This window comes from Schistocerca americana, chromosome 9 (genome assembly GCF_021461395.2).
Source record: "Schistocerca americana isolate TAMUIC-IGC-003095 chromosome 9, iqSchAmer2.1, whole genome shotgun sequence".
NCBI lineage: Eukaryota > Metazoa > Arthropoda > Insecta > Orthoptera > Acrididae > Schistocerca > Schistocerca americana.
The window spans coordinates 198,197,758-198,415,850 of record NC_060127.1 but is presented as its reverse complement, the minus strand read 5'-3'; the positions used below and the strand labels follow the sequence as shown (position 1 = coordinate 198,415,850).

Genomic DNA, 218,093 nt, shown 5'->3' with positions numbered 1-218,093 from the left:
CTCATCCCCAGGTGTTACCGACGCTGCCTTCCAGTTTGCCGCATGGCGACGCGTCGCCGCCGCCGCCGCCGCCGCCGCCGCCGCCGCCGCCGCCGCTTGGTCTCCCGCCGGCGCCGCCCGCAGTGGACGCTTCGCTGCAACCGCCGGCGCCTCCCTGGGTCACGCGCCGCCGATTGCTTCCCGTGACCAGCTGTCCTCCGCCATGGAACTCTTGCCCGCTCCGGACCACATGGCGTCTTCGCGCGTCGGGTACCCCGACGCAATGGAGGTCGACCCTTCGGCCCCTCCTGTCTCTCTACAGGCGCACACACCGCCTGTTGACGTGCACCCTGGACTAGGTTTTCAGGCGTTTCCTAGCTCCCCTCGGACCTTTGTTAGGCTCCCCACCTCATCGCATACGTCAACATGGGGTCCTCCCCACGGCGGGCGGAAGCCTTATAACACGACCGTTCGGCGATTTGCGGGGGAGGAATGTGGTGTCACCGCCAGACACCACACTTGCTAGGTGGTAGTTTTACATCGGCCGCGGTCCATTAGTACATGTCGGACCCGCGTGTCGCCACTGTGTGATCGCAGACCGAGCGCCACCACAAGGCAGGTCTCGAGATACGGGATAGCACTCGCCCCAGTTGTACGGACGACTTTGCTAGCGACTACACTGACGAAGCCTCGCTCCTTTGCCGAGCAGATAGCTAGAATAGCCTTCAGCTAAGTCCATGGCTACGACATAGCAAGGCGCCATTAGCCTTACACAGCAATTGATACTTATCGTATAAAGCATGTCTCATCAAGAACGATGTATACAACAAGGATGGATTAAAGTTAAGTATTCCAAAAGCTACGTACTTTTCTTTATAGCATTCATTACGTATCCTGTTCCAGACCTCACGCCATTCTTCGTGTGTTTATAGCGTGCATTGCGATCCCCTCAAATCACACTGTGTCGGCACTTCTGTCGACACATCATTTCTCTTGTTACGACCCATACTATCACCTCTCAAAATATGGAATACTTTCTGCGATGTCCTGAATAGCAGTAGCTGGCTGCTTTTCCATTGGTTATTACTTGCTTTACATACGTATCCTCTTCACTCACTCTCCAATCCTAAGGACATTATGGCAATCGTACACCAACAGCCTTTCTTTCAGTCATATACAGGGTGTTTCAAAAATGACCGGTATATTTGAAACGGCAATAAAAACTAAACGAGCAGCGATAGAAATATACTGTTTGTTGCAATATGCTTGGGACAACAGTACATTTTCAGGCAGACAAACTTTCGAAATTACAGTAGTTACAATTTTCAACAACAGATGGCGCTGCGGTCTGGGAAACTCTATAGTACGATATTTTCCACATATCCACCATGCGTAGCAATAATATGGCGTAGTCTCTGAATGAAATTACCCGAAACCTTTGACAACATGTCTGGCGGAATGGCTTCACATGCAGATGAGATGTACTGCTTCAGCTGTTCAATAGTTTCTGGATTCTGGCGGTACACCTGGTCTTTCAAGTGTCCCCACAGAAAGAAGTCACAGGGGTTCATGTCTGGCGAATAGGGAGGCCAATCCACGCCGCCTCCTGTATGTTTCGGATAGCCCAAAGCAATCACACGATCATCGGAATATTCATTCAGGAAATTAAAGACGTCGGCCGTGCGATGTGGCCGGGCACCATCTTGCATAAACCACGAGGTGTTCGCAGTGTCGTCTAAGGCAGTTTGTACCGCCACAAATTCACGAAGAATGTCCAGATAGCGCGATGCAGTAATCGTTTCGGATCTGAAAAATGGGCCAATGATTCCTTTGGAAGAAATGGCGGCCCAGACCAGTACTTTTTGAGGATGCAGGGACGATGGGACTGCAGCATGGGGCTTTTCGGTTCCCCATATGCGCCAGTTCTGTTTATTGACGAAGCCGTCCAAGTAAAAATAAGCTTCGTCAGTAAACCAAATGCTGCCCACATGCATATCGCCGTCATCAATCCTGTGCACTATATCGTTAGCGATTGTCTCTCGTGCAGCAATGGTAGCGGCGCTGAGGGGTTGCCGCGTTTCAGTTTTGTATGGATAGAGGTGTAAACTCTGGCGCACGAGACGATACGTGGATGTTGGCGTCATTTGGACCGCAGCTGCAACACGGCGAACGGAAACCCGAGGCCGCTGTTGGATCACCTGCTGCACTAGCTGCGCGTTGCCCTCTGTGGTTGCCGTACGCGGTCGCCCTACCTTTCCAGCACGTTCATCCGTCACATTCGCAGTTCGTTGAAATTTTTCAAACAGATCCTTTATTGTATCCCTTTTCGGTCCTTTGGTTACATTAAACCTCCGTTGAAAACTTCGTCTTGTTGCAACAACACTGTGTTCTAGGCGGTGGAATTCCAACACCAGAAAAATCCTCTGTTCTAAGGAATAAACCATGTTGTCTACAGCACACTTGCACGTTGTGAACAGCGCACGCTTACAGCAGAAAGACGACGTACAGAATGGCGCACCTGCAGACTGCATTGACTTCTATATCTTTCACATCACTTGCAGCGCCATCTGTTGTTGAAAATTGTAACTACTGTAATTTCGAAAGTTTGTCTGCCTGAAATTGTACTGTTGTCCCAAGCATATTGCAACAAACGGTGTATTTCTATCACTGCTCGTTTAGTTTTTATTGCTGTGTGAAATATACCGGTCATTTTTGAAACACCCTGTATGTTCTGTGTATGCTTGAAATAGCTCCTAGCATTTCAGATTTATGCTTCTGTTGCACCTCTTGTCCGCACCCATCTCTATAACTGCTAGTGGCATCTTACTACCGGTTCAATGTGGTGTTCCTTGGGTTGAGGACTGCTTTAAATATCTACATTGACAGATATTTACCACCCAACCATTGAGTGCTTTTATGTCCCAAACTATGAGTGAGTGTCATCTGATAAGGTTTCAAACCTGACAAGCCCTTGAAAGTTTAACGAAGGACAATCAAGAAAATGGAAAAGCAGCTGACTGAACTGATATTGTCTTGCAAAGAGATCAGGAAATGAACAACAACTGAAGTAAAGCAAAGATAATGGAATGTAGTCGAATTAAATAAAGTGATACTGAGGGGGTTAGATTAGAAAAGTAGACACTAAAAGAACTAGACAGGTTTTGCTGTTTTGACTCCGATGAAGCCGATGGTAATCAAAGTAAAGACTGGCATATGCACACTGGCATTAGTATGAAAAAGTTTTCTGAATATAGGTAATTTGTTAACAATAATTTTAAATTTGCATGTTAGGCAGTCTCTTCTGACCATATTTGTATAAAAGCAAACAAGGACAATAAAAAGTTCATTCAAGAACAGACTGGAAGCTTTTAAAACGTATTACCACAGAATAATGCTGAAAGTTATGTGGGTAGATTTAATAAGTAATGAGGAGATACTTAAACGAATATGGAGAAAAGGAAATTTATGGCACAACCTCACCAAAAGCAGGGATCAGTAGTAACAACACATCTTGAGGCGTTAAAGGATTGTAATTGAGGGTAGTATCAATTGTAAAAATTGTAGAGGGTAGTTACAGATAGAACACAGTAAGCTGTAGTAGGTATGGAGAGATGAAGAGGCTTGATTTCGACAGGAGAGCCTAGAGAGTTGTATGTCACCGTTCTTGCAATTGAAAGCCTCAGCAAGAATAACAGGACAAAGCCCAGTATTGCTTCTTCATCACCATACATCACACTGGGCACTCCAGAAAGAACCAACCAAAAAATGCATGGTATATGCACAAGTTATTCTCAACAAAAGCATTAAAATAAATGTTTTTATACCATTGGTGTAGCCTCCTACTAAATTTCCTGTGCCTGTAACATACTTAAATTAATATCAAAATATATGTGCACAGAATACCATATTGCACCTGTGGTCTAGGGGTAGCGTCTTTGATTCATAATTAAAACATCTTTGGTCCCAGCTTTGAATCCCACCCCTGCTTAAATTTTCATTAATAATCAGCAGTGGCAGCGGAGAACTTCTGGCATAACAAGTCACCCTCATTCTGCCAACGGCCTTGTCAAAGAGGGCAGAGGAGCGGACAGAGGTTCAGTGCATTCTCTTGTCCGAAGGGTGGGAAACTGCCCCTAAAGGTGGAAGTATCAGCAATGATCAACGGCATGAGGATGCAGAAGGCAATGGAAACCACTGCATTAAAGACACGTAATGTGTATCCACAGGACATGTGGCCCATAATTGAAGATGTGTCATGATTATCTCTCCATTGGCAAAAGATTCCAGAATAGTCCCCCATTCGGATCGCCGGGAGGTGACTTCCAAGGGAGAGGTTACCATGAGAAAAAGATTGAATAATCAATGAAAGAATAACATTTTACAAGTCGGGGCATGGAATATCAGAACGTGGAAACTAGAAAGTCTGAAAAGGGAAATGCAAAGGGTCAACATAGATATAGTAGGGGTCAGTGAAGTGAAGTGGAAAGAAGACAACCATTCCTGGTCAAACGAGTGAAGCGTAATATCAACAGCAGCAGAAAATGGTGTAACGGGAGTAGGATACGTTATGATTAGGAAGACAGGGCAGAGAGTGTGTTACTGTGAACAGTTCAGCGAGAGTGTTGTTCTTATCAGAATCGACAGCAAACCGACAACGATAGTTCAGGTATACGTGCCGACGTTGCAAGCTGAAGATGAAGAGATAGAGAAAGTGTATGAAGTTATTGAAAGGGTAATACAGTATGTAAAAAGTGATGAAAATCTAATAGTCATGGGGGACTGGAATGCAGTTGTAGGGAAGGAGTAGAAGAAAAGGTTACAGGAGAATATGGGCCTGGGACAAGGAATGAGAGCGAAGAAAGACTTATTGAGTTCTGTAACATGTTTTAGTCAGTGATAGCGAATATTGTGTTCAAGAATCACAAGAGGTATACTTGGAAAGGCTGGGTGATACGAGAAGATTTCAGTTACATTACATCATGGTCAGTTAGAGATTCCGAAATCAGATACTGGATTGTAAGGTGTACCCAGGAGCAGATATAGACTCAGATCACAATATAGTAGTGATGAAGAGTAGGCTGAAGTTTAAGACATTAGTCAGGAAGAGTCAGTACATAAAGAAATGGGATAGGGAAGTACTAAGGTATCACGAGACATGCTTGAAGTTCTCTGAGGCTATAGATACCGCAATAAGGAATAGCTCAGTAGGCAGTACAGAGGAATGGACATCTCTAAAAAGAAGCTGGGAAGGAAAACATAGGTACAAAGAAGGTAACTGCGAAGAAACTATGGGTAACAGAAGAATACTTCAATTGTTCGATGAAAGGAGGAAGCACAAAAATGTTCCAGGAATCTCAGGAATAGAGGAATACAAGTCGCTGAGGAATGAAATAAATAGGAAGTGCAGGGAAGCTAAGACGAAATGACTGCAGGAAAATGTGAAGACACAGAAAAAGAAATGATTGTCGGAAGGACAGACTCAGCATGCAGGAATGTCAAAACAACCTTCAGTGACATTAATAGCAAGGGGAATTCCACTGTTACGTACAGAGGAGAGAGCGGATAGGTGGAAAGAATACATTGAAAGCCTCTATGAGGGGGGAGATTTGTCTGATGTGATAGAAGAAGAAACAGGAGTCGATTTAGATATGGGATCCAGTATAAGAATCAGAATTCAAACGAGCTTTGGAGGACTTATGATCAATTAAGGTGGAAGGGATAGATAACATTCCAGCAGAATTTCTATAATCATTGGGGGAAGTGTCAACTAAACCACTATTAATGTTGGTTTGTAGAATTTATGAGTCTGGCTTTCGGAAAAACATTAGCCACACAATTCTGAAGACAGCAAGAGCTGACACGTGCGTGAATTATCGCACAATCAGCTTAACCGCTCATGCATCAAAGTTATTTACAAGAATAATATGCAGAAGAATGGAAAAGAAAATTGAGGATGCACTAGATGACGATCAGTTTGGCTTCAGCGAAGGTAAAGGCATGAGAGAGGCAATTCTGACGTTGCAGTAGATAATGGAAGCAAGACTGAAGAAAAATCAAGACACGTTCATCGGATTTGTCGACCTGGAAAAAGCGTTAGACAATGTAAAATGGTGCAAGATGTTCGAAATTCTGAGAAAAGTAGGGGTAAGCTATAGGAAGAGACGGGTCATATGTAATATGAACAACAGACAAGAGGGAATAATAAGATTGGACAGCCAAGAACGAAGTGCTTATATTAAAAATGGTGTAAGACAAGGCTGTAGCCTTTCGCCCCTGCTGTTCAACCTGTACATTGAGGAAGCAATGATGGAAATAAAAGAAATGTTCAGGAGTGGAATTATTATTCAAGTTGAAAGGGTATCAGTGATATTCGCTGATGACATTGCTATCTTGAGTGAAAGTGAAGAAGAATTATATGATCTGCTGAACGGAATGAACAGTGTAATGAGTACACAGTATGTATTGATAGTAAATCGAAGGAAGATGAATGTAATGAGAAGTAGCAGAAACGAGAACAGCGAGAAACTAAACATCAGGTTTGGTAGTCATGAAGTAGATGAAATTCAGGACAGTAAAATAATTAATGACGGACAGAACACTGAGGACATTCAAAGCAGACTAGCGATGGCAAAAAGGGCGTTCCTGGCCAAAAGACGTTTACTAATATCAAATATCGGCCTTAATTTGGGGAAGAAATTTTTGAGAATGTACGTCTGGGGCACAGAATTGTATGATAGTGAAATATGGAGTGTAGGAAAACCGAAACAGAAGAGAATCGAAGCATTTGAGATGCGGTGCTACAGAAGAATGTTGAAAATTAGGTGGACTGATAAGGTAGGGAATGGGGAGGTTTTGTGCAGAGTCGGAGAGGAAATGAACATGTGGAAAACACTGATAAGGAGAAGGGACAGGATGATAGGACATCTGCTAAGACATGAGGGAATGACTTCCATGGTACTAGAGGGAGCTGTAGAGTGCAAAAGCTATACAGGAAGACAGAGATTGGAATACATCCAGCAAATAATTGTGTACATAGGTTGCAAGTGCTACTGTGAGATGAAGAGGTTAGCACAGGAGAGAAATTCGTGGCGGGCCGCATCATACGAGGCAGAAGACTGATGACCTAAAGAAAAAAAAAAAAACAGCATACCAGATAATCTTTATGATTCGTTTGAAGAATTCCTAGCAAATAGAATACTCATGTCATTCTTTAAGAGGAGAAATTTTCAGATTACTGTTGATAGGCAACTGGACTACCAGCATACATTTTGTGTGTGGCCCCATTTTCTATCTACAATAACTGAATTGCAATTGAGTTTTAAGGACACCATTTTTATTTTGCCAGATATAAAATAAAAACAGAATTCCTTAGCAAAAGTAAATAAACTATCACAGAACTATATATTTTAACCGAATAGAAAAATAAATTTTAAATGAATACGAAAGTTACTGAAAATCGATTAATTAAAAGATTTTAACTGAACAAAAAAATATCTACATGAATAAATTAATTTTCTAGAAGTTAAATGTTAAAAATATATATGTTTTTGTTTCCTTATTTTTTTTATTTTTTTGCATTTCAATTTTTTGTCATTTTTATTTTCCGATATAATTTTTCTTCGATTTTTCATTTTTGTTTTATTATTTTGATTTGTTATTTTTATTTTTTTGCAGCCCCATTGTCTCTTATTTGTCCAGAAGTAAAATAGAAAAAGAATTTCATGAACAAAAATGAACAAAGCACCATAAAATTATAAATTTTAAGCAAATATAAAAATAAATAAACGTTAGAAAAATTGTAGTTTTTTACTGCACAAAAATTATTTAACTGAACTGAAAACTGCACACGTGAAGAAATTAACTTTTTTGAAATCAAATTTCAACACATCATTTCTTCCAATAAATTTTTCTTAATAATTGTAAGTTTTTCAATTTAAGAACTCGTAAAAATTATATGGTTGAGAAATAAACTGATAATTTCACTTCCAAAAATAATATAAAATATAGGGAAAAATTGTGGCCCTTGTTTATGTGACTATCATAAAAATATGTAATAAAAATCAAATTCTTTGTGTAGGTGGAAAACATATTTCTAAATATTATATTAAAGAGCATTTAAAAGGAATTCCAATTGGAGAATATTTAAGAAACTTATTACCACTGGAAAACATAGAAAAATGAAGTCTTCTTAAGCTGATGTAAATTCAAAAAATGTAAAAATTGTCAACAAATTAAGGATTTAAATCGGTTTCATAAGAATCAAACAACTAAGGAAAAATATTCAGATAAATGAAAATAATGAATTTTAGAATATAACAAAAAGGAAAAATATAATTCTACGTAAATGGGACTTCTTAATTGTTTTGGAAGGTTTTGGAAAATTTAACGTAAAATATATACTAAGAATGCATGCTAAGAACACATACTAAGAATAATGAAAAGAAAAAGCATCAAATTTTATTGGTGTTACAAGTTTAAAAGAAGATAATGATGCTAAAGAATATAGATTTGGATGAAAGAAAAATAACTTTTATTTTTTACTGGAAAACATAAATACATTAGCTGTGAATTTTATGAAAAATTAAAACAGAATAAACAAAATTGTTAAATAATACAGTTCAAGAGTGCTCATATGATAATGTACCTGTATTAATTTTTGTTTCCATTCATTTTTAATTTTTCCTAATACATTCTTCATAACTTCAGGCAAACTATAAGCACCATATTGTGGGTAGTTACTAGCATCAAAATAGTTAATCATTCGTTTCATATCTTTATAAAAATCTTCAGTTTTTTATTATAGCTATAACTATCAGTAACTCGATAGCAAAGTTTAATTTTTTGTAATATTTTGGTTTCATCACATTGAAAATCAACCATATTATTTCGATAAATCAGTATTTACACTTTTTTAAAAATTTGGTATAGCTATTAATTTATATTTTTGCCCCTCTGAGACTAATTTTATATCTAAATTGTATCGTTTTTCCAAATGCACAATTATTCATCAGTTTATAGAAATCATTTTCAAAATCATTTTTCTGCTTTTGTTATCCTTTCCGTGTTTAACTCTATACACTTTTTTTAACAATCAGATAGTTCAAATTTTGAAACTTTATGATTTGTTTAATATTCATTTCTAGAGACAGATATTATTCAGTATTACTACATTGGACAATATAATGATATTGATTATCTATAGAAGTTTCTTTTTTTGCGTTAGTTCCTGACACAATTTTATTCTTGGTGGCTGTAAATAAAGCATCTTGGAAAGCATGTATATGTTTTTCATATTCTAAATCTGCTTCAAAAATATAACCACTTTTAGTAGTGTTTGACATTTTCCTTCTTTTTTGTAATGAAAAGCTCTGTTTCATCCCATTTAAATCTACAATATATTGAATACAGACTCATAGCATAACCATATAAATTATTTGCATCTGAACATGATAAATAATTCGTTATCATATTTTAATTAATTTTTTTCATATATCAATTTCTTGCATTAACATATATTTGCAACGTTGGGATATACTACCTCTCATTTCTTTTTCAGTCATTAAAATCATTACATAATCATGCAATAATTGAACTGGTTGTTATGTTATTTTTAACAAAGTGTCAAAAGAAGAAGTATATGCTTTATAATACTAAGATGCATCTAAATCGTAACTATTTATAGAAGGGTTGCTAAATTTTTCAGAAATAAAATATCGTTTTTAAATTATAAATCATAACATTCACCAAGGTTCTTGATACAAACGTTTTCCCAAACTAAGTGGGCATGTTTATAATCTTCTTCACTAATATCCTATTCATTTAACTTAGTATAAAAATCATCTTTTGGTGGAAGTTTTGTTTCTTTAAATTTTTCCCAGTTATCCATTTAATTATTAAGATAAACTTCTTTTTTAGTTACTAAATTTATTTGTTCTTCTGGAAAAAAATATAATAGTCATCAGGTAATTTTTTTGGATTTGAAGAATGTATATGAAAGCTAAGAGTCAATTAATCTCATATTCGGACTTTTAGTTCATTTATTAAACTAATATATTTAGTTTCATTATTTAGTATAAATTTATTTCTTTTTCATCACAACGAAGGTCTTTTAAAAATTTATCCTGATAAATACTAGGATCTTTTTAGTCCTAGATTACAGTTATTACAATCATTAAAAACGTTTTGCATCACCTCGGTTCCAAGACTTCTAGAACCTATACAGAAAATTGGAATAGAGCTCAACATAAACATCACTTACACCCTTTTTACTGATCATGAAAACAATACATTGTATGTTGTAAAACCATACAGCAAGACCTTCAGAGGTGATGGTCCAGATTGCTGTACACACTGGTACCTCCAATACCCCTTACAATGATGCATGCCTGTATTTATCTTGGCATACTCTCTACAATTTCATCAAGACACTGTTGGACCAAATTGTCCCACTCCTTAATGGAGATTTGGCACAGATCCCTCACAGTGGTTGGTGGGTCATGTCGTCCATAAACAGCCTTTTTCGATCTATCCCAGGCATTGTCGGTAGGTTTCATGTCTGGAGAACATGATGGCCACTCTAGTCGAACAATGTCTTTATCCTGTAGGAAGTCATTCACAAGATGTGCACGAGGGGGGCGCAAAATGCCTCGCCAGTATGCTGCGGAGGATGGCATTCACGTTACTGCGCCTTCCATGAGCACCAGCGGAGTATGTTGGCCCCACATAATCCAAGTCCAAAACAGCAGGGAACATTGCTGCACTTGCAGGGAACCTCCACCTTGCCGCACTCGCTGGACAGTATGCTTAAGGCATTAAGCCTGACCGAGTTGCCTCAAAACACATCTCCAACGATTGTCTGGTTGAAGGCATATGCAACACTCATGAGTGAAGAGAATGTGATGCCAATCCTGAGGGGTCCATTCGGCATGTTGTTGGCCCATCTATACTGCACATCAGGAGTGAAGTTGCACATAGTGCAGCCTTTTGCACACAGTTTTAGTCACAACACGACGTCCTGTGCCTGCACCAAAACCGTTATTCAACATGGTAGCGTTGCTGTCAGGGTTCCTCCAAGCCATAATCCGTGGGTAGCGGTTATCCACCACAGTAGTAGCCCTTGGGTAGCCTGAGCGAGGCATGTCATCAGCAGTTCCTGTCTCTCTGTATCTCCTCCATGTCTGAACAACATTGCTTTGGTTCACTACTAAATGCCTGGATGTTTGCCTTGGTGAGAGCCCTTCCTGGCACAAAGTAACAATGCAGACGCGATCTAATCGCGTTAATGACTGTCTAGGCATGGCTGAACTACAGATAACACGAGCCATGTACCTTCTTCCTGGTAGAATGACTGGAACTGATTGGCTGTTGGACCCCCTCCATGCACTGCTCATGCATGGTTGTTTACATCTTTGGGCGGGTTTAGCGACATCTCTGAACAGTCAAAGGGACTGTATCTGTGATACAATATCCACAGTCAACGTCTATCCTCAGGAGTTCTTTGAACTGGGATGATGCAAGACTTTTTCTGATGTGTGTATATAAATTATTTGAGTGTTTCACATCAAATGATCATGACATCGAGCTGTTTTATTTTTTGTGTAATGTTTTTCAAATAAAGAACAAATTTTAGATTTATTGTGTCTAGATTCATCTTCACTTGTTAGTGGTTCCATTTCTTCAATTTTTGAATAACTTTCACCAATTTTTCCCCATCTTTTTCCATACATTCAACGAAATTTTTATTTGTGTTTGGCTGTGTATAAATAACTGGTTCTTTGTAGGGACCATTTATATATTTAATATAATAACAGAAACCACTCCGTTCAAGTTTTTGATACTTCATACAATAACTATCCTCATTTAATTATAATTCAATAGTATTTGTTTTTTGTTCCTAAGTTTGAATCAATATTTTATTATTTCTTTCTAAAAACCATTATTAACATTATTCTCTGTTAATAATAGATATTTCTGAATTTATTCAAATATTTTTACCATTTTAAATTTGGTTGACAGTCATCCATCCTTAATAACAAACATTCTAAATCAGCAGATACAGCAACAGGAACTGTTTGAGTGTACTTACAATTTTCAAATTCTATGTGTTCATCTTTTACTGGTTGTTCTGCTTTTATGGGATTATTAATTAAACAACAATTTATAAGTTCATCTAATTTTTCTTTATTATTAGAATGTGATAAACACATTTCACAAACAAACTTTGTTTTTTTATGTTTCAAGGCTTCAGGTGAAACAAGTCTACACAAATATTTTATGTAGCACAAGTGTGAAATATTTCCTTCCATAAAATACAATAAATTAAATTTGTCTTCTTTTGAAATTGTTATTGGATGAAATGGATGTATCTGATATTTTTTATCAGAAGAAAGAAACATTAATAGATTTATTAATTTTAGTATAAGTTTTTGAAATACCATAATCCTTAATTTGTAATTCCAAACCTGTAAGATTTTGATCAATATTGAGACCTACGTTTTTATATTTCATGCCTCTCTATGGATTTTTGTGTATAGGATATAATTGAGATTTTCAAGTCCATAGAACACATTTTAATCACTATTTTTAGCATTAATGCAAATTTTTTCTCTTTTCTCTTTTCTTTTAATTCAGTGTAAGATGTGTTTTGTAATTGAACATACTTATTAATTGTTATTTGTATTCCATTAATTCTGTTTAATGTTGAGCCACAATCCTGAGCTTGAAAACTAGGTATTTTTGTTAAAATTTCTTGGTTCACATTGTTAAACTTTTTCATTATATCTTTCTTTGTAGCAATCCTAGTACTTTCGATTCGAACTCCATATTCCTTGATATCATTATTTGTTTGCATTTTGTATTCACAAGATGAATTAAAATTTATTACGCAACTTTTAAATAATTCTAAAATTACTGTAACTACTTTCATAATTTTTGATTTTGCCACATTTAACATATGGTTTTGCTCAAATGAGTGCATATTATTTCTGGAAAATACAGTTTGACATCTTTTTAAAATGCTTTTCCAGATAAATAGTTATCAACTGTTGTTCTAAATGTTTATTTAAAAATTATGTAATTGTATTCAATATCAGAAAAAGGTAATAGATTTTCGATTATTCTGTAACGTATTTAGGGTTTAATTAAAAACGTGATTCCCTTATATTTATGTACTGTATGGCAGTCTTTTAAAATTTCGTACTTTCAGATATCATGAAGTTCATCTACAGTGAAGTTGGTTTTAAGAAACTCCCAAGCTTCAATCACAATCTGTATAAAAGTGAATTCTAGATCGAAAAAATTATTACTTTCAGCTCCTTTATATTTAGCTTGGGAATCTCTTCTTCAAGAAATTGAAAAATATATTCATCAATTACAGTTTTAAGTGTGTCTGTTGCTCAGCATCTGTATATAAGTTTTAGTATAGGAATCACACAACCAACTAGTTGCAAATAACTGTTTTGTATGTTCACTTATGTTTCAGCACCTGTAAGGATGTTTTCACCGGAATGAAATTTTAAGAAATCATATAAAATAATATATAGATAATTATGTTTGACAAAATTATTAATGAAGAAGACAATTGTCATGGGTTACAAAGGTTACTTACATATTATTACAGTGTAAGAAAGTTCTAATGATAGTTTTGAACAGATATGTTCAAGTCAAAAATTAAAATTAAACACATTCAAGTCTCTGGCATGTATGCCATGCTACGAACAGCATCAGACGATTGGCAAAATTTTTGACATTGCTGCCACAAAAAATACTGGTTGCACCACCTATTGGGTGCAGGGAGTGACGTGAGCATTTGAGACATAGTTGGAAATAGGGCTTAATTACAGTGTTAGACCTAAATGTTGTAGAAAATACATAGGCCTTGATCACATCAAATTACATGCTTCTCAGCAAACGAGGGTACCTCAAAATCCACGTAGTATTTTTGAGAAACAAGCAGCTAAAAACTCCTGTCAGGGTAAATGTGATAAAAACTTGACTGAAAGTATTAATTTCAAGCTTAAGGAAGACAGTCCTTTATAACGAAGTGTGGCAAAGGGAATGCTGTAACCTTTGCTAGCCAGAACGAATGTAAGTCTAAAACTTTACAGTTTTTTCAACAAAATAATGTTTTCTAGCTGGATGACGATCCAACCTCCATGATACAAAATGAAATGAGACATGCCTTAATCAGCGCTATGCATTTGGTTAAACCATTTCATAAAATATAGTTTATTAATAGGAATCCACAGGTCTCAAAATTGTACTCCCAGTTTAAGGTATTGGAAATTCACCATACAATATATTCAGTTGTAAACAGTATGAATAGTGCATATCAAAATTAAGAAATCATTTGTTTTCTAAGTGATTATTCTGTCATCAATAGTTACAATTTAGTCAGCAATATCAATGATTTTCAGTGTGATCAATACACTAAATTATTTTCACTAGACATTATGAACCTACATACTAACATACCTGTTAAAACAACTATTGGCATCGGCATTCCAAACTATACCATCAGACTAACAGCCTGCTAAGGAGTGATAAATGTCTCAAGTGGGCAGAGTTCACTGTCAGCAGTCGATAGGTGGCACAAGCTGTATTGTTTATGTTGTAGCAATGTAGGGCAGTAGGCTGATCAGCCAGATGTTGTTCCTTGCAAGGCATTCATGCCCAAGATTTGAATCGGTTTTATTTTAATTTTTGACTTGAGCATAGCTGCTCAAAACTTCACCAACTGCTTTTTCACAATGTAATTTCGCTTAAGTAACCATTGTATGCCATGATGATTGTCATCTTGGTTAATAATTTATCTCCAACCTATTTTCTATGTATTGTTTTATAGGGTTTCTTAAAATTTTCATTGTGATGAAGACATATGTAGAGGTGTCAAAACCTCAATCAATGTACCAGACAGTTATTTGCAACCGGTCAGCTGCAGTATTATTATTATGCTGAAAAATTTATCAGTTTATTACAACATTTCGACAAAACAATTTTAAATTTATTATTGAGTTTCAAATAAATTCTTTTGCCATAATTAGTATTTATATTCAAAGTCAGCAATGTTTTTAAAAAATCCATTTTTAGATAACAATTTTCCCTGAACAAAATAAAATCGCTTATTATTTGCATGCTCATTTATAAAGAATAAAAATTATCATTTTTTTTAAATAAAAATTATTGATAAATGTAAAAACGAAGTTTGGTCAAGCTAATTTGCAAGATAAAAATTTATTAGATTTTAAAAAATAATAGGTGATTAGATTTCTTACAAAATTAAAAATTATTAGATTTTTATAAAGGAGTTTTTTTAGTTTGTGAACTTAAGAGCATGTATCATACCCATCATTATTATACTTTATCTTTTCTTTATATTTTATTCTAATATTTATATCTTCTAAATTAGAGTCCTATCAATTAATTACTTTGTTATATATATATATATATATACATGAGAAAATAATTTTAAATCCATATTGAGTGATAGACAAATTTTTTTACCAAAACCAGAATTTAAATACTCATAGCAAATAATATTACATAAAAAATTTAACTGATGCTCACTAGATTTTTAAACAAATTGAAATTGCTTAGATTGTTGATCTTCTCAGTAAATGCTTCCATTTCTACATAAAAAATTATCTCAGAACTTGAAAATTGTATATCATCTCAATTATTTTAATATAATTAGTTCACTTCTAAATTAATTGTTAAAGTAGCCCCATTAAATCCTATGCAATTATTATTATCATCAGTAATATCTATTTCTAAATCGTTAATTAAATTATCATAAATTGGAACGTATAAAAAATATTATGTTTCATAAATTACAGAAAAATCAAATTCTAAATTAGGTAAAGGAAATTCTAATATTAGTTTCTTCATGAAAATATTTATTATTTCTACAGACATTGCAACAGCTAAATTAAAATTTACATTTATCCATTCAAAAGGTATAATTTTTGATCAATTATGCACAAAAAGTTATTGATCAGCTTCAATAATTTGATGATTAAAGACTAATATTTTTCAAACATTACATTTTGCCTCCACATACAGTTTAACATAGCTCTCAGTGATACCTCGATTTAAAACTTTAACTTATTTAATGTGAATATTTGTTTCTGTATAAATAAAGTTTTCCAATGGTTTTAACTTTTATTAACCAATAGGAATTATCGTAGTTTCTCCAGGACAACATAATAATTATTTTTGGAAGTTCTATGTGGAGTTAAGAAAGTTGTATGAAAACCAACTACTTATAGGAATGCACACTCTTTTTCTAAGAACTCTTAAATTACCTTTTATTGAAATAGAGCACTAATTTAATATTGATATAATTTTAATTAATTAAATTATGAGAAACCACAAACAAGAATGCCAGAAAAGAGATTCAAAAATAAACATGATAAACTATTACTGAATTTTATTAGATGTGCAATACGAGGACCAAGTGGATATGGCAAACAGCATTAATGACCCACAATTATATTTTAGTTACTTGATGGTTAAACTGGGAGAATACTAATCTTTTATACATTTATTCTAAACGTTTTGATCAACAAAGATGCTCAGAATTAATAAATATATGTGAAAATATAAAAGTAAATATATCAAAAAATTGCAACTTTAATAGAAAATAATGATGAAATTATACCATTAGATGAATGTGAAGTTAATTCAATTGTTTTATTTGATGATTTTATTCATGAAAATCAAAACAAAGAATGTTTTACTGCAAGAAGACATAAAGGAATAGATAATTTTTATTTAGCACAGACATATTCAAAATACCAAAACAGTTAGCTACAGACAATTTTAATTTTTTTATATTTTTAGGGAAAAATATATGAATTAAATGTACATATCATGAATTTGCTGGTAGCTATTTAAAATTTATCGCCTCTAGAGGAATGCATACCAGATGTTGGAATAGTGATATATATTAGGATTTACAACCATAGATACAGATTTTGAACAAAAGCTTTTTAACAGTATAAACGACACAATTTTAAGACTTTTCTAGCAGCATACCCATTTAACATAAACATTAAACAGCTTTCTTAGAATATAAACTACTCAAAAAAAGATCTTTTAAACAATGTAATTGTTAACATACACATCAAACAATAATTTTGACAACATAAACAAAATCAATCAAAACATGTTAAAGATCTTTAACAACATAACCATTAAACAACATTTTAACATTGTAAAGAAAACATAAATGCTGTAGTTTTTTAACAATACAATTGTTAAACTAAGTAAAACAAACAGTCAAGATTTTTAATAACATAATCATCATCAAAGGACATTACAAAGTAAATCTAATTGATTAATTATTATTCTTAATAAATGTTTAAAAATTTGATATAGAAAGCTACAGAAAATAGAAAGATAAAAAACAATTAAAAGAGGAATTTAAAAAATGGAAAAAACAACCTGGAAAACTTTGATAAATATAATACAAAAGATGAAAAACAAATTATTAATTATCATTAACAACACCAACATTATTTAAAACTGTTTAATGATATACAAACAAGGCAGCTCAAGCAATCAGAAATACAAGTTTTATTGAATAAATATGAAGAAGACTTAAATATAAAAAAAGGCCAAGAGATGATGGACAAGTATCAAATATAAAAAATAGATGAACGAGTAAGTGAAAGAATGATTGAATGTACCAACTATAGCAAAGTTACAGTATTTGGACTATGACCTGTCAGTGCATTTAAATTGGTTGTACATTACCAGAAAAATTTAAAGTTGAAAAATTAATAGTTGGTGATAAAAATATCAAGGAACAAATGAATTAATAAATCTTTTATTAAAAAACAGGGTACCATGTATGACATTAATAAAATATGGGCTGTTATTGATCTATCATATTATGTGGATATTTTATACAATTAAGGCACATTATATTTTGATTATATCTGAAATAAAACAAAATGAAGTTAAGGTAACAAATACAAATATTTTGTAAAAGAAATTTTCATGTTTATTTTTCAAAGAAAAAGCAGATTTCGATTCTGCTTGAGGTTTAGAGGAAAAAATTGTCCAAGATTTTATAAAAAACATACAAAACTAATCGGATATATTTGGAAAACGAATATTAGGAATGGGTCTCAATGACATTGGTTGGTGATTATAAATTACTAGTTATATCAAGTCAATTCTGTTATAAATTTTTGATCAAAACTGAAAAATTATAATTATACTAAATAAAACACTTTCATTAGTTTTTAACCAAATTTGTAAATTTTATTTATATTCAATAATATGTTTATAAATTTTTAAACAAAATTTAACAAAATTGTAATCTAAATAAACGAATAATTTTGCAACTGGTTATACTTTGCTGCCAAGTGGTAAAACTAATCCTAAAGCAATTAAAATAAAGGAAAAAATAAAAATTTAAGTAGTAATAACAATTTTTAACTGACACACAAAAGAAAAAAGATATAAAGAAGTGGTGGACATTTACTTATAAAAGTAGGTATTTCAATTGTGAAACAATTATTGAACATATTACAAAAAAAAACAGATTCTGGAATAACAAGACATGAGGGTAGATTTTTACCAGCATTTAGCTGCTGCTGGTACACTAGCTGGTACAGTAGGAAACACAACCATAAGCAAATAAAAGCAAGAAGATAGTAAATCTGAAGAACAAAAAGAGATAATTTAACTATGGAAAAGAAGGGAACTAAATTTGAAGAAATAAAAAAAGTAAAAAATAACAAATCTTTACCAAATTATGATACAGGAAATCTTTCCAAGGAATTGAAAATTAAACATTATAGAATCATATTGTGATTGATTGCTTACCTGATATATCGAAAAAAATTTAAATGTGGTATATGTGATTTTTTACATTTCTGCTAATGGATTTCTTACTATAAAACAAAAATTGTTTTTGATAATTTTTTTGGAAATATACCAAAAGAATTCGTTAATTAAATGGGAAAATGATTGATATTATAATGTTGTAAGGACATAAAATCTTAATGAATTCATTTGTGAACATTTATTTGTTGTAATTGTTATCAGATGGTTATAAACTGATAGATATTTTAAATTTAATAAATGGACATATCTGAAAATAAAACAGAAGTAATAGATAAATAATTAAAGTAAATCATAGAATCAAAAATTAGTAAAACACAAATTTATGGGAATTAGAATAAAAAATATTACAAATATTATATGGTGGTTAGGGAGAGAGATAATGTGAATTTCTCAGAGCTGATAGTTATTCTAATGAACATCTGCTCACACCAGGAATTGTGTGTTCAGAAACGCAAACAGGTATAGATGCATGCAGGTTAAGCCACATTTTGGAATTTTTGGATCATTGATTGAAGATTAATTACTTTGAGTTTTGGTACCCAACTAGATATTTACCTCATCTACCCTGTGATGTGTGACAATACCAGTGTGGCTGCATCAGCTATTCTCTCTTTGTGTTGACTTCTACTCCGAAACGATCCTTTAAAAATTTTCTTGGTGGTGTAGGTGAAACAACACACCTTGATAATTATAAAATATTTTGTTAACCCATCATCATTGTTCTGCAGCAGCTTTAGTCTTACCATTTGCTATCTGTGATGCTTCTGTAGTTGCCTCATGCCTTTCCGAATGCTAATGTAGTATGGCTGCTGTGTTTTATCTTTAATCAACAAAACCCTGACTTCTGAATTGTTTTCCACGATTTCCAAGAATTCGCCTAGACCTTGCCTCGATAAGGCAGCAGCAGTTACGTTTTATTACCTTTGATATACACAATTTCAAAATTAAATTCCTGTAAATAAAAACACTACCTAGCGAACCTCCTGTGTTAGACTTACAAGTGAGAAGGAAGGACAAAGACTGATGGTAGCAATACTCCTTGGTATCCTTTCCCCATATTACTGTGTTAGCTTCCAATTTGGTAGCAGAATATGCTAGTTCAGCTTCAGATAGGGTGCTACCAGCAAAAGTAATTATTTTTTGGGTAAACTCCCCATTCGTGACAGTGATTTAGGAGGAAGTGTCTGAACAGGGACAAAAATTGTGGGTCATGTCAAGATAATGTAAGATGTTGGTATTCAAAAGAGATTCTTGAATGACATCAAAATCAGTTTGCATTGTTTCATCCATAGCCAGTGGTGTTTCTTCTGTAGAATATTCTGTAGTGTATTACTATTCAAAAGCTGCTGTAGTATAAATTTTCTGAAGAAATATACTAATCCATGATATGCCTTCAACCGTTTCTTATTTTGAGGTACAGAGCAATGTCTCATTGCATCGAAATTCTTAGGGCCTGGAAGTATGGCTTGAGGTGATATTAGGAATACAAGGAATTTAACCCTTTCCTTACCAAAATTTGAACAGTAGGTTAGCTGTGACTGTATTCTGAAAACCTATACAAGATTTGTGTCAAGAGGTTTACGTGTTCGGAGCACATGGGGGTAGCAGTCAGTAAATAATCAACCTGTGAAGTCGCTCTGCTGAAGAATTCAGGTCCTAAGACTCGATCTAAAGCAGAAATAAATACACCTGCACTGACATTTAAACCAAAAGAGATAATACAAAACTTATAGCTTCTGCCCCCACATACAAAAGCACTGTACTTACGGTCATCTTCATCTAGTGCAATTTACCAGTACAAGGCTTCGAAATCTGTAATGGTGTGGTAATTAACGTTATGGAATTTTAGATGTTGTTCTTCTAGGCTGCCAGACCATGTCCTGACAGCCACGGATTGTCTCCTAAATTGGTTATATAAATAAGGAACATCAGAGGGCCTATAACGCTACCTTGTGGAAAGCCAGAAGCCACTTTTGTTTTTCTTGATGACTTTCCATGAGTTACCATGAACTCTGGCCTCTCTGGCAAGGAATCACGAATCCAGTCAGATAACTGAGATGGTATTCTATATGCACACAATTTGATTACAAGCTGCTGCTTGTGAAATACTGTGTCAAAAGCCATCTGGAAATATAGAAATATGGAATCAATTTGAAATCCCTTGTCAACAGCACTCAACACTTCATGCATAAAGAACTATTTGTGTTTCATAAGAACAATGTTTTCTAAGTCCGTGTTGATTGTGTGTCGATATACTGTTCTACTAGAGGTAATTCACAATTTTTGTACGCCATATCTATTCCAAAATCCTGCTGCATATGGATGTTAATGATATGAGTCTGTAATTTAGTGGATTACTCCTACTGACTTTCTTGAATATTGATGTGACCTGTGCATATTTCCTGTCGTTGAGTATGGATCTTTTGTATAACAAGCATTTGTATATGATTGTTAAGTATGGAGCTATTGCATCAGCTTTCTCTGAAAGGAACCTAAGTGATATACAGTGTGGTCCAGAAGAAGTAGATTGCAACATCAATGCAAAAATTAATAAACTTGAATTAGAAAAAATGTAAAAAATATATACAAAGCAGAAAATTTAATTAAACATGAATTAGAAACAGAATCTAAAATTAATAAAAAAATTAAAAAGGAGAAACAATCAGTAAAATGTTGTATAAATTTTCTAATTCTAAAAGTAATAAATAAAGCTAAAACCATTTCGGTAGATGTGAAAACAATTTTATTTGGTGAAATTTAATCTGATATAAATGAATAACCTCAATCACCCTCTAGATAGTCATACTGGGTATCTAAAATGTTTAAAGTTTACTGAAACACATAACCCAAATAGAACAACAACAAAATGTGGAAGGCAAAGAATTGAAGGACTTCGTTCAGTTTGTAAATCTAAAAAAGTAATTTTGTTGAAAATTGGTAGGTAATGGTTTACAACATAATAATATTCGTCGGAAATGTGTTATGAATTAAATAAACCAATTCAAATACATTTAGAAAGAATAAATTTTATTTCTTATGGTACAGATGATTTATGGCAAGCGGATTTAGTAGAAGTTGATTCAGGCACTTAAAAGGAATTTCAGAAATAAATAAAGGACATAAATATTTATTATCAACAATTGACGTTTTTTCAACATATCGTTGGGCTTTTCCAATTAAAGATAAAATAGTAAAATATTTGAGAAATGTTCGAAATAATTTTAAAGCAAAGATGTCAAAGAAATTTACAAACAGACAATGGTAAAGAAATTTATAATGAAGATTTCAAGAAGTTATGAATAAATGCAATATTAATCATTATGCAGATTTTGCTGAGTTAAAAGCATCTGTTGTTGAAAGATGTAATAGAATATTAAAGGTGTATTTCGTGAAGTGTTCCGGATATCGAAACGGGTATTGCATCAAACTACATTACATTATTTTAAATTGCGGGCAACAGCAACCAAATTTCCACATTTTGAAAGAAATAATACGCAATGGCTTGAGGTTTACAATTTGACGTGAATGACGGGGAGAGGCCGTAAGGCAGATACCTTTCGGCGATGACCCTCTCAAAAGTATGGAAGAAATATTCTAAAACTGAAACGCAAGTCTGCCGGAATCGGCTGTTCCGTTGTAAACTCGTGCGTAATAGGCTACGTCGTTGCATCAAGCCTTTCGACTGTTTGCTTGCCCGCACTCCAGAACTAGCAGGAACTGAGCTCATTCCTTGTGTGCAGACATGTACACTAGTGAGGAGACATTAGATACGACACTTTTATACGGTGACTGGTGGCACGAGACGTATTGCCAAAAAATGTGGGATCAGCCACAGCAGTGCCATTCACCCTGTAACCAGTAGTCCGTGTGCAAGGTCCCTGTAATTTTCGGCTCTCCTGTTTCCAAAGAACACTGTTGCCACGCGTGCAGATGATCAGGAGAGTGGAGTGCTCGCGTTACGAGCATGATTAATGCGCTCGTAACGCAAGCAGGACGACTATGTGAGTCGCAGCAACTCAGACGCGAAATGTAACACCTGAAAGTGTTGTGAGGAGCAATGGGTACTCCACAAATTATGTTAGAAGTGTAACAGAGCCAAACACTCGACGAAGTAAGGAATCAGAAAAAGAAATATCGGGTACGGCCTTTCTGCCATACATTCCCAGAGTGACGGACAGAATCGGCCGTATATTGCACAAACATGGCGTAAAAACGATTTTCAAACCGACAAGGAGGATCAAAGAGTGTCTTAGATCGGCAAAGGAGAAAAGGGACCCACTTTCAATGTCGGGAATATACCGTATACCATGCGCATGCGGTAAAGTTTATGTCGGAATGACTGGACGATCAATTAACACCAGGATCAAAGAACATAAGCGACATTGCAGGTTGGGGCAGGCGGAGAATTCGGCCGTGGCAGGGCACGCACTCAGTGAGACCGACCACGTAATAAAATTCGCCGACACGGAAGTTCTGGCTGTAGAGAAGCACCATCACACGCGCTTGTTCAGAGAAGCTGTAGAAATACAAAAACACGCGAACAGCTTCAACAAGAAAGAGGAAAGCCTTAAGGTAAACGGATCCTGGCTTCCCGTACTGCAGCGAACGACCGTCGCAGGTAGCAAGAGGAGAACCGCACCGGAAATGACCGCGGAGTAGCCCTCGGACGTTGGCGCGCCAGGTACATATAGTCTGCGCCCGCGAGCTCGGCTCCAGTTCACCACCGGCAATGGAGGGTGAAGCTTTGACAATGCCAGCCACTGGTGCTGGCGAAACGTCAGTAAAATAATTAGATGATCGTCGGCCGAAGAACCCGAGACAGAAGCCAATAGGCGGTCTCCGGGTTGCTGAACGTAACCTTTTGCGTTCAATGAGTGGCTCATTTGGACTGGAGGGAATACAGCCGAGACTATGATGGAGACGCCACCAGCTCGCATAGTGCGTTCTTGACAACCTGGGTCCACGGCTTCGTGGGGTCTGCTCCGCACTCGAACCATCGGCTCTCACCTAATGCAATCGGGACGCATCGCACCAGTCCACGGTTTTCCAGTCGCATATGGTCCAACATATATTGCCACAAATTCAGGAGAGATGCTGCAGGTGATGTCGTGCAGTTAGCGAAGGGAGTGGTGTCGGTCGTCTGCTGCCACAGCGCATTACCGTCAAATTTCGCCGCGCTGTCCTGACGGACGCGTTCGTCGTACGCCCCACATAGATTAATGTTATTATTTCACGCAGTGTTGTTCCTCTGTTAGCAGTCACTAATCCACGGAAACGCCACTGCTCTCGATTGTTAAGCGAACGTCGTCGTCCACTGCTATGTCCGTGGTGTGAGGCAATGCCGAAAATCTGGTATTGTCGGCATGCTCTTGACACTGTGGATATCGGAGTATTGAATTCCCTAACCATTCCTGAAATGGAATGTCGCATGCGTCTAGCTCCAACTACCATTCCGCATTCCAAGTCAGTGCTAACACACATTCAACACTGTGTGGAATAAGCCCAGAAATCAGCGTGTGACGTGCGACGAACGTATCCGTTAGCACAGTGCGACGAAATTTGGCGTTTAATGGGCTGTGGCAGCAGACGACCGACGCGAGTGCCTCTTCCTACCAGCACGACATCGCCTGCAGCGCCTCTCCTGGACTCGTGACCACATCGGTTGGACGCTAGACGACTGGGAAACCGTGGCCTGGCCAGATGTCTGCCGATTTCAGTTGGGAGGAGCTTATGTTAGGGTTCGAGTGTGGCGCAGACCCCGCCAAGCCGTGGACCCAAGATGTCAGCAATGCTAGTGGTAGCTCCATAACGGTGTGGCCTGTCTTTACATGGAATGTACTGGGTCCTCTGGTCTTGCTGAACCGATCATTGACTGGAAATGTTTATTTTCTGCTACTCGCAGGTCTTTTGCAACCATTCGTGGACTTCATGTTCCCAAACAACAATTGAATTTTTATGAATGTCAGTCCACCATATCAGCTTGTCGCAGTTCCTCGCGACTGGTTTGGAGAACATTTCGGACAATTGGAGGGAATGATTTGGCCACCCAGATTGCGCGACATGAATCCCGTCGGCCATTTATGGAACATAACTGAGAGGTCCTTTTGCTTTCAAAATTGTGCACACTTTCGTAATTATGGGCGGCTGCAACGGCAGCAAAGCTGAATATTTCCAGAGGGGACGTCCAACGACTTGTTGAGTCCACGCCGCGTCGAGCTGTTGCACTAAGCCTGGTGAAAGGGGGTCCGGCACCATATTAGGTGGTGTCCCACGGTTTTCGTTTCCACAGTATGTGCTCGTTGCATTTTCCAGTTACCTCGCCATTTTTACTTAGGTCACACAACTGCGACTGTAGCACTACGTCGGACAGCATCATAACAATGGAAGTGGGGACTGCCGCCGTGCGCTCCACGTTAGGCAGCTGAGTGAGAGGTACGCGTCACATGGTGTGTCTGCACATTGCCGACGGTGCACACACGCTGCCAACCTCTCGACCTGTGTGCCCGGAAACTGCGGCAGGAGGTTCCTCTTCGGTGTGGTATTTGTTTTAAATAAAGGCGCAGTTGTTCCCATCCTATCCCACGTGACATGAGCCTAAGTGGACTAAGTAACAATTGTTTAAACAAGTAAGCCGCGTATTCAGATTATTTTTGAATTTCCCGCCAGTTTAATCTCGGCATAAGCGATCTGCTTACCGTGCAGGTTCAACCTGTAGTCCCAGATCAGCCATTTTGGATTATGATTTCATAGGACTGGGGAAATCTGACAACTGTACAAGTTGCACCCGTATCCTCAGGTTCACCATCACGAATTTTGACTTCGTAGGGCTGAGGGAAAAGCCGGCAAATCTAACAGATATGCTAGCAGCACCGAGGTCCTCAGGTCCATCATCTTGGATCGCCATCTCGGATTTTTTGGATTCCACACCAACAGGACAATGGCCGCTTTGATTTTTTAGTTTACCGCTAGTTTACACGTAGGATAACTACCCTACTTCCTCAATGATGTCAGTGGAATGGAGATAAACTTGCAGCACAACTTGACTATTATCTATTTCCCACCAAATTTAGAATTTCCCATGATTTTATACGTGGGGCAATTGGGCTCTGTCAATTTGGTATTGTTGGCACACTCTTGACACTGTGGACTTCGGAATATTGAATTCCCTAATGATTTCCGAAATGGAATGTTCCCTGCGTCCAGCTCCAACCATCATTCCGCAGTCAAAGTCTGTCAAAATTCCCGTCGTGCGGCCATAGTCACCTCGGAAACCTTTTAACGTGAACCACCTGAGTACAAACGACAACTCCCTCAATGCATTACCTTTTAATGTGAACCACCTGAGTACAAACGACAGCTCCCTCAATGCATTACCTTTTTATGCCTCGTGTACCAACGCCATAGAGACAAACGTTTTTCAAAATAAAATAAGAGAAATCCCAACTCGCACAGAAAGATATAGGTGTTCGTTTTTTCCGCGCGCTGTACGGGATTGAAATAACAGATAATTATTGCGAATGTGGTTCGATGAACCCTCTGCCAGGCACTTAAGTGTGATTTGCAGAGTGTAGATGTAGATGTAGCTGCTGAAGTATAATACAGGATAAAATTCCACGAACCTCCTATGCTGTCATAGTAGGAGGAGAGGTGATACTCCCACGTGGCGCGTCCCACTGGTTTGCCGACGGACTTGAGTGAAATAAAATAGCTCTCGCGCACCAAACACACCCTCTGCGGTTAACAACCGTAGTTGTAAATCGGAGCTTGCTCCAACTAAGCTTGACAAACTTCGAAAGTCAAAAATGGAAAGGTCTTTTAGGAAAAAATTCCACCGTCCTGCTCAAAAAGGCAGGAAAAGGCTACCTTGGATTCGGTGGGTAGTCAACTAAAAGACAGCAACGAATCGGAGCGTTTGCAACCATCAAAATGCACACTAAAACACAAAAAGAAGATTAAACATGAGCAGATAAATTATATAGCAAGACACAACATAAACTCACTACTTCACACAGGAAAACTCAAGGAGCTCACAGATGAACTAAATAAACAAAAAATTTTAATAACAGGGATCCAAGAAACGAGAAACACCACAGAGGACCCAGTCGAATCACAAGCATACAGAATTTATAATGGGAAACTAGGACCGAGGGCAATGAAACAATGTCCCCAGTTTGGAACAGGGTTTTTAGTAAACATAAAAATAATAGATTCAGTAACGGATTTCCAAGCAGTATCACCAAGAATTACGACTCTAAGCTTTAAAACAATGAATAAAACCTATACAATAATAAATGATCATGCCCCAACAAATGAAAAAAATTGTCTAACAAAAACAAAGGAAGAGGTAGATAAATTTTTGGACCTTCTAGAACAAACTGTGAACAGAGTAAATAAAAAGAATGTAAAAATCTTATTGGGAGATTTCAATGCTCAGTTGGGAAAAGAAAGGAAATATAAAGATATAATTGGAAAATGGAGTCCACATAAATTTACGAACAAAAACGGTCAAAGACTTTTAGAACTCTGCAGAGAACATAATCTTATATCTAAATCAACATACTTTAAGAGGAAGCCAAGTAAACTTAAAAGATGGAAACATCCAGACTGGAGGAAGGGGAAGTGGCAGCTAGACCATTTCTGTATGGACAAAAATTTTCATAAGGAGATCCACAATGTTAAAGTATGAGAGGAGTAGACACAGGCTCAGACCATTATATAGTTAAAATTAAAATTAAATTCACTCCGTTAAAGAAGAGGGTCGGAAAAACTAATAAAATAAAAAGGAGGTTTGACCCACATCAGCTAATTACAAGTAATAAATACCAACAAATAACACAAACCATCAAATTAACAGATGATCTATAACAACTAGTGCCTAATCTTAAAAAAAGAAGCAGAGAATCTAGCTCCCTTGAACCCACGAAGGAAACATGTATGGTGGACCTCCATAAAGATATTATAAACTGTATAGAAGGTAATTATCATAAAACCAACTTCAGGAACTATTACAAAATCTTTGGGCAACAACTACAACAATATGAGGCCCCTACACTAACACTGAAAGATGAAGATGGAAGAATGGCACACAGTACCAAGGAAAATGCAGAAATGATGGCAAAAGCATTTAACAAACTTCTGAATTGCGAGGAACCCAAAGAACCCTTACAAATCAACATAAATACCCCAGTAAAAGCAACACCTAACAAACTAGACCCTTCAACTTTCCAAGAAGTAGAAAAATTCTTAAAAGACAAAAAAATTATAAGGCATGTGGAGAAGACCAGATTTTTGTTGAAATGTGGAAATATGTTAGTGACACAGTCAATACTTCCTTACACATGGCTCTAACAAAAATTTGGGTAACAGAACGATTCCCCAAACAGTGGACCACAGCTATCATCCACCCACTACACAAAAAGAGAGATAAGAGCAACCCAGACAACTACAGTGGAATCTCTCTCCTAGATTGCACATACAAAATTCTATCCAAGATCCTATATGAAAGAATCAAGGAGCAATTAGAACAGGAGTTAGGGGGATATCAGGGAGGTTTCAGACAATGGAGAAGCTGTGCAGAGCAGATAATTAGTTTAAAATTGATTATGGCATACTACAAGAAACGGAACAAACCTCTGGCAATGACATATGACTGTCTCCACAGACCTTCAGTATTAAAAATTTTGAGACATCTAGGACTCCATCCAAAACTAATTAAAATAATACAACTCACTCTAACCAACACCAAATCAACAGTGAAGTTTAGAGGAGAAATTTCGGAACCATTCCTCATAAAAACAGGCATAAGACAAGGTGACTGCCTATCACCATTACTGTTCAACTGTGCACTGGAATACATAATGAGAGAATGGTACAAGAACAATCCAAAGATGATAAGAACTGGAAGTGCAAAAGATGATATTAGATTAAACAGCTTGGGATTCGCTGATGATCTTGCTCTCCTAGCCAACACTGTTCAAGAAGCCAGGCAACAAGTGAAATCACTACAAGAAATAGCAGGGAAAGTAGGCCTTAGAATATCATTTGAAAAAACGGAGATTATCCTAACTGATACACCACTTGCAAACAAAATTACAATAGGTAAACAGGAAATCAAAGTTGTTGATAAATTTAAATATTTAGGCGAATCAATAACATACAATCTAAATGAGAAGCCATCATGGCAGAACAGAATAATAAAACTGAACTACGCAAATTACATTACGAAAACTACATACAACAAAAAAAGCCTCCCTATAGATGCAAAATTAAAACACTGTAAAACAGTTACACAACCAGAAATAACGTATGCAGCCGAAACTATCTTCAAAACAAATAATAAAGCAGAAATTGACAGAATACTAAAAATAGAAAGAAGAATAATTAGGACATGTATAAATAAACAGTATAAAATAAATGGACATTGGAGAATAGCATCAAATGAAACAGCATATAAGAAAATAGAAGCAGCCATGTGCATGATCAGGAAGAAACGCATCTCATTCTTTGGACATCTGATGAGAACTCCAGAAAACAGAATTAGTAAAAAAATAATACAAAAATTGTGGAATAGCAACAGCGACATTAAATAGATCACAGAAATTAAGGAAGATATAAAAGAACTCCAAATTACAGTAGATTACCTAAAAAACAAGACAGAGAAAACCAGAATACTGCAAGACCCGCAAACCAGACTACAAATGAAAATCAATAAAAGGAGTACAGGAAGAGTGGTCTCAGATGAAGAAAGAAAGAAAATATCTGAAAGAATGAAGAAATATTGGGCAGACAGAAGAGCAAAACACCTTTCATATAAGAATAGACTCTAATAATTATATTACCTAAATATCACATTAAGTTATTGTTCAGCCAAATTGTATCCCTGTGTATAAACTTGTTTACAACTTTGTATTTTTGACTAAAGTGGTCCAACGAAGGCCATAAAATAAAAAAAATATGAAAAACAGGATAAAATTTCGTACTGCTATTACATTGACACTGGAACTATTTAAAAAATTTTAACAGCCAAAAAAAAAAAGGAGAAAAGAAAAAATGATATTCCATGGTTATTATTCTGTAGAAAGTAAACACGTGGCCCATGTTAACAACACATTACATAAAAGAAACTACGTCCAAAGATGTCTGATAGACATCACTCTATCTAGATGTAAGCATAATATAAGATAAAATCTCATAGTACTATTGCAGAGACGTAAAGTGATATATAAATGTAATGTCAACAGGAACACTTTAAAATCGCACAGATGGCGAAACAAGCTTGTCTTGAACCTATGTGATCAACTAGAAGTAAATAATTTGCAACTAAATTTGTCGAAAGTGTAAAGAAGATGTCAAAGAAAATTACTTAGTATTTCAAGAATGTTTAAATCAGTCGCTGCAATTAAAATAGCGGAATGGTGTAAAAGTGCAGGCTAATTATTTCGATAATAGAGACTATGGATAACACTGCCATTTTTACCATTACTGGTATTCTCCCAGCTCCTTAATGTGCATCATACGGATAATTCGATGCCGCACTGTATTTGGAACACGGTCTAACTTGAACAGAAAATAATAAAATCAAGGCTCTGAATAACTGTCAAAGGAGGAGGCGGCAGCTTATGCCCCTTAATTAACCTCTTGAAGAGTGTTTTCATACAAATATGTTATTACAATTATCGTAACGCCTTCTGTTGCGCATCTTATTATCCCCTCACGCATAATTCTTCAAACTCATACAGAGTAATCGTTGTTACTCCGACGAAAGATAATACTTAATAAATTACATCAGATACATCCGTCAATGTGAATGTTCTATATAAAACAAAACATTAACGAAATTCAAAGACTTTAGGTAATTACTTGTACGAATGTGTACAGATCAGTGAAAAATACTAATAGTAGTCACGCAAAAATTAGCCCTTGCTTTATTTGACATTACATCGCAGACGCCATAAAATCTGGCGAAAAAGAAGATCTTCAGAAAAGATTGTGCTGTACACAACAACGTCGCCTAGATAAATGTACCCGCATCTAAAGTTAAGTTGATCTAAGACTTAATCCAGTAAACGTGACGACACAGCCGGCTCAGCGGACAAACAGAGGGGGACACTGTTGTATTCGAACAAATTCCAGTTCGCACAAAATGCGATAAGAGCCACTTGATGATGGGCTTGATTAAGACGTAGAACTGAAAACTACGAAGCTCTAACAAACCAAGTGAAACAGTCACTGATGTTGCACAAGCAAACCAATCCCAATATCACCTTTCGAATGACGGCCCTGTAATCCACCACAAGGGCGCCGACTTATAAAAAATATTGAGAGGCCCATATTGGGGTCTTACCCGGGAAATTTTCTCAATTTCAGATGGAAAATAGTAAGTTTTGAAGCTTTTTAAGCATTTTAGAGTCATATGATCAACTTTGGAACCCCGAAAACTGAACTCTCGATAACTCGACACTCCGGGAAACTCGACAAGCCTGGCTCATTCTTTGGCTTTGAAAAAAGAAACAAAACATAAACACGCATGGTATTTTCATAAAAAGCTGATTTAATTTACGGTAATAATCATACTTATAGACTATTACAGAGCAGTGAATATATAGCTCTGAAAAGACTGAAATTATATTTAAATAAATCCTAAACTATCATTAAAAGAATAAAACATAAAATATTGTTGTCGCACAGTAACAGCACTTTGATTAATAAGCTAATTTAAGCTTACTTCGAATAAGGCTCAGGGTTCATTAAATAAAAACAATATCTCAAAGTTAATGCTTTAATACAGTTAGTAATGTTAACACAGTATGCCTAATACTATCAGTCGAAAAGTATGTAAATAGTGGGTTTTAATTGGATCTTACACCCAAAAAATATTTAAGCATTTGAAAATAACTAATACAGCAATATAGTAATTCAGTACTAAACTAGTACTAATATTTCGAAACTGAAACATTAACATTATGTATGTATTTAATTCTCTATTTTATAAAGATTTTTAATATTGCTCTAAATGCCATTATTAGGGCTAGAGTGTCTTTAGAAAAGTGCAAATGTCAACCGTCTGATTGCATTACTGAATATGAAGCCATTGGTAACTGGTCGAATATCCATAACATCTCGATGGGCATGAAGAACAGCCAAGTTGTTCAATCGCTTCTGTCCCATTGTTGATCGGAGATATGTGTTCAGACGTCTAACGGCGCTAAATTACTGTTCTGCTGTTGCTGTCGTGATTGGAACTATTTGGAAAAATTTAATGCACTTCATTACTTCACATAAAATTTCTCCAACTGCAGCCTCTTGTGTAATGTACTTTCTTACATCACTCATTTTTAAGACCATTTGTTTTTCATTAGCGACATCGGCTAACATATTCAGGTGTAAGCGCAGTCTCTTAATGTTTAGGTCATTTTTGAAAAACTCAATTGATTTTTCCATATTTGTGTCACCTATGTTTACTAAAAGCAAGAACTTTTGTTCAACTGCAATGACCTGTGTGAGTTCAGTTGAAGCAAACCTCTCAGTAATACAAGATTGCACCGTTTCAATGTCAATAGTTTTGCAGTATTCCTTTGGGGTTTTGAAAGCGTGCGGTGAGCTCGCTTCGTTGTTTTCATACTTCTTTGGTATGCTTCGATTCCGAGGAAGCGAAGGATCATCAGCTTGTGAAGGTTTTTCTTTTAAACACAATTCCCAGAAGTGTTCAAACTATCACTCCTTCCCTCCAATACACAAATCAAGCCCTCATATATTTTTTGCAGATCAGCAACACTTAGATGAGGGCACTGAAGTTTTTCATTAAAATTCTCTACTGGGTTCATTGCATGGCAATAAGGGGTAAAAAGAAATAAATCTTGAATTTTAACATTGACTCAAGGTAGCCTGCACACTTGTAACCTGCTTTAAAAAACTCTAGAAGTGCTTCAAAGTTTTTCAGTATGCTCAAGATACTAGAAGCTCGCATACTCCATCGAGTCGGACAAAGCGGTCGTAGACCAGCTTGGTCGTTGGCGCTCTCACAGCATATGCTTCTGAAAAGTCCCATCTTTTTTTTTTTGGATTTCCTTACGGCACCATCATAGCACTGTCCTCTTAAGTTATCCATTGACAAATCAAGACGAGCAGAAACGTCTTTTAAACCACTAAACAAAGTTTGTGATTCAGTGTTGGGGGTCTCGCATAAACCAATAAAGTCTTCGTTGGTGATTAAGGAATCATCGGCAGTGTTGTTGTTGTGGTCTTTAGTACTGAGACTGGTTTGATGCAGCCCTCCATGCTACTCTATCCTGTGTGACCTTCTTCATCTTCCAGTACTTACTGCAACCTACATCCTTCTGAATCTGTTTACCGTATTCATTTCTTGGTCCCCCTCTACAATTTTTATCCTCCACGCTACCCTCCAGTACTAAATTGGTGATCCCTTTAAGCCTCAGAACATATCCTACCAACCGATCCCTTCTTCTTGTCAAGTTGTGCCACAAGCTCCTCTTCTCCCCAATTCTATTCAACGCCTCATCATTAGTTATGTGATCTAACTATCTAATCTTCAGCATTCTAATGTAACACCACATTTCGAAAGCTTCTATTCTCTTCTTGTCCAAACTATTTATCGTCCATGTTTCATTTTCATACATGGTCACACTCCATACAAATACTTTCAGAAACGACTTCCTGACACTTAAATCTATACTCGATGTTAACAAATTTCTCTTCTTCATAAACGCTTTCCTTGCCATTGCCAGTCTACATTTTATATCCTCTCTACTTCGACCATCATCAGTTATTTTGCTCCCTAAATAGCAAAACTCCTTTACTACTTTAAGTGCCTCATTTCCTAATCTAATTCTTTCAGCGTCACCCGACTTAATTCGACTGCATTCCATTATCCTCATTTTCCTTTTGTTGATGTTCATCTTATATCCTCCTTTCACGACACTGTCCATTCCGTTCGACTGCTCTTGCAAGTCCTTTGCTATCTCTGACAGAATTACAATGTCATCGGCGAAACTCAAAGTTTTTATTTCTTCTCCATGGATTTTAATACCTACTCCGAACTTTTCTTTTGTTTCCTTTACTGCTTGCTCAATATACATATTGAATAACATTGGAGAGAGGCTACAACCCTGTCTCACTCCTTTCCCAACCACTGCTTCCCTTTCATGCCCCTCGACTCTTATAACTGCCATCTGGTTTCTGTACAAATTGTAAATAGCCTTTCGCTCCCAGTATTTTACCCCCGCCACCTTTAGAATTTGAAAGAGAGTATTCTAGTCAACATTGTCAAAAGCTTTCTCTAAGTCTACAAATGCTAGAAACGTAGGTTTGCCTTTCCTTAATCTTTCTTGTATGATAAGTCGTAAGGTCAGTATTGCCTCACGTGTTCCAATATTTCTACGGAATCCAAACTGATCTTCCACGAGGTCGGCTTCTACTAGTTTTTCCATTCGTATGTAAAGAATTCGCGTTAGTATTTTGCAGCTGTGACTTATTAAACTGATAGTTCGGTAATTTTCACATCTGTCAACAGCTGCTTTCTTTGGGATTGGAATTATTATATTCTTCTTGAAGTCTGAGAGTATTTCGCCTGTCTCATACATCTTGCTCACAAGATGGTACAGTTTTGTCAGTACTGGCTCTCCCAAGGCCATCAGTAGTTCTAATGGAATGTTGTCTAATCCCGGGTCCTTATTTCGACTCAGGTCTTTCAGTGCTCTGTCAGACTCTTCACGCAGTATTGTATCTCCCATTTCATCTTCATCTACATCCTCTTCCATTTCCATAATATTGTCCTCAAGTACATCGCCCTTGTATAGACTCTCTATATACTCCATCCACCTTTCTGCTTTCCCTTCTTTGCTTAGAACTGGGTTTCCATCTCAGCTCTTGATATTGATACAAGTCGTTCTCTTTTCTCCAAAGGTCTCTTTAATTTTCCTGTTGGCTGTATCTATCTTACCCCTCGTGAGATAAGCCTCTACATCGTTACATTTGTTCTTTAGCCATCCCTGCTTAGCCATTTTGCACTTCCTGTCGATCTCATTTTTGAGACGTTTGTATTCCTTTTTGCCTGCTTCATTTAGTGCATTTTTATATTTTCTCCTGTCGTCAATTAAGTTCAATATTTCTTCTGTTACCCAAGGAGCTCTACTAGCCCTCGTCTTTTTACCTACTTGATCGTCTGCTGCCTTCTCTACTTCATCCCTCAGAGCTACCCATTCTTCTTCTACTCTACTTCTTTCCCCCATTCCTGTCAATTGTTTCCTTATGCTCTCCATGAAACTCTGTACAACCTCTGATTCTTTCAGTTTATCCAGGTCCCATCTCCTTAAATTCCAACCTTTTTGCAGTTTCTTCAGTTTTAATCTACAGTTCATAACCAATAGATTGTGGTCACAGTCCACATCTGCCCCTGGAAATGTCTTACAATTATAACCTGGTTCCTAAATCTCTGTCTTACCATTATATAATCTATCTGACACCTTCTAGTATCTCCAGGATTCTTCCATGTATACAACCTTCTTTCATGATTCTTGAAGCAAGTGTTAGCTATGATTAAGTTACGCTCTGTGCAAGACTCTACCAGGCGGCTGCCTCTTTCATTTCTTAGCCCCAATCCATATTTACCTACTATGTTTCCTTCTCTCCCTTTTCCTACTCTCGAATTCCAGTCACCCATGACTATTAAATTTTCGTCTCCCTTCACTGCCTGAATATTTTCTCATCGTACATTTCTTCGATTTCTTCATCATCTGCAGAGCTAGTTGGCATATAAACTTGTACTACTGTAGTAGGCGTGAGCTTCGTGTCTATCTTGGCCTCAATAATGCGTTCACTATGCTGTTTGTAGTAGCTTACCCGCAATCCTATTTTTTTATTCATTATTAAACCTACTCCTGAATTACCCCTATTTGATTTTGTATTTATAACCCTGTATTCACCTGACCAAAAGTCTTGTTCCTCCTACCACCGAACTTCACTAATTCCCACTATATCTAACTTTCACCTATCCATTTCCCTTTTTAAATTTTCTAATCTACCTGCCCGGTTAAGGGATCTGACATTCCACGCTCCGATCCGTAGAACGCCAGTTTTCTTTCTCCTGATGATGACGTCCTCTTGGCCGCCCAGAGATCCGAATGGGGGACTATTTTACCTCCGGAATATTTTACCCAAGAGGACGCCATCATCATTTAACCATGCAGTAAAGCTGCATGTCCTCGGGAAAAATTACGGCCGTAGTTTCCCCTTGCTTTCAGCCGTTCGCAGTACCAGCACAGCAAGGCCGTTTTGGTTAATGTTGCAAGGCCAGGTCAGTCAATCATCCAGACTGTTGCCCCTGCAACTACTGAAAAGGCTGCTGCCCCTTTTCAGGAACCACACGTTTGTCTGTCCTCTCAACAGATACCCCTCCGTTGTGGTTGCACCTACGGTACGGCCATCTATATCGCTGAGTCACGCAAGCCTCCCCACCAACGGCAAGGTCTATGGTTCATTCATTACTGAATATATTTTAAAAGGTAACTATCGTAAAACAAGGGAAATAAAAAATCGAACATAATTTTGTGATTTTACAGAACATAATATAATTAATAATTTTCTTAAATTATTGGGGTAGAGGCTCCCCGCCCAAACGAATTTTTGAGGGGGCTCGGCACCCCTCAGGCCCCATTGAGTCGGCGCCTGTGATCCACCACCGACCAACGATCCGGGCCTTCAGGTTTTGCCACAAGAAAACTAAACGACACAAACAGTGAAACTATACGCCCGATTACCCTGTTAAACAAAATGTTGATCTATGAGATCATGTAGTTCCTTCATTTTAGGAGCAGACAAATGATAATGAACTCAATGGACAAGAATTTGATCTGTAATCAGAATTTTATACTTAACTTTGCTTGTGACCCCTAATTTGTCGCCGGCCGGTGTGGCCTCGCGGTTCTAGGCGCTACAGTCTGGAACCGCGCGACCGCTACGGTCGCAGGTTCGAATCCTGTCTCGGGCATGGATGTTTGTGATGTCCTTAGGTTAGTTAGTTTAAGTAGTTCTAAGTTCTAGGGGACTAATGACCACAGATGTTAAGTCCCATAGTGCTCAGAGCCTAATTTGTCAATAAGAACATCGAGTAATTGATCAAGTAATTCAGTCAATTTTTGATCTTATAATTCGGTCAGATGAGCCGCATTTGAAAGAACGACTACGTCTTGAACCATACATCTTGAATATAGTTATTATTACACAACACATATCTTTTGTTGTGCTGGAATTTAAAAAAAAGAAACTGTTTACCCGCGAGTTTTAAAATGCACAGTACTTTCTTTATGAAATCGCAACCAAGCAACACATCGATGGAGAGTCCCTTGGCGATAGCAAAACTTACTGTCCGTTACAATCCATGAGCACCTACATTGACACGGACTTCCCATTACACAGGTAGAAGTTCCCCACGGACAGTACCGTATTGCTTGAAAATTAATTGTAAACAAACAAAATTTACAGATGCCAGCATGCAGCCAGTATCACAGAGGGAACAGAGAAACATTGCTGCCTGAGTCCAGAGAGGCACACGTCAGTTCGTGGTTTGGCTCTGTGCAAACAAAACGATAGCCGAAAGGTGACACACGGCGATCCTATGGACTGATGGCGGCGGCTCTTTTTAAACTTGTGTCGCGGTTCCAGACAATCGAGCACTAGGTCACCGAAGTGAATACATTGGAAACAAAACTCTACAATCAGATGAAAACCAGTGGCGTACTAACTATTTATTTAGAGAGGAGGGCAAGCAAATGCATTTACTGTTTTCGTCTTTCAGAAAAACCGTTAACAATACATGCATACCATCGGTGGGAAGATGTGTTAGGTGATCAGCACTATGTTGTTCCACAGAGGGAAACAACTCATTAATATTAGTGTGGACCCCATTTTATAGGTCGAACTCTTGAAAACAATTTCGTTGCTTTAAAGACATCACCTATCTGGGAAGACAATGGTCCTACTTTGTTTTGAGACCATTTACGAAAAGGAGTCCATATTTACTGTAGACTGCAATATCAGTCGGCCAGAGAGAAACTTTTGTTATTATTACCATTTTACAAACACTGTGCATCACATCTTAATGAGAAAAAGAAAAATATAATTTGTTTGAAAAAGAAGAAGCCATTTATTTGGTTTTTATTTAGACTAAAAAATTTTATGTACAATTTCCAAATGTAGTTTTCCTTTCGACACTTCGGGCAACAAATTCTTTTATGACATCCACAAGATTAATTTTTCAGCCCTGTCTCGATGAACATGGAGGAGGAGTAGATGGGTGAGTCTCGACTGAGTCCCTGTTGATCTGAAGCAAGTTTTAGGTGCTGAATAACCTCTCAGAGGCTGCTCATGATACTGGAACTGTCAGAAACAGAATGATGAGGCGAATAGCTTCCTGAAAGGATTGCTTAACCCTACCAGGTTCAGTAATAAGTTCTTTTAGAATAGAGGACACGTTACATGGTTGTATACCAATCGTAATGGTTCGCAGAATTTCGAGCTGCGCATGAAACACGTCCAGATTAAAGTCTACTGTATGTACTCCAAGCAGTTCTTCCAAACTTCGTGTAGATGGAGGATTTGTTTTGGAGGATGTAAAAAATATCTCTTCAAGATAGGATAGTCGATGTAGACACTCTTGGTTGAACCTTCAATCAGTCTCATTCAGAGGGTGATCAAGAACTTCAAATAAATCTTTCCCAAATTTTCGTTCTTGAGGCAATTCTTTGCGAACAGACGGTATTTCTGTGTGTTTCTCTGGTATTTTTCTTGGCCGTGAGATATTTGGGGCTTTCATTTTTAGGTTTTTAGAATAATCTTTGGATTTCTGTAACAGCATATCAAATGCTTCTGTAGTCCTAAGACTTGCAAGAGCTACTTTTAGGACACGTACAGAATGTTTCACTCCAGCTGCATTAAAATTTCTATTCTGTAGCTATCTGGCCAGTTCCTCGCACAGTCCAAACACTTCAGTTGCTTCTGTTATATAAAAAATAGTTTCAAATTTTGCGACCCGCTTCTCACAGCCTCGCAGGACTGACCTCCTTTCGTCTCTAACTGAGCTCAGTACATTGAATATTTCGGTCACAATTTCCTTGACTAGCACGTAGCTTTCCCTGAAATGTGTCAAAGATTTTATTCTTACAGCCCGTTGGCTGGGAGATATTAGAAACAATCCTTGAGATTTTGGATTTGAATCCGTCTCATCGACAGCACATGGTACCACAACACCTGCTTCCTTTATTTTCTTTTTGCGGCTTCTAGAATTATATTTGAGACGTCTTTCACAGTTACCAGTACATTGGACAACAGATCATAGATTCTTGAAACTTCCTGTAGTGAGATGGAAACAATGATTGCTGCAATGGGTGTAACGACTCTTTGGCTGGTCTTGAAGAACGATTTCCTTCCCAACAATTCCGCCCAGACATATTAGGTGCACCATCAAAACAGTGGCAGTGCAGAAACTCGATTTCAAGTGACAGTCCTAGAAGGGTGTCTTTAATGGTAGTTGCCAGAAGGAGCGCCTTGGAGTCCAGGGGACTATGGAAACCCACAACAAGTTCTTTTATGTCGAGCTTCTCAGTGTAAACACAACTTAGATAAAGAGTGAACTGCTCCTGGCCAGCCACGTCAGTCCTGGAATCTGCCATAATTCCGTAAACCAGGTTTTTTTTTCCAGTACTTTGTATTATATCGCTGGCGTCAACCAAGGGCCACGGCGCCTCAGCCATATCTTCAGTTCTGGCACACCATTCTTCCTCTCATGGAGAAGAGCCGTGAGTTTCCCAGAGACCGTTTTGTGACCTCTCAGTGCGTTTCCCGTTCGTCTTAGGAACCTAAGTGAACTGATAATTACTAGCAAAGCGGTTTTAGCTTTCTCCAGATCGGTCAGCAGACGTCGCGCGACTTGAGCAATAGAGGTGTGCAATTTTCACGTTGCTGAATAATTGCGAGAGACTCTCGATGAAAAAGACTCTTCTCGTGTATCTTGAACTTTTACGTAAGTTTTTTTCAGTTGCAGATACCTTCTTTAAGAAAAGCCTTCTCTTCCTGTGGCCTTCAATTGTTCACTAAGTGGATGGACCGAACGCAGTCATAGCAGTACACACTGCCATTCTTTTCTTCGTAATGCAGCCACGGATAAGCCACAAACCATTCCGATTTACAAGATCTTCCATTCCTTCCTGGAAACTTATGCTTCTCTGATGGGTGAAATCTTGTTTTAAGACAGAGCCCTTTGTGTTTTCACGCGAAAATGGGGTGTCAACATGCTTTGACAGTCCTATGCCACAACTTTTATATTCATCGCCTGTACCTTAAACTGTTGGGTAAAAACGTGCAACATGATGTATATCGCACGTATCACACTAACACAAAAATAGCTTCCAACAAGCAAAGTATGTTACTGGCGGACCCATATTACAGTAGCGCAAACATCGGAAGAAACACTCATAGCTGACCACAAAATATTTTTACCTTACCAGAATCAATGCTAGTGCTTTCCTGTAAGTTGTGGTTGGGTTGTTGGGGGAAGAGACCAAACAGCGAGGTCATCGGTCTCATCGGATTAGGGAAGGACGGGGAAGGAAGTCGGCCGTGCCCTTTCAAAGGAACCATCCCGGCATTTGCCTGGAGCGATTTAGGGAAATCACGGAAAACCTAAATCAGGATGGCCGGACGCGGGATTGAACCGCCGCTTTCCTGTAAGTATCTTCAACTAGTATTACAACTACCGTACCAGACTGAGACAATACAAACGATCTGATATTTTTAGCAAAATTCCTTGATAGATTTTTGTGACATTGTGCAGTACCACACCTAAAATAACAAAATAGTAATTATTTTATACAAATATCAGCCATGATACATGGACTGATGTATAAATAAAAATGGAACGAAAAGTTAGATACCGAAATTTAATAATGACGCTATAACTCACTAATTGTATATGTCGCAAGTAAGAAGAATCACTGTAAAGATGTTAAGTCCCATAGCGCTCAGAGCCATTTGAACCACTGTAAAGATTACTGAACATCTATATAGTGAATTACAAAAGAGGGCACAAATCAGACCTTAAAGCAATACTGCAGTTTAGATGCAAGAACATTAACATGAGACATAACAAACAAACTTGCACAATTCATATCAAATCGATTACGATTGATGATTTATAAGAAGGAAACTAACATGGTAAATAAAATATTTTCATCTGTAAAGGTAACATGCTTTGCCATATTTGCTCAATGATGAACTGCCGCGTAAAGCACTGTGTTTCAGTGTTTATTTGACATTCAACTTTCAGTTGTTCAGTCAATTTAAGTAAACTGAAGAATGAGATGAAACATTTGTGATGAAACTCGTATGAAATACAGAGAACTCAAATCTCGTTTCCTGTTTACGAACGCTTTTTTCTACGGCTGTATAACGGGCAAGAACGAGCCGCAGTCGCAGTATATTAAAACTTCTTGCCAGAAGCGACTGTATATTTTTACTTGCTACTGATTTGCGAAAAGCTTTATTATACACATTGATTCGCATTGTAGCACTGTACTTTTCCTTTCATAAGTAACGAATATCATTAATACATTACTACGTTGTGGTAGATAAAGACATCTCAGTATTTATTGTATAGAGAACTACTCATGTCTTTGCATACTATTATTTGCTGAAAACCTCGTTTCCGTGTCTTGAACTGTTTGTGTGTAGTGACATCACGCTGGACTCTGCATGGCGTGCAGAAACTTACGTGCGGCGCATCACCAACACATACAATCCATTTCTTCGTCACTGGAAAGTACAGCTTTCCTGCCAAGATGAAACATTACTACGGTACGTTATCTTCAGTTGGCACGCTCCAATACATGACCTAAGTGCACAAAACGTCGTGAACTAGCCAGTCAGGTCATTCTTCGCTGCAAATTCTTCGAATTACGCTCAGTTAGGTATGGGCACTTCTCTTATAAACATCGTAGAAACTACGTTTAATAACGGAAAAGTAGCCACTTCACTGCCGAGCACGAATTTTAGGCTATAATGTATCAAATTTCTTATGAAATCACGTAAGAAACGTTGCATAGCGAAAAGGAAAACCTCACGTAAGTCCCAAAATAACATTTTCTTAATTTGTGTGTGTAAAACATATTCCGAACAAAGGGATGTAGCTTTGCTTCAGTTATATAAATAACTGATACATATGACTGATAATTCTGTTTCCGCTTCGGTTCTTTTGTGTTTCAAGGCGAGAAAGAGTTTTCCTCAAACAGTCCGCAACAATAATAATGCGTTTATGAGTCAGGGGTAAGGAACTGCAATAATGAGTGTAGGTAATAAGTCAGTGCAACTGGACATGAGGACAAAATTGTCTACAATACCGTAGTATATCGGGGCCTGTTTTTAGCAAGAAAGCCATTATCTAAGCAATAACTGCCACGACTGATTGAGTGCATTGCATAACTACTGTCGCAGGTTTCACTATGAGAAGCAGCGTGTGTCAAATCATGAATGTATTATGTATTCTATGAGACATAAATAGTAACTCGTGAAATTAATTAAAATTTTCATACTGAAATGTGAACGTAGTGCGTGTCTGGAATGATGAACTTCGTAACAACTTGCTCTACAGTATTGTTTCGGAACATACGTTTCGCTTTTCTCATCCTGCAACAGCAGTGGACTTTCTCTTGCTGTGGAATAAAATAATGATCAGAGTACATCGTCTTGACGCCTAATATCAGGACAAGCTGCCGTAGGTTATGGAGGAATTTTCTTGCAACGCTTCACTTAACGCATGACTCCAAAGACTAGTTTTTTTGCAACTTACAAAAACTATTCTGTCTTAGTTCTCGATACGATGTTATATGTACGTAGCTTATGCCTTTCTGCACCAGTTTAACTTATATTATTACATAGTGATTATCTACATCTTTGTTGATTAGACCTGTGCTTGCTTTGTTGTAGTGGTAGGGAATGAGTATTCACCGACGCTTGTTAATTGTTTCTGGAACATTTCTTCGCTTTTTCCTGCTTGAATCCTCGGGGCTGACCTGATTGGCACTGATACGGATAGACAAGCTAGTTCTGAGTATTCCAGTGTAGATCCTGGCACTGTTTTGTCACTTTTGCATTGAGATTTAGTGCCCCTTTAACTCAAAATTTAAAAAACTGGCATTTTTTTGCAAATGTTTTCGAGTACGCGACAGTTTCCCCCACCCCCCCTTTCCCACAGAAGACTAAGTGAGAAGTGTGGAAATATAATTACATTTACGTTCTTCAATGACCTACTGAGAACAATTAGTATTGAATTAGGAGATTTATGACAATTAAATGACATAAAATAATTACATATCTTTCACCACAAAGGTTCATTCATATCACCTCGAAATTGCAAATCAAATGTGTGTGTCTTTATCTCTGTACAGGAAACTGGAGAGAAATATCTGGTTACGTGTCACGTTCGTTACCAGTGCAGCACTGCATGACGATGTAGCCACGGCGTGAAGGGCGGGAGCGCTAGAATACTGCCTCTCCTCACAGTTAGCTCATCACGTTGCTTTCATTTTATTAAATGTTGGATTGTTCGGAGAGTGTGGCGGACATTGTCGTAGCGGCGGACTAGGTCACGCGTATCGACTACTGTTTGGGCATTGTTGGCCGGTGTTTGTCATTTTCGATAGTACCACAAGTGGCTTGTGCCTGCATGACCGCGAGACTAAACTGATCAACAAAAGTTTTGCGCCACCTGCAGATCTGTGAACGTGTGTGGACCGAAGGAGAACCGAACAGTAAGTAATGAGGGTGGTGGCAATACATGTTTCGAACAGTACATTAGTACGCGACTGCAGAGGATAACTGTTAACAACCTGAAGGAACAGCAAAACCAGTTTTTTAGAGTCAAGCTTGCTGCCTAAAGTCTGGCGCTCCTTCCGCAAATTCGGCGGCCTGGCCACTCTGTAGTTCGCCTATACGACCCGATCAGTCTCCGCTACTGTTCCAAAGTGCTGTGCGGAATTTGTTGCAGAGGGTGTCACAGACTGAAAAATGGGACGAAGAGAGAGAATAGAATGTTGTAGGTGTTATAAGATGCTTCAGTCAAAAGCAAAAATCGCTGCCAACAAAAATACTGATCTCATTTTTCTTGACGGTACCATAGCTTATTCACTGGCTCTGCCAATAGACAAAATAAAACTCCAAATGAATTAAGGAGGCGGCAGGCCGAACTTTAACGAATGATGCGCTTTCGTCATCAAACCGGGTCTTCTCTATACCCCAGTCACCTTGTCTGATTCAGCAAAAGTATGCGGTTTTTTGGTTAATATAACACTATAATGGTCTTCCGGCATCGTGTTCAGTAACGCTAAGACAAAGAGCCAGCATTGCCATCTTCCCTCAACAGCTCTAATCGACAGAAGTCAACGATGTTGTTTGGTTACACATGACAGGCATACATTAATAGACAGGTAAAGGCACGTCTTTCACTGAAGCCTGGCGTTTGGTAGGATGGCGGCGTCCGCTGTAAGAAAAATTATAGCCAAACACGACGCATGTATTGACCACTAAGTCTAAATCCTAAAGGTGACGTAGTTAAATCAGTTTATTCTAATTTCTTACGACTGTTTTGTCTCTGTTTTACACTCGCCACCACATTGCGATTCTAAAGTACTAGCTTCAGTGACACGGTATTGCCTCTCTAATAATATGTGGCTGTGTTACATATCTATCTGATTCATTTACGGAACTATGTGGTGGTCATAAATTCTTTTTATAGAGTATAGAGTATTTGCTTATCATGTCGTCCATTATCGTGATATAAAATTTCGACGAAATTTACGATAAAATTTTATGCACAGTTTCAGTCTGTTCATTTAGGATTTTGTTCGGGTATTTTCCTGAGTGTGTGGCATATTTCTATTTCTTCCAAAACGGTCGCTATTGGGCTGTTAGGTATTATATGTAGGATTTTCAATGCGTGTTCCAACTGGTTTACGTTATGTTTTCTGTTTTCAAATGGCAGAAGAATGTGGAGGGATTTGTATCGCTCTTTCTGGCATATACTTGTTATCTGGTAAGAAAATTTCATCCTGTTTGGCCTACATAGGATTTTTTACTGTCATTATAACAGAACAAATTTTTCCGATCAGATAGCAGAAAGAACAACTCAAATCCCTCCACATTCTTCTGCCATCTAAAAACAGAAAACCATAACATAAACCAGTTCCACTACGCAATGAAAATCCTACAAATAATACCAGAGGCCAATAACGACCCTTTTGGAAGAAACAGATACGTACGCGGACATACACGAAACTACGCAGACAAAATCCTAGATGAATAGACTCAACATGAGCATCAAAATTTTATTGACAATTTCATCGAAATTTTAGAACACGTAATAGTTGACATGACACGAAACGACTACTCACACAAACATATACTGAGAATCTATAACAACAACAACGCAATTCCATAGAAGGAGGAAAAACAACATCTAACCATACATCATCGTTGACTTCTGAAGTGTACGGCTTTCAAACTTATAGAAAACAAAAATGTCAACAAAAATTAGCTAACAACAGCATTTGTTGTTGAATACATGTACGTACAAATATTTGACAGCTACAACATCAACGATGAGATATGGAAGTAAGCAGATTATTCAACATATTGTTACAAAACCCATCAGACATACCGTATAACGAGATATGCCGTATAACGTAAAATCTGTGTGTGTTAACAGCCCTATATTATTGCAGATCGCTTGGAAATGGCAATGCGGTCGAAATAAGCTTCTCGTTTAACTGTACCAGTCTTGAATACTTGCGATATTTGCAGAAGTGGATTAAATGATTTGTTCAACTCTTTCCACTTGCCTTCACATTCTCTGCCCATGATTACAAACTCATGACCCTGAGAAAACAGTCCACTCTATCCTGAACAGTGGTACCTTTTCAGTTTAGTAAAATAGTATTAAATTTCAGATGAATGGCTTTATCGTGCACCTGTTCAATAACAAGGCCTTGGTTGTGGTCCGAATTCACCACCTGTAAATCCTGAACAAGTTTACACAAATGGTTTACAAGTATGGTTTGATAATTCTGGTAAAAAGCAAGAATAAAATGTTTGTCTCATGTACTACTTATCTTATTTCTCGACATAATCTCCTTTGACAGATATACACTTGGTCCAACGATCCTTCAGCTTTTTTATCCCGTCAGAAAAATAGTTTCTGTCAAATTCTGCAAAATACTCGTTGACTGCAACTAACACTTCCCTATTTGACGAAAATTCCTTCCCAACAAGACAAAGTTTCAAGTTAGGCAACAGAAAGAAGTCACTTGTGGCTAAGTCTAGTGAAGCTGGATAAGGAACCAACAAGGAACCGATTATCCCCATCGTTATCGCTGATGTGTTGAATTGCGCACTTCCTTACGAAAGAGTGCTTTTTTGTGTGCCAACCTTGCTATTTTTCAGCCAACGGAAACTTCAAACGATCCAACAATGTAGCATAATAAGGCCCAGCTATGGTTCTGCCTTTTCCAAGTAATGTATGAGGATCGTTCCTTGGGAATCCCAAAAACAGTGTCCGTCTCCTTACGAGCTGAGATAATGGTCTAGCGCTCTCCTATGCACTTTCAGCAGCCGCTGTCGATTGTTTTGGCAGCCGTTCTGACCATGTTGTGTAATGATGGATCCAGGTTTCATCAACAGTCATAAACTGCAGACTGCAATTAAACATCGCTAGACAACGTGTTGAAATGCAGTGCGGGATGCGCGTGAACAACTGCAGCAACTTCCTCGCTCACAGCTTCTTCATATGCAATTCTCCGTGTAGGATATTAGGCACTCGCTCAGTTGAGATGTCTGAGAAATCTCAAGACCTTTTATTAGGCGGTTTTGCGTTAATATATCATGGAATTTGTGAATGGTTTCCTTTGTGCTGAACTCAAAGTCTAGTAAACCAAACGTGAATTGTCTTCACGGATGGTGCACAGTCCAGCTCGGTCTTGCTTTGTTCGGCAGTTCAACGCTCCAAATGAAAATGTTTAATAACAGCACGACGCTCTTTTTTCTCCATTTGCAGTCGCTGTCGACACGCTGACGAATTCAGACGGCTGTCACCAAGGAACTGTAAGCTCCACATTGTTGAAATTCTGTATTCGGGTCTGAAATAATCAAGCTTACAAACGATTAACGCGAAATAAATATGTTCCACTTTTTCATGGAAATTTACTAGACTTATCAAACTATCCTCAACATGTGCCTGGACTTTAAAAATCTGCAAACGCAAACGCGAAGTTCCCTGCAACCGTTCAGTATCCACCTGCGCTGCAGAAAGTAGACCACTGCACACAGCCGGCTCTGGAGGCACCTAGTTGTCAGCAGTGGCGCAGAGTCGGTGGTCCAGCGCACTGTCTTACCCCACTGATGTTGCCTTCTGGGGTAAACAATGTAGACCTGTTGTCAACTTGTGCTGGAGTTGGTTTTCCGTCAAATATGACAGGTGCGGTAGGGTTCCCTTGTCCATGGCCAGCAAACAGAACAGGCAAACTTGTTCCCACCCCATTTTTTTTATTTACAACAACACCATACACTAAAAGAACCACGCTTTGCCACCAGTTAAACGGCAAGGATCACGGAACTGGGAGTGAAAAGGCGCAGAGCGAAAGAAAAAATACTCTCAACCATGTTTGTTTGCATCAAAAACATTTTAACATTGACTACGTTAACCATTAAGAAACACCATAAAACATTTAACACACTCCACAATAAAAATGATAATTCAAGTCTTTAAATACTAAAGAAATTTTTAAAGTTACTCACACATGGTCTTTTTTTTCAAGATAAGAAGACCACATAACAAAAGCACGAGGAAACCATTAATATTAATCACAATTAAGGGCTTGAGACAAACACATCTGGTCATTAAACAGACGTTAACATAATGCGTCTCCCTATGTTAGCCCAGACATCGTTCAATCTCTTTAGTCAGCTAAAATTAAGAATTCTAGAAGGTGCACAGAGATAAGTTTAAAACCATACAGACAAAAGATAACAAGAACGGAAATGAACTGTAATTTTCACGGCAAGAAACCTCGTAAGAAACCTCAAAAGGCCCTTTGAAGTCTCATTCGTGAAAGAGAAATAGTTTTAGAGGTTTTCAAGTTTTTACATATTTAAAAGATTAATTTCTTGTTAGCAAATAAATACCGAAATAAAACTTTCACAAGAGAATCAACACTAAAATTTAGATTATGTTTGCCTTTAGACGGCTTAAAACCACTCGGTCTTGTATTAATAACTCGGAATGCTGATTCACATTGAGGGCCAAAGACCACAAGAACGGTCTTTACTCAAATACAGACAGCGGTGCAGAGCAGCCTCTGCACCGAGGGTCGCCCAATGAAGAACCGACACTGCAGTCGCACACGGCAGAAGGCACTCACCGTTCCTACTTCCACTCCAGTTCTAGGCTGAACAGTAAACACTGGCAACTCAGCATCCACAAACCAAAGAAACTGGTGCAGGAGATGTGCCGACTCCGGAGACAGAAATCCACGATCGTGAGAGCAGAGGGAAGGAGTAATTTTACAAATTTGGCAGCCACGCTTTCCACAGCCATCCAGAACACAACGAATCGCATCTCAGTGCTCGTTGAACAACCCGAGTTACTATGCCAAACAGTGGGCACTCACTGACACCTAGAACGAGTGAGCGTATTTGGCCAGAGACATGTTCCCTCTCTCAGCAAGCTTGTGATACCGTCGCTAGAATATCAGGAGCTGCAAGATTTAACGAGAGGTAGGTATCGATTATAATGCAGTCATGGCTCAAAATTAAAACTGAGTGCCAGATTGGGTCTAGGACCGGGGAGCTCTGACTTTTGTGATCAAATGCTCTACCGACTGAGATAGTCAAGCACTACTGAGAAGCCATCACCACAGCTTTATTTCCGTCAGTGTGTCTTCTTGTGCCTCACAAACTTCACAGAGTTTCTCCAGCGAACGTAGGGAACTAACACTCTCGAAGGGAACTGTATGGTTTCATTTAGCCATTTTACATCCTTACAATCTTGTCTGACCTCCATAAAACTGATCTGTGTTTGTTTACCTGGGGCTCATCAGTCATCAAAGCCAGCAATATAATCAGCGTCTAACTTCAGCATCCACTGTGGAGAGAAGCCAAAGCAATCCAACGCATGATTATTATATTTGTGAAGTTGTCTATGTTTTCAGTCATTTTTGCTTCTTTAATCTCTGTACGTAAGTAAGAAGTGCGAGTGAGTTTTTTAGACCGGGTAGAAGTATCACATCATCACTTGTAAAGCCAGGCACTTTTGTAGTCGTAGTGCCTGATACGCTTACTACCAATCAGTCATTCAGTTTATAGCTTGCAAGTCTCAAACATAGGCCCTTAAATGTTACTCTGAAATAAACTCAAACTGTAAAAGATGATAATCTTACAATTGGTGATACACTAAAATGAAAAATTTCTGAATAAAATTTTTGTCTGGATGTATTTGATAAGTTATAACAAATGATGTATGGAAATATTGTTGTAATATGGAAGGATTCAATTTTTTTGATTTATGCTTCTATAGATACAAACTGAAAAACTTTCTTTAAGTTGATAAATGGTAGTATTATTCTCATTTCTATTATTTATGGTATTCAGATAAACTGTTGTAGTGGTCATCGACACGAAAGTGGAAGTACTGTGCATCCCGAGTAATTCTACGTCTACAATCTACATTTGTATGCAGCTCAGCACAATCTGATTTATTTTTTTATATGGAGGGGGAGCGGGAGTGATTAAAAACTGTGACCAGTATGATGTGGCCCATCATGATTTCCTTTTCTGCGCCAACATCTTCATTTGTTGTTAATATTTAAGCCTTTGTGTTCACTTACAGTTTTTACTGTTTACATTGGCTGAAGTCTAAATACATATTCTATTATCCTGTCGCATTTGAAAGGTAACGTTTTCGCCGTGTACCTCGCCTCGTCGATTCTGCACAGAATCTCCTCATTTCTTGTCTTCTAAGTACAGATGTTAGTTTAAACGAGAATGCTGTAAATTATTCCAACATCTTCCTGTTATGGCACATCTGTTTCTTCGATTCTCTTGTTACTCAGTTTCATGCAAATGAAAGTAAACGTTTCTCAGTGGATGAAACAGAACCAGGTGGGATTTGGTTGTCAGTTTTTAATTGTTTCAAATGTCATCTTCTGTTTATGGTTTCTATAGCCACAGTACAGGATGCCATCAATTTTGAACTGAATGGAATGGCCATAAATTATGAGTTACAGGCAGCAAATATATTTGATAACCATTTCTTAAATATGGTAGGAAGTACAGTTCAAGAGAAAATTCCCAGCAGTATGTTGAAAAAATATCTCTCATAAAATTCAGTCCTATGTATGTGTCACGAACGTCTCCTGCAATTAAGAAATTTGTATATTCCTTCTAAATTGAAAGCTCATCTGGTTTTGATGATGTTTCCAACAGAGTTTTAATGATTTGTTAGCGTACAATAAGTCTGGTCTTGTCTGAAATGCGTCACAAACTCCACTTTTGCCTAGGGATTGAAATATGCTGCTGTCAAACTCTTCCACAATAAACTTGACAGGAGAGATGCCTGCTGCTTTCACTGCTGACGTCAAGTTGCAAAATTTTTGAGAAGGTGATGTATTCTAGAACAGTATCTCACCTGAGCAACAATAATATCCTCTGCAAAGAGTTGCTTCACCGAGAATGCTGTTTACATGTTCACTCACCAATTTCACCACATTTTTTTCTTTTAGAGTCATCTCTCTTCTATTTGATTTGATGCAAACCGCTACGAATTCTTCTCCTGAGACAATCTTTTCATCTCAGGGTAGCAACTGCAACCTACATCCTCAACTATTTGCTGGATATATTCCAGTGACTGTCTTCCTCTACGATTTCTATCCTCTACAGTGCCCTCTAGAGCCATGGAAGTTATTCCCTGACGACGTAACAGATGTCCTATCACCCTGTCCCTTCTTCTTGTCAGTTTTTTACACATATTTCTTTCCTCGCCAATTCTACGGAAAACCCCCTTACTCCTTATCTTATCAGTCCATCTAAACATCAACATTCTTCTGTAGCACATCACAAATGCTTCGATTCTCTTCTGTTCCGGTTTTCTCACTATCCGTATCTCATGACCATACAATGCTGTCCTCCAAACGTACATCCTCAGAAATTTCGTCCTGAGGTTAAGACTTATGTTAGATGCTAGAAGACTTCTCTTGGTCAGGAATGCTTTTTGCCAGTGCTAGTGTGCTTTTTATGTCCTCCTTGTTTCGTGCACGATGGGTTATTTTGCTGATAGGTCGCAAAATTTCTTAACTTAGTCTGCTTCGTGATATCCAATTTTGATATTAAGTTTCTCGCTATTTTCATTCCTGCTACTTCTCATTTTTCGTCTTTCTTCGATTTAGTCATTAAACTGTTCATTTCACTCCACAGTTCCCGTATGTCTTGTCCACTGTCACTGAGAATACGGAAGTCATCAGCGAATTTTATAGCCGATATCCTCTCACCTTGAATTTTAATCCCGTTCTTGAACCTTTCTTTTATTTCTGCCATTGCTTCTTCTATGTACAGATTTAATAGCAGGGGCGAAAAACAACGCCCCTGCCTTACTCCCTTTTTAATCCGAGGACTTCTTTCTTGTTCTTCCATTCTTACTGTTCTCTCTTTGTTGTTGTACATATTGCATAAAACCCGTATTTCCCTATAATTTACCCATATGTTTCTCAGAATTTCGAATATCTTGCACCATTTTAAATAGTCGAATGCTTCTTCCATGTCGACAAATCCTATGGGCGTATCCTGATTTTTATTCAGACTTACTTCCATTATCAGCCACAAAGACAGAACAGCCTCCCTGGTGCCTTTACCTTTCTTAAAGCCAAACTGATCATCATCTAACAGATCTTCAAATTTCTTATGCTTTCTTTTGTATTTTATTCATGATAGCAAATTCGATGCGTGAGCTATTTAAGGGAGGACGTTGATGAAATTGACCAAAAATGTCAACTTTCGATTTATTTTTTATTTGTTAGTACAACTCATGGCCAGTAAGTTCGCAAAGTTTCAATGTTGAAATCGCATCCGAAGTGCCTACAAATTAATTGAAAGCGTGACGCGGCCTCCCTGCCACGCCCACGTCTTGAAGCAGCGCTTCAATACCAGCTCAGTGAACAAAGATTCTGTGTATCACTTTCAACGAGACGTGCGGCGCGGAATACATTGGTTTTATAGATCACCTTTGGCCGATCCTGCTCTTCTCAAAAAGTGTGTTCATGGCTGAACCCAAAATCCAAATGAGTCTCTAAATTCACTCATATGGAAACGATGCCCTAAAAACACATTTGCATCTTCTACAGTTGTCAGAATTGCAACTTATGATGCAGTTATTGTATTTAATGGTGGGAACGTCGAGAGGATGAAGGTATTAGAAAGAATGGGCTTCAAGATAGGAAATTTTTTTACTCAGGACATCCTGAGAAAAATAGATTTACAGCGCGTCTCTGCAGCTGAAAATTCAGTTGAAGACCTGGTAAAGGAAAGAAGACAGACAACAAGAAACCAGAAGAGAAGCCTTGAAGGGAAGACGAGCTAGAGTACAAATGTGGTGCCTTCTGAAGAAGTGACATAAGGAAAAAAGTTAGGTTGAACTTGAAATTACGTTTCCTGAAAAGTTCGTTTTTTTAAAGGCTATGTACCTTTTCCTCAGATTCTAAAAGTGCTAGAATTATGAAATTTTGTACACATATTTCTGTAAATCTAATAAACGTTGTCGCAAGAGCAAATTTTAAAATTCTGATTGCAATCTGAGATAAGGGGCAAAGTGCTCGGAATTTTGCATGAATTTAAAATTGTACTTGTGGAATTTTAATTAAAAAATTATGAAAATTCTTCTATTTGACCTACTCAAAAAACCTCATGAGAGAAACTTACAACATATAAAGAGATGAAACAGAGAAATTTTTGTAGAAATCTCTTGAATACTTTCTGAGAAAAAGGAACATACATTATTTTTTGAAAATAGAACTTCAAATTTCATTAAAAAAGTTAAATATATATAATCAAAGGATTTTATATCAAAATGTGTTACTTTCATGTAAATTTCGGTACAAAATTACATCGCCATATCTCCAAAACTGTGGATTTGGTGCATTTTTGAAATAGTGTGTGTTTTTCATCAACGTCCCCCCTTAAGGACTATGTTAGATGCTAGAAGACTTCTCTTGGCTAGGAATGCTTTTTACCAGTGCTAGTCAGCTTTTTATGTCTTCTATGGCTTCTTACGGTTTTCTTTCCAACCTCTGTGATTGCCCTTTTTAAGGATGTCCATTCCCATTCAAATGAACAGCATACTGAGCTATTCAGTATCACAGTGTCTACACCCACAGTAAACTTCAAGCGTATTTCTTCATTTCTGATTTCTTCATTTCTGAATACGCCCGTATCCCACTTCTTTGTTCACTGATTCTTCCTGACAAATCTTTTAAACTTCATCCTATTCTTCATCATTGCTAAGTTGTGATCAGAATGTACATCTCCTCCCGTGTACGCCTTACAATCCAATATCTGATTTCGGAATCTCTGCCTCACCATGATGTAATCTAACTGAAATCTTCCCGTATCTTCCAGCCTCTTTCAAGTATCCTCATTGAAAACGAAGTGAAAAAATTTCTCCTTAACAATTCCTCCTATTCCATACAAGAATTTCTATTACTGTAATGAGCAGAACAATTGCGTGTAGAAGTCACTGACTTTGATCTGTATATAAATGTTCAGCATGCAGCCGTATTTACAAATTAATTTACGATGTGCATGTAAAATGAGTCATTCCAAACGATCCGTGGAACATGAAAGTAACTAACTAGCTATGCCGTTTAGTGTGGTGATTAGCTCGAATGACGTTCAGTCTTGATACTTTAACTGTCATCCCTGGCCACTTTCCATTTTAACAGCAGAAACTGGACAGTGGACTAAAGGAGATATGTCTGTTGGGGGCTGAACACTGAACAGCGTGACTTGGGCGGCGATTGGCACTGCTGCACAGCACGACAAAGCGTTGCAGCTTTGCGATGCACTCCATGTGTGGCACTAGTTGGAAACACAAAGTACACGTTTTACGTTGTGTGCTCACTGGGTACGATTCTTCACACAACTTCCTCGTTCAGGAAGTCTGCACAACAGTTGCCTAGGAAGTGCCCAGCTGTTTGGTGGCCAGCTCTGCATGTGGGCTGCTGGAGGCCACTGGAGAGACACGATGGGGAGGGGGAGATGCTGCACAGCTGGACGAGGCGAGGGCACACTGCGCTCCAGGTTCCCCTGGCAGCTGCCACACAGTCCAGCTACCGACAGAGGTCAAGGGCTAGTAATATCATATGACAACGAAACTTGGTAGATACTCTAATGCGTTGATGCGGAACCGATTTACGCTGGGGAAAAAAAAAAATTAGTTCCAATTTTGGCCACCAGATGCAAATCTGGCGCTGTGAATGCAAGAAACAGGTATAGAAGTGTTTCCGTATGTAATGGATTAGGAACTGAACGTGACCAGAACAAGTCAAACAAGTGAGAAAGGCTTAATCTTGATCTTATTATAAACTGCCACTTACAAAGTATGTTCAGTCTGAGCACTGGAGACCTCGACGACGTGCTGCATCCACAAAAACGACGTGATCAACAGTTGCAACCTGAAGAATGTGTTTTGCGTACTGACCTTCAGATCAGGCAGAGACCGAATGTCTTCTTTTAGATATCCCCAGAGCGAAAAGTCACATGGATTCAGATCAGGTGATCCTACAACCCATTTATCTGGAGAACCTCTGGAGATAACACATTGGTGAAAAGTCGCCTTAAGCAGATCTTTCACTGGGCGAGCGTCATCAGGTGTTGTCTCATCTTGCACGAAAACAGTGATATCGTTGCAGTTACGCTCTTCCAAAGCATGAATAACAGCCTGTTTAAGGAGGTTTCGATAACGTTCAGTCTTCACAGTAAACGTGACAGGCCCTCTGGGTGTGTTCTCTTCAAAGAAGAACGCATAGAAAAGAAATGAGTTTGTGAATCCACACCACACAGACACATGTAGCGCGTGTAATGGCTCTTCATGCACAGCACACTTTAACAGTTCCAAAAATTCGGCAGGTCTGTGTATTCTCTGTACCTTTTAGTGTAAAATTTGCTTCACCACTTCATAGAATATTGCCAGTCCAAACATCGGTTCACGCCAGAAACTGAACAGCAAATTCAGAACATTGCTGCAGATCACGAGGTTTCAGTTGCTGCATCGTTTGTATCTTGTACAAGTACTAGGGTAAAACAGATCGCAAAACTTTCCATTTTGTTGGCCATGGGATGGATAATCCTCGTGACACTGCACGAGCGCCACCACACTACCTCGAGTACGTGCTGGCTGGCCAGTTACAGCGGCACCAAGCTCGTCAGTGTCCTCTTATAGGGGCCACACAAAGCTCACCCACGTTTCCGAATTTCATTATTAGCATTTTTAAACTATTTGATGAAGTCGGACCTCTCCTCAGGCATTTCATTCAGCAATACTCTCTCTACGTAGTACTGTAATTATTGCCATCCACACAAAATGCTTTCACTAATAGCGCACGGTCTCTCTTATCTATAGCCATACTGTTCATTAACGTTATGACTTGTGAAATTACAGAGTGGAAGTCATACCTCCGTACATACAGCGTACGGCACCAGATTTGCACCTGCCGCCCCCAATCGGAACTAATGTGTTCTCCAGCGTAAATTGGTTCTTCATTAATGCGTAAGCATATCCACCACGTTTCGCTGTCGTAGGATAATCGTAGCCTACGCTGGACCTCCGTGAGTAACTGCACTTTAATTACAACCATCCAGCATGTGGAATGCAGTGAAGAAACCTCAGGATATTAGAACTACTAGTTCCAGCAGGGTAGAAGGTTATCCATTGTGCTGGAACATTCTGCTGGCATGGAGGAACCTCTGATAAGCTGGATGGTATGTTCCTTTACGGGGAACTAGTCTTCCAGGCCCTCTCAGCAGCTGTCTGAGATAAAGTGGGAAAACCTCTGGACATGGAACAAGAGGACTTCCATCTCTAGCAGTGTGGAGAATGATCCTACATGCTGGGGCCTTGCAGAGGCACACAGCAGACCGTGATCGACTGTATGGTGTGTGGGTTGATGGAGAGCACATTGTCCTCCAAGTCCGTCCAGTACCTGTGCTGTGCAGAAACACCCTCAGGGTGTTCACGTGGAACACCTTCGGTCTCAGCAGTCTGGAGGGTGGCCCTGTGTGCTGAGATCATGAATAGGCACAAAATAACCCAGTTTAACTCGATGATATGTAGTGTGGTGGACAGCGGACCGTCCCCGACGTACTCCCAGTGACCTCAGGATATTGGCCAGGAGGATGTGGTCCTGCAGAGCGTGCAGCAGACTGATCAGCTGAGTGGTATGTAGGCTGGTGGTAAGGTCGTCGTCCTCGAGGTCCTCCCAGGATCTGTGCAGCAGCAAGCCAAAATCCCTCAGTACATTGTTTAGAAGGTCCTTCGGTTTCAGTGTGAAGGGTAGTCCTTAGGTGCTGTGCAGGCATACAGGAAGCATCAGAACCGCTTTGGAATGTTTGACAGAAAGCCATTCAGTATTACAGAGAGTGGTTAAATGTGTCAGAACCTTGCATATAGGAGGCCTAAAAATCTGTAAGGTGCGTGGCTGATAGACACTACATTGATCTCCAGGTTCTCACAGCAGCAATTCGGGAAAATCGCGGAAGCAGCGCAGAACAATGTTTAGGAAGATCTCCATATCCAGGAGTGTGGTTTGTGGTCATGTGTCCTGGGATCCAGCAGAGGCCCTTGGCTTTGGTAGGAATCAGTGCAACACTTTTAATTAAATATCTCTTTATTGGCTATAATACAAGATTACATCTCTGAACAAAGATTTTTACAGGATGCCAGCAACTATCTCTACAGCCATCTAAGTACTACCACCAAAAATTGAACTTACAGGACATTGGCCACTATGACGATCAGCATTGTTGAGGGTGGTCCTTTGTGCAAGGCGTTTGCAGAGGCACGCAGGACAGTCTGATTGGCTTGATGGGGTTCAGGCTGAAGGAAAGCGCACTCGCCTCTAAGTCCTCCCGCCGACCATGTGGCAGGAAGCGGAAGCGCCTAAGCAAGTCTGCCAGGTAGATCTTGATCTGCAGGCGGCCGTACTGGGAGCCCACGCAGTTACGCGCGCCCAACCCAAAGGGTAGGTAGCTGTACGCGTGCTCCTTGCCAACGCGGTCCTCCAAGAAGCGCGAAGGGTCGAACCGCTGTGGGTCTGGGAAGAACTGCGGCAGGCGGTGTGTGAGGAAGGGCAATACAACGAGCAGGGTACCCTTTGGGACCAACACCCGCTTTTCAGACCCTCCAGACAGCCAAAGGTCCTCCGTGGCCACCCGAGGAATCATTGGGACTGTTGGGAACAGTCGCAGTGTCTCCTGCAGGTCACACCAGAAGACAGTGAAGATACACTGATCAAAAAAATCACAACACAAAAAACTAATCAATGTAGAGTAATGAAATTTCGTGAATACATTTGTCCAGGTAATATGTTTAAGTGCAAGATCGTAGGTGGTTAATGTAAGTGCAAGATGAGCTATTGCAAATGTGAAATGCTTGATGTATTAATAATCGGTGTAACCACCAGAATGTTGAATAAAAGAACGCAAACCCGTATACAGGTACAGTACATTAATTTCTGGGATGGAATTTCTTCCCTGACGCACTTATCTGTGGATAACGCTGCAGATTTTGCCCGATGGTGTCTCATATGTGCTCGATTGCAGACACATCTAGTGAATGAGCAACCCAAAGCAACGTGGACACTGTAGAGCATGCTGAGTTGTTCTTGTTGTGATCTTCAGTCCAGAAGCAGCTCTCCATGCCACACCATCCGCTGCAAGCTTCTTCATCTCCAAGTAACTACTGCAAATTACGTCCTTCTGAATCTTTTCAGTGTATTCATCTCTTGGTCTCCCTCTACGATTTTTACCCTCCACGCTGCCAGCCAGTACTACATTGGTGATCCCTTGATGCCTCAGAACATGTCCTACCAACCGATCCCTTCTAGTCAAGATGTGCCACAAATTCCTCTTCTCCCCAATTCTTTTCAGTAAATCCTCATTAGTCACGTGATCTACCCGCATAATCTTCAGCATTCTTCTGTAGCACCACATTTAGAAAGCTCCTATTCTCTTCTTGTCTAAACTATTTATCGTCCATATTTCACCTCCATACATGGTTACACTACATGCAAATACTACCAGAGATGACTTCCTGACGCTTAAATCTGTACTCCATGTTAACAAATTTCTCTTCTTCAGAAACGCGTTCCTTTCCATTTCCAGTCTACATATTATATCGTCTCTACTTCGACCATCATCAGTTATTTTGCTTCCCATATAGCAAAACTCATTTATTACTTTAAGTGTCTCATTTCCTATTCTAATTCTCTCAGCATCACCTGATTTAATTTGACTACTTCAGTCCAGAAGCAGCTCTCCATGCCACTCCATCCTGTGCGAGCTTCTTCATCTTCAAGTAACTACTACAGTCCTGAGACTGGTTTGATGCAGCTCTCCATGCTACTCTATCCTGTGCAAGCTTCTTCGTCTCCCAGTACCTACTGCAGCCTACATCCTTCTGAATCTGCTTAGTGTATTCATCTCTTGGTCTCCCTCTACAATTTTTACCCTCCACGCTGCCGTCCAGTACTAAATTGGTGATCCCTTGATGCCTCAGAACATGTCCTATCAACCGATCACTTCTTCTAGTCAAGTTGTGCCACAAATTCCTCTTCTCCCCAATTCTATTCAATACCGCCTCATTAATTATGTGATCTACCAACCTCATCTTCAGCATTCTTCTGTAGCACCACATTTCGAAAGCATCTATTCTCTTCTTGTCCAAACTATTTATCGTCCACGTTTCACTTCCATACATGGCTACACTCCATTCAAATACTTTCAGAAACGACTTCCTGACACTTAAATCTATACTCGATGTTAACAAATTTCTCTTCTTCAGAAACGCTTTCCTTGCCATTGCCAGTCTACATTTTATATCCTCTCTACTTCGACCATCATCAGTTATTATGCTCCCCAAATAGCAAAAGTCCTTTACTACTTGAAGTGCCTCATTTCCTAATCTAATTCTCTCAGCATCATCCTTACTTAATTCGACTACATTCCATTATCCTCGGTTTGCTTTTGTTGATGTTCATCTTATATCCTCCTTTCACGACACTGTCCATTCCGTTCGACTGCTCTTGCAAGTCCTTTGCTATCTCTGACAGAATTACAATGTCATCGGCGAAACTCAAAGTTTTTATTTCTTCTCCATGGATTTTAATACCTACTCAGAACTTTTCTTTTGTTTCCTTTACTGCTTGCTCAATATACACATTGAATAACATCGGGGAGAGGCTACAACCCTGTCTCACTCCCTTCCCAACCACTGCTTCCCCTTCATGCCCCTCGAATCTTATAACTGCCATCTGGTTTCTGTACAAATTGTAAATTGCCTTTCGCTCCGTGTATTTTACCCCCGCCACCTTCAGAATTTGAAAGAGAGTTTTCCAATCAACATTGTCAAAAGTTTTCTCTAAGTCTACAAACGCTAGAAACGTAGGTTTGCCTTTCCTTAATCTTTCTTCTAAAATAAGCCGTTGGGTCAGTGTTGCCTCACGTGTTCCAACATTTCTACGGAATCCAAACTGATCTTCCCCGAGGTCGGCTTCTACCAGTTTTTCCATTCGTCAGTAAAGAATTCGCGTTAGTATTTTGCAGCTGTGCCTTATTAAAGTGATAGTTCGGTAATTTTCACATCTGTCAACACCTACTTTCTTTGGGATTGGAATTATTATATTCTTCTTGAAGTCTGAGGGTATTTCACCTGTCTCATACATTTTGCTCACCAGATGGCAGAGTTTTGTTATGACTGGCTCTCCCAAGGCTGTCAGTAGTTCTAATGGAATGTTGTCTACTCCTGGGGCCTTGTTTCGCCTCAGGTCTTTCAGTGATCTGTCAAACTCTTCACGCAGTATCATATCTCCCATTTCATCTTCATCTACACCCTCTTCCATTTCCATAATATTGTCCTCAAGTATATCGCCCTTGTATAGACCCTCTATATACTCCTTCCACCTTTCTGCTTTCCCTTCTTTGCTTAGAACTGGGTTTCCATCTGAGCTCTTGATATTCATACAAGTGGCTCTCTTTTCTCCAAAGGTCTCTTTAATTTTCCTGTAGGCAGTGTCTACCTTACCCCTCGTGAGATAAGCCTCTACATCGTTACATTTGTCCTCTAGCCATCCCTGCTTAGCCATTTTGCACTTCCTGTCGATCTCATTTTTGAGACGTTTGTATTCCTTTTTGCCTGCTTCATTTAGTGCATTTATATATTTTCTCCTTTCATCAATTAAATTCAATATTTCTTCTGTCACCCAAGGATTTCTACTAGCCCTCGTCTTTTTACCTGCTTGATCCTCTGCTGCCTTCACTACTTCATCCCTATAAGCTACCCATTCTCCTTCTATTGTATTTCTTTCCCCCATTCTTGTCAATTGTTCCCTTATGCTCTCCCTGAAACTCTGTACAACCTCTGGTTTAGTCAGATTATCCAGGTCCCATCTCCCTAAATTCCCCCCTTTTTGCAGTTTCTTCAGTTTTAATCTACAGTTCATAACCAATAGATTGTGGTCAGAGTCGACACTGCACCTGGAAATGTCTTACAATTTAAAACCTGGTTCCTAAATCTCTGTCTTACCATTATATAATATATCTGATACCTTTTAGTATCTCCATGCTTCTTCCACGTATACAACCTTCTTTCATGATTCTTGAACCAAATGTTAGCTATGATTAAGTTATGCTTTGCACAAAATTCTACCAGGCGGCTTCCTCTTTCATTTCTTAGCCCCAATCCATATTCACCTGCTATGTTTCCTTCTCTCCGTTTTCCTACTCTCGAATTCCAGTCACCCATGACTATTAAATTTTCGTCTCCCTTCACTACCTGAATAATTTCTTTTATCTCATCACACATTTCATCAATTTCTTCATCATCTGCAGAGCTAGTTGGCATATAAACTTGTACTACTGTAGTGGGCATGGGCTTCGTGTCTATCTTGGCCGCAATAATGCGTTCACTATGCTGTTGTAGTAGCTTACCCGTACTCTTATTTTTTTATTCATTATTAAACCTACTCCTGAATTACCCCTATATGATTTTGTATATATAACCTTGTATTCACCTGATCAAAAGTCTTGTTCCTCCTGTCACCGAACCTCACTAATTCCCACAGTATCTAACTTTAACCTATCCATTTCCCTTTTTAAATTTTCTAACCTACCAGCCCGATTAAGGGATCTGACATTCCACGCTCCGATCCGCAGAACGCCAGTTTTCTTCTTCCTGATAACGACGTCCTCTTGAGTAGTCGCCGCCCAGAGATCCGAATGGGGGACTATTTTACCTCCGGAATATTTTACCCAAGAGGACGGCATCATCATTTAACCATACAGTAAAGCTGCATGCCCTCGGGAAAAATTACGGCTGTAGTTTCCCCTTGCTTTCAGCTGTTCGCAGTACCAGAACAGCAAGGCCGTTTTGGTTAGTGTTACAAGGCCAGATCAGTCAATCATCCAGACTGTTGCCCCTGCAACTACTGAAAAGGCTGCTGCCCCTCTTCAGGAACCACACGTTTGTCTGGCCTCTCAACAGATACCCCTCCGTTGTGGTTGCACCTACGGTACGGCTATCTGTATCGCTGAGGCACGCAAGGCTCCCCACAAACGTCAAGGTCCATGGTTCATGGGTCGTGAGTATATTTAAATCATTCGAATTTCATCAAGTGAGTCACAGTTACAATGTTGACATAACAGCCTACACGAGAAATTCCGTGTACTAATCTGCTGTAGAGTGCATCGCAATGTACAACCGACTCTCTGCCGCTTTTCCGTTCCGCTCGGCAGTCGGCACTGTTCACCATCATCAGATTCGTGTTGTGACCAACATTCCTGGGTGCACGCGGAAATAGCTGCTGGAAGTACAGTTTCAGAAGGAATGACATGATTTCAATACTGCATATTTATCGATAAAACCACACTACAGACATGGGATGAGTTGTAATTTACTCTCTTAAAAGTTGAATCTTAAAGTTTTAGCTGTGCTATTAGAAGTGTCGCATGAACAACATCTAGACGAGAGCTAAATTCGACATAAACGTTACACAATGTATCAGAAGTTTGGTAGCTGTTATTCTGTGCATCACTTCTTCTTTGTCATGAGCACTTTCCTTCACACATCTCCACAATGAAATGTCGCATGGCGTCACGTTTGGCACCCTGGAGGCCAAGAGTACAGAACAGTGGCTCGGGGTCCCGTCTAGATGTTGTTGGCGCTGCTGCCGGTAAACACACGGAGCGTGTGGCGCAGCACAGGTAAAACTTTAAGATGAGGCGAGTATTTTGGAATTCATCCCACGTTTGTATTTTGATCTTATCAAAACATACGGAGTTTTGAAACTAGGTCATCCTTTTTGCAATACCTATTTTGTAGCTATTCTCTCTTATCTTAAATCATTTCGTTTTTTTTTTTTCTTTTCTATATCGCTCTATTGCGTAATTTTGATACTCCTGGCCAAAGAGACAATGTTTCACTTGCTTCCACAAGAAAATCGGCTGGTGGTTGGTTGAGAGTGTCACAGTGTCCTTTTAAAATTTTGATTTACAATTTGAAAGTAATCCTGCACAAAGAGCAAATAATGATAAGAAATCTTCATACAGAAAATACAATTTTTTGTGAAGACTGTTCCGAAGAAACGTTACTTTGATATAGGCCTATACTGATTTTCGATGTAACATGTTATACAAATAACCTTTCTATGATACGTGAGAGAGGGAACTGTCCCAGATGATGATAAATATTTTCGATAATGGGATAATGCAATAAACAGCACTCTTTCTTATTTTGTTTGTAAGCCACAAAAGGCATGATATTCATGTAGCATTACCTAAAAATTTTGTTGTAGCTCTAAATAGCAATTATGTGATATCTCAATCGATAACAATCTATGATAAAGCATTATAGAGAAAACGTTTATCACGTTCTTCTTAAATCACAATATTCTGGAAGCAAAAGGACACAAGTTTGTACAAACACTTAGGATTTATGATACAAAACTGACGTGTTATGTTAACCTGTTATTCCAGCATGCAAACAGAAAACGTTAGAAAGTATTTTTATGTCTAATATACTCAAAAAATTGAAATGCCATTTTGCAGTCTCATTACTATTCCGAAAGCTTGTGAACTTTAACTAAGTTTTTTTCAGCACTAGAAGAAGTGTACTCATACCCTTTCATTTCTGACCCACCGCCTATAAAATAAAAGAATAAATAAATATCCGTGAGATATGTCTGTGATATTAGTCAAGTTTCACAATGTTCTTGTAGTATCTAAAATATCTTCAAAAATACATCATCAACATACAAAACGCAATGTTTACGTTAAGAGTTACAAAGTTATTTACCATGGCCTTCCTGCTAAGAAGTAGTCAGTTGAGGCAAAGAGAAGTAACACGACCGAAAGGTGGGTGGCTTGTTGGTGTAAAATGCATACCTGTGTGTGTGTGTGTGTGTGTGTGTGTGTGTGTGTGTGTGCACTGATCATTTTTGAGAAATCTAGACACTAATGGACTGAACATGTGTGATACAAATTGCTACTAGATTACATCAGTCCTTCGAGGTTGCATCTGATCTTCCACAGCAGCGATATTCCAACTACTGTTGCTGAGAACGAATCTGCTGCATACTGTGGCCGTTACTTCATGAGGGGGAAAGCAGAGAAATGGAAGACGTACGGTACAGAAGTGTGTGGGAAGCTCAGTGGTACCATCACACAAATGTACGATTCGAATTTGTAAGACTTTTCATGGAAATTGGCATTTCAAAAATCGAAGACGACAGCACTCACGTGATAAGCCACGCCCCTTTACGTATCATGTAACATGCCACATCCCCTTCCCTCCCCTCTCCACCCTGTATCGGCGTAGTTTCAAAACGACACAGTCAAGCACGGCATATCATTTTAATGGCAATTAAAGTGAAATCTCTGTGTAGCACCAGAGCAGGAAACTGAACTGTGCTCGAAAGTATCTGAACGAGCTAAATTTCTGCGTCATGTTCAAAAACTTACGTAAACGCTGTATCTTGTAGTATTTCCACAGCTAAAATATGTCAGCAACACACACCCATCCATCTACACACCCACCCGCCCACACACACACACACACACACACACACACACACACACACACACACACAGACACACAAACACACGCGCGCGCGCACACACACACACACACACACACACACAATGTGTATATCATGAAATTACAGGTGAAGTAGCACTAGTGAATCTGCAAAGTTCGATTTCCATATAAGGCATAACAGAGCCTCACCTTAATTATTTTCCACATTTCAGTCAGTCTATGATGTGTTTCAAGTTCCTCAATGTTGCTTTCGAATCTAAAATCTCTACATAAATTCATCAGCAGCACAAAACACGCAATGGTTGCATCAAGTGTCAGAAAGCTGTTCGCCCCTAACTAAATTTTTTTCGCATCTAACTTGTTCTATGACGCTTTCCAAATGTTACAATGATATCTACACGCTTAAAATAAGTAGAGAGTGTTGACATTTCAATCCGAGGAAATGTTATTCGTGGTTCATAGAACAAACTGTCGTTACCTAGTCTTTTTACAAGTTTTTACATAATGTTTCACCGTAGCAAATACGATTTCAGGGCGCGAGCGAGATAATGCATCATATTATACACTAAAAAAAAAGAATAGATGTAATTAGCAACCTGATATTGCTTTTTATTTGCATTTGCATTAAAATATTAAGTGGAATCGAGCTTTTGAGGAACACTGCAATGTTTACTAATTGGAACTATGGTACCATGGGTCTGTAAGACGTTTACAGACTGTATTTCCTATAATAAACTACTGCATATCACCGAAATCTAATCAATATGTGATGCAAAACAGACACACACAGTATAACCAATAGGCAAATGATGTAATGAAACCTTGTTGTAGGCAGGAAGGAAGATGTTTTAATGAAATTTTTTGTAAGATAGCATGTAAATTTTATATTTTTGTAATATACAAGGAGAACTACATATTACAAATTGTTAGCATTCATCACAACACGACCGAAGTTGGTGGTGGTTGAACACGACAGATATGACACATAGCAAAAGATTAGGGAACAACATCACTGAGGTGGGAAGTGGATATCTCGAAGATATCATGTTTGTGTCAAAGATTACTTTGGTAATTTTCAAGAATGAATGCCTATCGAAGCCGCCTGCTGCAGACGATATATATCGAACGTGCCATTCTAAATCGATGATGCGACCGTGGTGGCGGGCGTTATGATAAATTATTTGTGCGATGCTAGGAAAACCCAAACGATTTATGGCGGTAGTGAGTGGGATGTCTGGTATTGTAGACGTTTCTTTGGCCGATTGCCTCACGTGGAAGAATCTAATTCCATGCTTATGCAATGTAGAAAATGGTTTCAATTTTTATCGGGAATGTGATACTCTACCCATATTTTTGCGTGACATTGGTAGAGTCTACCCATGTTACGGCAAATAGGGAATGCTTCACGTAGCATACACATCAAATGTACTTTCTCATGAGGACACCGTCGACGACGAGTGAGGTAAGACGTTTTCTTTGTAATTACAACTATTTTAGTAACGCTCTTCTTTTGTCGTTGCTGTAGTGACCACTATAAACATGCTCATAACGCCAGTCACCACAGTCGCGTGATCGATTTAGAATCGCACGTTCGATATCTATCGTTTGGAGACCGAGGCTTCGATACGCAATCATTCTTGGAAATTACCATGAAACTATCTTTCATTTATCGAGTAGAAACGCGCGCGCGCACACACACAGACCCAAACACACTCACACACACACACAGAGAGAGAGAGAGAGAGAGAGAGAGAGAGAGAGAGAGGGAGGGAGGGGGAGAGAGAGAGAGAGAGAGAGAGAGATGCACACACTCATGCAGGTCGCTTATCGTAATACGTAATTACACTCTAAGACAAAACGGAATGGCACACGACAAAGCAATTATCCGGATAGGACGGAACTCGGTAAGTGTGATGTACACGTACGGACTAACAAATGATTACAATTTCCGGATAATTGGACGAGAGCTCCAGAACCTAACAAGTCAATAAAGCGCTGGTCCAGCTCTGGCCTTGTGCGAACAGTTATTCGGCTAGGAATTGGTTGAGAGAGTTGTTAGATGTCTTCCTGAGGGACATCGTGCGAAACTCTATCCAACTGGCTTGCTAGATCGCCAAACCCGAGATGGTTCGAGGGCCCTGCCCACAATACTCCAATTGCTCTCAACTGGGCAGAGATCTGGCGATCCTGGTGGCTGGTGGAGGTAGGGTCTGAGCGGCAAGACGGCTAGCAGTGCAAACTTCCGTCGTGTGCAGACAGGCATTATCTTGCTGAAGTACAAGTCCAGGAGTCAACATGGCGCAGTGCTGTAAGGGTGCCGTTGATGACAAAACGGTTCTGTTATGAGAAGAAGTGGCACTCCTGGGCATCGGGCCGTATCGCAGGCCACAGTCATGTCGGTGTCCCAAAGCTATCCAGGGCATCTCCAGACCAATACTGGCCCTGGAACTTCATTGATTGGAGTATCATTGTCTTCAGTGATCGCTTCGGATTGAGCCCTGATGAGCAATACTGATCTCTTACTGCAAACAAAATTCAAATTTGGCAGCAAAATAAGAATGTTAACAAATTTTCTTCTAAAAATTCAGTCTCGATCGCACCCCACCACGTATGCTACAAGAACATAGGTGACCGGTTTCGGTCATATCACGTGACCATCATGAGATCCATGGCATCCTTCGAAGATGGTAGGTGGAGCACTCTTCTCAGCTGCTGTGATGTCAACTGATCACACCACACCACCACGCCGGTGATAGGCCAGTATGGCGATGACGAATACGCGATTCCAATGTGCGTTCACCGCGATGTCGCCAAACACGGATGCGACCATCATGATGCTGTAAACAGGACCTGGATACATCCGAAAAAATGACGTTTTGCCATTGGTGCAGCCAGGTTCGTTGTTGAGTACACCATCACAGGCGCTCCAGTCTGTGATGCAGCGTCAAGGGTAACCGCAGCCACGGTCTCCGAGCGGATAGTACATGCTGCTGCAAAGGTCGTCGGATGGTTGTTGTCTTGCAAACGTCCCCATCTATTGACTCAGGGATCGAGACGTGGCTGCACGATCCGTTACAGCCATGCGGATAAGATGCCTGTCATCTCGACTGCTAGTGATACGAGGCCGTTGGGATCCAGCACGGCGTTCCGTATTACCCTCCTGAACCCACCGAATCTATATTCTACTAGCAGTCATTCGATCTCGACCAACGGCAGCAGCAATGTCGCGGTACGATAAACCGCAATCGCGATAGGCTACAATACGACCTTGATAAAAGTCGGAAACGTGATGGTACGCATTTCTCCTCCTTACACGAGCCATCACAACAACGTTTCAGCAGGCAACGCCGGTCAACTGCTGTTTGTGTATGAGAAATCGGTTGGAAACTTTCCACATGTCAGCACGTTGTAGGTGTCGCCACCGGCGCCAACCTTGTGTGAATGCTCTGAAAAGCTAACCATTTGCATATCACAGCATGTTCTTCCTGTCGGTTAAATTTCGCGCCTGTAGCACGTCATCTTCGTGCTGTAGCAATTTTAATGGCCAGTAGTGTATATTAAAATAACTGATGGCTGTAATATAAGCAACAAAATGGTTACTCAAATGTCCACTGTTGCTCGTAATATTGAATAAACGTATTCACAGGTGCATGTGAAAAATCTCTGTACCATACGATGCTGTGAAAATAGTTAATTTTATTAATGGTGATCCTACTAATTTGCTCCGCGGAGGGTTGGTTGCCGTGCGGTCTGAGGCGTCATGTCGCTCCCCGCGTCGGAGTTTCGAGTCCTCCCTCGGGCATGGGTGTGTTAGCGTAAGTCAGATTAAGTGGTGTGTAAGCTTAGGGACCGATGACCTCAGCAATTTGGTCTCATAGAACTTACCAGAAATTTTCAAATTGCGACTAATTAGCGAACTATTGTACAGCTAACCTAAATGCTCAACCGCTTTTATTGGCAAAAACGGACGTATATCAGACTAGAACTGTTCTCATATGGTATGACGTTTATCTTCTTCTCACCGGGCACACCTTCCTTAGGCAATATCTGGTTTCTGACTGTAGCTTATTTGACTGAAATTTTGATGGAAAGTCAACAGTTGAAATTTATTACTTCACAGACCAAACACAAACGTGTGTAACGTGCAAGATTGTACGAATCGTTCATCAAAAGCCTTGGAGTTTGGGAAATCTGTCTGATATCCAATCAAATTGAGGACTTCGATACCCTTCACGATTTCCTGATAAAAGTTCGTCTTACTTCAGACGAAAATATTAAGAATAAAATGAAGGAGCATTTTAAGGTACTTGGAAAAATTTCAGAGACTATTTGCCTGCTCTATGCAGTAATAACAACGGCATTCGTAATCGCTTGGAAAAGACAATAGCTTTGGAATCCACACGAACTGTAAATTGAAATGAGCAGCTATTCGAAACTTCCAGTGACTAAATTACAGAAAATAAATCTTCGTCACCAATAAGTTTCTGGTTAAGCATAAAGACGGAATTTCGAATGCTAGCAAAGAAATCTATAGCATGTTTATTACCTGTCTCGTCTGCGAAAAGGCTTTCCCTTCTTACATGTATGTAAAAAATAAATCTAGAAACAAACCTTCTGTGGTTCCTGATTTCAAAGTTATGTTGCATGCAAAGCAGGTGGACCCTTGTCATCGAATCCCAAGGAAGTGTTAAGCCAATCAGTTTCATAATGAAAACTTTTAGATCAACAGAAAAGTGTAAAATCCTTTAATACTGCATACTAGACTTAATCACAGCACAGAAGCATCACCAGCTGGTACGGCTGAGCGCAACTATCCACATTGCAGCAACAGGGTGGAGCGGATGTCCACAGCCTGGCACGGGTGGGTAGATCTGCTGTGGAGCACAACTCTGCGGTGTTGACCAAGGGGTGTACGACATTCCCAGCGTTGTGTCTGGCGGACTTTCCTCTTGCCTGACGTCCAAGCAAACTGCGCCTGAGCAGTGACACAGTCGTGAGTAAACAACACACAGAGAACCGCAAAATACCAAGCACTGGCCGCGAACAAGGGGAATCATCTGCGAGTAGATCAAAGGGAATGGCTACCAAAGAAGGGGTAGCAGTCCCGCTCTTGCCTCTTCCTGAAAGAGAAGATGTCCTCGTCAATTATTCCGTGAGCACGTCAAACAAACCTGCAGGGGCACACACTCGATGCTGCTGGTGCTCTCCTTTAAGCGTCAGCACAAAGCAAAAAGCAAATTACTCGCATTCCTCCAATAATGAGCTATCAAACCGAGGGATATCGAAATTTTCTCGAAGACATTAGGCTCTCCTTAAAATGGAAAGCAGTCTCCATCTACAAAGGCTACACAGTGAAGAAGCAGCTGCACAACCGTGAAGACTTTCGGTTTGTTCTCAAAAGCATGGAAAACAGAGGAATGCAACGCCCCACTTATAAATTCCTCAAGGTGGTAATCGAAAAACTGTCCCCCGTCCGCACGCCAGTGTCGAAGGAAACAGACGTCCAACAGAAACTAAAAGAACTAGGATTTAACGCACATGTTGTGGTCAGGGTGCACAAACCTGAGACAATGAAAAAAGACAAGGCAAAAAAACAAGGGTAAAACATTTGTATTCGTTGCAAATATCGTGAAGGCCGACAGTTTCTCAGATGTGTAAATAATCACGCACCTACTGTACCATGAGGTAACAGTAGAGTCATACAGAGAGAGAGGTAGACACACCCAATGCTACAGTTGCCAAAGGTTCAGTCATCTTTTATGCAACTGCAACGTGGACCACCACTGTCTAAAATGCACAGGCAGCTACTTCACCAAGCTCTGTTTGAAAGCGACAGCAGAGGCACCGAAATGCGCAAACTGTAAAGGGTCGCACCCAGACAGTTACAGAAAATACCCCTCTTGGATCGAAATGTCAAAATGTATGAAATTCAAACAGAGACCGAAGAGTGCAAGCTGGTCCCAAAGCAGCCCCTCCTCTCAACCCTGCTAGGAAACAGAAATGAGCGACAGAAAGTGGCGACTGCACAGCCGCCTGCTGCTGCACGCACCGCTCCTACCCCCACCACTGCTCCTACCCCCACCACTGCTCCTACCCCCACCACTGCTCCCCCTTCCCCTCCCACCACTGCGCCCACCACACAGGACGCCTGAGTCAGCCCGCAGCCTGCCGACGGGAACCACAACCAGCGCACTCCGAGGCATTGCCTGTCTGCTAAGCAGTTTCAACGTTAGCGAAATAGTTACCATGGTGGAAACGACGGAGCAGGTCATGACTGCCCCAGACAACCTGTTAAAGTTCATGAGTATCGCCACAGCAGTGATGTCATTCTTCAATGGTACCTACTCCTAAGTTATCCTTTACCACAGTAAATTGTAATTCAGATCTCATTCAACCCCAAAAATACTCCCCAGAATTATTCTTAGACAACTATGCGATCTATATCGCACTATTAGGCAAAACCCACCTTAAACCCACAACAACCCTAGGATTAGAAACTTTACCACATACAGAAATGATGGATCAAATCGTCTCAAAGGAGGGACGCTAGTCTTAGTTCAGAATAGATTACCCATTGTGTGTGTGTGTGTGTGTGTGTGTGTATTGAACCGGGGATGTAGGGACGACAGAGAGGCTCCGTCCCGCCTTCGCCCTCAGTGGTTCACAACCCCACAACAGGCCATAGCAGTCCACACACCCCACCGCCGCCCCACATCGAACACAGGGTTATTGTGCGGTCCTGCCCCCATTGGACCCCCCCTCCCCCTGGGAACGATTCTTATCAGACGAGTGTAACCCCAAATGTTTGCATGGTAGAGTATGTATATTTCGTATGGCTAATAGAATACAGCAGTAAGTAAGTAGTAACACAAACAACGTATAAAAACAGTGAATGGTCAATGTTACAGGCAACAAACAATTATTAGATCTAAAAAAGGAAGTAAAACACAAAATACACAAAAATACATAGAAATTATAGTAATAGTCTCTAGTAACAGGTTTTTCAGAAGGAGAAGAGTAGACCAGACTCATGGTTGTATGTCCAAGTCCCTCAGCCAGCCAGAAGCATCTCCCTCCAGGAGGTGCAGCTCCTGCATTGTGCCAGGGAATCTCCTCGTAGGGCAGTCCATTGTGATATGATGTAGAGTTTGTGGATTCCCACAGTCGCAGTTGAGTGAGTCAGTCTGTCCCCATTTGTGCTTCCAGTAATTACATCTACCATAGCCTGTTCGGATACGATTTAAAGTTGTCCAAGATTTTCTGGGAAGACCGAAGCCCTCGGGCAGTACGGTTGGGTCCGAGACTAAGTTAAGGTGATCAGGGTTAGACGTATCCCATTCCCGATGCCAGGCTTCGTCGATATCATAATTGTCCTCGATCAGCTGTTGCCCTAATCTCCATGATGGCTTACGGGACTTGAGCCTGTGGCTGGGATTCTTGCAGTCTTCGTGTAAGGGTAGGTCACGGTTGTCAGCGCACTTTTGCCATTCCCTTTTCAGTGCAGATCTTCGCCTTAGATGAGGTGGGGCTATGTTAGCCAGTACCGGGAGCCATTGGTGGGGCGTCGGTTTAATAGTGCCTGAGATGAGCCTCACGGTGTCGTTTAGCTGGGTGCCCACCGTTGCTGTATGAGTGCTGTTTAGCCAGACCGGAGCGCAGTATTCGGCCGCCGAATATACTAGTGCAAGAGCAGATGTTCTGAGAGCTGTGGCGCTTGCTCCCCAGCTACTTCCAGTGAGTTTGTGTAGGACATTATTTCTGGTTTTGATTTTTGCTGCGCATTTGTATAAGTGCTCCTTGTATGTCAGAGATCGGTCCAATGTAATTCCCAGATACTTTGGGAGGGGATTGTAGTTAAGCAGCTGGCCTCTGAACTCTACGTGGGGGCATAGTTTGCCTGTCTGTTGTTGAGGTGGAAACAGGAGACTTGGGTTTTAGAAGTATTAGGTCTGAGCCTCCATGTTTCGAAATATTCATCCATTTTGATAAGGTCTTCCTCAATGATTCTTTCGGAATTGTGGAAGTCTTGATGTTGATATGTGAGAGCAATATCGTCTGCATAGATAAACTTCTTAGAAGATGTCTCTGGTAGGTCTGATGTATATATATTAAAAAGTAATGGAGCTAGCACGGATCCTTGGGGCAGGCCATCATTTAACCTATATTTCTTGCTTATCTCTCCATCTAGGTGTACTTCAAAAAATCTATTTGAAAGCATATTGTTGATTAGGGTAGCCGTTTTCTTGCAGGGAATAATGCGTTGGAGTTTAAGAATCATTGCCTCCCTCCACACTGTGTCATATGCTGACGATAGATCTATGAACACGGTGACTGTCTTTTTCTTCCTTTGAAATCCACTCTCAATATGTGTGGTAAGAGATAATACATGATCACAGCAGCTCCGACCGGGACTAAATCCAGCTTGTTCAATAGGAATGAAATTCTCTGCAATGGGCTTTATTCTGTTGAGAATAAGTCTCTCCAATAGTTTGTAGCATACACTTAGAAGAGCTATAGGTCTATAGTCCTCTGGGAGCTTTCCATCTTTGCCAGGCTTAAGAATGGCGACGATCTTGGTTTGTTTAAATAGTGGTGGTAGTGTTTCCGATCTTTGGATGTCATTGTAAAACTGAGTTAGCCACAGTAGAGCTCGAGGTCCTAGGTGCCGTAAGAACTCGGGGTACACCTCATCTAAACCAGCCGCTTTGCCCATTTTCATTTCTTTCAGTGCTTCTGCGATCTCTAGGATGGTAAAGGTTTTTGAGAAATTGTTGTCGGGTGTGGATTGTCGGAGCTTGGTTCTCAGTTCTTTCTTTACTTTCATAGTCTTATCCTTGTTACTGCGTGGTGTTTTTCTCGTAAGGTTAACTACTCTTTGGGGTGTATGTTGCCACCCATACAGGTTTCAATGGAGCTTTCACCTAGGTTTTTAAGAAGGCACCAGGCTTTCTTGCTGGAGTGCTTGAAGTCCATATTTTTCATGAGAGTGTGCCACTTTTCTCGTCTTGCTGAGTATAGGCATTGGAGAAGCTCGTCCGCAATTTCAGGATCGTTGTTTTCCGAATATGCATTATATAGGTCTATGCATTCTTGGCTCCAGCCGGGAATATAAGTTTTCCTGTAGCCTCTGGGAATGTGTTTTTTGGCAATGGCTAGGAGTAATCCCACAAAGCGGTTGTAGTTCTTCGATGCGGGTGGGATCCATTGGATGTTGTGGTCCATTTCGGCGGTAAAGGCTTCCCAGTTGGCTTTGCCAAAATTCCATCGAGGTTTAGGTGTAGATCTCACTATTGGAATCTGTATACCGACATGTAGCAGGACGGGCCTGTGCTGGCTACGAGGAAAATCAGGCTAGATCTGTTTATTGCAGCGTAATGGTAGCTTTTTGGCGTCTCTGGAAACAAAGCACAGATCGGGGTTGTAGTCTCTTTTCCACCTAGCCGAGTGGAAAGTCCCTTTATCCTTTAGATCATGGATCAAGAAGACGTCTTCTATGTCCGCCCATTTCATTACTCCCTCCCCATCCTCATTGGTGGTGTTATATCCCCACTGGGTACTGTGGCTGTTGAAATCACCCATTATCACTGTAGGATGTTGTATGTTGGAAATAGCAGAGTCATTCCATGACTGGGTTGGGAGTTTATAGAAGTTGATGACTTCAATATCAGCAATTTTTGTTCTTATGACGTAGGCGCTTGGGTCAGTGTGTGTTTTTATATAGTGGACCTGGTCAGTGTTGTTTTTAAAGTAGGTGGCAGTGCCATAGTTAGCGTGGTAAGTTGCTGCAGCAAGGGAATAGCCTGGAACTTTGCATCTATTTTTCAACTGCTTTTCGTCGGCGCAATGTGTTTCCTGGAGCAAGACAGCATCCACTGAATGGTTGTCCAGGACTTTAATTAGGTAGTCAGATTTAGCTCTACTCATTCCTTCTACGTTGAATTGTAGGATTTTAAGGACATCTCCAATGTCCTTGGTCAACGGGTTCTGAGAGGAACCGTTGTTTCGGGTATTCGCATTCATGTCTGTGCTGATTCTGTAAAGCTGGGAAATCCTCACAGGTCCAGCAGCCATGGTAGAGTAATGATGGTCTACACGTACATGGAGACAGGGGAACCAGCCAGAATTCGCCGAGGCAGATGGAAAACCAGCCATAGACTGGCCGGCACACCGGACCTCGGCACTAATCCGCCGGGCAGATCTGTGCCGGAGACCAGCACACCTTCCCGCTTGGGAATCAGCGCGTCAGACTGCCCGGCCAGCCGGGTGGGCATAGGTTACCCATAGTCAGGTACACGTCCACCAGTTAGCGGGAATGTAGGCCACTACGATAGAGACAGAAGTAAATAGGACGACTGTGGCTCTAGTGGCAGCCTACCATCCTCCTCGTGAGACTACTCCTCCAGTAGGCCTAGAAACACTATTGCTCTTAGGTCAGAGAGTGATTATTGGAGGAGACTTGAAAAACATGGCATAGGGCTGTAGAACTGGAAACGTGACTGGCAGTACATTGCACATTCTGATAGAGGCAAGGAACCATGTTAACATCATAGCACCAGGAGAGTCAACATACAAATCTCGCATCACTCTTACCACTCCGACATACTAGACATGTTCCCACATAAAAATTTTCGTAGGGAATACAACCCAATTAACATAAACAAGCTTGGCTCTGACCACTTCCCACTCAGCCTGAAACCAGCCAGTGCCAACTACATAAGAAAAAGCACAACTAACTGCACATACTCGACCGACTGGGGGAACTGTGGAAACCTGGCACGCCTCCACATGGACGACTACCAGAATGTGAATAACAGAAGACACATCGACGGCAATGTGGACACACAGCACGAATACTACTCAAGGTCAACGACAAAGACGACGCACCAAAACAGACGATAGGACCTTCCTGAAGAAATACGAGAACTACTGAGGCGTAAAAGGCACTTCAGGAAACGCTGTCGATGATGATGACACTGAAGACCATGAAGAGGAAGTTGAGCGATCAGTCAGAAGAAAGAAGAATATCACAGACCTCAGTTCAGGCAGTCATTTACGAAATGTTCAGGTCAACCATCAAACGGTTCACAACTCCAAATCTCCTAGTACCGATGGCGTTAGGCCACTTCCAAAAATCTTCCACTCAACCATCTACAACTCCTGCCGAGGACTACATTATTTCACTACAGCCTGGAAGACAGCCGGAGTCATCACCCTCCCGAACCAAAGGAAAAATCCCCTCTTTCCACAAAACCTCAGATGAATGTCTCTCCTAAGCTTTCTCAGTAAAATTCTCGAACACTTAATCATCACATCACTGCAAACCTTCCTCAACGACAGGCAAATCATCATCCTCTAACAGTTTGTCTTTCACACGAGGAATGGCACAACAACCTGTTGTTGTTGTCGTGGTCTTCAGTCCAGAGACTGGTTTGATGCAGCTCTCCATGCTACCCTATCCTTTGCAAGCTTCTTCATCTCCCAGTACTTACTGCAACCTACATCCTTCTGATTCTGCTTAGTGTATTCATCTCTTGGTCTCCCTCTACGATTTTTACGCGCCACGCTGCCCTCCCAACAACCTAGGCCACCTGAATGGTCGAGCAAATCCGCAAGGCCGTGGCAGAAGGGCACAGCACAGGAGCGGTCTTCTAGGATATCAAGGAAGCCTTAGACCATGTTTGGCATGACAACATAAACGTGTAGATGCAGGGATTTCCCAGGATTCAGTCGTGGACTCCGTACCACATAGTATCCATATTAAAGATATCACTAAACAAGACAACAGTCATATCAAACTCTCTGCAGATGATACAGCTGTCTACACTAGTCACCCGAACACCAGTTACTTCGTCATGTGCATGCAGCGGCACATTGAGAAAAATTAATTAATCATGCAACTTCTGGAAGAACAAAATTAATCGCAAAAAATGGAGCGCCATAATTTTCACAACCAGGAGACCAGGAGGAGACTACCCAATTGGCAGCTCTCTCTAGACAGGTGAGATCTCCGATGGTGTGAATCGGTAGAATATTTAGGCCCCAAAATTGATCACAAACTACTTTGGAGTTTACACATTGCTGATGCATGTAATTGGGGTTTGGGCAGGTTTCATCAGTTATACCCATTGCTCAAGACCAATGGGTTAGTACTTCCTGCTACACTATATGGTTGTGATGTCTGGGTCAGGGCTTCTGATACTCACCTACACAAACTACCAGTGCTTCAAAACAAAGGACTTAGAATCATTATAGATGCACACTGGTTCGTTCCCAACATACACATACACCAAGGCACAAACATACCATCCATCATTCCTCTCATACAAAAACACTTGCAATTACTCTACAACAAAACAGGTACATCACTATTTCATCTCATCTCATCATTAGGTACAGATCCAAATCACATCAACTGTAAGCATTACCAAACGGCACTTTCGAGTATAACACGCAGTACATAGCGAAAATATACGCAGTAACGTACTAAACACAAAACTCGGCAACACACAAAAGAAGTTAAACATTAAACGAAAGCCTCATTCTCAACCTTCACTTTAGGCAGAATGTGTTACGCTTAGACATGCTACCAGTCAGTCAATCAGTGACCTCATGGTATGGTACTGACTTCGTCTTTTGGTTCATAATGTATATCATTTTCTGTTGTTACACAGTGGAAATTATGTGAAACAGCATACTGAACAAATGTGAAATAGCATTTTCAACACATCATATAGGTAAGAAAAGGAAGTTGCTATACTTTCAAAGTCACCCAACATTATAGTGATTCCACACTAGAACATTAATTTTAACTTCCACTACAAAACATCTGTCAGCTTCTGCTGATAATGCTAAGTAGGAAAGGCAGTGATAGTTAACACAAACAAACAGGCATTCCGAACTGACATAGTATTCTTCAGCCTGACTACGACTAACCCAGATAAGTTCCTAAATGTTCTGAATAGTTCTAACTACTTCTGTTTCCAACAAGTCACACTGTCACACTGCAGAAAAATTCTGGGTGATGGCGATTCCACCATATTATATTGTGTGGTAGCAACGATGGCCAATTGACGAAGTGGCTGCCGTCATCCCCCTAGTCGCTGTTGGGTCGGGCAGTGACGGTCAGTTGACGAGGTGGCTATCATCACCTTGCATACACAAGTACCTCATCAGTTTTGCGAAATATGAGAAACTGGAAGACCGCATCAGTGTGCATATGCAGATGTCAGCAAGTCTAATCATTATGTCAACTAAGCAAGTTCAGGCTTGTTCTGGGAAGTTGTGAGTTGTTCCAACAAGCAAGAGTGATTGTCGCTGTAGCTTATTCTGTACACTTGACATCACACATTTCCTGACAGCCAATGATGTTCAGTAGCGTCTTGAGTGCTACGCTGGTAATGTCATAGCCAGTGTGAGCATTAAACTTCATTGCAGCAAGTTATTTACTGAATTTTTACTGCAATTGTTGTGAGCTGTGATGGCTGACAATAGTGGTAAGCCTCCATATACAATAAGCGAGGAATTCTATATGAGCGAGAGAGAGAGAGAGAGAGATAGAGAGAGAGAGACATGATCACAAGCCACACACTTCTTCAAATGCAAAGCCCCTCTTTGCATGTATGACAACTGTCGCTTTGAATTGGCAATACTGCACTCCTCTTTCATGACTCAACCTGTGTGGACTGCCAGTGTTCGTAAATGAGAGTACAGTGAGCAAGTTGAGACTTGTTCCCACAGTGCAGTGGGAGTCAGCTACTAGGGGTGTCAGGTAGTGGTAACACCTGTATTCCTTTCAATCCCTCTGTAATGTATTATAATGTTGCTGCCTCATTAAACTAAGGATTACAAAGAGATAGAGAGAGAGAGAGAGAGAGAGAGAGAGAGAGAGAGAGAGAGAGAGAGAGAGAGATACTGTGGCTTATAAATCAGAGAGCTGAAACTTATTGATTATGATGATCATGCTGAGATAGATGTGTAAATACTGTACGTATTCAGAACTGTTCAGCAGCTAGTCAGCAAATGGTGTGTGTGTGTGTGTGTGTGTGAGAGAGAGAGAGAGAGAGAGAGAGAGAGAGAGAGAGAGTGTGTGTGTGTGTGTGTGTGTGTGTGTGTGGATGCTGGACTATTTTAGATGAGGAATTACCGCAAAATATACCGTTTATGCAATTTTTTGGATAAACACTTTTGAACATGGTGGTACCGCGCGGGATTAGCCGAGCGGTCTGGGGGCTGCAGCCATGGACTCTGCGGCTGGTCCCGGCGGAGTTTCGAGTCCACCCTCGGGCATGGGTGTGTGTGTGTGTTTGTCCTTAGGATAATTTAGGTTTAGTAGTGTGTAGGCATATAGAGTAATGACCTTAGAAGTTAAGTCTCATAAGATTTCACACACATTTGAACGTGGTGCAAAAATTCAGGTCGCGCAGGCACTTTTGAAAACAGCCAAGATGCCCGCTTGTGGGCCCTCACGTGATTCTATTGTAATGCCCGCTACACTCTGATTTCCTGTTTCGCTTTAATAGTATGCTGGTATTAGCTGGAGAGGGGAGGGGAATATGATACGAGGAAGGAAAGGCTGTGGTGTGTTACGTGACTGATAATGAGAGTTTGATTTGTCATGTGAGAGAAAAGAACGGCTGTCACCATCTTGGAATTTTGAATTTCCCACGACTGCCAGCAACTGCAGAGCCCAGCAGTAGCGCCGACTAGTGGCGGAAACTTGATCTGTGACCTGTAGCCCCCATAGACACAGTACCCCTCATGTTGTAACTTTCAGTTCATCGAGCTACAAGTTTGGCTTCCGATCTCAGTTACTTTTCCGTGCAAAGGTAGGTTATCGTCACCTACATTCTTTGAATAAAAAATATGATTCGTTTCACTTTATTAAAATTTATCTTTTCTGTTAGAATTCCTTAAAATGTTGTCAGAAATAATGTTAATTGTTAATACAGATTTTGACGCACTGTTATATAGTACTAGGATATTTCAACGTACAAGAGAGTCAGAAGGCAGTAGATACTGTAGCTCAGGTTACGCCATGTATTTCAAATTCCAGAAGGTTGCGGTACTGTTCGGGGCCATCGCTTAATGAACAAAATACGATTGTACTGATCATCAGAAGCCTCTTTCCCACGATCTGAAGAGTTCCTAGCAAAGAGAACACAGTGTATTATTCTTAACAGATAGAAATCTAGAGACATGAAAGAAACTTCGGGCCTAGCACAAAAGAGCATTATAGAACTGGTACCGTTCGCAGCACATATAAACGATTTTGTGGACAGTGTTGGAAGCCCTATGACATTGTGGATTATGCTGTTTTGTATAGAGAAGTTTCTGAACGCTCATTGGATGCAGCCTATTTCATTAAATATTTGGAAGAATGCGTATGGAGGGATTTAAAGTGAAATTAACACATAAAACATGCTGGGAAGAAGGTGGAAAACTGAAAGAATTCTCGCAAACTGCTGCCCACACACGAAGGTGACAAGTAATACTGGTTTTAGTCTGTGGTCGCAGTTTTAATTCTGGCTACTGGCTACTGGTTTGCTTACACAGTATCTCCTCAGGGCATCCCCTGGCACGCAGTCGTCACGGTTACTTTCCAAATATGTACACTGAGGAGAACAAAAGTCATACGATAACTCCTAATATCGTGGCGGAACACCTCTCGCCCAGTGTAGTGGAGCAACTCGACTTGTGGCATGAACTCAAAAGTTTATTGGAAGTCCCCTGCGGAAACAACGAGCCATGCTGCCCATAATTGCGGAGAGGTTGCCGATGCAGGATTTTGTGCACGAATTGATCTCTCGATTATATACATGTTCGATGGGATTCAGTTCAGGCGGCCTGGGTGACCAAATCATTCACTTGTACTGTTCAGAACGTTCAGTTGCGAGGAGTTGTGACCTGGTGACATTGCGCATTCTCTTGTTTGGGAACGGGTAGCCAAACATAACCGTTTGCAGCCGTTTATCGATACAGCTGGACCACTGGAGCCAGTCCATTCCACGTAAACACAGTCGACACCGTTAACGACCCACCATCATCTTGCACAGTGCCATATTGGTAACCTGAGTCCATTACTTCGTGGGATTAGTGCCACAGTCGAATTCTACCGTCAGCTCTTATCAACTGAAATCGTGACTCATCTGACAAGGCCGCTGTTTAGCTGTAGTCTGTGGTCCGACCGATACAGTCGCGAGCCCAGGAGAGGCGTTGCGGGCTGTGACAGACTGTTAGTAAAGGCAGTCGCGCAGGGGCGTCCGCTGCCACAGACCACTGTCGCCAAGTTTCGCGAGACTGTCCAAGCGGAGACGTTCATCGTACGCCCCACACTGAGTTTTCAAAAATGGCTCTGAGCACTATGGGACATAACTTCTGAGGTCATCAGTCCCCTAGAACTTACAACTACTTAAACCTATCTAACCTAAGGACATCACACGCATCCATGCCCGAGGCAGGATTCGAACCTGCGACCGTAGCAGTCACGCGGTTCCAAACTGAAGCGCCTAGAACCGCTCGGCCACTTTGGCCGGCCACACACTGAGTTTTGCTGTTATTGTGCGCAGTGTTGCTTGTGTGTTAACACTGACGATTCTATGCAAACCTCGCTGCTGTCGGTCATTTAAGTGAAGGCTGTCTGGCAGCCCTTTGTCTGTGGTGAGAGGTAATGCCCGAAATTTGGTATTCTCAGCACATTCTTGACACTGTAGACTCAGAATATTGAATTCGCTAACGACTCCCGAAATGGAATGTCCTGTGCGTCTAACTTCAACTACCACTGCGTATTGAGAGTCTGTCAGTTTCGGTCGCGTGTACCTGGTACTACAGCTGTCTGTAGGTGTGCTTATCCATATCTCATCAATTTTGTCACAGCACTGTATAGCAGTATTTGATGCATCTACTAGGGAAGCGAGTGGGATGACCGTGTGCTAGGGGATGGCCCGAGGATGATACATTTTAGAGAAACTGGCGGCAAGTTGGCAAAATAAAATAAAAATGCGATTGTAGACTGAAACGCTTGTTATATGTAAAGCGTACTGGCCGGTAACCCAGCCGCCAGTACGTATAGAATATGGGGCCCTACTGTGTCAGTTCGCGTACGGAAGAGCCAGCGGACGACGGCTCACCTTGACGATGCTGTCCACCAGCCTGAGCTCGCCCAGGTCTGCGAGGCTGGGGGCGCGCAGGCAGTCCTCGCCGTCGCCGAACACGTCCTTCAGCTCCTGGCGGGCCGCGTCCTGCCACTCTGGGTGCAGCGCCAGCAGAGCCAGTGCGTAGCTGACGGTCACAGCGGTCGTCTCCGTGCCCGCTATCAGCAGGTTCACCAGCTGCGAGGCATTTCAGTTAGATCAGCTGGTGTGCACTCTGTAGTCCAACATCGAGAAATGATCGTAAGTGAGGCAAATCCAGAACACACTATTAGCCGAAACCTGCCCGTGCAGACGAACAGAAGCATAATGCAAAATAAATCAGACGATGGAACGGTCCACGGGTGTACCGCCAGTTCATAGCGTCCGACGGGCCGCCGTCGGGTACGTGGTCGACCTGAGCTCCGACCCCAGCGCCCCCCGCCCCCGCGGCCCACCCCCGCAGCCGCACGCTGGGGGTCGCGGAGCTGCCAGCGTCGGCGTCCGTGCTGGCGTTCGTGGAAGTCCACTGTCTGCCCCGGTCGCCAAATCGTTTCGTTTGCCGAGGATCTTCTTAGTTAAACTCAGTGCTGCTTCCCAGGCATTCCTAAAATTGTAGGCGGAATCTCGGCTCACGAGATCGTCCCTTGTGCGAATTTCTATGGGATTTTGGGGATTTTGTCCCACTACTTGGAAGTCTGTGCCAAGATCCTGCTACGATTGCAGTCGATCGCACGGTTCTAGGACAAACAGTGCTCTGCGACTGCTCAATAGTTGAGATACATCAGTCGAGTGCGTCTGCGGTCTTCTCGGCTAGGTTCTTCGACGGTGTACACCCGTGGACTGTTAGACCAACAAATACGCCATGAGAAACTGAAGCATCGCAATAAATCAGATGGTCCACTTCTATTTGCAAACTAAGAGTTTGGAACTGCTATTGTACGAATGTTGATCAATAAATAATCCCCGAAATTTCTTTATTGCTGTTAACATATCGGGTTGGTCCATAAGCTCGTAGCGTTTCTCCATAAGTTTAATAAACACAACAGATACTTCAGTCATCAATAATACCGCGTGATCAAAAAGTCAGTATAAATTTGTAAACTCAATAAACCACAGAATAATGTAGATACAGACGTAAAAATTAACACACATGCTTGGAATGACACGGGGTTTTATTGGAACAAAAAAAAAATACAAAAGTTCAAAAAATCTCCGACAGATGCCGCTGGACAGCAAAACGTCAGTGACTGCGCATGACAATCGTGTTTAAAAGGAACTGTAATGAGAGAGAGAATCAGATGCGCCAGCAGTAGCAGCATGTTGACGTTACCTGAAAAGGCGCTTTTAGTGAAGCTGTATTATCATAATGGCGAATTTGCTAGTTCAGCATTACGATCCTGTCGCCATAGGAAGGGGGTTCGAACGGGTAAAGGTTCGTTGACAAATGCAGATGATGCGAGAATGATTTCGAAGTTCGAAGCCACGGGTTGTTTAGACGATAGACCCCGTAGTGGCCGACCGAGCACAAGGCCTAATGCTGCTGAGACAGTTCAGGAAGAAATGGAGACTGTAGCGGGTTCGTCTATGCACGGGGAAGTCAGCGCTCGTGCAGTCGCACGTCGCACCGGCATTCCATACACTACTGTTCGGTTAGCACTTAGGCGTGCCATCCGATGCTATCCGTACAAAATCCATCGGCATCATGAACTGTTACCTGGCGATTTAGTGAAGCGGAGCGCATTTGCGGTGTGGGCGTTTCAAAAGATGGCGGAAGATGACGATTGGTTGAGTAACGTGTTGAGGACCGACGAAGCTCATTTCACGCTCCGAGGGTCTGTCAACACCCACAACTGCAGAATTTGGGCTACCGAAAATCCTAGAACTGTCGTGGGAACTCCATTGCACGACGAGAAAGTCACGGTAGGGGTTGGATTTACCACATCTACCGTTATGGGGCCTTTTTTCTTCGAGGAAATGCGTGTTTCTGATTTTGTAACTGCTATCGTGACGGGTGAGAGGCACGCCGATATGTTACAGAATCGCATCATCCCCAGCCTGGCTGATAAACACCTGCTGGAACGTGCGATGTTTATGCAGGATGGCGCTCCACCCCATATTGCTAGACGCGAAAAGATCTCTTGCGCGCGTCGTTTGGTGATGATCGTGTGCTCAGCCGCCACTTTCGTCACGCTTGGCCTCCCAGGTCCCCACACCTCAGTCCGTCCGATTATTGACTTTGGGGTTACCTGAAGTCGCAAGTGTATCGTGATCGACTGACATCTCTAGGGATGCTGAAAGAGAACATCCAACGCCAATGCCTGACCATAGCTGCTTTACAGTGCTGTTCACAACATTATTCCTCGACTACAGCTATTATTGAGGAATGATGGTGGACATATTGAGCATTTCCTGCAAAGAACATAATCTTTGCTTTGTCTTACTTTGTTATGCTAATTATTGTTACTGTGATCAGATGAACATTTTTTGAACTTTTGTATTTTTCTGGACCTAATAAAACCCCATGTCATTCCAAGCATGTGTGCCAATTTGTACCTCTCTATCTACATTATTCCGTGATTTATTCAGTTTTCAAATTTATACTGACTTCTTGATCACCCGGTATATTCTCCTTCACTATTTAAAACAGTCTGCCGATGCTGGGGTCACTTTTCTATTCTGCGACTTTAGAAATCACATGGTTCTGAGGCGAAGGAGTCGTCGAGACATGTTCGGAGCGCAGTTTCATGCGCGAAGCTAGGTCCTTGAAGGTTGTTCGACAGAGAGCTGAAAAGGTGAAATTCTGAGACCACAAGATCAGATGAATACGGTGGTTACAGAATGACATCGCAGCCCAACTCCTGTATAGTGTTTTGTGTCAGTCTAGCACAATGTCGGGGGGGGGGGGGGGGGGAGACGTTATCGTGGAGTAGCGTCTCTTCACGCAATGTTCCCGATCGTTGCTCTTGGATTGCGCGTCTGAAAGACGTCCCACTTGTTGACAATAAATGTCAGCAGTGGTGGTTACGCCTCGGGGAAGCAGCTCACAGTACGCCACACTGTCGCTGTTCCACCAGATGCATAACATTATCTTTTGTGGATGCCCACAGGTCTTTGTATGGCGAGTTGCTGCCTTGTTTGGGCTCAGTCATTCCTGTCTTTTCCTTGTCCCGTCTCCAGTTGCCCGCAGCTCGTGGTCGTGCGGTAGCGTTCTCGCTTCCCACGCCCGGGTTCCCGGGTTCGATTCCAGGCGGGATCAGGGATTTTCTCTGCCTCGTGATGGCTGGGTGTTGTGTGATGTCCTTAGGTTAGTTAGCTTTAAGTAGTTCTAAGTTCTAGGGGACTGATGACCATAGATGTTAAGTCCCATAGTGCTCAGAGCCATTTGAACCATCTCCAGTTACGACACAGCATAGGAGTGGTCGGTGTTGTTCACAAGACAGTTGATGACGAGCAAGGAGAGGTGCACACATGGCTTCCCGGTGATTTTTGTGATTTTGGCTTAAAACGCGCAGCACCCACACACTGGAGTTTTGAAGCTCCCCCTCTGCGTGCAAATGCCGCACAGTGGGGGCACGGTCAGAGTCCGTCACAGCTGCCGCCTCTCGGCTACACTCAAGTGGGTCAGTGTGGACCTACACGTTTAAACAGTACTCGTCAAATGCTGAAAGTCTTCCTGAACGTGGAGGGTCACTAATATCAGAACGATCCTCCTCAAAACGAGAAAACCATTTTCCTGCCGTACTCTGTCCAATGGCATTATCCCCATAAGCGGCGTACACTCTTTCTGGCTGCCCCCGCTTATTCCATCCCTCCACTGAACTCAAACAGAAGAATATGTCGCAAATGTTGCGCTTTCTCCTCATGGCACTGCATTTTTAGCGTCCACAGTCCCACTCACTATCTCCAAATGACAAAAAGACAATACATGAATCCAAATATCAACTACAAATAAAAAATTATATTCGGTAAATGAACCCATAGCAACGCGAATACCAACATACAAAACAAAAACGCCACGAACTTACACACCAAGAATGTCATATGTAGAAAAAGTTAATTTACGTGCTTCAGATTTGATGTTCTCTTTCAGCACGTGTGCGACATGGTGAAACGGGCAGATGCCATTATTCGTGCAGACTGGCGCATCACAACTCGACAACGGGCACTACGCTATCAGTGAGAATAGTCTAAGTGTGTGCCCAGTGACTGAGACTCTTCGATATTCAGAATTAATCCTCCTCAGATGCTCACAAAAAATCACAACACAAAAAAAGCCTCTTCATCTGAACTATTGGAGCAGACTGCGGGCATAGGAGAGGCCTTTCTGTCACAGATCATTACAAATGATGCAACTTTGGTGCATCAGTTGAGCCAGAAACGCATATACAGTGGCTGTAGTGGCACCACCTGCATTCACGGAAGAAGAAAAAAACCAACCCAGCTTCCTCTGCTGACAAAAATCGTGACAATCTTTTGGGATAGTGTTGATGTCACTCACGTGGATGTGTTGCCAAACCGTCAACTATCAAACCTAAAAAGCATAGAGTTCGATAGCTGTTTTTCAATTTTACTGACAACACTTTTTTTAAACGTTTACTGATTTATAAGTAGAGTTCAAACTATGAAAATATCTAATAGTACTGTCTTAACAACATATTAGGGTTGTGAATAGCTTCATAGCGTTTCTGTTTTGCATGTTCGTATGCCTGTTGCCATGGGTTTATTTATCGGTGCTCATTTTTTATTTTTAGTTGGCTATTGCCATTTGCGTTTACGTATTGCCATCTGGTGGTAGTGGGCGCAGCTGTGGACGCTAGAAAATGAAGTGCCAAGTGGAGAAATCGGAATACCTGCGACATATTCTTCTTTTAACTTCAGTAGAGGGACAGGAACGAATGGGCATCTCCGGCTTAAGGCTCTCGCTAGCGACGGGTACAGAGACAACTTGCAGCCAGCTGGCTAGCCGGTTCTCGCCCAGAGCCGCAGGGGCAAGTCCTGGCGGTGGCGCTGTCTGCTAAGCTGAATAGCCAACTAATAGTCAGTGTGCGTTGGGCTGTCTCAGTGATCGCATGTGTCGCATGTATTCTCTGTGGAAAAGTGAGTGATTCGGTATCGATCACTGACAAGTGTTGCCGCTGCACGTAATGATAACATCCGAATTCCTGCCACTGCAATCCTCCCTGGACTCCCTCCAGGGCCCGCGGTGGTGCGCTTCCCCTGCGGCAGCTCGTGCTGTGCGACTCTCTCAGATGGGGCGCTGCGACTGGACACCGGGTCACGGCGTCCGACGCCTAGCCCCAGACAACTTCTACTAGTTGTCCTCGATGGTGACTGTTCATCGGAGGTGAGGGTATCATCTGGAGTGCCCCAGGGAAGTGTGGTAGGTCTGCTGTTGTTTCCTATCTACATAAATGATCTTTTGGATAGGGAGGATAGCAATGTGCGGCTGTTTACTGATGATGCTGTGGTGTACGGGAAGGTGTCGTCGTTGAGTGACTGTAGGAGGACACAAGAGTAAAGAATGGCAGCTGACTCTAAATACAGATAAATGTAAATTAATGCAGATGAATAAGAAAAACAATACCGTAATGTTTGAATACTCCATTATTAGTGTAGCGCTTGACACAGTCACGTCGATTACATATTTGGGCGTAACATTGCAGAGCGATATGAAGTGGGAGAAGATTGTAATGGCAGTTGTGCGGAAGTCTTCGGTTCATTGGTAGAAATTTGGGAAGATGTGGTTCATCTGTAAAACACTAATACGACCTTGAGTGCTGCTCGAGCGTTTGGGATCCCTATGAGGTCGGATTGAGGGAGGACATAGAAGCAATTCAGAGACGGTTGTTACTGGTAGGTTTGATCATCACGCGAGTGTTACGGAAATGCTTCAGGAACTCGGGTGGGAATCTCTGGAGGAAAGGAGGCGTTCTTTTCGTGAATCGCTACAGAGAAATTTAGAGAACCAGCATTTGAGGCTGACTGCAGTACGATTTTACTGCCGCCAACTTACATTTCGCGGACACACCACAAAGATAAGATAAAAGAGATTAGGGCTCGTACAGAGGCATATAGGCAGTCGTTTTTCCCTCGTTCTGTTTGGGAGTGCAACAGGGAAAGAAGATGCTAGTTGTGGTACGAGGTACCCTCCGCCACGCACCGTATGGTGCACTGCGGAGTATGTATGTAGATGTAGATGAACTACGGACTGGGATGTGGTTTAAGTGCAACCTGTTTAGTACTTCTCAGTGCATGACAGTGGGCTCTGTCTTGCAGAGTTATTTGCTGTTGTCTCTGTCCTATCAGGCAGTAGATCCTTCTGCTCCTCCTGCTCCTGTTCTCCCTGCTCATTCTTCGTCCCGATGTAGCTGAGACAGCCAACTTAGGGGCTATATAGTGATGTAAAAACCCAATCGCAACATCAAATTCGCGATACATCAATTTATTGTTTCCGACAGTTGTATTACTAACACGCATCTGTCCAGTCACTTCCGCAAATTGTTCAAGGACGTAGTACGTAAGTGAGATGAAATTTAAAATTTCCAGCTACCTCCAACGTCATGGACTTCCTGCCAAATGATGAAACCAACAGGAAGCAAAGGGGAAAAATCCAGTAGGGTTTGGAAACGAGGTGGTTGCAGGATCGAATCCCGCCAAATATTCCACTCCTAGTATGCACCAATAGGATGCAAGGAGAAACTGTCCCACACAAAGGGTATCAATTTCATTAATTAGTCAATCATTCCGATAGAGTGAGGGAATATTTCTAAGACATGCACAGCTGGGCATTTACCGATTAAACACCGCCTTGTTTGCAATTCCGCCTGACCGCAGTGGCACGGGAGAGGATGTCGCCACTTGAGCGACAGTAGAGGCGCTCTCCCAGGAATCTGCCGCCGCCTGCAGCTTTCGTTCAGGGGATCAGCGCCGTCTGCGGCGGTGCGAGACAGCCCAGTGCGCGGGCCCGCGGAGTAATGTGCAGGCGGCACGAGCGCAGTGGCTGGGAGACTCTCAACAGTGTGATTACATGTGGCGAGTTACGTTGACAGCATTCCTTTTGCAATCGAAAGCAAGTCCGTACTACTTCGTCAGCTACAAACTGCTTAAACAAACAGTATTCCCAACACTGCCTTGTATCCAATAAATTGTTTAAATAAACAATATTCCACACATTGCGTTGTCCACCAGAAATTATTTAAAAAATATTTCATGCAGTGTATTCGGTTTCCCGGCAAACAGCCAATCAGCTGAGTCTTCTTCCCGCCAATTTCGAGGTGGGGGAGAGGAGAGGAAGGGCTGGTGGTTTCCCAAAGGAGGAGTGGTTCATTAATTGATCGATTTAATTAATTAGTCAATTAATGTGAGATCAGAAGACAGCTTGTGTTGGTGGGGGACTTGGCAGAGGAGTGGGGGGGGGGGAGAAGAAGAGGGAGGGGAGGGGGAGGGAGAGGGAGAGGGGAAGCGGATTTCTTAGCAAGACGGATTATCCCCAGGGAGTCATAATCCACTTAGCGGAACAATAGGTTAAGAACCTGTCAATCGAAAGAGAACGATAGGTTTGCCTCTGAATATTTACTTGCCCCTGATGTAGGCGACCCGTACTAATAAATGCACTCATGCCAGCTTTAAACCACCATTAGCCTGTTGTAAATAGCCAAGGAAAATATATTGCTGATGGCGAAAGTCTCAGTCATGTATATCTCTGGGTTTTATTAAACTTATGGAATAACACTACCAATTTATGCACCAACCCAATATTTGAATATTTTCAGTAGTGTATACTACTATTACTAATACTAGTGCTAGTACAAAAAATAGCAAATTTTCTTGATAGTTGTTCACTTTTACTGACAATACACAGATATTGCTGTGGAAAATCACACCTACTGCTACACATCAGTTCGACTTCATCTTTTGCTTTATGTTTAACTGAAAACATTACAACAATTAAAGGTCATGTAGAAATATTAATTGAAAAGAATAAATATTTGCTTTGAAGTTTTAAAATATGTAGTATGTAAGTACATTAAAATATTTACAAAGGGTGGATATAATCCCTGGCCCACGCCTTGCTGTGTTACTATGATTAATTCAGAAGTCTGTGTGATGCCACTAAAAAACTCAAGATCCGTTTACGATGCTTTGCATCTGAAAGGACTAGTAGTGATTCTCCAACAGAAAGAGGTTCCTACTCAATGGTCTGAAGATGACCACAGTAGTGGTCGCAACCGGTCACCTTGATAAATAAATCGTGACCAAGACTGTTTTTAATAGTAAATAAAGAAAAAAGTTTTCGAAGTCATTTTCTTGTACACCCTATAGCACAGAACTGGCGCCCTCGGACTTCCTCTGCTACGGCCACTTAGGAAATCTCTACAAGTGATGCGCTTTGAACATGGTGAGAGCGTAATTCACATAGTGGAAACATGCGTATCAGCACAAGACGAGAGTTTTTACCAACAGAAAATACATACTAGTACATGTCACTCACATAAGCCCATAGAACATGGTGGAGAGACTCTAGAAAAAGTACATCATCACCAAATTCTAACTCTTAAGAATCAAAAAGTCCACAGAAAAAATTGTGGATCATTATTTATTGAATGTAATAGAATTCTTTCTGGTTCAAATAGTTACGTTCTTCAAAATTATTGGAAAACAGCGCATTTGACCCATAAACTCTGACTCATGTTGCGTGTGCCGTATTAAGCAAGTGCGTGGCCCATAGCTAATTCTGACAAGGGGCCCTTTGTTTGTTTGGGTCGTATGGCTCTGGCTCTGAGCACTATGGGACTGAACTTCTGAGGTCATTAGTCCCCTAGAACTTAGAACTAGTTAAACCTAACTAACCTAAGGACATCACAAACATCCATGCCCGAGGCAGGATTCGAACCTGCTACCGTAGCGGTTCCAGACTGCAGCGCCTTTAACCGCACGGCCACTTCGGCCGGCTGGGTCGTATGGTTTAGGATATAGAATAAAACAAGATTGTTACAAATAAACATTTCTCGGCTGAATTTCGGAAAATTCAGAAATAATACCAGTTAGATCAATGTCTGAGCAAATCGTATTCAATGTTCATTATACTACGGTCATTTAGACGTTCCTGTCCCATCGTATTTCTTAATTCATTTTTAATGTACTTTAACGTTGAAAGAGGACGTTCTCCACTGCAGTTCGTGATCATTAAAGATACGTAAATGCGTAAGGCTATTTCTACATGTGGAAAACAAGTTCCTAACGAATTTTCCATTAAAAATTTGTAAATTTGTAGTTCCAAAGCTTCGTTCTTTTTTCTGTCAATGGCAGCAGCGATATCCGCTTTCAGCACCCACCTCAGCTAACTGTACCAGTTCGTTCCCTACCGACTCTTCTCAACCATCTGGGTAAGCATTCACGATGTGAGGAGCTCTTTTCAAGATCTCTTCTGCCGCAAGAGATTTAAAGTCCAGTAATATTCCAAAAACATTAGTCAGGTGATGGTATTTTTGTATGTGGTTAGCTAATGCAGCCAATACATTGTCAATTATCACAACAATCACCTGCGATTCAAAATATTCTCTTTCTACAAGTTCATCGAGTGTAGTTGATCCACTAAAATTGTCGTACTTTGTATCTCGCTTGTGTCGTGTTGAAGTTTGTTACTGATATTCTTCACAGCTAGTCAGGGATTTGGTTTTTGCCTCAATTTATGAAAATTTGAACCTCATTGCTTGGTTATATTCGTATAAGGATGCATAAAGTGCATATCCGGCGCTGAGATCTCTATCAGACGACTGCAGTGGAACGCTAGTCGCTTGCAAGCGCTCTAGGATTCTGTTTGATGCGGTGCACATTACTCCCGCTTCCGACTTACCCATTTTCAAAACCAGTCCGTAAGACTGATTGCGGCACTCTACCTTTTGATGCATATTACCAGATATGTCACTCAAAACTTGTATGATCGCACGAAAAGCAAATGAAAGCGCCTTTGTTGCATCACCTCTGGGGAACAACTTAGTTTCCGATAACCTTTACAAAATCGGAATTGTAGTACAGTCATTTTTCAGTACTTTCAAAAGAAGGCTCCATCGATAGGTAGAAGCGGAAAAAATGTGTAGATGCTTACAAGGAAATCAAAGAAAATGGATGTTTCTGTACAACATTCTGCAGCAAACTTGGCGGCCAAATTTAGCGAATGTGAAAACGAAAAATATATTCAGCCTACTTATTTATATCTTTAATTCGTGCTTCTAAGCCGGTGCACCTGGCACTCATATTACTGACGCTGTCATAGCTTTCCCGACGAAAATCTTTGCTATCAACGTCATAAGCTTTCGGAGGGTTGTTCAGCAGTATGACCTTCCATACCCGAAAACTTCACAAATCTTTCCACTGACTATCAGAGTCAGTTGATCTACGTGAGGTATATCAGGAGTAGAATCCAGAGACTGAATATTATTTGAATCTCTTAATTCCGCAAATAATATGATCCAGTATGGCTGCTGCAATTAGATGGATAAATTTCTCACACGTTGTCTTTGACAAATATGACATATGGCCCTTTCCTTTATTTGCATGAATACGTATATGTTGGGACACAAGCACATTACATTTGGGTAGTAATTCTAAAAACTGTAAATAATTTCCATTGATGGGTGGAACAACAGTTTCATCGGTATCTCGAAATGCTCGCCCACGCTCAGCTAGAAAACTTACAGCAGCAACAATTCCTTCTAAGTGTGTTCGTCAGTACTTTTGTTCGCTCTCAGTTTGACCTACAAGTTGAGAATCGACAAGTGCATCCTTGTTTTTAGAACTAACAGGGAAATAATCGCTTTTCTATGCGAATTGCTTTCTTCATGTCTCTTCAGCAAAGTATTTACATTCTTCCAGTCGTCTAACACGTCTTTCGTAAGCCGTGGCGAGCCGTCAGAATCTGCCACGTTGAAGACAAAAGAGAACAGTCGCCCTTTGCTTTCTGAATAGCACAACCAATCCCTCATGTAAGTATTATTCGTTAGTTTATGTTTATATGTGACAAACGACTTTCAACAGAATCTTAGCCTATTTTCCTTCTCTTATATTTTGACTGAAGACAAAAAACTACTGTTCGTATGCTGAACTTGGCTACTTCCTTTCATAATCTAATAAATTCTGTAAAAGTTGTATGGCCCTCATCAGCATCGTTAGAACACATTTAACTTTCACTTTGTGTTCCATTTGTACAAGATGCAGTAACATCAGAAGCCTGTAACATTTCGTCGACTTTTCTTTGTCCTGAAGGCGAGGTCTCTGGGCCGATAGGACTCGATATGCTTTTCAATTCAGTCTGGCTCGTAGACGATGCGGTTGAACTGGGAAGACTTGCCGTCTGTTCAGTTGGTGTGTCACTCGTAGAAAACGTAACTACAACGGAAGGAGTTGCATCTTCTGTCGTATAGCTATCGTCCTTACAATCAACTACAACTTTTCTATTTCGAACTTCATTTTCTGTATATTCGGCAAACGCATTCTGAATATTAAAGAACTCAGTTTAAGTGTTTCAGATCTAACAGCATGTCTCTATATCTCCTTTTCATCTCTTGCTTAACGCTTCGCACTTCCAGAAGCGTAGTCGCGTCCAGTATATCTCTGTCTGCTGCTCACGGTACAAGGGAAAAATTAAATTACAAAATAAAATGGAACACTACTATTTAATCGGATTGCGTGACGCGTAAGTATCATGATTAATACACGTCCACTTTGTATTGAAGCTAGTACCAGCAAATGCTAAGCTATATATATATGAGAGTGTTTTAGCCATAGAGCTTTTGCGACTGGTACGTGCCGTTTAGGCAGAAGCGAGAGTCTGCTCTCCAGCACTGCACGAGAGTGGGCCGGAACCGAGAGTTCACACGGCTACAGCTTCCTGCCTGTCGAGATCTGTTGAATCCTTGGCTATAAAAATTATGCGCAGGAAGAAGGGGAAAACGAGCTGAGAGTGAGCTCTCAGCTGTTATTTGCCTATCAATACAAACTCAGGGACACCTTTAAATTATTGGTAATCAGCGCTCTCAACAAAACATCATCCACTTGGCTTCATGTTTTACATTTAATAAGGGAAGCACGCTGGTGAATTGTCGGCTCCCACAAACGGCCTGGCTTGAGAACGTGGGCCACATAGTGAAAGTATGCAGTTAAGACCTGGCTACACTCGTGCGCACTTGTTCGTCGCTCGCCCTGCCGCTCTGCAGCCACTTTAGGTACAAACTGCACGTCACCTCGACTTACCGGCTACCCACGAGCTACAGTGCGGCCGTTCCTGGATTTGAATGGAAAGACGGTCAAACTGAAACGGTTGAATGTAAAATAGCGGGAGGTAGTAAAGACATGACAGACTTAAATCATTCTTTTCCGGCTATTTCATATGCAATGGAAGTGTATAGGCTTTTCTTTGCGCTCTTATTTGTACTTTTCAGTTTCGTTGCAGATATCATAGATAACTTTCCAAATGAAGATGGAAACAATGAACTGAAATTCGATGCTTCTTTACACCCTCCATTGGTGGTAAGAAGAATGACCGCTAAAATGAGGAAGTAAGTGATAATGAAGGGTGTTCTGAAGATTTAGAATCATCAGATGATGATAGCGAAGGAGTATAAGAAACGGTCTGACACTTTCTGGAAGACTGAAAAGAAGAGAATCTTTCAGGGCCGTTAACAAGATTTTTTAATTATTATAACAAAACCGATCTGCAAATTAACAGTAAATAGGGTAGAAAGCCATGTACGCGAGTGCAAATGTTTTCAAACGCCAACATAATCAATCTACATAAATTTAATATCGTCATAAGGTGACGGTACGCGATGTTAACATATTGAGCAATGTGACGTTACAGCCACAATACAAACGTGCCCAATTTTTAAAAATAAACTGTTACGTGGGTGTACGTATTCGATAAGAGTTCTTTTGTGGTGCGAAAGACAACCCATCTTAACTACAATAAAACACCTTGGTATAGTTCTGAAACAGTCATATCTCTTAACTGACGAGGTGTGGTCTCTCAGACCGCTCGAAAATTTTCCAACTCGCTCTCCAAGGCGAGTTGTGGTGGAATGCTTCTATACTCTCCCTACCCTCCTGAAATTACCAAGCCTACGATGTTTTGTTGTCGGTTGCGTTATCGCCTTCTGTCTTTACTGTTGACGCGTGTTACTGATGGGTGCTGGAGTCTCCTAGACCGCGCCTCGTGAACTACGTACCTGTTTTCTTCAGTACGGTGCCGTATAGCTCAAAATGTGTTGGCACGAATGTGTCATTTTTAACTTTCCCGAGTTTGATGAAATTATTAATCGGTCTATGGATATAGACCAAGAAATAAACGTAAACGACGACGATTTTACGTTAGCCAGTGATCACAGTTCTGCTGTCGAACGAGAGTATTATTCAGAGGAAGAACTTCAGAGAAGTTTTGATGTGGGTCTGTCTATTTCTTCAATGAAATAGTTAAAGCGTCTATTAAAATCGAATGTGTTCTGAGTGGTGATAAAAATGTAGTTCCCAGCAATGAATGTCATTTCGACAGACTTTCTTTTTGCATCTATCGGGTGGAATTTTTATGCGCAAATTTAAACCCTGGAATTTAGTTTTATTTGGAAATTTATTTGCTACAGAGACTGTATAATTTTTCAGAATGTGAAATTCAGTACTCTAAAAGTCTATTCATTCGTACTACTTAAAAGAACCACACAAATTTATGTGCCTATGTGTGATAAATAGTAACATGAAGCAGGCTTTGTTTAGAGCAGTAAAATAAACTATAAGCGTTTAAAAAACAGTTAAATAACTGTAAAAATAAATGTTATAAAGCATAAATTCAAAATTTCAAATGATTTTTGGCTTAAATCTCGGTTTAAACATAGGGGCCCCAGAGACGCCACCTCGTCGTGTACGTTACAGAAAAGTCAACTGGCGAGTTAAGGGATATTTACCGTGTGTGAAGAATTTTACAACGACACCGTAGCTACTATGCCTATGAGAGTTTTCGATAAAAAGAATACGTATAAGAGTATTTTCATTGTAGACATCACGCACGGTCGTCCTCCTATCAAAACGCCAGTAACACTTATACAGCTACACAAGGTGCCAACGGTGTCTGCAGATCGACACACTTGCTGTCGCCTCTGTTTCTACTCTTGAAGTCCGCCCCCGGTAGCTGAGTGGTCAGCCGACACGGTAACTCAGCGTGTTCGGTCAGAGGGTTACCTGCCCTCTGTAATAAAAAAAACTGAGTTAATGGATCAACGACGAGCTGGAACGGGTGTTTTGCGACGTCCGCGCCGAGCAGATGTTGTTATTGTGGTCTTCAGTCCTGAGACTGGTTTGATGCAGCTCTCCATGCTTCTTCATCTCCCAGTACCTACTGCAACCTACATCCTTCTCAATCTGCTTAGTGTATTCGTCTCTTGGTCTCCGTCTACGATTTTTACCCTCAACACTGCCCTCCAATACTAAACTGGTGATCCCTTGATGCCTCAGAACTATCCTACCAACCGATCCCTTCTTCTAGTCAAGTTGTCCCACAAACTTCTCTTCTCCCCAATCCTATCAACACTTCCTCATTAAATTATGTGATCTACCCAGCTAATCTTCAGCATTCTTCTGTAGCACCACATTTCGAAAGATTCTATTCTTTTTTGTCCAAACTATTTATCGTCCATGTTTCACTTCCATACATGGCTACACTCCATACAAATACTTTCAGAAACGACTTCCTGACACTTAAATCTATATTCGATGTTACAAATTTCTCTTCTTCAGAAAGGCTTTCCTTGCCATTGCCAGTCTACATTTTATATCCTGTCTACTTCGATCATCATGAGTTATTTTGCTCCCCAAATAGCAAAACTCCTTTACTACTTTAAGTGTCTCATTTTATAATCTAATTCCCTCAGCATCACCTGACTTAATTCGACTACATTCCATTATCCTCGTTTTGCTTTTGTTGATGTTCATCTTATATCCTCCTTTCAAGACACTGTCCATTCTGTTCAACTGCTCTTCCAAGTCCTTTGCTGTCTCTGACCGAGCAGATACAACGAACGAAAACGAACAAAATGAAAATTAATAATAAAAAAAAGTGGTCAGCGTGACAGAATGACAATCCTAAGGGCCTGGGTTCGATTCCCGGCTGGGTCGGAGATTTTCTTCGCTCAGGGACTGGGTGTTGTGTTGTCCTAATGATCATCATTTCATCCCTATCGACGCGCAAGTCGCCGAAGTGACGTCAAATCGAAAGACTTGCACCAGGCGAACGGTCTACCCGACGGGAGGCCCTAGTCACACGGCATTTTTTCTACTCTTGAAAGAAGCCATGGGCGTACTAGGGGCAAGAGAAGAGCATCGTATTTTAGCAGACAGGTCATTTTGTAGACAAGAAATACTGACGGATGTCCCGACAAGACGTGTTTTCTAAAATCATACAAGATTACAGTAGATTAGTTCTCATACCGTAATAGTTTTCAGATCACAAAATCTTCTCAGTGAATGGAGAACATGGAACTGAAGAGTCTGTCGTTTCCAGAACGACGATAAAACCAGGTGGGAGAAGATCGGCTACTGGTTCGGAGTTGTGACAAGTCTGGCTGTCTACGGATTTGTCTTCGCATTGAGCGCATCCAAGGCTGTCCATTTCGGCGAGGGAGTGTCTGAGATAAGCCCGGACTTGTTTCCGTTGTCGGCGAAGTTGGAATGATTGACAAAAACACATTAATAAGCATTCTTTGCTAAAAAAATTTACTAAATGGTGGCAGTTGTGTGCGTAGTTTCGTTCAACGGACATTTAAAAAAGCCGATGCCATGCACACGTAACCGCTCTCTTGTACACATTTTTTCTTTAGCCATTTCACGCGAAATACAGTTTTGAGACTGTTCACGTGCTTTATTAGTGTGTAACTGGTGCCAGAGACATCCTTGCTTTGTGCATTTTCACGCTGCGACAAGCTTTTACCCGAGACTTCGTCCGCGTGTAAGAGACGCCGGCGCGCGCGGCGGCTCCCGAAGCTTTCCCGTCCTGCCGGCACATTTGATTGTCTGCAGCAGGCGAAGGTCTCCTGTGGCGTGAGACGGGACATGCTTTTATGGCAAAACTGCGATAACTTTGATTCTACGCGGCGTGTCAAGTGCAAGCTGTATCACATTTTAAGATAGACTTGCAAAAATACAACTGAAAATCGCATCCAATTCCGTGCATTGATTTTTGCGTGGTGCCTGGTGCGTGGTGCGCGTACACAAAAATGCTAAAAATAATTTTTTTCGCTTCGATAGCTGCAATAAAAAACTTTCTCACATTCAGTTTTCTTAAATATATCCTACGTACAGGCATGTTCATGCTACAATTTTATTGTATGCGTAAATTCACAATGCAGTGGAAGCCACTGATCGTATCATTCACAGAGCACCGGATTATGTGCAGCAATGCTATGTCCACTATTGAATTTCGATTTTCGCTGCAAATGTCTTGAGCAGCTGGGTGGCGCCACTCCAGATCACCATCCTTTGAAAAATTGTTACAGGTACCGTTAAGGCAACACTTCCTTTGAAGTGCAAAGCTGACAATAGTAATACGAAGTACAGAATCAAGAGCTACACCATTCTCCAACGTTACGCTCAGTGGGACAGGTGCGAGACACTGTGGCGGCAGGAGACGAAAGCTGGTGCGCGCTGCACTCCGCAGTATCGTTTAAACAAAGGCAAAAGTTTGACTGAGTGAAGGGGAACTGCTGACGTACGCGTTTGCAACGCTTTAGAAGAGACATAAAATTACGTCCAGAGCGAGTGTTGGTTCCTGGATGGGAAAGGTCTAAGGCATCCATTACTTAGATCGACACGAATCCCCAGGAAAGCCAAACTCGTAATTGCGCCGGTATAAATCGCATAATTCGACGCCACGAAGACAAGTAATAATCTCAGTCGCTGAAAAACGGTACGTGCCTTGAAAGCACCTAAATCTCCATCAACTGTGCTCATGACGAAAATACAGAAATTAACCGTCCATAGTTCCGTACACGATCTGTGTTGATACGTTCCAAGTAGGGATCCTTTCCTACACTGTAAAGCAAGAAAGCGAGAATCCATTGGAGTGAGTGTTTTCTTTCAAAGTAAATTTAAATTATCACTCAATAGCAGCAATTAAAGTAAATGTGGAGAATTGTAGATTGCATTGTAAGTACGTAAAGTAAATAAAAATTCTACCTAGTGTGTGAACTAGGTTATAGGGACCTTCTGTCCAAGAAATTACGTAAAGTAACTATTTCAACAAAACTAAGAAAAACCAAGTATAACACTTTTTGCAATCATTTCGATCCTTACAAAACTATCGCAATATATGTTTTCAGAGGCAGTGTTGCTGACCTTACCTTCAGAAACGTAAGTAGGTATTATTGTCGTTTCGGCGTTGTTTTCATGGACCAAAACTTTCTAAGTGTGTGCGCGTGGCCTATGTTGAAAGCAATCATTATTCTGCTATCAACGTGGGTTATCCTGTTCCTTCAGTGATAGAAATTATTAAAAGAGAAAAAGTTTTAATAAGAACCAAAATATAGTAAATACCAAATTTGGTGAATTTGTTGAATAACGTCAATCGATTCATCATTTTGGCTGGCGACAGTGTTTTCCAGTATTATTATCACTCGCAAGAAGTAGTCTGACGGAACAGAAAGCCGCGCGGGATTAGCCGAGCGGTCTCGGGCGCTGAAGTCATGGACTGTGCTGCTGGTCCCGGCGGTGGTTCGAGTCCTCCCTCGAGCGTAGGTGTGTGTGTGTTTGTCCTTAGGATAATTTAGGTTAAGTAGTGTGTAAGCTTAGGGACTGATGACCTTAGCAGTTCAGTCCCATAAGATTTCACACACATTTGAACATTTTTGAACGGAATAGATAAGATGCAACCAAGACCACACGATAATTTCATATTTGACCGAGCTTTATCCATTACGCGGTATCTGAGGTCACTAGCGGTTGTGAAGGAGGTAGTTGTGTTTAAGTGCTTCAACTACCAAAGCTAGAATAACATCTGAAATACACGACTGGCCATTAAAATTGATACACCACGAAGATAACGTGCTACAGACGCGAAATTTTACCGACAGGAGGAAGATGCTGTGATATGCAAATGATTAGCTTTTCAGAGCCTTCACACAAGGTTGGCGCCGGTGGCGACACCTGCAACGTGCTGACATGAGGAAAGTTTCCAATCGATTTCTCAAACATAAACAGCAGTTGACCGGCGTTACCTGGTGAAACGTTGTTGTGATGCCTCGTCTAAGGAGGAGAAATGCGTACCATCACGTTTCCGACTTTGATAAAGGTCGGATTGTAGCCTATCGAGATTGCGGTTTATCCTATCGCGACATTGCTACTAGCATGGTCGCGATCCAATGACTGTTAGCAGAATATGGAATCGGTGGGTTCAGGAGGGTAAGACGGAACGCCGTGCTGGATCCCAACGGCCTTGTATCACTAGCAGTCGAGATGACAGGCATCTTATCCGCATGGCTGTAACGGATCGTGCAGCCACGTCTCGATCCCTGAGTCAACAGATGGGGACGTTTGCAAGATAACAGCCATCTGCACGAACATTTCGACGACGTTTGCAGCAGCATGGACTATCAGCTCGGAGACCGTGGCTGCGGTTATCCTTGACGCTGAATCACAGACAGTAGCGCCTGCGATCGTGTACTCAACGACGAACCTGGGTGCACTAATGGCAAAACGTCATTTTTTCGGATGAATCCAGGTTCTGTTTACAGCATCATGACGGTCGCATCCGTGTTTGGCGACATCGCGGTGAACCCACATTAGAAGCGTGTATTCGTCATCGCCATACTGGCGTATCACCCGGCCTGATGGAATGGGGTGCCATTGGTTACACGTCTCGGTCACCTCTTGTTCCCATTGACAGCACTTTGAACAGTCTACGTTACATTTCAAATGTGCTACGACCCGTGGCTCTACACTTCATTCGATCCCTGCGAAATCCTACATTTCAGCAGGATAATGCACGACCGCATGTTGCAGGTCCTGTACGGGCCTTTCTGGATACAGAAAATGTTCGACTGCTGCCCTGGCCAGCACATTCTCCAGATCTCTCACCAATTGAAACGTCTGGTTAGTGGTGGCCGAGCAACTGGCTCGTCACAATAAGCCAGTCGCTACTATTGATTAATTGTGGTATCGTGTTGAAGCTGCATGGGCAGCTGTACCTGTACACACCATCCAAGCTCTGTTTGAGTCAATGCCCAGGCGTATCAAGGCCGTTATTACTGCCAGGGGTGGCTGTTCTAGGTACTGATTTATCAAGATCTATACACCCAAATTGCGTGAAAATGTAATCACATGTCAGTTCTAGTATAATATATTTATCCAATGAATATCCGTTTATCATCTGCATTTCTACTTGGTGTAGCAATTTTAATGGCCAGTAGTGTACTAAAGGTAATTGCAAGAGTACAAACCGTGGGTGTTGTAAGCGGCCTTTAGAAGGTCACAGAAAAGCATTTACATCGCCATACTACTCTTATAACCTTGTCATACCCTTATATACTAATTAAGACCTTAAAACTACTTGCTACTACGATCAATGCCGGTCAACCGTTCTACAGGTAACTGTTGTGTTAGGATTTCCACGGCGTATACCCTCTGGTGTCTTACCGAGAAACACAATACGCAATAGTCTGCTAGAAACAAGTCACAACCGGTGGCTGATAAGCTCACGACTAAGTTTGCGCTCTTCTTCTTCCAGGAAATGGTATACATACTTCCACATTTGTTCCAGCGAAATTCTCCGTTACTGAGGCTTTGTTAATCTGTAGAAGGACTCCAAAAGCTCTGGACTGAGTGAGTAATTTAAATACGTTACATGTTGAACGGTAACACCCTCAGAGATCCTTCTGGCCAATACAACGTATTCTGCGACAGTGCCATAACAGTCGAGCCAGCAAGTGCAAGTCCATATCTGGCCACCCGGACAGATCACAGCCTTCCCTTGTAGGCACTTTCCAACTCTACTCGTGACATTGCCACGTGAGCCTGCCTGCCCTGTGTCCTTGCCTCCACCCACTTCCTGAATATTCCCCATCTCATTGGATACAAGTGAATGCTGTAGCAGTGACAGGTAGTCGTGCTCGCTGACTCCACCTGTTTCCACATACACCCTAGCCATGCGGAAGAGCAGCTTTGGCTACCTGCTCAATCTCTACAGGAAACTGCCTTTCTGCCCACCGCAGTCCCATCGTGAATTCCCTCAGTGTAACTAATGTACGACTGAGTTGTCCATCCACTGCATGAAACATTGCCTCTTGCAATATCGCCACTTCATTCCTAGATCTAAACGTTGCTCCGCTAGCCCACGCAACAACGTCACTATATTCAATTTGTTGTCCAACACACTCAGTTGCTTCTATATTTTTTCCAAATCGCTATACGGTACCTCCCTCGTTTCGCTAGCAGACCAGGTTAGCTCTGCTGCTAATTCCCCTACTATTCTCGTGTTATTCAACATCCCTTGTTCTAAGTTCGATAGCAATGTTGTGTGCCACTCCAGGCTATCTTTCATGGAACCTGCCAAATGCTGAACCTCAACAATTATGCTATTTAACTTCTGCACTTCCTCTTCGTCTGCTGTTCTGATCTAGGTTGTTCCCAAGGCTGGTCATAGCAATTGTTACTGCATAACCATGTAGCCATCCAGTAATAATCATTCCACTTTCCTTGCTCCTCTCCTAATCAAAATGTCCTCACTTATTCCTTTTGGACGTTGTCTTCGAGGGTATAAGTGACATTCTTTAGGCAGACAGTTCTCACGAATACTGCCAGTTGCAGCATAACCTCGTTATTTTACGTGAGCCAGCAATGTTGGCGATGTAAACATATAGACAAAATAAAATCTGTAGGGCAGATTTGTACTTTTATCAGGAAGTGAATCAGTCATTTTAACCAGAGGTGTAGCACATTTTCCAAATGCTTTCTTGTACACTTCGTTCCTTTGTGGATCGGTTCCTTGGTATATCTGAAAATCCACTAGATAACCCAGGTTTGTGTTTAAACATCGTGCTTTGCACCCAGATCTAATGAATTTACCTTTCAGAAATTGTTTGCATCCATGCTTACCAAAGTACTTTATTATACTCTCATCATAATCCACAAGCTGAAAATGGAGAAAAAACGCTTTTCTTAACACGTCTGTTAATGGAAGAAGTTCCCACATTTTATCGTTGCATTAATTTGTGTGTTATCACGTGAGTGAATCGACCTCGTAACTGTTTCAAATCAGTCTCTTCTCATCATGTTGTGCACCATTTCGTTTCTCATGCCCAACCCTGCATTCCAGTAACATCTTCTGCTAGGTAGAGGATTATAGTCTGAGAGAATTAGAATTCCTAAAAAACCTTTTATCTCTTCACGTGTTGTCTAGACAGTTCTTGAACAACGCGTGTTTTTAGTTTCAGTACCGTGAAATTTCATCATTTCAACATTCTAAAAGAGTTCAAAGCACTGAATTGGAGACACGTTTCTGCATTTACTGTGTTCTCTCTCAGGAAATAAAGCGTCATCACTTTGCATATCCTCCCTTCTCCAATCCCTTATTACAGTTTGAGATCTGTAGCTTTTCTGTTTCATCTGAAGCGACATTCTCTGGTTTACCACCTAACGAGTTTTTGTTGGTCAATACCGCTTCTGCTCCAGCATGAGGTTTCCTTCGTCCACGATTACCATCTATCTTCCCACCATCATCTTCATCACCAGAATATTCATCCGACTCTACATTAGCTTCAGGAGGCTCTGTAAATATGTCCGGTGCATCTTCTTCCTCAGCCTCAAGTGTAACTATATTTCATGCACAAGCAGGCCTCTGACAAAGAAGGAAACATTATATTGACTGTTCTGCCTAGCGCAACACATGTGCAACACGCAATTAGAAACTGGATTTGCAACCGTAATAATGAACTGCATTTTATGGTTAACCTATAACATAAATTCCAGCGCTTTAATATTATAACTAAGCAAAAGTTTTAACAATTGTGTGATATATTGCTTCAGAAAATAGTACTTACTTCTTATTCCAAGACATAATTTTACTCAGAAAAAGTCTTCAGTAAATGAACAATCAGAAACTATCCTCTTGCTGCTTTCTACTGGCAGAAAGTCGCTTAAATATCAACAATAGAGCTTCCTTAAAGACGTACAACAACAGGCATTTCAGATGCATTCACCGTTGCCAACAAGAGAATAAATGGTAGCATGTTACATGACGCGTATGTCACGCTAGGCATAAATGGGTTAATGTACTTAAAATCGGCAAAAGTAGAGCACTGGAAAGACGTGAAGTTTTGTGAGCTATGCTACGTAATATTTTCGGTTGAATAAAAGAACTGACAACTAACAAGTACTTGAAGTTCATCTTTTCCTCTACTTTCCAGTGAATAAACATTTTATGATCACTAACAAGTTACTGATAATAGTAATAATAATAATAATAATAATAATAATAATAATAATAATAAACACGTATCTGGACAAAAGAAACAGTCTTTCTGTTTCTATACTGTTTGTTCTTATTCTGTTTCATTAATAAACTCTCTGTAACTAGATCAAAGTGAAAGTTTCTCACGTTGATGAAAGTGGACAGATGGTTTTATTCACAGACTGCAACGAATTGCACGTTATTAATGAAATCTATCGAGTAAACTAATTATGTGATCAACATAAAAAATAAATGTGTTTTTTACTTTAAAAACAGACAGTCATACACTGTCAAGCTGAGAATTTTTCAACCTGCCGATTTAGTTTGTAATAGCATATTTTTTGTCTACGAAAAATGGAGAAGAATGGCAAGTTGAAGAGCTATAAGGGCGAAGAGGAGGAAGGAAAAGAACAATGAAGAGAATGAGTAGGTCAACAAAGAGGAAAGAGGTAGGAGGGGGAATGAAAGATAAGAGGAAAAACCAGGAGAATTCTAAAGATACAGGGAGAGGGAATAGAGATGTGGATGATGACATAAAAGTGTAAATGGTATAGGATCAGAATAGAAGAAAAAGATGAATAAAAAAGACAAGGAAAGAAGTGGGAGAAGAAAACAGAATGAAATGGTTAAGAAACAGTAGAGAAATATAACGACGAGAGTGGAGGTAAGGAGGAGGAGAAGTAGGCAGAGGAAAAAACTGGCAGAGGGAAGAAAGGGAGGAGAAGGGTAAGAAGAATGTGGCTAGGGGACGAAAATAAAGCAAAAAAGGATGAGAAGACGACACGAAGAAGGAAGTATTATGTGAAAGCAGACTGAAAGAAAAAAATATAAAAAGAGGCAAATAAAGATTGAAAATAAAGATTGAAAAGAAGAGGAGGAAGAAGAAACAAAGGATTGAAAGAAGAAGACAAGATAGAAGAAGAGGTGAAAGAAGGTGAATGATCAATATGAGAAGAAGCTTAGGGGAATGAGGTAGAGGTGGGTGGGCAGCTGGAGGAGGATTTGGATGAACTGTTCAAGGAAACATGAAAGAGGAGTGGAAATTGGAGAGGGATAAGGATAAATTGAGGGAGGAGGAAGAGAGGTGAAGATGAGAAAAGTGAGATGGAAGTGGAGCAGAAGTAGGAGCTGAAGAAGTGGAGGGGAATGAGACAGTGAAAGATGAACAGGAAAAGTTGGATGAAGTGGTGCAGGAAGAATGAAAGAGAACTGGAAATGGTTATCACTGTTAGCATTCAACCGCGATTCTTATACATGTATTTTAACAACGCGTTTCAAGAGACAATGCTCTCATCATCAGGTTGTAAAGTCTATGTCATGAAATTAAACGGACTAAAAAGACAAAATACCATCACAAACAGTTGGGAAGTCCATAGAGTAAAACAGAATTAAAAGTATATTGGACTGTGGGTACTCGTCTTACATTGAAGTTGTTGACACAAGTCGATGGCCGTCCCATAGCTACCAAGCATGCTGTCGCACTGTGCCGGCTCGGGAGCTGTTGTGGACTGACGTGCCTAGGTGTTGTGGCGTGGTTACAGCCGTGTGCTTGACGGTAACGCTATGCTATTGGGCGCCTTATTTCCTTATTGCACTGGTCTGCCATCGTTAGCCTCTAGCAACTCCGTCAGTGACATGCTACCAACTTAAAGTCGCATACCTACCCTAAAATAATTCTAAAAACCCGCTAAAAAATCTCATTTCTTTAAAATTATCTTGTGCATTTAGAATATTGCTTTCTTTCTTTTCATGGATAACTATCTCGAATTCCTCTAGTAAATCAAGTTTCCTCCCTTTCTTTTCTACATGCAATATTTCTACGTTATCTTCTATGCTATTAAGGGGATGGCCTGTTTCATATATATGGTTCGCAACAGCTGATTTGTCATAATTTCCTAACCCGAACGCATCTTTATGTTCTTTATACCGGATCGCGAATGATCTTCCTGTCTGCCCTATATATTTTGCATCACAAGTTCTGCACTGAATCTTATAAACTCCCGATCTTTCAAACTTATTTCTCTTCTCGCCAATATCGTGCTTAAGGCTATACCTCACTAGGTTATTAGTCTGAAAAGCTATTTTAACGTCGTATGGCTTAAAAATATTTGCTATCTTTTGTGAGACTGTTCCGTAGTATGGCATCGTGATAATTTTCTCTTTCTCTCCATCAGGTTTTTTCTTTTCCGTAACAGTTTTTTTAACCATATCTATTCTGTGAAGTGGAAAGAGACAAGGTCGTAGAGAATTAGCAGAAACAAGAAAATAGTAAGAAAGTGGAGGGCAGATGAGTGCCTCTGCCTGTGACTCACCTCTCCCTGAACCTCGTCGAGTGGCAGCACAATCTGCCCACCTGGCTTGACCAGAGCTTCCAGCAGGCGCTGCCGTGTCTTGATGGCCCCGTCCTCTGTGGCTGCCGACCTAATGGCGATGCACTGCATGGCCCAGTTCTCCAGTATTTTCACGAACTTGAACAGGCCGCGTCCTTTGGAGGTTAGCTTCAGCAGGATCTTGTTCTGCATCCATGGTCGCACTATCATCTTCTGTAAACACCATGTGGCACTCGTCACTGCTAGTCTCCAACTCGGCGGGGAAAGGGGAGGGGGGGGGGGGGACTCAACACTGGTCTCTGTTAATCAAATCAGCTCACACAAATTGCGAATCAAATTACGAACTCTGTTCAAACTCCCTGTGTAAAATCAACAACGTAAGGTCCAAGATTTAATTAATGCCAAAAATTAAAACACTGATTAAATGTATAAACTATTACATATCTGATCCTGGCTGCTCCTACCTGTTAGTGGTGGTCGCTATTGTAAACGCTAATGTCGGTAATTCAGCTTCCGGGAAATGGATACTATTGTCCAGCCTGAAGACGACGGATCAGCCTTTCCTTTATCCAGCTAACAGACACCTGTCTGGCCCGACCCTCCTGTTTGCAAAGGTAAGTGACTTCCAAAGGAACGCCAGTTTTTCCCAATACGCTTATGGAAAAGAAACTTCTCAGGGGACTGACAGAAAGAAGCACCTTTGAGTAAGTACTATATGCGTTACCAGGACACAGGCAAATGAAGTACGTAAACTGATGACGCAAAACTTTTATGACCAACTGCTCACTAGCTTGTTTGTCCGCCTTTGGAACGAAATACTTCATTTATTCTGCGTATCACGGATCCAAGAACTTGGCAGGTTTTTGGAGGTATGTGACATTAGATTTCTGCGCACAGATCATATAACTCACGAAAATAACGGGCCGCTGGTAGCATAAGCAGTGATGGCGCCCGATAGTGACCCAGGTGAGTTCCATAGGATTTGCATCAGGTGACCTCGGTCGGCGAGACATCAGTGTGAGTTCGCTATAATGCTCTTCAAACCACCGTAGCACGGTTCCGGCTCAAACAAATGGATAATTATACTGCTGAAAGACGACATCATCTTCGTCCAACACTTCAAGTATGAAGGGATGCAGGTGGTTCTGTAAGGGGTCCGTAGGCCCTTACTATAAGTTTTGCGACAGCACAGGTCGACAGGACAAACAATCGATAGTGTGCGTCGGGTGGCGAGAGCGAGAGCGAGTGTTGAGACAGTAGAGTGGGACCCAGGCTGCGGGCCGGGCCGTGGGGCGGCCGGTGGCCGTAATGCAAGGCCGCACCGACAAAGGGGGTGGCCATCGCCGCGGTTTAACCCCCTTTTGTGTTAGAAATATACGGGAAAGTGAACAAGTACAATTACTAGTGTGATTCAGTGATATTTTTGTGCCGATATTGTAATTACGCGTCTACCGCGCCGGCATCATTTGGATTGCAGTGTTGGATTGCAGTATTGGATTGTAGTGGTGAATTACAATGATTGAAATTGCGTGTGACGATAATGAATAACTAAAGGGCCTGTTCTGTGATTAGCCGTTATTAATTCTGTACGACGAAGGCAGTGGCTGTCTCCTTACTTTGTGTTTTGCTGATGAATATAAGTTGTTGATTAATGAAGCTGTGTTGTCGTTCTTCTTGGCACCAGACATTTCTTTATTACAGCATTGGAGAAGGACAAAATGGAATGTAACATCTCCGTAGCAGTCCAATCTAATTGCCAGCCCATTAGGTACACGGTCACATTAATTATTATCTATTTGGGCTGCTATCAGATCCCGATCGAGCGGGATAAGTCAGTAGATTAAACCGGAGTGTTACACCCTTGGCTTACCGTGAAAGGACAAGTGCAATTTTCGGACGAATCATAAAGAACAATAGGTAATATTACCTTATTTAACGCGAAGAAAATATTTTCCAATGTTGAATCGGGACAGAGCATAAACTTCAAAATCGCGACAAGAAACAGTGAATTTTTTGAACAATACGAAGTAATAGCATCTTACGATTGTGACTAAACTTTTTTTCTTGCCATATTAGATGAAAATAATAGTGTCAACAGACTGTGTTATAATGTGCAAATGCGTAAATCCGCGCGAAAAACTGTGAAAAGTGAACACCAAAGAAAGACACGTGTGAACATTTAAATAGCAAAACGAGCCAAGAATTCGTCACGAAAGATTTAAAGAAGTGTTTAGTGGTAATATTTTGACTGAAATTGCTCTTTGAATAGTGAAAATCGGACAGCTTCTTGTGGACCCATAAAGTGTTATGCAGTCGACAATGTATTGTGGCGACGCAATTATTGAGTGACGTCACGCAGACACGTGTAGCAGTTGCACCAAAGAGGTTCAATCTGCGAGGTGATTTCACACGCCCGCCACAGCAAGCCGCGCGACTTCGAGACACCGAGCGCCGTCCCGACATCTAGCAGCCGAACTACAAACTACGGCCGCCTGCAGCGCCACGGAGCGGCCGGCTGAGAACTACGACGTCCCACCACAGCGAGACCTCATGCGGTTCCGGCGGCAGTACAGCGCCACGCCCACTTCAAACGTCAAAACATCGCAACTCGTGGTAACGTCGGTTGGTGAGTGGAGACGACTGGTTGACATAACATTAAATTGCAAGGTGCAGTTTTTGCGGTAAATAAACGTTTGTGAACTGAATTGCGTGTTAGGAAAAGTGCCCAATTGCAGTAATTTCCGAAAAGTTTGCAAAAAATACTCTGAAATTGAGCATACTTATTTATGCATACTGAGCTGTCTAAATGATAATTATACAGATATGCTTATTGTTTTTGGGGGATTTTATATGTATAGATTTTATGAATGGTATGATTTATCTTATTTAAAACATTTTACATAAACTGTGTAGGTGAAAATTAATATGTGAAGTGATTAAGTAGTTAAGGTGTAGGGAGCTAGCAACTCTTTTGCTGGTATACCAAGTGGCGACTGGTACACTCCCAGCTGGGTGAGACTTTACTTCTAATTTCAAGTTTCACTCCTCTACCATCTTTCTCTATCCTTAGGTTAAGAAAGTTAGTGTGTAGTAGTTAGAATAGGTAGTGGTTGTACAAATGATAGTTAGGAATCTTGTACCAAATTTATAGTTCACTCATATATGGAGAAGTAGTTAAGGTGTAGGGAGCTTTCTGGTATACCAATTGGCGACTGGTACACTCCCAGCTGGGTGAGACTTTACTTCTAATTTCAAGTTTCACTCCTCTACCATCTTTCTCTATCCTTAGGTTAAGAAAGTTAGTGTGTAGTAGTTAGAATAGGTAGTGGTTGTACAAATGATAGTTAGGAATCTTGTAGCAAATTTATAGTTCACTCATATATGGAAAAGTAGTTAAGGTGTAGGGAGCTAGCAACTCTTTTGCTGGTATACCAAGTGGCGACTGGTACACTCCCATCTGGGTGAGACTTTACTTCTAATTTCAAGTTTCACTCCTCTACCATCTTTCTCTATCCTTAGATTAAGAAAATTAGTGTAGTAGTTAGGATTGGTAGTGGTCATCCAAGTAATTCAGTCAGGAACCATGTAGTAAATATGTAGTAGTTGCTGTTGATGTAGAGTGTGAGATGTCAGAGAATCAATAACTAAAAAAAAAAAAAAAACTCAGTTTACTGTGAGTAAATAACCAAAATTAATAATGCCAGAAGGAATAAAATGAGAACCGTATCAGAGAGCGAATGTTTACATAATGTCGTGGTAAGCTAATTGGTTAAACAAGAATTTGGGTAATCTTATAGAGTTGTTTTATGAGGCATGAAAAGGTCAAACTGTTGTAAGAAAATTGAAGTAATGTATCAGCTTGTAAGTATATGAACATATAAAGAAACAAATACACAAGGAGATAGTTGTTCGGATAAATGATGTGAAATATGATGAATGGAAAGACTAAGGAGCCTGAAGTAGTATTTTTATGTGGTTATTGCAGCGAATATGGAGAGTTGATGTAGGTTGAAGATATATGTGCAGTTGAAGTTGCTGTTAAGTTGAGGGAGTTATGTGTAATGATATATATTGAGTATGAGAGGTTTGAAGTGTTGAAGTATATGGAGGATTGATATAGGTTGAAGATATATATGTATTTGCAGTTGAAGTTGGTGTTAAGTTATGTGTAATGAAGAGTATGGAGTATGAGATGTTTGAAATATTGAAGTATGTCATTTAGCACATGAGCAACATCTGTTTGCAAGTTATTTGTAGGCATACATGTTTATCTGAAGTATGCTGATAAAACAAAGTGTAACTAATGAATAATTAGTAATTCATGTATCCAATTAGCTATCAGAGTCAATTATGGTTATACGTAGGTCAAGCTTTAGAAGCAGAATTTTGGCACTGAGTAATGAATGACAAATATCCATATAGTGGATTTGAATTAGTGTGAATATAACAGGAGATATTGTACCTCTCATCTAAGCTTTCTTGATAACAATTCACATATGGAAGTAATGTTTGGCAAAATGAAATGATCAGTAGTTTAAAATTTTTCATTGGGTGACCACGTTAGTTGTAGTGTTACAAATAATTATGTAAGACATGCTTAGTGGTACAATGTAGCATTTAAATTTATGGAATCTGTAATGAACAAGTTGTGAATTTCTTTCTTAATTTTTATAAGTGTTGGCCAAGTGAGTTATAAATTAGAGTGATAGTTGTATGGACGGCACAAACCCGGCTGAAAGGACGGCATACCAAAGGGGTAGCTGGCATTCACCTAGTTTGTTGTTTTGTCTTTGCTGTAGCAATAAATTGTGAATTTCTTCCTTAACTTTTATAAGTGTTGGCCAAGTGAATTATGAATTAGAGTGATAGTAGTATGGACGGCACAAACCCCGCTGAAAGGACGGCATACCAAAGGGGTAGCTGGCATTCAACTAGTTTCCTTTCTTGTGTTTGCTATAGCAAGTTATAACAGATATGTAGTTAATGACTCGTACAAACCTTTGAAAGTGAAAAGTTTTTGGAAATTTTTGGTAAGATAAGTTATAAAAAATATATATATATTTACCATGCTATGTTAAGTAAGTAGGATTGATGTTGTGTGTTATTTGGACAATGCCATATTTTTGAGATGTAATAACTTTTTGTAGAATATTATTGTAGAGGCAGCCCACTGCCGGAGTCAAGGATTTTCTTGGTGATTGTAATTTCATTACTTATTTGCACTGTGTGTTTTGTTCATATGTAGTGATGTCTAATTCCCTAGCCGGTTCTTTTACGCCTGTGGATTCAAAGAAGTTTTCGAGGGCGGGGATGTAAGGGGTCCGTAGGCCCTTACTATAAGTTTTGCGACAGCACAGGTCGACAGGACAAACAATCGATAGTGTGCGTCGGGTGGCGAGAGCGAGAGCGAGTGTTGAGACAGTAGAGTGGGACCCAGGCTGCGGGCCGGGCCGTGGGGCGGCCGGTGGCCGTAATGCAAGGCCGCACCGACAAAGGGGGTGGCCATCGCCGCGGTTTAACCCCCTTTTGTGTTAGAAATATACGGGAAAGTGAACAAGTACAATTACTAGTGTGATTGAGTGATATTTTTGTGCCGATATTGTAATTACGCGCCTACCGCGCCGGCATCATTTGGATTGCAGTGTTGGATTGTAGTGGTGAATTACAATGATTGAAATTGCGTGTGACGATAATGAATAACTAAAGGGCCTGTGCTGTGATTAGCCGTTATTAATTCTGTACGACGAAGGCAGTGGCTGTCTCCTTACTTTGTGTTTTGGTGATGAATATAAGTTGTTGATTAATGAAGCTGTGTTGTCGTTCTTCTTGGCACCAGACATTTCTTTATTACAGCATTTGAGAAGGACAAAATGGAATGTAACATCTCCGTAGCAGTCCAATCCGATTGCCAGCCCATTAGGTACACGGTCACATTAATTATTATCTATTTGGGCTGCTATCAGATCCCGATCGAGCGGGATAAGTCAGTAGATTAAGCCGGAGTGTTACAGTTCGCAACTGCCAGCGTATCTTCGATTACTGCCACAGGTTGGATGCAAGAACAGGAGAGTATCTCCCACAGCAAAATACTGCTGCCACCAGCCTGTGTCCGTGGCGCGCTGCACGTGTCGAGTCGTCATTCACCTCGACGATGGCGTTTTTGGAGACGACTATCGACCTACGATAGCAAGAATGTAATTCATCCGAAGCGCCGACGCGTTTCCATTGATCGACAGTCGAATCTTGATGGTCCCGTGCCCAAAGAAAACGTTACTGACGTTACTTGGGTCAACATGTGGACGCATAGGGGGGGGGGGGGGGGGGGTGCGGCGGAGCTCCAGAGCTCCATGTTCAACAGTGTGCGATGAGCGGTGTGCTCCGAAGCAAAAGCATTGCGATCTTTCGGCAGAGTTGCCACAGATCACCATCTGTCCCACTTTACAGAGCAGACAATTCTCCGAACCCCACTTTCTGTACAGAGTCGTGTACGTCGAACCATTTAGCACCTAGTGGTAGTTTCACTGTTACCCCCGTCGATGTGTGCTCCGCTTACGTGCCTTTCTCACCGCGTCACGTGCCCGCAGCGCCAGCAGGTGCCATTTAACGTCACAATGTTTTGGATTATCAGTGTTTCCTCTGCTGTGGAAGCTGCTTAATCGACAGGCCGACATCTTAAAATAATTTTGTGCAGCATTGTTAGTTGCTCACAAAGTAGGTGAGTCTCCCGCAAAGGTAGGACGAAAGTCGTGAGCCTAATGAGGCAGGGCGTATGAAGTCGGGAGTGATCGATGATCATCAGTGTAGTTGTTTTCCGCTTTTTATAAGAAACAGAGCGACGTAATGGGCTAACATTTGCTAGGTGGACAGAGTTTTCATATGAGAACATGTAGAAAACAGCTACTTGGAGGTAGCGTCGGTAACAGCAAGGCACGCTTGGTGAGGTCTTCAGAAAACAGTAAATTCAGTTTTTTCTACTGAAAACTCGTGGCTTTTTTGAGTGCGCACTTCTCTATTTACACTACTGGCCATTAAAATTGCTACACCAAGAAGAAGTGCAGATGATAAACGGGAATTCATTGGACAAGAATATTATACTAGAACTGACATGCGATTACATTTTCACGCAATTTGGGTGCATAGATCCTGAGAAATCAGTACCCAGAACAACCACCTCTGGCCGTAATAACGGCCTTGATACGCCTGGGCATTGAATCAAACAGAGCTTGGATGGCGTGTACAGGTACACCTGCCCACGCAGCTTCAACACGATACCACAGTTCATCAAGAGTAGTGACTGGCGTATTGTGACGAGCCAGTTGCTCGGCCACCACTGACCAGACGTTTTCAATTGGTGAGAGATCTGGAGAATGTGCTGGCCAGGGAAGCAGTCGAACATTTTCTGTATCCAGAAAGGCCCATACAGGAGCTGGAACATGCGATCGTGCACTATCCTGCTGAAACGTAACGTTTCGCAGGGATCGGGTCGTAACACATCTGAAACGTAACGTCCACTGTTCAGAGTGCCGTCAATGCGAACAAGAGGTGACCGAGACGTGTAACGAATGGCACCTCACACCATCACGCCGGATGATACGCCAGTTTGGCGATGATGAATACACGCTTCCAATGTGCGTTCACCGCGATGTCGCCAAACACGGATGCGACCATCATGATGCTCTAAACAGAACCTGGATTCATCCGAAAAAATGACGTTTTGCCATTCGTGCACCCAGGTTTGTCGTTGAGTACACCATCGCAGGTGTTCCGGTCTGTGATACAGCATCAAGGGTAACCGCAGCCATGGTCTCCGAGCTGATAGTCCATCCTGCTGCAAACGTCGTCGAACTGTTCGTCCAGAAGGTTGTTGTCTTGCAAACGTCCCCATCTGTTGAGTCAGGGATGGAGACGTGGCTGCACGATCCGTTACAGCCGTGCGGATAAGATACCCATCATCTCGACTGCTAGTGATACGAGGCCGCTGGGACCCAGCACGGCGTTCCGTATTACCCTCCTGAAGCCATCGATTCCATATTCTGCTAACAGTCATTGGATCTCGACCAACGCGAGCATCAATGTCACGATACGATAAACCGCAATCGTGACAGGCTAGAATCCGACCTTTATCAAAGTCGGAAACGTGGAACGCATTCCTTACACGAGGCATCATAACAACGTTTCACCAGGCAACGCCGGTCAACTGCTATTTGTGTAAGAGAAATCGATTGGAAACTTTCCTCATCTCAGCACGTTGTAGGTGTCGCCACCGGCGCCAACCTTGTGTGAATGCTCTGTAAAGCTAATCATTTGCATATCACAGCATCTTCTTCCTGTCGGTGAAATTTCGCGTCTGTAGCACGTCATCTTCGGGGTGTAGCAATTTTAATGGCCGGTAGTGTAACTATATATTTTCATTGTAAGGAAAAAGAACCCTCCCCCTCTCCCCAATACAATGACCGAAAATGGCTTGGAATACAACGGTAAGACGAGTAGTAGTATGTAAACAAATGCCATGCAACATACATGTCAGACACGTATCACGTGGTCTAAGTACTTCACCAATGAAAAGACACCTACTGTTTGCTGACTGACTGTAGATGGCTAGCTTAATGGCGGACACCGCACAAGATGTGCATTTCTCTATCACAATCCAATAAAGAGAACAAATTCCGGCATACAGTTGGATAAACATGCAAAATTCAGCAGTTATACGCAAACACTGCTACTACAAATTTACACTGGGTTGACAGAAGTTACGGGATAGTGATGTGCAGGTGTACAGACGGCGGCAGTGGCGCACACACAGCGAATGAAAGGGTCGTTTGTGGTCAGGCGACTCGCCGCAGAGGATTCCGACGTGGTTGCTGCCGCACGGCGGCGACTAACAGCCTCTGGTAGGCTCGTGGGCGTACCGGTTGGACGGTGGACGACTGGAAGACCGTGGCGTACTTAGCTAAGTCCCGATTTCAGCTGGTACAAGCTGATGGAAGGGTTCGAGTGTGGCACAGACTCCATCAAGCCGTGGACCCAAGATGTCAACAAGGCGCTGTGCCAGCTGCTGGCGGCTTCATAGCGGTGTGGCCTGTGCTTCCATGGAATGGTGTTATCTGGTCCAGCTGAGCCGATCATTATCTCGAAATGGTTAGGTTCTGTTACCTGGAGCTCATTGGCTGCCAATCGTGAACTTCGTGTTCCCATACGACGATGGAATTTTTATGGGTGACGTTGCGACATACCACCGGGCCACCGTTGTTTTAAATTGTTTTGAAAAACATTTTGGACAGTTCGAGGGAATGATATGGTCACCCAGATCGCCCGCCATGAATCACATCGGACATTTATGGGACATAATCGAGTGGTCAGTTGGTGAATAAATCCCGCACCGGCAACACTTCTGCAGTTATGGACGGCTATAGAGGCAGCATGGGGAGGGGACTTCCCATGGCTTGTCGAGTCCACACCATGTCGAGTGGCTGCACTACTCCGGACAAAAGGTCGGACGCGATATTAGGAGGTACTCCTAGAATTTTGTCGCCTCAGTGTACTGTGTTTGCGTAAACCAGGTGTTTACAAAATTCCGTGTGAATGCGGCAAATCATATATAGGGCAAACGACACGAACTGTGCAGGAACGCATTGTGGAACACCAACGGCATAATCGCCTTCTCCAACCCACCAAGTCCGCAATCGTCGAACATTGTATTTCCACAGACCATTCCATGAATTACGACGACACAAAAATTTTGGCCCATTCATCAAACTTTTGGAGCTCGATTATCAATGAATCTTTTGAAATAAGATTGTCTGACAACGAGACTCTCCTCAATCGAGATAGCGGTTATCAGCTGAACTCTGCTTGGAATCCTGTTATAGAGAAACTTCGTAGTCGACGTAGTTATCTGCATAAAGATGGAAATCGACCTGACACCGATACGCCAGGCTTTCGCAGTGGAGGGCGCGAGGCGCAGCGCACGGAGCCGTTATGAACGCGCACGCTGAGCAGCGCATGCGCAATGTCACCTCAGAAGGCTTTAAATAGCGGAGCTCAGCGCGTACTCGCCAGTACTACTACAGTGGCATTCACCTGAAGATGGCCAGAAGACTCTGCGCCGAAATATCGTGGCAGGACGTTACTGATATCCGGCAGTTCCCCCGTGTTTTTATGGAACAATCAGTACGCCGGGAAAGCTTTAAACATCACTGCATTAGTTGTCAAGAATGGGTCGCACTAGTATTCTCTTCACGGTCTCTTTAATGTATGAAATATGTTTTCTCAGAATTCTGCCAATAAACCAAAGCCTACCATTCGCCTTCGCCACAACCGACCTTTACGAGAGCTTTGAACATCATATTGCTTTGCAAAGGTGTGCCCAAATATTTAGTGGACGTGATCTTGTCAAGCAACGCACAATAATACTGCATTAGAAGACTACTGGATTGTTTTACCTATTCATCCACATTAACTAAGATTTATCCTCCTACAGTTCCATAAAAGACAATGCTTTCCTGTACAGTACAGAATCATCGGAAAACAGTATGTAACCAAGAGATTGTACGTCAGATGCCTTTAAACACAAGGTGTAAAAAAATGTATGGCACAAATTGCAGGATACATTTAAAACTTCACATTCCTCACACGAAGAGGAAGAAATTATGTTATATCAAATGGGCTTTGTTTCCGTGTTACAACTCATTTTCTCCAAGTCATTAATCGTGCGAAACATCACGAACAGAACCGACTAGCAGAGCACGTGCAGCTCTTTCTCACAAGATATGTTCAACGCACCCTCAGTGGCCACTGATACACGCATCAACCCGCCGCCATAGAGAAATTCGGATCGCTGATGTAGCCCTGCAGTACTGTGTACGGTTTTGCAGCCTTCCATGGTACGGTCGCGGGCACGGGGCCACCTTGTGCTGGGGTTCCATACTCAAGACTTTCCAAATGTCCCCACAAATAAAAGTCCAGTGCGTTCGGGTCCGGAGAGCGTGGAGACCAGGCGACCGGTCTGTCTCTAGCTGTCCATCTGTCACCGAATCTGTTTTTTACACATTAGCAATAAAATGTGCAGGTGCTCTTTCGTGCATGAAGTACATGTGTTGTCGCACAGCTAAAGGCGCATCTGCTTACAGATCACGTAGAATATTCTCTAGAAAATTAAGATAAATTTGTCCGTTGAGTCTCGGTGCTCGGTGGAAGAAAGCGAGGGCGTACCAAACAGTAACCAACAATATATACCAAGATGGTATCTGTTCTTTCGGACATCTCCGAAAGAACAGATACCACCGGTGACCATGCAGTCCCTTAGAATGAAATTACAATGAAATGAACACCCTTAGCTGCTTACAGGCGTTGACATACGTCAACGGGGACAGATGAAAATGTGTGTTGCGACCGGGACTCGAACCCGGGATCTCCTGCATACATGGCACACGCTCTGTCCATCTGAGCCACCGAGGACACAGAGGACAGCGCGACTGCAGGGATTTATCTCTGGCACGGCCACTTGACCATCTTCATCTTCTGTGGAATGCACAAACAGTGCCCGAACTCTTACGGGAATCGGCAACGCTCCGCGAGTAATGAGTATAATGGGCGGGGGCACTTCGAATGTAGTGCGGGACAATACGTTGAGAATGTGCGTCTCGCGGAAGGCGTGCCAGAGATAAGTCCCTGCAGTCGCACTATCCTCTGTGTCCTCGGTGGCTCAGGTGGATAGAGCGTCTGCCATGTAAGCAGGAGATCCCGGGTTCGAGTCCCGGTCGGAGCACACATTTTCATCTGTCCCCGTTGACGTATGTCGACGCCTGTAAGCAGCTAAGGGTGTTCCTTTCATTGTAAAGTAACCAACAATGCCTGCCAAAACATTGACGGCCTACCTCAACAGTTTCGTGAGGACTGACGTCTGCCCATACATGCCTATTGTTCAAATTTTCAATCTGATCTCATTGGAACGACGACTCATCTGTAAACAGCACCGCTGAACTGAAGTTAGGGTTGGCACTTTATTGGACAAACCATAAGCAGAAGAGAACCCGTGCAGGAAAATCAGTTGCTGATAGTGCCTGCAAACATTGTAAATGGTACGGAAACAGCTGGTCCTCGTGTAACACTCGCCAGACGACATTCAGTGATACAGCTATAGGTCTGGTACTGACACTACGGTCGTCGTCAACCGCACAAAGAATTTGCAGTGTTCTGGTCCTTCTAGAACTTCCCCGGTGGCAAGTGTCAGATTTAAACGCCCCAGTGTTCCCTAAGACGACGATCAATGCGTTCAAACGTTCTGCTGATGGGGAACCTCCGTCCTGGAAATCTCTCACGGCACAAACGTTGAGAGCGAGCGCCGCTGCTGCCACCCAATCCGTGCATCAGACGGGCATCTGCACTTATGTACACTGCCACTGAACGAGCCAAGTCTGTGATAAACTCTACGTAGGAACCTGTGAGATTTCTACGGTCATACTGATCGCTGTAGCAGTTGATGTTACCCGTAAAACGTCACACGGCAACAGGGACATGTAAAACAAAACACAAGCGGTGCACGACGTAACGAGACATCACTAAGAGCGTGTCTTCCTCATGATTATGACGTTCTGTTCTTGCGTGTTTCCCAAGATAATGAGCTGGAGAAAGGGAATTGTAACATGGAAACAAAGCGTTTCCATACCAGTACTCACAAACATGATTTCTCTGTCTGTGTACCAGGGATGTGGCCTGCAGTTTGTGCGACACATTTTTCTCACACCCTGTCGACATGGAGGTGCATGACATCCAGAGAAAGGCGTTCCAGCGACCAGGGCCACACGGTCCACCCCAGTAACTATGCAGGTGTCCAGGGCGGCCAACTGCCCACGGCAGCTGGCCCCAGCCCACTTCGTATCGGTCCGCACTTCGTGGCCTCTGGCCGGGCCGTCCCACCACTACTGCCCACTGGCAGTTCGGAGCCCCACTCACTACAGTTTCTTCGAGCATGCGCTCTAGCTCTCCCACGTGGATCACGGTCAAAGATTACAAATCCTGTCGGAAAACGAGATCGATAGGAGCCTGCAAGGCCCACCTTCCCCCAGTTACAGCTAGACAATCTCCCTCGCTGCTTTCGACATGGAAATTTGGCTCCTTACTTAGCTTGCATTTATCGCGAATCGCTCTTTTTTCACATGATATCTTGCGAACCATGGATGAAGGGTATCAGACGGATGCCATATTCCTTGACTTCCGGAAAGCGTTTGACTCGGTGCCCCACTGCAGACTCCTAACTAAGGTACGAGCATATGGGATTGGTTCCCAAATATGTGAGTGGCTCGAAGACTTCTTAAGTAATAGAACCCAGTACGTTGTCCTCGATGGTGAGTCTTGATCGGAGGGAGGTGATGGTATCATCCGGGGTGCCCCAGGGAAGTGTGGTAGGTCCGCTGTTGTTTTCTATCTACATAAATGATCTTTTGGATAGGGTGGATAGCAATGTGCGGCTGTTTGCTGATGATGCTGTGGTGTACAGGAAGGTGTCGTCTTTGAGTGACTGTAAGAGGATACAAGATGACTTGGACAGGATTTGTGATTGGTGTATAGAAAGGCAGCTAACTCTAAATATAGATAAATGTAAATTAATGCAGATGGATAGGAAAAAGAATCCTGTAATGTTTGAATACTCCATTAGTAGTGTAGCGCTTGACACAGTCACGTCGATTAAATATTTGGGCGTAACATTGCAGAGCGATATGAAGTGGGACAAGCATGTAATGGCAGTTGTGGGGAAGGCGCATAGATGTCTTCGGTTCATTGGTAGAATTTTGGGAAGATGTGGTTCATCTGTAAAGGAGACCGCTTATAAAACACTAATACGACCTATTCTTGAGTACTGCTCGAGCGTTTGGGATCCCTATCAGGTGGGATTGAGGGGGGACATAGAAGCAATTCAGAGGCGGGGGTGCTAGATTCGTTACTGGTAGGTTTGATCATCACGCGAGTGTTACGGAAATGCTTCAGGAACTTGGGTGGGAGTCTCTAGAGGAAAGGAGGCGTTCTTTTCGTGAATCGCTACTGAGGAAATTTAGAGAACCAGCATTTGAGGGTGACTGCAGTACAATTTTACTGCCGCCAACTTACATTTCGCGGAAAAACCACAAAGATGAGAGAGATTATGGCTCATACAGAGGCATATAGGCAGTTATTTTTCCCCCGTTCTGTTTGGGAGGGGAACAGGGAGAGAAGATGCTAGTCGTGGTACGAGGTACCCTCCGCCAGGCACCGTATGGTGGATTGCGGAGTATGTATGTAGAGTTAGATGAAATAAGCATAGCTAAACGCCGCCTTTCACTGCATGATATGCACCCCGATGGCTTGCCTGTAAAGAGACTGCTGACCGAGAGGCTGACTGCATCCACTAACTTAATAACCTCATAAGCTCCCACAAATTGGACCCATACCTGACGCAAAATGACAACATCACACTCGTTTCTTAAACTGAAGTTAAGAATGAAGACTTTATCATGGACCTTTAACTTAAATACACGCTGACACTTATTATAACACTGCAACTGTCTCCGGGGCGTGAGACCAGTATCACGCCAGGCTCCTCACCAGGGTTAATTGTGTCTCGAGGGAGATTATTCATAGACAACAATTGGCAAACGGAGAACTGAGAGGATAGCTATAACTCAAAGACGGGAAGTTTCCCCGATGGCTTCATGATGAGTGGAGTTAAATGCTAGCTTCATCCAGGGTACGGATGTATCCCATTTGTTCTGAGTGAGTGCATGGAATATTATCATTGCAGGTTTCAAGATATGATTGACCCTCGTTGCAAATTAGAACTCGGGGTGGTAAGGGATTGTCGTGAAATGCTTTACCACATACCACAGATTGGGTGACATGACCCATCTCGTCGTGTTACACGCCTTCCGCGAACCATTCTGCACACAAGTGTTGCACTGCAGAAACACTTCGTCCCACGAGAGCGGCAATATCCTGGACGGATGCATCACGTTCTCTCATGCCAGTAATGGGTGCTGTTTCAAACTCACTGATTTTACGGTACACTTCGCGCATACGTCTCCGAGGCGTCCTGCAAGTCTGCTCAGCTTACACCAACCCATTATAGCGCTAACGAGAGTCGTGGGTGCATTTTAGCAGGTGGCTGGTAGGTGGTGCTGCGCCACGATATCGATGTTGACCTTCAACCCGCGGACCCACGTGGTTCAAATGCTAATCATTTGTGCAGAATATACTAATATACATGTCCTGTGATATGAATGCCGTGTCTCTAGTCAAGGGTTCTGTTCTTTATGAACGTGAGTGTAGTTTATTGGGGAAAAACATAGTATGCTCGTCTGCTCCGATGAACAAAACACAATTAACGCTCAAAAATGACTGATAGCTTGACGGCCTTTGTTCAACAACTCAGAGTCTCGAACTTTAGCCACTTTTCCAGAAATTAATATTTACAAAGTTCTACTGCTGCACTCGGGAACCAAGTTCCACACGAGTTTACTTTGAGGTTGTGCACAGTGTTATCGATCATTGGAAAAACAGAATATGGTCAGTGTTCTACCAAAGTTCGTGAAGTAGGTTGTAACATAGAAGCACAGAGTCCGGACCGTCGGCCAAGGTGAAGAGGCCACGTGGTGACCGTCGAGGGGGCCGCTGGTGGACAGAGGGCAGCAGCGTCGTAGAGCTGCGGATGTTTGTCTGCAGGTCAATAGCTCTGGCTCGACGTGAACAGACGCTTTACGGCAGCGTGCAGACCTAAATACTGTAGCGCGGCAGGATATCGCAGGAACTATTTCAGGTCACATGGGTCACAGACGCAAACAGGTTCCCTCTTGCCCAGTCCGCGACTCCCGGTGGCGCTGCTAGGGCCACCTAGTGAAACTGCTGCGAAACTGTTTTCTGCTGCAGAGCAGGCGAGTGGCACTTCGGCAACCCGCAACGTTGTTGTGCCAGATGGTTGCCAGCCGTACAGGCGAAACACCGCAACATGTCACTAATATCGTAGGAATTCGTTATCGCCCTTCTCAAACATGCAACTAAGGGCATCAGCTATTTGAACACTTAATGTCCTCCACAGAGAAACGAAATGCACAAATGTGCGCACTCCACTGTGCCATCGTCCCCATTCTTCTGGGACCGAATTTAAGACCCGATTGTCGGTCTCAAGGGTAGCTTGGCGGTGCTCTAAATACAACTTAAAATTTCCAGGGCGAACATCACTGCCAGGGCCATTCGTAGACTGAGTACTTTAGGTCACCTGCAGAGATGGCCATTGAGGCGTAAAACCCACAACTTAGATCACGAAGGAGCACTCGAAAATCTGAGTGGACAAGGCTGGTGGACTACTAAGGACGCCAGAGGTGAAGTGGACTACCGGCTCTCTGCCCACTGGAAAATTTCTCTCTCCTTATGTGAATTATTCACTGGGGTGACCCATTGGGCAAAATTAGCCACGAATTTTGCTATGCTGATGAAATGGGTGACTCTCTTCTTATTCCTTGCATAGAGAAATTTATGCAAGTTTCGTTTTCTTTCGAGAACTAATACCATAAGGTGATACCAAATACCACATAAAGGAAATTTGCTGGCGAGACTGATCTCAGATGGCTTAACAGTCAAACTGTCCTCATGGTGGTACATCAGAACCTCTTTCAGATGTTCGATGGTCTCGTGGAGATCGAGCTGTACACAAGTGCATCAGTCAAATAGTTGTATGTGGTTTTGAACTTAAGATCACACACTCTGAAAGTCACGACAACGCGGCTGCCCCTGTGGATAATGTACAAGGATCTCTATTAAAATCAGAGAGATTGTATTCAGTGCAAAATGTACTTACATGGTTTGCAATCTTTGGTGAGGGGGACTTGATGATAAGCTTGGTTTGTACCCTACACCCAGCGTGCCAAGTAAAACAGTTCTGTCCGTCCCGTAGCGGCACTGGCTCTAAAAACATCTTGTCATTATGGACTCTGTAGTTCAGCACAGGACAATAACATGTACCCTGCCTTCTGGAACTAAAACATAGATGAGCCGCATGGGAAGGCAGATGGTCTTAGAATTGTACCACAGAGCTTGTTATCCATGGGTTACCACAAGGCTTTCGTCTTCTTCAGCTGCTATTTCGGCTGCGTGTCGTCTGGCCATCCTCAGAGTGAGTTGCAAGACTGAAGGCAAGGTTTTTGTTCCTGTTTTTTTTTTTTTCTTTCTTCATTCCCCTGCCCCATATGGGCAGGGGAGGTCTGACAGCCACACAATCCGCTGCTCTTCAGCCGAGTGTTCTGACAGTTAATAAAAGGAGAAAACTATACATATAAAGGCGACAAAAAGGGGGACATAAAAACAGAATAAGTGGAGACAATGAGGGTTAAAATATACACTGACACAGAGACGTTCACTGTGGGATTGTTAAAAAAAGTCGACATAAAGTTAAAAAACACAGCTGGTGATTCTTGGAGCATATAAAATACACTGAAGTCACACGCACAGGTTAAAAGTTGGCCACGGTATTAAACACTACAGAGCAAATACACTTCAAAACCTCCGTAAGAGACGAAGCACACAGAACGGATAATAAAAACTGCCGGGAGGGACCTGCTGAGGAAGAAAAAAAGAGGGGAGAGCAAGGTGCAGCGGAGGAGGGGGTGCCATGAAAAGAAAAGGGGGGCATGAGGCGCACCAAGAGGAGTGGGAGGGGGCAAGGTAGGGTTACAGTTGGTAGATATCAAGGCAAAGCTCATCATCTGGGAGGGGTAGCTGCTGGGATTTGTGTTTGGAATGGAGGTGGAGAATGTGGAGTTGGAGAGAGGGTGAGACACAATGGTAAAGGCACAGCAATGGGCTGGGCATAGAGAGGAAGTGGGACACCAGGGGCTAGGGAGGGGGGGGGGACTGAGTCAGCAGATGATGTAGAGAGTGAAGATGTGTTTGAGGTAAAGAAGAAGGTGGGTGAAAGGATGAGGTCATAGAGGATACATGTCGGGGATGGAAGGTGGATATGGAAGGCAAGGTGGAGTGAATGGCGTTCTAGGATTTGGAGGGCTTTATAGCATCTGGGAGGGGCAGAAATCCAAGCGATGCTGGCATAACAAAGGATGGAGCGGATGAAGGATTTGTAGGTGTGAAAGGTGGTGGAAGGACGCAGTTCCCATGTCTTGGCAGACACAAGTCTCAGAAGGTGGAGTGTATTGTGGGATTTGTGCTGGATTGCAAGGAAATGGGGATTCTATGTGAGGTGACGGTCAAGGGTGAGGCCAAGTTACTTCAGAGTAGGAAAGAGGCGGATAGGATGACCATAAATGATTAGGTAGAAACCATGGAGGTGGAAGGAGTAGGTGGTGCAGCCTATGATGATTGCATGGGTCTTGGAGGGGTTGATATCAAGGAACCATTCATTGGTTGCACAAAGTGGTGAATTGGTCAAGGTGGGTTTGGAGGGTACGTTGGGACCACTGAAGGGTAGGATAAAGGGTCAGGAAGGCGGTATCATCAGCAAATCGGAGATGATGAACAGGCAGGTAAGGTTTGGGCATATCGACAGTATACAGGAGATAGAGGAGAGGGGAAAGGGCGGAGCCTTGGCGAACACCAGCAGTGGAATAGAAAGTACGGGAGTTGTAATTGTGGATAGTGACATGGGGGGATGATGGGAGAGGATGGAAGGAACGAGACAGATGAAATTGATGAGGAGAACATAGGTCTAAAGAGGAGCCTGGGATTCCAGACACGGTCATAGGCATTCTGGAGGTCGAGGGAAACAAAGATAGCAGAGCGATGGGAGTTAAGTTGGAGGTAAAGAAGATTGGTGAGGTTAAGGAGCTGGTTGTCAGATGAGAAGGAGGGCCGGAAGCCACACTGGGTCAGGGGAAGGAGGTGATGAAGATGGTGATGAATACAGTGAGGGAGGATGGATCCAAAGATCTTACTGAGGCAGATGGGACGATAGAAAGAGAGGGGGGTTTGTTCAGTTTAGGGAGCAGCAGGACATGGGAAGTCTTCGACAGGTCAGGGTAAAATCCAGTAGAGAGGAGGACGTTGTGCAGCGTAGCAAGGGCAGCCAGGAAGGACAGGGGGATTCGTTGAGGTGGTGATAGGTGACACCACCATGACCAGGGACGATGTTGCATTTGGAATTGAGTGTGATGTCGTTTGCAGTGATGGAAGTGTTGATGTCTGAGGGGGGTGATTGATCCAAGTTAAAGAAACTAGGGGCGAGCAGTGGGACAGAGGTATCAGTGGATTCAATGACGGTGGGGAAGAGGGAGTAATCAAACTGGGGAGTGTCAGGAAAGGAGAAGACCTCAGATAGGTGGGAAGCAGAATGGTTAGCCTTGCTGAGGTTGTCAGGGAAGGGGCAGTTGTCATGGAGAAGAGGGTAATGTGGGTCGGGATGGCCACCTGTAAGGTGGTGGAAGGCTGACCAGTACTTGGAGAAGTTGACAGGGAGGATGGAGTTGAGGTGTGTACATGTATGGCGCCAGTCCCGGTGCTTCTTTGCTGTAAGGAGGTTCGGAATGAGTCACTGTAATTGCCGGTGGTGGAGGAGTGAATCTCGGTGAAGGGTGCAGAGGAAGGAGCAGTAGAAGCTGCGGGATTCAGGAAGAAGGACGGCCTGCGGAGCTAGCGGAGGCCGGTGAGGGTGGGTGAGTTTGGTAGGAACGTGGGCCTCCACGTTCCAGTGATGGAAGAGGCACGAGTGATGTCAGTCGGACAGTGAATGGCAAGGGGGTGGCTTTCGACCTTTGTGGCAACGGATTCCCGGTAAGCATCCCAGTCGGCGCGACGGCAGTCGTGGACGGACTTGGGAGGGGCGGCGGGGTGGGTGGCTGGAGGGTGGCCACGGGTGGACGAGGTGGTGAGAAGGATGCGAAGGTGGTCAGCACCAATGGGATCGAGGACGTCGGCGGCATTACGACCGAGGAGGTTTGGGAAGCGAGAATAACATCCTGGATGGAGTTACTTTCAGGGCAGGTGTGTCGTGGGAGAGGATAAAGGTCACCACGGAGGGGTGGTAACGGCAAGGTGCCAAGTGCCGCCTTATATGCTCCACCGCGGTGGTACTGTACGTGCCTGTCACAGATGCTGATCGCTGGGAAAAAGGTACACTTAGACACGCGCCACCTGTGGCGAAAGTGTTCTGGCATTCCATTCTCTTGTTGATGAATATTCGGCAGCTGGAAGACCTTAACTACTCCTCTGCTACCTAATTGCACCAAGAGCAGGGTTGCATGTCTTGTGCAAATTAAAACCGTTGGCTCTGTTTATTAAGTTATCAGATAATTTCTGTGGTTTCCTTGAAAACAGAATCCCAAAAGAACGATGTGAACGTTAAAACCTTCACGTCACTGTAGTTCATCGAATGAACCACATATAAACAATGTCCTGGCACAGCTGGCTGTAGTAAGTGCGTGAGACTTCGGTGGTCCACACACGTCTCATGAAAAACGCGTGTGATCGGTATATGACTTACTACACCATCTATTAAACGCCACCCACGAAGCTAGTAATGGCGCGGTGCACCAGGCGCCGCTGCAGCAGGCAGGCGACCGACTTGTCGGTCGGTGGGCTTCTGGTGCTGGGTGCAGCCGGCAGCCGAGCCGCTGCTGCTGCCCGGCGTCCTCAGAGGCGCCTGCCTGCCGAGCAAGTTCCTCGTTGCCTGGAGGAACGCCTTTGGGAAACTGATAATATTCGTCCACAAGACAGATATTGCCCAATGACCACACATATTACACAAACGTCGCGATTCTTCAAACTGTTCACCAGTCACCCAGGCGAAATGCCAGCAATACTGCAGGGCAGTTCCACAGCTCTCAAAGACTGGTTGTAGCATGATGCAGAACTGCATACATATCATTACACATAGTACGTTAACTTAACACCAGCGGGCACCACATTCGACGTGTAAAGGTTTATTAATGGGTTTTGCGCCAGTCGAAGATAATGAACATTTTATGAATAACGTGATATGGACTGACGAATCGGTCTACGCTAGTGAAGGTATTTTCGACATCCACAACAGCCATTATTGGTTCGAACAGAACTCACATTTCACCTGTGAACCTGGCTTTACATTATGGGAGACAGCTGTGGGCCTTACCTATTGCTGCACAAGTTGAATGCGCCCCAGTATCGTACATTTCCTTGCAATACTTTGTGCGATACAACAGAGAACGTACCGATTGGTGTTCAGCGACAGCTATGATTTCAGGGCAATGGCGCACTGCCCCACTTTGGATCGAATGTGCGTCACTATTTGAATGAAGCGTTTCCAGGGAAACTGCCTGGTCGTGGAGTTCCAATACTCTGGCTTCCACATTCCCCGGACCTAGATTTCTGTCTGTGGAGACACTTAAAGGAACAAGTTTATACTACTTCACGCACAGATTTACCCAACCTAATACATCGCGTGCATCACACTTTGGCAATGGTGGATTCAGTTGTGTCGCGTACGGTCCAGCAAAGCCAGAGAGTGATGAAGTGTTAGCAAATGCGAGATGGTCGCTTTGAACATCTTCTCCAAAGGGAATCTTGCTTGTAGGTGTATGTGTGAGCTCTGTGAAGGTAAGTCTGGACGCCAAATGTACAGAATGCAATTATTGTGTGTAGCATAACGTGCAATCTGGTGTAGCCTGCCTATTGAGTTATTTGTACCATCTAATACAGAGGATGTTAAGTAGTTCACTACTATTTTGTGTGGGCCATACGTGTGTCAACGACGAAAGGAAGTGGTCGTTAAGGTGTGTTAGAACTACATGCTACGTCATAATCTTTAAATAGATTTAACACTAACAGACAGAAGTACACAAGATACCGCAGTGTGCAGTTGTAGTTGGATACAATTTGATGCTTTAACTGAAAAAATAAGTTTGGCGCAAATGCGACTCGGACATCGGCGAGTCCTCCACGGCGTGCTTCGTCTTACTGAGCCGGTGGGACAGCCCCGGCGCCCTGCAGGGTCCAGCGTGGCCAGAGCCTCGTTTTCGATCACACTTCTATTAAACCTATTGGTGGAACTAGGTTTTGCTAGGCTCTCTTTTGTCTTGAACTGTGATGAGGAATCGCATGCCTACGGCCAAGTGTAGCATTTTTTCTTCGCCCTGTATATAGTATTACCTCCTCTAACATGTCTGCATACTGGACACGTTTGGGTTGATCCATACAGGTCTCTGACAATCACCATCGACCGATCAACGATACGTGGAAAGTTATTTTGGTGCATCTACAAGCTACATCAACAGTTTTATGCTCTGGACGGCACCAAACAGGGTGCGGTGGAAAGATCCTTGTACCACTGCTAGTAAGTCCCTTTCCTGTTCCACTCACAAACAGAGCGAGAAAAAACGGATTTACTTATATGCCTCTGTATGTGTCCTCGTCGTCTCTTCACGGTCCTTGCGCGAGATGTATTTCGGTGGCAGTAGACTCGTTCTGCTGCTTCTCTTAACATTCTCAATAGTCTTTTGTTAAGAGAACGTTTTATTCTCTCCAGGGATTCCCATTTGAGTTCGAGGAGGGTTTCTGTAATTCCAACATTTTGATCCAACCTACTGCTAACAAATCCAACAGCACACCTCAGATTGTTTCAATGTGTTCCTTTAGTCCAGCATGGTTGGCATCTCAAACACTCCGGCAGTTCTCAAGAGAGCGTCGCCCGACTATTATCTTTCTGATCCCCTTAATAGACGAACTACATGTTCTCAGTCTTCCCAACAAACCGAAGCCTAGGTTCGCGTTCCCTACAAGTGACCTTACTGGACCGACGCACTTCATGCCACTTGGCACAATTACACCTAGCTATTTAGTAGGCGTGACCATATCAGCACACGTGATTCGAACATTACTGGATTTTTTTCCTTCTCGTCTGCATTAACTAAGATTAATCTACATTCAGAGCAAGCTGCCACTGATCACACCAACTCATTCTGTATCCTCCTATCCTGTATCACAGAAAAGACGGCGTTTTCCCGAGCACTACAACGTTATCAGCAAATGGTCCGTAGCCGTCAGCCTTTACATATGGTGCAGCGATCGAGTCACTACATCAACCGTGTGCGTACTAGCTCTAGAAGCAATGCTAAGCGAGACATTTATGTATCAACCGGACATTGTAAGTAAATATGGGTAAATGTAAAGATGTGACAAAGTGGCGAAAAAGGGCAATCGTCATTGGCCGTGCCCACGGCCGTACGGCCTGCGAAGTTGCTGCATTTGTTGCTGTTTCGTGGCGGACTGTTGAACGTGTTTGCAAACAGTGGCCACGAAACATAACGTCGGAGGTGTCACGGGAAAAGATCCCGACTGAGAGAGGCGGCAGACGCGTTTCGCGGCTTGTGAATCAAAAGCGCTTCTAAACCCGACAGGAATTGTTGCAGGGAGTGAATCGAAGTCCGTCGCAAGCTATTGGCGAGAGAACATTGTGACGAGAAGTGCATGCAACGAACATTCGGTGTTCGTCACGTAGCAAGAGTCCATTGCTCACACAGGCACATCTAGACGACTACAGCAAAGTACACTGGACTGCAAGAACATGCGGCTCGGTCCCTGATAATTCCACCTACCCTCCTACATCTCGAATAGTCCGCAAAATCACCGAAAATGAGCCCCATAGAAAATCTGAGGCAAAGTTTGGAACAGCGGGTAAAATGCCGACATCAGCATCTCCGCAATTTGGTGGAACTACGCCACGAAATACCCATCGGGTGGCTTAACCTGGATGCGACGTGCCTGCACGGACGTGTGGAGTCACCTCATAATCGAATCCACGCGGTCATCAAGTTCAGAAACGGAATTCAAAAATGGTTCAAATGGCTCTGAGCACTATGGGACTTAACTGCTAAGGTCATCAGTCCCCTAGGACTTAGAACTACTTAAACCTAACTAACCTAAGGACATCACACACATCCATTCCCGAGGCAGGATTCGAACCTGCGACCGTAGCAGTCGCACGGTTCCAGACTGTAGCGCCTAGAACCGCTTGGCCACTCCGGCCGGCGAAACGGAATTACATGAAACTAAATTGTGGTTGTATTGATATCTCTACTACTACTACGTGATCAGGCCCAGTGGACCGCACGCATCTACAAGTTTCCTCCTCCACTGTATTCTGTCCATTGCTGCTATCCGCCGCCTCGCCGGCCGCGGTGGTCTCGCGGTTAAGGCGCTCAGTCCGGAACCGCGCGACTGCTACGGTCGCAGGTTCGATTCCTGCCTCGGGCATGGATGTGTGTGATGTCCTTAGGTTAGTTAGGTTTAAGTAATTCTAAGTTCTAGGGGACTGATGACTACAGAAGTTAAGTCCCATAGTGCTCAGAGCCATTTGAACCATTTTTTTGCTATCCGCCATTCGTCCACATCTATTGACACTTGTTTTAAATCTTCATGGAGTCCATCCCTCCAACGCTTCTTGGATCTCCCTGGCGGTCTCTTTCCTGTAGGTGTGAAATCCAGGAGCTTCCGAGGCCATCTGTGATCCTCCATCCGGGCCACATGGCCGGCCCACTGCATTCGTTTGGCTTTGACTGTTCCTGCTATGTTGGGCTGCTGGTATAGTTCCTCAAGCTCTCGGTTGTATCTGATCCTCCATTCCCCTGTATCTGCATCCAGAACCGGAGCGAAGATCTTCCGAAGCACTTTTCTCTCAAAGACAAAGAGCTTATGGAAGTCCTGTTTCCGGATACTCCATGTCTCACAGCCATATAGAACAACAGGCTGGATCAGGGTTTTGTACAGTCGAATCTTGAACTGTCTGGAGAGAGATTTGGACCGAAGCAGTTGTGCTAGGCTGTGGTAAGATCGGTTTCCTGCTTGTATTCTGGCATTGATCTCTGCTTCACATGATGTCTCTAACAGTAAATAATATTTTGTCCGGTGAGATTACACACTGAGGTGAAAAAAGGCATGGGGTAGATCGTAATATTTTACTTGGACTCCTTTCTTTCGCCGTAGTAAATCAGCTCGCCTTGGCAGGGACTCAACAAGTCGTTGGAAGTCCGCTGCAGAGATACTGAGCCACGTTACCTGTATAGCTGTCATCGTTGCGCAGCGTTGCCGGTGCAGAATTTTGTGAACAACCTGACCTCTATTATGTGCCATAAATGCACGACGAGATTCATGCTGGGTCATGTGGGTTCCCAAACATTTGGTTCATCTGTCCAGAATGTTCTTCCGACCAGTCTAGAACTATTGTGGCCCAGTGACTTGGCACATTGTTATCTACAAAAATTCCATTGCTGTTTGGGAACGTGAAGTCCACGAACGGCTACAGATGGTCTCCAAGTAGCGGAACATAGACACTGCCAGTCAATAACCGCTTCAGGTGGACAAGAGGACCCAGTCCATTCCGTGTAAACATAGCTCGCGACATTATGGAGCCGCCACCGGCTTCCACAGTGCCTCGTTGACAGCTTGGCTCTATGGCTTCGTGGGGTCTGAGCCACACTCGAACGCTCCCATCAGCTCTTGCCGACTGAAATCCGGACTTGTCCAGTCGGGTCACGGTTTCCCAGTCGTGTAGGGCCCTACCGATACGGTCAGGAGGCTGGGAGAGGCGCTGCAGGCGATGTCGTTCTGTCAGCAAACGAACTCGCGTCGATCGTCTGCTGCCACAGCCCTTAACACGAAATTTCGCCGCACTGTCCTGACACGTACATTCGTAGTACGTCCCACACTCATTCCTGCGTTCATCTCACTCGGTCTTGCTTGTCTGTTAGCACTGACAACTCTGGATCTCGGAACATTCAATTCCCTAACGATTTCCGAAATGCAGTGTGCCATGCGTCTAGACGCAACTACCGTTCCACGTTCCACGTTCACGTCCCGTCTTGCGGCCATCATGAGGTCGGAAACTTTTCCACCTGAGTCGGCAGAGTACAGATGACTGCTCCATCCATATACTTTGAGTACACGTCACTACCGTCATTGCTATGTTGCGTATATTGCTATGCCATGACATTTGTCATCTCATTATAAAAGTTTTCACTGCGACACCTGTTTGTGCCATTCAACTTGCGCAGTTGCTACACACGATGTCATCTTTGTTTATCTTGTGCGTGTGTGTTCCTTGACTGCACTGTCACTCGCTAATCGGTTACTGTGTGACAGTCCAGGCAGTAGATCGTCAGTGGACGATGGGATTTCCCAATAAATCTCAACATTCTTGGCAATTGTTTATCAACCTCTTGAACCAGTAACAGGAAGGAGGTAGTGTAATACCTAGACGACAGAAAACAAGTGACGACAGAAGAGGGGACAATTAATGTTCTCCCTGCTCTTGCAGTTGATCTGCACGTTAGCTCCCACGCGACCGTACGAGGAAGTAGCATTGTTAGGCAAGTTTCCTACGCATTCTCCGTCTACATAGATGCCATTCCTGTCGCATCTATCTTCATCAGGGGCTGCACGGAGACTATTATGATAATTGTGTTAACTTCTGTACATGGGCATTAAGAGACGGTACTCCACATGTATCATGTTAAGTGATGGAACCACATTTACCAATTGTGACCAGGTAAACCGCCGAAGCATGCACTATAGGTCTGTTGACACTCCCCGTTGGCTTTGTCAGGTGGAACGTCAGTGTCCATGGAGCGTGATAGTGAATCATAAATTCATAGGATCATTTTCCATACACAAAACACTGAATGCGCACAAGTACTGCAGCCACCTAACAGACCATCTTCCACAAATCCTAGAAGACGTTCCTGTGCAGGCTAGGAGGAACCTGTGGTACCAACATGATGGCTATTCAGTACCACAGCATGTCTTAATGAATTGTTTCCAAATCGTTGGCCTGGACACGCAGGACCGGTGCCTTGGCCAGCCCATTTCGCGGATTTGACGTCTGTAGACTTTTTCCTGTGGGGAAAGCTGAAAGACGCTGTTACGAGGACATACCAGCTACACCCAATGACATGCAGCGACACATTACTGCAGCCTACACAGACATGTCTGCTGAAACGCTGCCACATGTACACCAGTTGTCCCAAACAGGAAGCGTGCATTGCTGCTGCCGGTGGTCATTTTGAACACAACCTGTGAGGGACAATCGTCTCATTACTGGTCAGAATCCGTGTGATTAGTGCACGCACTTGTATTGTTCTATAGTGTGTGCTACCACAAGTCTTGTCCAAGTGTCAGTGTGGGAACTTTTCAAACTACGGTACCTCGTAAACGAATCGCACTAGAATCCTTCAACAAACACCACTGACATTCTGATTTACAATATTTTCAATTTGTTAATGTCGACAGGCATTGTTCCGTTTAAAAATGTACGTTTGCACCAAAATACTCTTTATAGGTATTATTATAATATGTTGACTGATTAACAATACTGACTACCAATTCATTCTGTGGAAACCACACATGAGTACGACTTTCCACTTCCGCAATATTTACGGTGCCAGTTTGAGGTGATCTATACCTATATGCAGACGCTGCCTCTCATAAGAACCATCAGGAAAATATTCTTTGATGTTTCAGCAGTAATCTACATTTCTGTATCTGCAGTGTGCATATGGAGTGAGCCCAAACAAATACTGCTCATCACTTATTTCATGCGACTGCCACTGTCAACTTCGGTTTGAAACTTCCTGGCAGATTAAAACTGTGTGCCCGACCGAGACTCGAACTCGGGACCTTTGCCTTTCGCGGGCAAGTGCTCTACCATCTGAGCTACCGAAGTACGACTCACGCCCGGTCCTCACAGCCTTACTTCTGCCAGTATCTCGTCTCCTACCTTCCAAACTTTACATTCTGGAAACTTCGGTTTGTTCTCCGTTACAAGCAAAATGCTCTTAAAATCGGAATTTGATGTGCGCTCCCGATAGAGCAGTCTCAAATTGGTGTAACGCGATGTTCGTGTTGTCGGTGTACGTATTAAGAGGGGCGGCAAAGCGCGAAGAACAAGCCAGTGTTCCCGCCGTGCCGCTCTGCTCTGCTCTTCGAGTTTTGTCGCCCCTGTTGAAACACACTCCGACAACACGAATATCGCGTTAGACCAGTTTTCTACCGCTCTATACAGGCTGATTTGTTCCACCGTGTGCAAACTGTAGGGATTGATCGATGTGAGGATGCGGAGCAAAAGAGGTGTAATAAACTTATGTCTGGAAATGCGCGGTTTCCATGCTAGAGAACATTTATTCAGTCATACATTGTTACAGAGACTGCGGTCTATGTGTTTAAAATGGTTTCCATGACTCTCAATGTATGCGCGTACATCCTGTAACACGACCTGTCTCACACGTTCACATCGGGCGGGCTCCAGTGTCTCCACATCTGGAATCGGGACTGCATACGTACTTTTGAGATGGCCCCATAACCAGAAGTTGCACACGTTGACACATCAGATGAATGAGCGGGCTGTGCAGCTGGACGCCCTCGTCCCATCCGTCGACCGGGGGAGACCCGGACGCTAACGGGGATTTGATTCGATTTGATTTATTGCTCGTTTCCTGCTCATTTTTGATTTATCGCTCATTTATTGGTCATTTTATACCAATCATTCATTTTTGAGGTTTTCATGTAGATTACGAAAAATATTCCCTACTACAAACAGCAATCATTGTTTTCAGCTATTACAATGGAAGTAATGATAAATTAAAAATACATTAGAAAGTGAAACAAGAAAAACGCGAAAATATCCACATTTTTAAGAAGATATGATAACAGATGCTAGGAAAAACTTGGAGAGAAAGTGGGAGAGAGAAAAGTTACGCTATCTGAGCCAGCCTGATCTGAAAGCCCCCGAACTACTTTGAGTCTGTCCCGGTCCACTACAGTGTAATTTATGGATTAATATTTTTAAACACTATAACTATTATGTACATTGTCGAGAGAGCAGTGGTGTGTGTAAAGTACGTTATTTCTTGTGGTTATTAATTAACCTTCAGTTTCTATATTATGTCCCTTGAATTTTACCTATTATGCTGCTTGTATTCTAAGTATTCAGTTACAAGTGTTACATCCCAACAGCGGTATAACCACCGCGGTATTCATGTCCCTGTTGTTTATACTTAAGCTATAACAGGTTTAAAGCATTTATTGCGTTACACTGTTTATTGTAATACAGTTTCGTTATTCTAGATGTTGTGTAAGGTTGTCTGCGGTACACATTCGCCAGTGAGTGTGGCCGAGCGGTTCTAGGGGCTTCAGTCTGGAATCGCACGACCGCTACGGACGCAGGTCCGAATCCTGCCTCGAGCATGGATGTGTGTGATGTCCTTAGGTTAGTTAGGTTTAAGTAGTTCTAAGTTCTAGGGGACTGATGACCTCAGATGTCAAGTGTTCAAAAAATGTGTGTGAAATCTTATGGGACTTAACTGCTAAGGTCATCAGTCCCTAAGCTTATACACTACGTAAGCTAAATTATCCTAAGGACAAACACACACACCCATGCCCGAGGGAGGACTCGAACTTCCGCGGGATCAGCCGCACAGTCCATGACTGCAGTGCCTCAGACCACTCGGATAATCCCGCGCGGCAGATGTCAAGTCCCTTAGCGCTCAGAGCCATTTGAACCATTTGGTACACATTCGTGAAAGTGTTTGCCCTTGAGTCACTGTGTGTTTAAGTACTGCTGTGTGTGTTGGTGTACGAAATGGAACTCGTCTTACGTGCTTCCTGCGTGTTGCAGTATTCCGTTATACGGCAGGTCCTGTCTGTATTCGTCATGAAATGTCCTCCAGACATCATCAGCGATTTTGTTTATTATCTCCCACTCGTGCTTGTCTCTTATTGCCCGTATCATGTCATTGCCGTACTGTGTGCATGTCTGGTGTGTTGCTCTGTATGGGTGACAGTGAAAACGCGTGTTTTGTGCGGATCCACGTTCCCCATATGTACAAGTAGCGCGCTCTGGCCGTGGCTCGTGCGGTGTGAGTGTGCAGGACATGGGCCGTGACCTGTCACAAAGTGAGCGACTCAGTCTCAGACGTCCCCTGAGGCCCGAGAAGAAATGTACTCTACAGCCACTCCCTTCGCCAGGTATCCACAAACGAATTGGCGGTTCTCTGCGACGTCGTGTCCGGTAATCACGATTATCTTATCCTGTCTCCTCCTCCTCGACCAGTACATTGCATTCCCAAACCGAATGTTTACGTCGAAAGTGAAGGTTCGAAGCACCTTGCACAGTGATTCCACTGAAGTGCTGTTGACAGCTCCCGACGCCCTCACCAGGGCTCTTCTCTGCCCTCGCCGATGATCTCCCTATTCGCCTTCAGACGCGCTCTGTGGGCCCGTGCACTGGCTGAAAACAGGCCACGGACTCAACAAGCACACAATTGTAAGTTCACAGTGTGTGTAATGGTTCCCTGAAGTGTGTTACGTTGAGCCTGTGCATGATCTCCGCAGCCGTATCAGTTGCTGTTCTGATGTGTTCGTCAAACGACAGTCGTTCGTCTAGTGTTTTCCGTTGTCTGAGTATGCTGATGTCGTGCAGATTTATGGTTGGATTACTTTGTAATGTTCCTTTGAGTAGTATATACACTGTCTGCTGTAGAGCCATCTAAAGTTTATTATGTTTGCACCACTGGCGGATGCTTGTGAGTAGTTGTGTTAGAGTTGCGCTCTTGAGTCCGCTGATACCGCCACCAGGAAGTCATCTGCGTATGCTGTCGCCTTGCTGGCACGGCTGTCGCCTCCCAGTTGGTGTAGGAGGTCTTCAAAGGCGATATCCTGAAAGACGGGGCCGCAGGTTGATCCTTCCAGGCAACCTCTCTTAATTCTTTTAATACTTTATAACTTCTGTGTACTTGTTTTCTCTGTTACGAACAGCGGTTAGTACCTTGTTTTATACTTAATGTATAGATTTTCCCGACCTGAAACTGAATTGGTGACGACTGAGGCCAAGGAGCTCCCAGTGTAATTGCAAGCGATCGCACAGAAGTCGTTCCTGGACCTTGGGCAAGATGTTGATTAAGCATATAGGTCTATAAAGATTTTTTGGATCTGAGGGATCCTTATCCTCTGATTTGTTAATTATGACGGCGTTTGCTGTTTTCCAGACCGCAGGTACCCGTCCTAGCCGTAGCGCTGCATTGAGTAGAACGACAATTTTCAGTGTCTCGGAATGGATACCATCTGGCCCGGGGGCGATTTTGTTCTGTAGTTTGGCAGTCCCAAGCGCTACCTCGTCACATGCAAAGGGAGTAATGACGGTACGATTTTCGTAGCAAGACTTCATTAGGGTTCGCTGTCCAGTATAAATCTGTTCATCCAACTGTTGCTCGTCATCGGGGAGGAATTAGGCAGAACTTCTCCAGCCCTATGTTATGCTACCGTCATCTCGTGTCGGCGTTGCTAACACTAGTGGCGTCCTCAGACGCTCCATTTGTATTTCGAAAGGTTTCTCCCAAAAGTTGGTTTCGAGCTGTTTCTGCACATATATGTTCCATCTGATCTCCTCGTGTTTTTTGCAACTCTTTTTTTGCAGCGTTGTTTTGCATCCCTGAACTGTATGAGTCTGACATCTCTGTCGCTTGCCGTTGTCGCCCTTTGAAACCCCTTCCATTAGTTCCTCACCTTTTCGCGCAGCCTTGTTAGTCTCCTAGTCCACGGTATGTTTAACTTTCGTCCTGTGTCAGCGGTCCGAGTTGCAGCCCTTCGTGCTTTTGTAGTAAGTCAGTCAAAGTACGTGCTTTATAACCCACTGACACCTCAACTGCATGTACGGGGAAGGTCTCAACCATCTGTTTCGGTTTTATCCAGTCAGCCTTATGAAGTAACAATCACTCATGTCCGTCCTGTGTAGGTGTGCGTAACTGCGTGTCAGTGTCCACGATGAGAGCGTTGTGGCGGCTGTCAGTAGCGCCACCCGTGACCTCCCTCCCCGTTATCAGTGGCAGTGCATCTGCCTTTGCACCTGTTATGCCAGTCCTGCTGCTGGCTCCAGATGGCGCTACGTGGGTGGCTGGTTGGCTCGGACTATTGACGACATATAGGTTGTGTTCATACGGTCGGCCGTTGTCTCAGACTGCCACATAGTCGACCCAGCATTAATGTCTTCAGCTATTACCGGGTTTCTTTTATTGGCATATTCCACAACTTCTCTCATGTAACTGAGATATGGTTCACTGTCGTGCGAGTACTGCGCTTATAACGACGCAACAGTCTACCTCTTGCCTTCGTGCACCATTTCCACTGTTGTGAGATGTTCGGTACACAGATGAGGCACCTGTAAAGTTTCGATTTGTGACAACGCTCGCAGCCTTCGCACTGGGTGTATCATTCACATCGATCTGTTTGTGATCAGAACCTACTGGTATGCCGTTCCCGGTGTAGGATTCCTGCAAGCAGATCACGTTCGCGTGCACTTCATCGACTAGTTTAGGTAGCTTCATACTGACGAGTGTCTGGTTGTTTGCATTCAGTTGTAAGAACATCATGGATGTCGGCTGTATAGAAAACATTTACATGGCTCTTCATTGTAATCGAAGTACACTCGTGCGTGGGCCCTCGCGAGGTCTGTGTATATACACTCCTGGAAATGGAAAAAAGAACACATTGACACCGGTGTGTCAGACCCACCATACTTGCTCCGGACACTGCGGGAGGGCTGTACAAGCAATGATCACACGCACGGCACAGCGGACACACCAGGAACCGCGGTGTTGGCCGTCGAATGGCGCTAGCTGCGCAGCATTTGTGCACCGCCGCCGTCAGTGTCAGCCAGTTTGCCGTGGCATACGGAGCTCCATCGCAGTCTTTAACACTGGTAGCATGCCGCGACAGCGTGGACGTGAACCGTATGTGCAGTTGACGGACTTTGAGCGAGGGCGTATAGTGGGCATGCGGGAGGCCGGGTGGACGTACCGCCGAATTGCTCAACACGTGGGGCGTGAGGTCTCCACAGTACATCGATGTTGTCGCCAGTGGTCGGCGGAAGGTGCACGTGCCCGTCGACCTGGGACCGGACCGCAGCGACGCACGGATGCACGCCAAGACCGTAGGATCCTACGCAGTGCCGTAGGGGACCGCACCGCCACTTCCCAGCAAATTAGGGACACTGTTGCTCCTGGGGTATCGGCGAGGACCATTCGCAACCGTCTCCATGAAGCTGGGCTACGGTCCCGCACACTGTTAGGCCGTCTTCCGCTCACGCCCCAACATCGTGCAGCCCGCCTCCAGTGGCGTCGCGACAGCCGTGAATGGAGGGACGAATGGAGACGTGTCGTCTTCAGCGATGAGAGTCGCTTCTGCCTTGGTGCCAATGATGGTCGTATGCGTGTTTGGCGCCGTGCAGGTGAGCGCCACAATCAGGACTGCATACGACCGAGGCACACAGGGCCAACACCCGGCATCATGGTGTGGGGAGCGATCTCCTACACTGGCCGTACACCACTGGTGATTGTCGAGGGGACACTGAATAGTGCACGGTACATACAAACCGTCATCGAACCCATCGTTCTACCATTCCTAGACCGGCAAGGGAACTTGCTGTTCCAACAGGACAATGCACGTCCGCATGTATCCCGTGCCACCCAACGTGCTCTAGAAGGTGTAAGTCAACTACCCTGGCCAGCAAGATCTCCGGATCTGTCCCCCATTGAGCATGTTTGGGACTGGATGAAGCGTCGTCTCACGCGGTCTGCACGTCCAGCACGAACGCTGGTCCAACTGAGGCGCCAGGTGGAAATGGCATGGCAAGCCGTTCCACAGGACTACATCCAGCATCTCTACGATCGTCTCCATGGGAGAATAGCAGCCTGCATTGCTGCGAAAGGTGGATATACACTGTACTAGTGCCGACATTGTGCATGCTCTCTTGCCTGTGTCTATGTGTCTGTGGTTCTGTCAGTGTGATCATGTGATGTATCTGACCCCAGGAATGTGTCAATAAAGTTTCCCCTTCCTGGGACAATGAATTCACGGTGTTCTTATTTCAATTTCCAGGAGTGTATTTTGTAGAGTGAACTTTGCGCCTCTTGTATTGCAAGCTGGGTGTAGTAGCGCAGTCAGCTCTTTAATGCCTGTCGGTATATTGGCTGATTTCAGCGAAAGTCTTTCCGTATGCTCGGTCGGCGGATAGCAGATTGTGGCACCTTCTGAGTTGCCAATTCTAGTCACAAGTCGTAGTGCTGTTTGGAAGGTGTCCCTGTTTTTTTGCTTCTAAATGTTTTCTTTCAACTTTAAAATGTCGCCTGTTCCCCAAGTTCCGTGTTCTTCGCGTCTGATCGTCCTGCCGCTGTCTGCTCGGGCTGCGAGTGTGCTGTGGCCGTCTGTATGTATTGTCTGGCGCCGTACTCGTGCTTATGTAGTTGAAGTTGTGTTGCATTGTGTGTCTGTTTGTGTTCTTTTGGAATCACCGAGCCTTTACTTTTTTCCTTCTATACTGTTCATCACCATGCGTTGTGATATTGCGCGCTCTGTTATTTGTGTTTGTAAACCACCCGCAAATGAACGTCACTGGTTCGATACACGGTTTGTACTTTTGCCCAGTGTTGTACACCCTGTTATGATTCAGTGTATCACGTTTGTGTTCTGTCGCGGTGCTTCTTCCAATGTCTTTGTTTTGTGTGTATCCCTGAGTGTCTGTGCAAGTTTCGTGACCTGCGTAGTTGTTGGTGCACATGTCGTCATTAATTCCGCGTTGTTCTTGTTTCTGATGTCCACGCTATCCACAACCATTCTTAACTAACTCTACTTCTAATTGTTGTAGTCTTCAGAAGAAGCTCGTCTGCACGGTGGCGCATTGCTACGCTCCACGCTCTGGATGCCTGGCGACCTCACAGTCCACGACACGCTGCACGCACGCCACGTCGACGTGTTGGGCTGTCCGTCACGTGGCCGAACCGCGCCGCTGGCAGCCGACGGCGGCAGCGTTCCAGTGTCATGGAACGCCTCCTGGAGGAAGCCCGTTTGTTGCCGCCGTGCGACTGCGCGCCGCCACCAGCTCTCCTCGGCAGCTGGAGTCTTGTCTTTCCGGAGGTGAATGTCTTCGTAGGCGCTGTGGGGACATGTGAAATCTACATCTACATACATACTCCGCAATCCATCCATACGGTGCCTGGCGGAGGGTACCTCGTACCACGACTAGCATCTTCTCTCCCTGTTCCACTCCCAAACAGAACGAGGGCAAAATGACTGCCTATATGCCTCTGTACGAGCCCTAATCTCTCTTATCTTATCTTTGGGGTCATTCCGCGAAATGTAAGTTGGCGGCAGTAAAATTGTACTGCAGTCAGCCTCAAATGCTGGTTCTCTAAATTTCCTCAGTAGCGATTCACGAAAAGAACGCCTCCTTTCCTCTAGAGACTCCCACCCGAGATCCTGAAGCATTTCCGTAACACTCGCGTGATGATCAATCCTACCAGTAACAAATCTAACAGCCCACCTCTGAATTGCTTCTATGTCCTCCCTCAATCCGACCTGATAGGGATCCCAAACGCTCGAGCACTACTCAAGAATAGGTCGCATTAGTGTTTTATAAGCGGTCTCCTTTACAGATGAACCACATCGTCCCAAAATTCTACCAATGAACCGAAGACGTCTATACGCCTTCCCCACAACTGCCATTACATGCTTGTCCCACTTCATATCGCTCTGCAATGTTACGCCCAAATATTTAATCGACGTGACTGTGTCAAGCGCTACACTACTAATGGAGTATTCAAACATTACAGGATTCTTTTTCCTATCCATCTGCATTAATTTACATTTATCTATATTTAGAGTTAGCTGCCATTCTTTACACCAATCACAAATCCTGTTCAAGTCATCTTGTATCCTCCTACAGTCACTCAACGACGACACTTTCCCGTACACCACAGCATCATCAGCAAACAGCCTCACATTGCTATCCATCCTATCCAAAAGATCATTTATGTAGATAGAAAACAATACTTCCCTGGGCCACTCCAGATGATACCGTCACTTCCGATGAACACTCACCATCGAGGACAACGTACTGGGTTCTATTACTTAAGAAGTCTTCGAGCCACTCACATACTTGGGAACCAATCCCATATGCTCGTACCTTAGTTAGGAGTCTGCAGTGGGGCACCGAGTCAAACGCTTTCCGGAAGTCAAGGAATATGGCATCCGTCTGATACCCGTCATCCATGGTTCGCAAGATATCATGTGAAAAAGGGCGAGTTTCGATTCGCAGGAGCGATGCTTTCTAAAGCCGTGCTGATGCATGGACAGCAACTTCTCAGTGTCAATGAAATTCATTATATTCAAACTGAGAAGAAGTTCGAGAATCCTGCAACAAACCGACGTTAAGGATATTCGTCTTTAATTTTGAGGATCCGTCCTGCTACCCTTCTTATATACAGGCGTCAGCTGCGCTTTTTTCCAGTCGAGCGGGACTTGACGTTGGGCAAGAGATTCGCGATAAATGCAAGCTAAGTAAGGAGCCACTGCGGTAGAGTACTCTCTGTAAAACCGAATTGAAGGTCCTCTTGACATGTTGTGGTCTTAGTAATGCAGTCTGCGTTAGCGTTCAGTTTTTCAGTTAACAGTTTGTAAGTGGGGCTTTCGGGACCGCCTGCTTTGTTGGAAGTACGGTTTCTGTACATACACGGTAGCAACCAACCCCGCTATCAGTACAATCGGTTTGAATGTGTCCCGGTTTGGCGCATTTGTAGCAGACTGCTGCGTCTCGCCGACAGCGTTTAACTCTCTTTGCATAACAGGGGAGTGGGCTGGAGCACCACCGTGTAGCAGCCACATAACCCTTCCCATCACCAACGGCAATTCTTTCAGCAGGGTAGGCAAAGTCACCCGCCAGAAACCGATAGCTTCGGCCTGTTAGGCGTCGTGTTAGGAAGTGTAACGTCTCCTGGCAAAACACGTATTATATGTGGTAAAAAAAATGGAAAAGAAAAAAAATTGAAGTGGATGATTGTAATTTTATTTATGCATGGACAATGATTGTGTGAACTTTATGTAATGAAGAGAAACCATTATGTGTCATGTTTTATATTTGTATAGAATTATGTATCGATTTTTTTAGATAATATCTGTGTCACAGACGATACTTATTAAATATGAAACAAGATGTAAACCGAGTATAAATAGTAGTGACCGAGCATTAATTTCTCTGTCGTCTTTTTTGAGTTATGTGAGCAGGAAGAGCCTGTGATGCTATATTGAATGCTTGTGTAGCATTCTTTTGTCAAGATTGAGAGAAGGACGCCATTAGGTATTGATTTGTAAAGGTGTGTAAGAATTTAATCTGTCTAAATGTTTTGAATAGAGTTACTTAGGGAAAACTTGCATTATGATTTGTAATAAGCTTGCCTGGTATTTTATCCCATCCTTTTAAGGGGGGCAGGAAAGGCACCACAGGACATTTTAATTTCCACAGTCTATACTTTTACAAATAAATTCATTAAACTTTGTCAGCATGTCCAGGAAGGATTCAGAATCCACACTCATAGCACTGGAAGATCTAAAACATAACGAAGTAATTTTTTTTACATGTGAAATTTCATAATTTTTTTCACTTACTAATGGCAGCATTTGTTGCTATAGGTACACATTTCTTCATAAATTAGAGAGATTCTTCGATGAATTTTGCACAGCATACAAACCATACTTAAAGGTGTATGAAACTCTAGAATGTTCCAAATATATTAAAAACTGTGGTAAAAATTGAGGTAATTAACTATAAAATTTGTGTTTTTTCTAAACATGAAGTTTAAAATATAACAGTTCATTCGTTTTTTCATAAATTAAATAAATTCTAGAGTTTCATACACCTGTGAATGTGGCCGGCCGTAGTGGCCGTGCGGTTCTAGGCGCTACAGTCTGGAGTCGAGCGACCGCTCCGGTCGCAGGTTCGAATCCTGCCTCCGGTATGGATGTGTCTGATGTCCATAGGTTAGTTAGGTTTAATTAGTTCTGAGTTCTAGGCGACTGATGACCTCAGAAGTTAAGTCGCATAGTGCTCAGAGCCATTTTGAACCTGTGAGTATGATATGTATGCTGTGCAAAATTCATCGAAGAATCCCTCTAACTTATGAAGAAAAGTGTACATATAGCAACAAATGCAGCCATTAGTAAGTGAAAAAAATGATGAAATTTCGCACGTAAAAAAAAATTATTTTGTTATATTTTCGAACTTCCACTGCAATGAGTGTGAATCCTGAATGCTTCCTGGTGATGCTGACGAAGTTTTATGAATTTATTTGTAAAAGTACAGACAGTGAAAATTAAAATGTCCTGTGGTGCCTCTCCTGCTCCAAGTCGGCCCGATTGACGTCCTACCCACCTTAAGACATTTTCAGCTATTTAAATATTATTCGTGGTGCAGAGCTGCGCTACGAACGAACGAGCCGCTGCCGCGGCGCATGGAAACTGCATTAAATGAAACCAGTCATACCGCAAAGAAGCGGCCAGGTAATGGTGAACTAAAATTATTTCTTTCAGCTTTCGGGATTGCAGGTCAGAGCAGCAGGTCTTATGATGTGTTTCACAGGTGGACGCGGGCTGCAGATGATATATTATTAACAGTCCAAAAAGATAATTTACCTTCATGACATAAAAGAAATCTCGCTGTGCGTAGTTCTGGTCTGGCAAACATTACAGTAAAAACATCTTTTTCTCTGATAATAATAGTCTCATGTTCTCGTGTTAGTCGTGGTACTTATTGGTCTTTTACTGTTAACAAAAATCCTCTGCAAAATTTTGATGTTGAACGAATATTGCGTACTGTAACATCAGTATTCATAACGAAATAATTTTCAGTAACCTTTTCAGTAACTGTAAAGTAAGGAAGATACGTTGAACTTTATAGCGAGTTACAGTAACGAAACAATATTCCTTTAATGGAAAGCCAGATCCAGAAAAATAAGAACTTAATATATTTTGTTTTGTTGAAAATTAATGATCCAAAGAAAGTCACAGCACAGAATCCCTAAAAAGTATTTCAGGGCTCTTTTCGTAGCAACATATTAATCTCATACATTTATCAATATATTAGTTGTTACGCGAGCAATAACAAGCAAAGACAGAGAAAGAAAACTGGTCTCAAAATACAGTCGCCAATTATCCCGGCTCACACATCCCGGCTGCACCAATGCTGATGATTCGCTGTCACCATACCGTGGGAATTCTGCATACTATGCCAAGGATGGCTGTTACCAAAGTTGAAGATTTCACTCCGCGTAAAGGCGGCCTCGTCTGTGAATAGGACGGATGACACAAATCCCGAAACCGTCGTTGCCTGGTGGAGAATCCAATCACGAAACTGCTCCCGATGTGGAAAATCTGACGCTAGTAAGACCTGCACATACTGTACGTGATAAGGGCAGTAACAATTGTCACGGAGAATGTTCCACACGGTCGTCTGACTTACCCTGTACTGGCGCGCCAACTGCATGGTTCTGACACGGAGGTCGTCTTCCACAGTGTGTAAGCGTATTGTCAAATCGCTGGCTCGGTTGCGGAGTGTCTTTGCGAGGGGCTGCATCAGGGAGTCGAGCACGGGACACGGAGCTGCTATGTTGTGTTGCGGGTAGCTCTGTATGCAAAAGGCATTATTGTGGAAGTTCAAGCGTGGCTGCAAGCACTATTATTGTGAAGTAATCAGATATGGAAGTGGATTCAGTGAAAAGAGGGTAAAGAAGTAATTAAATGTGAGCAGTGCTGCCAATTTGAGTATCCGCCCGTTTGCGTGTCGTACCGTACAACATCAATCTTCCCCGTCGTTTCCGGCCTCCCAGGACGAAACTTATGTGAATCAGTAAAATATTTTACCACAAAGGAGGGCAATCAAGTGCCAGTGTCTTGTAGCGAGCGTGAGACATCGCGTTTCCGCATCATCAACAATCAGCCGCGTCGCGACTGTTTGGCGCACGCTCGTACGAGTGAGAACTGTGAACTGTACAATAACCTTCATGAACAGTGTTTTATTATTACAAGTGTCAAGAAGGACTGGTACCAGGCATCTGTGTGTACGTGGCGAGCGTTAAGGACTTTCTTTCGACCATTCGGCTTCCGCATCATCAACAATCACCCGCGCCGTGTCGGTTAGGCGTACACTCGTCCAAGTGATAATTGTGAACACATGATCATCAACACTGGCTGAAGGTTCGGCCCGAGTCAGACTGTGAAACACGTGTGACGGCGTGAAGTACAACAGTGACAGACATTTACATCGTCAAGGATACTGTACAGTAATAAAGGAAAGATAATTATGACCTCTCATCAAATCAGCAAGAATGTTAATTGACATCGACACATGGGACCTAATGTATAAGCAGTGCAACCTGCGATTTTCTTATAGTCTCAGAATATAATCGTTCACACCAGACGTAGGACGGTGTTGCGTCTAGTGCCGAGTGGCTCCCCTAAGCCCGCTTGCATATTTCTGTACATAATTCTCCAGTGTGGAGCAGGAATAATACGATCGCCGCGAGAGTACCAAGTACGTGGCGTGGACATGGAGCAGGGTGAAAGAGAGAACAGTTTAAAGGACCCCCACCAGTTGTACCTCCGGGCGTGCTACAAGTGTTAATCACATTTTCCTCCGTGTCCGGTGTCCGAACGTTTCTGCGTACGTCCTTCATGATTTCCTGCTTGCTGAAACGACCCAGTCTCAGACAAACGGCTAAACGCTGTTGCAGACATTGAATGATGTGGTTGTTGTCGGAGGGGATAGGTCTACTGATACAACTTTGCTGCCCGCCGCCTGTTGCCATTTATCTTTCCGTAAGTAAACACTGCTGTGGCCTTCTCCACCAGACACCACGGCGCCTACAGTATCAGCAACCAAACTGACAGCCTGTAGGCGCGGGTTGCCCGCCTCGCAGGCACACCCAAGCACTACACAACCGACAGGCAATATTTATGAACGGCCACAGCAACAACCACAACAACAACACCACAACAAAGACTCCAGCGGCCACCAGGGGCCACTACCGGTCCACATAAACATAAGGAAGAGGTCGCTGCAGATCCCGGAACTATTTTCACACGTCAAACCACGTGATGGAAAATAGTTCCGAGTCCGCCGAAGCGCTATAAAGGCCGGCGCTCGGCCGCACATCGGGACTCGCACACGCTCAGTGGACATTCGCGCGCCGGAGAGCACCGCCATCAGTGTCTCGTGTGTGCCGTCGTGTTTAGTGTTCAGTGTTCACCGTTCACCGTCACACTCCATCGTTCACCAGTGCCATCGACATCTTCAGTGTTTGTGCCTCGTGTCACCAGTTTGTAGTGTGCATTGTCTTCGAGTGTGAACGGCTTCATGTTTTTTTATGTTCATGTGTCTACTGTTTTTCTCCCGCCGTTTTGTTCCAACCCATCTGTCTTCTCTGTTTTATCATTGTACTATCTTTGCCTGAAGAGCGGCGTATTGTGCTGCTGCCAGCCTACCTGTTATACTGGTATTAAAATCACAATAAAGAAAAAAAAACGCACATCGGCAGTTCATCGACCGCCAGCAGACGTGGATAGCTGCTACCCCGGCATCCCGGCTTGAATCTTCTCGCTGATCTCTGGATTAGGCTCGGTATATCGGAGAAGTCTCTGGCGGAGACCAGTAGGAAATTATTTCAGTTGTTTTCTATATTATTCTTGTATGTAGTTGTGATTCGAAGACGGATCTCTATTTTGTGTTGACGTTATACTTGGAGAATTTGTTTTGGTTAATAAACCAGTCCAATAAACTGTTTTCGGACTTTGATCGTTAGTTTCTTCTGCTTACACACACATAGCAAACACCATGTTGGCAAGCTCTCGGTTCGAATACGGAACCATTGTGTGCAACGCTGTATCACATTCACTACAAGCTGTGTCAGCAAGAGAAGTGAACCGGACACAACATTACCAATTACTATGGCACTCTTGCGCTAGTGCATAACGTATGAGGAACAGTGCCACACTCTTGGACGAAGTCATCCACAACGGAACTGTTTGCGCACGGTACAGCGCGTATTAGACCGCAGTCTCTGTAACAATGTATGACTGAATATATGGTCTCTAGCACGGAAACCATGCGTCTCCAGGCATAAGTCTAACGGACCTTCTCTGTTCCGTATCCTCCCATCGATCAATCGTTAGAATTTGTACACTCTGGAAAAATCACCATGTAGAATGAGTACGTACAAGTCCACTTTAAACATCGTCTTGTTTGTAAAGGGAAACAATCCTAACCTTACCGTTGGACAGTGGGTGCCGTATGAAAGATGTCACAAGGAACATTTGTTTCGGCTGACTCGTGCTACGCACTGCAAAAATGAAACTGCAAATATCTTCCGAACACCATAGGAAATACGCCCGACCGCTTTTTAGGAGACAAAATCGATATACAGGGTGTTTCAAAACTACACCGTCAAACTTGGAGGCGATGTAGAGCGTGTTTTGAGGAACAAAATGAGGATAGGAACCAGTGTCCTGAAACGTCATCCAGCGACGCTGCAGAGGGTGGGAGAGACAGGCGCCGGCGCCTGTGTGTGTTCCCCAGGCCCGACGCCGCCCACCTCAGGGAGGTTGTTGTGAGGGCGGCGCCGCCGTGCAGCCCACTCGCTGTCGCACAGCCCGCGTCCACCGTCGCGGAGCGAAGAGGTCCACGTCTCCTGTGAATTGCGCCAATGCTATCACAACTGTGTCAACACGTGCCTATGAACTTGTGTTTTCTGGTCACTGTAGTGAAGCCACAGTACAGCCGTGCCCAATTAGTATCAATTCGCCACTCAGTAATTGTGGTTCATTTAGTGTGTTCTGAACAGCAAGTCCACGTGTGCACTTTCATAGCTACAGGCGAGCCTAGCGAGCAAACGTAAGTTTTTTTTGTATTTAATAAAGTTCAGAGTGTTCTACGAAGTTTGTCCGGTAAACACGTATAAAAGTTGAATAATTAGGTTACAGGTTGCAGTCACCGCCAGGCGGGACTACTGCTGTAATCAATCCCATCAACGTTCAGTTCGAGTCAGAGCACTCTGCGTGAAGGTGGGAGTGTGCGGCAGCTTGTTGACAGTTACCCTTCACCTGCCGTCGGCATGGAGCTCTCTCTGATTGAGGAACAGCGCGTCAACATCAAGTTTCTTGCAAAGCTAGGCAAGAATGGCCGTGAGATTTTTGAGTGTTTGAAACAGGTTTACGGAGACAATTCTCTGAAGGAACCGACCGTGAACAAGTGGTTAAAAAGGTTCCGGGATGGCCGAGAAGAAGTGAACGATGACCGTCGCCCAGGACGCCCGTCGACATCGAGTTCCGATGCAAATGTTGAACGAATTCGGGCTCGTGTTCTTAAAGACCGTAGATTGACAGTCAGAATGATTGCTGACGAGCTGTCAATCCCCAAAACAATCTTTCACGAAATCCTGACACAAAAACTTGAAATGAAGAAATTGTGTGCGAAAATCGTACCGAAGCTCTTGACGCCAGAACAGAAAGCAGAGAGGGTCGAGTGCTGTGAGGATTGGTTGGAAGCAGAGGAACGAGGGGACTTTCTCAACCGAGTCATCACTGCAGACGAGACCTGGTTTTAGGAATTCGATGTGGAGCTCAAATCTCAAAGCAAGGAATGGAAACTAGCAGGAGAACAGAGAACAAAAAGTCGCGAAAATCAAGGTCCAATGTGAAGACAATGTTAATTGTTTTCTTTGATTCTAGGGGCATTGTTCACAAGGAATTTGTCCCTCCCGACCAGAGAGTGAACGGAAATTTTTACATCGTCACGTCTCAGAGCTCGTGTGGCCCGAGTTCGACCGGAGTTGGCAAAAGGGGGCAGGTGGATCCTTCATCACGACAATGCGCCTGCTCACACGTCGCTCGTTGTGCGCGAGTTTTTGGCCCGAAGCTCAATCACCGTGACAGACCACCCGCCTTATTCACCCGATTTAGCCCCGTGTGACTTCTTCGTGTTCCCGAAATGCAAAATGGTGCTTCGGGGGCGGCACTTGGGAGATGTGGAAGCCATCAAGGCGCAAACGACACGGCAACTGAACAACATCACAACTTAAGACTTTCAGCAACGTTATCAACAATGGTAACGGCGTTGGCAGAAGTGTATCGCGTCTCAGTGTGAGTACTGTGAAGGAGACGATATTGTAATGCCTGAATAATTGTAAAATAACGTTATTATTCAACTTTTATACGTGTTTTCCGGACAAACCTCGTAATTAATCGTGTTATTACTACCCTTCTCATTGCCCGAGAAGACAGACGCAACAGTAATTTTGAAACGCCCTGTGTATAGCAGTTACGTCTCACTTCGCTGAGGACTCCTGAAGATATCTCGGTGTTCGATGAACACTCGCCGTGCGGGACAATGCACTATTTTTCCTGCGATACAAATCTTAAAGAGGCTCAGGGGTACATAAATAGCTGCGACAGAAGACAATGCCGTTCTCGGAACGTGAGTCGGTAAACTCGCCGTTTCAGTCGACCTTACCTGCACGGTGGTCAGGCCGTCGTTCATCGCGGCAGACATCTCCTCCTCTGCCAAGGCATCTGGCATGAGATGGTCGGGGTCCATGCCGATGACGGTGCTGCTGAAGTTCCGGATGGCTGCCAAGAACACTGGAGGGTGGACCTCGGTAACTGCGCCTCCGGTCCTGGCGAGGCGCTCGCTCACGAAGAGACCGCCGTCGTGGAAGGCCTCCAGGAATCCCTCCAGGATCTGCAACCCAGCAGCACACACGCAACGACCTTACTCTCCAATTATAACTGGCAGCAACTTGAATTTATCCAATTTTCACGATAGAAATCAGTGTCTCGCTTGTTCGTTTATGCACTATGAACTGCAAGGAATCAGGAATTGCGTAGCACAGGGTAATTTGTAGTGTCTAATATACATATACAGAACAAATAAATCAGTGCAGACTTTTAGAGGTTTCCAATTCAGTCAAGAATTTATCATTGCAACAGCGCATATGCAGTACTTGAAATGATTACATTTACAGATCAATACCACACACAGTTCTGAGGCGCACATATCGACCACGTTAGTACATGGCGTGGCCGCCATGAGCCCCAATGGAGGTGCTGCCTCTGCCATCTAGTCGAACGTACAGGTGGCGAATGCTGTCCTGAGAAACGTTACGTTACGCCTGCTCAACCTCTTCACGTAGCTCTCTACCACTTGTTGGCTGGCCCGTCGCACGAGTCACGTCGGTTCCCATCATATTCCACACGTGCTCAACTGGAGACAAGTCTGGGTATACAGCTCTCCAGGGAAGTTTCTGCACATCTTGCAGAGCACGTTCAAATTCGTGGCCAGTACTTGAGGGAACATTATCCTGTTGGAGCAACACATCACCTTCGTGTTCAAGAACGTCAAAAGAACAGCGGTAATAATATTCTGCACATACCGGGCGCTGGTTGTCACGCTCTCCACAAACACCTGAAGTGAACGGGAGTTGTAGCTCGTCGCACCCCAGTTCATAAGTCCTGTGGTGGCGGCGGTGTGCCTTGGGAGAATGCGCCTTCTGGGACAGTGCCCACCAGCGTTCTGCTGCTGCTGTCGTGGTTGGAACTCCAATGCACTTCACTACCTCACATAACATTTCTCCAACTGCAGGCTCTTGTGGATTGTGCTTTCTTACATCACGCATGTTCTTTATATCAGTTGTTTTTTATTAGCGATATCGGGTAACATATTCAAGTGTAAGCCAGTCTCTCAATGTTTAGGTCATCTTTGAAAAACTCAGTTGATTTTTCCAAATTTTTTTCACCTGTGTTTACTAAAAGCAAGAACTCTTGTTTAACTGCAATGACCTGTGTGAGTCCAGTTGAAGCAAACTTCTCAGTAATGCAAGATTGCACCGTTTCACAAACATCAATGTAAATAGTTTTGTAGTATTCCTTTGAGGTTTTGAAAGCGTGCACTGAGCTGGCTTCGTTGTTTTCATTCTTCTTTGGTATACCTCGATTCCGTGGAAGCAAAGGATCATCAACTTTTCTTTTAAACACAATTCCCAAAAGTGTTCAAAACTATCACTCCATCCATTCAATATACAAATCAAGCCCTCATATACTTTTTCCAGATCACCAACACTTAGACGAATTTTTTCATTAACGTTCTCTACTGAGTTCACTGCACGGCAATAAGACGTAAAAAGAAATAAATTTTGAATTGTAATATTGACTCAAGGTAGCCTGCACATTTGTAACCTGCCTCTGTTTTGTCCTCTGCAGAAAATGTTTCAAAAAGCTCTAGAAGTTCTTCAAAGTTATTCAATATTCTCAAGATACTGCAAGCTTGCATAGTCCATCGAGTCGGACAAAGCGGCCGTAGACCAGCTTGGTCGTTGGCGCTCTCACATCGTATGCTTCTGAAAAGTTCCATCCCTTTGTTGGATTCCCTTACGGTGTTTATTAAGTCTTTGGCTAAAGCCATAATATCCCTCATAGACGTAAGATGGCGGAGACTGTCTACAACTGCCAAGTCTAAACTGCGAGCAGTGCAGAGCAGATAATGTGCTTTATCTTGTATATCCACAAAAAAATTTTTTTTAGTCCTTTGAACTTACCTCTCATATTCGAGGCACCATCACAGCACTGTTCTCTTAAGCTGTCCATTGACAAATCAAGACGAGCAAAAACGTCTTTCAAAATACTACCCAGAGTTTGTAATTCAGTGTTGGGGGTCTCATATAAGCCAATAAAATCTTCGTTGGTGATTAAGGAATCATCGACAGTACGAATACAAAGTGGCACTTGTCCGTGAATCGAAGAATCAATTGTTTCGTCAACCATAATAGAAAACTGTTCAGTCTTCTTGATTGAAGCCAGTACCTTTTTGAACACAGACTTTGCTAACAGATCAATGATCTCGTTTTGAATATCGCAGGAGGCCCATTTATATCCCGAATGCCCTAATCCATCTTTAAACTCACGTATGGAGCTAAACGGTCTTTCTTTCATATCACTATCTAACTGTTCATTCAATTGGGAGGCCACACTACGGTCAGTGATAGAATTTAGTTTCAGAACACCTTCTTTATGCATGAAAGTATTTTCATGAATACGGAATTTTTCCAAAGCCTTTTTCCAGTTAGAAAACGCTAGGGAAGTAAATGCATCTTCTTCTTCTGAAGAAAATTGTAATAGATTTTTAGCATCTGCCTCTCTGCAGGTTTTGCAAAAAACTTTTTCGGTAGATGCTTCATATTCTAGCCATGTATATTTGATCAACCAAGACTTCTGAAATGATCTTCCCTTATCGGATTGTCCAGGTTTCATCTGTGAACGGTTCTCGCCTGAAGACAATGAAGCAATTGACGACACAATAATTGTTGGAGGTTGACTTGCAGTATCATCAACTTCTATGCGCGCCTGTTTGGTAACAAATTTATCCATTCCAAACTTAATTCACAATACACTAAGAGACTAAAGTAAACGAATAAAATATAGTCATATAAAATAGTCCGCTAGACACTAAAGTCGGAACACTAAACACGTCTGCAGCGTGCACTGAACGAAACCGTCCACACTGAATGACTGCGACAGCGGGGTGGGCTTTGTACAGGCGAGGCGTCGTAGTGTCTCGAAGCGTCAAGGCGACGCTAGGCGGAGGGCTGCAGGCGCCTCTGCTGCAGTCCTTGTGAAGTCGCCGCGGCCGGCGCCCACGCTTCACCCGAAGGTTCGAGCACCGGGACAAGTTCCGAGTGTGCCCTCAGCACCGTAACAAAGTCATCATTCACACCGCTCGTTTTCAGTTAACCTGCTAATTATTGGTTTTAACCCACTACTGAATGTATTTCAAAGGTAACTATCGTAAAACAAGGAAAATAAATTCCAACATAACTTTGTGATTTTACCAAGCATAATATAACTAATAATTTTCTTAAATTATTGGGGGATGCCCCCCCCCTCAAACGAACTTTTGAGGGGGCTGGACCCCCCCTCAGGCCCCATGGAGTTGGCGCCTGTGGACACAGCAGGCCCTCTGGTAGCTGTGCAACTACACTATCTGTTGGCGGGCCGACGTTTAAGCCATTATCGTTCCATCTACTATTCTGTAGGTGGCGTATGCTCTCATCGGATCAAAATCGACGTCGTCTTTCCAGGTGTAATAATTTCTTTCCAGCAGTGTGTAATAACGGACTTTGTGTAGCGTTTCCCATAAGCTTAATTGACAAACAGATACACATAACAGAGACTTTAGTCAAGAATTATATATATTTTCTTTCACTATTTAGTCTATCAACGCTGAGGTAACGTTTTGATTCCGCGACTGTAGAAATCACTTGGTTTTGAGGTGAAGTACTCGTAAAGCCATGTTCAGAGCGTATAGACTCCTCAGTTGTCAGCAGCGGGTGCTGCACCTCGGGTCAGCAGTTCCTGGTACACCACACAGCTGCTGTTGCACCAGATCCGCAACATTGTCTTTTGTGGATGCTTGCAGGCCTTTCTATGAGGAGTTACTGCTTTGTTTGCGTTCAGCCATTCCTGTATTTTCCTTATTTTAGCATAGGGCCACAATTTCTCGTCATGAGTACTGTTGTTCACAAGTCAATTGATGACAAGCAAGCAAAAATGTACAAATGGTCAACCGCTGATTTTTGCAATGCTATCTACGAGCACGCAGTTCCCACACAGCCGATTTTTGAACCTTGCTCATTGCATGCAAATGTCGCACGATGGTGGAATCATCGTAGTTTGTGACATCTGCCAATTCTCAAGTACACTGCCGTGGGTCATTGCGGATTAATGCGTTTAAACGATTTTCATCAAACCTCGAAGATCTTTCTAAACGTGTCGACTCACTAACGTCAAAACGATCCTCCTTAAAACGAGTAAAGCATTTTCTTATCGTTCTCTATCCAATGGCATTTTCCACATACACGCTGAAAGTGTTCCTAGCTCTCTCCGCAGCTGTCACCCCTCTATTGAAACCAAACAGAAGCATATGTGGGAAATGTTCCTATTTCTCTACTCAGTACCCCATTCTAAAGCGTCCACAGCTCCGAAAGACGAAATGATAACATGTAAACTCAAATACCAACAGCGAACTGCAAATGAAAAAATGACAATCTATAAAAAATCCCATAGCAATTGGAATACCTAGATAAGCAATCAGTATGATACGACTTGTTTTGAACCCACCCTCTATACTGAAATCTGGCAGTTTTTAATCCATGGCATACCGTCTTTTAGCCGTGTTTTGTTTTGACAGACAACGAATGTTGGGAAAAAAGACTCCAAGCTTTCCTGCTCTAATGTTTTAATCATGTGTAACCTGAAGATGTGGCTTTTAGAGCCACAGAACAGGTAATGGTACAGTAATAAAGGGCCAAATACAGCTGAAGCTCTTATTAATACCCAAGATCAAAACAAAAACGCTAAGAAATTGTGCACCAACGTAATATTTTTCATCTCGACCAGAGTGACTATGTTCTTGGAATAAAAAATTTAACTTGTTTATTTTGGAATGGACAACAGCTTTACTGCAGTGCATACACCGGTTCCCGTCAGATCACCGAAGTTAAGTGCTGTCGGGCATGGCCGGCACTTGGATGGGTGACCATCCGGGCCGCCAGGCGCTGTTGCCATTTTTCGGGGTGCACTTAGCCTCGTGATGCCAACTGAGCAGCTACTCGACCGAATAGTAGCGGCTTCAATCAAGACTACCGTCATAACGACCGGGAGAGCGGTGTACCGACCACACGCCCCTTATCCGCATCCTCATCTGAGGATGACACGGCGGTCGGATGGTCCCGATGGCCTGAAGACGGAGTGCTTTATTTTGGAGTCCAAGCTTATGCAATGCACATATGATATGATGAACAAGACAATAACAATATAGTTGAACGGTATCAATCCTATGAAGTATGAGCTTGAGATTTCGATCTTAAATAACCTACAGCCTCTGAAGGGTGTGAAAAAAAGTATCTTCATGTACAGCAATTCCTACAAGATGTTCCTTTCTCATTTCTGTTTGAGTCTTTAGCGCGTTATTATAAGTCCTTACAAACAACGAATTTTGAAAATTTGTCTTATGGGACCAAACTGATGAAGTCAACGGTCCCTAAGCCTGTTATTGTGTGGTCTTCAGTCCTGAGACTGGTTTGATGCAGCTCTCCATGCTACTCTATCCTGTGCAAGCTTCATCCCCCAGTACCTACTGCAGCCTACATCCTTCTGAATCTGCTTAGTGTATTCATCTCTTGGTCTCCCTCTACGATTTTTGCCCTCCACGGTGCCCTCCAATACTACATTGGTGGTGATCCCTCGATCTCTCAGAACATGACCTACCAAGCGATCCCTTCTTCTAGTCAAGTTGTGCTACAAGCTCCTCTTGTCTGTCTGTGAAATCTTACGGGACTTAACCGCTAAGGTCATCAGTCCCTAAGCTTACACACTACTTAACCTAAATTATCCTAAGGACAAACACTCACACCCATGCCCATGACTCCAGCGCCTCAAACCGCTCGGCTAATCCCACGCGGCAAGCTCCTCTTCTCCCCAATTCTATTCAATACCTCCTCATTAGTTATGTGATCTACCCATCTAATCTTCAGCATTCTTCTATAGCACCACATTTCGAAAGCTTCTATTCTCTTCTTGTCTAAACTATTTATCGTCCACGTTTCACTTCCATACATGGCTACACTCCATACAAATACTTTCAGAAACGACTTCCTGACATTTAAATCTATACTCGATGTTAACAAATTTCTCTTCTTCAGAAACACTTTCCTTGCCATTGCCAGTCTACATTTTATATCCTCTCTACTTCGACCATCATCAGTTATTTTGCTCCCCAAATAGCAAAACTGCTTTACTACTTTAAGTGTCTCATTTCCCAATCTAATTCCCTCAGCATCACCTGACTTAGTTCGACTACATTCCATTATCCTCGTTTTGCTTTTGTTGATGTTCATCTTATATCCTCCTTTCAAGACACTGTCCATTTTGTTCAACTGCTCTTCCAAGTCCTTTGCTGTCTCTGACACAATTACAATGTCATCGGCGAACCTCAAACTTTTTATTTCTTCTCCATGGATTTTAATACTTACTCCGAATTTTTCTTTTGTCTCCTTTACTGCTTGCTCAATATACAGATTGAGTAACATCGCGGAGAGGCTACAATCCTGTCTCACTCCCTTCACAACCATTGCTTCCCTTTCATGCTCCTCGATTCTTATAACTGCCATCTGCTTTCTGTACAAATTGTAAATAGCGTTTCGGTCCCTGTATTGTACCCCTGCCACATTCAGAATTTGAAAGAGAGTATTCCAGTCAACATTGTCATAAGCTTTCTCTAAGTCTACAAATGCTAGAAACGTAGGTTTGCCTTTCCCTTAATCTTTCTTCTAAGATAAGTCGTAGGGTCAGTATTGCCTCACGTGTTCCAACATTTCTACGGAATCCAAACCGATCTTCCCCGAGGTCGGCTTCTATCAGTTTTTCTATTTATCTCTAAAGAATTCGCGTTAGTATTTTGCAGCCGTGCCTTATTAAACTGATAGTTCGGTAATTTTCACGTCTGTCAACACCTGCTTTCTTTGGGATTTGAATTATTATATTCTTCTTGAAGTCTGAGGGTATTTCGCCTGTTTCATACATCTTGCTCACCAGATGATAGAGTTTTGTTAGGACTGGCTCTCCCAAGGCCGTCAGTAGTTCCAATGGAACGTTGTCTACTCCAGGGGCCTTGTTTCGACTCAGGTCTTTCAGTGCTCTGACAAACTCTTCACACAGTATCATATCTTCCATTTCATCTTCATCTACATCCTCTTGCATTTCCATAATATTGTCCTCAAGTACATCGTCCTTGTATAGACCCTCTATATACTCCTTCCACCTTTCTGCTTTCCCTTCTTTGCTTAGAACTGGGTTTCCATCAAAGCTCTTGATATTCATGCAAGTGGTTCTCCTTTCTCCGAAGGTCTCTTTAACTTTCCTGTAGGCAGTATCTATCTTACCCCTAGTGAGATAAGCCTCTACATCCTTACATTTGACCTCTAGCCATCCCTGCTTAGCCATTTTGCACTGCCTGTCGACCTTGTTTTTGAGACGTTTGTATTCCTTTTTGCCTGCTTCATTTACTGCATTTTTATATTGTCTCCTTTCAACAACATTTCTTCTGTTACCCATGGATTTCTACTAGCCCTCGTCTTTTTACCTATTTGATCCTCTGCTGCATTCACTATTTCATCCCTCAAAGCTACCCATTCTTCTTCTACTGTATTTCTTTCTCCCATTCCTGTCAATTGTTCCCTTATGCTCTCCCTGAAACTCTCTACAACCTCTGGTTCTTTCAGTTTATCCAGGTCCCATCTCCTTAAAATGCCACCTAAGCCTACGCGCTAATTAATCTAACTTAAACTGACTTACGCTATGGACGACACACACACCCACGTCCGAGGGAGGTTCTCGAACCTCCAGCATGGGTAGCCGCACGGACCGTGACAAGGCGGCTCAGACCGCACGGCTACCTTTCACGACTACAGACAATGAAAACTGCCTAGCTTGTAGAAAGAAAACTAGTTAGTTCACCTCAGAGATGACTGTGGGGTTTTTGAGACCTCAGCATGTCTTCCAGCGGCTGCCTTACCTAGGCTGGCTGACTCACCTCCGAGTGGAATGTGGGGTTGATGAGTTTGCGGTGCACCCTCCAGCGGCCGGCATCCAGGGTGACCAACCCGTCGCCGACGAAGGTCCGCATGGCGTTGGTGCCGAAGCTGCCTCGGTCCACCAGCTTCGACGTCAGCAGGATGTGCTGCGCGTCATCCGGGTGTGCCACCAGCACCACCAACATTGGGCCCAGGTACAGCCTGCCGCAGGATAAGACGGCTACCCACGTATGGCAGACAAAACAGATGTACACGTATTACAACAATAATTAGCGTGACCCGACTGTTCACGAACATGAGAATACACCAGTCAGAAAGTTTACACGACTGTATAAGGCGTGTACAATGCACTAAGAAGTCATTATGATGTGATTTTACCGTAATAAAAGACTCTAAGCATCTTGGCAACAAGTCAAAGACGGAGTGCATCTGTTCCTGGAGATCTCTCAATAATTCTTGCATCTTTGACCACAAATATTTATTAGCAGCAATGGAGGTGGGAATGAACAAGTCCTGTCAAACCATCTACATCTACATGGATACTCCACAAATCACGCTTAGGTGCCTAGCAGGGGTTCATCGAACCACCTTCACAATAACTGTGTAATATTACACTCTCGAACAGTGTGTGCGGAAAACGAATAGTTATATCTTACCGTGTGAGTTCTGATTTCCCTCATATTTTGTTATGATAATCGTTTCGCCCTATGTAGGTCGGCGTCAACAAAATATTTTCGCACTCGGAGGAGAAAGTTGGTGATTGACATTTCGTCAGAAGATGCCACCGCAACGAGAAACGCCTCGTTCCGATTATGTCTACCCCGAATCCTGTACCACGTCCACTCTCTCCCCTATCTCTCACGCAAGGCCTCTGAGCAACGTACTGTGTGCTAGAATTGCGGTAACCGTGGTAACATCTAACACGTAAACTACCATCACTGTGGGACATTTTGAAATGATAAATAGTGGTAAAATGCGACCCTTGCTTTAGCAAGTGAGGAATGACATTCGTGTTCCTCTCGAACAGTATGTGGTTCGTGATTTGTTGATAACAGAAGTAGACCCAGTGGTATATGCGAGACAGATCCAGCCTCCAGAGAACGTCTTCGAACAAGACTCCCAGAGAAAAGAAAAGATGTGCCATCACGAGTAAAATGAATGCTGTTATTGAATAAAGACACCAAGATGAGTATTAGTTGACCGTCCAACATAATACATTTTTAAGACCATAATAGGTCATAAGATTCGAAACTAGTGAAATGTTGTAACTCCATCCAACGTGATGAAGACGTCTGGGAATAAAAGTGTTTTCCAAAGTAGAGGGTGGTGTTCTCACCTTTCTGCAACACAGTCATGTAGATAGACAGGCATTTAACATCACATAATGTGAGGTGGTAAATCACGATATCTTGTAAGATTATGTTAACAACAATCGTGGCAATTTTTGAAGCTGCTGTCTTGGATGCAGCTCGTAATTTTCAAATTAAAATATGGTTACGCGGCACGTTAAACAGATCGAGAAGTACATGAGAAAAACAAACGAATGAGTATTTCCACGTATTTACAACTACAAGTCAAGAGATGGGTGGTAATCTAGGTAGCATAAATACATCACAATTGCATTTAATTATGCTGGTAACTAGTTTCAAACTAGAAAGTTAGTTTTCAATCCAGGCCTATTCAAGATAAAATATAAAACCTTATAAAAACATTATTTCATTAGTTGTTCGCTAAATTATAGCATACCTGCACTAACAGTGCATGGTTAGTGAACAGCCATTTACTCATGCAGTAGGCAGCATTTCCCTAATACATGGTCACACTGAATGTCAGACCAATTTCACTATGTAGACAAGTTCAAAAACTGCATCTGAACTAGACTAAAGCCCAGTACTGACGACATTGGCGCCTACAACCAACGGTGCATGGCGTCTCAAATCAGAACTGTTCTTGTGCATCTTCATATATCGTGTCAGATATCTTATATGACGAATAACAAATGGCAGTATCTCCCATCATGTCAGAAAATTTCCAGGAGAGATTCTTTTATTTCTGAGTTTGCAGTACTAAAAAGCAACAAATGCTGTTTTTATGTTTCCTGGTATGTGTGCGTCCTTGAGATGGCCATGTTTCTGCAAAACCTCGCTAGGTGGCAGGACTGTGATTAGCAACGCCCTGTTGTGGTTACTGACGCAGTAGTTACGGTGACGTAATGGATGCAGATTGTGAGCAAAGAGTGAACATAACGTACTGCGTTAAGCTCGGAAAAACCCCTAGTGAAACGTGAACAATGATTTAAGTAAGCCATATGCACGCGAGGCAGTTTCAAGCAATCGCGGTTTCGAGTGGAACAAAAGGTTTCGTGAAGGCAGAGGTTCAGTGCAAGACGATCCCGGAGCTGGTCGCCCGTCTACAGCGTATACCGATGCACACGTGGAGCGTGTAAGGCAGTTCTTGCAAGAGCACTGTCAAGTAACTGTGCGTACGATTTTAGAATAACTTGATTTGAATCGTGGTGTGTGTGCCATAAGATTTTATGGGAAGATTTAGGGAAACGGAACTTAATGCAAAACTCTCCCCTCACACACTAACAGACAAGCAGAAAGAGGAAAGATGAAAAATTTCTCACGTTTAAAGATTATTGCTGGGGACATCAGTTGGTGCTATCAATATCACCATCACATGAAGCATCAAATTGCAGAATGTCAGAGTTCTGGATCACCAGCCTCGAAAAAAGTCAAACGACAACCTACGAGAACAAAAGCAATGTTGATCGCATTCTTTGATAGTAAGGGATTAGTTCACCAAGAGTATGTTCCTCCAGGGCAAATCGAGAACCAAAGTCTTTATATGGAAGTCTTGAAACGTTTGCGACAAGCATTTCGACGTTACCACCCTGATCTGTGGCATTCTCAGGGCTGGTTCTCACTGCATGTCAAGACCCCACATTGTTCTATCTGTTACAGAGTGTCTGGCCAGGCAGTCTGCGATATTCGCCCGACCTCTCGCCTTGAGACTTTTCTTGTTCTCGCGAGTAAAAAGCCGGCTAAAAAAGAACGCTTCGTCAAGATTTTACAGACATGCAACGCGCTGTGACGCATGAGCTTACACGCATAGCAGTTGAATATTTCCTTGCTTGCCTCCAAGACCTCCATAAACGTTGGCAACTGTGTGAAGATAATCAAGGGGTCTACTTCGATAGGAGTATTTTTTATTTCTAAAAAAACCTGACCCGGAACTTTTATGACAAAGGAACTACGTATATTATGCAACACTTTATATTAACCAAATTTACAACAACACAAGTCCAATGTCAACAATAGTTATAACAAGTGTAGTATTCAGAGGTTATTGGGAAATGTATGACGCTTTTCAGAAAGGAATTAAGAGAGACAGAGATCAGCTAGGGATTTTGAAACTTTTCAATGCGATTGTGTGGATTACCATGGCGCTGGAAAAACCGAAAGGTGACAGTCGCAGGCAGGCAAGCCTGGTGTGTGGATGTACAGTAGCTGTGTCACGTCTGGCGATGTTAATATTTTTTTGGTATTAAAACTGAACATATTCGAGTGAAAATTCGGGTGGTGGCGTCACATGTGTCATAAAGTTGTCTCCAGAAATGGTGGGGTTTGGAAAGCTAGGTTATCCAACACTAATCTGTGATGGAATTTGGAGCTAGCTTTACAATAAATTAATTCCATCTCAAAGGAGACGTGAAGTGTCAGGGCAATTATCGTTCTGCGCTCTTCAACTACAGCACCATAACAGCTACAATAAACAGGACAAGAATTTTTATTAAATATAAGTGAATAGAAGTGTATGGAAGATTAATGTCCAAACATCACACGCCATTATTCAGTAGAGCCAGTTATTTAAAATCGGTCTCTGAAATTCATTATCCCGAAATTCTTTGTCGTTGTTTTTAAGTAATTCTGGCTGAGTACAAACGGTCAAAAGATCGTAAAAAATTTCCGGAATCACGACAGCGGAAGACTGTCCGTTGGCTACCATAGCGGCCGCCATGAAAATACGCACCTCAGTCCCATACCATTGATAGTGATAATTTTCAGTGCTAGTAAAAATTCCGAAAGAAAATATTATACATCTGTATTTTTAGTCTACAATATAATGGAGTACTATCTAAAGAAAATTCTTGCAAACTGCTTCTGCTGCAAAAAAGTACGAACAAACATCAGCAGAAATTTTGATATATATATATATATATATATATCGGCCAGGCTGCATCGGAACACCGTCGAAGGCAGCGTGAATACGCTGTTCCAGTGTCCTCATATATATAACCTCATGCGATTTTTTGTTATGGATCCATCCAATCGCATATGCAGAGCCCATTCCAGATGTGAGGACACTGGAACAGCTTATTCGTGTTGCCTTCGACACTGATCGAATGCTACCTGGCGGATGTGGACGTGTCAGAGAGATCACGCACACTTTGAGGTACAGGGAAATCATTTTCAAGACCCACTGTAACCGTGGCTGCAACGTATAGCGTGTGTTAGACTGGAGTCTCTGTAACAAAGTTGACTGGATAAATGGTCTCTAGCGTGGAAACCGTGCATTTGAGGACATAAGTTCATTAGACCTTCCCTAGAATTGTACACTGTGGAAAAAATCCCCCTTTAGTATGAATGCGTAAAATCCCAGAGAGAAAGTTGTTAAGAAAACTATGGAATTAATTTTGATAACATCTAAGACATTAGTACTTTATCGTGTCTGGTATGAACACATTTTCTTTACGAGAAACTCCGTGCGCGACAGAGCTGGTTTGCTGGCGCCAGGATTTCAGTTCCCACGGCTCACCTCGATAAGACCGAGAACATTCCCAGCCTCCCAAAAAATTTTTATTTGCAGCTCTTACTGCCCCTTCATCACTGCACCCATCATTACATCACCGATGTACACTACACGAAAGTAAACGTACGTACAGCCAAAGTTTGCGCTGAAGTCGAGTAAAATACGTTTTTGCGTGTGGTTTCGTGAAACCCAAATTTTATTTAGGTATAGGCCTACTACATGACTATTATCCTCTGCGTGCAACAAATACATTTTACACACTTTGCTCTTGCTCCTGCAATGACTTTTCATTCCATTAAAAATTTTTGGCTCATTCATGAACCTTTGCAATATATGAGTGGAAGATATTGGTAAACGGCTAACATTTGACCTCACACGTTCAGTATGTGTAGACAATATTGAGAATATTTTGAGGGCCATCAGTATTGCTCTTCAATATTTTTAGTACTGACAGTAAGTGAGTAGGAAACCTCAGACGGTCATTATATTAACAATCTGAGCCCCCAGGGGCTCAGCATTCATTTGCCGGGTACGGGCTTGGCGACCCCCGGGTTCCTGAGCTGGGGACTGGTAAGCGCCGCCAGTCCCCTGTCACTGTAAGCTCTGGGCATACTTCGGCGACCACCGTGCGGCGCAGCGGTCGAATGTTGTGTGTGTCACGGAATGGGCATCTTGGCTTGACCGCCCGGATCGCGAGGATGGAATAAACCTCTATTAAGAACCCCTCGATCTCAAGGTGTGCTGCGCGCTGATGAGATGCATGGCTGTTGAGGTGGAACGGTCGATAGCGGGCAACCTCTGCGGAACCTGCCGCACCTCAGTTGTATAAGGCTTACCTAGGCACACGGGGCTCTGTCTAGGTGGACTTCTAGTTCCCTAGCTGCTCGTGGGACCGAGATGGAACCCTCGAACTTTCCTTCTTCTCCTCCCAGCGGAAATGGTGGGCCGGTGGTAGGTTCTAACACCCAATCTAACAAGAGGGCTCGTGTAGCCAGTCCTCCTGATTCAGGCAGTCGTAACAGAACGCATGCTGCTTCGCAGAATGTGTTTCTTATAATTAAAAGAAAAGATGGGAGTTTCGATAAAGTTTCACCGTTTTATATACAGAAGGGCTTAGAAGGTATTGCTGGCACATTACAATCTGTGAAGCGCTTGCGAAATGGCACCTTGTTGGTTGAAACATCTAGCTTCCAGCAAGTCCAGAACCTTCAGAAGGCACAATTTCTTGGGGAGTTTGCGATAGAGACTGAATTTCACAACAACTTGAACTACAGCAAGGGTGTTGTGACTTCGAGAGATCTTGTTGACATTCCCCAAGACGAACTGAAGGCTGAATGGTCCCGGGAAGGAATTGTCGACGTGCAACACGTTATGAAACGGGTGGATGGTACTCTCATAAAGACTGACTCATTTATCCTTGCATTTAACAGCACCAAATTGCCGGAGCATGTAAAGGCAGGTTTCCTACGTCTTAGTGTACGGCCTTATTACCCGAACCCCATGCGGTGTTTTAAATGCCAACACTTTGGACACACTACTCTCGGCTGTAGAGGGGAAGCCACTTGCGGGAATTGTGGTAAAGCCGCCCATGAGGGAGTTGATTGCTCCTCTCCTCCCAAGTGTGTCAACTGCTCTGGGGATCACCCTGTGTGGAGTAGGGAATGCAGAGTTTTCCTTGAGGAACAGAAGATCCAGGAACTTATAACCGCAAAACGCATCCCGTATGGTAAGGCAAAGAAACTATACAAGTCCCTGCAGCCGCCCACGTTCGCTGCATCCTTTTCTTCCGTTCTGAAACAGCCAGTCTTGAAAACTGATGCCGCTACACAAACGGAGGTTGCTACTGTCAGCACTAGCACCTGCGCTTGCCAATGTACGTGTGCTGCTGCCGTTCCTGTGAAGCCTACTGCTCCTCCCTAGCTTTCTGACCAGGCCGTGGTAGCTGACATCATGGAACTTCCTGCCCCTTCCCGGGTCCAGTCTTGTGCACTGCCCAGCGCTGCTACACCCCCTACTGCTTCTGAGGTTTTGGCTCCAGTGCCACCTCAGACCAAAAAATCTAAGCCAAAGCCAAAGGTAAAGACTCGCCCGCTGAAGGAGACTGAAGTTCTACAGTCTGCTGATGTGGATGTCATTCTCTCTGACGTCTCTCTCGACTCCTCTTCAGAGGCGATGGAGGTTGATGTCAGACTGGGGCAATCATCTCGCCCCAAAACTGAGCTTCCACCTGTTGATGGCTCTCCTCCCCGACAGAAAGTGAGAATGAAGGTACTCCCACCCTGATAGATGGCTCCCATTATACAGTGGAACATGAATGGATTCCGGGCACATGTGGAGGAGCTGAACCTCCTAGCACGACAATGCCCCCTGTGCTTGTGTTTACAGGAAACGCATTTCAAACCATCTGATGCTCCTGTACTGGGGGGCTAAACATTATATCGCAAAGATGACCTGACTGGAGAAAGGGCCAAAGGCGGAGTCGCCGTGTTTGTCAATAATGACCACCACTCCTCTGCTCTCCCCCTGGATACTGACCTGCAAGCAGTTGCAGTTGAAATTCATTGACGTCGGAGCCTTACCATGTGCTCCCTTTATTTACCCCCTCTGGATGCAATGACCTTAGACGCTCTCACAGATCTTATCGACCAACTTCCCCGCCCATTTCTCCTCCCAGGGGACTTCAGTGCCCATCATGTCCTGTGGGGCTCCACTTCTCTTTGCACTCGAGGTCGAATTTTGGAGAGCCTCCTAACATCTCAAGTGTTGTGCATCCTCAACGCAGGTACTCTGACTCATTTCTCTACTGCTACTGGGTCATTCTCAGCCATTGACCTATCTTTCTGCTCTCCAACCCTCACCGACTCTGTTCACTGGGAGGTCACTGACGACCTTCATTCCAGCGATCACTTCCCCATCCGCATTCATCTCCTGGATGGTGTATTGCTGGAGCAGAGGCTGCCATCGTGGATGATTGGCAGGGCTAACTGGCCACTGTTCACTCGGTTGGCTGTCTTTGAACGCCACAACCGCGTACAGGAATGGGTGGATCACATCACATTTGTGATCCATCATGCTGCTAACCTGTCCATACCACAGTCTTCTGGCCCTCTTAAGCGGCGCCTTGTGCCTTGGTGGACAGAAGAGTGCCGTTCAGCCATCCGGGACAGGCGTGCGGCTCTTCCCCGATTTAAATGCCGCCCAACAGCGGTCAATCTTACCGCCTTTCGAATCGCGAGAGCCAGGGCACGCCGTGTCATTAAAGAGAGCAAGAAAAGGTCATGGCAGGAGTTCCTGGACTCCATCAACCGTTCCACTTGATCCACACAAGTACGGGAAGCCATCCGGAGAATTTCCGGTAAACGCAGCCGTTTACCAAAAGCTGCAGTCCTGAACCAGGGATGCCTCCAAACAACACCCAGAGCCATTGCTCAGACGCTGGCAGAGCATTTTGTACAAAGTACTGCCACTGCAACCCAGGATCCAGCGTTTCGTCGCTACCGTGCGACTGTCGAAAGAGCGACCTTGGACTTTCGGTCGAACAGTTCTGAGGCCTACAACTCCCCTTTCTCCATGTGGGAACTTGACTCGGCACTTACTGCGACTTCTGACACTGCACCAGGTTACGACCGCATCCGGTACTCCATGCTTCGACATCTGCCAGCGGCGTCAAAGGAAATCCTCCTCGAATGTTTTAATGTCATATGTCAGACAGGAGTGTTCCCCACCTCGTGGACGGAGGCAATCCTCATACCTCTCCTCAAACCAGGAAAGGACCACACATGTCCCAGTAGTTATCGTAGCATCGCCTTGACAAGCTGTGTCGGAAAGACCCTGGAACGGATGGTTAACCGTCGTCTGGTCTGGCTGTTAGAGACTAGAAAGCTCCTTAGCCGCTTTCAGTGTGGATTCCGAAAATTTCGGTCCACGGTCGACAACCTGATCCTTCTAGAGGCGGCTATTCAGCAGGCTTTCCTCCGTCAGCATCACTGTATTGGTATCTTCTTTGATATCAGTAAGGCATATGATACTACTTGGAGACACTGTATTCTTGGACAATTGCATCAATGGGGCTTTCGTGGCCGCCTCCCCATTTTCATTCGGTCTTGCCTGTCTCAGCGGTTTTTTCGGACCCGCGTTGGTAACACACTGTCTGATCGCTTTGAGCAAGAGAACGGTGTCCCCCAGGGCAGTGTTTTAAGCGTTACCCTCTTTCCCATAGCCATCAACAGTATAACGTCTACAGTGAGGAGTCCAGTACAGCGCTCCTAGTTTGTGGACGACTTTGCTGTTTTCTGTTCCTCCTCCAGTGTTGCAACCGTGAGCCGTCAGTTGCAGCTAACAGTGCGGCGGTTAGAGGAGTGGGCTGCAAAGACGGGTTTTCGGTTTCTGCCGATAAGTGTGTTTGTGTTAATTTTAATCGTTCTCGTCGTCTTTTTACTTTGCCTGCCTTGCATATGGGTGATACTGTCCTACATTTTAGAGACACAGTGCGTTTTCTGGGCCTAATTTTTGACTCCAGGTTGTCATGGCTGCCACACTTACGTGACTTGAAAGCCAGAACGCTGAAGGCACTGAACATCCTCAAGTGGCTCAGCCACAGGTCTTGGGGCGCGGACAGGGCGCGTCTCCTACAGTTTTATGGAGCTTTTGTGCGTTCACGGCTGGACTATGGGTGCACAGTATATGGGTCAGCAAGGCCGTCTTATTTGCAGGTCCTTGACGCTGTCCACCATGCTGGGATCCGACTGGCCACGGGTGCTTATCGGACCAGTCCCGTACCCAGCCTCTGTGCTGAGTCTGGCGAACCGCCACTTACCATCCGGCGGCAGCTCCTGCCGGTGCGCCAGGCTTGCCACTTTCTTGCAGCTCCCAGCTCGCCTGCTCACCATCTTGTTGCCCATCCAATTCTGGACCGCCTTTTTTCCCGCCGCCCCCGGGCTACGTTGCCATTTGGGATCCGTGTGCAACGTGTGCTAGAGTCGCTTGGTGTGGAGTCTGTACAACCCCAAATCCAGGGTTTTAACCGCCTGTCACCCTGGTTACTGAAGAGGCCCGGAGTGATTATAGATTTATTGCAGTACAAGAGAGATTGCACTCCTGCCACCGTTTTTAATACGGCATTTTCTGCCATTTTATCTGAGCACCACGACTGTGTAGCTGTTTTTGCAGATGGATCGAAACAGGGGGATTCCGTTGGTTGCTCTGTTGTATTTCCCGATCGTGTCCTCAAGGTCCGACTGCCTCAGACTTTTACTGTCTTTGATGCAGAATTGTCTGCGATCTTGCTGGCACTGGAGCAGATGAGACATTCTTCCTGTCCTAAATTTCTTGTCTGTTCCGATTCACACAGTGCCCTTCACTCATTGCAACGTTTGTATCCAGCAGATAAAATAGTCCAGACCATCCTGGATGCCCTCCTCCAACTACAGCGATTGGGGAAGGTGATGGCTTTCTGCTGGGTTCCGGGGCACGTCGGCATTCCTGGGAATGAAAGGGCAGATCTCGCAGCCAAGGAGGCGTGTCTCGCCCCACAAGTATCTCAGTGTGCTATCCCCTTGCACGCACTCACCTCGCTGTTGAGCTCACGGGTCATGCGTCGGTGGGAGGATGAGTGGCTGGAAGTGACTGACAATAAGCTCCGTCTAATCAAGCCCACAACGCGTGTGTGGTGTACTTCTTTTCAGCCTCATCGACGGGACGAGGTTCTCCTCACTCGGCTTCGAATAGCCCACAGCCCTATGACGCACGGCTTCCTGCTCCGGCGAGAGGACCCTCCAATGTGTGGTGCTTGCGGCGTCCAGGTCACTGTGCGCCACGTTTTATTGGACTGCGTTTTATTTTCTGACCAGCGGGCCGCGGCTGACTTGCCATCGGACCTGCCTTCTCTTTTAGGCAACACTCGGACGAATGTGGTTAAAGTTTTAAAGTTCTGTGCCATGACAAATGTTTTTACAAAGATTTTAGGGAGGATTTTAATTTGTTCACTGCGCCCATATTTTATGTAAGTGGCCAGCCAATGACAATTTTGTGTGGCATTGTTGTTGCTATGTTTTCCCTTTCCTTCGGTTTTACTTTCTTTTGTCGTATTTTCCTTGTTTTCCTCCTTTCTTTGAATGTGTTTTTCAGTTTTATTAGGTCTGTCCACATTCGTTCCTTTTAATGTGTGTCAGGGCGCTGATGGCCTCGATGTCGAGCGCCCATAAGCCCCAACACACACACACACACACACACACACACACACACACAACAGTCTGACAATAGTATTACCACTGAACTAGTTATGGCCCCTTTAGTAAAGCAGGAAAAGACAGCTTCAGATCTATTTGTATTCATCTGAAATTTGCTAGTGGCACGCTAACTTACACTTTGCCGATCGCATTGCTAACTTATTTGCTGATATTGATCATGAGAGTAATTTCACTTATTTTCCACTAATTTAGTTTTCATTAATTAGCAATTGCAAAACTTAATGATGGTAGCCATTCAGCTACGTCGTAAATATCACAGCTTTAGTCCTTCTGGACTGATAGCAGCACACTGTAATTTACTGTCATAAACTGATCTCGTTTCAATAGAAGTTAAATCGGTTGTGAAAGAATAAAATAAAATTGCTCCTTCTGAGCTGGCGACCGCAAAACTTCGTAGAATTAGTATCTTTTAAAGAAGGGCTTTCGTACGGTAAGATTATACCAGTCTACAATCCATTCGCAAGTGGGATGAGGATAAAACTACAAGGTACGCAGTGAAGGGATTAATCTACGAAATATCTTTTGTTGTGCGCCGAAATAATTGAATATCGAGCGCAGTTATCCCCATGGGGGTTTGGAGAGGGGTCCGAGATAAAAGTGCAGAAATCGGTGTGGGACGTACGACCAACATCCGTTGGGGCGGTGCGGCGAAATTTGGTGTTAATGGGCTGTGGCAGTGGCAGTGGCAGACCGTCACGAATTCCTTTTCTAACAGCACGACATCGCCTGCAGAGCTTCTGCTGGGCTCGTGACCGTATCGTTTGGACACTACGCGACTGGAAAACGGTTGCCTGGTTAGATGAGTCCCGGCTACAGTTGGTAAGAGCCGACGGTCGAGGGTGCGAGTGCGGCGCACACCCCTCGACGCCGTGGATGCAAGTTGTCAACAAAGCACTCTGCGAGCTGGGTGGTGGGCTGGGTTTACATGGAATGGACTGCGTCCTCTCGTGCAGCAGAACCGGTCATTGACTGGAAATTGTTATGTCCGGCTTCTTGGAGACATTTTGTAGCCATTCGTGGATTTCATGTTCCCAAACGAAGATGAAACTCTTAACGATACAATGAATCAAAGCACTGCTCCATAATTCTTCACGACTGGATTGACAAACATTCTGGACAATTCGAGAAAACGACATTAACCCCATCAAAAAATCGTGGGACATAACGGGGAGGTCAGTTCCCGCACAAAACCCCTAATCGGCAACACTCTTGTAATTATTGAGCGCTATACAGGCAGTGTGGCTCAGTATTTTTTCCAAAGACTTGTACAGTCCATGCCATGTCTAGTAGCTGCCCTAAGTGTAACACCTCGGCCCAGTTTACAGTGACAAAAGCTGTAGAAAGGATAATTTAAAATTAAGAATAGAATTTTTGGAGGGGAAAATAGTGTAGAATCAGAGTTCGGTAATTGCAGATCAAAATTATAGTATATCAGCAAGTAGTTTGACGTCTAAGAGCAGCAGAGCCACGGAAGCTCCGTCATGGAGAAGGCAGTGACGTTACACCCTTGTGATGAAAAACCTACAAAACGGCCTGATCCTCAATATTGCCGCCTTTTTTCCTTGATTGTTTCCTTAAAGGCCGGGGAACCCGTGTCAGTCAGCGAGACAATAATTAGATTGGACGTTATCGTTTTAAGATTCACAATAAACTGTTAGAATATTCTCTCTCTCTCTCTCTATTCGTTTAGTCGCTTCCGACTCTTCGTGGCCCCATGAACCAAATCACGCCAGTTTTTCCTGTCTTGCACTTTCTCCCGTAGACCTTCCAGGTTGGAACACATTGCTTCTGTGATGCCATCGGTCCATCTCATCCTCTGACGTCCTCTTCTTCTAGTTCCTTCAATCTTCCCCAGCATTAATGTTTTTTCCAGCGAGGCATGCCTTCGCATTGTGTGTCCAAAGTAGGTCAGTTTTTGTTTTAAGATTAGACCTTCCAGGGAGAAATCTGGTTTAATTTGCTCCAATATTGATCTGTTGGTTCTCTTTGCCGTCCATGGAACTCTAAGAAGTTTCCTCCAACACCACAATTCGAAGGAGTCAATTCTTCGCCGTTCAGCCTTTCTAATGGTCCAGGTCTCACATCCATACATCACAACTGGAAAGACCATAGCCCTCACAATACGGATCTTTGTTGCTAGTGTTATATCTCTGTACCTTATAACCTTGTCAAGGTTTGACATCGCCTGTCTACCGAGCAACAGGCGTCTCCGGATTTCATCGCTGCAGTCACCGTCAGCAGAGATCTGGGAACCGAGATAACTGAGTGTGGTCACTACCTCCATGGTTTCTCCTGCTATATCCCATGAATTGGTAGGTGTAGTTGCCATAATTTTCGTTTTCTTCACATTCAGCATAAGACCAGCCTTTTAACTTTCGTCTTTCACCTTCAGTAAGAGTGTTCTCAATTCTTCTTCACTTCTGCCAACAGGATCGTATCATCCGCGTACCTGAGGTTGTTTACATTTATTCCAGCTATTTTAATTCCTGTTTCTCCTTCATCTAGCCTTGCATTCCTCATGACATGTTCTGCATACAGATTGAATAAGTACGGTGACAGTATGCAGCCTTGCCGGACCCCTTTCTGAATCTTTATCCATTTCGTTGTTCCATACACAGTTCTCACCGTGGCTTCTTGGTCAAGGTATAAACTCCGTATCAGATGAATGAGGTGATCTGGTACACCCATGTTTTTCAGTACGTTCCATAATTTGTTGTGATCGACGCAGTCAAAGGCTTTGGCGTAGTCAATAAAGCAGAGGTACACATCTTTCTGGAATTCTCTCGCTTTTTCCATAATCCACCGAATATTACCTATTTGATCTCTAGTTCCTCTTCCTTTCCTAAATCCAGCTTGTTCTTCTGGCAGCTCTCGATCTAGATATTGGCGAAGTCTATTTTGTAAGATTTTCAACAAAACTTTGCTAGCATGTGAAATAAGTGTGATTGTTCGGTAATCTGAGCATTCTTTAGAACTTTTCTTCTTTGGAATGGGAATGAATACTGATCTTTTCCAGTCTTCTGGCCACTGCTGCGTGATCCATATTTTTTGACATATTGAGTGCAGCACTTTCACTGCATCCTTTCCAGTGACTTTAAACAATTCTGCTGGTATTTCATCATGTCCACTAGTTTTGTTATCAGCCATATTTTCGGGGGCCCACTGGATTTCGCTCTCCAAAATATCTGGCTCTAGTTCTAAATTAACATTAACATCAGCAGTAGGAGCCCTGTCATGATGCAGTTCTTTCCTGTATAGGTCTTCTACATATTCTGCCCATCTTTCCTTAACATCCTCTGCTTCACTCAGATCTTTCCCGTTTCTATCTTTTATCATTCCAATTTTTGCCTGGAATTTTCCTTTAATTTCTCTAATTTTCTTATAAAGATCTCTTGTCTTCCCCATTACGTTACTATCTTCAACTTCCTTGCACTGTTCATTAAAGAATATATTTTTATCTCTTCTAGCTAATTTATGAAAATCTTTATTTAATTCAAACATAGCTGATCTATCTCCCTTGATTTTTGCTTTCCTTCGTTCTTCTGCAACTTGCAGTGCCTCAACTGATAGCCATCTAGCCTTCTTACTGTTCCTTTTCTTGGGAATGTGTTTCTCTGCGGCCTCCTTGACAGTATCAGCTACTTCTGTCCACATCTCTTGCGAGCTTTTGTCCTCCAGCTGTAATACATTAAATCTGTTTTGTACCTCTACAGTGTAGTCGGAGGGTATAGAGTTAAGGTCGTATCTGCAAGTTGGGATACTTTTTGCCACATTCTGAAGTTTCAGGCGAAATTTTTCAATCAGGGGCTCATGATCTGATCCGCAGTCAGCCCCAGGTCTTGTTGTAGCTGACTGAAACGCGCTCTTCCACCTCTGATTACAAAGTATGTAATCAATTTGGTTCCGGTGTTGGCCATCTGGCGAAGTCCAGGTATATAGGCGTCGTTTTGGTAGTTGAAACAGTGTATTAGTAATTATCAATGAACTTTCTTGGCAGAATTCTAGGAGTCTCCGTCCAGCTTCATTTGTTGTAGCAAGACTGTATTTCCCTGTTATACCTTCTACAGCTTGATTTCCCACTTTTGCATTCCAGTCTCCAACTATGAAGACGATATCCTTTTTTGGTGTTGACAGTAGTAATTCTTGTAAATCTCCATAGAACTGGTCAATAATTTCCTTTTCAGCATCGATTGTTGGTGCATAAACTTGAATTACTGTGATGTTGAGGGGCTGACCTTGAAGTCTGATGGACATCATTCTATCATTTTTATATTTGCATCCCATCACAGCTTTTCTCACTTTATCACTAACTATGAAGGCTACTCCATTACTTCTGTTGTTAGCGTGCCCAGAATAATACACCATATGGCCATCCGAAGCAAATTCTCCCATGCCAGTCCACCTCATTTCACTTATTCCCAATACGTCGATATTAATTTCCTCCATTTCTCTTTTCACTATGTCTAGTTTTCCTTGATACATGGATCTTACATTCCATGTTCCTATGCAGTGCTTCTCTTTGCACCATCTTACTCTTCGTGAAGCTCCTCTCAAGCTGGTTCCCCCCGGAGATCCGATCGGGGAACTTGAAACTCCGGAACATTTTGAGCTGAGCGAAGCCATGGGGTTTTCTTGGGATAGTTCAGTGGTGGTTTCCCGTTGCCTTCCACTGTCCTCCAACTCCTATCTGCTCACCGACTCAGTTTCCCGCTGGGGTTGGTTACCCAACCTTCCGCTGAGTTGCTCGGCTTAACAGGGACACCACGTGTAGGTAGGAAGTTGGAGAATTGAGGTGACAGAGGCTGTGAGAACTCTCTTGCTGAGTTCTTGTAATCGCGTATCACCCCCATTTTATGCCAGAGTCTCATGATGTCTGCAGAGACCCCCCCCCCCCCCCCCCAGGTCATTTCCTGGGCCCGTTAGAATATTACGGAGATTAAAAGCGATGTAGTGTACGATCTCTGACTGTTGGTAGCAACGGAGTATTAAGGGGATTTTAGGACTTTAGTGCTAGATTGGAACCTTACGGACATGTAGACGACAGAACCTCAAATTATCTGCTGATACGAGTGAATTCAGAGGTACCGGTATTCAGATATTAACGTGTGGGCTTTTGAAAGTGTCGTGTGCCGTTAGTTGCGAATCTGGACGTAGAGCGCGTGCATATCGGTATTTGCGGACTATTTGGCTTCCTCCAGGCTAGGAACCTTTTAAATAGACCATCATCCATCACCATCTTAATCCTTGAATATAGAGTGAAAGTGAAATACAAGAGTGCTGTACTTATTTCATTTACCTAGTACTAATCAGTAAAGGTTTTGCGAAACCAAAGCTATTCAGCAGTAAGTCAGCACCATCTAGCGGAAAGCGTAGGCATTAACTAACACGCTAACTGAAGTGAACGTTTACGTGTTTTACGGACTGCTTAATATGAACGTCTGTGGCTCTTTGACGTCCCCAGTCCCTCCGAAAGGTGGCACAGGCTGTCTTAATCATAAAAGGGGAGAGCTTTAACCGGGAAAATTACTAAATAAAAGCGATATTTACAAGACTCGCCCGCAAGACCGCTACGGTCGCAGGTTCGAATCCTGCCTCGGGCATGGATGTTTGTGATGTCCTTAGGTTAGTTAGGTTTACCTAGTTCTAAGTTCTAGGGGACTAATGACCTCAGCAGTTGAGTCCCATAGTGCTAAGAGCCATTTGAACCATTTTTTACAAGGCTCGGAGTAATAGCAAAACACAAGGCTCGCACCTCATCGGAGAGTCGTCGCTGTCACGCCGGGAAGTAAAGCCGGAAAACCTACCGACGATACGTATCTACGAGCAGACGTCGATGTGGAGTACCTAAAAAGGGAACCACAAGAGAGTTGGGGATGCTTCGTAAGCCAAGCAAAAGGAGACTCTGCACGATATCAGGAGGCAGCCTACCTAGCCCTCGCTGTACGTCATCGTGCTGAGTATGCTGGAGACACGGCCGTCTTCCGAGACGGCAACAGCCTGGGGTTGACGGTTTTCGCTGAAACAACCAGTTTCCGCTTCTATCGGTTTTTCATCACGCCAGACTGACTGTTAAAATAATCTATTTCTGAAAAATCTATTTTTGGTTTTTATTCCTTTTATTTTCTGTAATAAACGTAGATATCGAAATTTTTTACTCTCTCAGTTTCAAGATACATAGAATCAAAATATTAAACAGGGAAATAAAAGAAAACTTGTTCCGTCTACCGTTCGATCATTTTTTCGAAAAGTGATGAGTGGTTAAACACGACAAAAGGTCACCAGCATCCGCCTAGTTATTCTAATTTTTTCATACTCTGTTCAAAATTAATGTTGTAGCTGGTCATCATACCACTGTTTGAACATTACGACAAATCAGGGCTAAAGGGAGAAAGCTGAGGTTGGAGAAGTCTGTTTTTCATGTTAACGTGTCCGTTTTCGAGGGCTGCAAGCAGATACAGGCATGCTATGTAGACACAGCCAGCAGACTACCTACTTTCTATTTTTATTGTATACCATGAATTAATTGTGTTTTTAATTTATTACTGTTACCATAACCTCCTTCCTCTTTTTCATGATTTCATAGAAACGGCAGACAAATGTTTGATTTTTGAAGCAAACGAAGCACTGAACTTCATTGCTACGTCACTTCGTAAAAATGTTTCCCAACTAGTATTTGTGCCAATCTGCAGTACAACTGGTGTCCGAGGCCGACAGCGAGGAACTGTTCTGTAGGCCAGGTGGGCACGCTGCACGCGAACCACAGGCCGCGCCACCAGAGGGCAGCCACTCGTTGTCTCAGCAGCAGTGCTCTGCCAGTTCTCACGCCCTGCCTTTGTTGCTCGTTTCTGTCAGCATTGTTGTTAAAGTACCACTAATAACTTCTCCCGTTTTCTATAACAACGCAATATTTCAAACCAAACTAATTTTACGAATAAAAATTACTCCATTTTACAAAATGGTTTATTTAAAAACGAACAATTTCAGCACTGCTGATATGGCTAATTGATATTTCATTTCTTTTTTTTACTCGGTTATCAGTAAAAAATATGAAACAGCTATGATAGCCGAGACCAAATACATACCAAAAAATACCTGTTGTTCAAAACCGGTATCGGTTTTAACCAGTCGGTTTTTTTCCATCCCTACGACGACCACAAGCTGAAGATGAAGGGACAGAGAAAGTATATGTGGATATTGAACGAGTAACACAGTACGTGAAGAGAGATGAAAATCTAATAGTCATGTGGGACTGAAATGCAGTTGTAGGGGAAGGAGTAGAAGAAAAGGTTAAAGGAGAATACCGGCTCGGGACAAGGAATGACAGAGGAGGAAGACTAATTGACTTCTGTAATAAATTTCAGCCAGTAGGGGCGAATACTCTGTTCAAGAATCACAAGAGGAGGAGGTATACTTGGGTGATACGGCAAGATTTCAGTTAGATTACATCGTGGTCAGACAGAGATTCCGAAATCAGATACTCGATTGTAAGGCGTACCCAGGAGCAGATGCAGACTCAGATCATAGTGTAGTAGTGATGAAGAGTAGGCTGAGGTTTAAGAGATTAGTCAGGAAGAATTAGTACGCAAAGAAGTGGGATACGGAAGTACTAAGGAATGACGAGATACGTTTGAAGTTCTCTAACGCTATAGATACAGCAATAAGGAATAGCCTAGTAGGTAGTACAGTTGAAGAGGAATGGACATCTCTAAAAAACTACATCACAGAAGTTGGAAATAAAAACATAGGTACAAAGAAGGCAACTGCAGAGAAACCATGGGATACAGAAGACATAACTTCAGTTGATCGATGAAAGAAGGAAGTACAAAAATATTCAGGAAATGCAGGTTCAAAAATGGCTCTGAGCACTATGGGACTCAACTTCTGAGGTCATCAGTCCCCTAGAACTTAGAACTAGTTAAACCTAACTAACCTAAAGACATCACATACATCCATGACCGAGGCAGGATTCGAACCTGCGACCGTAGCGGTCTCGCGGTCCCAGACTGCAGCGCCTAGAACCGCACGGCCACTTCGATCGGCGGGAAATTCAGGGATACAGAAATACAAGTAGGTGAGGAATGAAATAAATAGAAAGTACAGGAAAGTCAAAATAACCTTCGGTGAAATTAAAATCAGGAATTCCATTGTTAAATGCAGAGCAGAGAGCGGATAGGTGGAAAGAGTACACTGAAGGCCTCTATGAGGGGGAAGGTTTGTCTGGTGTGATAGAAGAAGAAACAGGAGTCGATTTAGAGGAGATATGGGATCCAGTATTAGAATCGCAATTCAAGAGAGTTTTTGGGCACTTAGGATCAAATAAGGCGGAAGGCTCAGATGAAATTCCATCAGAATTTCTAAAGGCCCAATGCCCCACGCCAATGTGAATAGTCGTTTTGTTGCCACTTCCCCAAATGGAAGCGGCAGCAAAACGACTATTCACATTGGCGTGCAGAATGTATGAGTCTGGCGACGTACCATCTGACTTTCGGAAAAATATATCGACACAGTTCCGAAGACTGCAAGAGCTGACAGCTGCGAGAATTATCGCACAATCAGCTTAACAGCTCACGCAACCAAGTTGCTGACAAGAGTAATATACGGGAGAATGGAAAAGAAAACTGAGGATGTGTTAGACGACAATCAGTCTGACTTCAGGAAAGGTAAAGGCACCAAAGACGCAATTCTGATGTTGCGGTTGATAATGAAAGCAAGACTAAAGAAAAATCGAGAAACGTTCATAGGATTTGTCGATCTGGAAAAAGCGTTAGACAATATAAAATGTATTCCATAGGATGACCGGCGTCAAGGCAATGTTCTGCAATCTCGGTGTTGTATTCCATAGGATGACCGGTGTGAAGGCAATGTTCTGTAATACAACAACACGGAGATTCTGGCTTGCATGTCCAGCAATTGGGATAGTGTTATTAAGGAAACCGTTGAAATCCGACTATCAAGCAACCTTATTAACAGAGATGGTGGATTTTGTTTAAATGCTGCTTGGAATCCGGCTCTGTCTCTCAACAAAAAACAGAGGGACAGAATTAGTGCTACCTCACCTGTTGATTAATAATAACTATCGATATATCTGATGTTGGTTATCTTTGTTTGTGTTGACACTTGTTCTGTGTGTGGTGTCTTCCTCGTTTCTCCTCTGTGAACCGAGGTATTAAATTTCCTTAGACACAATTCTTCTTCCTTGCATTTGTGCCTTGAGAATGGCAGGGTGTGCTCCTGTCGAAAAATCGGCGGTGTTTGACGACGTCACCCGGCAGCAAACCAGTAAGTTATTTGAACATTCAGTTCGCCGGGAAAAGTTAAGGTCTCACATCATTGTTCACTTCATTAATACTGTAATGCCTCAAGTTACGGAAAAGTATTGTATCGCCCAAAATTATGCTACTGATTTGCAGAGATTAGACGTCACGTTTCATTCTGTACGTTACCACTCACCTACCAGATGGCATAAGCTTACCTCGTCAAGTCTCCGTAGCGGCGGTGGAGGTCGAACATCTTACGGAGGGTGACCGGCATCTCGAGGAACTCCAGGATGTTCCCGATGATGGGCAGCGTGGGCGGCCCCGGAGCGTCCACCTGGGGCTTGGTGGCCCATTTCCACCACAGCACCGCCACCAAGCTGGCGCAGCACCACACCGACAACTGCACCAGCAGCCACCACCACCACGCCATTGTTCGACAGGCAACGGAGCCTCCCGACACCCGACCTGCAGTCAGAAGCTCAGCTGGTCACGCATTCCGATGTTTCTCCGTACTGTCAACAGTCAAGTTGAGAAATAATGGCCAGCACCAGAGGTTTTGTCAACAATATTGGTGTTTTAAATGTATTGCGTTCAAATAAGGGGTGATCAAAAAGTTTCCGTTTGAAAGCACGCAATTTAGAATAGGTATGGCAGTCAGGCAAAATCGCCATAGTCATTGAGGCAATCGTCCAGCCGATGCACCAGGTCGAGAATGCCCATTTGGCAAAACACCGCGTTCTGGTGGGTGAATAAGTCGGTAACTGCCGAGTGTGCAGCCTCAGCCTCTCCCGGCAGGAATCGGCGACGTTTCAAGCCTTTCTCTGGGTGCTCGACTGCCCCTCACTGGAGCTGGCTGGACGGGGCTGGCCTTCCAGGCCGACCGGCGTCCGTCACCAACACGGCACGCGGCGCGCCGCTCCACAGTGTTGGCTTTCCACATGCTCAATCCTCTGGTGAACGGCTACCGCTGATTCACCTTTGGCTACCGAGAAAAGAAGCACTACGGCCCTGCTCACGAGCACTCGCTAACAACGTCGCCAGTGCTGTCGTTTCTGCATTTATCGCAGACTCACCTGAAAAGGCGCCAATGCTGTGCTAATCTCTTGGCTACTAATCGGTGCTTCTATATCCGTATGGGCGTCGCGCTACGTTGCATATGTGCTCCAGAAACGCCGCCAAACTGAAACATTTTGGTCGCCCCTCATGAAAAGTGCAAGAAATGAAAAATATTTTTGCAAATAAAAGGTCAATTAACTCTTTGAGGGGAGGCAAACGTCATAAAAATTTGTCGTAGAGAAGCACGAACAATAATGTATATGTTTTAAATCTGATTCGCCTGTAACACTTTACGTAATTTTACTAGTATGATATGTTTTCTACAGTTAGTTTGCAAAAATTCACCTTAATAACAACAAAATATTATCATTAAATTTGGTCATCGCAGGTAACAATTACCCCATCACGGTACGTAAGTTCGATAGTTGGTGGTTCAACTTGTCCGCATCTCGTGGTCGTGCGGTAGCGTTCTCGCTTCCCACGCCCGGGTTCCCGGGTTCGATTCCCGGCGGGGTCAGGCATTTACTCTGCCTCGTGATGACTGGGTGTTGTGTGATGTCCTTAGGTTAGTTAGGTTCAAGTCGTTCTAAGTTCTAGGGGACTGATGGCCACAGATGTTAAGTCCCATAGTGCTCAGAGCCATTTGAACCATTTTTTTGTCACTTTCATCGCTGTCAGCTCCGTTGTCACGAGAAGGAATCTCATCAAATGATATTCGGTAAACTTCCTCCTCCGTTATTTCTTTTTGGCGAAACATAATAGATGGAGAAGAACTACGGTGGTTAGCGCCACCGACCATACAGAAATCCCCCAGTGAAGTAGAGAAAATTCTGTTTGAATAAAATGTAATATTACATGTAGGTTTATGGAATGTCAACCGATAAATATAAACAGTTACTACCAAAATAGCCGTACAAAGAAGAGCTACAGTCGGAAATGTACCACACCTCCACGATGAACACCAACAATGCATGAAATATCAGCTGGTTTCGTAAATTCACTGCAAAAGTACTGCAATGTGATTCTTGAGCCACGCAGTGAAACTTTCCGCAGTACCAGTGCGTCTACATCTATGGTTGCTGACAGTGAGGCCTGCCATTGAACACTGAGAAGCGAAAACGCTGTTGCCAAACGCTCAGTAGCGTCCTAGTCCACTTTGGGAGCGCAGTGCATCGGCGATCCCGCGCGGAGATAGCGCCCATAGCGCTACAAAAGGGCTCCATTGGGATCGGATCAGGCGAATTTCGTAGCCAAGACAACGAAGTAAGTTCACTATAATGCTCCTGGAACCAGTGCAGCGAGATTCTGGCTTCGTGACAGGGACACGCCTTAAAGTCCTTCCACTTGTTTTTCCTTTAGGGTTCCGTACCTCAAACGGTAGGAAAGGGGCCCTCATAGGACCTCTTTGGTGGCCGTCTGTCTGTGTATCTATCTTTCTGCTTGACTCTCTTGAAGACCCCTTTGCTCAGGAACGGGTAGATGTTTCAAGTTCAAAGCCATGTCACATGTTGAGCTCAATAGCCCTTGGCAGTGTAAAAAAGCTGAAGCTTCTAAGTCGGTGCAGTCAAATCGAATGGCCGTTTATGTCGCACATTTTGATAGTTGGAAACTCACTCATCGGAACCTATAGGACACTTCCTGTTGATCTACAATGTGAAAAGTTGGCGAGAAGTCAGGTTTGACAGTACAAGTAAAGGAAAAAAAATCCGAAAATTATTATTTTGTAATTGAGTCACATGAAAAAATTCTTTTGCCATTTGTTATCCGATGAAAAGCTTGAAATTAAAAGTATCAGTAGTTTTGCATTCACCATGAGTGGGTGGCAATGCTAAGAGTCAAACATCAGGCACGCAATAACTTTACTGCTCATATTACGTGTTTCGGAATTTATCCATCATCAGATGTCCAGAAGTGATTACTACACGTAGATAAATAGTTTCAAGTTGTATGTGACACAAACATTCGCACAGAAGTCTTGAAACGCTATATCTACGTGTAGTACTAGCTCGTTCATATGAGCAATAATGTCATTCCTGGCCTGATGTTTGACTTTTACCATTGTCACCCAGTTAGCCTGAATGGAGAACTACTGATTATTACAATAATGGCTGACTGCCTCCTGCATGACATTATGCTACATTTATACTTTTGAAATTAAAACTTTCTCGGAAAGCCGGCCGGAGTGGCCGAGCGGTTCTAGGCGCTACAGTCTGGAACCGCGCGACTGCTACGGTCGCAGGTTCGAATCCTGCCTCGGGCATGGATGTGTGTGATGTCCTTAGGTGAGTTAGGTTTAAGTAGTTCTGAGTTCTAGGGGACTGATGACCTCAGATGTTAAGTGCCATACTGCTCAGAGCCATTTGAACCTTTCTCGGAAATCTGGGAATTCCTGTGATAGATATCGTGGCAGTATCTATGTCGAAAACAGGCAAAAATGGCGGAGCTCGTCGACTCGTGGGATGGATGGACCGTCTGTAGGCTAAGTGTGTGTGGGACCCTCAGTACGTGCGCCGTACTCGCACCTGGCCAACTTGTTTTGGACTAAACTGAATACTTAACTGATATGACTTCGGTGAAAATGTCCTGAAAAAATGCCAATTTTTATGTAAAATTTTCATTCGAGTATTAATATTAACGGGATCTGGCTTCGATCTGATATTCAGAAGCAGAAAGCGCTTTCATAGCACGACGAAGAATCTGTGTAGGGCTTGAAGCATTTCAAATGAGTGCAACATTATAGTCAGGTATAGTTTCCTGGACAAATCTGTAAGAGTATCAGTATCTTCCCTTACTGCAAGAACACGAGGTATCAGGATATAAAACCTCACTTTGCAGACGCTAACACTTGTTGACGAATGAACGTGAAATCGAGTACGCTCTCGAAACATATTCAAGATCAGCTTGGAGCTTCGATGTTGTCGCCAACGTTGACTTAGCCTGTACTAGCCGTAATAGTGAAGTCGACGAAGGAATCTTGACGAACAAATGGTGCAGCCTCAAATTTTTGTACAGTAAGAAGCAGTGTCATGAACAACACACTAAATAAAGAACGTGACCGTTGGGGAGCAGGGGTTTACGAGCAGATGGGGGGCAGGCGTGAAGGCTTTTAAAGGTCACTTTGTCAGGTTTCTCGCCGATAACTCGAAAACCGTGGCACCTAGAGGAAATATTTCCCGGTACAAAATTACACTGCATTACAGTGTCCTATTCATTTTTTTTTTCTCTGTGGCTAATAGCTTCCGCGTTGCAGGGGACAGAAAAATTTCAGATTAGTGGAAATATTGTAGGATACACATTTGTCTTTAAAGGAAGTGGGGTAAGAACAAATATCAAATGTATATACAACATTTAAGTGCCGTAAAACCATATTAAGAGATAAATTGTGTTCCAACCAGGTGAAGGGTGTGAGGTAACGGGAGAGTCGTCGCGCCCTGAAAATATTCCAAGTTTGGAGGAAGCAGCGGCCGCACGGGCTGCGCGGCGGGCGCGGGCCGAAGCAGCGAGAGGGGTCCAGCCCGACAGCGTGGCTGGCAGTTCCGTGGTGACGCTGTGCCGATGGAGGAGACACCTTAATGGCAGGCATTTCACAGCTCGCACAGAAATCAACAGTAGCCAGATGAATCATGATACCTCAAAAAGAAACGTGTACATTACTATTATTTGCATGACGATTCTGATGGTGTAATCAGATTTTGAATATACTTATTAGTTTAAAGTTTAGTATCTGACTGTAAATTAGACAAGTAACACCCAGCAACTAATTTCCAAAATTTAAACCCTTCATCTGATTTCGTTGATCGATGTGTCTTTAGAAAGCTATTAGTGTAAACCAAAATTGGTATAAATTATGTAACTTGAATAGTCAAACTGGCCAATAACTATCGATCGCGTCAGGCCATAAGTACTCCACAGTTAGACGAAAAAACGGTAGCGGCACACTTATAAATATATTTATTCGTATGGCTTTCTTTATATCCGATATATACTATTCATGAAGAAATTGGTTGAATATTTACTGTGTTTTAGAAAGCACAGAGAGATTAGGCCTACCTTCTGTTCCTTTGATATATGTTTATTTAATTGGTTTATGCATCTAATAATGTGTGTCAGAGCGTGTTTATGGTCCAGCCATAAGAATATCCATTCAATTTCAAGATTTTTAAATGTAAATCCAGCAATTCGTATGTCTTTCAGTACGTTTGTGAGCGCTCTAGCCAGTCAGAGCGCTCATGAATGGGGTGACTGGATGGAAGTGGGAGAAGAGCATCGCTTCGGGAGGACACGGCAGTACGGCACGTAGTGGTGGACGCGACAGTCGCGAGAGGGACAGTGTGACGCGGTTTACACGTGGTCGCGGCACATAGAAATACTTCGCAGTGCTGACTTGTGAACTTGTGAGATTTCCGTGGCTTCCACAGTGAAGACGTGCTGTGCATTTAGAAGTGAATATCTCGCGAGCTTTGTTGTTGTTCATGACTGACCATCGACACCAATAAGTGTTTTGCAGAAATATACTGCATTCTCAAAAGTACTTCTAATATTGTACTCATTTAAAATTATTAAGATAGTACATGCAGATTTTGTTTAATTGCACTCTTATACTTATAAATTTATATGTTGCATTCATAATTCGCAATTGCCGAGTGATAGAAACCTTCAACCATTCGATTCGTGTGTGCATTCCTATCGTATACCGTATACTCAGCAGTGTTTGGCCTGTAATGCAGCAACTACGTAACCCAGCCCCTAGACAACGAAACCAGCCAAAACTTTTAATATTGCAACTCTGAGCGGGAGGGTGCGTAGTTGAGGGCCACGCCATTTCATTATTTATATTATCGAAAGCTCGCTAGGGCGGGATGTGTCGGGCTGAGGCGCGAGGTAAGGTAGGCCGCCACACTGTCTTCATGCACTTCCTCCTTCGAAAGCAAACTGAAAATGAAGCAGGTGATTCCCCACTCTGGCTACCCCACTACGTCACAAGAAACTGTCAAGATAGCAGTTGTCTTCCCAGGATCTAAATGTTATGTTCTTCTTGCTAATGATAAGTAGGTGCAAGAGATCTGTCGTCATAGGAATCTGGGCAGGCAAGCAAACGGTTAGGTCACAAAAGTGCACTCTAAATAAGCATACAGGGGGAGTCACAAACGACTATACAACTGTGGAATGCCGCGCAGGATTAGCCGAGCGGTCTAAGGCGCTGCAGTCATGGACTGTGCGGCTGCTCCCGGCGGAGGTTCGAGTCCTCCCTCGGGCATGGGTGTGTGTGTTTTTCCTTAGGATAATTTAGGTTAAGTAGTGTGTAAGCTTAGGGACTGATGACCTTAACAGTTAAGTCCCATAAGATTTCACACACATTTGAACATTTGATCGTAGCGGTCGCGCGGTTCCAGACCGTAGCGCCTAGAACCGCTCGGCCACCGCTGCCAGCAAAGTTCAGTACATTTAACAGTCTTTCTTCGATGGTATTACGTAGTGTACCTACAGTGGTAACGTCAATACTGAGCGAGTTTTCTGGGCAGCAGAACCACCCTAACATTTTCTGGAGCCTGCACATCCAAAAGATCCTTAACGAAGTGTCAGCCAGCAGTTATCTGTGAGCTTGTGAAGTGAGCAAAGAATTTAAGATGGGGGATCACCCACACATGCGTACACCATGCGCTCCTCCCCGCTTCCTGCATCCTTTTACCTTCTCTCACATGGAATCTCTACCATCTCATCTAATTTCCATCTCTCCTCACCCACACTGAACACCTCCACATCTCCAGTACTACCCGTAAATTAGATTCCAGTAACCTCATTGCCTTGCCTCTAATCACCAACCCTGGTATGCCTTGGCAAACATATCCCTCCATCACTATACCTTCACATACTCCATATCCTATCTCACTGCAACGTCAATCAACTCCCTCTCCCAGGCAATGAGGTCTGCCCTGATACTTATCCCTCCCACTAAATATAGCCCTTCCCCACCTATCTCATTCCAGATCACAGCTCCTCTCTCCTTTCCGCTCTCCATCCACCCCTATCCCTTTCTTCTTTTACCACTACCCTCCCTACCATCATTAGTCCTCCTCGCTCTCTTTCTCTCCCAACGTTTTTATCCTTAATCCACTTCACCTCCTACCTGCCATATCCATTGTTCCTCCTCCGACCGGACCCTCATCTCCTTACCCACACCCTCCAACATATTGTCTCATCCCACTATACTTCTCAGCCAGTTCAAGTATTTCAGATATAAGTTAAAGTGCATTCCCCCAATGCTTTTATTACAGAAAATATTCACCTCTTCGCAAATGTGTTTTTTAAACTGTCCATCGCCAATATTTTTAATTTAAAATGTAAACAGTTTTCATATTTTCATCTTTCTATCACCTTTCTTTATGAATGATCTAGGCTGAAGAGCGGAATGTTGTGCCGTCGACAGCCTACCCGCCACCCATATGGAGTATGCGGGATGAAATTGCAATATAGAAAGATAACAAGTCTTTCAACACTGAAACATTCTTACATACCACTTTTTTTGCTTGTATTGTTCATTTTATTACATGACTTGAAGCATTCCTAAGGCATGGTATACAGCGAGAAAGTTCATGCAAGCGCAACGCTCTTGTCTAATCGTCCCCTCTCCGCTGTCCTATCAAACGTCACGCAGCAACAAAACACGACAATGCGTATGTTCACTGTTAACTTCTCAAAAACGAGCTTTTTCATCATAGGGATATAGTTGCCAACGTCTCGTCTGGACTTAGTTTAGTCTATTCAGTCGGTGGAAATAACTTTTAAAGTAGTGTAAATAAATCGGCGAAAAGTGTAAATATGAAAACTTTACGGTTATTGTGTGATGCTCGGTTTTTCTGTTTCGTTGCATCAGTTCAAAATTTTTACAATTTTCCAGGTGAGTGTACACTATTATAAATTATGCATACTAATGTTTCTAATTAAAAAGACACTAAATTCTTAAGTCGTTTTACTATGTCAGGTTGGGGATCCTCTGAAGGGGATTACTATTAACTTATTCTGAAGTTAAATTTCACTTTATTTATTTCAGAGATGGATATCATGAATTTGTTTCGACAGAAAGGTGTTCTGCTACACATTCATAAGACGTTTCACGTCCAGTACCTTCGGATCCCACAACAACTAGTTTATTGCCAAAACAAGCTTCTAACTTCACATTACTTGTCGAGAAGAATCCCCACCACTGCCGGTCATCTGAAGTGTCATCGCCGCAGTGTTCACCCACCATCAGTGTTCAGTCTGAGTTGGATCACGTCAGCCCATCAATTTCAGTTCCTACTGTCAACAAGCCGAGGAAGCCTCATTAATTAGCAATCAATCACAGCTTTGATTCACGCGGATGCGTAAACAATTCAATGACAGACTAAGTCAAGTACCTATGGCTAACTCGCCTACGTGCTCTAAATTCGTCTCATGATGTCATAAAGGATGTTGACGACAAAAAATCTATAAAAAGGCCCTTTTTAGAAAACTTGGCTAAAAAAGTATTCACAGCTAATATACTCATCCAAGTTGAATGGAGCGCTCTGTATCTTTTTTACTCTTTTCAAACCAGTTTTAAGAAGAGGAATACTCGGTGCTTTCGTGTTTAAGGCTCACCAATATTATAAACACTTTCGTGATGATGCTCGAGCCCATGAAAAGAGTTATGAGCACCTCGAATCTACAAGCAAGACCATATGTGTTTAAGAGTGCGTAGAAATGAGAGAGAACATGGTGTTCGAAGAGTTAGCTCATGTAAATATCAATAGAAAAAACTGAAATTAATTCTTGCTACTTTAATACAATATTTTGTGGCACTCATGACATATCTATCAGAGGAAAGAATTCGAGTCTAGAAAAGTTCCAAGATTTACTTTTGTTTAGAGTAAGTGCACGCGACGAAGATTTGGGGTATCAATTACAAAACCAGGGAGCAAACACAAAATATACATCGCACAGAGTTCAAAACAATTTAATAAGTACATGTGGTACTGTGTTACAACACTAGATAGTTGTTGAGGTAACCAGATCTCCCGTGGTTTCATTATTGGTCGATGGATCGGCTGATATTAGCGGGAAAGAACTGCGTTCTGTGGGAGTACTATTTGCAGACAAGAAACTGAACTTTACAGTAAAGGAAGCATTTTTAGCGTTTGCAGAGCTAATTGCATTCGATGCTGAGAGAATTTCTTCATATATGTTAAAATCTGTCGAAAATTTTGGCATTGATGTGAATAAGTTCTTTGGCTTAGGCTTTGATGGCTATTCGACAATCGCAGAACTCCGGTCCAAGCTAGGATCAGAGAAATATATCCGTGAGCTGCTATTTCCATTGTGCACTGCAGATACTTAATTTAGTGTTAATGACCTTAACAGTTTCCAGGAAATTCGTAACACTGTAGGAACTACAAATTAAGTTATTACGGTCTTTACGGAAGGCGCACTGCGTGGGAAAACAGGACGTAACACTGTTCTGTGAAACTAAGTGGTCACACAAATATACATCAATAAAGGCTTTCAGAGAAAACTTCTTGGCAGTAAAAGATACCCCCAGTCACCTTGCAAACGACAGTGAAAACAATCAGAACGTCGGATCACGTGCCAGGCATGTAGACAGCGCAACATCGTCAGTTGTTTTTATTATTTGTCTACATATTGTCTCAAGATAGTTTTCGTATCTAGAACCAATAGTCAGCAAAGTCGAGGATGCTGACATTGATCACCACTCTGCCTGTAGATACAACACAGACACGCTAGACAGCTTTCAAAAGCAAGGAGAAAGTAATGACGAATTCACTAACATTTTCGAGGTAGTGATAGAAAACTGTAAGGAACTTGACACAGATATAAAAATGCCAAGACTGGCTTGAAGACAGCCCCACAGGTGCAATGTGAATGTCAAGTTCTGAGTGCCCAACAACTATTTCAAAGCGACAGTTCACAATCCGTACATCGATTCTATAATCACGTCATTTGTCAAAAGATTTGAAAAGGGTAGAGACAAGCCTTTCAGAGGTGGAATTCTTACCCCACATTTAATGAAAAAGGAGAAGAAAGAAGATTTAATGAGAGATATAAAAAGTTTGCAAACGTCTTATCAAATCGTCAACGTGGAAGTAGAAGCCAGACTATGGTACGAAGCCTGGACCAATAAAGAGTGTTTGGAAAAAAATAAGGAAAGCTCCATGATTTTCAGTTTGTTTGATGTATAAGATATAAGGACCTTCCCCCTCAATTTGTGTTTCAATGAAATAGCTAAAATAATTTTTTAATATAGGAAGAGTACCGTAGCCTAGTATTTTAGGACAAAGCTTTTAACTAAGGCAGAACTAGAATTTTTATGGGTATTTAGAAGTCGCCGTTCGTCTTCTAAAAAGCTAAAAACAGGCGGCCCATTCGGCATCGCTCGGGCTGTACTACTGGCAAGTATCTGCGGCTGGAAGAGTTGCCTGGCGTGCCAGTAAATTTGTTTATGGACCGCTGCGTGGGACTGTGTATAGATTCAGAGAACAATGTTAAGTAAGTGAATATAATCGCTTTCGTGTAACTGAAACGTTTTATACAATGCACGCCAGGAAAGTTCTCAGAAGACGTAAATATTATCCTTCCTATACGTTAAGTGGCGTATGGAATGACATCTCGTCCAATGATGGAAGCACATAATGACTCAATTAATATGGTTGGAACAAATGTAAATGTTATATGCGATTAGTGGTTGAATGTGTGTGTGATCGAATATGTCTTTTAATTTTTAGCATATCATCTATTGGACACTCGTTGAATGGATCACTTCTGAAGGCCACAAATAAAATGAAACAGAAAAGGAAAACAAATACACCTGAGGTAGATGTGTAGCCCGTGACAGGAGTTCAGTTGTAAAGATTAGTAGACACTGATTTACTGTTCAGACTCTCTGCCGCAAATCTTGGTCACGGAATCTTTGTGGCAGGACTTTTTCACCCCACCATGCAAATAATCGAGCCAACATAAGGCTTAATTCATGGGAAGCAGAAAGCTGAAAGTTCGCCTATATGCTGCACTGCTGAAATAACCATCTATATGTAAACGAAGCAAAGCTGCATCCCCCGGTGAAGTAGATTTGCGGAAAAGGTTTTTACTTTCTGCATAAAAAATGAAAACTACAGAAGTTTGATTCGCACGATTTTTCGCTGTGGAATTATTCTCAAACGGCTGCAGGGAAACTATTCGGTAAAAATATTTGATTCTTCCGCATTTTATTGTCTCACATCGCAGCATCATTACCAAGTGGTCATCACAACAATAGTTCGAAGTAATGCACTGTCCGTTGTTTGAAGAAATTGCAGTGAAAATGATACGTGAGTTGCGTCTACTGATCTGAGGCAAGCAGATATTGGCGGTTCGGATCTATCATCTTTTTTCAAAATGTATCCCCAGCTACCTGCAGAAGTCTTTCGAAACATTCATTAGCTATAGGCAAGAAATTTGTGGACCCCATTCCATATTCTATTTTTAACGTGCCAAGAAGATATGTGTACTTCCTTCTTGAAGAAACTCACGAATGCGCTCTTAAGTTCAATTTCAAAGTGCCCTAGTAGAATATACGTGAATAAGTTAAGGCACATCCACATTGAGTGAGTGCACGCAAACGATCGTCTTCCTTTGGCGCCGCATCCTCAATGTTTCGACAAGGATACGTCGTGCTGCCGTACAGCTGCACTTCCAAGATGTTTCACCAGATGGCGATAACATCGTTCTCACACTTCATCTTCATTGGACATTAGTTCATCATTTAGACGAAATATTTCCAAGTTAATCTGAATAAACCTTCCTTTATCACGGTATTAAAGAAGACTCTATCAAAATTCCTGTAGCGGTTCTTGAGATTAACCTGTACATACAGGCAGAAACGCAGTATATATAAAATTATTGGGACAAAGCGTCTTCTGGCGCACTTTTTGATATCAAATCGGTATACTAATTAATTAAATTGTGACAGTTGACTGAATAATAAAATTACCCTATAGTTATGTTAATTGTTTTATGACTCATTGAGGACACCTATTGTTTTGCTAATTGATTTATGACCCCCCTCCTCCTCCTCTTCCCCCACCCCTCTGGGAAAAGGCACACATTTTTTTGTCACCCCTCCCAAGTACAGGTGTGAACCACTTTTCTCCTTCCTAGGAATCAGCCCTCCCCGTCCCTCCCCACCCACACTTCCCCTCCCCTAACCACTTGTGAATTGGCGGGAAAAAGATTCAGTCTGTGCTGGAGAGAAAGGATCACATGACACAAAATTCAAATAAATGCCAATAATAAAATATTTTGTTCAATTCAATTTGCATATACTTTATGTCCAACACAAGACACACACACTCAGCTGAAATGACTAATTGTTTATTCACACAATTCTGATTATTTGAACAAGCAACTTTAATGTACTTGCACAGTCTTCCAGATAAAACACCAAGTAAACAAACACTTCTTGTGTAATTCTTAGAATCTTAGATGGTATAAAAGGCCATTCTTGCTACTGCCGAGAATGAAGTCACTTGTTAGACTATATGGCGGAAACAAAAGTTACGTTCTGGATCACTACTAGCCCACTCATCTCGAATGTGAAGTATTTAATGAGTACAAGTGTTGCCAAGTTAAATTTCCTTATTACAATCCCCAAAACGATGTCCTGGTCCAGATTTGCCGAGCTGGTAGGGCCCGGTCCCCAGTAGGGCAGAGTCTCGGTCGGGACAGCTGAGGACAGGACGGCCACAGCTGCAGTTCTGGCCACGCCAGCGTCACTGCTTTCTGCTGCTCCAGTGAGAGCTCTGGTCCTCGCATCGTCGAGGATTACTTGGTTTTGATTGGCTGCAGAGCTGGGCCGCGGAAGAAGATCTGCGCACGCCAGTTGCAGCTGGAGTCGCCCCCTGGAGGCCGGCCTCCCTGCTGACTTCCTCGCCCTGCAGTGGTACGCGCGCACACGAGACACCCGGCCGCTGGCGCTCCACTGTAGGGGGGTGCAGCAGGAGACTGGGCACCTCCCTGGTGGGAGATAGCTCAGTCGCCGTACCTTCACTCTTATCGTGTCACCTGACACCCTGCTGGTGGATATCGGTGGAGTTACTGCATCGATCCCACATACCTGTCGGTTCCCCAGAAATATTGAGACACTTTTGATTGATCACTACAGCTCATTTGTATATTTGAAGAGGAATATCTAATCAGATTGATTTACTGTGCAGAATAGTGCAATTTGCGGGAAAAAAACTCGCTTGAAACAGTCACCGCATATCGGGTGGGGAAAAAAAAACATTCTGATCGTGGCGACCGTATGGCAGACATGCTGGTGTCCCCCCCCCCCCCCCCCCCACCACCGACGGGACACTGCGCCTTTCTGTGTGGACTGATCAGTATGATCAGTAAAGAGACTCACACATGTGCTCAGCTGGCTCTTTTGTTGTGCAGACTGGAAGCCAAGCTAACCTCCGAAAAAGCATCAGGTGGCGGCAACTGTTTGATATTTGAAACCTGGGAATTCATGTTTTTTGTGGCCTCGGAACATGCGCACTACCTGAAGCGGTTACTTCCTGACCAGCAAGTGCCTATCAAGTGCCACCGGAAATAATGCTAACACGCACTTTATCCTCAACAAAGTTGCGGATAACTCATAAATCCGCAGCCCTCCTCCGAAAATGCCAGGCTGTGGATGTTTTGGTAATGGTCCATTTGCACTACCCTGACTCAATGGAATCTATTGACTAATTAACTGAATCGACAACCTACGTGAAGTTTTTCCTTGCTTACTGTTGGTGGATATTAGAATTCGCGTATTTGGCATGAAACTCTGGGGCTGTCTGGGGTTTATCCCGCAACTGTCCGGTTTCCAAACCCTGCTTTTCCTCAATCTGGTTTTTTTCTTTACTCCTATTGGTAAACACTGGCACAGTTAGGCTGTTTGGCAGGAAATCCATTATGTTGCAGGTAGCTGAAAAAGATACTGAGGATTTCAAATTAGAGCTCCATTGCACTAAACAATGTGCAGGAGACAGAACAGGCGTTTGATGGAGTGTGCTCGCAATACCACTGTCAGTAGGAATAAGCTGATCACTCAAGGGATATTGCCGCTCGCAAGTACCACCCTATCCCACGCTGCACAATCCTGCTAACATACTTGGAGACAGCACAACACTATTCTGTCGAGCTATTCCGCTGGACCAACCCACCCCAATACATTGTCCAGGTACAGACTATACATACTCTACTGTGTGAATAGTGCGCTGCACGACCCTGTCCGAAACCATATTCAGGTACATTTCCAAACTCTACTGTGTGGATATTATGCTGAACTATCTTGTCCAAACATGCGTCCAGGTACACCTCTGTACTATGCATTCTGGCTGCGTGGGTTCTATCCAATGCATAAGGGTGGTACTTGTGAAGGGCACTGTCCCTGCTTGCTATGGACACCCTGCACACAAAATAATGCAATTCGGCTAGGAGTTTACAATTGGATTGCAAGTACAAGCAAATTTAGATTGTACGAACGGAAGATCACGTAACCGGAAGTGTCAACATTTCGGATCTTTAAAGTATAATAGGAGGTTTGGCAGCTGCAACTGATTAGTCTTCTGTGGTAGTTGAAAGTGTCAATATGTATTCCTCCAAAGCGCTTAACATGCCTCAGCTTTTACGGAGGAGAACGAGACCAGCTGACGAATCCTCCGGTTCATGGTTACTACTGAACAACTTGGACAATCTTGTTTCTGTCACTGGCGACATAAATTTCACGGGAAATGGTACGCTTCAAAGCAAGAAGAATTTAAATGTGCTTACTCCTATTACAGAACTGTTTTCTGATAACTTTATCTGTGATCAATAGGATAGTCAGGAGCAGTTAGAGAAGGAGTTTTCAGTAATGTTAAAGAAGGAGATGTGTGACTCATTTGCCCATTATCTACATAGCGAATTCTCCAACATCGTCACTGCAAGAAAAAGTGTCAAGACGAAGATACCATTTCCCCTACATGGAAGCGACAGTGTGTCAGCAACAGGAGTATTGGGTAAAAGCGGCAAGGAAGCACGTGAAACCATTTCGAAGAAATATAAAAATCCTGTGACTATACCATATAAAGTGGAATTAGCTGACGGTAAAATGGAATGTCTAATGAAAGGCCTGCCTGGAATATTGCAGCAGCTACTTGTGGACGATTATTACCTTTTGGATTTAGACATAACACAAGATTTGTAAGGTGTGAGACAAAGAACACACCTTACATTGAATTCCTGAAACAACTCCAGTTAAATTTATATGTCACGCACCATAGTTACTCGAAATTGTGCGAATCTTACCGATATTCAGCAGAATGTAATGGATGTAAACTACCACGACTCACACTAGTAACTGCACGAGAGTGATTTCCCAGACCCGAGCTACGAGGCGCAGTTCTCACGGAAGGAGTATTTTACTAAGGCAACGCCCGTGCCGTGTAGGTCAGACTCTCACAATGGGACAACCAGAGAACACGATCAGACGCCGCAGCCACTGTGCAGACCGGTGGCAAAAGCTGCTTTTAACGACAACTCTTCGAAAAGCTTTTCTACAGGAACACGGCTGGAGGTGGCAGATAAACGTCCAGAGCACATTGGTCACTCACTGTGGTCACCTGCGTAAAAACCCTCATGGAAGAAAGCTGTTTGTTTCAGTATTAGATAGCAGAAGTTAAACTCTGCCCTACAAAAGAAACAACGCCTGTGATAGACTAGAGAAACTCTACTGGGTGGAGTTATAAAAAGTGCAAACGCTGTGATTGGCCAGACGATAGAGCAAATTGCAGACAGAGAGATGCGCTCCTTCTCTTGCAGCAGATCGTCGAGTGTTTGAGCGAGGCGACTCGCGCCGCGCTGAGACGATTGTGAGAGTCATTATGTGAACACTTGTATAAATGGCTCTGAGCACTATGGGACTTAACAGCCAAGGTCATCAGTCTCCTAGAGCTTAGAACTACTTAAACCTAACTAACCTAAGGACACCACACACATCCGTGCCCGAGGCAGGATTCGAACCTGCGACGTAGCGGTCACGCGGTTACAGACTGAAGCACGTAGAACCGCTCGGCCACCCCGGCCGGCAACACTTGTTCACAGGCTCGTCTTAACTCATAAGGAGTAAAACTGCAAAGTCTCCCAGTACAGAGAACGGCACCGAGCACTGACAGTTGACGCTTGCGGGCGGTTTGAGGGTAACAACGTACGCACTACTCCAGCGAAACACCATGTACCATGCCAGTTAATTTAGCTAGGCAACAACTAGGAGTCACGGCTTCATCAAAGAAGTAAGAAATGTGTCAAACCGATGTTTAACAGTTGAGAGAGATTTAGAATATACTCGGAGGTTCACAGCTCACACCAGCGGCAGCCACTGCCGCCGACGACGAAAGGTAAACACGTGCGCTCCCGCCACACCAGCAGGTGACAGTCAACTGACAGTCACAACTGCGGTCGTCTCCATCTCTCCTATTTTTTCGTACATTCAGCCATGACCGGTAGTTAAGCATACTCACGATTGTCGGAGAAACGCGAGATATCCGATTTCGCGAAAAGAACTGATCATCCACTGTAGAGTGCTTCATATCCTGAAGTTACTGAATTGTTGTAATTGTGTACTCCTTTCTGATTGCTCTCTTCCGATCCCATCGATTATTTGGTTATTTTTCACTGTGCGTTTTTAACTTAATTGATATCTCTGACCCCAGTTGTATTTAATTTGTTTGTATTTCATCGACCCCTAGACATGGTCATCAACCGTCTCACGTATTAAAGAACCATAGAATAGTTAGGAATGTCGTTTCACAGTTGTGAACACCCAATATCAACATTTTTCCATCCTGTATGTATTATAAGTGTGATTGCTATGTTATAAAGTCATTCTTAGAGCAAAAAATAAACATTAATAACGAAAATACGTACACTAATTTCTGTTAGCGATAATGTTTCCTTCACGGAAAATGTAGTGAAACCGACATTGAGATCATTGTCTGATTACATCACTGTCCGCACTGCTGCACTCTTCTGAACTCTGCATGGGGAGCTGGTGTCTTCCTACCTTGCAGGCCGCTGGTTCAACACAAATTCCTAAAACGCTCACAGACCGTCCTTGTACAGCTGTGGTACGAAGATAGATCAGAACGAGTCTCACACATGTTAGAGATTTCGCAGGGATTTGTAATAAAATCCAGATTCGCGACTACCTGATCTCAAACCACGACTTCTGCATGGGAGGACACCGCCAGGGGAGCAGCAGTGTGATTGTGGACAACGATAAGACCGCTGAAATAGTCTGTTTAAGGTGGATGACCTCCAACTCAAAAAAGATTTATCACAAATTTATGTGTCAGATCGCAAGTCGAGGTGTGAATAAAGGTATCGGTAGTAACCTTATAGATTTTTATAAAGTGTCCAGACATGCAGCCACAAGAAATTTTTACATGCTTCTTGGTTAAACAACATGGTATTACCAGACTGGAGGCTACAATATACAACTACAGAAGGGTCGTGTGCAAAACTGTTCAAGTGTTTTAAACTCTAACAAAGAGTATTTACAATGCGCTCCACTGTACTCTGTGCCAGTCACACCCATGTGGTGTCAGCTGACTACTGACTCACAGAACAGCTTCTGTGTGGTGTTTATGAACGTTCTGCGGCTTGCCTACCCGACAATCCACTGATGTGCGAGAAAGTCTGCCCGCCTCTGAAGACCAAGAAAAGCTTATAAGCTATGTTCTGTCGGCACACAGTTTCAATTACCCACCTGCAAAACCACGGGCAGATTCTCAAAACTGATTCCAATAAAGACAATGTAAGCATTATACAGAAGTGCTATGTTAAAGTAGGAGAAACATATTTCTCTCAATCCAGGCCATTGTTCTCCACAATACCATCGGATATTGTATCGCCGAATTGAGAATTGTTCCTACAAATAATATTCAACCTCAAGTTTTAAGAAAACAACAAAACCATCAAACGGGCTTAAATCATACCGCACGAAAAAAATTGCTCCTATCAGTGGTGTTAATGTACTAAATGTACGAAGAAGAACACTGGAAACAGAAGAGGTCGAAGCAAAAAACGAAAATTGGAGTACTTGGCGAAAACAATTGCCACAAAGGAGGAGTATAAACTGCTCCTGGAAGACTAAGAAGCCTCTGCCGATGTACAGACAAGAACAACAATTTACTTTAAACACAGAGTATGGGAAAGTGTAGAATATAAGATATCAGAATTTACTGTAAACAGCTGTAGAAAGAGGCCGTATGTTGAAGTACTGGCCAAAAATGCCGGCATTGATAACATTTACTACGTTGACAGACAGACGAAAAATCTATTTATGATGTCCCATTCCCATACGATCCGCTTAAAAAGGATGGTTACATTGTTCCTCAATCTTGTGGACTCAGTTTTGTGCCCTTAGTAACAGAATACCCGTTTGCAGAATTTCTAACTGATGGAGTAACATCATTCAATGGAAATTAGTTTGCAAAAATGGTAAAGTTAAATTTCAGTACGGAAATTTTGAAAGAATGTGGATCTGACGATCTATCAACATAAACTCAGGACGATGTGGAGTGTTTAAATAACTGTGTTATGTCGGAAATAAGAGGAAAAATTAAAATTCCTGAATGCCATCAGCTAGAAGAACTGCATGAAAGAACACAACTCATTGTTAAAGCCATAAGTGAGATAGTTTGGAGGAAAAATCTATGTATGTACATACCTTCTTTATACTTGTCAGATTATTGGCTGGAGAATGAAATATATGATTCAGATGTAGACATAAATAATAAGTTAAAATTTATGTTGGATGTTAAAACTACATCAAACAAAAATAAAGAAATAGTTGTTTTCCGTGCGTAAATTTATATGCAAAAATTAATAAAAGCTTTTGTAAAAGAATATTTGCTTTTGCTCAGTCAAACAGCCTAAGAGAATCTCTTATTTAATCTGTGTGTGTGCCTTTTGGATATGGTGGGCAGGGCAGTATACGGTGGGGAAGACCTTGAAAAGTAGTTGCACCAAGGTAGTTGAAAATATAGTAACCGTCGCTGGAATGGCCGGTCAATGCGCAGCGCAGCGGAGAACTTTGTCCTATTCCGCTACCCCAGACTGAATGAACCAGAGCTGCCGGAAGAATTGCCTCCTAGAAATCTACAGCTGTGTGGCTGCTGTGGAACTTGTACACAGATGCGTGGTAAGAAGGGAGAGGGCAGCAAACTATCGCGGAAGTGTCGGAAGGTCAACACACGCTGCCACAGCTGGCGCAGGATGCTTCACGGTTCAAAAATGGTTCAAATGGCTCTGAGCACTATGGGACTCAACTGCTGTGCTCATCAGTCCCCTAGAACTTGGAACTACTTAAACCTAACTAACCTAAGGACATCACAAACATCCATGCCCGAGGCAGGATTCGAACCTGCGACCGTAGCGGCCGCGCGGTACCAGACTGTAGCGCCTAGAATGCTTCACGGCCCTAACTGCATATCGAAATTGTCCTGAAAAAAAAGGAGCAGAAAAAGGCCACTCGCAAACAACGGATCATAATACAACACATGCATTGCGAACTTCTCAACCTATCTAGTGACTCCTTTGCGCGTTGTAACTGCACCTGAAGGGCATAGATCTTATGCTCCTGCTCCTCTACCAACTTATTTCTACTACAGATTCTGCATTCCCAGGGGAGGATCTCACTAAAATGACCACTGGCTTCCCCACTGCATTCTCCCCCACATTGAACATCCCACACCGTAACCTACTACTCACAAACCTACGACAGAGCCCACACTTCTAACTCATCGTAACGTTTTACAGTTACTGAAAAAACTATACGTCTACGTTACCAAAGTTCAGTTACACCATTCGAACTTTATATTTATAAAACTAACAATAAGGGTCTCGAAATTCTCTGCCTAGTAAGAAAGCAACTACTTGTATTAATACTACTACACCACAGCTAATACCCAATACCAACAAAACTTCGCAAACTTATTAGCTAAAACCAATAAATTCAAACGGCCACTGGAACACTAAACGAAGTTAAAACACTGAAATAATTTGACAATTCAGAGGTTTCCTTTACCAGGATATAGATCACCTGGCTGTTTCTCAAGGCGCTCCTTGCCGGGTGGGGGAGTTGCCATGTACGTAAAAAACAGTATTCCACTTGAGTCCATAGACGTATCACGGCACTGCGCTGAACAGTTATTTGAATGTTGTGCAGGGGCAGTTGAATTTAGTGAAACTAAACTTCTAATTGTTGTTGTTTATAGGTGCTCTAACTCCGACTTCAGAGCATTTCTGCTCAAGCTAGAGAGGGCTCTTGATTCACTTTGTAGGAAGCACCAGAAATTAGTTACATGTGGTGACTTCAGTATTAATTTTGTATATGATGGTGCAAGAAAAAGGATGTTGGTAGATCTTATAAATTCATATGATCTGATGCAGACTGTCTTATAACCAACTAGGGTGCAGGGGAACATTAGCACAGCCATAGCCAACATTTTTATTCATTCTTCATCACTAGATGGGCATTCTGTTAGTAAAACCGTGAATGGCCTTTCAGACCATGATGCACAAATTTTAACACTAAAAGGCTTTTGTGCTCGTATCAGTATCACATTTAATTACAAACTCTGCAGGAACGTTAATCCAACAGCAATAGAGAGTTTTTTACACCTTGTCAAGGAACAAGAGTGGCAGGATGTTTATAGTGCCGATAACATAGACGATAAATACAATGCTTTCCTTAACACATTTCTCATGCTGTTTGAGAGTTACTTTTCATTGCAACGTTCTAAACGGGGTACTATCAGTAATAGGCAGCCTGTGTGGCTGACTAGTGGGATAAGGATATCTCGTAGAACAAAGCGGGAATTATATCAAAATTTTAGAAGTAGTCACAATCAAGCTACAGTAGCCCATTACAAATAGTATTCGAAGCTGTTTAAAAATGTTATTAGTAAGCAAAGAGTATGTGGTACGCAAATAGGATAGCTAATTCGCAGGATAAAATTGAAACCATTTGGTCAGTTGTGAAGGAAGTGTCTGGTCAGCAGCACAATGTCGACTGTATAAAGTCAATTCGCAGTAAAAATATTTCTGTTACTGATAAATCAGACATATGTACAGTATTTAACAATCATTTTCTGAGCATTGCTAGTGAATTAAATAAAAATTAAGTTTCTACAGGAAATCATACAACTTTCTTGGCAAATGCCTTTCCAAGATTGATGTCTGAAATACTCCTCTGTGATACAGACAAGAGGGAGATTGAGTCAATAATTAAATCATGGAAGACTAAGGACTCTCATTGTTATGATGGAGTGTCAAGCAGAATATTAAAGTACTGTGCTGTACATGTTAGCCCTGTATTTAGCCATATTTGCAATTTTTTCTTTAGGAATGGTCAGTTTCCTGAACGATTAAAGTACTCAGTAGTAAAGCCGCTTTATAAAAAGGGAGAAAGGGATAATTTAGACAATTTTAGACCTATTTCTATGCCATCAGTCTTTGCAAAAGCTATTGAAAAGGCTATGTATGTAAGGATAATTGATCATTTTATATCACAGGATTTGCTATCAAATGAACAGTTCGGCATTAGAAGTTGTTTAACAACTAAAAATGCTATATTCTCTTTTCTCTGTGAGGTACTGGATGGGCTAAACAAAAGGTTTCGAACGCTTGGCATATTTTTTTTTTTTTAATTTAACTAAGGCATTTGATTGTGTTGGTCACAAAATATTGCTCCAGAAGTTGGACCATTAGGGAATACGGGGAGTAGCTGACAATTGGTTCACCTCTCACTTTACAAACAGGCAGCAAAAGGCCATTATTCACAGTGTTGATAACGGCTGTCATGTGGGGTTTGAGTGGGGTATTGTCAAGTGGGGGGTGCCCCAGGGATCAGTGTTGGGGCCACTCCTGTTCCTTATTTATATAAATGACATGCCCACTAGTATTACAGGTAACTCTCAAATATTTCTGTTTGCTGATGACACTAGCTTGGTAGTAAAGGATGTTGTGTGCAACATTGGCTCGGTTTCACATAGTGCAGTACATGACCTAAGTTCATGGCTTGTAGAAAATAAACTAACGCTAAATCACAGTAAGACTCAGTTTTTACCGTTTCTAACACACAATTCAACAAAACCTGACGTTTTAATTTCGGTGAAATGATTAGTGAAACTGAACAGTTCAAAAGTTCTTAGTGAACTGTGGTGGAAAGCCCACGTTCAGGGTCTCGTTCAAAGACTTAATACTGCCATTTTCACTATTCCAACGATATCAGAAGTGAGTAATCGTTCGACACGAAAATTTGTCTACTTTGCTTATTTTCATTCGCTTATGTCACATGGTATTATATTTTGGGGTAACTCTTCCCATTCTGAAAGGATATTTTTGGCTCACAAACGGGCGGTTCATGCAATAAGTGGTGTAACTTCACGAACCTCTTGTCGACACCTCTTCACCAGTCTGGGTATTTTGACATTGGCCTCTCAATATATATATATTCCTTATTGTCAATTCTTGTTAACAATATTAACTTATTCCCAAGAATAAGCAGCTTTCACTCAGTTAATATTAGACAGAACTCAAACCTGCATTTGGATCGGGCTTCCTTAACTCTTGTGCAAAAAGTTGTGCAGTATACTGTTGCATCCACTTTCAATAAGCTGCCACTCGAATTCAAAAATCTTAGCAGTAATCCACGCGATTTCAAATCGAAACTGAAGAGTTTCCTCATGGGTCACTCCTTGTATTCTGTCGAGGAGTTCCTTGAAAAAATAAGCTGATTCTTATCGTATTCTTGATTGCGTTTGCTTTAACTTATGGACTGACTTTTTTCGGGTTTATAAACATCTGTTATTACTTTTATGTGGTAATTTCATGTACTGACACGTTCCATGACCTTGGAGATTTGCTCCTCAATTTGGTCCTACGGAACTCGACGCGTAAATAAAAAAAATACACAACTGACTCGTTCGACTCAATGTGCAGCTACTGACTGAGCAGCTCAGCACCAGTCTTACCTCCCCACGTACCTCCGCTCCTCCCTCCCTGTCCTCCTCCTGGATTTTGCAGAGCTGCTGTAGCTTTTCATTGATTGTGCACAAAGAGATCTAGATGAAACTCGATATAAATGACTACACAAGCACCCTCTTCCACACACTGCGCGTCCGTACCACCGAGAAATTTCGGTATTATAAATGACTGGAAATAATCCATTTGCACTACTCTATCAGATTAATTGTTCAGCAATTTACAGGAGTCAGGTATATCGCTGAGTACACTGACCACTACCTTATGTCGTTTCTTCTTTGTAATGAAACGTATTTTCAACGTTTCGGAATAACGTGCAAACTGTTTGCATATCAAGTAATTAAACTGCCGCCACAAATAGATCGTAGCGCTAAATCTATCGGAGGCCTTGCATGCACAGACGTTTGAGAACACAAGCACCCTCCTCCAGCACAAGGTTTCCATCTTACACTAAACATATCTGTCGAAGAAACCTGCCGATCGCAAAGCACGCACCGTCCGCTGACTGCCGAGCAGCCTCGCAGGTCCTCTGGCCACGCAGCCGCTTGTGCGCCCGTCTCCAGACGTACCGCACGAGTGTCAGAGGCCGGAGAGGTTGCCACTGCGACCGCCAGGCAGTCGACCAATCAATTCACGCGGAGGGGAACAATCGTCCATCGTAAACACTCGCTGTGCACTATAGTACAGGGTGTCCGAAAAGTCTTTCCCTCAGCTCAGGCTAGAGGTAAGATAAAACATGAAACTTGTGTCGAATTGTTTACAAACTATCAAAGTTTTTTTTCTGTTTTAGGTTCACAGTACGTAAGTAGTGGATGAGGTGCAGTGCCGAAGAAGCCATGTTAACCAGTCAGGAGAAGGCACAGTGTATCCTGTGGTATCATGAGACACGATCACCAACCACAGTGCACAGACACTTCCAGACAACATTTGGAAGAACTCCAACTGATGTCGAGAGCATTAAAGCCTGGTATGAGAAGTGCAAGAACACAGGATCGGTTGCTGACCTTCCGAGGTCTCGTCGTCCAAGAACGTCAGCAGACAAGGTGGAAGCTGTAAGACAGTCTTTTCTGTGAAGTCCGAAGAAATCGGTGCGCAGGGCCTCACGTGAATTACAGATGCCAAAAAGCTCTCACCATGACATTTTACACAAACATTTATTGTTTCGTGCATACAAAGTGCAAATCGTTCAGGCCTTGTTGCCCAATGACAGTACACGTCGATATGACTTTGGGGTCGAAATGCTATCACGTATTGAGGACGATGATGGTTATCTCAGACGAATTGCCTTTTCCGACGAAACGACTTTTTTTGTCAGTGGAGTAATGAATCGAAATAATGTGCGCATTTGGGGTTCACAACCCCCTGGCGAGGTCACGGAGTGCACTAGAGGCAGTCCAAAGGTGAATGTTTGGTGCGCGCTATTGGACGATCGAATTATCGGGCCATTCTTCTTCGCTGAGGCTACCATCACATCTGCAGTGTATCTGGACATGTTGCAACTGTATGCTGTTCCTCAGCTGCTTCAATATCACCCCGATGTCTTGTTTCAGCAAGACGGTGCACCGCCTCATTGGGGTTTGGACGTCCGTGCCTATCTCGATATGACCTTTCCTGGGCGATGGATTGGTCGTGATGGGCCAACGGTTTGGCCTCCACGCTCTCCTGACATAACCCCATTAGATGTCTTTTTATGGGGTTATGTCAAGGACGAGGTCTACCGAACACGTGTACCATGTCTTGAAATCCTGCGGCAACGGACAACCACAGCCGTTGAATCGATCCCTCCAGTGATGTTGGCTAATGTGTGGACGGAAATTGAATATCGCCTAGATGTGCTACGTGCTACCAAGGGTGCTCATGTGGAAGTTTACTGCTGTGTGAAAAAAACTTTGATGGTTTGTAAACAATTAGACACCTGTTTCATATTTGTATCTTACTTCTAGCCTGAGTTATCAATTTATGCAATCAGGGAAAGACTTTTCGAACACCCTGTAGATCCATTTGAACCATTGCATTAGTATATTGTGCAGGTGCTTATGAAATGAATCTATCCCCCGTTACAGTCAGACACAGACTTGTCAATGGGTTGAAATCACGATTTCCCATGTCAAATCTATCCTACCCTTACCGACAGACGTACGTAATTTTTTTTACGGGAATACTAGTCTGATCACTTCCCTCACGTCTCGTGATATGTCGGAACAATAACGTTCCGACAGCACAGCATTCCCAACAAGTAGCGCGATTAGCATTTGTAGGTGTATAGCGTCCGAACCAGCTGAGTGTCGTTACGCACGATCTACCACAGCTTACCAGTAGCAAAACCTTCCCGCCACATCGTCGTTGTTACATATTTGTCGAGGAATAAAGGAAGTAATTACAATTAAAGAGCCCTTGCGTCTTCTATTTGCGTTACGTACGCTCTTCCAAAATATTCGGCATATGCCAGAGCAGGAAGAACAGACTCACTTAATGTAGAATGAGTAACTTAGAAGGCTCCAGCTAAGTTCTACGAAAACATCACCTCAGCATGCCAGACGTCTCATCCCAACGAGGTCTCGATTTCACCACTTCCACGAAATGGCTTAACACACAGGTCTTCCAGCCAATCAGAATCAAGCAAAGACTGTAAGTATTTAGCTCTTGGGATGTTGTAAATAAACGGATCAGTCTCCAGATTTCACAATGAATGCTGCATCATCATACATTGATGTGATAGATTGGTGTATTCCTATCCACACTGCGAACTTCTGGTATTGCTGGGATGAGCCAATGGGTGGTGCGTGTGTTGGGGTCCAGTACTGACCTGGACCAAGCTGTTTGAGATCCTCAGTGCACTTGCGTTACTCACAGCCACCACAATAGAGAGAGGAATGGAATGGAAGGATTTTCATAAACCCAAACGAGCATTTAATTATCCTCATTCATCAGCATCTTTGTCATAATTTCTTCATTTTTACATATGTTCCATCAATTTTTTGCAATTTTACCAGGTTTTGCGTGATGTCAATGTATATTACCCAAATTTCTATGGCTTACAGTGCATAACCACATGTGGGACAAAGGTGTAAAGGGGTATTCTGCAGGAGTTAAACCCACAGAGCAAGGATAATATGCATCGGCTATTGTCAGTCGCACTGGCCGAGGAATGGAATGATTTTCGTACAACCAGGAAAACATGTAAGTACCCTCATTCCTCCAAATCGTTTCCATTTGTTCTTCTGTTTTATGTATTTTCCATCAATTTTCGCAATTTTATCAGTTTTTCGAATTTTCAACGCATTTTACTCAATTGCTTGAGGTCAAAACCACTGTCCTCGACGACTTCTCATGTCCAGAAACGCGCTTCATGCAACATATAGCTTTCTAAAGGTGTGTCTCGCCCACTGTTCACATCTGATCCGGGCAGTAGTCTCTGTGATTTGGAAAATGCATCGTCAGTTCATTCTGCAATATCATCATTGTTTGCTGAAATGTATTCTCCTTACGTTGATCCATTGGCACCTCCTTACACTCCCTGTGCAGGAGTCCACAGACACTTTTCTCAGCTGTATGCTTACAGGAAACACTTATTAAACTGCTCTTCAATTGAACACACTTGCTGCCAGAAATAAAGACAGTTCCTTCCAGTACAGTCTTTTTCCAGCCGATTCACAAGTGGGGTAGAGGGGCCAGCAGAACGTGCAGGTGGCTGGGGTCACCCTCTACTGGTGGTATTATGGACTGGTGGAGGCGGTCTCCAAACTTCGAGGTGAACATACGAGCGCAATCGGGGAAAGCACGGGGCCAGGGTGGCAGAGTGTGGAAGACAATCCAATACCCTTAAAAGTGAATAAATGAAGCATTATCTTGCCTCAGGAGTTCAGGACAGACTGAGTACTTTTCCCACTGCAGTGGGGGAGGGGGGGGGGGAGTGGAGTAGGGGAGCGGTAAGCTGGAGGATTTCCCAGGAGGCGACAAGTGGCTCAGAACTGAACTGTGGAGGGGTAACAAAAAGAATGCCTCTTTCCCCAGAGGGGTGGAAGAGGATGAGGGGGATGGAGAGGGTTGGGGTGTTTCTCAGAAAGAGGGATTATCCTCAGGGGGTCATAAATCAACCTCCAGAGGCCATAAAACAATTATCATAACAATAGTTTAATAGAAGGGGACGGGCAAATACATGCATCCTGCACGTACAAAATGCGCCAGAGAGTGAGAGAGGTGCTACATACAAGCCCTCCCCACGGTTTGCCGGTTCCCCTACAAATTGCCGGCCGCGGTGGTCTCGCGGTTAAGGCGCTCAGTCCGGAACCGCGCGACTGCTACGGTCGCAGGTTCGAATCCTGCCTCGGGCATGGATGTGTGTGATGTCCTTAGGTTAGTTACGTTTAAGTAGTTCTAAGTTCTAGGAGACTGATGACCACAGATGTTAAGTCCCATAGTGCTCACAGCCAATTGAACCATTTGAACCCTACAAATTATATATGAGAGCCCTTGGAGGTGGTGTTGGTATCATCAGCGCTCTGGGGCGGCAGCAAGGCAGTGTGCCGAACCCTACTCGTATCGAAACCTCACCGACGTCTGCCAGTAGGCTTGCCCGCTCGTCGGTTTCGGTTACAGAGTCTGCAGTTCTTCTCAAATGCCACGGTTACCGACGTTGCTGGTCCTGCAAGACTGTTCATTAAAGCTGTGTGACTAATACTGGATTGGGAATTAGTGTTGTTCCTCCAACTGCAAGTGGTTTTAAACAATGTACTAAAAATATAGCTGCGCGGGATTAGCCGAGCGTTTTAGGCGCTGCAGTCATGGACTGTGCGGCTGGTCCCGGAGGAGGTTCGAGTCCTCCCTCGGGCATGAGTGTGTGTGTTTGTGCTTAGGATAATTTAGGTTAAGTAGTGTGTAAGCTCATGGGGTTAAGACCTTAGCAGTTAAGTCCCATAAGATTTCACACACATTTGAACATTTACAACTAAAAATCTATTTTAATGGCAGCTAGTAACTCACCTTTAAACCATTTAGTAAACAAACGTTAACATTGGACTTGGAGAATGATTTTTCGCCCACTGGGACGTTTGTTGTTGCCAATGTTTCTCGACCTATTATTTCCTGCGTCGTATTTCTTTGGTACCAGACTTGGTGAATCAGTGTCTTATGAAAGGATTTCTGTTTTCTCAAGTCCCTACCACATCGCTTCGCGATTGCCGCTATTTTCACGCCACGGGCACCGTACAAAGCTTCCCGGACCGGACGCATCTCCTGAGACGGTGCAACGCATCTCGGAGCTGCACTCGTCCGCTCTCGCAACACACACACACGTGCGACAGTCAAGAAGAAATCACTTCTTCCTGCATGTGTCATGACGCAATTTTTGCAATTAAACGCATAGTCCTCATTAGCTAGAGCTCTCACTGTAGATCGTTTGGAAATGTGACGTGAAGAAATCGATGCAACAGCCTATCTACGAGAACGAAAGCAGGTGTTTCGAAATCGGACAAAGCAAGGTGCGTGTGGCCTTGGAGCGGGAGCGCCAGTAATTACGACACGTGCTGCCTCCCTCCCCCCCCTCCTTACCCCCTGAGACCGACCACCGGCCAACCGCTAGGCAGCGTTCGCAGCACCATTGCGCCAACAAAACCCGACGTTGGCGCTTTTAAAACGGTCTTTGACATCCCTGTTCATACGGACGCTTTAATATCTCCCTTTTCTCGTTTCTCGGTGCAGTTGGAAGTGAAATGAATTCCACAAAATCACTAGGAACAGCGATTTGTGTTGCAGGAATGCAAAGAAACAAACATAAGGTATTCTGGGCTGGTGCATTTCCTGAATGACAAACGGTATTTAAGAGGAGGATTCGTTGCATGTTACGAAGATTTGAGGCAGCATTCTGGCAATTTTTTTAAATATTTTCCGATGTCCATAAGCACATCTGACGAACAGTTGGGAATAATGGGGCCCCGAATAACACTTCGTGGTACAACATGCAGTTGGTGATACCAGCTGTACAACGATTAACTGTCACACCGAGGTACGCAGGTTAAAATTAAGAAGAAAATTCTACACCCAGTCATTATTTAATCATTAAAATATACGTATTGGATTCAGTAGCTGCCTCGAGACATACTGTACAACTGATCAGGTGTGTGTACATCTGTTGTTCTTCGTACCGTTATTGAAGTTGATGTGTCAGCACCTGACAACACGATCGTCAGCGGGATATAAGCTTTGCACCTAATCTGGTCAAGAACCGTGCGTTACTCGTGTAGAGGGACTGTACTGATAATTCCCCAGGGTCTTAATTGTCTTTAATGCAAGTATGTGATTAACAGAAGAGGACTGATGCATGGTCTGTGCATAGAGGAACGTTGACTGTGAGTAATGCCGATTGTGTTGTTTGTGTCTGACTAAAATTTTGTTTTGTAATTGTAGTATGGAAAACTAATGGGAACTGCTCTCCGACGTATTTGAAAATCTACAAATTAAATTTAAAGTTTCAGTTTTTGCTGACAGTTTACTGTCGTCATCCATGTTTTTCAGCGATTTGATGAAGGACAGACAAAATGTACTCTTTTCATCTCATTTCTTACAACTTTTAGAATCTCATCTTCAAAATACGTAAGCATTTTCTTTTTCTTATTGACTGTGGTTCGTTGACCTTCACTAAAGGACGTAGATGGCTCAAAAATGGCTCTGAGCACTATGGGACTCAACTGCTGAGGTCATTAGTCCCCTAGAACTTAGAACTAGTTAAACCTAACTAACCTAAGGACATCACAAACATCCATGCCCGAGGCAGGATTCGAACCTGCGACCGTAGCGGTCTTGCGGTTCCAGACTGCAGCGCCTTTAAGCGCACGGGCACTTCGGCCGGCGGACGTAGATGGCGAATTCGGTGAACTTCCAGCACACGGTGATACTGATACGTGGCTCTCAGCACTTCGTTGTGATTAACTCCGTGGGGTGTTGTAGTTTTCAAACGTTTTAACATCTTTGACGTGTGGAACAAGAAATAGAAATTCCCCGTCATATCTGTATTTTTTCTCCTCTTTGCGCCTTGCCCTTATATAACGCCTTTCTAGGCTTTATACTCACGCCGAAAATTTCCTCTTGTATGTTTCAACTTTGCTTAATATCTGACTAAACTTTAAAAAATGAAACTATTTATTTATCTGGTTATACCTCATTTTCATTTTATACAGACTTCTAGCGCCAGGCAATAGTTTTCATGATTTACATTATCAGTTTCTACTTGGACTGTCTACCATACATTACACTGTTCAGAAGGTTTCTGACGCCATATGGGATTGTTTAATGGCTATGTATAAGCCAGAAGAAACGAGGATTACCTTAAAAAATTTCAGAAGACATTTATCACCTGACAAATTTTCATAATGTGCTCAGGGCTGTAGACGGCAAACTTAATGGAATAGCAAAGTGCGATCAAAGTGGTTCCCTGTACTACAATTTTTAGAATCACTTTTCTATTACTTTACTGGCAATCTGCGATACAAACTACAGTTTTACATGCACTGAAGTAGGGGCACACGTTGGTTCTGTTGACTCAAACATATGTAAAAATATATCTACGATAAGGATAGAAGCTCACGAATTGAATTAAAGTTTGTGATATGGCTGGGATTTGAACCCCTAGGTATATGAGATCTACAAAAATACGTCATTTAACAGGATACTGGCATCGGGGAAATTCGATTTACCAGAACCGAGAATAGTACGTAATGATAAGAACAGAAAACTAGGGTCATTTGTCTTTATCTAGACATGTATTAAGACCGTATCCGAAACGCAACATAACTGTGCAATAACGTATTTATGATTACCATCTTACACGAGAATGAAGAATGATTTAATATACTTTCGGTATTCTTTCGAACAAGTGGAGAACTGTAGTTACAGATATACATCTTCAACACAATCGCACAAAATAAGTAGTTAAAGCATTCTGTCAGAACTGAAGATAAGAGTCCAATTTCATGATAGAGAATTACAACATTTACAACCAACAGGGCTAAGAAGTAACTAGGTAGGTCTGGAAGTACGAGATTATTTTGCTAAATATTTCATAGCGGCACAAGGTTAGATTTCGTGCCAATACCAAGCTGTCAACACACAGGAAGATGAATAAAAGACCAATTGCTGGAAGTACCTACATCGAACGTTTTTTTAATAATTTTTTAAATTATTTTACGTTATTGAAATAAAGATACATTATGTACTGACGTCGACTATTTTCTTTTTCTTTGCTGGTTGGTGATTCCCAGTCTTCTGCTTTCTCCTCCCAAGCATCATTTTTTAAAGATTTATTACCACACTCAGACAACGATTTTGCGTATTGCAAAGAGCGAAATTCGACCTCCGTAGTCGGCACGAACTGGCTGTGCCGTGTGGCGCATTCCGGAGAACGTAGCGCACTGCTCGATAGCAAGGCGGCGAGTTTCAAGAGCGTTGTCGTGTCGATAAGTATTTGGCTACCCATTTCTCTCATTTCGGCGCTTTTCTAAAGGCAGCTCTCGTGGGAACGACGCCCTACTAAAGGATTTTCTAACTCTGAGTGACTCAACGCCTGAAACGTAGAAGGGCTGCCAGTCTACTCTGCATCACATCAAAACAGCGCCGGTGGTTAAGAGGCCTCGTTGCGTGCCTCCGGAAAGGCTACATGCTGCTCAAAAAAAGTTTGGAGGAATGATTAATGATTAATGATGGTTGTATTCCTCGCTCCATGGGTGTTTTGATTCTCCCTTACAGATGGTCAGGAAAGAAACTCGAGAATCTGTGCATATTACAAAGTTTTGAACTCTAGTACAATCCCTCACAGGTACCCTGTCCTGAACGTACTTGATTTTACAAGTAACTTGTCGGGTGTACTTTTTTTTTTAGTCTTCTTGACTGTCCTAAGGCTTTTACACAGATTACCATGGTCGCCAAAGACAAAATGAAGGCTGCTACTACTGCACCTTTTGGGCTGTTCAATCACAATATTACGAGTTTTTGACTGCCTAAGGCAGCCCAAATACTATAGCGGTTCATGCACGAAGTTCGTCAGGGTTGTCCATTCGTTTTTTGCTGTGACGATGACATATTAATTTTTTCTGCAACGTTTGAGGGCCATCTGAGATATTTTCCTGGCGTGCTCGAAAGGAGGACTGTGGTATCATGATTTACGCTGACAGGTGTATTTAAATGAAGAAAGAGGTTCCTTTCTTTGTCTACAAGGTGTCGAACAAGGGCATTTCTCTTATGCGTGATAAGGTTTCTGATATTCAAAACATGCCTCTGACAGAGTCTCTATTTGAGGAAGAAATTTCTGAGAATGTACGTTTGGTGCAGAGCATTGTATGGTACTGAAACGTGGACTGTTGAATCACCGGAACAGAAGAGAATCGAAGCATCTAAGATGTAGTGGTGGTGCTACAGAAGTTAAAAATTAAGTGGACTGGTATGGCAAGGAATAAGTAGGTTCTCTGCAGAATCGGCAAGGAAAGGAGTGTATGCAAAACACTGACAAGAAGAAGGGACAATATAACAGGACATCTATTAAGACGTCAGGGAATAATTTCCATGGTACTAGTGGAAGCTATAAAGGGTAAAAGCTGTAGAGGAACTCAGAGATTGGAATACATCCAGAAAATAATTGAGTACCTAGATTGCAAGTGCTAATCTCAGATGTAAAAGTTCGCACAGGAGATAAAGTCATTTCGAGTTGCATCAAACCGCCGGCCGAAGTGGCCGTGCGGTTAAAGGCGCTGCAGTATGGAACCGCAAGACCGCTACGGTCGCAGGTTCGAATCCTGCCTCGGGCATGGATGTTTGTGATGTCCTTAGGTTAGTTAGGTTTAACTAGTTCTAAGTTCTAGGGGACTAATGACCTCAGCAGTTGAGTCCCATAGTGCTCAGAGCCATTTGAACCATTTTTGCATCAAACCGGCCAGAAGACTGATGACTCAAAAGAAAAAGAAAAAAAGATCATCGCAAACATCTTCCGATGCTGGCTGCAGTATAAGAGGCTATTAAGGGGACATTGTACATGAAATTTGACATTTTCTGTTTCCTACTCCATATTGTACTTTGGACTGTCCTGAACATTTTGGTATATAATACATTAAAATCAGATAATTGTGAGAGCTTCAAATAATATTTTGAATATTGACATGTGACTGTCAAATTTCGTGGCTACACGTATACTGCCACACCTGAGCAGTCATATCTTGGGAACTACACAGTCTAGAAGGCTGTGAATTGCTTTGTTTGGTGCCTGCTGCTACTTCTCACAAGTTGGCACTACGAATAAATAAAATCAGTCCTTTGTTTCTGATACCAGTTTTCGTTGAAAGTAGTGTGACTATCAGCTATTTTTGTAGTAAGCTAACTTATATTGAGTTTTATACGTCAACAAAATGACTAAGCGTAAAAGTAACTTCAAGATACGCAAATTTTCGGGTAACAGATATGTGAGACCTGCATTTTCTTCTGAAGTACTTGAAAACATGAGTGCTAGCAGTGAAGGAAACCAAGATAACGTTCCTGAAGTGACTACTCCCCCTAATCCATCGAAAAGGACAGTAACTTTAGAAACGGGTGACAGTGGTAAAAGTAATGATATTATGGATAAGTCATTATTGATCTGCAAATCCTTGCACAAGTTCTTTCTGAAACTGCCTCTCGCTGTCTTTGTGCTGGTGAAGTTAAACTTTATGAGGACATTGGAGCCAGAATAGGTGTTGTGTCTAAATTAAGTATTAAATGTCAGAAGAGCAAAAACGAAAAAGCATTTCATACTTCATCAAAGTGTTCAGGTAATGAATTGTATGAAAATAATGGGAGCCTGTTCTATGGCCTTAGATGCATTGGTAAAGATGCTAGGGCTGGTAATGTTCTCTGCACTGTGGTGAATTTGCCAAAATTACCTTCTAGGTATACGAAATATGTAACACCGATTGGGGATTCGTAAGGCGAAAATCACTTGAAATTCTTAATTGGTTGGTTCAAATGGCTCTGAGCATTATGGGACTTAACTTCTGAGGTCATCAGTCCCCTAGAACTTAGAACTACTTAAACCTAACTAACCTAAGGACATCACACACATCCATGCCCGGGGCAGGATTCGAACCTGCGACCGTAGCGGCCGCGCGGTTCCAGACTGTAGCGCCTAGAACCGCTCGGCCACTCCGGCCGGCAATTCTTAATTGTCTTTACATTTGTTTCAATGTTGCTTAAATCCTCCTTGTTGATGTTAATGCACTAAATAATGCCTGCAGTGATTTACTTTTTATCATACAAAATCACATACCTTATTGCGGTTTTTTTAAATAGTACACATAAACGAGCTGTTAAAGAACTGAAATTTATTTCCTCTGTTCACATAAAACTGGATTCTAAGGTTGAAACTTGTACAAAAAACTGCACTCGGTAAGTACAAACAGAAAGTCTGAAAAATTTACGTTCACTGTTGGAATCTACATTTTTCTTTATCACCACTCAGAACAAAGGACGTAGCCCCTTCAGCGGGCTATCGCCTCGATGAAATTAAATACGACACAGTTGCCAAGTAGTGAAATCGAAAGATATTTTGATTTTCAGTCATACTACGAAAATGGGAAACGCACTGTTGACAGCCAGCAAGGTCAACGATAGATTTAAGCTATCTATACATCCATAGCACTATTGGCTCTCGCCCTCCCCTATTTTAGCCAAGACTAGTTGTTGGCCTATCTTGAGCTCACTTGTTGCTTCAGTTAGTTCAGTTCTTACAAACAACTGAATGTAATATAAGACCTTCCGTTTATTGTTTTAGTGCTGTATGCTATTGTGATACTTTTTAATTATGTAAGTAACATGAAAGAAGAGGAAAACAGATTTTTACTCGCCCGTTGGTGTTATGGCAACTTAAAAACATGTAAGCGTTACTATAACAGCCCAATTAGCTGTCTGTGGCAGTTAAATGTAAGCAATGAAGTCGTTATTTTGAGGCTGGTAGAACTTTGGGGTTGCAATACGTCAGGCAGGGGAGCTGTAAATATCATTACAAATAACATTAAATTAAGATCAGTGCATATAAACATACTTGGATTTGTCTGTGCCGTACAAAAATCCAGTTGATCAACAGAAATATCGCCCAAATGACAATGGTTGCGTTTCTTTAAGAAATCTGCTCAATATTCTATCCCGAGCATCCCAAATGGCAAAATATCGCCGAATGTCGTCACCCGGGCGGTGCCGATTATGAAAGCCAGTTCCGATACCGAACGATGGGAGGGGTTCGTGGAGAGCGCAAGGGGTGTGTGATGACCGCACATTCTATAGTCCGTTCGTTCCTAACAGATGTTTACAGCATCCTGCGTGAATTTTCCCGAGCCCAGTGCGTCCTAGATCCCTCCCTCCCCCTTTCGTCAAAAATATTCAAATGTCTGTGAATGCCTAAGGGACCGAACTGCTGGGGTCATCGGTCCCTCGTCTTACACACTACTTAAACTGACTTATGCTAAGAACAACACACACACCCACGCCCGAGGGAGGACTCGAACCTCCAGCGGGAGGGGCCGCGCAATCCGCGACGTGGCGCCTCGAACAGCGCGGCCCTCTTTCGTCCAAAATCTATTTACGCTCTTGTAATACTATAATAACTGAAGCCAGCAATTCCATGCACGATTAAATCTTAAAATATTCATGCATTCGTGCACTATCAAATGACTAAACACGCACAATTAAAGAAAATACATGCAATGTCAGAATTTAATATCTTTGTTGCGATGCGTTTTATTTTATTTTAGAAGAGTGTACAACAACCCGTTTTTGAAAATTCTGCACCGACTTGGGACAGCTCTGCGGGTCGAGCCGCTGAGCTAGGAACCCCTGGATCCGAGATGCGGGGTGGCTTAAAGCCATTCGCCGACAACCTTCAAAATGGTTTTCCGCTGTTTTTCAGTTTAGGCAAATGCTGGGTTTGGTCTCTTCTATAGGCGACAGTCAAGTCCTTCCGAATAACGATCTTTCCTGACAAATTCCACTGCCGTTGAAGATGCAGTTCCCCTGCTTAAATGAAAAGAGCCGCATAGAAGGTGATCCGGGCACCTCTTTGGACACCCCCATCTCCAAAAGCCGTACGATAAACAAAAAAGTAATCTCCTCACCTCCTCATTTAGGCTCATGCATTTGTCTGCCGGGACATCTCCAATGCAGAAAACCATCTTTCTTACATCACGTAACGTAAATGAGGAAATCTGGGAGAGTGTAAGGTTGAATAATTCCAGATCCTCGCATTTACGCCACATTATTCTGTCTTTTCCGTCAGACAGAGATCTCTTGATTCGAGAAGCCCTGTCGGTAATACTAACGGTGTCCCGAAAAATTAGCTCAAGAGGAAAGGTTTAAAACGACCTTGCAGCGTGAAGGTAGTTCGGCCCATAGCGGCTTCGTTGGGGTTTGCCAAAATACAGCACTCCTGAGTAATTAGGTTATACCTACGCTTGGTGAAACACCGAGATCATTATCCAATAAAATGGTTTATTGTCCTTTTTGGAAATTTTCAGTAAAATGAAAAACTTGAGAGTTTCTAAGGTCCTCTCCCCCCCCCCACCCCCCCCCCCACCCCCCTCGCGCGCGCTTCTCAAAATCCTGGCTTCCTGGCTACGTCCTTATCATAACACATTTGATTTTGACTACCCCTTTAAGTACTTCGTAGTCTTCCGGCCTCAAAATTGAATCTACACATCGGAGAAGCAATGAGAGACATAAAAGAAGCGTTCCAGAATGGTCAAAGGATATCAATGATAAGGTTTCCTGATGACATTGGTGTCCTGATTGAAAATGAAGAATTATTGCAGGATGTTCTGAATGGAACGAACATTGTCATAAGTACAGAATATGGACTGAGAGTAAATCGAAGAAAGACGAAAGTAACGAGAACCAGCAGAAATGAGAACAGCAAGAGACTTAATATCTGGCTTGGTGATCACGAAGTAGATGATGTTAACGAATTTGCTACCTAGGCAGCAAAATAACGCATCATGGAAAGATCAAAGAGGACATAAAAAACAGACTGGCACTGCCAGAAGGGGCATTGGTGTACGAGCCAAGTCTACTGGTCTCAAACAAAGGCCACGGTTTGAGGAATGTACCTTTGGAGAACAGCATTGACAGTGAACTGTGGACTGCGGCAAAACCGGAACATGAAGAGGTTCGTGGCGGGCCGTACCAAACCAGTAAGCAGACGGATGACTCGAAGAATTTAAAAACGAAAAAAATATTGTCTGATTTGTCTGCAAGTACATGTTTTAGATATTTTGTCGAGCAGATGGATGCATACATTCTGAAATGTTTCGATGGTACTTTTATTTCAGTTCTCAGAAGTGTAGAGAGTTCAACGTACGACCATTGGCAAGAACTTAGTACGAGTTCTATTTTGGTTTCTAATAAACTCTATTGTTTGTGCTCGTCCCTTAATTTTATTAGTACATTACGATTTGTCGGTGAAAAGGGTAGTCCCCCACTGCCTAATTTGCACCGTTCAGATGCCGAATGGCACACCGGACATCTGTCACGCGTAAACTAAAGCGAACACTGGAGACAGGCGAGACACTCAGTACGGGAAAAGAACGCCAGGGGCGCTGCAGTAGACGCACGTGTCTGCAGTAGGCCATCTAGACAACAAAGTGAGTCGTGTAAAAGGGGCTCGCAAGGTGCTAGAATCTAGACGCAGAACTACTCACGCAGCGCGCAAAGAGGCTCACGAGCAGTGGTCGCCGGTGGCAGCGCGCCCAGGAGAAACGGAATGGCGGCGGCGCAGGGGCGGAGCGCCTCGGTGGAGACTCGCCGGCGTCTGGACGGCCGCGGGCGCTTCTGCGCTCTGCGGGATCCTGAGGAGTGCGGTGTGCACGCGCTGGCCGACTTAGCCAAACCGGTTCGCACTGTGACCTCGCAGACAGCAATGCGGTTTCCAAAATGTCCTACCAGGTAGTATAACACGTGTTTATAGGACAGCAGTTCCAGAATTCTCGCTGACGACGCTGTGGTTACCAGCGCAGGACGATCGCGACCTACTGCGGAAAGACCCGTACAAATTTTCCACTCACTGTAATGAGTTACCGCTCTCTTTCAGTACGGACACGTTCGAGACAATCACCTGTAACAGAGAGAAAGAGACCCTTACGGTCCGATTGCAATGTCGTCCGAAAACTTCCACGTTTTAATTTCTTCTCTCTCAACTTAAATTCTCTTTCCAAATTTCACCTGGCTTTCATTCACAGCTCGCTCGTTGTACTGACTGACTGCTACCATTTCATTTCCTCGAACTCTTGTAGCTGAATTCCGGTTTTTATAAAAGTTGCGTGAAATTCACATACAGCATTTTTCTCCCCGCGTTTTATCCCCGTCATCTTCAGAATTTCAAACAGTGTATTTCATTCAGAACTATCGAATATTATTTCTAAATCTACAAATGATGCAAAAGTCGATCGGTTTGACTTCCTTTAACGGAACTCAAAAAATACGTCGTAGGGTCAGCATTACCCCAGATCGTGAGTGGGATATTACCGCGCGTGCTCCAACATTTCTCCGGAACCGAAACTGGCGTCAATCCCAAAGAAAACAGGTGTTGACAGATGTGAAAATTACCGAACTATCAGTTTAATAAGTCACAGCTGCAAAATACTAACGTGAATTCTTTACAGACGAATGGAAAAACTGATAGAAGCCGACCTCGGGGAAGATCAGTTTGGATTCCGTAGAAATGTTGGAACACGTGAGGCAATACTGACCCTACGACTTATCTTAGAAGAAAGATTAATGAAAGGCAAACCTACGTTTCTAGCATTTGTAGACTTGGAGAAAGCTTTTGACAATGTTGACTGGAATACTCTCTTTCAAATTCTGAAGGTGGCAGGGGTAAAATCCAGGGAGCGAAAGGCTATTTATAATTTGTACAGAAACCAGATGGCAGTTATAAGAGTCGAGGGGCATGAAAGGGAAGCAGTGGTTGGGAAGGGGCTGAGACACGGTTGTAGCCTCTCCCCGATGTTATTCAATCT

The 218,093-nt window shown here is 42.9% G+C and overlaps 1 protein-coding gene and 1 pseudogene across 1 annotated transcript; one reads left to right on the top strand and one right to left on the bottom strand.

Moving 5' to 3' along the window:
- Window positions 1–56,798: 56,798 nt before the first annotated feature.
- LOC124551058 (cytochrome P450 4C1-like) lies at window positions 56,799–216,901 on the bottom strand. The gene is made up of 7 exons (XM_047125933.1): window positions 216,777–216,901; window positions 179,166–179,415; window positions 158,630–158,831; window positions 150,500–150,727; window positions 106,159–106,389; window positions 81,364–81,564; window positions 56,799–57,402 (listed from the first exon to the last, which is right to left on the bottom strand). The coding sequence occupies exons 2-7, from the start codon at window positions 179,378–179,380 to the stop codon at window positions 56,944–56,946; spliced, it is 1,536 nt and encodes a 511-aa protein (XP_046981889.1). The 5' UTR covers window positions 179,381–179,415; window positions 216,777–216,901; the 3' UTR covers window positions 56,799–56,943.
- On the top strand, window positions 155,486–155,603 carry LOC124551618 (annotated as a pseudogene).
- Window positions 216,902–218,093: the final 1,192 nt, after the last annotated feature.

Coding starts and splice junctions, on each gene's coding strand:
- LOC124551058 (XM_047125933.1), bottom strand. CDS start 179,380: ATGGCGTGGTGGTGGTGGCTGCTGGTGCAGTTGTCGGTGTGGTGCTGC. Junction 81,565..106,158: donor TCGACGAGGTTCAGGGAGAG/GTGAGTCACAGG, acceptor AATGCCTCGCAG/CTGGTGAACCTGCTGATAGC. Junction 57,403..81,363: donor TGGTGGACAGCATCGTCAAG/GTGAGCCGTCGT, acceptor TGTGACCTGCAG/GAGACACTGCGACTGTTCCC.